General features: G+C 38.7%; 2 protein-coding genes and 1 long non-coding RNA gene across 4 annotated transcripts; 1 reads left to right on the forward strand and 2 right to left on the reverse strand.

The window, feature by feature from the left end:
- TEX9 (testis expressed 9) lies at positions 16286-105545 on the forward strand. 2 transcript variants are annotated; one of them, XM_005685729.3, is made up of 12 exons: positions 16286-16339; positions 16443-16534; positions 29417-29480; positions 31008-31087; positions 40616-40661; positions 41385-41467; positions 44103-44281; positions 46707-46789; positions 47721-47894; positions 69730-69864; positions 104717-104851; positions 105435-105545. In XM_005685729.3, the coding sequence occupies exons 1-12, from the start codon at positions 16319-16321 to the stop codon at positions 105507-105509; spliced, it is 1167 nt and encodes a 388-aa protein (XP_005685786.1). In that variant the 5' UTR covers positions 16286-16318; the 3' UTR covers positions 105510-105545. The 2 variants fall into 2 exon arrangements, with proteins under 2 accessions (XP_005685786.1, XP_013822569.1); XM_013967115.2 differs by lacking the exon at positions 69730-69864.
- MNS1 (meiosis specific nuclear structural 1) lies at positions 104629-195967 on the reverse strand. Its single transcript, XM_005685728.3, has 10 exons — positions 195855-195967; positions 194884-195105; positions 172726-172853; positions 147551-147653; positions 140682-140911; positions 140108-140324; positions 139903-140010; positions 116790-117047; positions 107821-107946; positions 104629-106329 (listed from the first exon to the last, which is right to left on the reverse strand). The coding sequence occupies exons 1-10, from the start codon at positions 195855-195857 to the stop codon at positions 106240-106242; spliced, it is 1485 nt and encodes a 494-aa protein (XP_005685785.1). The 5' UTR covers positions 195858-195967; the 3' UTR covers positions 104629-106239.
- Positions 240073-285875, reverse strand: LOC108636906. Its single transcript, XR_001918626.1, has 5 exons — positions 285782-285875; positions 266804-266915; positions 257518-257654; positions 243671-243738; positions 240073-240317 (listed from the first exon to the last, which is right to left on the reverse strand). It is a non-coding gene; the product is annotated as an uncharacterized LOC108636906 (long non-coding RNA).

Genomic DNA, 288358 nt, shown 5'->3' on the forward strand with positions numbered 1-288358 from the left:
TCCTGCAGCTCAATTCCAGAAAAATAAATGACCCAATCAAAAAATGGGCCAAAGAACTAAATAGACATTTCTCCAAAGAAGACATACAGGTGGCTAACAAACACATGAAAAGGGCTCAACATCACTCATTATCAGAGAAATGCATATCAGAACCACAATGAGGTACCATTTCATGCCAGTCAGAATGGCTGCAATCCAAAAGTCTACAATGCTGGAGAGGGTGTGGGGAAAAGGGAACCCTCTTACACTGTTGGTGGGAATGCAAACTAGTACAGCCACTATGGAGAACAGTGTGGAGATTCCTTAAAAAACTGGAAATAGAACTGCCTTATGACCCAGCAATCCCACTGCTGGGCATACACACCGAGAAGACCAGAATTGAAAGAGACACATGTACCCCAATGTTCATCGCAGCACTGTTTATAATAGCCAGGACATGGAAGCAACCTAGATGTCCATCAGCAGACGAATGGATAAGAAAGCTGTGGTACATATACACAATGGAATATTAATCAGCCATTAAAAAGAATACATTTGAATCAGTTCTAATGAGGTGGATGAAACTGGAACCGATTATACAGAGTGAAGTAAGCCAGAAAGAAAAACACCAATATAGTATACTAACACATATATATGGAATTTAGAAAGATGGTAATGATAACCCTGTATTTGAGACAGCAAAAGAGACACAGATGTATAGAACAGTCTATTGGACTCTGTGGGAGAGGGAGAGGGTAGGATGATATGGGAGAATGGCATTAAAGCATGTATAATATCATATAAGAAATGAATCGCCAGTCTAGGTTTGATGCAGGATACAGGATGCTTGGGGCTGGTGCACTGGGATGACCCAGAGAGATGTTATGGGGAGGGAGGTGGGAGGGGGGTTCAGGATTGAGAACACATGTACACCTGTGGCAGATTCATGTTGATGCAGGGCAAAACCAATACAGTATTGTAAAGTAAAATTAAAAAAAAATAAAGAGCATTAAGTTAGAACCAAATAATTATTAAAAAGAAAATTTTAGATCATGATTAAAATTGTGAGTTAAATGAATTGTTTAAAATAAAATGTAACAAAAATGGGGAAAATATAGCAAAAAGCGGTGATGTGATAAAAACTGAAAGTGCCATATGTAAAGAAAGCAGCATGAAGCAATTCAGTTGATCAGGCCTAAGTTTCAGATTTTGAGATATGGATTGATTCGAAGGAGTTCTGCAGCCATCTTTTGGAACCAAAGTTCTCAAACCTATTGTTCATAGTAATTGCCTTCCACTCGTTCCCTTATAGCATGACTTCTATTTCTTGTGCTTTATTTATAAATATACTGGCTTCCTTCCTGCGGCCAGTAGCTTCTTTCTTGCCAAATCCAGAGAACTTTTCCCAGTCTGCATATTGCTCAGTCTTTGCACTGTATTTTAGATGGGTAACCTCATATTTGTTTCATTTTATTTTTAGCATTGTAAATATTACATAAGTAATGTGTGTTCTTTTTAGTAAATTAGAACATACAGACTTAAAAAAAAATCCTATGTAGTAACGAAGGCTGACATTTTAGTGGAATCTTTCCTGGCTTTTAAATATGTTTATATACTTTGCACATTTATGTCCTGAGTTAGGTCACTTGGGGTCAGGGATGGGAATCATTAATCATACATTAATACCTAGATGGGGCTAGCTTTTGCTCCACTTGCTTAAAGAGGACATTACTCACTTTTGCAGTGTCCTTTAATTATTACTAGGAGTCCCTAGAGGTGTCTCTCTTGTAGTTGTTTCTGACTCTTTGTGACCCCATGGACTATAGCCCACCAGGCTCCTCTGTCCATGGGGTTCTCCAGGCAAGAATACCAGAGCGAGTAGCCATTCCCTTCTCCAGGGGATCTTCCCAACCCAGGGATAGACCCAGATCTCCTGCATTGCAGGTGGATTCTTTACCGTCTGAGCCACCAGGGAAGCCCCATATTCTTTTGGTCCCATTGTAAATAGTGCTGCATTTAAAATTTTAATTTCCAATTGTTCATTGCTAGTATATAGAACTACAGTTAGTTTTTGTAAGTTGAACTTGTATCTTACAATTTTGTCAAACTTATTAAATAGCTCCATAGATTGTGGGGGTAGGTTTTCAGAATGTTGAAAATAGACAATCATGTCATCTGTTAAGAGAAACAGTTTTATTTCCTCCTTTCCAAAACTGATTAATTAACTTACCTTATTGTGCAGGATAGAACCATCATTATAATCTCCAGTATGATTATGAATAGGAGTAGTAAGAGTGGAAATCCCTGTCTTACTCCTCATATTAGAGGAAGGAATTTGTTTTTTAGTCATTAAATATGAATGAAGTTAGATGTACTTTCCCTCTCTCTCTCTCTCTCTCTCTCTCTCTCTCTCTCATTTGGATTCTCTTTATCAGGTTGAAGTTTCTTTCTACTCCCAGTTAGATGAGAATACAATGTTTTAGACTTTTTTTTTTTAAACTCCACAAGGTAGGCATTACTGTTGATAGGAAGTTTAGAGAAATTATTTTAGACCTACATGCATGTTTTATCATTTTATTTTGATTACTGTTCTTCTGCTGGGGCACTAGTGATAAAGAATTCACCTGCCAATGCAGGAGATGCAATAGACGTGGGTTCTATCCATGAGTTGGGAAGATTCCCTGGAGAAGGAAATGGCAACCCACTCCAGTATTCCTGCCTGGGAAATCCCATGGACAGAGGAGCCTGGAAGACTACAGCCCATGGCATTGCAAAGAGTCTGACATGATTTTTGACTGAAGAACAACAACGGTCTTCTGGTACCTCAAAATGTTCCTCTGATACTATTTTCTTCCTGAAGTACATCATTTTGAAGTTCCTTTAGCATGAGTATGTGGGTGATAAATCTCTTATGCTTTATTTATCTCAAGATATATTTATTTCTCCTCTCTCTCGCAGGATAATATTAGAGACTGAGTACATGGTTCTAGACTGAAATTATTTTCTTAGATAACTTTGAAAGTATAATAAAACCCTCTCATAATAAAATTTATGAAGATGAAAATTTTCAATTGTGTAAAAAGAAGAGTGGGCTTTTTGTAAAAATTAAAGGGAAATGAGTCATCTGAGTCTATCTAGCTGATTGGCTAGAAGTTCTAATGGTCTAGCTCTGTAATTAAAATCTTTGTCATTCTGGTTGTGGTTAATACCACTCGGTGGTGGCTGTCTGCTTCAAAATAAGCATCAGAGGTGCCATTTCTGGATCCTGTCTCACTGGCTAGGACTTCCAGGTCAGTGCCAGCATTTATAGTAACACAGTGTTCAGCTGGGGCCCAGTTGGTCAGTCTAATAAAAAGATATTGAGCTAGAAGAATATTGGCAGTAAAGGATCCCTTCCTCCCTGTTTCCTGAGATAGGGAGCTTACTTTTTCCCCACACAGTTTTAACCTTTCCTCCGTGTTCTACACCTTATCCACATCCTTATCCTAGAAGATAAAGTTTATCTCAACCAATCTTGGATTAGATAAAAGGCAGATAATCATTAATCATTAATTGGTGGTTAATCACCAACCATACTTGACTCAAATTCTCACTTATAAATGGGGCTTATTATCCTAGGATTTCACTCATTAGTTTACTGTCTTCTAGCTTCCACAGTTGCTATTAAATCATCTGCTTTCAGCCTAATTGCTTCTTTCTAGGTTGCCTGTCTTTTCTCTTTGGTTGCTTTAAAGATCTTTTCTTTTTTATTGGTGTCTTGGATTTTACAACAGGCATAAGAATAAATTTTAAATTTATCCTCTTATGACACTCTGTGCTTCTTGAATCTGTGCATTCATGTCTTTACTAAACCCTGGGAGATTCTTTACTAGACCCTGGGAGATTCTAAGCAATTAACTTTTGTAATATCACTCTCAATTCTAAAAATCTGTCCTTGGACTCTGATTATTTATATGTCAGATCGTCTCAGCCTATCTTCTATAATTTTTTAACATTTCTTTCATATTTCCCATATTCTTATCATTCTCTGTTCATTCTGGATAATTTTCTTAGATATTTTATGCTTTACAAACTATCTGTGCCATTCAACCCACCACTGAGTGTTTTTATCTCAACAAATTATTAGTATTTAACTAAAAAAATTTTATTGGAGTATAGTTCATGCACATGGCGCGGGCGGCTACGACCGGCGCACATGGCGCGGGCGGCTGCCACCGGCGCACATGGCGCTGGCGGCTGCCACCGGTGCACATGGCATGGCCTAGAGGAGCTACCGCACGACCGAGGTCAAGGGCAGAAGCCAGGAGGACCCCATCCCCGAGGGGCAGCGGCCAAGAGGAGTTACACCACGTCCGAGGTCAGGGGCAGCAGCTGAGAGTGCCAAGCTGCGACAGCGCAGGAACAGCCAAGAGGAGCTACCCCACGTCCAAGGTCAGGGGTGGCGGCCAGAAGGAGCTACCCCACTCCCGAGGCCAGGGGCAGCTGCCAGGAGGACCTACCCCATGTCCAAAGAGCGGTGGCTGCGCGGGCTCAGGAGGGCTTAGAGGAGCTATTCCACGTTCAAGGTCAGGAGGGGCTGCGGTAAGGAGATAGCCCTCATCCAAGGTAAGGAGCAGCGACTGTGCTTTGCTGGAGCAGCCGTGAAAAGATACCATGCCCAAAGTAAGAGAAACCCAAGGAAGACGGTAGGTGTTGCAAGAGGGCATCAGAGGGCAGACACATTGAAACCACAATCCCAGAACACTAGTCAATCTAATCACACTAGGACCACAGCCTTGTCTAACTCAGTGAAACTAAGCCATGCCCTATGGGGCCACCCAAGACGGGCTGGTCATGGTGGAGAGGTCTGACACAATGTGGTCCACTGGAGAAGAGGATGGGAAACCACTTCAGTATTCTTACCTTGAGAACCCCAGGAACAGTATGAAAAGGACAAAATGATAGGGTACTGAAAGGGGAACTCCCCAGGTCACTAGGTGCCCAATACGCTACCGGAGATTGGTGGAGAAATAACTCCAGAAAGAATGAAGGGATGGAGCCAAAGCAAAAACAATATCCAGTTGTGAATGTTGTTATGCTCCAAGCCCGTATCTCCGAACCGACCGAGAGAGAGAGCAAGTCCACCATGGTAATGCAAAGGCAAGAAGGGAGTTTTATTTCTAGCGTGCTAGGGCCCAAGTCTCATCCGGCACAGCAGAATCCAACAAGAGCCCCGAACAAAGGAGTGTGGCGGCTTATATACAGGCAGTTTTTTGTCTCAGTTACAGGAGTAGCTGGCGTTACATGATTGGCCAGGCAGGATGAGCACATGTCTTGTCTCTTTCTGGTAAACATGACTCAGGTCCTTGAGACCATCATTTGGTCCCTAAAAGATGTGACTGGTGATAGAAGCAAGGTCCAGTGCTGTAAAGAGCAATATTACATAGGAACCTGGAAAGTCAGGTCCATGAATCAAGGCAAATTGGGAGTGGTCAAAAAAGAGATGGCAAGGGTGAACATCGACATTCTAGGAATCAGCGAACTAAAATGGACTGGAATGGGTGAATTTAACGCAGATGACCATTATATCTACTACTGTGGGCAGGAATCCCTCAGAAGAAATTGAGTAGCCATCACGGTCAACAAAAGAGTCCGAAATGCTGTACTTGGATGCAGTCTCAAAAACGACAGAATGATCTCTGTTCGTTTCCAAGGCAAACCATTCCATATCACAGTAATCCAAGTCTATGCCCCAACAAGTAACGCTGAAGAAGCTGAAGTTGAACGGTTCTATGAAGACCTACAAGACCTTTTAGAACCCAAAAAAAGATGTCCTTTTCATTATAGGGGACTGGAATGCAAAAGTAGAAAGTCAAGAAACACCTGGAGTAACAGGCAGATTTGGCCTTGGAATGCAGAATGAAGCAGGGCAAAGACTAATAGAGTTTTGCCAAGAAAATGCACTGGTCATAGCAAACACCCTCTTCCAACAACACAAGAGAAGACTCTACACATGGACAACACCAGATGGTCAACACCGAAATCAGATTGATTATATTCTTTGCAGCCAAAGTTGGAGAAGCTTATACAGTCAACAAAAACAAGACCAGGAGCTGACTGTGGCTCAGATCATGAACTCCTTATTACCAAATTCAGACTTAAATTGAAGAAAGTAGGGAAAACTGCTAGACCATTCAGGTATGACCTAAATCAAATCCCTTATGATTATACAGTGGAAGTGAGAAATAGATTTAAGGGCCTAGATCTGATAGATAGAGTGCCTGATGAACTATGGATGGAGGTTCGTGACATTGTACAGGAGACAGGGATCAAGACCATCCCCATGGAAAAGAAATGCAAACAAGCAAAATGACTGTCTGAGGAGGCCTTAAAATAACTGTGAAAAGAAGAGAGGTAAAAAGCAAAGGAGAAAAGGAAAGATAGAAGCATCTGAATGGAGAGTTCCAAAGAATAGCAAGGGGAGATAATGAAGCCTTACTCAGCAATCAATGCAAAAATATAGTGGAAAACAATAGAATGGGAAAGACTAGAGATCTCTTCAAGAAAATCAGAGATACTAAGGGAACATTTCATGCAAAGATGGACTCGATAAAGGACAGAAATGGTAGGGACCTCACTGAAGCAGAAGATATTAAGAAGAGGTGGCAAGAATACACAGAAGAACTGTACAAAAAAGATCTTCAAGACCAAGATAATCACGATGGTGTGATCTCTCACCTAGAGCCAGACATCCTGGAATGTGAAGTCAGGTCAGCCTTAGAAAGCATTTCTAAGAACAAAGCTAGTGGAGGTGATGGAATTCCAGTTGAGCTCTTTCAAATCCTGAAAGATGATGCTGTGGAAGTGCTGCACTCAATATGCCAGCAAATTTGGAAAACTCAGCAGTGGCCACAGGACTGGAAAAGGTCAGTTTTCCTTCCAATCCCAAAGAAAGGCAATGCCAAAGAATGCTCAAACTACTGCACAATTGCACTCATCTCACATGCTAGTAAAGTAATGCTTAAAATTCTCCAAGCCAATCTTCAGCAATACATGAACTGTGAACTTCCAGATGTTCAAGCTGGTTTTAGAAAAGGCAGAGGAACCAGAGATCAAATTGCTGACATCCACTGGATCATCAAAAAAGCAAGAGAGTTCCAGAGAAACATCTGTTTCTGCTTTATTGACTATGCCAAAGCCTTTGACTGTGTAGATCACAATAAACTGTGGAAAATTCTGAGAGAGATGGGAATACCAGACCACCTGACCTGCCTCTTGAGAAACGTATATACAGGTCAGGAAGTAACAGTTAGAACTGGATATGGAACAACAGACTGGTTCCAAATAGGAAAAGGAGTACGTCAAGGCTGTATACTGTCACCCTGCTTATTTAACTTATATGCAGAGTACATCATGAGAAACGCTGGACTGGAAGAAGCACAAGCTGGAATCAAGATTGCCAGGAGAAATATCAATAACCTCAGATATGCAGATGACACCACCCTTATGGTAGAAAATGAAGAGGGACTAAAAAGCCTCTTGATGAAAGTGAAAGAGAAGAGTGAAAAAGCTGGCTTAAAGCTCAACATTCAGAAAACGAAGATCATGGCCTCTGGTCCCATCACTTCATGGGAAATAGATGGGGAAACAGTGGAAACACTGCAGATGGTGATTGCAGCCATGAAATTAAAAGACGCTTACTCCTTGGAAAAAAGTTATGACCAACCTATATAGCATATTGAAAAGCAGAGACATTACTTTGCCCACAAATGTCTGTCTAGTCAAGGCCATGGTTTTTCCAGTGTTCATGTATGGATGTGAAGAAAGCTGATGGGTGCCAAAGAATTGATGCTTTTGAACTGTGGTGTTGGAGAAGACTCTTGAGAGTCCCTTGGACTGCCAGGAGATCCAACCAGTCCATTCTGAAGGAGATCAGCCCTGGGATTTCTTTGGAAGGAATGATGCTAAAGCTGAAACTCCAGTACTTTGGCCACCTCATGTGAAGAGTTGACTCATTGGAAAAACCTCTGATGCTGGGAGGGTTTGGGGGCAGGAGAAGAAGGGGACGACAGAGGATGAGATGGCTGGATGGCATCACGGACTCGATGGACGTGAGTCTGAGTGAACTCCGGGAGATAGTGATGGACAGGGAGGCCTGGTGTGCTGCGATTCATGGGGTCGCAAAGAGTCGGACACGGCTGAGCGACTGAACTGAACTGAACTGAGTTCATTTGCAGTGATGTGTTAGTTTCAGGTGTCCAGAAAATTGACATGGATCAGTTAACAAACGTTTATTTAAAGCCTGAAAGGTTCATTTGGTTATTTGTACATTTGCTTGGTCTTGTTGGTTGCTCACCATTATGATTTTATCCCTTATTTATTTGAATATTTTCTAAATATATATTCTGCTTTTTACAGGCAATACAATTTTAATCTCATTTTGGAGTTCTAAATATTTATTATTTCTGCTCATTTTTTACTAATGGTGATTTGTTTCCTTTCTGATTGGTGAGTTTTGTTGGTGAACTCACATTTTCTGGATCTTACTCCAGGAATCCGGGGGGATTAATTAGAGGTATTTTTCTCTGAAGAAGATTTGTTTTGGTTCTGCTGGGAGCCTGGGGGCACTACCAATCTGGAACTACTTTAGTTTTTTTTCATTTGGTTTAGTAACTTTGAGCAAGGGTCTCAATTTCAGCTGCTCCACATTACTGTTGACCAAACACAGACTTTATTTTCTGAGCACAGTTCTTTAATGGACATTTTCTCTGATTAGTCCTTTTATTTTTAATTGCCTATTCACACAATCAGTTTTGTTTTGTTTGAGAGGGCAAGGAGCTAGAGGGGGAGACATCAGCAAGACACATGGAAATTTTCTCTGCTTCCTTCAAATTTTCAGCAATGCATATATACTTCTCTGAATTTTTTAACATAATCTGATTGTTTTGCAATACAAGGGTGCCTCCAGATGATTTAATTTACAATTTTGTTGAAGCAGAGTCTCTTTTAGCTTTTTAAAAAATAGACTTTATTTTTTAAAAAACAGAATTAGATTTACAGAAAACCTGAGAATAGAGTTCCCATATATCCTCCACCCAATTTCCCTTATTATTAACATTTGTCTAATGCATTTGTTACAATTAATGAGCCATTGTTGATGCATTGTTATTAACTAAGGCCACAGTTTATTCAGATTTCTTTGGTTTTTAAACCTAATGTCTTTTTCTGTTCCTGGATTTGATCCAGGATACCACTTTACATTTGTCATGTTTCTTTAGGCTCCTCTTGGTTGTGATAGTTTCTCAAACTTTCCTTGCTTTGCCTGACATTAATGGTTTTCAGGAGTACTGATGGGGTATTTTGTAGACTGTCCTGACTGGATTTTTTTTTTTTTACTGTAGTAAAATATACATAAATAAAATTTACCACTGTAACTATTTTAACATATGCAATATGGTGGCATTAAATATATTCATAATGTTGTTCAGTGATTATGATTATCCATTTCCAGAATTTTTTGATCTCCCCAAACAGAAACTCTGTACCCATTAAAGAAAAATAACACGCCAGTCTCCTCTCTCCCCATTTCCTGGCAACCTCTATTCTATTTTCTATCTCAGTATTTGTCTATTCTAGATACTTCATATATGCAGAATCATCCAGTATTTGTTCTTTTGTGTTCTGGACTTCCCTGGTGGCTCAGACGGTAAAGCGTCTGTCTACAATGCAGGAGACCCAGGTTCGAGCCCTGGGTTGGGAAGATCCCCTGGAGAAGGAAATGCCAATCCACTACAGTACTATTGCCTAGAAGATCCCATGGACAGAGGAACCTGGTAGGCTACAGTCTATGGGGTCGCAGAGTCGGACACAACTGAGCGACTTCACTTTCACAGTATTTGTTCTTTTGTGTCTGGCTTATTTCACTTAGCATGTTTTCAAGGTTCATCCATTTTATAGTGTATATCCAAATTCATTGTATGTATATACAACATTTTGTTTTATCAGCCTTGCTTATTAGTTCTGGGAGAGTTTTGCTGATTCCTTTGGATTTCTCCATCTACTCTTATGTCATCTACAAATGAAGGTATTTTATTTCTTCAATCTATATACTTTTTGTTTCTTTTTCTTGTTTATTATTGGCTAGGACTCTAGGTTTGAGAGTAAATAAAAATGGTGAGAAAGAATAGCCTTGCCTTGTTACTGATCTTTGGAGGAAAGCATTCAGTTTCTTACTATTAAGTATGGTGCTAGCAGTAGTTATTTTGTAGATGTCCTTTATCATGTTGAGGAAGTTCCCCTCTATTCCTAGATTGCTGAGAATTTTTACCAGGATTTTCTCACAAGCTTTTGCTGCATCAATTTATATGATTGTGTTTTTTCTTCTTTATTCTCTTCATGTACTGAGTTTTACTGATTGACTTTATGATGCTGAGCTAGTCTTACTCACCTATAATAAATCTCACTTGTTTTTGTTGTATAATTCTTTTTGTACTTTGTTGGATTCAATTTGCTAATATTTGTTAAAGACTTTTATAACTATGTTCATGAGAGATATCGTCTATAGTTTTTTTTTTAAAATATATGTCCCTAACTGCTTTTGGTATTAGGGTTATGCTGGACTCATGAGTGAGTTAGGAGTGTCCCCTTTCTTTCTGTTTTTGAGAAGAGATTGTGGAGAATTGGTATCATTTAATCCTTGAATGTTAGTTGAATTCATAGGTGAAACAACCTGGTTCTGCTGCTTTCTTTCTTAGAAAATTATTGACTCTGCCCTTAATTACTTATTATCTATTTTTCTTTATGTGAATTTTGGTAGTTTGCATCTTTCAACGAATTGGTTCATTTCACCTAATTTATAAAATTTCTGCATATGTAGTTGTTGATAGTACTCCTTTCTTTTCCTTTTAGTGTTCATGGGATAATTAATAATGATCCTGATCCCATTTTAATAATGGTATTAAATTGTTTATTTAAATTTTTTCTGTGTATTATTATGATTTGACATCTTAAAAAAAATAACCTTTTTGGCTGATGAAACTTATTGACCTAGCCAATTCTCAGCGATAGCAAAAGGGCTCAGCCAGGAGTATACCTTAAACATGCCAACTGACCAATGTGGAGTCATACCCCCTCTACCTGGCCTGTACACGTTAGGAGGCAATATTCCTTTGTTTTATTAATCATCCTAGGGCCAGATACCAGACAGCTAGAAACAGCCCCTAAAGCTTAAAGCCTGCTCAAATGATTCAAACTAACCAGTCCTAAACTGTTCACTTTGCCTTTCTTTTTTTGCAGGGTAGCTTAGGTTTTCCCTTGACTCATGTTTTCTGCCTCCTACTACCATGGGGCTTTCCCATGAAGCCCTGAATGGCATTCTGTACCTCCTAGTTATGGAACTTATGAGTATAATGAACTTTATTTTCCTGAGCCTCTTCTGTACCTTTCCTTGTGGTTGCACCTGAGCATCACATAAAAGAACATATAATAGGTAATTTTGTGCCTTCACTTTTTTTCCTGGTTAATGTAGCCAGAGATTTATTGAGTTTATTGATCTTTTCAAAGAACCAGATTTTGGTTTCTGTGATTTTCTCTGTTTTCCTGTTTTCAATTCCATTAATTTCTATTTTAATTTTTATTATTTCTTTTCTTTTGCTCTCTCTAAGCTTAAATTGTTCTTCTTTCTCCCATTGCCTAGGGTGTAACCTTAGATTGTTGGTTTTAGATTTGCCTTCTTTTCTAATATATACATTTAATGCTAAGCATTCTAAGTGCTGCTTTCACTGTATCCTACAAGTTTTGGTAGATTGTATTTTCATTTTCATTGAGTTCAAAATACTTTTTAATTTCTTTTTAGACTTCTTTGAAGAAGTATTATTTTAATGTATTTTTATTAAAATATTTTTATTTTATTTAAATAAAATATTTTAATGTTTTAGTCCCATGTATTATTTTAAAGTGTGTTTAATCTCCAAATATTTTGGGTTTTCCAGCTTTTTTATGTTATGCCTCAGAAGATAGTTTATATAATTTCTATTATTACAGATTGAACTGTATTCCTACAAAAATATGCTGAAGTCCTAACCCATCCTACACACACCTCTCCCCTTAATCTGTGGATGTGACCTTATTTGGAAATTGGGTCTTTACAAATGTAATCAAGTTAAGATGAGGTCATTGAAGTGAAGTCGCTCAGTCGTGTCTGACTCTTCGAGACCCCATGGACTGTAGCCTTCCAGGCTCCTCTGTCCATGGGATTTTCCAGGCAATATACTGGAGTGGATTGCCATTTCCTTCTCCAGGGGATCTTCCCAACCCAGGGATTGAACCCAGGTCTCTCACATTGTAGACAGACACTTTACCATCTGAGCCACCAGTTGGGCCTAATCCAGTATGACTGGAGGAAATGCCATGTGTAGACAGAGACACACAGCGGGAATGCTATATGATTGTAGAGGCAGAGATTGGCCAGATGCAGCTACAAGCCAAGGAATGGCAGGGAGTGACAGCCACCACCAGAAACTAGGAAAATGCACAGAAGAATTCTCCCCTACAGGTTTCAAAGGGAGCACTGCCCTGCTAACATCTTGACTTTGGACTACCAGTCTCTATACTAGGAGACAATAAATTTATTTTGTTTTAAGCCATCCAGTTTGTGGTGCTTTCTTATAGCAATTCTAGGAAATGAATATAATTTCTATTCTTTTAAATTTATTAGTGTGCATTTTATGGCCCAGAATGTGGTCTATCTTGGTAAATATGCCATGTGACCTTGATAAGAATGTGTATTCTGCTGTTGTTGGATGGAGTATTCTCTAAATGTCAGTTAGATTAAGCAGATTTTTGCTGATTGCTTGGGACTAATAGTGCTGTTGAGGGCAATTCTATCCTTACTGATTTTCTGCCTCCCTGAACTATCAATGACTGAAAAAGAGGTGTTGATATCTCCAAATGTACTTGTGGATTTATCTGTTTCTCTTTGCACTCCTATTAGTTTTTGCCTCATACATTTTGACACTCAACTGTTTGGTTCATACACATTCAGGATTGTTATATCTCCTTGGAGAGTTGATTTCCTTATCCTTTATGTAATATTCCTCTTTATCTCTGATAGTTTTTCCGGTTCTGAGGTCACTTTGTTTGAAGTTAATGTGGCTACTCCAGCTTTCTTTTGATTAGTGTTAGTATGGTGTACTTTTTCCCCATCTTTTGACATTTTTATTTTAATAATTAATTTTAGTTTTAATGTTTTAACAACTTGACTGATGTATTTCACATACTCACCATTTATCCATATAAAGTGTACAGTTGTCTTTTAGTATATTGACAGATTTGTGCAACCATCATCACAATCAATTTTAGAACATTTTCATTACCCCCACCCCCCCAACCCCAAAAATCTGGCAACACCTTAGTCAATTCCCCTTTATCTTTCAGGGCTAGGAAATCACTGAACAGCTTTCTGTCTCTATAGATTTGCCTGTTCTAGACATTCCATATTATATGTGGTCCTAATAGAATGGAATCATATAATATGTGGTCTTTTGTGAATTGCTTCTTTCACATAGAATGTTTTCAAGGTTCATCCATATTGTAGTATGCATCAGTACTTCATTCCTTTCTGGCCCTGAATAATATTCCATTGATGAATACACCACTTTTTATTTACCTATTAATCAGTGTATCATTTGAGTCATTTTGACTTTTTGTGTTTTCTGAAGAATACTGCTATAAACATTTGTATACAACTTTTTGTAAGCGTATATGTTTTCATTTCTCTTGGGCATATAACTAGGAGTGGGCTGCTGGATCACATGGTAATTTTATGTGTATGGTTTTGAGAAAATGTGAGACTGTTTTCCGCAGTTAGTCAGTCAGTTCAGTCGCTTAGTCACGTCCAACTCTTTGCAATCCCATAGACTGCAGCATGCCAGGCCTCCCTGTCCATCACCAACTCCCAGAGTTTACTCAAACTCACTTCCATTGAGTTGGTGATGCCATCCAACCATCTCATCCTTCGGCATCCCCTTCTCCCACCTTCAAAACAGATTAGACTTGCCCCACTGAATGGTATTGGCACCTTTGCTGAAGATCAGTTCAGTTCAGTCAGTTCAGTTGCTCAGTCATGTCCAACTCTGCAACACCATGGACCACAGCACGCCAGGCCTCCCTGTCCATTAACAATTCCCGGAGTTTACTCAAACTCATGACCATTGGGTCGGTGATGCCATCCAACCATCTCAGCCTCTGTCATCCCCTTCTCCTCTTACCTTCAATCTTTCCCAGCATCAAAGTCTTTTCAAATGAGCTCTTCAAATCAGGTGGCCAAAGTATTGCAGTTTAGCTTCAACATCAGTCCTTCCAATGAACACCTAGGACTGGTTTCCCTTAGGATGGACTGGTTGGATCTCCTTGCAGTCCAAAGGACTATTAAGAGTCTTCTCCAATACCACAGTTCAAAAGCATCAATTCTTCTGCGCTCTGCTTTCTTTATAGTCCAACTCTCACATCTATACATGTCTACTGGAAAAACCATAGCCTTGACTAGACGGACCTTTGTTGGCAAAGTAATGTCTCTGCTTTTTAATATGCTGTCTGCTGCTGCTGCTAAGTCACTTCAGTCATGTCCAACTCTGTGCAGCTCCATAGATGGCAGCTCACCAGGCTCTCCCGTCCCTGGGATTCTCTAGGCAAGAGCACTGGAGTGGGTCGCCATTTCCTTCTCCAATGCATGAAAGTGAAAAGTGAAAGTGAAGTCGCTCAGTCATGTCCAACCCTCAGCGACCCCAAGGACTGCAGCCTTCCAGGCTCCTCCATCCATGGGATTTTCCAGGCAAGAGTACTGGAGTGGGGTGCCATTGCCTTCTCCAATATGCTGTCTAGGTTGGTCATAATTTTTCTTCCAAGGAGTAAGTGTCTTTTTATTTCATGGCTGCAGTCACCATCTGCAAGATTTTGGAGCCCAAGAAAATAAAGTCTGCCACTGTTTCCACTGTTTCCCCATCTATTTCCCATGAAGTGATGGGACCAGATGCCATGATCTTCGTTTTCTGAATGTTGAGCTTTAAGTCAATCTTTTCACTCTCCTCTTGCACTTTCATCAAGAGGCTCTTTAGTTCTTTTTAACTTTCTGCTATAAGGGTGGTGTCATCTGCGTATCTGAGGTTATTGATATTTCTCCCGGCAATCTTGATTCCAGGTTGTGCTTCATCCAGCCCAGCGTTTCTCATGATGTACTCTGCATATAAATTAAATAAGCATGGTGGCGTATACAGCCTTGATGTACTCCTTTTCCTATTTGGAACGAGTCTGTACAGTTCTAACTTGCTTCCTGATCTGCATACCGCAGACAGATTTCTCAAGAGGCAGGTCAGGTGGTCTGGTATTCCCATCTCATTCAAAAATTTCCACAGTTTATTGTGATCCACACAGTCAAAGGCTTTGGCATAGTCAATAAAGCAGAAATAGATGTTTTTCTGGAACGCTCATGCGCTTTCTATGATGCCAACGGATGTTGGCAGTTTGATCTCTGTTTCCTCTGCCTTTTTTGAAACCAGCTTGAACATCTGGAAGTTCACCGTTCACATATTGTTGAAGCCTGGCTTGGAGAATTTTGAGCATTATTTTACTAGTGTGTGAGATCAGTGCAGTTGTGCTGTAGTTTGAGCATTCTTTGGCATTGCTTTTCTTAGGGATTGGAATGAAAACTGGCCTTTCCCAGTCCTGTGGCCAGTGCTTATTCCAAGTTTCCTGGAATATTGAGTGCAGCACTTTCACAGCATCATCTTTCAGGATTTGAAATAGCTCAACTGGAATTCCATCTCCTCCACTATTCCATCACCTCCACTAGCTTTGTTCCTAGTGATACTTCCTAAACCCCACTTGACTTCACATTCCAGGATGTCTGGCTCTAGGTGAGTAATCACACCATCGTGAAAATCTGGGTTGTGAAGATCTTTTGTACAGTTCTTCTGTGTATTCTTGCTACCTCTTCTTAATATCTTCTGCTCCTGTTAGGTCCATACCATTTCTGTCCTTTATCGAGCCCATCTTTGCATGAAATGTTCCCTTGGTATCTCTAATTTTCTTGAAGAGATCTCTAGTCTTTTCTATTGTATAAATCAGTCCACGACTTTGGCTTCTTCAGTTCCTGCAAGACTGCGGTTAGCGTTTACCCCAAATCGGGTACAAAACAGCAGCGCACACTCCCCAGGTCTCAGCCCGGTCCTAAGCTCGCGCTGTGTTCTGCCAAGAGTTGGGGCGTGGTCCCAATCGTGCCCTGAGCTGGAAGGCCGCCGGGGTTGTGGTAACTCTCGCGGGAAAGTGCGTCGTTGCCTCGGTAACGGCGTCGCGGCCGCGGAAGATGGCCGGGAGAAGTTTAAAGGTTAGTTCGACTAGACTCTCCTGAGTAGCAGCTAGGTTTCGGCGTCCTGAGGACACCAAAATTCATTGAACTTTGGTTCTGAAAGTGTCTGCCTCTTTTACAGAGACCGGGCGTTTCAGAGACTCCGCTCCCGCCACGCATTCAGCAACTTGCCACGCCTCGGCGGGACCTCCTCGCCAAGGAGGAAGAATATAAGTAAGAACTTCGGCGGTTCAGGTTTTTCTTCTTTCACCTAAATGAGGCTGCTTACAAGTACTTTTACTGGTGACTGGATCTTTGAGACCGTTCATCGTCCAGCATTTTCTTCTCAGCCCATTTATTTGCCCTTTATCTTTTCTCTTTAACTTGAGCTGCGTCCTCGTAGGTGTTGGAAGTGGGAGAAAATTTTACCCAAATAAATAAACCTGTTCGTCAGCAAGGTGATATGTCTAGGAGTAGTTTGGATAGCGCGAATTGCCAGCGAATGGTTCAGTTTCTAGTTAAATGAATTCCACTTAATTTCAAGTTCCTAGAGTTTACGTATGTAAATTTCTTTTATGTTTGGTTTCTAAACTCAAAGCATGTTTCTCAGGGCATTTGGAATTGTCAGTCTTATCCACCTTCGGTGGGGTTGGAAGGGTTTCCTTTCTTAACCTATTCTCAATGAAATTACAAATATCCTGACAACACGTGTTTTCACTCTTGGACCACCCCACTCTTCATCCCCCAGTTGCCATGCAGATGTCAGTAATCTTGTTAATTTGATCTTGTCTCTCCCTTGCCTAAAACTTTGCAGTGGTTTCCAGTTGCACTTCAAAAGCTCTGTCACACTTGGCTTCTACCTCTTGTGTAATCTTGACCTCTTTTGTTTTTTTCTACCAGAGGGGCCTTTTTGGACTATGATAAATAGGCTTTCTATTACTCTTTTATTGTCTGATTAAATTTTCTTTGCTATTAGCGTAACTTGTTACAGTAAATTCATTTGTTAGTGTACTTTGTGTCTGTTTTCTGGGCTGGACTGAGTTCCACGAGGTCACAGACCATGTCTTTTATTTGCCCTTATATATAGCCTTACCAAAAAAATTATATTTTAAAAGTTTACTTTCTTTTTAATTAAAGTAATGTAATTTAAAACTTGCAAAACATCCCAGCAATTCCTCAGATGGTTAAACGTAGTTACCAAATGATCTGTACCTAAAATGAAAGCATGTTTAGAGTTAAAACTGAAGTGTACTGTACTTAGATAAACTAGACATGTTAGCTTTTCATAGCATGTAGAAACATAATCATCTTCCACTGTTTGATAAAATGGGCCTATTATTTCTAGTAACAGTGTACTTAATCAATGGATCTGTTGTTCATTAACAGTTCTGAGTCAGCTAAACCCAAAACATTTGTTTTCATTACAGTGCACCACATAGCACTAAATACATGTATTAGGTTAATTCACCTGGTTATTTCGAAGTATATTTTGCACCTGGCCCTTCATTAAGGCTAATGTTGAGTTGCTAAGTCTTGTCTCTTTTGCACCCCCGGTAGACTGTAGCCTTCCCAACTCCTCTGTCCATAGACTTCCCTAAACATTATACTGGAGTAGCTTGCCATTTCTTTCTCCAGGGGATCTTCCCAACCCAGGGATGGAAATCTGTGTCTCCTATGTTGCAGACAGATTCTTTACCACTGAACCACCTGGGAAGCCTCTCGTTAAGGCTATAGTCCTGCTTAAAGTCAGACATCTATATTCTGTTTTAGCAGAAGTTTTGCAGTAAAGGCTCCCTTTTGTTACTTGTTCTACATACTCTGAGGTGTGCGATGCTGAGGTGTTTGAACAAAGTAGCTCCCAGGCACTGCTTGAAGTTTGTGGATCACTCAGCACTATGCATAAAGGTGAAATGTTTGGCCATCTTTATAGGCAAGAATATAAGATCATAACTCGGTATTTTGGTACATGTTTTCTTGGTTTTAAGCATATTTTGTTTTAATTAACCGAAGACAGCACTTTCCAGGGATCCCAATCTAGAATCTTTCACAATCAGCTCTTGTCAAATAGCTGGAGGAAATAATCACTATATGAGATAGTAAACCAAGGAATATGCTGATCACTCAAATGAATAGATATTCCAAGCCATGTGCTTGTATTATAAAATGAGAAAGCTAAATAGGAAGATCATGTGGCATCTGTTTTAATTAACCTTTAATTAACCTTGATAGCTTGCAGGGCAAGCCTTCCCCCAAACTTCTTGCTGCTAAATGCCAACTAAATTGGACATATAGATTAATTTGCAGAGAACTGATATCTTTATGTTATTGAATCTGCCTTTCCATGGATATGATATATCTCTATTTTTGGTGTCCATTAATAATATTTTCTCATATTACTACATAAAGTCTTAAATATTCTTTTCAAGGTACTTTATAGTTTTGTTGTTATAATGAATGGCTTTTTTTCTACCACATTTTCTAATTGGTTGTATGTATAGAAACATTACTGATTTTTTGTATATTGATCCTACACCTACATTTGTCAAGAGTGTCAGCACTGCAGAATTCTCCTATTTTGCAGAGTGCTCTGAGCTTTTTGTAAAGATGGTTATATCATATGCAAATTGTGATAGTTTTGTTGCTTTACAATTTCTTCTGCATCTTTTTTCTTGATCTGATTAGAACCTCCAGTATAATATGGAATAGAAAAAGTGGTGGTAAGCATTATCATCTTAGTTATGATTTTCATTAGTCTGCATTTAATAATTTATCACTACAATTGAGATTTGCTGTAGAATTAAAAAAATTTTTTTTTATTTTATACTGGAGTATAGCTGATCCACAATGTTGTAATAGTTTCAGGTGGACAGCAGTATCAGCCGTATCGGTTTTGTGCTGTATGTGCTGTGCTCAGTTGCTTAGTTGTGTCCAACTCTTTGGGACCTCATGGACTGTAACCCGTCAGGCTCCTCTGTCCATGGAATTTTCCAGGCAAGAATACTGGAGCAGTTTTTTTTTTTTGTTTGTTTTTTTAAAGTAACCTCACTGTTCTCCATAGTGGTTGTACCATGTAACAGTGTAGGAGAATCCCCTTCTCTCCACACTCTCTCCAGTATTTGATATTTGTGGATTTTTTGATGATAGCCATTCTGACTGGTATGAGGTGATTTCTCATTGTAGTTTTGATTTTCATTTCTCTAATAACTAGTGATGTTGAACGTCTTTCCATGTGCTTATTAGCCATCTGTATGTCCTACCATATGACTCTACAATCCCACTCTTGTGCATATATCTGGAGAAAAACACCCGAAAGGATACACATACCACAGTGTTCATTACAGCACCGTTTACAATAGCCAAGACATGGAAGCAATCTAAATGTCCATCAACAGAGAAATGGTTAAAGGTGTGGTACATATATACAGTGGAATATTACTTGGCCGTTAAAAAGGAAATAATGCCATTTGCAGCAAAATGGATGAGTGTCATATTGAGTGAAGTAAGTCAGAGAAGGAGAGATATCGTATGACATCCCTTATGTGTAGAATCTTAAAAGAAATGATACAATGCACTTACTTACAAAACAGAAAGATTCACAGACTTAAAAATGAATTTATGGTTGCCAGGGGAAAGGGATAGTTTAAGGGAGTCTGGGAAGATCATGTACACACAGCTATATTTAAAATGGATAACCAACATGGAACTCTGCTCAGTGTTATGTGCCACCCTGGATGGGAGGGGGGTTTGAGGGAGAATGGATACATATATGTATGGCTGAGCCCTTTCACTGTTCACCTGAAACTACCACAACATTGTTAATTGGCCATACTCTAATACAAATAAAAAGTTTAAAGTTTGAAAATAAATACAGAAAAAAGAAAAAAAAAACAAAGAATACTGGGAGTGGGTTGCCCTTTCCTACTTCAGAGGATCTTCCCACCCCAGAGATCGAACCCATGTCTTTTGGGTCTCCTGCATTGTCAGGCAGATGCTTCGCTACTGTGCCACCTGGGAAGTCCCCAGCACACAATGTTGTGATAGTTTCGGGTGGACAGCAAAGGGACTCTTCCATATATGTACATGTATCCATTCTCCCCCAAACTCCCCTTCCGTCCAGAGTGCCACATAACATCGAATAGAGTTTCTTGTGCTGTACAGTAGATTAGATCCTTGTTGGTTATCCATGTTTTGAAAATTTTATTTTTTAATTGGTGGAAAATTGCTTTATAATTTTGCCTTGGTTTCTGCTGTTCAACAATGTGAATCAGTCATAATTAAATATATATATCGTCCCTCCTTAGCCGCCCTCCTGTCCCCACACCCCACTGCTCTAGGTCATCACAGAGCTCCAGGCTGGGCTCCCTATGTTATTTACCAGCTTCCTCACTATTTTAGTGTATGATAGTGTATATATGTCAATGCTACTTTCTCAATTTGTCCCACCCTAACCTTCCTCTGCTGTGTCCCCAAGTCCATTCTCTAATAGATTTACCAGTATTGTTTTTCTAGATTACATGTATATGCATTAATATGCAATACTTGTTTTTTCTCTTCCTTGTTTTTCTCTTCCTCTGCATAAGAGGCTCCAGGTTCATGCACCTCACTACAACTATGTCAGATTCATTCCTTTCTATGGCTGAGCAATATTACACTGTATAAATGTACCACAACTTCCTAATCCATTTATCTGTTGATGGACATTTAGGTTGCTTCCATGCCCTGGCTGTTGTAAATATTGCTGCAGTGAACATTGGGGTATGTGTGTCTTTTGGAATTGTGGTTTTCTTAGGTTGTATGTCCAGTAGTGGTATTCCTGGGTCATAAGGTTTATTCCTAGTTTCTTACTCTCCGTACTATTTTCAATAACTAGATTTATGCCTAGCTAGTTTTTAAGGAATCTCATACTGTGTTCCATAATAGCTGTATCAGTTTACATTCCCATCATGCTGTAGAGTTTTGACTAAATATTTTTTTACCAGGCTTAAGGACACAGTTTCCATTAATTCTTTGTTTTTCAGTCTAGGATGTGAAGTGAGGTGAAAGCCGCTCAGTCGTGACCGACTCTTTGTCCATGGAATTCTCCAGGCCAGAATACTGGAGTGGGTAGCTTTTCCCTTCTCCAGGGTATCTTCCCCAGCCAGGGATCGAACCCAGTTCTCTCGCATTGACAATATTATATCCTTTTTTGTATTTTGAATGAATGTTAAATTTTAACAAAGTTCCCCCCCCCAAATTTATGTAGGTGATAAAAATTGTTTCACCCCTTCATTTAATGTTTTAACATACTGAACTACAAAGACAGGTTTATTGTTTTCTTTGAAAGGCCCCTGGATTAGATTGCTTTAATTTTATGTAGATATTTTATTTCATCTATAAACAAAGTGAAATTGGTCCTACATTTTTTTCTAGTTCTTTGCCTTTCTGATTTTGATATCATTATTATAAAATAAACTGAGTAGCTTTCCTTTTTTGTTTTATTCTGTTCTTGGAAGCTTCTTGTAATCAGAGATCATCTACCCTATGATTAAAATTGTGAAACTGAGTCTAGTTTGAGCTGTTTTTTTTTTGTTATTCTGTGAATTGTTTTTTTAATAATTATTGCTTCCAGAATAAATTTTGGTTATTTGCTAGTTTTCTAGAAAACTGTCCATTTCATGTATGTGTATTAACATACATTTATTCTAATTATGCTCTTATATTTTAAGTCTTGACTATATCTGTAACTTAATATATATCTTCTTTTGGGACCTTTCCTGTCAGTCTTAATGGGAGGTGTATATGTTTTATTGGTCTTTTCAGAGAATTAACTTTTGGTTTTATTGCTAATTTTCTGTGTGATTTAAAATTTTTTTCATTAGCCTTATCTTTATAGTTTCTTTTTCTTCTAATTGTGGATTTAGTTTTTCTTTTTTAAGTTTTCTAATTTTTTAATTCATTTAAATTTTTGCATTTAAATTTAATACATTTAATATTTCTTTGCAACCATAGCTAATCTGTATTTCAAGGTCTGTTTTGATATTTCTATTCTTTCTGATTATTTAGTTTTGAATATTTTATGATTTTCATAGTGTTTATTTTAGTGTGTTTTTGTAATTGCCAAGCATCTGTTTTTTTGTTTTATTTTTGTTATTTAAAATTTTTAATTGTACTGTGGTCAGAGAATGTATGTATCATTTATTTTCAAAGGCGTTTTGAAACTTAGTTGTGACCAGGTATGTGTGGAATTTTTGTGAATATTCAGTGTATTCTTTGATAGAAAGTGTATTTACTATTTGTTGACTAATAACTTAGATCAAGCTAATTACTTTTGCTGTCCATAGCAGCGGTATCCTCAACATTTTTTTCTCCAGTAGCTGTATTGGCTTCTGTCAGAGGTGTACTAAAATCAGCTATAATTATAACTTAAAAATTTCTTTTAATTGTGTCCGTTTTTGTTTGGGGGTTATATCATTTTATTTAAAACCTCTTGAATAATTCCTTTAATTATTTGTAGTGTCTTTACATCTTTTTCATTCTTTTATTTTCAAACTTTGTATGTCATTTAGCCTTATTAAGTACATTTCTTTTATACTCTCTGATAATTTCTGCCTTCTAATAAGTGAATTTATGGTATATTGTTTGTTGATTTGAAGTTGTTTTGGTCATCTTATGTTTTGTTTTCTATTTGTGCCTTTTCTTTGGTTCTTTTCTGTTGTTTATTGGTTGAATGAGTTTTCATTATATCTTTATTTTCCCTTTATTGTTTTGGAAAGACCTCAGAATAGTTTAACTTGGTTTCCCTTGTTTGCAAGTTAAATAATAGTTACTTCCCCTTTGCTTTGAATACCCCTACCTGTTATTTTCATATTCTGTGCTAATTTATCATGTTTTGTCATTTCTTTGCATCATGATTCCTTTCTTTTTTTCTAAGTTGAGTTTCCTTTTTTCTGAAGCATAGAGCATTCATTACTTTTCTATGTGAAAATCTGAGTCTTAAATTCACCAGTCTTACCTGAAAATTTTACTTCACATTTATTCTTCAAAGATAGTTTAGCTGAATATAGAACTTGAAATGGCTAGTCCTCGCACCCCACCTCCTGACAGTTCATTAAAAGTACCATTTGGTTGTCCAAAGGTACCATTGTAATCTAGAGATATTGATAAACCATCTGCTGTCAGCTTCTAAGATAATCATGCTGGTAGACTATTTTTCTCTCTTCTTTTTAAATGTTTGGTGTGTAATTTAAAGAATATTCTCCTTGTCTTTGAAGTTATGCAGTTTTACCCAGTGTGTACAGCTGTGGATTTGTGTTCTTGATCCTGTCTGGGATCTCTGTAATTATTCATTTCTGGAAAATTCTCAGCATTATTTCTTTTTATAAAAAGTAGTGTCTTTTGTTTTATGTCTCTTGCTGTATTCGTCAGGTTTCAAATAATTTTTGTTTTTGTTTTATTGAGGTCTACTTGGTTTACAGTATTATACTAGTTTAGGTGTATAGCATAGTGATTCAAAACTTTTGTAAATTTATTCCATGTAAAATTATTGTCAAATAACAGCTGTATTTCCTGTGTTGTACAGTATATCTTTGTGTGTTTGTACTAAGTCATATCTGACTCTGTGCGACCCTATGGACTGTAGCCTCCTGGGCTCCCCTGTCCATGGGATTCTCCAGGCAAGACTACTTGAGTGGGTTGCTGTGCTCTCCTCCAGGGGATCTTCCTCACCTAGGGATCTAACCCATGTCTCTTACGTCATCTCCTGCATTGGCCGGTGGGTTCTTTACCACTGGCTCCAGCTGAGAAGCCCATACATCCTTGTGTCTTATTTATTTCATACACAGTAGTTTGTATATCTTAATTCTTTACCACTATCATATGCCTTTCTTCTTCCCTTTTCCCATTGGTAACCATTAGTTTGTTCTCCATGTATGTGGATCTGTTTCTATTCTGTTATATTCATTCATTATTTTTTAGATTTCTGATAAGTAATAACACACAGTATTTGTTTTTCTCTGTGACGTGTTTCACTAACCAGAATACCCTCCAGGTCCATCCATGTTGTTGCAAATGGCAAAATTTCATTTTTTTCATAACTGAACAGTATATCCTTGTGTGTATGTATGTATTTTTATGCCACATCTTCTTTATCCATTCATCTGTTGATGAACATGTAGGTTGCTTCTATATCTTGGCTCTTGTAAATGCTGCTATGAACATGGGAGTGCATATATTTTTTCAAAGTAGTGCTTTCATTTTTGTTGGATATATATCCAAGAGGGTAATTACTGGGTCATATGGTAGTTATAGCTTCAATTTTTTGAGAAATTGCCATACTGTTTTCCACAGTGGCTGCACCAATTTATATTCCCACCAGCAGTGTAGGAGAGTTCCCTTTTCTCCACATTCTTGCCAACATTTGTTATTTGTGGTCTTTTTGATAATAGCCATTCTGACAGGTATGAGATCATACTGTAGCTTTGCTTTACATTTCTCTAATGATTAACAGTGTTGTGCTTTACATGTGCCCATTGGCCATCTATATTCTTCTTTAGGAAAATGCCTTTTCAGGTTTTCTTCCCATTTTTAAACCAGATTATTTGTTTTGTTTTGTTTTTAGTATTGAATAGTTTTAGCTATTTATATATTTTGAATATTAAACCCTTGTTACTCATATCATTTGCAGATATTTTCTTCCATTCGGTAGATATCTTTTCATTTTGTCAGTGATTTCCTTTCCTTTTTTTCCCCTTTCAAGTTTAATTAGGCCCTGTGCAGGTATGTATGTATTTTATTTTCTTAGGAGACAGATCCAAAAACTATTGTTGTGATTTATGTCAAAGAATAGTCTACCTATGTTTTCTTCTCAGGTTTTATGGTTTGTGGTCTTACATTTAGGTCTTTAATCCATTTTGAGTTTATTTTTGTAAATGATGTGAAAAAAGTTCTTATTTTATTCTTTTAAATGTAGCAGCCCATCTTCCCAGCATGACTTACTGAAAGACTGTCTTTTCTTCACTGTGTATTTTTGTCTGCTTTGTCACAGTTACCCACGTAAGTGTAGGTTTGTTTCTGGGCTCACCATTCTGCTCCATTGATCTATGTGTCTGCTTTTGTTCCAGTACCATACTGTTTCACCTGCTGTAGCTTTGTAGTATAATATCTATGGATCAAACCAAAAAGAATAATAACAGTTCTACCAAACATTTAAAAAAGAGTTTATGCCTATCCTAAAACAATTCCAAAAAGTTGCAGAGTGAGGAACACTTCTGAACTCATTGAATGAGGCCAGCATCACCTTGATACTAAAACTATACAAAGATATTACAAAAAAAAAATTATAGGCCAATATCATTGATGAACATCAATGTAAAATCCTCAATAATATATTAGCAAACTGAATCCAGTAATTTATTAAGAGGATCATACACTGTGATCAAGTGAGTATTATCCTGGGGGGCAAGGGTGGTTCAATATCTGGAAATCTATCAATGTGATACACACATTAACAAAAGGAGAATAAAAATCATATGCTTATCTGAATAGATCATATGATCAAATGCAAAAAAAGCATTTGACAGAACTCAACATCCATTTATGATAAAAACTCTCCTCTCCTCAGTGTTTGTGTGTGTGTGTGTTAGTCTCTCAGTCGTGTCTCTTTGCAACCCCATGGACTGTAGCCCTTCGTCCATGGGATTCTCCAGGCAAGAATACTGGAGTGGGTTGCCATTTCCTTCTCCACAATGTTTGTGTAGAGGGAATATATTTCAACATAATGAAGTCCATATATAAGCTCATGGGCTTCCCAGGTAGCTCAAATGGTAAGGAAACTGTCTACAATACAGGAGACCCAGGTTCAATTCCTAGGTCGGGAAGATCCTCTGAAGAAAGATGTGGCAACCCTCCCCACCATTCTTGCTTGGAGACTTCCATGGACGAGGAGCTTGGCAGGCTACAGTCCATGGAGTTGCAGAGTTGGACATGACTGAGTGACTAACACACACGTATAAGCTCATAGCTAACATAGTACTTGGTGGTGAAAAGCTAAAAACATTTTATCTAAGATCAGGAACAAGCATTTTTGTCTAAGATCAGGATGCTCACGCTTACCGCTTTAATTCAGTATAGTATTGAAAGTCCTAGCCATGGCAATCAGAGAAGGAAAAAAAGAAAAGGAATCTAACTGGAAAGGAAGAATTAAAACTGTCATTGTTTGCTGACAGGATACTATACATAGAAAATCCTAATGATGCCACCAGAAAGCTAGTACAGCTCATCAGTGAATTCAGTAGAGTTGCAGAATACAAAATTAATACTCATTTCCCTGGTGGCTCAGTTGGTAAAAGAATCCACCTGCAATGCAAGAGACTGCCTGCAATGCAGGAGACCCAGGTTTGATCCCTGGGTCGAGAAGATTCCTTGGAGAAGGAAATGGCAACCCACAATAGTATCCTTGCCTGGGAAATCCCATGGATAGAGGAACCTGGTTGGCACAGCTCATGTGGTCACCAGAGTCAGACATGACTTAGCAACTAAACCACCAACCACCACTGTACACTAAAAGCAATTTATCAGAAATAGAAATTGAGGAAAGAATCCCATTTATGATTGCATCAAAATAATAAAATACTTAGGAATAAATCTAAGGAGGTAAAAGATCTGTACTCAGAAAACTATAAGACACTGATGAAAGAAAATCAAGACAACACAAAGAGGGTGAAAGATACATTGTATTCATAGATTAGTAGAATTAATATTGTTAAAATGACCATAGTACTGAAACTAGTCTGTGGATTCATTGCAGTCCTATCAAAATACCAGTGAGATGTTTTTTTAAAACAGAACTAGAACAGATGACTTTAAAATTTGTATAGGTACACAAAAGACCCCTAATAGCTAGGACAATCCAGAGAAAGAGCAGAAAGGGATGTATCACACTTCCTTTAGATTATACTCAGTGTATCTCTTTAAATTTTGGCATTTCCTCCTTTTCTGGGATTTTATTCTGCAGTGTCTATTAGGTTGCTATAATCTATCTTTGTCTTACTGTCTGTCTCGAATAGATGTTAAACTCTCTCTTGCATTTTTATCTTTTTGTTTCTCTGTACCTTTTTGTTGGTAATTTTCTCATATCTTCTAATTCATCCATTCTCTCTTCATTCTGTTGTTCAACTTATCCATTGCATTTGAGTTTTATTTACATTGACTGTATTTTCATTATGTAATTTCTGTTTGGTTGTTTTCCAAATTCAGTGTTTTTTTGAATATATGTTTACAATGCTTGGTTCTTGCCTAATGGTTTCTATTCTTTTTTTTCTTTCTTATTGAAAAGTACTATTTAAAATTCTTAGGTGGTTTTATCATCTCCAGGTCTTTTGGTGCAGATTTTGTTTGTATCTGTTGATTATCCATCCTGGAAACTTATTTTTTAATGCAATTTATTATCTTTGTGAAGGCATCTTTAGTAGAATTTGCTTTCTGAGAGAGTTGCATTTGTTCTAGATGACTAAATATTCCTAAGGGTGGTTTTGCATTTCAGTTTATTAGCTTATCAGTTTTCACTGGTTCTAAGCCAACTTTCTATATTAAAGTTTTGGCCTAGTGTCCCTATACCATCTGGGTAAGATGAACTTGGAATACACTTCTGTGTGCTCTGATTACTCGTAGGAGAATCTTTCCCACACATGGCTTTAGTTCCATCTCCGTTCACCTAAGGTTATGGGCAGCGGTTTTGTAGTCTGGTTCACAGGTGTAGCCCTTTATGACTCCCTCAAGTGCATTGGTTTCTAGCTGTTAAGCTGTTTTGGCTTCTGTTCCTGTTGACTGCTCTCACTTTGAGTTACTGCTATATTTTTAGTGCCAGGGTGTTTTCTTTGCCTGAGTTTAAGTTTAGCAACATTTCCTTTATTACAGTTTATCCAGGATTTCTATGGGTTTTGGAGCAGAAGAGTAGTCTTTTGAGTTACCTCAGTCTACTGTGTTGACCAGAAACCTCTCATGGTTCTTGTTAGGGAAGTGTGGAAAATCAGATAAAGCCATCTTGAATACAACTTTGGACTGTGTTAGATATTATTTCTTCTGATTAACTCATCCTAGGGTGTAAAAATACTTCTTGAAACATCAGACTGTTTTAAGAAGGGATATGATACTGATTTTTTTTCTTCTTGGAGTGGGAGTCGTCACTGGTGTGCATACTCGAATTACGTATCTAAAATCACAAGATATGTCATTTAAAAAATTGTTTTGCATATTTTCTTCATAAAACTTCAGAAGAGCCTACATCATCTAGAAATGTGACCTATGAATAGAACTGAGAAGTTATATGCTTTTGAAGATGTTTATTATAATGTTAACTTTTAAAACAGAGATGAACTAACAAGAGGAACAGTTTAGTACACTATGTTAAATTCAACTCTTCAGCGTATTTTATAGCCATTTAAGGCATTAATTTTAAAACTTATATACAGGTAAATATATTCCATCTATATTGTTATGGGGAAACAGTACAATATTGTGTATGTGCTTACAGATGATAATTAGAAGGGAATACTAAAAATCATCTGATAATGGTGGTAGGATTATGGGCAGTTTTTCCTTTCAAAACAGTTTCCTTCAATGACATTGGTATTCTTACAGTCTTAATGGGACCAAATAGTATTCCTGTTCTTTGCTATATTCCAAATAGATGGAAGAAAGAGAAATGGCAGGTTTAGGTCAAAGGAATTGCCTGTATTTCTGATGAAGCTTATACTGAAGTATATAACTGAGTGAGGCCCCTCAGAATCCCAAGAACATGAAGAGTGAAACTGAGGTGAACCCACCCAGTTTATTCTTTCCAAATAAATCATTCTACTTGAAGTAAGGGCAATGTTAGTTGCACTTGTAATGAAATATTTTTACTAGTATATGGAGAGACCAATATTTACACCATTTGAATTTCCACTACAAAGAAGAAGGAATCATGGGAATTTGGAAATAACCTTTCTAATAGTTATATTAATTTTTAAGTAAAAATGTCATGTGTATGTTTTGGCATTTGTTGACTTAACTGAAGTGTAGTTATTGAAATTCAGTTTCTTTAGCTTTGTGTTAGAGTCTTCAGTGTATCACAGCTATTAAATTATTTTCTGCTTTTAGACGTTTAAATGCAGAATTAGAGGCAAAAACAGCTGATCTGGTTCGACAAGCTGAGGAAGTAATAGTAAGTAAATGTACAATTATTAGTATTTCCATGTGGGTGTTAGTTTTTTAGCTTTTTAATTTGATGTATAGCATACATACAAAAAAGTGCCAAAGCATAAATTTTCAATTCAGTGAATTATTATAAATTGAAAATCAGTATATACATAGGTATGTGTATATATGCATATATATGTTTTTGAGAAGCACACATTTTCTAAAAGCTACTGAAAAAGTGTTCTCCATTTTGATATTCCAGTCATCTAATAGTAGCTACATTAATATTTCCTACTATTTTAAGATTAATGTTTGTGAGTAGCTATTGAATTAGTACTAGTAATTCAGTAAGGATACGGTTTCTGGACAGAAGTTGAATAAAGGATAACAATTATCACTAATGCTTAGATGGTAATCTGTTTCTTAAACTCTGCAGTTAGATGTAACTCAAATTCTTAGGGCTAGTCCATAGTCAAATTTATAGTCAGGAAAATGTTTTGAGGCTATATTACTAGACAATATAAGGATATTTGCCCCATTCTAACTACCAAATTGGTTATTCTTTCTTTAAATACCCCTCCCTAAGCATCAGCATTCCCATTATTAATGATAGGATATAGTAGTATTCCTTAGAGGAATAAATATCCTAATTGATAGGCTGTAATAGTACTCCTTAGAGCTGCTTTCAAGCTTGTTTCATTTTTTGTTTTAATTCAGTTATAATTCTCTCTCATTTAAACCCCATCCCCATCTCACTTTAGAGTTGATGGGTGTCACTGAAGAATAGCTAATATTTTAATACCTTAGACAGAACCATCATTGTTTGTTAGCATAGGAACATAACATTTCAGGTAATAGATGGAGATAATGGTTAAAGATTTGTTAGTTGCATTTGTAATTAAATATTTTATTTAAAAATAAATACTTTATTACATCTTTTGTTTGTGTCTGTTCTGAAGAGCCAGAAAATAATTTGAACAAAGAAACCCCACTTTATAGTAGAATGAGGGATTCATTATGTATTCTGATCAAATACATTAGTCCTCTCATGGATATAACTCTTGCCATATTGAATTTTTGTTTCTTACTTTCATACTGATACATCATCTTCAAAAGCTTTCACTCTTATTGCTTCATTTTTAGCACTTTAATTTCTGTGTGGTCATTGTAACATTGAAGTTTGTCTGATTTGAGACAAATTTTTCTATCCATTAAATGGATTTATGTTTTCATTTCTTGTGAACCTTACTTCTTTTGCATGTTACGCAAGATGGAAGCCCTAATATAATTGGGAAGAAGTCAGCTAAGATCATTTAGAGGCATTAACATTCTTACAATTTTCCCTTAGAGTGACTTTCCTAACCAAGAATGAATGAAAGGTGAAACTACATAGTTACAGACCTTATTTTGATACCATAGCTTTTAGAATTCTGTGCTTTGATTTTATGGAAATTGTGGACAATTCTGAAATGATTAATGATCAGAAAGGCACTTGAATATATCCTAGTTTTGTGAGGTTTTTTTCTTTATGACTTACCTTTGTTTTATTTAGAGAGATCAGCAAGAAGTACGATCTAAGTCTGTTTCAGCACAAATTAAATCATATGAAGACAAAGATGATTACAGCTTTAGGTAAGTGACTTATATTCTCAAACACCTTAAAAATGTTTTTTTACTGGGTAAATGCTTTAAGATTTTTTTAATTGAGGTATAATTGACATACAATGTTATATTGGTTTTAGGTATACAGCATGATTCAGTATTTGTATGTATTGTGAAATGATCACCACAATGAGTCTACTTAATATCTATTACCATACATAATTACAGAATCTTTTTTCCTTGTGATGAGAACCTTTTTTTAAAAAAAATATATTTTATTGAAGTATAGTTGATTTACAATGTTTCAAGTACACAGCAAGATGATTCAGTTATACAAATGTACATATTATTTTTGAAATTATTGTCCATCATAGGTTATCACAGGATATTGACTGTAGTTCCCTATGCTATACAGTAAACCTTTGTTGCTTGTTGCATATCTGTTTTTTAATTAGAAATCTGGCATTCTATTCAACTGAGTTAAACAAGTGGAATCAAAATGTCATAGTATGTTTAGTTAGGCAAAAATTCCTAAGTTTTCCAAAATATATATATTATACATATATATATATACACACAAAAGCTTTTTTACTACACTTGATAGCATGAGAAAGAACATTAAAAAAAAAGGAGAGATGGAGAGATTGGAAAACATAAATGAAATGGGAGCACTGCATATGAAATAGAAAAAGTGAAACAAACTAGATAAAAGTAAAAGATCACCAGATAGTCCAGTTGTTTTTAAACATGACTACTCATTAGAAACATATCTGTAGATCTGGAGAAAAAAAGCAATACCTGAGCATTTTTTTTTCCCCCAAAAGTTTCAAGATAATTCTGAAATGCATCTGGATTTTAGAAAGTGATTACAGGTTTTTCTGTTAGATCCTAGTTTTGGTGATACAGAGTTCTATTATTTTTCTGTTGACCAATCATGATACAATGATAGTAAATGAGTAATAGTTACATAACCACAATGGTAAAATATGCTTATCAGTTTTCACAATCAATGGCCAGACAAAAAATAAAAGATAATTACAATTGCAAGCCATAATGGGAATATGATTAACTTAACAGTATAAAATAATTACATACAACTTGGGTGTTTGGGTGTTTGTTAAGCAGACTGATGTGGTAAGTGGAAGTACATACATGCACATGTTTTCATCCACCCAGCCAGTCTGTGTCTTTTGGTTGGTGCATTTAATCCACTTGCATTTAAGGTAATGATTGATATGTGTGATCCTGTTACTGTTTTCTTAATTGTTTTGGGTTTATTTTCTGTGGGTCTTTTCCTTCTCTTGTGTTTCCTGCCTAGAGAAGTTCCTTTAGCATCAATTGTAAAGCTGGTTTGATGGTGCTGAATTCTTTTCACTTTTGCTTGTCTGGAAAGCTTTTGATTTCTCTGTTAAATCTGAAGAAGGGTCTTGCTGGGCAGAGTATTCTTAGTTGTAGGTTCTTCCCTTTCATCACTCTAAACATACCATACCCTTCCCTTCTGGCTTGCAGAGTTTCTGTTGAGAATTCAGCTGATAGCCTGATGGGAGTTTCCTTGGCTGTTATCTGTTGTTTTTCTGTTGTTGCTTTTAATATTTTATCTTTGTTTTTAATTTTTGTCAGTTTGATTACTATGTGTCTCAGTGTGTTCCTCCTTGGGTTTATCCTGCCTGGGACTCACTGTGCTTCCTGGACTTGGTTGACTATTTCCTTTCCCATATTAAGGCAAGTTTTCAGCTATTATCTCTTCAATTATTTTCTTATGTCCTTTCTCTCTCTCTTCTCCTTCTGGGACCCCTGTAATGCGAATGTTGGTGCATTTAATGTTGTCCCAGAGGTCTCGTAGGCTGTCTTCATTTCTTCTCATTCTTTTTTCTGTATTCTGTTCTGTGGCAGTGATTTCCACCATTCTGTCCTCCAGGTCATTTATCTGTTCTTCTGCCTCAGTTACTCTGCTGTGGATTCCTTCTAGTGTATTATTCATCTCTGTTTGTTCTTTAGTTCTTCTAGGTCTTTGGTAAACATTTCTTGCATCTTCTCAATCTTTGCCTCCATTCTTTTCCGAGATCCTAGATCATCTTCATTATTATTATTCTGAGTTCTTTTTCTGGAAGTTGCCTGTCTCTGCTTCATTTAATTTGCGGGGAGGGGGTGAGGCAGTTATCTTGTCCCTTCATCTGGGGCATAACTTTCTGCTTTTTCATCATGATTAACTTTCTGTAATATGGTTTTTGTTTTAGCTGCTATAAGACAGTGCTTCCTCTTGCTTCTCTCTGCCCTCTGATGGATGAGGCTAAGAGGCTTATGTAAGCTTCCTGATGGGAGGGACTGGCAATGGGAAAAACTGGGTCTTGCTGTGGTGGGCAGGGCTTTGCTCAAATAAAGCTTTAATACAGTTATCTACTGATGGGTGGGGTTGCATCCCTTCCTGGTAGTTGTTTGGCCTGACCCAGCCCTGGGGTCTATGGGCTCTATGGTTGGGTTAATGGTGAACTCCAAGAGGGTTTATGCCAAAGGGCATCTTCCAGTGCCCCCGTCCTGTGATGAGCCACTGCCAACCCACACCTCCATAGGAGGCCTTCCAACACTAGCAGGCAGCTTTGGTTCAGTTCCCTGTAGGGTCACTGCTCCTCTCCTCTGGGTCTTTGTGCATGTAAAATTTTGTTTGTGCCCACCAAAACTGGAATCTCTGTTTCTCCCAGTCCTCCTAAAGTCCTATAATCAAAACCTGCTAGCCCTCACAGCAGATTTCCTGGGGATTCCCAGTCCCTTTGTTGGATCCCCAGGCTGGGAAGCCTAATGTGGGGTTCAGAACCTTGACACCAGTGCGAGAATTTCTTTGGTATTATTGTTCTCAAGTCTATGGGTCACCCACCCAGCGGGTATAGGATTTGGTTTTATTGTGATTCCACGCCTCCTCCTATCTCTGTGGCTTCTTTGTCTTTGGACATAGGGTATCTTTTTTTTTTTTTGGTGGGTTCCAGCATGCTCCTGTCAGTGGTTGCTGAACAGCTAGCTACAATTTTGGTGCTCTTGCAGGAGGAGACAAATGTGTGTCCTTCTGCACAGCCATCTTGAACTGTTCTTCTGTGATGAGAACCTTTAATATCTGCCTTTTATTTTTAGCAGCATTCAAGTATGCAGTACAGTAATTATTAAGTATAGTCTCCATGCTGAACATTATGTCCTGTGACTTATTTATTTTATTATTGGTAGTTTGTACCCTTTGACTCCTTTCACCCATTTCATCTACTCCCAACCAGCCAGCCTCTAGCAACCACCTTTTGTTTGTTTGCTTTTAGATTCTATATATAAGTGAGATCACTTTGTAGTTGTCTTTCTCTGACTTATTTCACTTAGTGTAATGCCTTTGAGTCCATTCATGTTGTCACAAATTGCAAGATTTCATTCTCTTTTATGGCCAGATAATATTTATATATATATTATAGAATAGTATATGCATATATATAATATTAGAGAGAGAACATGCACATTTTCTTTGCTTGTTCATCCCTTGATGTACATTTAGGTTGTTTCCATATCTAGGCTATTGTAAATACTGTTGCAATGAACATGGAGGTGTATATATGTAAAAAAGAAAAATATGTATATAGTGTTTTTATTTTCTTTGCATAAATACCCAGAAGTGAGATTGCTGGGTCATATGATATATGTTTAATTTTTGAGGAACTTTTATACTCTTTTCCAAAGTGAGTGTACCAAATTATGTTTCTGACAACAGTGTACAAGGTTTCCCTTTTCTCCACAGCCTTGCCAGCATTTGTTATCTCTTATCTCTTTGATAATAGCTATTCTTACAGGTATAATATCTCATTGAAGTTTTGATTTATATTATATATCTCATTTATATTTTGATTTATATTTCCCTGTTGGTTAACTGAGTAACTTTGCATGCATCTGTTGGCAGTCTATATGTCTTCTTTAGAAACTGTCTAGTCACATCTTTTGCCCATTTTTAAATCAGTTTGTTGGGCTATTTTATTTGAGTTTAATGAGGTTTTAAAAATGTATTTTTTGATAGTAACCATTTGCCAGATATATGATTTGCAAATATTTTCTCCTATTTAGTAAATTACCTTTCATTTTGTTGATTTTTTTTAAATTTTGCTGTGCAAAAGCTTTTCAGTTTGATAAAGTCCCATGGGTGTATTTTTGTTTTTGTTGCCTTTGCATTTGGTGTCAAATCCAAAAAATAATCACTAAGGCAAGTCTCGAGGAGTTAACCACCTACGTTTTTCTTCTATAAATTTTATGGTTTTAGGTTTTCCATTCAAATGTTTAATCAATTTGAGTTTATTTTTTGTGTATGGTATAAGATAATGGTCCATTTTCATTTTTTCATGTGTGACTCTCCGTTTTTCCTGACACTGTTTATTGAAGAAGCTACTATTTTCCCATCGTATACCCTTGGCTCCTTTGTCATAAATTGATTGAGCAAGTTCATTTCTGGGCTCTGTAGTCTGTTCCATTGACCTATGTGTCTGTTTTTATGCAATTACCATACTGTTTGATTACTGTAGCTTTGTATAATAGCTTGAAATCTGGGATAACACCATTTTTACTGGATAGTGTATGTGGATCTGTTTATAATATCTTTTTGTAAGTATTGGAAATCTATACTTTGAAGAAGAATGTAAGTTATAAAAATAATAATAATTGGGGGCTTATACCAGTCAGACACAATGTAAACCTTTTACCTGCTTTATTTCATTTATTTTTCAAAGTGTTATTTTGAAATCAGTGTTACTGAGCTCCTTTTAAAAATGAGGAAACTGCAAAACAAATAAATGAGAAAACTGCAGCTTAATGAAGTTTGGAAGCTTATCTAGGACCCACAGATGGATGGATTTCACTGAGATCCAGACTACAGTTGATAAGATTTCTAAACCTGTCTTCATGAACTGTACCTTTTTTCTTTTAAAATTGCATGTGAAATTAGGTAAAAATAAATTAATTAATAGATATAAGATATATTAGATCTTTTTTCCCCCCTAGATTTCATATGAACTTTAGATATGTCTAAAGAAATTAGGGAACAAAAAAAATATTTATTAATAAACTGGGTGGCAGCATGGAACATTGGAAAAAAGGGCCCTCTCTCCCTCTCTGCTACTTTGAGTATGTTAAGCCACTGAGATTTTGGGGTTAATATCATAGCCTACCTTAACTAGTAAAGCAATTGGTATTGAGTCAGGTGCTGTATAACAAATATTCTAAAAGTGGTTTTCACTTAGTGATTAGGCGGTATCAGCAAAGACACTTGATTTTGGAAGCTGTAAAGATAAGAGTGCTGTTAAATAGTGGCAGTGAATTTAGTAAAACTTGTCACTTTTTATAAATTGCAAGGTTAAATGAATGTCTGATGAACCAGTGTTCTTAAGGAAGAGGTTGGGAAACAGAGTATTAGAGTATGTGCTCTTACTATTAGCTGTATTCACACTGTATTATGAGAAAGATAAGTTTAGGAAAGAATTGGCTGTGTTGTAAGTAGAAGTGAAAGGGAATATGGAAATTCTAGAAATTACAGGCCTTGTAATGTTCAAAAAGTCACCTGCTTCCAATTTTGATGAGGTCTGTTTTTTTGTTTTTCTTTTGCTCCTTATGCTTTATGAGTTATATCAAAGAATCCGTTGCTAAATCCAAGGTCATTAAAATCTACTGTCTTTTCTTCTAAGAAAATTATATCATTCAGACTTTTATTTACATTTAGGTCTCTGATCCGTTTGGAGTTAATGTTTTTTATATGATTAATGTTTTTTACATGGTGTGAGAGAAGAGTCAGCTTTGATTCTATTTCTTCTGTTGAATGATCTTGGCATCTTTGTCAAAATCAGCTGACTAGAGACATACAAAATGGTTTTATTTTTGGACTCTCAGTTGTGTTCCATTGATCTGTGTATCAGTTCTTATGCCAGTACTACACTGTCTTGATTACCCTTAACTTTGAAGAGTTAACTGGTTTTAGACCTAAAAAATTATGAGATAAAATTGAAAAAAATGTTTAAGGGATAAAAGTCTATTAAATATGAAAGCTCATCTTTGTGGCAAAGGTCAGATTTGTGATAAAAAAACTTTTATCACAACTATTGATAAAAGTTGCCAGTGGATTAAGGTTTTTGAGGGCAAGGATCATTTTAAATTATACCTAGTGGACTTATCCATTTGGATCAAATGTCTCATAGTAAAGATCTAACTAAAGGTAGTAGTCCCCTCATAGAAGCTTGACAACCTCAAAGTAAACTATTTTTAAACTGAGTTTGGGGGAAGAGGTGGGAGGAAGGGAGAGAGAGAGGAGTTTAGGGTAAAGAAGTAGTCTTAGAGTTACGAGTGTGGTAATGGCACATGTAACTGACTGGAATCAAATGGGTAAGAAACTTTTGAGAGAGTTATCAGCAAAAGAACATTAAGAATGGTAGACTAAACCTGCTTGTGATTGTTTAAATCTTAGAATAGCTGTGAGATCTCCCAGTCTTCTAAGATGAAGGAGCAGCCATTGAGAGTGGCACAGAGAGAGTTTAATGTTTAAACACCTTATAGGCCTTAGAAACAGCAAAGCAGTATTACTTAAGTGGCAGTATATTTGGCTCATATTTGAAATATTGGGACCTTTTTCATTTAGTCAAGAATAATTATTGCATACAGTCCAGCAGTTCCCCTCTAGCTATTTACCCAAGAAAAATGAAGACATATGTCCAAGAAAAAACCTGCATGCAAAACATTTACAGCCATTTTATTCATAATTGTCCAAACTGGGAACAACTCAAAAATAAATCAAGTGGTGAATGGATAAACAAATTATGGTATATCCATGTAACTGAGTCTTTCTTAGCAATGAGAGGCAATGAACTGCTGATAACAGCAACAACATGGATGCTGAGTAAAAGAAGATAGACTCAAAAATGTATATACTGTATGATTTCATTTATTTGACATTCTGAGAAAGGTAAAAATATAGGGACAGAAATTGAATTAGTGATTGTGTGGGACTTGGGAAAGGAATTAACTACAATGGGACACAAGGGAACTTTTTGGGATGATGGAAATGTTCTTTATTTGGTTGTGGTGATGGTTATATGACATATAATTTTGTAAAATTTATAGAAATGTACACCTAAAAAGGTATGTTTTACCATGTGTAAATTTTATTTCAGTAAGCCTGAAAAAAAAATAACACTATTAGTGCCAAAAATAAAGTCAAAATAAATTTTGAGATGAGTAAACAGACTAGGTTCTGCTCCCAATGAGTTAATGCCTCGTGTATTAAAAGAACATTTTTAATATGTTTTGAAAGTAAAATTTTTTTCCATAAAAATATCTTTATATCATTTGATACATATATTTCTGTGTGTATATATATAATATATAACATGAAACTACATATCCATATTGTACATAATGCTTTCTGATATTTTATGGAAGATAGTGTTTAATAGTTACCAAAATTCCAATGTTAAGTTACCATTAAGATTAATTACAGTTTTTATCCAGTAAATAAAAAAGATTGAAATGATGTTAACAACTGCTAATCCCTGGTTTCTGTTGAAACAAGTGAGAGACTGATTTTACAAGCATGAAAATAAATCTGTTGTTTTTCTTTCACTAAATTTTCCTGAAGTGCAAAGTGGTGATGACACCTCTGCTTACCTAGATCAGGTGGCCATTTTTTTTAATGCTAGTGTTTGAACAAATGGCTTTTGCCATGTCAAACATGGCACTTGATGGTTGGAAATTACTAAAGATGGGAGGTGATTCTGTGAAGAGACAGTCTGTTTCGGCTTGGAACAGTGATAATTGAATTAAATTATAGTAGTCAGACTATTTATTGTAATAGGTCTTCAACATCCAGGGTTACTTCCCCTGTGTGAATATGGTAGGTGAACCAGACCTCAGTCTCCTGATAGTATAGCATGCCTATCCCTCAGTCTGCTGGAAGCAGGGTTTACCACACAAGTCATTTTAATCGCATTACATACAGATCTTACAAGAAGTTTACCAAAAATCTGAATACTGTGGAAATTATCTTTCATAAATACACTAACAAAGTAGTAGCACTTTGCTAAACCTGAGGGAGACGGATAACTGTTAAATGTCCTTTGTCCTTATGAATGTGTATATGGTCGGTGGACAGGGGGAGATGGAAGATGTAGAAAAATGTAAGGAAATGGCAAATACTGATTTAAAATAAGAATGATTTAAAGAGATCACTTAATTTTGTATAAAATTTGGAAACAGACTTCCCTGGTGGTCCAGTGGCTAAGACTCCATGCTCCCAATGCAGGGCGTCAGGCTTGAATCCCTGGTGGAGGAATTAGATCCCTCATGCCCTATGTGCCGCACCTAAGACCCAGCACAGCCAAATAAATAAAGTTTGGAAGCATTTTCATGTCATATATGAGAATGAGTCTTTGGTCTCTAATTTTAAGATATTTTGAAAGCCTTTTCCGCCCCTTTCCAGAGCAGTTTCTAGTTCTTCAAGAGGCTGTATTTAATATCTATCTTGAGTATATCTTTGTGTTTAGCACTGAACAAAAAGTATAGCTATTAGGTGGCTGTAGGTGGCATCCTATAGAAAGTAATTTTGTTTGTATGTTCTCTACTTTGATTGGGAGTCCTCAGAACATACAGAGGGCTTTTGGTTTTTTTTAATAGCAATGATAGAAACTAAAGTGGTTGGGTTTTAGAAATATTAATACATGTGTTGGGGATGATCTGGAAAGTTGGTCATGGATAGGCAGATTTTTTCTGTAAAGAGCCAGATAGTAAATATTTTTAGGTTTGTGGGCTATACAGTCTTTGTCACAACTACTGATTGGCTGTTGTACTGTGAAAGCAGCTGTGGACAGTGTGTACATAAATGGATGTGGATGATTAAACCTGTGGGCCATAGTTTGCAGACTCCCATAAACATTATGTGTTTAAATCTACAAACGTATTCCAAAAACTGCATTAAAATGTATTTTAGATATATTTATTTATACACTTAACAAATATTTATTTAGTGCCAGTTTAAGAACTTATGTGCCAGGTACTATGCCAAGGACTATGGCATAGTATGTCTAGTCCTCTATGCCAGTGAACTCGGGCAGAAGTATGATTGCTACCCTCGTGGAGTTCATAATATAGTGGGGAAAAACACACTGATCAAGTTTTTACGTTTTTAAATGTGTGAGACAAACAATAACATTGAGTGACTTCACAGTATAAAGCCCGGTGGTGAATCATTTTGTAAAATAGATGATTCCCGTGTGAAGCCAGTATCACTCATTGTGATTTCAATTCATTAAAATTTGTGCTACATTTTCCTACAAAAAATTTGGCAGTTTAGTGTTTCTTCTCAAAGACGAATTATTTGACCAAAGCACTTTTCTTGTTTGTGACACTCACTCAAAGTAAATTAACATGTGTATAATTAGAATTATAGCAAAGTCTACTTGATAGTTTTATATATTTTCCTTTCAGATATAATTGCTGTTGAATTTTATTATGTCTCAGTTTAGTGCCATCTACTATTAATATATGATGTTTATTTTTTATCTGTAGACGTCCATTATCTGAAGGGACAGTTTATCTACATTCAGAAACTAAGGTATGAATTTAAACTTTTTGTGAATGTGATTATATTCTGTAGAATTTAGATTGGCTTTTAATATTTTTCTTAGACAAAACAGTATGATTCTGTACAAATAGAATATTAGCCTTGTTATTTAAAAGATATGCCTTTATGAAATATTGCTCATGAAATATATTGAATCCTTTTTTGTCTCATAGTCTCACTGAACAGTTTGAAGATACATTAATTTTCAGTTTTCTCTCTGAAGCCCAAATTTATTAGATGGAAGACCTGAAAAAGAAAAGAATTTATATACAGTGAAGGCGATTTGGGAGGTTTATTCATTTGTTTAAATATTTACAGTGTGTAGAGATCACTATTCCAGGTGCTGGATGTACAGATTCCACCCATGGGGATCTTTGACCCAGGGAATAGTATACATGGAGACGTGTTTGAACAAGAATTGAGGAGAATTAAATTCTGTAAATCAGAACATCGAGTTGAACATTCTGCTAACTAGCTGAATATCTTCAAATCTTTGGGACTCATTTTCTTATCTTTAAATCTCTTGGTCCTAGTAATAACTAGGTCTTTTCTAGCTATACAATTCTGGATTCCTCAAAATACAGTTTGATTAATTCTGTGAAAATAGGAATTCTGTGTAGCAAACTAGTGATTCTGTGTATTATGTAGTTGCCTTCGTAGGCAACTGATTAGAATGTAATTAATTAATCAGTCATTTAAATTCTTATCCTTTAGCCAAAGACCAAAAATGTTGATCCCATAAACAAAGTTCAAAACAAACTACACTCTGCAAGTAAAGGAAGGAAGTCAAATTCAAGGTATAGTACAGTTTTTTTTAAATATTACTTTCCTTTTTTTAGTTTCATAATTTACAGTATCATTGTTTTTAACTAGTAAGTTTTGTTTCTCTGGATCTTTTTATATCCCAAAAGATGCAAAATTACACTCTACATTTTTCTCCACATTTAGTAATTTAAAGCATCTTCTAATCAGAAATATCTGATTAGATAAGCAAAAATGCCACGTTTCAAAATTTTTAACTGTTATTTTTAGCTAGTTATTTTCTTAGATCAGAAACTAGAACTTAGATGCTTTTTCTGCCTAGTTCTCTCAAATAGACTGAATAGTCTTATACTTTTTGAACACCATGCATTATTGTGTATATTGAGATATAGAATGATTTTGGCATGCTCTCAATAAAACTACAGTATAGTTATTTACATTCTATTGTTTTGGGTGAAAAAAATTTTCAAGACTATTTTTAGCACTTTAAGCACTAATAGGAGACCCAAGAGATTCTTTAGAATAGTAGACCTTCTTGCAAAGGAGTCTCACACCTGCAGTGGATTATACCAACCAGCTTCTAGTTCACAGTAAATTATTAAATTTATATGTCTGTTGCTTACTCAAACTAATAATTGCATTATAATTCTGGAAAAATCTTTGTTAATCCTTGTGTCTTTTTGTCATTGTTCAGTTGCTAAGTTGTGTCTGACTGCGACCCCATGAACTGCAGCTTGCCAGGCTTCCCTGTCATTCACTATCTCCCAGAATTTGCTCAAACTCATGTCCATTGAGTCAGTGATGCCATCCAACCATCTCATCCTCTGTTGCCCCCTTCTCTTGACCTCAATCTTTCCTAGCATTAGGGTCCTTTCTAATGAGTTGACTCTTTACATCAGGTGGCGAAGTATTGGAGCTTCAGCTTCAGCATCAGTCATTCCAGTGAATATTCAGGGTTGATTTAGGATTGACTAGTTTGATCTCCTTGCTGTCCAAGGGACTCTTGAAGAGTCTTCTCCAGCACCATAGTTTGAAAGCATCAATTTTTTGGTGCTCACTCAGCCTTCTTTATGTTCAACTCTCACATCCATACATGACTACTGGAAAAAACATAGCTTTGACTGATGTCTCTGCTTTTTAATATGCTGTCTAGGTATGTCATAGCTTTTCTTCCAAGGAGCAAGCATCTTTTCATTTCATGCTGCCATCACTGTCCGCAGTGATTTTGGAGCCCAGTAAAATGGTATCTGATACCGTTTCCACTTTTTCGTCATCTATTTGCCATGAAGTGATTGGACCGATGCCATGATCTTAGGTTTTTGAATGTTGAGTTTTAAGCCAGCTTTTTCACTCTCCTCTTTCACCGTCACCAAGAAAAGCCAAGTAAAGTTTTTGTTTTTTGAATACAAGAGACCAGAAACACAGGATAAAAGGATAAGGAAGAAAAAAATCTCAAAAGAGAACATATGCTGCTTACATAAATACATACATAACTGGAAAGGGTTATCTTATTTTCAGACTTTAAGTTTACATTTTAAATAAAAGGTTCTTTTCCCAAAAGAATTGTAAAGCCTTTGCTTATGTTTTAAAAGTGAGTTAGGCTTTAAAGTTAAAAGTAAGGCTTTCAGAAACAGACTGAATGAATTAGTCTAGGCCCATTCCTCAATGCCTTTGATAGTGACTTTTATTTCATATTTCTCCTCTTACTTAAAATTAAAACACAACTTTTTGGTAGATTTTGATCCTGCTTATAATGTTTCTTTAGGTGGAAAAATATGTGGAGTTTGAGCTAAGAACTCTTTACTCTGCAATTGTTTCTCAAGAGGGATTGTTCTTCAGTGTTTGCAGACTTATGGCTAGAGTGATATCAAATTGCACAGTTCTTTTCTAGCAGCATGTAAAATTAAAAGCCATAGTCTGTATTTGACCTGGGAGGCCAAGTTCAGTACTCTTAGTTTTGGTGTTCAGTTGAGAGTGCTGACCTAAAACAAATAATTCTTTAGCAAAAAATGGGTTTGTCTGGAATCAGGAGAGAATTGCACTTTGGGATCTGTCACCATGGCGAGCCACATGCAAGTCCCTGCACAGCAAGGCAAGGGTGACTCTTTCTTAGGGGGAGAAAGGAAGTTGGGAGGGCTGTAGGGAACAAAGGCTTTTCATCAGCGGAGCTGTAGCTGGAAAGGAAGAGGAGTCTTTCTTTATACTCCTGGGCTTTGCTTTTGTCGCATGGTGTGAGAGTTCCCCCTCCTGGTCTCTTGTGTTTTTGTGTTTTTTTTTTTTTTTTTTTTTATGATTTTGGTCTCTCTTTATTTTTTTGATATAAATTTATTTTAATTGGAGGCTAATTACTTTACAATATTGTATTGGCTTTGCCACAGTATTTAATTGAGGTTTCTGTTTATTTTTTTACATTGTCAATGTCTAGAGTAACTGGCATCATAAAGCCTTCTCCAGCTCTGTGATTGTCATAAAGATTAAAAGTCTGCTGAATCTCTTGTAGTATAGTCCTTGAAAGTATCAATTGTAGATATCATGATAAACTTAAAATTTATAATAATAATTTTGATCTGCTTTTTAATTTGAATAAAGGTCATATCTGGGAATCATATCTACTTTTTATGTTTTTTATACACACACACACACACACATATATATATATTTTTTTTTTAGTACAAAATTGAAATACTCTCATGTGTGGACTGCCAGTGATGTTGCCATTCCAGAGGATTTCTCAGACTTTTCTCTTGCAAAAACGATTAGCAAGATTGAAGGGCAACTAGAGGAAGAAGGCTTACCTGATTGTATAAATGATGATATTTTTTCTGGTGTTAGTGAAGACATTGGAACAGGTAGGTTTTTTGTTTATTTTTATTCTTCTATCACAATTGCTTAAAAAAACAACATTGAGAACAATTTTTCTTGTATTTAGAAAATGTATTGTGATGTTTTGCATTTGTTTGATAGATGAAATAAAATTGCTTATTAGTTAGTAATTGTTAAAAATGGATGATGGGTAAGCAGAGTTTCACTGAACCAGTCTCACTACTTTTATATATGTTTGATATTTTCTATTATAAAAAGTAAAACTAAAAAGGCTACCTAGGATTAGTTTCATTGACCCATTTTCAACTAAAGTTAAATGCACCATAGCTTATTATTAAAACATTGAAATAATTTTTTAAAAACGTTTCTTTGAATTCCTTTCATTTGATGTTATTGAATTCTCTTTATTGTGTATTAAATCAACGTGTGTTAAAGGATAAATGAATTATTGATTAGCATCAAGTGAAATAATGAATTTTCTAATGAATATTATTTTCTTTCTTATAAACTTGTTCTCTGCATACCACTAGAAAAATACTTAGTCTAAGTCAATAAAAACATTGTTAGTTACCGATAGTACCTCTAAAATTGTTGAATTTATGAGGTGCCACCTGTTCTATTTACATAAAAAACAATACAGTTGAGTTTATATGAACATAGTTAATGTTGAACTGGACTTGAAAATTTAGCAGTTTGTATTAATATTAGATGATCATGAAGTTTATGCTTAATATTCTGATTCTGTGAAAATCTCATCGATTTACATGTATAATGATTATTATGCTGCTGCTGCTAGTTAGTCATAAGTGAGGAATAATTTCATTTATGCATTTGTTTCGTTTACTGACCTATCCAAGCTTTCTGAGGCTAATCGTTAAGTATGAAGGCAAGTGAAAGAAAAAATTACCTTCATGCCTCAAGATGCCTTCAAGGACTCAGTGGTCAGATATTGGCTGTTCCTCAATTAATAGTCACTCATGGCCTTGTTAGAGAGTTCCTCTGCCCAGGTATAAGAACTGGCACAGACTACCTTAAATTGGTGCTTTGTTTCTTATTGTTTAATGACCTCTCTGCCACTTTTGCATCCTTCTCTTTTCAGTCTTTGACCAAGGTGTCTCCCCTTTAAGGGAGTTCTTGCCTATTCCACATGATTGCCTAGAATGGCTGGGTTATGTGCGGAAGGAAGCGATAAAAAAGTAGTTTAGTAGCACAAAACTTTGTAAGACTCCTTTGTAAGTCTAAAGTTGTGTAAGTGTACAAAATGTAAGTAAGTGCTTTGTACACTAAATGTACACAAAATGTAAGTAAGCAGTGCTTTGTGCACTAAAGTTGGAGCGGGATGGGAGGGGAGGTTAATGCTGTGTACCTCCAGAGACAGAGCACTCAACTCCTTGATGATACTACTGAGGTTAGAGTTGGGGAAAGAAAGAGATGGATTATTTCCTTTCTGTCCTCTGCTAACCTGGAGGCTAGAAGGAGAGTTGAGGCTGGAGAAATCTAGGTGTGGCTAGAGCCAATCATAGTTCATCAGTTCCATGTAATGCTGGAGACACTTTATAAGAAGAGCTTTGAAGCAGGAAGTATGTGTGGAGATGTGTGTGCTCTGTGGGGTTTGTCCTAATGATCTTTCAGAGACCGAATATTAAGATTGTTTACTCAAGATAAGCTTCATGAAGGCAAAGCTTGTCTTAACAATATCTGTTTTATGCCTGAAATATAGTAGACTTACTGTATATCTTTTTAATTAATGACTGGATGAATTATGAGTGAGTTCCAAGTTCAATTTTCACTTTATGTACTTTTATACCCCTAAAAACTGCAAAGGTTTACCGACGTTATTGAATAAAGAACTTTTGCTAGCAATGAAATACTAAAAGTAGATCTTAATTAGGGGTTTGTGGGGAAAAAAGCTTCAGCAGTAAGGTATTTGTGTATTTTTCTGCTTCTCAGACACATACACTACATGTTAACTTAGGTGAAATTGGGATGTGTGTTGCAGTCAATGGCATTTTATGATTGCAGTAGTTGGGACTGAAGTTGAGTTTTGCTAGAGAGAATTTGTGTTTGTTTCTGCCAAACACTTTGGGAGCATTATTGACCTGAAACCACTTTAAATTCTGCTTGAGGTGTTTTGAATGACCTGGGTAATTATGAATTCAGTCTGTAAACTACTGGCTTTTAGTTCCGATTCTCAGGAAAGATTTTTGATTTTTCCCCCCTTTCTTTACTCTTTTTATATTGAGATATACACAGTTCCTTTTGTACCTGGGTAGATTTTTCATTTGCCTCCACATTAGGGCTTGTGTCTAGTGTTTTCTTCGGTGTTTCCTAAAAGGGATCTCCTATTAGACTCTTCATCTTGAGCACTTCTTTCCTTCACAAAATAGTCTGTTTTACAATTGATGGCATCTTAGATTCAATGAAAGACAATATATATTATTATTGATGCAGAAGCACAGATTAGATTTCTGAAGGCCAAACTCCGTGTTGTGCAAGAAGAGTTGGATAATGTTGTCTGTGAATACAAAAAAATGGTAAGTTTTTAAAACCTTTCAGAATAAATGCTCTTATATTCAAAGACATTTTAGGAGCAATTTTCGATTTTATTTAAAAAATAGCTTCACTGAGATATAATTCACAGTTAACTTTTACATTTAATAATTGTGTATAAATACTGAACTTTGTTCTGAGATGTTCAATTTCCAGAGCTGAAGAGTTTTAGCAATTAGAATGCTCTATATTAGACTGAGATGTGTAAGCTAATAATATTAAACAGAAATGAAACATCTGACTTCCATTTTTGAGGCAGAAAATGGAATGTAATTTATTTTTCTTTATGAAATGAGTATAAATATCTCATCAAAGTATGATCTTTGGAATATCACTCAGCCATAAAAAGGAATACATTTGAGTCAGTCCTAATGAAATGGATGAACTTGGAGCTTACTATACAGAGTGAAGTCAGAAAGAGAAAAATATTATATATTAATGCACTAGAAAGATAATATTCATGAACCTGTCTGCAGGGCAGCAATGGAGATGCAGACATAGAGAACAGACTTGTGGACACAGTGTGGGAAGGGGAGGGAGGGGACGAATTGAAAGAGTAACACTGAAACATTTACATTACCACAGGTAAAATAGATGGCCAGTTTGTTGTATGATACAGGGAGCTCAAACCCAGATGCTCTGTTGTGACAACCAAGAGGTCTGGGATGGGATGGGAGGTGGGAAGGAGTTTTAAGAGAGAGGGAACCAATGGCTGATTCATGTTGATGTATAGCAGAAACTAACACATTATTGTAAAGCAATTTTTCTCCAATTAAAAATAAATTACTTCTTTTAAAATAAAAAGATCATATGAAGCTATTTTCTGTTTTCAGCTTTATGATTATTTTTGCTTTATGTTTTGATACCAAATCTTGTGTCTTTCTTCATTTAATCTATAATTTCATAACTGTATAGGAGGATGAAATTCAGGGTTTAAAATCTCAATTGAAAAATTTTGAAGAAGATTGTGTGAGACAACAGCGGACAATTACTTTGCAACAGTCTCAAACAGAAAAGTTTAAAACTCTTTTTGAAGAAGCAAACAAAAAATGTGATGGATTACAGCAACAGTTGTCTTCAGTAGAAAGGGTAATAATTTTTCTATTTTTTCCTAACCTAATGCCAAAGATGCACAAAAACACAAAAGTCACATGTCTGCTTAGACACCACTTTTCATGGTACAGTTATTTTGTTAGTGTTTCCTAAAACCTCTTTCCCCGTTATTAGAACAGTATTTTTTAGTGGCACTACAGAAATGTAATTCACAGACAATACGTGTTACCCTTTATACAATTTGGTGGCTTTCAGAGTATTCACAGAGTCGTGCAGCTGTCACCACCGTCAAGTTTGGAACATTTTCATCACCTGGAAAGTCACCCTGTACCCTTTAGCCACAGTACCTCAACCTACTTCACCCCATCCCCTCAAGCTCTAGGCAGCTTCTCACTTATTTTCTGTCTTGATAGATTTGCCTGTTCTGGACATTTCTGGACAGGTAGACTCATACAGTATGTGATACTTCAAAACCAACATTTTTTGCTTAATGTTATTTTCATCTACACTGTAGCATATGTTAGGACCCCATTGCTTTTTATAGAGTAATATTCCTTGTTATAGAGTATATGAATATAATACATTTTATTTATCTGTTTATCAGTTGATGGACATTTGGGTTATTTCTGTTTTGGAACTGTTTTGGATAATGCTGTACTGTGAACATGCATATACAAGATTTTGTGTGGATATATGTTTTTGTTTTTCTTGGGTGTATGCCTAGGAGTGGAGTTACTGGATTTATGTTTTGTTTGTTTTTTATTTTATTTATCTTTGACTATGCTGTGTCTTCATTGCTGTGTGCAGGCTTTCTCTAGTTGCAGCGAGCGGGGGCTACTCTTTGTTGTGGTGCGCAGACTTCTCATTTAGGTGGTTTCTCTTGTTGCGGAACTCAGGCCCTCGGCCCGTGGGCTTCAGTAGTTGTGGCACACAGTCTTTTGGGCTGTAGAGAACAGGCTCAGTAGTTGTGGCTCACAGGCCTAGCTGCTCCACAGCATGTGGGATTCTCTTGGACCAGGGATTGAACCTGTGTCCCCTGCATTGGCAGGTGGATTTCTAACCACCAGACCACCAGGGAAGTCCCAACCTTATGTTTAGCCTTTTGAGGAACTTGAGGTTGTTTTCCAAATCACCTATACCATTTTTACATTTCTAACAGCAGTGTATAAGGGTTCCAGTTTTACCACATCCTACGAGTACATGTTAGATTGAGGGTACCAATCCCTTGTGAATACTGAGGGATGACTGTATACCATTCTATGAGTTTTGGCAAGGGCATTGTCACATAACCATCGCTACAACTGAGTTATAGAACACTTTCATCATCCACAAAAAATTTCTCTGGAATTTAGTCCTCTCTCTACTCCCAACCTTAGGCAACCACTCTTCTGTTTTTGATTCTTGTATTTTGGCCTTTTCTAGAATGTCATGTAAATAGAAATACATAGTAACCTCTTAGAGTCTGATTTAACTTAGCAGAATGCATTTCTGATTCATCTGTGTTATAATCTGTTCTTTTTTATTATTGATTATAACATAGAATGAATATACCACATTTTGTTTGCCTATTCATCTGGGAAGAAAAATTACTTACAGTATCTCATAGTCTAAGCCTGTGCTTTTGGAAATGATAGCCACTCATGTGAGGCTAGTCCAAATTGTGTTGTGCTGTGAGTGTAAATCAGCATCTAATTTTGAAGATGAAATACAAAGAAAGATGCAAAATCTCATTAATATTTTAATATTGGTTACATGTTGAAATGGTAATATTTTGGGTATACTGGGATAAGTGAAATTAATAATAAAATTCATTTAACATTTCTTCTTTAAGTGGCTATTAGAAAATCTATAATTACATATGTAGTTTGTACTATATTTCTGTTGCTTTAAGAAATAAAGCCACGTGGTCTAAGAAAGAACAAACTATTGTATCTGGGAAACAACTGTTTGTCAGTTTACAATTTGTCATCAGGCATCCAAGCTGTGATCATGTCACTGCTCTAGTGGATGTAACTTGCCTAAATCTTTGATTCTTTTCTTGTTCTTGGCCCTCATACCCAATCCTATGCTTTCTTGCTTCTAAATGTTTTTCATTCATCTCTTGTTTTCATTTCCCATTGCTACTTCTTGGTTCAAGCTATTATATCTTATTTCTGAATCCTCTTCACTGGTTATTTTATGTCCTTTCTCTTTTCCATGGTATCCTGTACTCTGTCAAAAGATTAATATTCTCAAAGGGCCACATTGATTATAAACTCTACTTTTATGTAGGCAGAAAAGGAACTGATATTTTTGGAGTGCTGTCAGGTAAAACACATTGGGAAACTGAATCTGAGAGGTCAGGCAAATTGCCTACAGTCAAACAGGAATGGCAGAGCAGGATTCAAACTGTGTTTATTTGACTCTCCAAGTCATGTAGACTCTTTCTCCAACCCCCAAATAAACGGACTTAGACACATAGCTGTTCTAAAATTTCATTGTTGTTTAGGGTTAAGTATTTGAAAATTTTATTTCATGGTGAATGTATAAAGGCATTATGATACATTGGCTAGCTAAAGATTTTATGAAAACTTGCATTGACTCTGAATTTCCCAGCTTTAATTCCTATCTGCCTATTGCCCAGACAGACAAAACAGTTTTCCTGGGTTATGTGATACTCAAGATTGAATCTTTCTTTGTTAATTCTATTCATTTTTTCTCTCTCTCAAAATAAGTCTCAGTGTACAGTTCAGAGAAGTACAAAACAGAGCTTAAGTAGCTGCTTCTATAAACCTGGAAAAATCAACTATTAAAACATTGTTATACAAGTTAACTTATTTTAGCTGTTGATTATAACAGATGGAGTCATTCTCAAAATATAAAATCAGAACTCATTTTACCCCATCTTTGGATTTTGTTTTTTTATTAACGATATGTTTACAAACCAACTCTATTAAGGAATAACTTAAACACAATATACTTAATTGTACAATTCATTGAGTTTTGACAAGTTAATATATCCTTGTAACCACCACCATGATTAAGATAAACTTTCTCTCACTCCCCCAAGTTTCCTTTGTCTGTTCCCCATAAATCCCCAGTCTCTCTAATCATGACCCCAAGCAGCCACTGATTTGCATTCTTTTACTGCAGGTTCATTTTCCTTGTTATAAAATTTCATATAGATGGAAACCTAAGTATGTACCTTTTTACATCTGTTTTCTTCAGCATAATGTTGCTGAGATTCATCAGTGTTGTTGTTTGTTTTATGGTTCATTTTCATGTATTGCTGAGTGGTATTCATTTATGGATTTACCACATTTCATCTGTTCACCAGTTGATGGGAATTTGAGTTGTTTCCAGCTTTGGGCTATGAGAAGTAAAGCCACTATGAATTTACATGTACAAGTGCTTTGTGTAGATACATGTTTTTGTATAAACATATTCAGTATCATTCATGATGTTGATGAAATGCCTAGGAATAGAACTTCTGATTTTATGGAAAGTGCATGTTTAACTTTTTAAGAAACTGTCAAACTGTGTTCTAAAGTGATTATACCATTTTTCATTCCAAGTAGCATTGTATGAGAGTTCTGGTTATTCTGTATTCTCACTAACACTTGGTATTATCAGTCTTTTTTAGTATTAACCACTCTAAAGGATCAGAAGTAGTATCTCAGTGTAATTTGTATTTCCTTGATAACTTGATCGTGAATATCTTTTTATAGGTTCATTAGCTGTTCATATTATCTTTTCTTATGTATATGTTCAATTTTTTTTTGCCAGAATTAGAAACATTGGGTTGTATTAAGAGTTCTTAATGTTTTCTTATATAATTTATTTGCTAGAAAGAATGTATTGTGAATAGTTTTTCTCAGTTTGAGTTGGCGTTTAAATTTTTTAACAGTGTCTTTCAGAAGGTAGCAGTTTAAAACTTTGATGAATTCTGATGCATTTTTTGTGCTCTTTTTCATCCTATTTGAGAAATCTTTGCCCACAAATTTAATTATTGTATGAAAGTCTATTTGAATTTTCCATTATTTTGGATCAGTTATGGTAATTTGTGTTTTTCAGAAATTTTTCCAGTGCTGAGTAGTAAAACTCACTGGTATAGATGTGTCCATACGTACAAACTCGGTCACTCAGTTGTTTCCAACTCTGCGGCCCCATGGACTATAGCATGCCAGGCTCCTCTGTCCTTGTTTCCAGGCATTAATATTGGAGTAGGTTCCCACTTCTACGGGATCTTTCCAACCCAGGGATTGAACCTATGTCTCTTGTGTCTCCTGCATTGGCAGTCAGATTCTTTACCACTGCGCCGCCTGGGAAGCCCAATCATTTATTATATTTTTACTTATATTTTTAATCTCTGTGAGTATGACTTCTATTTCATTCTTGACACTAATAATTTGTCCCTATGTCTTATTCTTAATTAGTCTAGCTACATACTTATCAAATTCACTGAATTTTTCAATGAATCAGTATTTGACTTTTGTTCAGTTTTCTTTACTGTTTGTCAGTTTTCCACTATATTGCTTTCTAACGTTACCTTTGGCTTCCCTGGTGGCTCATTGGTAAAGAATCCGTCTGCCAAGGCAGGAGACATGAGTTCAGTCCCTAGATCAGGAAGATCCCCTGGAGAAGGAAATGGCAACCCACTCCAGTGTTCTTGCCAGAGAAATCCCATGGACAGAGGAGCCTGGAGTCACAAGAGAGTCAGACACGACCTAGTAACTAAACAACAACAAACTTTACCATTTCCTTCATTCTTACTTAATTTGTTCTTATTTTTCAGGATTCTTAAGGCAAAAGCTTACATAATTGATTTTCTACTTTTGTCACATAAGAATTTAAAGCTGTAAATTTTCTTCTAAGTGCTGCTCTATCTGCGTCCCACAAATTTTGATGCTTTTTATTAAGTTAACAGTATTTTCTAATTTCCTTCCTGATATTTCTTGACAATTGGATTATTAAAAGTATCTGTGGTTTAATTTTAAATATTGAGTATTTTTCCTGTCTTTTTGTAAATTGATTTCTGATTGAATTATGTGGTGTATGATTTTGTTCTTTGAATATTTGTTCCAAACAGTTTTATAGGCCAGCATTTGGCCTCTCTTGGTAAACACTTAATGTGCCCTTGAAAACAGTATGTGTTATTCTTTACTGAGTAGTTTTCTATAAATATGTATTAGGTCAAATTTGTTGACAGTATTGTTCAAGTGTTCTGTCTTTATTGTTCTATCACCTATTGAGAGAGGGGTGCTTGTGCTGAATTCTTTGTTAAAATTGCCCCCTTGGTAACTATATTGTTTTCTACATCTGTATTTTCACAACATTTTAAGTAGGTTCATTTGTACCATTTTTAAGATTACAGATATAACAGCTATCATATGACATTTGTCTTTCTCTGGCCGAGTTACTTCAGTCAGTATGACATTGTCTAGGTCCATCCATGTCCTTGCAAAAGGCATTCTTTCATTCTTGTTGATGGCTGAGTAATATTCTGTTGTATATATGTACTGCATCTTCTTTATCCATTCTTCTGTTGATGGACATTTAGGTTGCTTGCCTTGCTATTGTAACTAGTGCTGCAGTGAACATTGGGGTGCAGCTATCTTTTTGAGTTACAGTTTTCTCCAGAGATATGCCCAGAAATGGGATTGCTGGATCATATGATAGTTCTTTTTTTAGTTTTTTAAGGAACCTCCCGACTCTTCTCCACCCCAGTTGACATTCCCTCCAGCATTTACTGTTTGTAGAGTTTTTTGATGATGGTCATTCTGATTGGTGCGAGGTGATACTCATTGTAGTTTTGATTTGCATTTCTCTAGTAATTAGTGATGTTGAGCATATTTTCAGAGAAGGCAATGGCAACCCACTCCAGTACTCTTGCCTGGAAAATTCATGGACAGAGGAGCCTGGTAGACTGCAGTCCATGGGGTGGCTAGGAGTCGGACACAACTGAGTGACTTCACTTTCACTTTTCACTTTCATGCACTGGAGAAGGAAATGGCAACCCACTCCAGTGTTCTTGCCCGGAGAATCCCAGGGATGGAGGAGCCTGGTGGGCTGCCGTCTATGGGGTTGCACAGAGATGGACACAAGCAACTTAGCAGCAGTAGCAGCAGCAGAGCATATTTTCATGTGCCTCTTGGCTTTCCATATGTCTTCTTTCGAGAAATGTCTATTTAAATCTTTTGCCCTTTATTTATTTATTTATTTTTAATATTGAACTGCATAAACTGTTAGTATATTTTGGAGATTAATCCTTTGTCAGTTGCTTCATTTGCAGATATTTTCCCCATTCTGTGGGTTGTCTTTTTGTTTTCTTTATGGTTTCCTTTGCTGTGTAGAAGCTTTTAAGTTTAATCAGACCCCATTTATTTATTTGTTTTTAATTTTCTTTAGGAGGTGGATCAAAAAAGATCTTGCTGCAATTTATGTTAGAGAATGTTCTGTCTGTGTTTTCCTCTAAGAATTTTATAGTATCTGGGCTTACATTTAGGTCTTTAATGGGGAAGGCATCACCAACTCAATGGACAAGAGTTTGAGCAAGCTCTGAGAGATGGTGAAGGATAGGGAAACCTGGCGTGCAGCAGTCCACAGGGTCACAAAGAGTTGGACACAATTAAGTGATTGAACAACAACAACAAACCATTTTGAGTTTACTTTTGCAGTTAGTTTTAAAGAATGTTCTAATTTCATCGTTTTACATGTAGCTGTTCATTTTCCCTACACCACTTAATTGAAGGGACTCTCTTTTCTCCATTATATGTTCCTGCTTCCTTTGCTATAGATTATGTTACTATAGGTGTGTGGGTTTATCTTTGGACATTCTATCCTGTTCCATTGATGTATATTCTGTTTTTGTGCCCATATCATACTGTTTTGATTAGTGTAGCTTTGTAGTATAGTCTGAAGTCAGGGAGCCTGATTCCTCCAACTCCATTTTTCTTAAGATTGCTTTGACTATTCACAGTCTTTTGTGTTTCCATACAAATTGTAAATATTTTTTGTTCTAATTCTGTGAAAAATGCTATTAGTAGTTTATTAGGGATTACATTGAACCTGTAGAACTGGATATGGAACAACAGACTGGTTCCACGTAGGAAAAGGAGTGCGTCAAGGCTGTATATTGTCACCCTGCTTATTTAATGATAGTTTTACTTCTTTTCCAATTTGGATTCCTTTTATTTCTTCTGTGATTGCTGTGGTTGGACTTCCAAAACTATGTTGAATAATAGTGGTGAGAGTAGACATCCTTGTCTTATTCTTGATCTTAGAGGAAATGCTTTCAGGTTTTCACCATTGAATATGATTTTTGCTATTGGTTTGTTGTATATTGCTGTTACTATGTTGAGGTAGATTCCCTCTGTGCCCACTTTCTAGAGTGCATACTAAGTTGCTTTTGTCATGTAAACTGTGGAAAATTCTGAAAGAGTTGGGAATACCAGACCACCTAACCTGCCTCTTGAGAAATCTGTATGCAGGCCAGGAGGCAACAGTTAGAACTGGACTTGGAACAACGGACTGGTTCCAAATAGGAAAAGGAGTACGTCAAGGATGTATATTGTCACCCTGCTTATTTAACTTATATGCAGAGTACATCATGAGAAATGCTGGACTGGAAGAAACACAAGCTGGAATCAAGATTGCCAGGAGAAATCTCAATAACCTCAGATGTGCAGATGACACCACCCTTATGGCAGAAAGTGAAGAGGAACTCAAAAGCCTCTTGATGAAAGTGAAAGAGGAGAGTGAAAAAGTTTGCTTAAAGCTCAACATTCAGAAAACGAAGATCATGGCATCCGGTCCCATCGCTTCATGGGAAACAGATGGGGAAACAGTGTCAGACTTTATTTTTGGGGGCTCCAAAATCACTGCAGATGGTGATTGCAGCCATGAAATTAAAAGATGCTTACTTCTTGGAAGAAAAGTTATGACCAACCTAGACAGCATATTCAAAAGCAGAGACATTACTTTGCCAATTAAGGTCCGTCTAGTCAAGGCTATGGTTTTTCCTGTGGTCATGTATGGATGTGAGAGTTGGACTGTGAAGAAGGTTGAGCGCCGAAGAATTGATGCTTTTGAACTGTGGTGTTGGGAAGATTCTTGAGAGTCCCTTGGACTGCCAGGAGATCCAACCAGTCCATTCTGAAGGAGATCAACCCTGGGATTTCTTTGGAAGGAATGATGCTAAAGCTGAAACTCCAGTACTTTGGCCACCTCATGTGAAGAGTTGACTCATTGGAAAAGACTTTGATGCTGGGAGGGATTGAGGGCAGGAGGAGAAGGGGACGACCAAGGATGAGATGGCTGGATGGCATCACTGACTCGATAGGCGTGAGTCTGAGTGAACTCTGGGAGTTGGTGATGGACAGGGAGGCCTGGCGTGCTGCAGTTCATGGGGTTGCAAAGAGTCGGACATGACTGAGCAGCTGAACTGAAGTGAACTGAAATCTTTCAGATGCTATGTATTGTAGCCCACCAGGCTCCTCTGTCCATGGGATTTTCCAGGCAAGAATACTGGAGTGGGTTGCCATTTCCTTCTCCAGGGGATCTTCCCCACCCTGGGATTGAGCCCACATCTCTTATGTCTTCCTCAATTAGCAGCAGGTGGCAGGGCAGCAGGGGTTCTTTACCACAGGCATTACCTGGGAAACCCTTCACTTTCTGGAGAGTTTTTATCATAAATGGGTGTTGAATTTTCTCAAGAGCTTTTTCTGCATCTATTGAGATGATCATGTGGTTTTTATTCTTCAGTTTTTAATGTGGCTTTTCACATTGATTAATATACTTATGTTGAAGAATACTTGCATCCCTAGGATAAATCCCACTTGACCATGGTGAATGATCTTTTAATGTGTTGTTGAATTCAGTTCTTTAGTGCTCTTTAGTGATATTAGTGTGTAATTATTTTTTCTTTTTTTTTAATTGGAGTGTAATTGCTTTACAATGTTGTGTTCATTTCCACTGTGCAGTGATGTGAATCAGCTATATGTATACATATATCCCCTTCCTCTTGAGCCTCCCTCCAATTCCCACTCCCATCCTACCCTCTAGGTCATCCAAAAGCATGGACTGAGCTCCCTGTGCTGTACAGCAGCTTCCCACTAGCTGTCTATTTTACACCTGATAGTGTGAATTTGTCAGTGATACTTGCGCAATTCATCACCCTCTCCTTCCCCTCACTGTGTCCACAATTCTGTTCTCCTAAGTCTGCATCTCTGTTCCTGCTCTGCAAATAGGGTCATCGGTACTATTTTTCTAGATTCCATATGTATGCATAAATATACAATATTTGTTTCTTGCTGACTGACTGACTTCACTCTGTAGGACAGTCTAGGTTTACCACATCACTACAAATGACCCAATTCATTACTTTTTATGGCTGAGTAATATTCCATTGTATATATGTACCACATTTCTTTATCCATTCATCTCTCAGTGGCCGTTTAGGTTTAGGCCGTTTAGGCTGTTATAGTAGCCATGTCCTGGCTACTATAAATGGTGCTGCTGTGAATATTGGGGTACATCTATTAACATCTTTTTATATTATGGTTTTCTCATGGTGTATGCCCAGTAGTGGTATTGCTGGGTCATATGATAGTTTTGGTTTTATAAGGAATCTCCATAGTGGTTGTATCAATTAACATTTCCCCCATCAGTCCAAGAGCATTCCCTTTTCTCTACACCCTCTCCAACATTTGTTTGTAGATTTTTTGATGGTAGCCATTTAGACTAGTATGAAGTGATACCTCATTGTAGTTTTGATTTACACTTCTCGAATAATCAGTAATGTTGAGCATCTTTTCATTTGTTTGTTGTTGGCATATATATATATATATATATATATATTTTTTGGTGATATTTGTCTGGTTTTGATATCAGGATGACAATAGCCTCATAGAATGAGCTTGGGAGTATTCCTTCATCTGCTGCTTTTGGGAAAAGTTTCAGAAGAGTACATGTTAACTCTTCTTTAAATGCATCATATAATTCTCTTGTGAAGCCATCTGGTCCTGGCCTTTGTTGGAAGGTTTTAATCACAGTCTCAATTTCAGTACTTGTAATTGATATGTTCATATTTTTTATTTCTTCCTGGAACAGTTTTGGAAGATTGCAACTTTCTAAGAATTTGTCCATTTGTTCTAGGTTGTCCATTTTATTTGTGTTGCTTGTAATAATCTCTTATGATCGTTTGTATTTCTGTAATGTCTGTTGTAACTTCTTTTTCATTTCTTGTTTTATTGAGTCGTCTCACTTTTTTCTTGATGAATGTAGCTAAAGCTTTATCAATTTTGTTCATCTTCTCAAAGAACCAACCTTTAGTTTTATTGATCTTTGTTTTTGTTCTGTTCGTCTCTATTTCATTTATTTCTGTTTCTGGTTTCTAGCCTTCTACTAACTTTGGGTTTTGTTTGTTGTTCTTTCTGTAGTTGCTTTAAATTTAGGTTATTTGAGATTTATCTTATTTCCTGAGGTAAGATTGTATTGCTATAAACTTCCCTCTTAAAACTGCTTTTGCTGCCTCCTATAGGTTTTGGGTTGATGTGTTCTCATTGGTCACTAGGCATTTTTTGATTTCCTCTTTGATTTCTTTAGTGATCCACTGGTTATTTAGCCTCTTTGTGTTTGTGTTTTATATATATATATATATATTTTTTTTTTTCTGTAGTTGATTTCTAATCTTACAGAGTTGTGGTTGGAAAAGATGCTTGATATGATTCCATTTTTCTTAACTTTACTGATGCTTGATTTGTCGCCCAAGATGTGACCTATCCTGGAGATTGTTCCATGTACAGTTGAGAAGAAGGTGCATTCTGCTACTTTCGGATAGAATGTCCTATAGTTAATAGTTAAGTCTGTCTGGTGTAATGTGACATTTAAGACTTGTGTTTCCATATTAATTTTCTGTTTGGATGATGTCCATTGGTGTAAGTGAGGTGTTCAGGTTCCCCACTACTAATGTGTTACTGTTGATTTTCCCCTTTATGGCTGTTAGCATTTGCCTTATGTATTGAGGTGCTCCTGTGTGTGCTTAGTCACCCAGTTGTGTCCAGCTCTTTGCGACCCCATGGACTGTAGGCTGCCAGGCTCCTCTCTCCATGGGATTCTCCAGGCAAGAATACTGGAGTAGGTAGCAATTCCTTTCTCCAGGGGATCTTCCCAACCCAGGGATCGAACTCAGGTCTCCTGCATTGCAGGTGGATTCTTTATCGTCTGAGCCACCAGGGAAGCATATATACAATTTTTATATCTTCTTGGATTGATCTCTTAAACATTATGCAGTGTCCTTCCTTGTCTCTTGTAATAGTCTTTAAAGTCTATCCTATCTAATATTAGTATTGCTGTTCCTGCCTTCTTTTGATTTCCATTTCCATGGGATATCTTTTTCCATCACATCACTTTCAGTCTATATGTGTCCCTAGGTCTGAAGTGGATCTTTCATAGACAGCATATATACAGGTCTTGTTTTTTATCCATTCAGCCAGTCTATGTCTTTTGTTTGGAACATTTAAACCATTTACATTTAGAGTAATTATGGATGTGTATGTTCCTATTTCCACTTTCTTAATTGTTTTGGGTTTGTTTTTGTAGATCTTTTTATTCCCTTTCTCTTTTGTTCTCCTGTGATTTGATGACTACCTTTGGTGTTGTATTCAGGTTACCTCCATTTTTTTCCTAAAATTGTGGATATCATTGATACTATCATTACTCTGAATTCTTTTTCAGGTAGATTTCCTGTCTCCTCTTCATTTAGTTGTTCTTGTGAATTTTTAGCTTGTTCCTTCCTCTTTAGCGTATTACTCTGATGTCTCATTTTGTCTAACTTTCTGTGTTTGAGGTCTTCTTTCCAGAGGCTGTAGAATCTTAGTTCCTCTTGTTCTGGTGTCTGCTCCCTGGTGGATGCGGTTGGTCTAGGGGCTTATGCAGACTTCTTGGTGGGAGGGATTGGTACTTACCCACTGGTGGGTAGAGGTGGCTCTTGTCCCTTGTGGTAAGCAAGGCCATGTCATGGGGTGTGTTTTTAGGTGGCTGTGAGTTCAGTATGACTTTCAGCATCCTATTTTCTGTAATGGGCTGTGTTCTATCTTGATTGTTGTTTGGCCTGAGGCTTTCAGCACGTGCCTGCAGGTTGTTGGGTGTAGCCAGATCTTGGTGCCAAAATGTGGACCCCCAAGAGAGCTCATTCAGATCTGTTTCCCTGGGACTTCCACCACCAGTGTCGTTGCCTTCATGGTGAGTCATAGTTGACCTCAGACCCCTTGGTATGTGTAGCCTGGGTTCCTGTTGAGGTACTGCTCTTTGCAGGATCCCAGTGCATGTGAGACCTTGTGTTCACCCTCCAGAGTAGAATCTCTGTTTTCCCCAGCCCTGTGGATCTCCTACACTCCTGAAGTCCTGCTGGCCTTTAAGACTATGCCCCAAGGGTTCTTCCACCCAGTGCCAGACCCTCAGATTGTATTTGAGGGCTATTTTATGTAGAAACATTCCTGTGTAGCCTTTGTAGGTTTAATATTTTTTGGTGTGTTGTTGTTAGTATAGGTGTCTGCCACTTCTTTCTTTTGTGTATGCTGGCAGTTATCCCCTTTATAGGAGGTGTGACTTAAGTTGCGGTAACCAGCATCTGCACTGGATGTTGAGCAGGGCCTCCCTTGTGCTCTGTTGTTGCTGCCCTGTCAGAGGTGGATTCTGTTCCATAGTTGTTGGATTAGAGGTCCCCAGGTCTGTTTCTTAGGTGTGTTTTTGATCTGCATATGTGAGAAATTGGAATTGGAGCATTCCCACTGGGAGGGAAGCCACTGAGTATTGCTCCTCTGGAGCTGTTCACCAGTGGGTGTGGGCTGTTATGTCATTCCTGTTGTATGAGCTCTCAGATTACACTGCTGTTGGCACTGCTCTGGGCCCCTTAACCGTGGATATGCTGGTAGTTGGCCCTAGTGTCTGTCAGATGTTATTTTCACCAGGCCACCAGCATAGATCCATTGAAGTCAGGTCCCAGGATGCAGTTATCATGGATATGGATCCACTGTAGGCACAATGGGGGCAGTTCATCCTCTGGCCTAGCCCAGCCCCCACGTATATATGCTCACAAAGTGTAAAGCTGCTAAAGGTAAGACCTGTCTTGGCTGCAGGAGTACTCATTATCCATTCAGATGTTCTGTAAGTACTTAGTTTACAAAGGCTGTTGTGGTGGTGTCAGTTCTAGGTTGCCCAGCTGGGAGGAGAGGTTTCACTTTTTGTTCCTTAGTTGCACAGCTCCTGGGGCCCAGCTGTAGTTTGAGCCCCACCTCTGCATGTGGGCCCCCACAGGAGTCTGCTCCTGAGGCTGCCCCAGAACTCAGGAATCCACCTTGGTGAGGAAGGGGTGTGGAGGCATCAGCAGCTGGAGTTGCTGGAGCCCCAGTGGGGACGAGGGGCTCAGAGGGAAGCTGGCAACCTTGGCATGAGAGAGCTGGCCCCAGCCAGAGCCCTTGTAGTGCCTTGAGAGGAACGGCTGGTGCCTCAGGAGAGAGGTGCCCCACCCCTCTCGCATCACTCAACAATGACGCCTCTCTTCAGTGTTTCCTCCACAAGCATTCCAGGTTGTGGATTTCCTCACTCCTGTCCCCTCAGACCATCTCCCTGCAACTAACTAGAGTCCTCTCCCCAGGTTTCGTCTCTAAATGCCAAGTTCCAGCACCAAACCCCTGTCTGCCCTGTAGGTCTCACTCTGTCCTGCCTGCCCCAGACTGTTGCTCTGCTTTCCTTTGAATAGCACCCGAAGCTCCCCTTCTTTCCCATCTGATTTCCCCAACAATAAGGGGGCTTCATCAGGTGCAGGAATCTCTCTTCTGCTTTAGCTCCCCACCCAGAGGCGCTGGTCCTGTCCCTCTTCCTCTGCTCTTCCTTTTCCTGTCTTTCTTTTGTCCTGCCTGGTTATGTGGGGATCTTTCGTGTCCTTTTAGGTGTCTGAGGTCCTCTGCTAGTGTTCAGCTAGTGCTTTGTGAGAATTGTTCCATTTATAGATGATTCTTAATGCATTTGGAGAGAGAGAAACTCCACATTCTCCTATTCCTCCATCTTGACTGTCTTTTGTCATCTTTTTACTTTTAAAAGTAAAAGTCTCTACTGAAAATGAGTTTGTTACAGAAACCACATAATTGACTTTTGCTTCTTTATCCACTCTGACAGCCTTTGTCTCTTATTGGAATGTTTAGTTCATTTACATTGATACAGTTTTTTGGTGTTTGGATTTAAATTTGCTATCTTCCTATTTGTTTCCTATTTTTCCCAACTGTTCTTTGTTACTTTTTCATCCTTTGAATTGAATATTTTTTAGTATTCCATTTTTCTCCAACATTAGCTATAGCTAGGTTTAGATTTAAGGTTTACAATATACATATTTAACATATTACAGTCTACCTTCAAATCGTGTCATAGTATTTCACATACAACGTAACACTCTCACAGTATACTCCATCTGCTTCTTTTGTGGTCATACGTTTATCTTTAAATGCCATACATCACACAATATTTTCTCTTTTAACAGCATTTATATTTTAAAGAGATGAAGATATTTGCCATTTCTTATATTCTTCACTCTAGATGTTTTTCCATACTTCTGCTTGAAATAAGTACCTTTTGTCTTTGTTTTGAAATAACTGCCTTTTCAATTTTTGTGGTGCCAGTTAGCTAGTCACTACTTCTCTTTTTGTTTCTCTGTAAAAGACTGTTTTTCCTTACCTAAAGAAAAAAACCTTTTTGTTTTGAAGTGATTATAGATTCACATAAAGTTGCAGAAACAGTACAGAGAAGTCCTGTGTGCCATTCACTCAGTTTCCCTCAAGGCTAATACCTAACATAATTGCACAGCATTAAAATGAGGAAACTGACATTGGTACAATCCGTAGACCTTATTTAGATTTTCTCAGTTTTTCTATGCACTTGTGTGTTTTTGAGCACTTTAATTTTTGAAGGGTATTTTTCACAAGGTATAGAATTATCAATTGACTGTTTTGTTTTTTGTTTTCTTTGTTTAAAGATATACTCTGATTTATATGTTGCATAGTTTGTGACTAAAAGTCCAGAGTAATTCTTTTCGTTCTATTTTTGTAGGCGGTGTGTCTTTTTTCTCTGTTTTTAAGACACTCTCTTTGTTGGTGGTTTTCAGCCATGTCATAATGATGTGCTTTCTCAGTTTTCTCAGTATGGAGTTTGTATTCTGCCTGAAGTTTGTTGAGCTTTTTTCCCCTAACTTGTTTTTAAGTAAGTTTTATTTATTTTTGGTTGTTCTGGGTCTTCATTGCTGTGTGGGCACTTCTCTAGTTGCAGTAAGTGGGGGCTACTTTTTGTTGCAGTGCATGGACTTCTCATTGCAGTGGTTTTTCTTGTTGCAGAGCACCAGGCCCTAGGCATGCAGGCTTCAGTAGTTGTGGCATGTGGGCTCAATAATTGCAGCTCTTGGGCTCTAGAGTACAGGCTCAGTAGTTGGTGGCTCATGGGCTTAGCTGCCCTCTGGCATGTGGGATCTTCCTGGACCAGGGATTGAACCCATGTCTCCTGCATTGGTAGGTATTCTTAACCACTGAGCTACCAGGGAAGCCCTTGTTAAGCTTTTTGAATCTGTGGGTTCCTACCTCGCTCCCCCACTTGAGACTATAATTATACTTCTGTTAAATTATTTGATATTTCCACATTAATAATATCAATGATATGTATCTTACTGATGAGCTGTTTTTAGCCTCATTTTCCTTATGTTCTTTATTTGGATAGTCTATTGCTGTATCTTCGGTAGGTTACTGATTTTTTCTTTGTGGTGTCTGTTAGTGTTAGTTGCTCAGTTGTGTCTGACTCTTTGTGACACCATAGACTGTAGCCCGCCAGGCTCATCTGTCCATGAAATTCTCCAGGTGAGAATAGTGGAGTGGGTTACCATCTCCTACTCCAGGGGATCTTCCTGACCCAGGGATTGAACCCAGGTCTCTTGCATTGCAGGCAGATTCTTTACTGTCTGAGCTACCTGTAATGTCTAGTATGCCCCTATACCTAAGCAGAGATGCTCATTTTTTATATTCATCTATAGAAGTTCCATTTGATTTTCCTTTGCATCTTCAATTTATCTTCTCATTAAATTAATGTTTTGCTTTAATCACTTATGTATAATTAAAATAGCTCTTTGACAGTCTTGTTAGCTGGACCCATTATATTTCTCACTTATAAATTTGTTTCTATGGACTGATTTTTTTTCTTCTGGCTATTGGTCATATTTTCCTGCTTCTTGGCTTGGTTAGTGCTTTTTTACTGAATGCTACTGTTGAATGATTCTATTTAGTGTGCTTTTTGAAGGCAGTGTTGGATTTTTACAGGTTATTTGCCAGTTTAATCCTTTTGAGGCCTGTTTTTAAGTTTTACAAGAGTGTGTCTAGAGCAGCCTTCAGAGATAGTTCAACTCTACCCTTAATGCTTCCCCTAAAGAGACCTTTCATGATCTCCACCAAATAGCCAAGGTGATCACTGGGGACTGTCCATTCTGGCTAGTTAGAGCTCAGATGTCTTCCCGCCCTGTATGATCTATGGGATTTGCTGTATTTACAGCTCCCCACTTGTTTTTTGTCTGGCCTTGTTGGGTTTCCATGTATTAAGGTGTGGCCTAGCCCACAGTAGACTCAGGGGACCTCCTATGTAGATGTGTGAAGCGCTGTCCTAATGTAGTTCCTCCTTACTTGAACCTTCATATAAATTCCCAGCTGCTTCAGTCTCCTCAACTCTGATCTGTTTCCTCAACTCAATGGACCTCTGGACTCTTTTTGCATTTTCTCTTCCCTGTAGGTACTGTGTGAAAATTGTCTCCCAGAAGAATTCTGGGGTGATTGTAAAACTCATTTGTTTCCCTTTTCTCAGGAATCACAACCCTACTGTTTTCCAGTATCTGTAAATAGTTATTTAACATATCTTAATCATTATTTCTAGCTGTTTACCATGCCTTTTTATGTTAGCTATTTATTATTTCTTCATGGCTGGAAGACTTAATCTCAGTTTTATTTTGTTTTTTGGTTAAAATAAAGTTGCTGGTACACTCCACAAGTTTCTCTGATTGTGAATATGTTATATTAACACTCCTATTAACATTAGTAACTCACGTTTTAAAAAAAAGCCTGCCCTTTAGTTACCTTGCTTCAGGTAAAATTGATCTCTGTGTCGTTTCCTAAACCTGCTTTCTTCTTTTCTGCTTTCATAATAAAAACTCCTCAAAAGCATTTTCTCACCTCCTTCAAGTCATTTCCTTATCTTGCAAAGAAAGCTTTTTTGCATTTTTGCCTATATGTGTCCTGAAAATCATGATATGAATGGTACCTTGGCTTGGTTTAATATTTGTATATCTATCATATATATATAATAATAGTGTAGTCTTGTTTTTATATATTTTATTACATAGCTCTATGCCTTCCCCCATGTTTTTTATATCCTTCTTCCCCAGCTTAGGTTCCATGGTACATGACTTAGTTATCTATGGAATATATTCTTAATTTCCCTGCTACTGCTGTGTGGCAAAACCCAACCTAATCCCCCCCATACTCCCTGCCTAAGTGTACAGCCAAACAGATTGGTGCTACTTTAATTTTATTTATAAATATCAAGTGTAGTGCTGTTTTCCTCTCCTACTTTCTGAGAAGTCAGTTTCCTCTCCCATTGTCAGAGCTGATTATTAAACGGGTATCTTTTCCCCTCATGTATCCAGTGCCTCTTTCAATGTTACCATTCTCAGTTCATGACTTTTCCCCCCTATTTTACTAAGAAAACAGCAAATTTTACTGTCAGTCTCTTGGTCTCTGTACCCTCATCTACTCTGCTTTCCCCCTCATTATGATTAATTACTCCCTCTTTTGTTTAAAGCTTATCACCTCACTGTACACTGGATCCCATACGGTCTCTGTTACTCAAGGACTTTGCTCCTATGATTATCCTATCTTTCTTTCTCTTGCAAAAATCAAATTTACTCTATACAATTATTTGCATTAGCATACAAACATGCCATAGGATCTCCATGTTGGAGTATCCAAGGCTCAGTCCTTGACTCTCTTCTCTGTCTTCATCCAGTTCTGGGATACGTCATTCATTTCCAAGGCTTGGTATACCATCCATATGTTCATCACTTCCACATTTCCACTTCTTGCTGTGATCTTTCTTTGAGCCCCAGGCCCTATGTGTTCTCAGTTCCTCTGAACTTGTGTATCCATAGTTCCACATCTGCAGATTCAACCAGCAGTAGACCATGTATTACTGTAGTATTTACTATTGAAGTTTCTACATGTGAATGGATCCACATAGTTGAAACCCATGTTGTTCAAGGGTTAACTGCAATCCTTAGAAAAACTTAGATCAACACACACACACACACACACACACACACACACACACACACCCCCACCCACCCACCCAGCCACCCACCCACCCTACTAAAACACTCCAGAGACTTCATGTCATTCAGAATAAAATCCAAACTTTGAGGTAGGGTTTACAAGGTCTATCTAATATCTCCCTGGCTGTTTGTGCGATCTCAAGGCCTAAAACTGCATGTGTCACTCATCTGAAGCCACACTGACCTTTGAATGTGATCTTTGAATATGTCACATGGATTTCTACCTCAGGGTCTTAGTCTTATTTGTTCCTCCAGATCTAGACATGAATCATTCCCTCATTTGGACGCCTTCCCCTATCCGCTATATCTTAAATAATTATGTCCCTTACCCATTGCTCTGTCCTCTTTTTTTTTTTTTCTTTTTTCTTTTTTCTTGGCCATGCCAAACTGTTTGTGGGATCTTAGTTCCCTGATCAAGGATTAAACATAGGCCCATGGCAGTGGAAACAGAGTCCTAACCACCAGACTGCCAGGAAATTCCCTACTCTGTCCTCTTACCCTTTTTCTTCATAGGCCTTATTACTATAAGATGTTACATATGAGTATGTAGGTATGTGTTTATCATCTGTATCTTCCTCTAGAGTGCAGAGAGTAGAATTTTGGTTAATTATCATGTGTTCATCATGTAGTAGTGTTGCTGTTGTGTTAGTCGCTCAGTCATGTCCAACTCTTTGCAGCACCTTGGGCTATAACTCTTTGCAGCACCTTGGGCTATAGCCTGCTATCCTCCCCAGTCCGTGGAATTCTCCAGGCAAGAATACTGGAGTGGGCAGCCATTCCTTCTCCAGGGGATCTTCCTGATGCAGGGATCAAACCCAGGTCTCCTGCATTTCGGGCAGATTCTTTACTGTCTGAGCTATCAGGGATGCCCCATCATGTAGTATAATACCTGGCAGTTTAGTAAGTGCTTGATAAATGTGTTGAATAAATAAAACCTATTAGACATATATATTACTCCCAATTGCAGATGTAGAAACTGAATTGATCACAGCTGTCAGGTTTTTTAATTCCAAATTTATTGTGTTTTGAACCTCAGCCACTTGTTTCTAGATCCTTGTCTGATCATTTATTTGTCCTTATCTGATTATTCCTCATCTGAATTACCGTGGCTGTGTGACTCTTGAAGCATTTGCTATATTTGACTTGTACTTTGGTTACCAAGGACTTCCCTGATAGCTCAGTTGGTAAAGAATTCACCTGCAATTTGGAGACTGGGTTTGATCCCTGGGTTGGGAAGATACCCTGGAGAAGGAAAAAGCTACCACTCCAGTATTCTGGCCTAGAGAATTCCATGGACTTTATAGTCCATGGGGGTCCCAAAGAGTGGAACCCGACTGAGCGACTTTCCCTTCACTTGGTTACCAGTGTATACCTCTTTTTTGCACTCTGCCAGTGCCTTATGAATGCATTAAAAATTATGGAACAATCACAAATTATTTCTTCTTGGATATCTTAGTATTTGAGTTTTAAAGTTAGACTTGATTTTCTATAAGCTATCCAGCTTTTTCTTTTAAAGTTAGTGTAAAATTCAGGACTTGTGATTTTCTAAAATTTTTCTTTAGCAACATGTAAACTTCTTAATTTATAGGGTAATAATAGGCTTGTTTTAGGAGAGAGTTTTCATCTTAAAAATACTCAATAATTACATTGATATCTTGTCTGTACTTTCTTTTATTTTTTTTTCCATTATGTTCCCTCAGTTCTCTCAGCTGCTTTTATTTTTTTATTTTTTAAATTTTAAAATCTTTAATTCTTACTTTTATAAAAAGCACTTAAGCATAGCTGAAAACAGAAAGCTTTTCAAGTTTTTGATAAGATTAACCCTTTGCTTAGTGAATTTTCTCATATAGGAAAACTTTATTTCCTACTTTACTATTCTTCTATCCTTTTTCTTTTTCAGTTTTCCCAAGAAATGGGGCAGTATTGATACAGTATTAATTTATTGATAGAGGAACATTGAGCAAGAAAGAGAAGGGCAAAGATTGATTTCTGTATTCTTATGAGAAGAGGCTGAAATGAAGCAGCAAGAACTGTGGCCTTGATAGCTAATGAGAATCTGCCTTTTCCGTGTGAACAGAGAAGTCAGGCTGCTCTTAGTGTCGCTACCACCCACAAAGCTGTGAAGAAGGCTGGTGAGAGCAGATGGTATCCAGACACAGTTTGATTTGTTTAGAAACCTGCATAAAGAGCAGCATGTGTTTTGTTTTGTTTTCCTCTTAATTACTCAGAGCCAAGGAGATCAGTTTTCAAATAAAACATAGTGATATAGCCAGGAGAAAAAATTAGAAGAAAACAGACAACTCTGTTATTAACCGCATCATTTCAATTCCATGATATTTATTATCTGCTTTGTATAATGTGATGTACTAGGCATTGTAGGGCATGCAAAGTAGAGTGAGTTAAGTATTACAAAATAAATTCAGTTCCGTAAACATGGTATTATTGCTTTTTATTTGCCCCGAAGTGCTGGGAACATAGAAATTAAAGTAGTTCCTATCCTCGAGGAGCTTACAGGATAGTGAGGGCGGGGAATTAAGTAAATGGAGAGTTTCAGTTCTACACAAGCAGGCACTATGATCTATGTATCAGTGTGCCATAGAATCTCTGGAGAAAGGGTACTTCATCCAGCCTGAGAAGGTAGTGAGGAAAGGCTCCTGGGAGAAGGTACAACCCTAGTGTATAGCCCTAACTGAGGGTTAAAGATGAATAGGTGTTAGCCAGTTAAAAATGAGGGTGGAGAGAAATCAGGACAGAAGGAAGAGCATGAGCAAAAGGTTAGAGGCAAGAAACATCATGACTCTTCAGGAGAGATCCAAGCAAGTACTGCCCATAGAACGGAAGGTAACATTTGTAGGAGTAGATGGATGGAATTTGGAGTTTATCCTATATGTTCATGTTTCTTCCTGTGTGGCCTGTAGATTCTTCAACAGCAGCTCTTAGTCTGTTTGAAGAAATGCTAGTCTAAACCCACACCAGGCTGTGAAAAAAATCCTTAAAATCTGTTGTTTTTGCTCGGAATTGGGGTTTTCTTATCTGGCTAACGTAGAATGCTCTGTATTTAACAGATATTAATTAAATGATATATTTTATCAGGTTTACACAAGCACAGTATTAATGAGAAAATTTATGTCTTAAATTGGTGTTTTGGGAGGTTTCCAAGAGAACTATGGTTATAAAAAGTTGTTTATAAAGTAAATACAGAAGAAACGTATACTATATCTTGGGATCAGTAAAAAGAGGCAGAAGATTCCAAACAAAAAGCAATCTGAAAGTCTGATTTGTTACTATATCTTTAAGGATATGTTTTCCTAAAACCAGTTCAGCGTGGGAATTCCCTGAAACCTCTATCATTCAGTGTTCAGTCTCTTGCTGTGTATGTGTGTGTGTATAATTTAGGAGAAAGCAAGGAATATAGAAATGCAAAGTATTGAAAATATCAGAGAATTTATATTTATAAATGTTTTATCTATCTCTTTTGCTGTACAGGAATTAGAGAATAAAACAAGACTACAAAAACAGGCTGTTGCTAGTCAAAGTGCCATGGAAGTTCGCTTGAATAGAGCTCTAGAAGAAGCAGAAAAGTATAAACTAGAGTTAAGTAAACTAAGGCAAAATAACAAGGTATGGAAAAACGGAATAGTTTTGTTAGTGATCACCTTTCGTAACTTCCTTTTTTATGCAACACTCAAAAGTAATAGTTTTTATTTTTTTAATATAAATTTATTTATTTTAATTGGAAGTTAATTTCTTTACAATATTGTATTGGTTTTGCCGTACATCAACATGAATCCACCACAGGTATATGTCATGGTGAACATATCTTTTCAAAGAGACGCACTCATTAAGAATATGTATATTTCTGGTAAGTTAGCTTTATATTGTTTGGACTAGCACCATCATTAGGTGATAGCACAACTCTTTGGAGGAGGCATTCATTTTTGCCTCCAACAGATCCTTATCGTGTGCCCATATTACCTGCCAGACACTGGGGGAATAAATGGTGGAAAAATGTTTCTTGTCTCTCAAGTCTTAAATCCTTCTCTGAACATGTTTTCCAATATATATAACACAAGGGGCTATATTACCAAGGCACTGGTTATCAAACTTGAGCACATACTAGAATTACCTGGAGGGCTTATTAAAACAGATTCCTGGGTCCCACCCACAGATTTTATTATTCAGTAGTATGGGGTGAGACTTGAGAATATGTGAAGTTTTTTAATTTTATTGGAGTATAATTGATTTACAATGTTGTGTTAGTTTCTGCTGTACAGCAACATGAGTAATATATATATATATAAAATATCTCCACTGTTTTTTAGATTCTTTTCCCATATAGGCCGTTACAATGTATTGAGTAGGGTTCCTTGAGCTAATAGGAGGTTCTTATTAGTTATCTATTTCATATATAGTAGTATGTATATGTCAGTCCCAGTCTACCAGTTTATCCCTTCCCCACGCCTTACTTCCTCATTACCATAAATTTGTTTTCTAGATCTGTGACTCAGTTTCAGTCTTATAGATAAGTTCATTTGTTCCCTTAGATTCTGCATACGAGTGATATCATATGATATTTGTCTTTGTGTGTTTGCTTACTTTACTCAGTATGATAATCTCTAGGTCTGTCCATGTCACTGCAAATGGCATTATTTCATTCTTGTTTATGGCTGAGTAATATTCCATTGTATATATCTACCGCATCTTTATCCATTCCTCAGGTGATGGGTGTTTAGGTTGCTTCTTCCATGTCCTGGCTATCGTAAATAATGCTGCAGTGCACACTGGGGTGCATGTATCTTCTTTGAATTATAGTTTTCTCTGGATATGTGCCAAGGAATGGGATCATATGATAGCTCTGTTTTTAGTTTTTTGAAGAACTTCCATACTGTTTTCCACAGTGGCTGTATATATTTACCCCACCAACAGAGCAAGAGGGTTCTCTTTCCTCTACCTCCTCTCCAGCATTTATTGTTGGTACATTTTTTTGATGATGGCCATGCTGACTAGTGTGAGGTGATACCTCATTGTGGTTTTGATTTACATTTCTCTATTGATTAGTGATGATGAGCATCTTTTCATGTGCCTCTTGGCCATTTGTATGTCTTTGGACAAATGTCTATTTAGAACTTCCACTCATTAAAAAAATTTTGTTTTGATTGAACCATTTTTAAAGTCTTTATTTAATTTGTTAAAAATATTGCATCTTTTTAATTTATTTTATTTTTTTAACAATTAAAAACATTTTAATAACAGAGTGACTTGTAGGAATTGTCTTTTTTTTAAATCTTATTATTTTTTATTTATTTTTTAATTTTTTACTTTACAATACTGTATTGGTTTTGCCATATATTGACATGAATCTGCCACAGGTATACATGAGTTCCCAATCCTGAACCCCCCTCCGACCACACTCCCCATATCATCTCTCTGGGTCATCCCAGTGCACCAGCCCCAAGCATCCTATATCCTGAATCGAACCTAGACTGGCGATTCGTTTCTTACATGATAGTATACATGTTTCAATGCCATTCTCCCAAATCATCCCACCCTTTCCCTCTCCCACAGAGTCCAGAAGTCTGTTCTATACTTCTATGTCCCTTTTGCTGTCTCGCATACAGGGTTATCATTACCATCTTTCTAAATTCCATATATATGTGTTATTATACTGTATTGGTATTTTTCTTTCTGGCTTACTTCACTCTGTATAATCGGCTCCAGTTTCATCCACATCATTAGAACTGATTCAAAGTATTCCTTTTAATGGCTGAGTAATACTCCATTGTGTATATGTACCACAAGCTTTCTTATCCATTCGTCAAAAATATACAAGCAACTTATGCAGCTCAATTCCAGAAAAATAAATGACCCAATCAAAAAATGGGCCAAAGAACTAAACAGACATTTCTCTACAGAAGACGTACGGATGGCTAACAAACACATGAAAAGCTGCTCAACATCACTCATTATCAGAGAAATGCAAATCAAGACCACAATGAGGTACCATTTCACACCAGTCAGAATGGCTGCGATCCAAAAGTCTACAAGCAATAAATGCTGGAGAGGGTGTGGAGAAAAGGGAACCCTCTTACACTATTGGTGGGAATGCAAACTAGTACAGCCACTATGGAGAACAGTGTGGAGATTCCTTAAAAAACTGGAAATAGAACTGCCTTATGACTCAGCAATCCCACTGCTTGGCATACACACCAAGGAAACCAGAATTGAAAGAGACACGTGTACCCCAATGTTCATCGCAGCACTGTTTATAATAGCCAGGACATGGAAGCAACCTATTGTATCTTTTGAATATTTTTTGTGTTTCTTTTTGCCACAAGGCTTGTGGGTTGTTAGCTCCCTGACCAGGGATGGAACCTGCACCCCCTACAATGGAAGGTGAAGTCTTATCCTCTGGACTGCCAGGAAGTCCGCCCACTCATTTTTTTTTTTAATTGGATTCTTTGTTGTAAAACTACATGAGCTGTTTCTGTATTTCAGAGATTAATCCCTTGTCAGTTGCTTCATTTGCAAATATTTTCTCCTATTCTGAGGGTTGTCTTCTTGTCTGTGGTTTCCTTTGCTGTGCAAAAGGTTTTAAGCTTCATTCAGTTCAGTTCAGTTCAGTCGCTCAGTCATGTCTGACTCTTTGCAACCCCATGAATCGCAGCATGCCAGGCCTCCCTGTCCATCACCATCTCCCGGAGTTCACTCAGACTCACGTCCATCGAATTAGTGATGCCATCCAGCCATCTCATCCTCGGTAGTCTCCTTCTTCTCCTACCCCCAATCCCTCCCAGCATCAGAGTCTTTTCCAAAGAGTCAATTCGTCGCATGAGGTGGCCAAAGTACTGGAGCTTCAGCTTTAGCATCATTCTTTCCAAAAAAATCCCAGGGTTAATCTCCTTCAGAATGGACTGGTTGGATCTCCTTGCAGTCCAAGGGACTCTCAAGTCTTCTCCAACACCACAGTTCAAAAGCGTCAAATCTTCAGCGCTCAGCCTTCTTCACAGTCCAACTCTCACATCCATACATGACCACAGGAAAAACCATAGCCTTGACTAGACAGACCTTTGTTGGCAAAGTAATGTCTCTGCTTTTGAATATACTATCTAGGTTGGTCATAACTTTTATTTATTTTTGTTTTTAGTTTCATTACTATAGACGGTGAATTGAAAAAGTTCTTGGCTGCAAATTATGTCTTAAGAGTTCTCTGCCTATGTTTTCCCAGAAGAATTTTATGGTATCAAGCCTTACATTTAGTCTTTAATCTATTTTGAGTTTATTTTTGTATATGTTATTAGGGAGTGTTCTAATTTCATTCTTTTACATGTAGCTGTTTTGTTTTCCCAGCACCACTTACTGAAGAGACTGTTTTTTCTGAATTGTCGATTGTTGCTCCTTTTACATAGATTAACTGACCATAGGTGTGTGGGTTTACCTCTGGGCTTCCTATCCTGTTCCATTGGTCTATATTTCTGATTTTGTGTCTGTACCATATTGTTTTGATGGCTGTAGCTTTGTAGTATAGTCTTAAGTTAGGCAGCTTGCATTCCTCCAGCTGTTTTCTTTCTCAAGATTGCTTGGTCATTTGAGGTCTTTTGTGTTTCCATACAAACTGTAAAATTCTTTGTTCTAATTCTGTGAAAAATTGCTATTGATAATTTGATTGGGGCTGTATTGAATCTCTAGACTGCTTTAGGTAGTATAGCCATTTTCACAATATTGATTCTTCCAATCAAAGAGAATAGTATATCTCTCCATCTGTTTGTGTATCATCTTTGATATCTTTTATCAGTATTTTATAGTTTTCTTAGTACAGTTCTTTTGTCTGCTTGCTGTGCTGTGCTTAATCGTTTATTCATGTCCAACTCTTTTTGACCGCATGGACAGTAGCCCAACAGGCTCCTCTATCCATGTTTGTCTCCTTAGATAGGTACATTCCTGGATGTTTTGTTCTTTTGATGCACAGTAACTGGAATATTTTCTTTAATTTCTCTTTCATCGTTAGTATATAGGAATATAAAATATTTTTATGTATTAATTTTCTAACCTTGCAGCTTACCAAATTCATTCATGAGCTCTAGTAGTTTTCTGGTAGCATTTTAGGATTTTCTATGTATAGTGCCATGTCATTTGCAAACAGTGACAGTTTTACAATTCTTTTCCAATTTGGATTCCTTTTTTTCTTTTTCTTCTCTGATTGCCATGGCTAGGACTTCCAAAACTATGTAGAATAATAATGGCAAGAGTAGACATCTTTGTCATGTTCCTGATCTTACAGGAAATGTTTTTAGTATTCACCACTGAGAATGATATAATGGTCATCTGAGTTAAATTCACCCATTCCAGTCCATTTTAATTCGCTGTTTCCTAGAATGTCAACATTCATTCTTGCCATCTCCTGTTTGACCACTTCCAATTGGCCTTGATTCATGGACTTGACATTCCAGGTTCCTATGCAGTATTGCTCTTTACAGCATCGGACCCTGCTTCTATCACCAGTTGCATCTACAGCTGGGTATTGTTTTTGCTTTGGCTCCATCCCTTCATTCTTTCTGGAGTTATTTCTCCACTGATCTCCAGTAGCATATTGGGCACCACCAACCTGGGGAGTTCCCCTTTCAGTATCCTATCATTTTGTCTTTTCATACTGTTCATGGGGTTCTCAAGGCAAGAATACTGAAGTGGTTTGCCATTCCCTTCTCCAGTGGACCACATTCTGTCAGACCTCTCTACCATGACCCACCCGTCTTAGGAGGCCCCACACAGCATGGCTTAGTTTCATTGAGTTAGACAAGGCTGTCGTACATGTGATCAGATTGGCTAGTTTTCTGTGAGTATGGTTTCAGTGTGTCTGCCCTCTGATGCCCTCTTGCAACACCTACCGTCTTACTTGGGTTTCTTTTACCTTGTTCGTGGGGTATTTCTTCACGGCTGCTCCAGCAAAGCGCAGCCACTGCTCCTTACCTTGGATGAGGGGTATCTCCTCATGGCCACCCTTCCTGACCTTGGATGTGGAGTAGCTCCTCTCGGCCCTCCTGCACCCCCACAGCTGCCGCTCCTTGGACATGGGGTTGCTCCTCTCAGCCGCCTCCCCTGACCTCGGGCGTTGGGTAGCTCCTCTCAGTCAGCTGCCTCCCCTGACCTCGGGTGTGTGGTAGCTCATCTTGGCTGCTGCCCCTGACCTTGGACGTGGGGTAGCTCCTCTCGGCCGCTCCTATGCTGACACAGCCTGGCACTCTCGGTCACAGCCCCGACCTTGGGCGAGGGGTAGCTCCTCTCGGCCGTGCTTCTGCATGGTCCGTTGCAGCCAGCGTGCTTCACGAATGGGTGGATTTAACTCAGATGACCATTATGTCTACTACTGTGGGCAGGAATCCCTTAGAAGAAATGGAGTAGCCATCATGGTCAACAAAAGAGTCCAAAATGCAGTACTTGGATGCACTCTCAAAAACAACAGAATAATCTCTGTTTGTTTCCAAGGCAAACCATTTAATATCACGGTAATCCAAATCTATGCCCCAAACAGTGACACTGAAGAAGCTGAATTTGAACAGTTCTATGAAGACCTACAAGACCTTTTAGAACTAACACCCAAAAAAGATGTCCTTTTCATTATAGGGGACTGGAATGCAAAAGTAGGAACTCAAGAAATACCTGGAGTAACTGGCAAATTTGGCCTTGGAGTACAGAATGAAGCAGGGCAAAGGCTAATAGTTTTGCCAAGAGAATGCACTGGTCATAGCAAACACCCTTTTCCAACAACACAAGAGAAGACTCTACACATGGACATCACCAGATGGTCAACACCAAAATCAGATTGATTATATTCTTTGCAGCCAAAGATGGAGAAGCTCTATACAGTCAACAAAAACAAGACCAGGAGCTGATTGTGGCTCAGAAAATGAACTCCTTATTGCCAAATTCAGACTTAAATTGAAGAAAGTAGGGAAAACCACTAGACCATTCAGGTATGACCTAAATCAAATCCCTTAAGATTATACAGTGGAAATGAGAAATAGATTTAAGAGACTAGACCTGATAGAGTGCCTGATGAACTATGGAATGAGGTTCGTGACATTGTACAGGAGACAGGGATCAAGACCATCCCTAAGGAAAAGAAATGCAAAAAAGCAAAATGGTTGTCTGAGGAGGCCTTACAAATAGCTGTGAAAAGAAGAGAAGCGAAAAGCAAAGGAGAAAAGGAAAAATATAAGCATCCGAATGCAGAGTTCCAAAGAATAGCAGGAGAGATAAGAAAGCCTTCCTCAGTGATCAATGCAGACATAGAGGGAAACAACAGGATGGGAAAGACTAGAGATCTTTTCAAGAAAATTAGAGATATCAAGGGAACATTTCATGCAAAGATGGGCTTGATAAAGGACAGAAATGGTATGGACCTCACTGAAGCAGAAGATATTAAGAAGAGGTGGCAAGAATACACAGAAGAACTGTACAAAAAAGAGCTTCGCGACCAAGATAATCACGATGGTGTGATCACTCACCTAGAGCCAGACATCCTGGAATGTGAAGTCAAGTGGGCCTTAGAAAGTATGACTACGAACAAAGCTAGTGGAGGTGATGGAATTCCAGCTGAGCTATTTCAAATCCTAAAAGATGATGCTGTGAAAGTGCTGCATTCAATATGCCAGCCACTTTGGAAAACTCAGCAGTGGCCACAGGACTGGAAAAGGTCAGTTTTCATTCCAATCCCAAAGAAAGGCAATGCCAAAGAATGCTCAAACTACTGCACAATTGCACTGATCTCACATGCTAGTAAAGTAATGCTCAAAATTCTCCAAGCCAGGCTTCAGCAATATGTGAACCGCGAACTTCCAGATCTTCAAGCTGGTTTTAGAAAAGGCAGAGGAACCAGAGGTCAAATTGCTAATATCCGCTGGATCATGGAAAAAGCAAGAGAGTTCCAGAAAAACATCTGTTTCTGCTTTATTGACTATGCCAAAGCCTTTGACTGTGTGGACCACAATAAACTCTGGAAAATTTTGAAGGAGATGGAAATACCAGACCACCTGACCTGCCTCTTGAGAAACCTATATGCAGGTCAGGAAGCAACAGTTAGAACTGGACATGGAACAGTCTGGTTCCAAATAGGAAAAGGAGTATGTCTAGGCTGTATATTATCAACCTGTTTATTTAACTTCTATGCAGAGTACATCATGAGACACGCCGGGCTGGAATAAGCGCAAGCTGGAATCAAGGTTGCCGGGAGAAATATCAATAACCTCAGATATGCGGATGACATGACCCTTATGGCAGAAAGTGAAGAAGAACTCAAAAGCCTCTTGATGAAAGTGAAAGAGGAGAGTGAAAAAGTTGGCCTAAAGCTCAACATTCAGAAAACGAAGATCATGGCATCTGGTCCCATCACTTCATGGGAAATAGATGGGGAAACAATGTAAACAGTGACAGACTTTATTTTGGGGGGCTCCAAAATCACTGCAGATGGTGATTGCAGCCATGAAATTAAAAGATGCTTACTCCTTGGAAGGAAAGCTATGACCAACCTAGATAGCATATTGAAAAGCAAAGATGTTACTTTGCCAACAAAGGTCTATCTAGTCAAGGCTATGATTTTTCCAGTAGTCATGTATGGATGTGAGAGTTGGACTGTGAAGAAAGCTGAGCGCAGAAGAATTGATGCTTTTGAAGTGTGGTGTTGGGGAAGACTCTTGAGAGTCCCTTGGACTGCCAGGAGATCCAACTAGTCCATTCTAAAGCAGTCAGTCCTGGGTTTTCATTGGAAGGACTGATGCTGATTTTGAAACTCCAATACTTTGGCCACCTCATGCGAAGAGTTGACTCATTGGAAAAGACCCTGATGCTGGAAGGGATTGGGGGCAGGAGGAAAAGGGGACGACAGAGGGTGAGATGGCTGGATGCCATCACCGACTCAATGGACATGAGTTTGAGTGAATTCTGGGAGTTGGTGATGGACAGGGAGGCCTGGCGTGCTGTGATTCATGGGGTCGCAAGGAGTTGGTCATGACTGAGCGACTGAACTGAACTGATTGAGAATGATGTTTGTGTAGCTTTGTCTATATGGCTTTTATTATGTTGAGTTAGGTTCCTTTTGGGCTTCCCATATTGCTCAGTGATAAAGAATTTTCCTGCAATGCAGGAGATTTGGTTTCAATCCCTGGATCAGGAAGATCTCTTGAAGGAAATGGCCACCCACTCCAGTAGTCTTACCTAGGAAATCCCATGGACAGAAAAGCCTGGCAGGCGACAGTGTTTTGGGGTTGCAGAAGAGTCGGACACAACTTAACAACTAAATAACTATAAGATTCCACCTAGGCCCACTTTCTGGAGTGGTTGTTTTTTTTTAAATCATAAATGGGTGTTGAATTTTGTCAGAAGCTTTTTTGCAACTTTTGTGATGATATATGTTTTTAATTCTTCAATGTGTTTTATCATATGATTTGCAGATACTGAACAATCCTTCTATCAGTTCAGTCAGTTCAGTCGCTCAGTCGTGTCTGATTCTTTGTGACCTAAATCCCACTTGATCATGGTATGTGATTCTTTTGATGTGTTGTTGGATTCTGTTTGCTAATATTTTGTTGAGGGCTTTTGCATCTGTGTTCATCAGTGATATTGGCCTATAATTTTCTTTTATTATGATGTCTTTGTCTGGTTTTGGTATCAGGCTGATAGTCCCTTTGTAGAATTATCTTGGGAGTGTTCCCTTTTTCTCCAGCTTTGTGGAAGAGTTTCAGAAGGGTACATGTTCACTCTTCTCTTAGTGTTTAATGTAATTCATTTTTGAAGCCATCTGGTCCTGGAATTTTGTTTGTTGGAAGATTTTAATCACAATTTCAATTTCAGTACTTGTGACTGAACTGTTCATATTTTCTATTTCTTCCTGGTTCAGTCTTAGAAGATTGTATCTTTCTAAGAATTTGTCCACTTCTTCTAGGTTGTCCATTTTATTGGCATGTAGTTGCTTATAGTCTTTTATGATCCTTTGTATTCCTGTAGCATCCATTGTCGGAGAAGGCAATGGCACCCCACTCTAGTACTCTTGCCTGGAAAATCCCATGGATGGAGGAGCCTGGTAGGCTGCAGTCCATGGGGTCGCTAAGCGACTGAGCGACTTCACTTTCACTTTTCACTTTCCTGCATTGGAGAAGGAAATGGCAACCCACTCCAGTGTTCTTGCCTGGAGAATCCCAGGGACAGGGAAGCCTGGTGGGCTGCCATCTATGGGGTTGCACAGAGTCGGACACGACTGAAGCGACTTAGCAGCAGCAGCATCCATTGTAGCTTTTCCATTTTCATTTCTAATTTTATTGAGTCCTGGCCCTTTTTTTTTTTTTTTTTGATGAGCCTGGCTAAATTTTTACAATTTTATGTTCTCACAGAACCAGCTTTTAGTTTCTCTGATCTTTGTTATTGTTCTCTTCATTGGAGCGTTTAATCTGTTTACATTTAATTAAGGTAATTATCAATATGTGTGTTCCTATTGCCATTTTCTGAATTTTGGGGGTTACCTTTTGTAGGTCTTTTCTCTTTCCTTCCTCTGTTCTTTTCTCTTGTGGTTTGATGACTGTCTTTGTTGTATATGGATTGCTTCTTCTTTTTTGTGTGTATGTCTATTATATTTTTCTGGTTTGCATTTCCTGTGAGGTTTTGATAACATAATCTATATACATATATATATTATATATATATATATAATATATATATGAATAATTGAGGTGTTAGTCGCTCCGTCATGTCTGACTCTTTATGACCCCATGGACTGTAGCCCACCAGGCTCCTCCACCCATGGAATTCTCCAGGCAAGAATACTGGAATGGGTTGCCATTCCCTTCTCCAGGGGATCTTCCCAACCCAAAGATCGAACCCAAAGGCCTTACCAGTGAGCTTTCCCATTTGTGATTTTCTTGTTTCTAGTTGTGGCATTGCCTCCCTTCCTCCCCCCATCCCCCACCCCCCACCCCCTGCCCCAGAGAAGTTCTGTTAGCATTTGTTGTAAAGCTGCTTTGGTGGTAGTGAATCCTTTTATATTTAAGTTGTCTGTTAAGCTTTTGATTTCTCTGCTGAATCTGAATTAGATTCTCGCTGTGTATTCTTTTCTGTAGGTTTTTCTCTTTCATCACTTTAAATAAATTAATCATGCCACTCCCTTCTGGCCTGCAGAGTTTCTGCTGAAAAACTAGCTGATAACCTTATGAGTATTTCCTTGTTGCTTTTAATATTTTTTCTTTTTAGTATATGATAAATTATAATGTGTCTCAGTGTGTTCCTCTGTTTCTCCTGTATGAGACTCTCTGTACTTCCTGGACTTGGTTGACTGTTTACTTTCCCATATCTTGTTAGTTCTCCGTTGTAATCTCTTCAAGTATTTCCTTAGGCCCTTCTCTTTTTCTTCTTCCTCTGGCACCCCTGTAGTTCGAAAGTTGGTGCATTTAATGTTATCACAGAGGTCTCTCAGACTGTCCTTATTTCTTTTCTATTTTGTTCCACAGCATCTATTTCCACCATTTTTCTCTTTCAGTTCACTTTTTCATTCTTTTGCCTCAGTTATTCTGCTGTTGATTCCTACTGATATATTTTTTTTCCAGTGATTGTACTGTTTGTCTTTGTTTAGTTCTTCTAGATTTGTTAAACATTTCTTATATCTTCTTGATCCATGTCTCCATTCTTTTTTTTGAATCTTGGATCATGTTTGCCATCATTACTCTGAATTCTTTTTCAGGTAGATTGCCTGTTTCCTCTTTATTTAATTGTTCTTGTAAAGGTTTCTGTCTTGCTTCTTCATCTGCAACATATTTCTTTTCTCATTTTGTCCAACTTAACTGTGTTTTTGGTCCCCTTTCCATAGGCTGCAGGATCGTAGTTCCTCTTGCTTCTGCTGTCTGCCCTCTGGTGGGTGAGATTGGTCCAGAGACTTGTGCCATTATCCCTTTGATAGGGGATTTGACTGGTGGTGTGGTGACCAGAGCATGCTCTGGACATTTAGCAAGGCCTCCTCTTTGCTCTGTAGTTGTCATTGCCCTGTCAGGGGTGGGGTTTCCTCCCTGGTTGTTGGGAGTAGAGACCCCCAGACCTGTTTCTTAGCTGTGTTTCTGATCTGTAGTGCTAGCTCGGTATAATTGGAGAACTTCCACTGGGAGAGAAGCCACTGAGTATTCCTCCTCTGGAGCTGTTCACCTGTGAATGTGCTCTGTTGTGTCCCCTTTCATCCGTTGTGTGAACACACAAAATAGCCTGTCATTGGCACTGCTCTCAGTCCCACCTTAACTATCAGTATGCTCACAATTGGCCCTGGTGACTCTGAGGTCTTGTTTTCACCAGGCCACTGATGCAGATCCACTGAGGTCAGGTCCCAGGACTGTAGTGATTATGTATCTGAACCTGCTGTGGGGGCTGTGGAGGCAGCTCAGACTCTGGCCTGGCCCAGCCCCTGCAGTATGTGCCCACAAAGTCTACAGCAGCTAAAGCCAGCCCATCCCAGCTGCAGGAGCACTTGCTGTCCTTTCAGATGTTTGCAGGTACTAAACTTAGGAAGCTGTCAGTGGAGGTGTAACTCTGAGGTTCATGCAGAGGCGAGGAGAGATTTCAGCTCTACTTCTTAGTCACATGGCCCTTTGGGCTCCACTGTGGTTTCAGCCCCACCTCTGTGTGTGTTTCACCCATCAAAGTCTGCTCTAGAGGTAGCCTGGGCACACAAGCCCATCAGGCCAGAAGGAACCGAAGTAGTGATCAGGGTGAGTGGGCCACCCAGGCAGGAGGGTGCTGGGATAGCGACTGGAAAGTGAAAACCCATTAGGCAGAGATTGGGGTGAGTGGATCACCCAGGTTGAGGGAAGGGGTGGAAGAGGTGATGTCAGTGGCACACAAGCTGTGTCTGGCAGAGCCTGTGGCTGTAGCAGCTGGTGACCAGGGGAGAAGCTGCAATGGCAACCCCACCCTTTGTGCATTACCTAACAGTGCAGCCATCCAGACTTCTTCCACGAGCATTTCTAGTTTTGGAGCTCCTCATTCCCACCCCCTCGGGCTGTTTCCTCGAAGCTTGGAGCCATGCCCACCTGGGATTTGCTCTCCAAACCTCACATTCCAGCACCTATCCCCCAGGCACACCTGTGAACACCCATCCTAGGCTGGGGCCTACAGGGCTGTGGCAGGGACCCTTTTTTTTTGCTGATTTATTTATTTTAATTGGAGGCTAATTACTTTACAATATTGTGGTGGTATTTTTTGCTGTACATTGACATGAATTGGTCGCAGGTGTACATGTGTCCCCCATCCCGAACCCCCCTCCCTTCTCCCTCCCTACCCCATCCCTCTGAGTTGTCCCAGAGCATCAGCTTTAAGTGCCCTGCTCCATGCATTAAACTTCCACTGGTCATCTATTTTACATATGGTAATATGCATGTTTCAGTGTTACTGTCTCAAATCATCCCACCCTCGCCTTCTCCCCCATAGTCCAAAAGTCTGTTCTTTACATCTCTGTCTCTTTGGCTATCTTGCACACAGGGTTGTCAATACTACCTTTCTAAATTCCATATATATGTGTTAATATACTGTCTTGGTTTTTCTCTTTTTGACTTACTTCACTCTGTATAATAGGCTCCAGTTTCATCCACCTCATTAGAACTGACTCAAATGAATTCTTTTTTATAGCTGAGTAATATTCCATTGTGTATATGTACCACAACTTCCTTATCCCTTCATCTGCTGATGGACATCTAGATTGCTTCCATGTCCCAGCTATTAGGGACCCTTTGCATAGGACTCTCTTGGTCCTGCCTGCCACAGACAGGTTTCTGGTCTCTCTTCTGAACCCCTGGAGTTCCTCTTCTGTCCCAGCTGATTTCCTCACTGGTGAAGGGGCTTCCCCAGATGTGTGACCCTCTCCTCACCTTCAACTTTCCATCAGATGCACAGGTTCTGTTCTGCTTCCTCTCCTTTTCCTTCTTCCTTCTTTCATTCTGCCTGGTTATGCAGGGATCTTTCTCGTCCTTTTAGGTGTCCAAGGTTCTCTGCTAGTGTTCAGCAGGTGCTCTGTGACAGTTTTTCCATTTGTAGATGTATTCTAGATGCATCTGTTGGCAGAGATGAACTCCATGTCTTCCTACTCCTCTGCCATCTTTGAAAGTCTGAATGTCCTAGTTTAACAACTTCCCAAGTGATACTGATGGTACTGATTCTGAGATGACATTTTGCTAACCATCATTAAACAGAGTTATTTTAAGGATCAACATTGTGTCTCTAGCATCTAGCCAGTGATTGGCATAGAAGTTAACATTCAGTTCCTGGAATATATGTAGAATAAATCAAGGCTCAGATATCAATGTGTGTGAAAGCCTTTTGTATACTCTATAAATACTGGCTATTAGTTTCTGGTTTTGTGTCAGCCTGAAATTGATGCTCCATTGGAGTCTCTCCCTTAGGACAATACTTAAGTTACTTAACAGTGCCCTGGCTGATGAATTTAGGAGCTGTTCTCATTACATACACAGATGATACTATTTTGCATTAAACTAGCAGTGCTTAATAAGTGCATGTGTGCTCAGTCATTCAGTCATGTTCAATTCTGTGTGACCCCATGGACCTGTAGCCTGATAGGCTCCTCTGTCCATGGGAATTCCCAGACAAGAATACTGGAGCGGGTTGCCATTTCCTTCTCCAGGGGATCTTCCCGACCCAGGGATTGAACCCACGTCTCCTGCATTGGTAGGCGGATTCTTTACCACTGAGCCACCACACTTAGGTTCTTCCCTTATAGTTCAGTCAGTAAAGAATCTGCCTGCAGTGCAGGAGACCCATAGTTTATGCTGTATGATCAGACTGTGTTCACATTTAAGAGCTTTCAATGGTATGATGACTGGGATTTATTAATAGAAGGTATTTAATGAACAAGTTAGGAAGTCAGCTTTACAAACTTGCCAATAATTGTCATGCTATTAGAGCATTATTTTTAATTTTGATGCATTCTAAAGTGGTTTTGAAAAAATAAAATGAAATAATCATGTAAATGTAAATTTCAGTATTTGCTAATTCTGGTTCCAGATTTGAACTCTGTTTTAGCACATACATTAGAGAAATGGAAAGAAAAACTTGTTTCCATGACAACATATGACTCTAGCCAGCCATTTTGCAAATTCAAGTAATGAGACTTTGGTATGTGAACAACTCAGTTCAAAGCCATCAACACTGTGAAACAACTCAGATGTATTTAAGACAGAGTTATGACCCTAGATCTGCATTAGGTGATAGATTAAAACATAGTGAGTGGGAAGACATTTTGTAATATATATTACTCACTCTTTAATATCAAGTAGACATTTTGAGATCATCATTCTTACATGTAACTTATTTCAAATTTATGAAAAAATATGTGTATGCATCTTTTTGATTTTTAAGTCATTTTGCCTTGTTTCTAACTTTGAGGGAGTTTTCAAGACAATCAGTAAGATTTTCCTTGGGGTCTAATCTGTATATATCAGTTTTTCTTTTATGACCAGTTATATTTTTTTTCTACCTTAATAAATCTTTGTACTTTGCTTCTCATTCTGATGAGACATAGTTAGGTAGACAAGTAAAATTATTCATGTTTATGTGTTTAAGGAATAGTAAGATTTCCGTAAAATAGAACAATATTGCCTCAGTCATCAGAAAATTAAAGACTTATTTAAAAAATAATGGTAAAGTAATTCTGCACAGAGCTTAGGAAAGAAGTTAAACTGGTTTAGAGTAAGAGTAACTTTTGAAATGAAAAGTCAGTCAACTTAAACCAGATGCTACATGAGTGCAGGGAGCCAGTCTTACTCATTGCTATGCCTCAGTGCCTGGAACATAATTATAATTATTATAATAATAGCAACATAATAATTGCCTCTGAAACAAACTGAAGGGAGGAATGATGAAAGACAACTGTGTGATGGTTTAACTGTGCATCTGATGGTTGCTTTAAGCTCACTGAAAATCTGTCACCAATTACATGTTACTTCATTTAGGAACAGATAATTTCTAATTCTTCGTTAACTCATTTAAAAATATTATGAAGTCCTGCCATGTACTTGTCAGGTCTGGTTTACTAGAGGCTGGAGATACAAAGGAGATAAAAGGTGAATGTGGTCCTTGTAGTCATGCACCTTTATAGTGGAGAAGTTGGATGTTAGTTCAACAATAGATGAAGCAAAATTAAGGTGCAGTTGTGATGAATACCATGAAGGAGGGTTCATGGTGCTTTAAGCAGGTAACCAGACCAGTGAGTGCATTTTAAAAAATGTAATCCTAAGTTAAGATCTGACAAAATCATATAGGAGTTATATACCAGGGGAGAGACTGAGGCAGAAGGAATGGCTCTGTGACAATAAAGAAGGCAAGGTAATGAAAGGTAGGGGTGGACGTGAAGGGAGTGTTGCAAAGTGAGGCTTCAAACACAGCTAGAGGCCAAACCATCCAGATCCTTTAGGCCATGTTAAGTATTATGGATTTTACCCAAAGATCAGTGGTAAAGCTACTGCACAGTTATTTTGAAAAAGATGACAGGAGATGATGCCATGACCAGGCATGCACTTGGAAAGTACAGTCATCTCTCAGTGTCCACAGGTGCTCAAATCTCTTGCATAAAATGGTGCAGTATTTGCATACAGCCTACACACATTCTTCTGTATACATTAAGTCATCTCTAGATTACATATGATACTCAAGACAGTGTATATGCTATGTAGGCAGTTTCTGACACATGGGAAATTTGAGTTTTGCTTTTTGGAACTTTCTGGAAAATTTTTACCCAGACTGTTTTCCATTCTCACTTGATTGAATCCACTGATGTGGAACCTGGGGATACAGAAGGCCAGCTGCATTTCTGTGTTGGTGTTTCTTTGTGAAGAATCAATTTGGAAGAGGCCAGAATGGATGCAGTAGGCTGCGTCAGAGTAACAGTGTCAGTGAGAGATAAGGATATAGCTTGGACTAAACTGAGAAACGGAGAGAAACCAAGTATCAAAAAATACACCTTGGAGAGAGTATCACTATGATGTGGAGATGGACCAGATATTAGGCTTGTGAAAGAGGGAAGCTTAAGGAAGGATATTTTGACTTCAGGTTTTCAGAATTAGAGTGCCATCCACTGAAATAAGAAACAGTGTAGTAAGTCTGATGAAGAAGGCTGACTTGTTTTGGAACATGTTAATCTTGGAGATATTCTGAGAAATCCAAGGGGAGATGTCAAGAGAAGCCTGCACAGAGACAGTAGAAGAAGCCATTAGTGTTCACCAGGGAGAAAGGACAGAGGGAGAGAATGAGCGAAGCCAGGGCCAAGAGCTGATCCTTGAAGAATTCCATCATCTCAGAAGTGGTCAGCAAACCTGAATACTCCTGAGAAGTCAAGTTTCTTGGGGGAACTGGGAAAATTGTATTGGATTTAAAAGCACAGAAGTGACCTTGGCCAGAAATGTTTTAGTAGTGATAGGGAAGAAGCTAAATTCCAGGTGGATGAAAAATGATTGCAAGTGAGGAGATGGAGACACAGGATGTGTGTAATTCTTTCAAGAAGCTTAGCTAGAGGGTTAGAGCTGGAGGGACATAAAAGAATTGGGTTAGTTTTAAAAATTGAATTAGTTATATACAAGACAATGAAAGGTAGTACATCTATAATTCAGTGAGTTTGGGCTCTTATAAAGCTGTGAAACCACCATGTAAGGCAGTACATAGATTATTTCCCTCACCCCCAGAAAGTTCCCTTGTATTCTCTTTCCAAGTATTTCATCCTCTGTAAGTGAAGGATATTCTGATACTCTTGGTCTTGATTTTGATATAAATGAAACTGCATCGAATGTACTCTTTTGTGACTGGTTTCTTTTACTAGACATAATGTTGAGATTCATCCGTGTTTCAGGCTTTTTCCGTTGGTAAGTCTTGCCATCCAGTTACTGCTTAATCTTTTCAACTTTTGGTTTTATTTTTTCTATTGTCTGTTTTTATTTTCACTGAATTCTCCTTATACAATTTTGTCTACTTGCTTTTTTAATCTGCTATCTTTTCAGTTTCTTAAATTGAAGACTTAGATCACTGATTTTTCAACTTTCTTTTCTAATACAGCATTTAAAACTATAATTTTCCTCAAAATGAACTTCAGCTGTGTGTCACAATTTTTCTTTGCATATCTTTAATTATATGTATTTTATTTCTATTTTTCACCTTGTGACATAATAATAATCCCACACATATTTAAGGTATAAAACTTGATTTGTAACTATGTGTATTCCTATGAAAAATCACCACAACAGACATTATCTATCACTCCCAAAAGTTTCCTTGTGCCTGTTTAAAATTATGCCCTTTTCCCAACCTTTATCTCCAGGTAACTTATTTACATTTTCCAGAATTTCATATTTTTTTTAAAAATGTGACTCCTTTTGAGATTTACCCAAAAGTTTCCACTTTTCAGCTATTACAAGCCTCCATGAACATTCATGTGTAAGTCTTTTTTGTGGACGTAGTTTTTCATTTCCTTTGAGTAGATACCTAGGAGTCAGTTATCTGGGTGTATTTTGTGTGTGTGTTCAACTGCCAAGCTGTTTTCTACAATGATTGTACCAATTTACATTCTCAACAGCACTGTATGAAAGTTACAGCTGTTCCAGATCTTCAATACCACTTAATATGGTTGGATTTTTACATTTTAGCTGTAAAAATGTCTAAATATAGGTGCCTCCTGGTATTTCATATTATAGTTTAAATTTGCATTTCCCTAATGACTAGTGGTGTTTAGCATATTCATGTGCTTATTTGCCACCTTGATATCTTTTTTCCCAGTTTTATTGAGATATAATTGACATACAGCATTCTATAAATTTAAGGTATACAGCATGATGGTTTGACTTACATATTTTGTGAAATGATTACCACAGTAAGTTAATACCCATCATCTCATACATATCTACAAAAAAGAAAAAAATTTTTTTCCTTTGTGGAGAACTCTTAGGTCTACTCTGTTAACAGCTTTTAAATATACCACACAAGGACTCCCCTAGCAGTCTAGTGATTAAGACTTTCTGCTTTCACTACAAGAGGCATGGGTTTGGATACCTGGTCAGGGAAAAAGATCCTGTGTGCTGCAGTCATGGCACAGCCAGGAAAAAAGAAAAAAAAAAAAAAACACACAACTAGACAGCAGTGTTAATTATAGGCATCAAGTTGTATATTACATACCTAGTGCTTTTTCTTATAGCAGGAAATTTATATAGTTTGACCAAATCTCTACCTCCCACTACCCTCACCTTTGGTTACTACAAGCTGAATCTTTTTCTGTTAATTTTGTTGTTGTTGTTTTAGACTCTACTTACAAGTAAGATCATATAGTATTTGACTTTTTCTGACTTATTTCACTTAGCGAAATGTGCTCAAGGCTCATCCATGATGCTGCAAATGGCAAGTTTTCCTTCTCTTTTTATAACTTAATAATATTGTGAGTGTGTGTGTGTGTGTGTGTGTATGTATCTCACAGCTTTATCCATTCATCTGTCACTGGACACTTAGGTTGTTTCTATGTCTTGGCTGTTGTAAATAATGCAGATATTGGATGTAAATATTTCTTTGACATAGAATTTTCATTTCCTTTGGGTATACTTTCAGCAGTGGAATTGCTGGGTATATGGTAGTTCTATTTTTAATATTTTAAAGAACCTCTAAACTGTTTCCCATAGTGGTTGGAATATAATGTACAATCCTGTCAACAGTGTACAAGGGTTCCCTTTTCCCCACAACCTCACCTGTTTTTTGATGACAGGTATTCAAACAGTTGTGAGGTGATACCTCATTACAATTTTATTTTGCATTTCCTGAAGGATTAGAGATGCTGAGCACCTTTTCATACACCTATTGGCCATCTGCAAATCTTTGGAAAATTGTATATTCATGTCCTTTGCTCATTTTTTTAATTGGATGATTTGATTTTTTGTTATTGAATTATATGAAATCTCTATGTCTTGGATACTATTAAATCCTTTAGATATATAGTTTACAGTATTTTCCTCATTCTGTGGGTTGCTTTTTCATTTTGTTGATCATTTCTTGTTCCGTGCAGAAGCTTTTTACTTTGACATAGTCCATTTTGTGGGTTTTTTTAAATTTTGTAGTTTCTGATTAACGTATCATATTCAAAAGAATCATTGCCAAGACACATATCCAGCTTTTTCCTGTGTGTGTGTGCTTTAAGGAGTTTTATGGTTTCTAGTCTTACATGTAAGTTTCTATTCCATTTTGACTTCATTATTGTGAGTGGTGTAATATAGGACTAGTTTCATTCTTACATGTGAGTATCAAATTTTCCCAACACCATTTACTGAAGAGACTATCCTTCCCCATTGAGTATTCTTGGTTCCGTTGTCTAACATTCAGTTCAGTTCACTCACTCAGTCGTGTCGGACTCTTTGTGACCCCATGGACACACACCAGGCCTACCTGTCCATCACCAACTCCCAGAGTTTACTCAAACTCAGGTCCATTGAGTCAGTGATGCCATCCAACCACCTCATCCTCTGTCGTCCCCTTCTCCCACCTTCAGTTGTTCCCAGCATCAGGGTCTTTTCAAACGAGTCAGTTCTTCACATCAGGTGGCCACAGTATTGTACTTTCAGCATCAACATCACTCCTTCCAGTGAATATTCAGGACTGATTTCATTTAGGATGGACTGGTTGGATCTCCTTGCAGTGCAAGGAATTCTCAAGAGTCTTCTCCAACACCACAGTTCAAAAGCATCAATTCTTTGGCATTCAGCTTTCTTTACAGTCCAACTCCCACATCCACACACGACTACTGGACAAACCATAGCCTTGACTAGATGGACCTTTGTTGGCAAAGTAATGACTCTGCTCTTTAATATGCTGTCTAGGTTGGTCATAACTTTCCTTCTAAGGAGTATGTGTCTTTTAATTTCATGGCTGCAGTCACCATCTGCAGTGATTTTGGAGCCCTCCAAAATAAAGTCTGCCATTGTTTCCACTGTTTCCCATCTATTTCCCATGAAGTGATGGGACCAGATGATATGGTCTTAGTTTTCTGAATGTTGAGTTTTAAGCCAACTTTTTCACTCTCCTCTTTCACTTTCATCAAGAGGCTCTTTAGTTCTCCTCTTTCTGCCCTAAGTGTGGTGTCATCTGCATATCTCAGGTTATTGATATTTCTCCCGGCAATCCTGATTCCAGCTTGTGCTTCTTTCAGCCAGGCAATTCTCATGATGTACTCTGCATAGAAGTTAAATAAGCAGGGTGGCAATATACAGCCTTGATGTACTCCTTTTCCTATTTGGAACCAGTCTGTTGTTCCATGTCCAGTTCTAACTATTGCTTCCTGACCTGCATACGGATTTCTTCAGAGGTAGGTCAGGTGGTCTGGTATTCCTGTCTCTGAATTCAGAGTTCTCCACAGTTTATTGTGATCCACACAGTCAAAGGCTTTGGCATAGTCAATAAAGCAGAAATAGATGTTTTTCTGGAACTCTCTTGCTTTTTCCATGATCCAGCGGATGTTGGCAATTTGATGTCTGGTTCTTCTGCCTTTTCTGAAACTAGCTTGAATATCTAGGACATGAAGATCTTTTTTGTACAGTTACTCTGTGTATTCTTGCCACCTTTTCTTAATATCTTCTGCTTCTGTTAAATCCATACCATTTATTGAGCCCATCTTTGCATGAAGTGTTCCCTTGGTATCTGTAATTTTCTTGACGAGATCTCTAGTCTTTCCCATTCTGTTGTTTTCCTCTGTTTCTTGGCACTGGTCGCTGAGGAAGGCTTTCTTATCTCTCCTTGCTATTCTTTGGAACTGCATTCAAATGGGTATATCTTTCCTTTTCTCCTTTGCTTTTTACTTCTCTTTTCACAGCTATTTGTAAGGCCTCCTCAGAGTGCCATTTTGCTTTTTTGCATTTCTTTTTCTTGGGGATGGTCTTGATCCCTGTCTCCTGTACAGTGTCACGAACCTCTGTCTAAAGTTCATCAGGCACTCTATCAGATCTAGTCCCTTAAATCTATTTCTCACTTCTACTGTATAATCGTTAGGGATTTGATTTAGGTCATACCTGAATGGTCTAGTGGTTTTCCATATTTTCTTCAGTTTAAGTCTGAATTTGGCAATAAGGAGTTCATGATCTGAGCCACAGTCAGCTCCTGGTCATGTTTTGCTGACTGTATAGAGCTTCTCCATTTTTGGCTTCAAAGAATATAATCAATCAGATTTTGGTGTTGACCATCTGGTGATGTCCATGTGTAGAGTCTTCTCTTGTTTTGTTGGAAGAGGGTGTTTGCTATGACCAGTGAGTTCTCTTGGCAAAACTCTAACTTTAGTTGACTATATGCTGGGGTTTGTTTCTGGCCTCTTGATTTTGTTCCTTTGATCAATGTTTCCAATTTTATGCTGGTACCATTCTATTTTGATTACAGTAGCTTTATAATGTAGCTTAAAATCATAAAGTATGATGCCTCTTGCTTTGTTCTTTCTCAGTATTGCTTTGGCTATTTGGGGCTTTTTGTGATTCCATATAAATTCAGGATTTTTTCCCTAATTCTGTTTAAAATGTCTTCAGAATCTTCATAGGAATTGGATTGAACCTATAGGTGGCTTTGGTAGCATTGACATTTAAAAAATATTAATTCTTCCAATCTATGAATTCTTCCAATCCATTTATTTGTGCGTTCTTTGATCCCTTTCACCAGTGTTTTAAAGGTTTCAGTGTAGATCTTCACATCCTTGATTAAATCATTTCTAAGTATTACATTCTTCTTGATATAATGATCAATGGGATTTTCTTTTTAAGATTATTTCCTGCTAAGGTATAGAAACTATTTAAGATAATGATAATTTATATGATTTTTTATATTAATTTTTATTGGAGTTTAGTTATTTTACAGTATTGTGTTAGTTTCTAATGTGTAGCAGAGTGAATCAGCTATATGTGTGAATACATTCCCTCTTCTGGGATTTCCTTCCCATTTAGGTCACCACAGAGCATTGAGTAGGCTTCCCTGAGCTTTATAGGTTCTCATTAGTTATCTATTTTATACATAGGGATACTCTCTGCCAGTTCATCCCACCTTTGTGTACGTTTCCCCCTTGGTGCCCATACATTTGTTCTCTGCATCTGTGTTTCTATTTCTTTTTTGCAATTAAGATCATCTACCATTTTTCTATATTCTACATATGTATGTTAATATACAATATTTGCTGTTCTTTTTCTGACTTACTTCAATCTGTATGACAGTCTCTAGGTCTAGACACATCCCTGCAAATCACCCAATTTTATTCCTTTTATGGCTGAGTAGTATTCTGTTATACATATATGTAACATTTTCTTTATCCATTCATCTGTTCATGGACATTTAGGTTTCTTCCATGTCCTGACTATTATGAAGACCACTGCAATGAACATTGGGTTGCATGTGTTTTTTGGAATGATGGTTTTCTCTGAGTGTATGCAGTAGGATTGCTGGGTCATATGGTAGTTCTATATTTAGCTTTTTAAAGGAACCTCCATATTGTTTTTCATAGTGGCTGTACCAATTTCCATTGCCACCAACAGTGTAAGGGGGTTTTTCTCCACACTCTACCCAGAATTTGTAGATTTTCTGATGATGGCCATCATGACTGGTATGAGGTGATACCTCATTGTAGGTTTGGTTTGCATTTCTCTAATAATCAGTGATATTGAGCATCTTTTCATGTGTTTTTTGGCCATTTGTGTGTCCTTTTTGGAGAAACGTTTCTTTAGGTCTTCCGCCCATTTTGTGTGTGTGTGTGTGTGTGTAATTGAGCTGTGAGCTGTTTATATGTTTTAGAGGTTAATTCTTTGTCGGTTACTTCATTTGCAAATGTTTCCTCCCATTCTTAGGGTTATCTTTTCATCTTTTTTTATGGTTTCTGTTGCTCTGCAAAAGCTTTTATATTTAATTAGGTCCCATTTGTTTATTTCTGTTTTTATTTTCATTACTCCATGCTGCTGCTGCTGCTAAGTCACTTCAGTCGTGGCTGACTCTGTGTGACCCCATAGACGGTAGACCACCAGGCTCCCCCGTCCCTGGGATTCTCCGGGCAAGAACACTGGAGTGGGTTGCCATTTCCTTCTCCAGTGCATGAAAGTGAAAAGTGAAAGTGAAGTTGCTCAGTTGTGTCCGATCCTCAGTTACCCCATGGACTGCAGCCTCCCAGGCTCCTCTGTCCATGGGATTTTCCAGTCAAGAGTACTGGAGTGGGGTGGTATTGCCTTCTCCATGAGGTGCGTCAAAAAAGATTTGCTGCAGTTTATGTCAAAGAATGTTTTGCCTGTCTTTTCCACTAACGGTTATGACCTTGGTGGTTCACTGGTAGAATTCTCACCTGCCTATGTTTTCTGCTAAGAGTTTTATAGTGTCTGACCTTATATTCAGGTCTTTAATCCATTTTGAGTTTATTTTTGTGTATCATATTAGGGAGTGTTCTGTAGAAACTCTACTGAATTTTTAATGGTAATTTTGCACCCTACAACTTTATTGAATTTGTTGATGAGATCTAACAGTTTTTTGGTGGCATATATATGATTTTTTCTGTATTAAATACCAAATCATATCAACTGCAAATAGAAATTTTATTTCTTCCTTTCTAGTTCTGATACTTTAGATTGTTCTTGCTGGTTTCTCTGACTAGGAATTCTAGTACTATGTAAAGTAGGAGAGGTGGGAGTGGGCACTTGACTTGTTCCTTACCTTAGCGGAAAAGATTTCAACATTTCATCATTGCATATGATTTTAGCTGTGGACTTCTCATATATGACCTTTTTTCATTTAAGTATATTCCTTCTAACTCTAATTTATTAAGCGATTTTATCATGAATGGATGTTGAATTTTGTCAAATGCTTAGTCTCTGTCTATTGAAATGATTATGTGATTTTTTTCTTTCATTCTATTAAGATATTACTCACCAGAGACACATATTAACATGTCTTTTGTTACCCAAATGTTATTTATCAGAGATGTTTCTGTATTTACTTACGTAACAAATCAACAGCCACAGGTGTTTCTGCAGAAATCCCCTGGTCAGTAATGAGTTAATATACAACTGATTGATATGCAGTTACTGAACTATTCTTGCTTCCCTGGGGTGAATTCCACTTGATCATAATGTATAATCCTTTTAGTGTATTGAAGGTGAAGGTGAAGTCGCTCAGTTGTGTCCAACTCTTTGCGACCCCGTGGACTGTAGCCTACCAGGCTCCTCCGTCCATGGGATTCTCCAGGCAAGAATACTGGAGTGGGTTGCCATTTCCTTCTCCAGGGGATCTTCCCGACACAGGGATCGAACCCAGGTCTCTCTGCATTGGAGGCAGACGCTTTAACCTCTGAGCCACCAGGGTATTGTTCAATTTAATTTTCTAATATTTTGTTGAGAATTTTTGCATCTGTGTTCACCAGTATTATTGGCTTATAGTTTTCATATTTTGTGGTATCTTTCTTTATCTGATTTGCTTTCAGCATGATGTAGGCCTCAAAGAATGACTTTGGAAGCATTCTTTCTCTTCAGTTTTTTGGAATAATTTGAGAAGGATAAACATTATCCTTTAAATGTTCAGTGTATGTAATTCATCTGTGAAGCAATCTGGTCTTAGACTTTGATTTGTGTATTTCTTTTATTACTGATTTAATTAGTAGTAATTGAGTTCTGTTCACATTTTGTATTTCTTCCTCATTCAGTCTTAGGAGATTGTACTTTTCTAGAAATTCCTCCATTTCTTCTTGGTTGTCCATTTTATTGGTGTATAATTATTCAGAGTAATGTCTTATGATCCTGTGTAGTTCTGTAATATCAACTATAACTTCTTTCCTGGTTTTATTTGGACCCACTTTCATTTGTTCTTAATGAATCTGGTTTAAAGTTTATCAGTTTTGTTCATCTTTTTAAGAACCAGCTCTTAATTTCTTTCTTGCTTGCTTTCTCTCTCCTTTTTTCTTTCATCTCTATTTCATTCATTTCTGCTCTGATCTTTCCTCCTACTAACTCCAGGTGTTTCTTTGTAATTAATTTGGATATTAGGTTAGGGATTTGGGGATTTTTGTTTCCTGATGTAGGCTTGTATTTCTATAAACTCCCCTCTGGGAACTGCTTTTCCTGCATTCCATAGATTCTGGATCTTTGTGTTTTTGCTTCTGTCTCCATGAGTTTCTTTTGTTTATTTCCTTTTTGATTTCTTCAATGACTCATTTGGTTGTTCAGTACCATACTGTTTAGTTTCCATGTTGGTTTTTTTTTTTTTTAATAGTTGATTTATAGTTTCATAGCATTGTGCTCAGAGAAGAGGCTTGGTATGATATCAGTCTTTTAAAATTTACTAAGACTTATTTTGTGGCCTAGCATGTGATCTGTTCTGGAGTGTTCCATGTGCATTTGAAAACAATGTATATTTTGCTGCTTTTGGATAGGATGTTATATATGTATCTATTAGGCTCATCTGATGTGTTAAGGCCTGTGTTTCCTTTTATGTTTCCTGTATGGATGATCTGTCCATTGACATAAGTGGAGTGTCAAAGCCCCTGACCATTACTGTCTTTACTGTCAATATCTTTCTTTATACTTGCTAATATTTTCTGTATTTATTTAAATGCTCCAGTTTGTGTGCATATAAATATATTCAAGTGTTATTTATTTTTGTTGAATTGATCCCTTTATCATTATGTAATGTCCTTCTTTGTCTTAGACTTTTTTATCCCTTCACTTTCAGTCTGTGTGTAGTTAGATCTGGAGTGAATCTCTTATAGGCAGCATATATTTACAGATTTTATTTTTGAATCTATTCAGCCACTCTGTCTTTCCATTGGAACATTTAGTACGTTTACATTTAAAGTAAGTATTGATAGGTATGTGCTTACTGCCATTTTATTAAATTGTTTGGGGACCGTCCTTGTTTATTGTTTTCCTCTCCACTTATGATTTGATGACCATCTTAATGTTATATTTGGATTCCTTTATCTTGTATGTATCTATTATAGATTTTTGGTTTGTTGTTATCATGAGGTTTATATACAGCAGCATATACTGGTGAATATTTAAAGTTGATGATGTCTCAAGTTTGAACACATTCTAAAAACCCTGGAGATGAGCAATCTACCCAAATAAGTGTTTGTAGTAATGACCATAAAAATACCCAACATACTTGGAAGAAGAGTGAGTAAATACAGGGAGAATTTTAACAAAGAGTTAGGAAACAGAAGAACCAAACGAACCTGAAAAATATAGTAACAAATAAAAAATACACTAGAAGGAATCAATATTAGATTGGTTAAGTACAGAGGAATGGATCATTAAACTGGAACACAGGGTAGTGTAAATCACCCGAGTTGAACAGAAAAAGAAAAACAGAATTTAAAAGAAATGAAGAGTTCAGGAAACCTCTTGGAAAACATTAATACTAATATTCATACTAATATTCACATTATACAGGTCCCAGAAGGTGAAGAGTGACAGATAGGGGCAGAGAAATTAGAAGCAATTAGAGCTAAAGACATACTAACAGGGAAAGGAAACAGACATCTAAGTCCAAGAAGAATAGAATCCCAAAAAAGATCAACACAGAGTTCCACACCAAGGTACTTAAAGTCAAAATGGCAAAAATCAAAGATAGTGAGAGAATATTAAGGACAGTAAGTGAAAAGCAACTGGTTATGTATAAGGGAACTCCTCTAAGACTGTCAGAAACTGCTGACCAGAAGGGAATGGCACAATGTGTGTGTGATGAAACATCACACAACATCACAACATGTGTGATGAAAGGAAAAAACCTGCAGCCAATAATACCCTATACAGCAAGACTCTCATTCAGATTTGGAGAGAGAAGTTGTTTTTCAGAGAAGGAAAAGCTGAAAGAATTCAGCACTACTAAATTAGCTTTCTAAGAAATGTTAAGGGGGCTTCTTTAAGTGAAAAAGAACAACTAGAAATATGGAAATTACAAAAGGAAAAATCTCATTGGTCTAAATCTCATATCATGTCAAAAACATTAAACATGCAGGAAGGAGTAAAAATTCAGAGATCTTTCTTAATGTAGGCATTTGTTGCTATGAACTTCCTCTTAGAACTGCTCTTGCTACACCCCATAAGTTTTGGTATGTTGTGTCTCCATTTTCATTTGTTTGAAGATCATTTTTTTCCTCTTTGATGTCTACATTCATCCATTGGTTGTTCAGGAAAGTCTTGATATTATCTTTGAAGTGTCTCTTTATAAGTCTTTTATTCTTCAAAAAAATTGTTAAAAGAACTTTAATTATTAAAAGTTTTAATTTATATAAAATTGTGTAGTACAGAAAAACTCTAGAATACAGTTTCTTATGAATATATACATTAGTATAGAACATTTTTACCATTAATGAATCAATAATGACTCATTAACTAAAGACCACACTTCATTCATATTTCCTTAGTCTCTTTGGTTCATTATTAAGAACTGAGTTGACTTGTCCGAGTTCTCTATATATCCTAATTACAAAACTTTGGCAGACACCTGCTTTGCAAATATCTTATCCCTTGGCTTTTATTTTTGTAAGTTTTTTTTTTTTGAAGAGCAACAATGTTTTGAATTTTATAATTACAGTTTTGTGTTCTATTTAAGAATTCTTTGCTAAACCTAAGGGGTCACTAAGATTTGCTCTTAGGTTTTCTTACAGAAGTTGCATAGCTTCATCTTTTGTGTTTTGTTGAGGTTTTGTGCATGATATAAGGGTCAAGGTTCATTATTGGAACATGTGCAGGAATATTTTGTTGAGATTATCCTTTCACTATTGAATTGCCATGGCATCTTTGTTGAAAATCAGTTGCCCAGATGTGTGGATGTATTATTACTGGGATCACTGTTCTGTTCCACTCACCTGTATGTCTGTCTTCAGGTTAATAATGCATTGTCTTGATTATTACATCTTTATAATAAATCCATAAATCATGTAATTTCTTTTAGTTACTGCTGACATCAGTATTGGCTTTTCTCTCCCTTTATTTGTAACTCCTTTATATGTTTTTATAGGCAGCATACAGTTGAGTTTTCCTATTGTTTTAACTCAGTCTGACAATCTGACACTTTAATTAGGAGGCTTGGACCATTACATTTAATATGATTATAAATAATGGTTGTTGTTTAACTCTATTAATTTTTAAATTTTTCATTCATATACGTTATTGTTCTTTCTTCCTCTTGTTTTTCTTTTTGAATATTTTTAATGATTTCATTTTATCTTACTGGCTTAGTATCTCCACCTTTTTGTGTATATCTCCACTTATCAGATACACCTTTAACTTAGTGCTATCTTCCTTCAAGTAACATAGCATTTTATGAATAAACAACCTTTCAGCAGTATACTTCTCTCCTCCCCTTTTTGTTGTTGTTGTCATACATTTTACTTACATACAAATTCTACATAGTTACTTTTTTGCTTTGAAGAGTTAATGAACTTTCTAAATTAAAAAAAAAAAACACCTTTGTATTATAGTACACATAAAATTTACCCTAATTTTTTAGTGTAGAATTCAGTAGTGTTACATATCATACTCCAAAACTCCTAGTTCATCTTGCAAAAACTGAAAACCTAAGTCCATTAAAAAATAATTCCCCATCCCCTTCTCTGTGACCCCTGGCAACCACAGTTCTACTTTCTATTAATTTGACTACACTAGGTACCTAATGTAAGTGAAATTATACACTATTTGCCTTTTTGTTACTGGCTTATATTGCTTAACATAATGTCCTCAAGGTTCATCCACGTTGTAGCATGTTATCAGAATTTATTCCTTTTGAGTAATATTCCATTGGATATATGTAACAAGTTTCACTTATACATTTATTAAATAAAGCAACTTGGGTTGCTTCCACCTTTTGGCTATTGTGAATAATGCTGATATAAACTTGGGTGTACAGATATCGCTTAAAGATTCTGCTTTCAGTTATTTTGGATATTCACCTAAATGTGGAATTGCTGGATCATATATTTCTTTTAATTTCTTGAGGAACCACTGTACTATTTTTCCATAGTGGCTGCACTATTTTACATCCTTACCAGCAGTGCACAAGAGTTCCTTCAATGTCCTTGCCAATTTTCTGTGTTGTTTTTTTTTTTCTATAGTGATCATCCTAGCCTAATGTTTATTAAATGATATCTCATTGTGGTTTTGATTTGTATCTCCCTAAATATTAGTGATGTTGACCACATTTTCATGTGCTCATTAGCCATTTGTAAATCTTTTCTGGAGAATTATCTATTCAAGTCCTTTACCCATTTATTATTATTATTATTATTTTACTTTTCCCATCCACATTTTATATATTAAAAAAAGTTATATAATTACAGTATAGACTGGAATACACAGGTTTGGGAACAAACACAATTGATGTTTTATAAGCAAACAGTTAAATTGGAGAGTGAAGAAATATGTGGTTATCCATTAAATTTCAGTATGTTTTGGGCATCAGTTGATACGTTTTACAGAGTTAACATGGCAAAATAGTTAAATAGTGGTCAATTGAAAGAGCTTCTAGTACATTGCTGTTCAGTAGAACTTTCTGTGGTGATGGACAGGTTCTATATCTGCACTGTCCAGTACAGTAGCCATTATCCACATGTGGCTATTGAGCACTTGAAATGTGCCTTTCATGAGACTGTGGATACCCATTTATTAAGTGATAGTCTTTTTGTTATTGTAGAGGAGTTATTTCTGTAATTTCAATATTAACAGATATATGATCTTCAAATATTTTCTGTAGGGGCCTTTTTACTCTGTTGATTATTTCCTTTGAGGTAATCCGATTTCTTTTTTTAACTTCTGTTTGCCTGTTCTTTTGGTTTCATATCCAAGAATTCACAACCAAATCCAGTGGCATGAGCAGTTCCCCCACATTTTCTTCTAATAGTTTACAGTTTTAGGGTATACATTTAGGTCTTGACCAAATTTGAGTTAATTTTTGTGTATTATATGAAATAGAGATACAGTTTCATTCTTATGCATGGAGATATCTAGTTTTCCAGTTCAGTTTGTTGAAGAGGCCGTATTTTCCTAGTGAATAGATTTGACATCCTTGTCAAACATCATTAGACTTTATATGCAAGGGTTTATTTTAGGGCTTTCTATACATCCATATTACACTACTTTGATTACCATAGACTTGTAATAAAATTTGAAATCCAGAAGTATGAGACTGTCAATTGTTGTTATTCATTGATTGTCTATTTGTGTTCCCTTGAGATTCCATATAAATATTAGCATGACCTATCTCTGTAAAAATGCCATTGGAGTTTTGATAAAGATCATACTGAATCTGTAGATCTCTTGGAGTAGTATTAATATCTTAATAATAGTAAGTCTTCCAATCTTTGACCACAGAATATCCTTCCTTTTTTTTTTTTGCCTTTAACTATTTTCATCAGTTTTTTTTTAATGTATTTATTTTAATTGGAGGCTCATTACTTTACAATATTGTGGTGGTTTTTGCCATACATTCACAGGAATCAGCCATGGGTGTACATGTGTTCCCCATCCTGCACCTCCCTCCCACCTCCCTCCCCATCCCTCAGGGTCATCCCAGTTCTTTGATGTTTTCGGTGTAAAACTGTTTCACTTCCTTGGTTACTTTTATTCCTCAGTTGTTATTCAGTTGCTAAGTCGCCTCCGACTCTTTGCCACCCCATGATAGCACATCAAACTCCTGTTTCCTTCACTGTCTCTTAGAGTTTGCTCAGATTCATGTCCATTGAGTTGCTTGATGCCATCCAACCGTCGCATCCTCTGCTGCCCTGTTCTCTCTCTTCTGTCTTTCCCAGCATTGAGGTCTTTTCCAGTGAGTTGGCTTTTCACATTAGGTGGCCAAAGTATTAGAGCTTCAGCAACAGCCATTCCAGTGAACATTCAGGGTTGATTTCCTTTAGAATTGACTGGTTTGATCTTTCTGAAGTTCAGGGGACTCTCAAGTCTTCTCCAGCACCACAATTAAAAACCATCAATTCTTCATTGTTCAGCCTTCTTTATGGTTCAGCTCTCACATCTGTACATCATTACTGGAGAAAGCATACTTTTGACTATATGGACCTTTGTCGACAGAGTGATGCCTCTGCATTTTAATGCCTCTGTCTAGATTTGTCATAGCTTTCCTTCTAAGGAGCATCTTTTTTTTTTTTTTTTAATTTTTTTTTTTTAATTTTAAAATCTTTAATTCTTACATGCGTTCCCAAACATGAACCCCCCTCCCACCTCCCTCCCCACAACATCTCTCTGGGTCATCCCCATGCACCAGCCCCATGTCTGACGTAGGGTGCAGCTTGCTTGGGGCTGGTGCTAGGAGCATCTTTTAATTTCATGGCTGCAGTCACTATCCATGAAGAACACTGAGTGCCAAAGAATTGATGCTTTTGAACTGTGGTGCTGGAGAAGACTCTTGAGAGTCCCTTGGACTGCAGGGAGATCAAGCCAGTCCATCCTAAAGGAAATCAACCCTGAATGTTCATTGGAAGGACTGATGCTGAAACTTCAATACTTTGGCCACCTGATGCGAACACCTGACTCACTGGAAAAGACCCTGATGCTGGGAAAGACTGAAGGCAAAAGGAGAAGGGGACAACAGAGGATGAGATGGTTAGAAGGCATCACCGATTCAATGGACATGAATCTGAGCAAATTCTAGATGACAGTGCAAGACAGAGGAGCCTGGCATGCTGCAGTTGGACACGACTTGGCCACTGAACAAAGTCACTGTCCACAGTGATTTTAGAGCCCAAGAAAATAAAACCTATCACTGCTTCCACTTTTTCCCCTTCTATTTGCCATGAAGTGATGGAACCAGATGCTATGATCTTGGTTTTTTGAATGTTAAGTTTCAAACCAGCTTTTTAAATTCTCCTCTTTCCCCCTCATCAAGAGGCTCTTTAGTTCCTCTTCACTTTCCACCATTTGAGTAGTATCATTTCCATATCTGAGGTTGTTGATATTTCTCCCAGCAGTCTTGATTCCAGCTTGTGATTCATCCAGCCTGGCATTTTGTATGATGTACTCTGTGTAGAAGTTAAATAAGCAGGGTGACAATATACAGCCTTGATGTACTCCTTTCCTAATTTGGAACCAGTCAGTTGTTCCATGTCTGGTTCTAACTGTTGCTTCTTGACACACAGGTTTCTAAGGAGACAGGTAGGGTCTCTTGAATTTTCCAGTTCACTGTGATCCATACAGTCAGAGGCTTTTAGCATAGTCAGTGAAACAGAAGTAGATGTTTTTCAGTACTTCACTCTTTTTGATGATATTTGTAGTTTTAAAAATTTCTTTGAAAATGTTTATTAGTAGTATATAGAAACACAACTGATTTTATGTGTGTTGATTTTATATTTTGCAACTTTGCCAAATTGATTTATCCTGATTGTGGAACTTGTAGGGTTTTCTAATACATACAAAATAATGTCATCTGTGAAGGGAGATAATCTTCCTTCTACTTTTTGATTTGGATGCCTTTTATTTTTATTCCCTAGCTGCTCTGACCGGAACCTGCAGAGTAGGTAAAAGTGAACATCCTTGTCCTTTGTGATCGTAAAGGGAAAGCTTTCAATCTTTTACCATTGAGTCTGCTGTTAGCTGTTGGCTTGTCATATATTGCTTTTATCATGTTGAAGTAGAATCCTTCTCTTCCTTGTTTAATTGTTTTTAATCATGAAAGTGTGTTGAATCTTGCCACAGATCCCAAGGTGTCTCAAGGGGGTGTTAGCCTGCTGGTGGGCAGGGCCAATGTCTGGCGGTATGTGAGGGGATGGAGGGTGAGGGCGCAGGGGTCGCAGGAGGGGAGTATTGGTGGCTGGGCTGGATCCTGCCATAGCGGGCTGCAGGGGTCCTGGGCTGGTATCAGCCCACTGGTGGATGGGGCTGGGTTCCAGGGTCTCTGTCTGCAAGGCCCTGGGGATCCACAGCTAGTGCCTCTGCCCTTCTATTGGGCGGGGCTGTGTCCCAGGGTGGCTGAAGGCTCAGGGTCTTAAGGTAGCCTGCCTGCTAGTGATGGGTGGGGCTTTGTCCTGACCGAGCAAGTTGCTTGGCCTGAGGCTTCCCAGTACTGGGGCTGACAGGCTGGTGGGTGGGGCTGTGTTCCAGTGTTAATAAACTAGAGGATGATTCTGAAGTGATGCTTCCCAGCATCAGTGTCCACATGATAGAGCAGGCTCCACAAATGGCTTCTGCCAATGCCTATGTTCCAAGGATGAACTTCAGTTGCCTCCTGGGTGATCTGCAGGTAGGTCTGACCCAGCTCCTTTCAAAAATTACTGCCTCTTCCCTGGGTCCTGCAGCATGTGAGGTTTTACGTGTGCCCTTTAGAAGCTGAGTCTCCATTTCCCACACCTGTGTCCCCTGAAAGCCCCACTGGTCTTCAAAGCCAAATTTAGGGGCTTGTCTTCCCAGTACAAGACTCCCCAGGCCAGGGAGCCCAATGTGGGGCTTAGACTCATTGCTCAAAGAACCTGTGTAACTGTAATGATCCTCCCATTTGTGGGTTTCTGTCTGAGGCTTTGGGTCTTGACAGTACTGCACCTATGCTCCTCCTACATCTTGCTATGGTTCCTTTTTTATATCCTTAGTTGGAAAAGATCTTTTCTGTTAGATTCTGGTCTTTCTCATTAATAGCTGTAATTTTGGTGTGCCTGTGGAAGGAGGTGGGCCCAGGATCTTTCTACTCTGCCATCTTGGCAGCAAAATCTTAGCTACTCTCAAGTTTTAAAATAAAAACTCTACTAATATTTACCACGTTACTTTTTCTGATACTTAAGTGTGTATGTAGATTCAGATTTTCTTCTGGTATCATTTCCCTTTTGCATGAAAGATGTCCTTTAACATTTTTTCCAAGTACAAGACCTTCCTATGCTTAATGATTTCTACTAACTTGTCTGTAAAGTTCACTGGTCCTTTTTCTCCATTATCCAAGTTGCTACAGAGCTCATCCAGTAGATTTTTACCACAATTGCAAACTTGGTCTTCCTTGTCATAGGCAGTGGCTGAATTCTTTGCTCAGCTCTTTAAATCTCAGCTGTCTCTCATAGGTTCGTAGGAGTCATATTATTTAGGTGTCTGCAAAGGATTTGAGGGATTTCCTACCTGGAAAGTTCTACCATTGTGGCAGCACTGCTGTCCCTTCCTCAGCCCAGTATGACTGCTACTTTTTGCTTTGGGTTTATCCCTTGTGAACCATGAAATGAAAAATGCTTTCAGAAGCCAGTTAAATGTGGATCTCAACCAGTATGCTTTCAAGGATCATAACCACCTCCAGTTTCTGCTTACTACTGATGACATCTCTGCTTTCAAATCTAAGCTACATTGTTGGAATTAAAACCAAGTTGTTATTTTTTAAATGTTTTTTAAAATGGTAGAAGCGTGAGCATTGTTAAAACGTTTTTAAACCTAAGTTTTTATTGTTGATATAATTTTTCCATTAAAATACTGTAAAGAATACATGGGATTTTTTCCTTTTGCAGGATATAGCAAATGAAGAACACAAAAAAATTGAAGCATTAAAATCAGAAAACAAGAAGCTAGAAAAACAAAAAGGAGAATTAATGATAGGATTTAAGAAACAGTTAAAATTAATTGATGTTTTAAAAAGGCAGAAGGTGAGTTTATCCTAAACAAAGTTAAAATAAATTGTGGATATGATTTGGCTCTTTCTACTAAGACATTTAGGTATTTCTCCTTCAGGTATAGTTTTTATTGCCATGCTTAGTCACAAAATGTTGTCTATACATTGATGCAAGTAAATTAGGAATGTTTACTAGTTCTGTTTCCATACAGTATGGATACTCCCTAACTAAAGAAAATACCAGATATAAAAAATAAAATTATCTTAAAAAGGGATCAGTTTGCCTCTTGAAATCTTGAAAGTGAAACTGATTTCAAACCACTTTTATTGTGGTCACCACACAAGTTTACCTAGTGGTTAAGAGGATGTGAATTCATGTTTTTGCTACTGTCACCTTTTGCAAAGATTAGGTATTACAACACTGCCCAGGTTGGCCAGTGGGCAAGGTTTTTAGTGGCTAATCACTGAATATAATTATTTAAACCTGTTTATTGTAATTAGAATTATACATTTCTATAACAGAACTCAGCATTATACATACACTTGCACAAATTTCCTATTGTTCTGTGATCTACTCTTAATACTAAATTAGACAATGTTGATTTCTCTAAACACAGATGCATATTGAAGCTGCCAAGATGCTGTCTTTCACTGAAGAGGAATTTATGAAGGCACTTGAATGGGGAAATTAAAGTGATCTACTTGTAAACCTCCAGTGTGTGGTGGATATACTCTTAAAGTAAATTTAGATTTGGGGATATAAAAGTGATACCTAATTATTAGAAATGTTTTATAAAATAAAGCAACAGAAATTTAACTTTCGATTCTGTTATCTTTCTTATGACCTTCTAGCCCCTTTCAGCTGCATATGAATAGAAAATATTTTATGCTCTAGAGACTTAGCTTTAGTTTGTAAATGATGTTTACCTGAGAGAAACTGTTTGTATGTTCTTATTGCTATAACTGCATTAGGTAATAAAGCACTCTGTACTTTTCTCCTCTTATAATAACAGTCTTCCCTGGCCAAATCAAGGAAGTGAAGTTCCTAAACACAAACATAGAAGTGGTATGAAGAGTTTAGTCTCTTGGGTTGTTTTGATAGATATAGGTATCTATATGTAACAGAAAAATCCAAACTTTTTGGCCAACTCAATATATGGAGTGTTTTATAAAATTCAGATCTTCAATTTTATCAGTACAAAAACAATAGTGATTGAAAGCAAACTTGCAGTTAAAAGTATTAATTTTTAAAAGAAAACAAATGTTTTCTTATAACTGTTTATAAATGATAAATTACAGAAATGTTTTAGAAAATCCGGAGACAATGGAGGAGTCCTACTCACTGAACTCTAAAACAGAAGTCACACTGACACCTAGTGGTAACACACAAAAGAACCCAGGTTTTACCAAATCTTGTCGGTATCATTTCTCACAAATTTCGCTCCTTTTCTGATATGCTTTTCTAAACTCTTCACCAAGCATATCAATATCATCCTCATTTTTGAATACTCCCTACAAGAAAAATATTTTGTGGGTTACTTTGAATCCCAGAATATTTCAATAAATATTCTTAAAACTAAGAGCTATAGATAAGTTTATAGTTATTTCTAATATAATGAAATTAGTAAAATATTTTTTCTGTAGTTATGACTTACTATACATATATACTTAATATTCTTAGACTGACCTGATGTCCTGTTAGAACGTGTCATAGGAATCTGGACTCTTCTGCTTTACTATGCTAAGTACTACTGCTCTGATGGACTGAATGGGAATCAATTTAATCCACACTGTACCCTCCTACCCTTGTTTTGAAACAGCCCTGCAGTGTATGAGGGAGGAAATGAGCTTCGCCAGATTATGCAAGAGACTGGCTCTTGCATCAGTTCTATCTCTAGTCAGCTAACTTCAATCTTTCAGGAAAGAATCCAGGTGTAGAGTTAAGTCAACTAACCTTAATCCCTTTAAAACAAAATTAAACTTAAATATTTACTTATCTAAAGAATAATTTAGGTCATTTGGAGCCACTAGAATCTAAAGGATAAAATCGTTTCAGGTTATCAGGTTCTCCCATTCCACAGTTATTTTGCTACACAAATACCTAAACCCTAAGACTTGCTCAGAATTTATAGTCTAGTTTATTAATTCCATATGGCTTTTGTCATTAATATATCATTTTGTATTCATTCTAACCAATTAGACTATCAGGTCCTATGGACAGGTTACAAAGCAGGCGACCTGGGTTTGATCCCTGGGTCAGGAAGATCCCGTGGAGAAGGAAATGGCAACCCACTCCAGTACTCTTGCCTGAAAAATCCCATGGACGGAGGAGCCTGGTAGGCTACAGTTCATGGGGTCGCAAAGAGTCGGACACGACTGAGTGACTTCACTTTAATTTCTCATTTCTTTCTCCTTCCTTTTGCACAAAACAAAATATACACTTGATTTTTTTGATTGAATAAAGTATCAAATGGCATAATTTCTGTATCTGAAGGGTAGAAATGTTACTTGAGTTCACATGTTTATGTGGTCTGAAACCGTTATTTTTATAGTCATAAGGTGTTATTTCAGATAGCAAATTTTCATATGTATTCTCTGGAAGTAATATTCTTTTTAAAATAAAGGGTTACCTAGTTATATACTGTAACCTCCTGTTACAGAGCAGATCTCAGACTCCGTTCAAGCTTATGTCTATCACTACCGTTACAGATAACAAGGCTGTCCTGTGTATCACCTGCTTTGGTGTCCAGCATATCACATTTGCTTTAGTTTTAAACCTCTTACACTGGAGAACAGAACCTCTAAAATTTAAATACAGAAATTCCAGCTCAAATTTAATAGAAAGTGCCAAGACCAACTCTCTCATTTTGGAGATGTTCAATTACTAACTCACATAACATTGCTGCTTTGTAACAGCAAGAAGGGAGTGAAACCCAGGCCCTCTGAAATCCTAACACCATGTCTTCCCCCACTCCTAGAGGCTATGAATTAAATCTCACTTACTTTAGGGAGATATCCTAGTAGTTTTGTAGCGTGTTCTTTGAGAAGTTTTAGTCTTTCTTCTTCAACAATTGCATTTATACATCCTTGTCGTCTTTGCTGCCACTGCCATTCCTCCAGTTCACGTTGCTAGAAATGTAAATAGAGCTTACTGCCATAAAACACATTAATCTCTTAAGAATGTGGCAAACAAAACTATTCTTGCAGGAAATTAAGATAAAACTGATAGATAATATATCTTTGATATTCTTATATTATGTATATAATATATATATTACTGTCATGCTTCCTTTAAAGTTACAAGGAAAATAGTTATGACTGATAGTAAGGAAGCAAGTACATATTTTCAGGACAAGTCATCTTCATTACCAAGAAAAAAGGTTCAAAGAAGTGATTTCCCAATTAATTCAACAAATATTTATTGAGTGCTTACCATACCCCAGATGTTGAAGGCAACTTACAATGTAAGACCCAAAAAAAGAAAGGTAGATAAAACAACAGGAACAGCTAAAAGATAAGCACTGCCATATATATTAAGTTTCTAGAGCCTGTGTGAAGTACAAGAGCAGCAGCAAATGTTCCTGCAAAAGAACCAGTATTTTTCAGGGAAATGTTCTGATTGATAACCACACCAAACTTCTGAGCCGTGAAAATACAGAAGAGATGACTAGCTTTAACTCATTTTAGGGCTTAAAAGAACTCAGAGAAATACATCCAAATAAGACTTTTAAATGGGAAAGGATGCTAAAGGCAGGCCACTGAAATAATGATGAATTTCTGCCAAGAATTACTTTAGTTAAAATAGTATTAATACTCCAACTTTTCTTTGAAATAATCAGTTTAAGTCATATAAATCAGAAAGCAGGATGTCTGTCTTTTCTGCTACAATGAGAGGTAAGCTGCTTCTACATCACCTAATATTTCATTATTGGATGAAAATAAGAATGCTAGGACACAACCATATCCAATGCCAGTTAAACTTGGAATTGCTTCTCTGTCTACTATCATGTCAGATGTACTACAGAATTAGAAGTATCACTGACAGCTAATTGAGAAGATACTTTCACCCATGTTACTACTGAATCAAAGGGTAGAATTCCTCTTAAATATTTTATCTCTAAGATGAAACAGGGTAACAGAATCTACTATAGAATCACTATATCTGAATTTTTTTTAGACTGTATTTCTAAGGCTAAAGGGTCAGATGTGGTCACAACAGGACTAGGTTTTTGCCAAGGGAATAAGCAAAAGTGTCCTATGGCAGTTTTCAGGAATCAGTCTTACATCTTTTGTCCCTTCTGCACTTCTTCCATCTGCTGCTTGAAACATGGCTATGAAGGTTAAGAGCCAATTTAAACCATGAAGATGAGGGCTATACCCTACAGGGGCCATAACAAAACCCAGGAAGAGCCTGGGTTCCTGAAGACTATGACTAAAGCCTCAGTTTCTAGACTTCCATGTGAGAGAACAGTAAACGATCTCTTAAGCCACTGTTAACTTGAGACTCTGCTGCTGCTGCTAAGTCACTTCGGTCGTGTCCAACTCTGTGCGCCCCCATAGACGGCAGCCTACCAGGCTCCCCCGTCCCTGGGATTCTCCAGGCAAGAACACTGGAGTGGGTTGCCATTTCCTTCTCCAGTGCATGAAAGTGCAAAGTGAAAGTGAAGTCGCTCAGTCGTGTCCCACTCTTAGCGACCCCATGGACTGCAGCTTACCAGGCTCCTCTGTCCATAGGATTTTCCAGGCAAGAGTACTGGAGTGGGGTGCCATTGCCTTCTCCAACTGGAGACTCTACTTGTAGACAAACACCATCCTAACTGATCTATTCCTTCTAACGGGGGTGTAAGAAAGTTATCTAATGTTGTGAGGAAAGCTCAACTGCTAGATTTTTGTCCGGTTGTGCGCATGGTCTCTAATTTGGGTTTTCCTTCTTAGGTAGACCACATTAACTATTTACCATTAAAAAAAACTTTTTATAGTAAATTAGGGTAAATTTTTTAGAAAGATATGAAACCAGTTTGTCTATGAGGGCAACTTCTGAATAGCTCTGGTGGTAGAAAGTATCTCCTGGGTAGTTTCAGATTTTGTCTAACTGGATTTATTTTAGAAGTAGATAGCTATTTAGGAGTATCTATGAAATCTTAAAAAAAAAAAGAGCATTGCCTTACAGGATTGTATAATGAAACAGATTCATGATTCTATGAACATGAAACTCCATCCTTTTCCTTAGGCCAAGGCAGAAATGTGACCCAGTCTCACTGATATCAATAAAACTAACCCCACAGCTTCATTTTGGGAAAATACACATTTTTTTCAAAATTAAGATATAAATTTCTTAGAAAAGAATCTATGGCTTAGGTAATATTTTCATATTTCTTCCCTTTATAGCTGTCTTGGTAACTTCCCAAGCAGTTTTCTGATTAGCTCTCTAAGCCACGAGATAGGACAGTCACTGGTTCTGCCTCTTTCTAGGCAAGGAGTATTCAAAGCTTTCTGTTCAATTTCAGAAGCTTTTAAATTTTCTGTCTCCTTGATCACTTTGCTCTGACATTGATAATCACCCTTACTGATTCAACAAACATTTACTAAGTATTTTCTGCTTGCCAGGAAAAATGCTAGGGGCTTTTTTAAATCTCCCTTAAAGGTTACAATCAAAGATACAGAATTGAGATTTTTATCCATTAGGAATCCACTTGGTTAAGCAGGAGGAGGACATAATGAGTTTTTACTTCATGCTAACTGGTAGCAGATGGACTAGAATCACAAGGAGACCGGTTAGAAGACAATTTCAGTAGTTCACAGAATGATAATAAATGTCTAAATTATGAAGAGAAATGGATTTAATAAGAGTTATGGTAGAACTGGAATCAATAGGATTTGATGGCTAAAAATTATTAGGTAAGAAATGGGAAGAATCCAGAATGATTCCAAGGTAACAGCATATTCACTTAGTCACCCACCTGCCTGTAACCAAGATTCAGGCTACAGAAATTGGAAAACATTTGTCTGTCTGCTACTTTCTTTTGGAGAGCTTAATTCTAAGGCACCACAAGATTTCCAACTATGTCCTTTTAAGCATCTGGAAATACGACAACAGAACTAAGACCTGATCAAGCATACAGGAGAGCCAAAAATTGCACCTCAAGTCTCCCAACACTTCATGTAGCAGACGAAACACACAGGGCTGATCTCAGCTTTCTGTGGCATCCAGCTGTTCTCCTGGCCATTCCTTGGTCCTGTCAATGTTTTTCTGCCACTTGTACCTCCTATGTTCTCCAAGCCTCAGTCACTGGCCCTCTGATGGCTTCTCATAATATATTATTTGGAAGAATAATCTTAGTTTGAAACTGTGGGTTATTAATGCCAGGAATGCTTTTCTAAGAAAAGCTGACCTAAGTTTTCTTCTGTTCAGTTGCCTTCAGGAATTTCAACTTGCATTTCTAACTAAATATGACTAAAACTGAAGTCAGTCCATCTTTTTGCTCCAATTCAAAACATAACAGCACTTGTATTCCTTGAGTTTCTCATATTTGAAACCTTGAGAGTTATTTTGATACCTTCCTCCACTCTACCCTATAAGAAAGTGAAAGTGAAGTCGCTCAGTCATGTCCGACTCTTTGTGACTCTACCCTATATGGTCCAAGAAAAAAAAAAAAAATCACACAAGTCTCATCTATTCGTCCTTCAAAATATTTAAACTCTTCCCTTTCTCCTTCCACTGCTCTGCCAACCTACTCCAGGTCATCGTCACTTCAACTCTTAAGGTACTACTTTCACCTGTTTTTTAATTAATTATTTTAATTGCAGGCTAATTACAATATTGTGGTGGTTTTTGCCATATGTTGACATGACTCAGCCACAGGTGTACATGTGTCCCCCATCCCGAGCCCCGCCTCCCACTGCCCTCCCTGTCCCATCCCTTTGAGTTGTCCCAAATGCATCAGCTTTGAGTGCCCTGTTTCATGCATTGAACTTGCACTGGTCATCTGATTCACATATGGTAATATACATGTTTCAGTGCTAGTTTCTCAAGTCATCCCACCCTCTCCCTCTCCCACAGAGTCCAAAAGTCTGTTCTTTATATCTATGTCTCTTTTGCTGTCTTGGATATAGGGTTGTCGTTACCATCTTCCTAAATTCCATATATATGCGTTAATATACTATATTGGTGTTTTTCTTTCTGGCTTACTTCACTCTGTGTAATAGGCTCCAGTTTCGTCCACCTCACTAGAATGGATTCAAATGCATTTGTTTTAATAGCTGAGTAATACTCCATTGTGTACATGTACTCTTCCTCTTGTTAAAGAGCACATTACAATAACCAGTTTCTACTGTATCATGGCCAGACTCCTCAGCCTATCATTCAGGTTTCTCCATGTGGTAATTCTATAAGCTGCCAACTAAGAATAGCCTTCCTGTCTTCTTTTATTCATTTTTTATGTATTTCTAGATAAATCCACATAAATGAAGTGAAGTTGCTCAGTCGTGTCTGACTCTGTGACCCTATGGATTGTAGCCCACCAGGCTTCTCCATCCATGGAATTTTCCAGGCATGAGTACTCGAGTGGTTTGCCATTTCCTTCTCAGGGGATCTTCCCGACCCAGGAATTAAACCTGGGTCTCCCGTGCTACAGGCAGATGCTTTGCCATCTGAGCCACCAGGGAGTCTCATAGTTCTGCCATAAATGTATGGCACTATTAGTATATCACACTGTCACCTTCTACAAATGTTTATATTTAAGAAACATATTCTTAGTATAGTAGTATATACAATCAAGTCTTTGAGGTGTCTAGACCTTATTTTCTTCTGCTAGATTAAAAGCTACCAGAATGAGATTTATTTATTTTGGTTTCCTCAGCAGAATGCCTAGCAAATGAGTATCTGCTGATTATAAGAGTATTTGGGGATTTCTTTTTGTCCACCATTCAGGAAAATCATTACGATATTAATATATTAATCCCAGCTCTGCCACTTAACTTGCTATGACACCTTGGGTAACATATATCATCTCTCAAGATTCAGTTACAGTTCTTTAAAATGGGGGTAGTAACAGTACCTAACTCACAGGGTTGAAAGTTAAAAGTTATTGATTTGCTTGTAATGAATATAGAATAGTGAATGACATAAGAAAACAATAAATGTTAGTTATTGTTACTCCACTTCTATTACTACTTAAAAATATTTACCACATGCTTTATCAGCACTTTTCATATTTAGAGCTCTTTATCTTTCCAAACACTTATACATTATCTTACTTGCTTCTTAAAGGAGTATTTCAGTTCTATGGATGAAACATAGACATTTCAATGTGTCCAAGTCACAAACCTAGCTTCCTCACCAACTCTTAAATACACATTTCCAAGTAAGAAATTTTCCCCTGGGCCTCAAAATCTATGTGGACAAAATGGAATTATATATCTACCCCTTCAAAATCTGCTTTTCTTCATACATCTTCGTACATACATCACCACTCACTCACTGAATATGGAAGTGTGTAACAGCATTACTTATTAGTAGTAGATGAGAAAGGCTGGGCTGGAAGAAGCACAAGCTGGAATCAAGATTGCCAGGAGAAATATCAATAACCTCAGATATGCAAATAACACCATCGTTACGGTAGAAAGTGAAGAGGAACTAAAAAGCCTCTTGATGAAAGTGAAAGAAGAGAGTGAAAAAGTTGGCTTAAAGCTCAACATTCAGAAAACGAAGATCATGGCATCCGGTCCCATCACTTCATGGGAAATAGATGGGGAAACAGTGGAAACAGTGTCAGACTTTATTTTTTGGGGCTCCAAAATCACTGCAGATGGTGACTGCAGCCACGAAATTAAAAGACGCTTACTCCTTGGAAGGAAAGTTATGACCAACTTAGATAGTATATTAAAAAGCAGAGACATTACTTTGCCAACTAAGGTCTGTCTATGGCTATGTCTGGCTATGGTTTTTCCAGTGGTCATGTATGGATGTGAGAGTTGGACTGTGAAGAAAGCTGAGCACCGAAGAATTGATGCTTTTGAACTGTGGTGTTGGAGAAGACTCTTGAGAGTCCCTTAGACTGCCAGGAGATCCAACCAGTCCATTCTGAAGGAGATCAGTCCTGGGTGTTCTCTGGAAGGAATGATGCTAAAGCTGAAACTCCAGTACTTTGGCTACCTCATGTGAAGAGTTGACCCATTGAAAAAGACATGCTGGGAGGGATTGGGGGCAGGAGGAGAAGGGGACGACAGAGGATGAGATGGCTGGATGGCATCACTGACTCGATGGACGTGAGTTTGAGTGAACTCCGGGAGTTGGTGATGGACAGGGAGGCCTGGCGTGTTGCAATTCATGGGGTCGCAAAGAGTCAGACACGACTGAGCAACTGAACTGAACTGAATCCTTCTCTCAACTCTTCAGATCTAATTGGTCACCGAGACCCATCAATTTTAATTTCCTACCACTTCACTGATGGATTCCTTCTCTATTCACAAGGGTTTTCATCACCCCTCTCTGGGATAATTGTAATAACTTCCTGAAGAACTATGAACGGAGGTTTGTAACACTACAGGAGGCAGGAGACCAAAACCATCCACAAGGAAAGGAAATGCAACAAGGCAAAACGGTTACCTGAGGAGGCCTTACAATAGCTGAGAAAAGTGAAAGGCAAAGGAGAAAAGGAAAGATACACCCATCTGAAGGCAGAGTTTCAAAGACTAGCAGGGAGAGATGATAAAGTCTTAAGTGAACAATGCAAAGAAATAGAGGAAAACAACAGAATGGGAAAGAGTAGAGAGATCTCTTCAAGAAAATCAGAGATACCAAGGGAACATTTCATGCAAAGATGGGCACAATAAAGGACAGAAATGGTATGGACCTAACAGAAGCAGAAGATATTAAGAAGAGGTGGCAAGAATACACAGAAGAACTGTACAAAAAAGATCTTCATGACCCAGATAACCATGATGGTCTGATCACTGACCTAGAGCCAGACATCCTGGAATGCAAAGTCAAGTGGGCCTTAGGAATAAATACTACAAACAAAGCTAGTGGAGGTGATGGAATTCCAGTTGAGCTATTTCAAATCCTGGAAGATGATGCTGTGAAAGTAGTGCAGTCATATGCCAACAAATTTGGAAAATTCAGCAGTGGCCACAGGACTGGAAAAGGTCAGTTTTCATTCCAATCCTGATACTCAAAGAATGTTCAAACTACTGCACAACTGCACTCACTTCACATGATAGCAAGGTAATGCTCAAAATCCTTCAAGCCAGGCTTCAACAGTATGTGAACCGAGAACTTCCAGATGTACAAGGTGGGTTTAGAAAAGGCAGAGGAACCAGAAATCAAATTGCCAAAATACACTGGATCATAGAAAAGCAAGAGAGTTCCAGAAAATATCTACTTCCACTTCATTGACTACGTAAAGCCTTTGACTGTGTGTATTGTAACAAACTGGAAAATTCTTCAAGAGATGGGAATACCAGACCAGCTGACCTGCCTCCTGAGTAATCTGTATGCAGGTCAAGAAGCAACAGTTAAAACTGGATATGAAACAATGAACTGGTTCAAAATTGGGAAAGGAGTACATCAAGCTGTATATTGTCACCCTGCTTATTTAACTTCCGTACAGAGTACATCATGCTAAATGCTGGGCTGGATGAAGCACAAGCTGGAATCAAGATTCCCAGGAGAAATATCCATAACGTCAGATATGCAGGTGACACCACCTTAATGGCAGAAAGTGAAGAGGAACTAAAGAGCCTCTTGATGAAAGTGAAAGAGGAGAGTGAAGAGCTGGCTTAAAACTCAACATTCAAAAAACAAAGATCACAGTATCTGGTCCCGTCACTTCATGGCAATTAGATGGGAAAACAATGAAAACAGTGACAGACTATTTTTTTAGGCTCCAAAATCACTGTAGTGACTGCAGCCATGAAATTAAAAGATGCTTGCTCCTTGGAAAAAAAGCTATGACAAACCTGGACAGCATATTAAAAAGCAGTTCACCGCTTTGCTAATAATGATCTGCATATTCAAAGCTATGGATTTTTCCAGTAGTCATGTACAGATGTGAAGATTGGACTATAAAGAAGGCTGAGCACCAAAGAATTGATGCTTTCAAACTGTGCTGCTGGAGAAGACTCTTAAGAATCTCTAAGACAACAAGGAGATCAAACCAGTCAATCCTAAAGGAAAATCAACCCTGAATATTCACTGAAAAGACTGGTGCTGAAGCTGAAGCTCCAAACTTTAGCCACCTGATGTGAAGAATCAACTCACTGGAAAAGACCCTGATGCTGGGAAAGACTGAGGGCAGGAGAAAAGGGCGACAGAGGATGAGATATTGGATGGCATCATTGACTCAATGGACGTGAGTCTGAGCCAGCTCCAGGAGACAGTGAAAGACAGGGTAGCCTGGCATGCTGCAGTCTATGGGGTCGTAAAGAGTCGCACATGACTCAACAACTAAACAAAAGCAACTGATCTTCCTGTCTCCAGTCGTACTCCACTCATGTCTGTCCTCAGCACTGCTACCTGAATCATCTTTCCAAGTGCAGATCTTATCATGCAGCTCAATTCTTCAGTGGCTCCCCCCTGAATAAAATCCACCTTTAAAACAGCAGCCAAGACATCCATGATCAGCTTCCTCTCTGCCATACAACATGTCCATTCTGTATAATTATCATCAATGCATTTGACATATCGTTATAATCATTGTTTTTAAAGTATTTTTCTTAACCAACACTAAAAGCTCATAGATGACATGGAGTTAGTCATATTTATGTTCTCAACACAAACCAATGTCTAACACATAGAAAGCATCAATAAATGTGCTCTAGATTCATTAATTAATGAGTAGTCAGAAAATGTATATATCATATGATTAGTGAATGGATATCCAACATCTGGTGCATAAACAGTTTTCAGTTATTTAGTGGATAAATAAATTAGCCAGTTGCTATTCAATAAAATTTTTTAAAGTTTTCCTTACTTTGTCTGCAAGGAACTGGTTGCGGCGTTCTTCTATAAGTTTCTCCACAGCCCTCTTGTGTTCTAGTTGCTTCATTCTTTGCTTCTGAGCATTCATTAATTCTATTCGATCATCCTCAGCAAATTTCGCCAGCATAGCTTTTCTAAATGTCTCCTCTTCCTCTTTTGCAGCCTGAAGTACTAATTCCTTCAAGGCCATTTGGTCCATAAAATCTTGCTTCAACTCCTTTTGCCTTCTCAATTTCTCTTCTGCTTCTTCCTAAATAACAATACATCTAAAAGTTAATTTAATAATTAACCTGTAAAAGTTAATTCAGTAATTGTTTCTTTACAGTAGATTTATAAAGATAGGGTCAGACAGAGTTTGATTAAGCTTAATGTTACAATAAGAAATAAAACTGAAACCTTAAGCCTTTTCAAGGTAACACTTTGCCCATCCTTTAAAAACTAATAAAGTAGATGTTACCTTTGGATTGCTCATTATTTAAATTTTAACTAATATATATTTACCATCTTGTTTCTGTATTCAGAATTAACACATTAACTTTGAAAAGAACTGTATAAAAATTTGTATATGTGAGTTTATTAAATCTGTCAACTATATAATCTGTACCAACTATGAATCATTCTAGAACCTTGTATTCAAATCATTGATGAATATTTTTCAGAACAATAATCTACCAATGAGAATCAGAAGTTTAGAGAAATTCAAATTTACTTGAAGCAGTTAAAAGTCCTTTCCTACAAGGTTTATATTTCCCCAACATTATTATGAAAGATTTCAAAACCAAAGAATTTTACAGGGATCACCCATATTTGCTTTATCATTGATCTACTGAATTAGGACTGTTGTAAATTTTAAATCATTTGCTAATCTAACCAACTTTGCTCAATTCTAATACAAGTTCCAGGTAGGCCAGTATCTTCAAAATATTGCCTTAACATCCATGTGGCCAAGGGTACAGATACAACAAACTATAAGGGATTTACTACAGGCCATCAGAGGCATACAGAACTTCCAGGAAGGCCAGGGAACCAAGCTGTCATCCTACAGCTCAAGTCTCATGGTAACACTGTCTATGGTGACCGACTATCTCATGTGCTTACTTCCATCTTCATACCTTGAAGTGGGGGTGATGGCTACTGGAGGTAACCTAGTTCATATGAAGAATTCTAGGTAAGAGATAAATGTAGTTTTAACTACATTTCTCTTTGCAATAAAGCAAGACAAATGAATTTACAACAGGGTAGGATATGGTAAGGGTAGGAATGGGTTTTTTTGAGACAGAAAATATATTTATTATTATGCAAACAGCTATGCAAAATAGCTAGGGACCTGACAAGCTGCCAAAGAATTTTCCCAAATAACTTGTGCATCCCTGTATTACTGGTATCACATCAGTAACACATCCAGGAGAACAAAAATAGAATTCAGAAAACAATATCTCAGAGGCCCACCAGATCCTGATTCCTTTATGAAATACTCTATTACAGTGTTGTTGTTGGTTGTGTAGTTGCTAGGTTGTGTCCTGCTCTTTCAACCCCATGGACTTTATGTAGCCTGCCAAGCTCCTCTGTCCATGGGATTAATACTGCAGTGGGTTGCCATTTCCTTCTCCAAAGAATGGATTTTAAGGAGCCAATCTGCAAGTACCAGTTACAGCAACTTTGTTAATTATATTGATCATTCAACCTCTTTTTCTTCATTTATCCCTATCTTTCCAAATTCTATCTTTTTCATAGTCGTCTCTATTCCCTGGTAGCTTAGATGGTAAAGAATCAGCCTGCAATGCAGGAGACCCAGGTTCAATCCCTGGGCCAGAAAGATCCCCTGGAGAAGGGAATGACAACCCTCTCCAGTATTCTTGCCTGGAGAACTCCATGGACAGAGGAGCCTGGCGGGCTATAGTCCATGGGGTCACAAAGTCAGACACGACTGAGTGTCTAACATACACACACACACACAATCCTCTTTTCAAATCTTATCTTTTTTTTAGTTCTCTCTAATCACTCTTACCTCTTTTGGGGGTCTTATACCATTTAATTTTTCATCATTTAATTTTATTCCATAAATATACACCTCATCTCACTAAAATTCATAGAAAACATATCTTATTTTCCTTTGGGATGCTGGACACATAGTGTTTTTTGTAATAAAAAGTTTGTGTTTATTTGCCATCTATTGCATAGAAGTCAGAGACTCATTAAAGGCAGACATGCTGTGTCAGTTAGCTTTGAATTCCTCCAGAGCTTATAATAATACTTTGCACACAGAAATTCAGTACATACTGAGCCAAATGAATTCTTGACATTTCCTGGCATCCATCTCCCATACCAATTTTAGTTTAATCCAATGGTGAAGATATCTGGCTAAAGAACAGGAAAGATTTTGGCAACACAAAACACCATTCATTATATTTTTTGAACTAGGAAAGTGTTCATATAGTCTTTGATGTGTCTGGATCTGGATTATATAGTCATATAATATGAACTGAATAATTTTCAATGTTCTAAAACCCAATATGTGGTTTGAGGAATAGCTGTTCACCGAAAGTTTGGATTAATTTGCTATAGAACTACTCTGAGTCTAGAAACTCTTTGGAAAGTCTTAGTCTGGGTTCTCCACTGAAAAACAGCCTTGAACAAGGACTTGTATACAGATATTTTACCATGGAGGGAATCTCAGGAAGCAGAGGTGAGAGACAAGCAGGAGTGAAGGAAGAGGAGCCAACACAAGGGGGCATCTGAACTGGTCACCACCGTGGACAACCACGGTTTCACCCTGCCAGGACGCTGCGAGCTGGTCACCACCGTGGACAACCACGGCTTCACCCTGCCAGGACCCTGCGAGCTGGTCACCACCGTGGACAACCACGGCTTCACCCTGCCAGGACGCTGCGAGCTGGTCACCACCGTGGACAACCACGGCTTCACCCTGCCAGGACCCTGCGAGCTGGTCACCACCGTGGACAACCACGGCTTCACCCTGCCAGGACGCTGCGAGCTGGTCACCACCGTGGACAACCACGGCTTCACCCTGCCAGGACACTGTGAGGAAGGCATGGGGTACCTTTCAGGACCTTCCCAAAAGCCTGCTACAGGTGGAGAAGCATCATCTATCGATTCCTGTCCACTGCTGGCTGAGGGATGCCCCAATGTTACTCCCTGTCCCCACCCTGACATGTCAGGAAGCTCTCAGCAAGGCGTCAGTCTAAGCCCTCACAGCTGTTCCCCACAGTGGTCACAAATCAGAGGGGTTGCTGACAGGATATGACACAGGGCACACAAATCTTCTGATGGAGGAAAATGGCTTTAATAATCTTGTCTTTTTTTCCCCCTACATTTTTTGAAATCACTGCATTTTTAACTCAGAAAATTGCACCATTGAAAATTTCATTTTTTTAGGACACAACTGAGTAATCTTTCATTATTTTTCTAATCTTTTCTCTTCACAGACCCTTTATCCCTTCAAATATTAAGCTACTAGATTTTAAAATGCTAATGTGTTCTCCTGATTTTCAGTTTACTTCTACTTGTATCTTTATTATTTCCTTCCATATTCTTACCTCCTACTTGATTTATAATGTTTTTCTCAGTTATTGAGTTGGCTGCCTACACAGTTTCCCCAGTATTTCTCACTTAATAATTGCCTGTGGATTTCTCTGGTGCTCCAGTGGTTAAGAATCCACCTGCTGGCTTCCAGTTCAAGATGGTGGAGTAGAAGGACATGCGCTTGTCTCCTTCTGCAGGAGCACCAAAATCACAACTAGCTGTTGAACAGCCATCAACAGGAGGATGCTGGGACCCACCAGAAAAAGATACCCCATGTCCAAAGACAAAGGAGAAGCTGCAGCGAGATGGCAGGAGGGGTGCATTCATGATAAAATCAAACCCCATACCTGCTGGGTAGGAAACCCACTAACTGGAGAACAATAATACCAAAGAAGTTTCTCACACTGTTGTGAAGGTTTGGACCCCACGTCAGGCTTCTCAGCCTGGGGATCTGACAAAGGGACTGGACATCCACAGGGACTCTGCCCTTGAAGGCCAGTGGGACTTGACTAAGCCTTCCATGGACTGTAGGAAACAGACTCCAGTCGTGGAGTGTGCACCAGGACCCAGAGGCAAGGAGCAGCGAACCCACAGGGGACGCAAACCAAACTACCTGCTAGTGCTGGAGGGCCTCCTGTGGAGGAGTGGGTCAGCAGGGGCTCCACCAGATGGGGGCACTGGCAGCAGCAGTCCAGGAAGGTCCCACTTGGCGTAAGCCCTCTTGGAGGTCACCATTAACCCAGGGCTGGGTCAGGCCAAACAACTACCAGGGAGGGAGTGCAACCCTACTCATCAGCAGATAATTGCATTAAAGCTTTACTGAGCAAGGCCCTGCCCACCAGAGTAAGACCCAGTTTTTCCCATCGCCAGTCCCTCCCATCAAGAAGCTTACACAAGCCTCTTAGCTTACTCCATCAGAGGGCAGACAGAAACAACAAGAAGATCCATAGCTGGCTAGAACAAAAGCTATATTATAGAAAGTTAATCATGATAAAAAAAAAAGCATAAAGTTATGTCCTGGATGAAGGGACAAGATAAAACCCAAGAAAAACAACTAAATGAAGTGGAGATAGGCAACCTTCCAGAAAAGCAATTCAGAATAATGATATTGAAGATGATACAGGATCTCAGGAAAACAATTGAGAAGATGCAAGAAATGTTTACTAAAGACCTACAAGAATGAAAGAACAGAGATGAATAATACACTAAAAGGAATCAGTAGAGTAACTGAGGCAGAAGAACAGATAAATGACCTGGAGGACAAAATGGTGGAAATCACTGCCACAGAACAGAACATAGAAAAAAGAATGAGAAGAAATGAAGACAGCCTAAGAGACCTCTGGGACAGCATTAAATGCACCAACATTCACATTAAAGGAGTCCCAGAAGGAGAAGAGAGAGAAAGGACCTGAGAAAATATTTGAAGAGATTAAGAGCTGAAAACTTGCCTAACATGGGAAAGGAAATAGTCAAACAAGTCCAGGAAGCACAGAGTCCTAGGCAGGATAAACCCAAGGAGGAACACAGCAAGACACATAGTAATTAAAGACAAAGATAAAATATTAAAAGCAACAAGGGAAAAGCAACAAATAACATACAAAGGAACTCCCATCAAGCTATCAGCTGATTTCTCAACGAAACTCTACAAGTTAGAAGGGAAGGGCATGACATATTTAAAGTGAGGATAGAGAAGAACCTGCAACCAAGAATACCCATTCAGATTTGATGGAGAAATAAAAAACTTTCCAGACAAGCAAAAGTGAAGAGAATTCAGCACCACCAAACCAGCTTTACAACAAATGCTAAAGGAACTTCTCTAGGCAGCAAACACAACAGAAGGAAAGACCTACAGAAAATTAACCCAAAACAGTTAAGAAAATGGTAATAGAATCAAATGCACCAACCAAAAGACACAGACTGGCTGGCCAGATGAAAACATGTGCATGGATGCACTTCCACTTACCATATCACTCTGCTTGACCCCCCAGATTGTATGTAATTATTTTATATTGTTACGTTAATCATGTTCCCATTATGACTTGAAATTGTAATTATCTTTCATTTTTGTCTGGCTATTGACTGTGAAAACTGATAAACATCTTTTACTATTGTGATTATGTAACTATTACTCATTGCCATTGTATCATGACTGGTCAACAAAAAAATAATAAGAACTCTATATCACCAAAAGCACAATTTAATAGAAAAACTTGTCATCACTTTTAAAATTCCAGATGCGTATCAGCATTATCTTGGGAGTTTTTGAAAAACAGAAAGCCCAGGTACTGCTTTTTTCTCCAGAGCTCCAGATATATTTCTAATGAGCAGCCATGTTTAATGGCTGTATGATGCTCTTTTACTTTTATCTAGTTTCACTTTTTCTATGTCATATTCAGTGCTCCCATTACACTGTTTGTTTTCCAATTTCTTCATCTTTTTAAAAATTTTCTTTCTCTAGCCTTTATCAAGCACAGTAGAAAAGTTTTGTATACCTATATAGAAATAACATGTATAACATATTTTAGAAAACTTATGAATTTTTGCCTAATGAAAAAATGTATGACATTTTGATTCCACTTGTTTGACTTAATATCAATAGAATGCTATATTTCTAATTAAAAAACAGATATGCAACAAAAGTTTACTGTATAGCACAAAGAATGAGAGTCAATATCTCATAATAACCTATAATGGAAAATAATTTCAAAAATTAATATATTTGTATATGTACAACTGAATCAACTTGCTGTGCACCTGAAACATTGTAAGTCAACTATACTTGAATGAAAAATTTTAAAAATTTTAAAAATAAAATTTTAAATTTAAAATTTTTAAAAATTAAAAATTTAAAAATAAATGAAAATTTTAAAAATAAAATAAAATTTTAAAAATTAAAAAATAAATGCAGAGGACACAGGTTCGATCCCTGGCCTGAGAAGACTCCACACGCCACAGGATAACTAAGCCTGTGCAGCACGACTACAGAAGCATGCACATCCTAAAGCTTGTGCTCCACAACAAGAGAAGCCACCGCAGGGAGAAGCCTGCACACTGTAGCTGGGGAAAGCCCACGTGCAGCAACAAGGACAACAGCCAAAAACAAACAGAAAAAAACGCTTTAATTGCCTAATAGATTTTTATGTCATTTCCTCCTCTAAATTGTCTGCAAATATCCTCTTCAACCAATAGTCTTTTCCAATGAGTCAACTCTTCGCATGAGGTGGCCAGAGTACTAGAGTTTCAGCTTTAGCATCATTCCTTCCAAAGAAATCCCAGGACTGATCTCCTTCAGAATGGATCTCCTTGCAGTCCAAGGGACTTTCAAGAGTCTTCTCCAACACCACAGTTCAAAAGCATCAATTCTTTGGTGCTCAGCCTTCTTCACAGTCCAACTCTCACAACCATACATGACTACTGGAAAAATCATAGCCTTGACTAGACAGACCTTAGTCGGCAAAGTAATGTCTCTGCTTTTGAATATGCTATCTAGGTTGGTCATAACTTTCCTTCCAAGGAGTAAGCGTCTTTTAGTTTCATGGCTGCAATCACCATCTGCAGTGATTTTGAAGCCCCCAAAAATAAAGTCTGACACTGTTTCTTTCCACTGTTTCCCCATCTATTTGCCATGAAGTGATGGGACCAGATGCCATGATCTTCGTTTTCTGAATGTTCAGCTTTAAGTCAACTTTTTCACTCTCCTCTTTCACTTTCATCAAGAGGCTTTTTAGTTCCTCTTCACTTTCTGCCATAAGGGTGGTGTCATCTGCATATCTGAGGTTATTGATATTTCTCCCGGCAATCTTGATTCCAGCTTGTGTTTCTTCCAGTTCAGCGTTTCTCATGATGTACTCTGCATAGAAGTTAAACAAGCAGGGTGACAATATACAGCCTTTTCCTATTTGGAGCCAGTCTGTTGTTCCATGTCCAGTTCTAACTGTTGCTTCCTGGCCTGCATACAGATTTCTCAAGAGGCAGGTCAGGTGGTCTGGTATTCCCATCTCTTTCGGGAGATAAAATGTTCATTATATGTCCCTTGATGCTTATACCTATTCTCTGTGATATCTGAGATTCATGTGCTGTTCCACTTACCTAGTAATAACGCTGACTACCTGCTTCCCATTTGTTCATATATGCCTGTTAGCCTTCACGCATCATTTTATTCTTAATGCTTTGGGGGTTGACATTAGGTATCTATAAGTGAATTTTATCAAGATGTTTCTTTAAAAGAACTGGGCACATTTTACAATCTTAAATGCAGTTAATAATTAAGGACTCACATGAAATAAATTTTGATATTTTACATAGTATCTATTTCTTCCTCATTGATGAAACAGTGTATCTAAAACAATGTTTTAATATAGCTGATAATATAACAAATAATACTAATAAGTATAATTAATTGTTATATATATTCATATATCTTATTTTATAAAGTGTTCAAACTTTTGGGAGTTCCCTGGTGGTTCAGTGGTTAGGATTCCATGCTTTCACTGCTGACGGTGCAGCTTCAATCCCTGGTCAGGAAATTAAGACCCTACAAGCCATGCAACATGGTCAAAACAAAGTACTGAAACTTCCAGCTTGTTAAAAAAAAAAAAAAAAAAAAAACTTGGGTTTTTTATATTCTGTTGTCAACTTATTGAGTGTTCTTTACATATTCTGGATAAAAAGTTATTTGTAAGATACATGTATACGGAATGTTTTCTCCCAAATGTGGCTTGCATTTTCATTTTCCTAACAATGTCAGGAAATTATTAATTTTGAGGAAGCCTACTTATAAACTTTTTATGGCTCAAGCCTTTATCCTAAAAATTTTTAATCTTTGCCATTTCCAAGTTCATAATGACCTTCTCATGTTTGCTTCTAGAAATGTTTTAGCTTCAGGTCTTTTTATGTTATAATATGACACAGTATAATAAGTGCTGGCAAGGATGTGGAGGAATTGGAACTCTCCTACATAGGCAGTAATAGAGTACAGTGGTCCAGCCTCTATGGAAAACAGCTGGGAAGTTCCTCAGAAAACTATACACAGAATTACCATGTGGCCCAGCAATACCAGTACTAGTTATTCACCCAAAGGGATCTGAAAAAGAAACTCAAACAAAAATTGTACATAAATGTTCATAGCAATAACATTCACAATAGTGAAAAAAAAAAACCGGGTAGAAACATATTCTATTGAATGGATAGACAAAATGTTGTATATCCATACACTGGACTATTATTCAGCCAAACAAAAAGCAGGGGGGGATTAATTATTGACACATGTTACAAAATAGATGAAACTCCAAAATATTATTCTAAGGGAAAGAAATCGCACTGCAAAAGGTCACATATTGCATGATCCCACATATTCAGAATAGTCAAATTCATAAAGACAGGAAGCAAATTAGTAGTTGCCACAGGGTCTTGGAAAGCATGGAAAGAGTGGTAACTGCTTAATGCAAGGTATCCTTTTGGGGTAATGAAAATGTTTTGGAACTAGACAGATGGTGGTCGCACAATATTCTGAATGTACTAAATGCTGCTTTAAAACAGTCAATTTTATGTTACATGAATTTTGCCTCAATTAAAAAAAAAAAAACCTTAAAAGAGAAACCCAAGCCCACAATTATGGTTAGAGTCATCAACAATCCTCTCTCAACAACTGATGGAACAACTAGACAGAAAATCAGCAAGGACATAGGAGAATTCAACAGATCAATCAATCAATAGAATCTAATTGGCATTTATAGAAATTTTAGACATTTAAACATATTTCTAGAACATTTCACCCAAAGTAGCAGAAAACATATTCTTTTCAAATGTCCACAGAACAAATTTAAAGGAAATAAAATCATATTGGGCATGTTCTCTGATCACAATGAAATCAAACTATAAGTAACTTATTTTTAAAGAAAAATTTCTGGACATTTGGGGACTACATAACACAGTTTTAAGTAATCCATTGGTCAGAAAAAGGCTCAAGAAAATGAAAACATCAAAGTTAATGAAAATGAAAACAACACTGAAACTTGTGAGGTGCAACTGAAACAGCTTTGAGGGAAATTTATAGCACCAAATGTATATATATAGTAAAATGGATTTATAGGGGCACGCATTGTAGGAAACATCTCAAATCAATAGTCTAAGCTACCACACTTTAGAAACCCATAGAAAGGAAGCAAAGGGGAGTAAATAAAGAGCAGCAATAAATGGAATTGAAAACAGAAAACTAATAGACAATATCAAGGAGGCAAAAGGCTGACTCTTTTTTAAAAATTTAATGAAACTGAAACCATAAAACTCCTACAAGAGAACAAAGTAAGTTCCTCTAAATCAGCCTTGGCAATGAATTTTTAGATTTGACACCAAAAGCAAAATAAACAAACACGATTACATCAAACTAAAAAGCTTCTGTACAGACAAGAAAATGAAGTAAAAGTCACTCAGTTGTGTCACTCTGTGACCCCGTGGACTGTAGCCCGCCAGGCTCCTCCATGGGATTCTCCAGGCAAGAATACTAGAGTGGGCTGCCATTGCCTTCTCCAGGGGATCTTCCCAACCCAGGGACTGAACCCAGGTCTCCTGCACTGCAGGCAGATGCTTTACCATCTGAGCTACCAGGGAAGACTACAGACAAGGAAATCATAACAAAATGAAAAGGCAAACTATGGGATGGCAGGAAACATTTGCAAATTCTGTATCTGATAGGAGTTAATGTCCAAAATATATAAAAATGACATAAAACTCAAAAGAAAAGAACAGAAAAAATCCGATTAAAAAATGGGCAGAGGATCTGAACAGATGTTTTTTCCAAAGAAGATATACCAATGGCCAACAGGGACAAGAAAAGGTACTCAACACACCACTAAACATCAGGGAATACAAATCAAAACCACAATGAGATATTTGTAATAATGGCTATCATCAAAAAAGAGAGAGCATAAAGAGTTGGTGGGTATGTGGAGAAAGGGAACCCTTGTCACTGTGGGTAGAAAAGCAAAGCCAATGGTATAGCCATTGATATAGCCACGGAGATTCCTCAAAAAATTAAACACAGAACTACCATATGTTCTAGCAATCCCACTCCAGGTATATATCCAAAGGGAATGAAAACAGGGTCTTAACAAGGTATATGCACTCCCGTGTTCATTGTAGCATTACTCACAATAGCAAAAATATGGAAACAACCTAACTGTCCATCAACAGATGAATAAATACAACATGGTAGAGCTACATAAAGTGGAGTATCATTCAGCCATAAAATCATAAAATAATGAAATCCTGCCATTTGTGACAACACAGATGGATCTTGAGGGTTTTATGCTAAGTGAAATGAGCTGATCAAAGAAAGACAAATACTGCCTGGTAACGCATGTGGAATCTTAAAAAAAAAGTGTCAAACTCATTGAAACAGAAAGTTGGAAAGTAGTTAGCAGAGACTGGTGGGTGGAAGAAATAGGAAAAGTTGGTAAAATGGTACAAACTTCCAGCTCTATGACAAATAAGATCTGAGGCTCTAATATAAAACATGGTGACTATAGTTGAAAATACTTTATTGTATAAATGAAATTTCTGAAGAGAGTAGAACTTAAAAATTCTCATAAAAAATATGTGAAGTGATAGATGTGTTAACTAACTATAGATGGGGGAATCTTTTTACAATGTAAATATTTATCAAATCACCATGATGTACACTTTAAATATCTTACAGTTTTATATGGTAATTATACCTCAAGAAAGCTAATTTAAAGAAAGATCAGATAACTCCTAATGTAAGAGTTAAACCTCTTCTGGATTATTTTCTACCAAAATTTATATACCCAAACAAGAGCTATCACTTGCTGAGGCAATGAAAAGTGGAGAGAACAGCTCAAATTCAAAACCTGTAATCCCAGAAACTTAAAAAATATGAAATTTTGGTCAGGACAGTTAACAAAAGTGAAACTGAATATATTTGAAACCTTGAGATTTACACAAGTGAAGGAAAAAAGAAACGGCAAGAAACAAAATTATTTATTGGTCGTACAACCTTATCTTAGTCCATGGCCCTATAATTTACCAATATAATTATGGCAATAGTGTGTCCACATCTAGAATATGGTTGAAAAACAGAACCATAGCTTGTGGGACTATAGGAGAGAATCATGGGTCTACCAAGCCAATTAAAGGAGAAATCCAAAAATCTACACAGAGGAGAAATGGCATTCTTACAGAAGGGAGACGTGATTTTGCTTATTTGGAGAGACACGACACAGTCTGCATGGTGACAACTGTTCATGACTCGTCCACAACATCCACAGGAGAGGAAGACAGGAGGACTGGACACGGGGTGACCAAGCCCACTTGAATACTAGAGTGTAATTAAATACAAGAAAGGAGTTGATTGATCTCATCAGTGTCTGGCAAACTTCAATATTCTCCAGAAAACTCGAAAATGGTATAAGAAAGTGGGCTTCTATTTGAGTAACTGTGACTTATACAATACAGTTAGATGTTATTATAGCCTTAATGCACAGAGTAAAAGGACTTACTAGCAACTTCGGTCAGCAGTAGCTAGAAGTCAGTAACTGGGAATTCTGGTGAATGTGGTGGTGGTCTTGCACCTGGTCCTGGGGCATTTCTAAAAGAGCTCCCTACAAAGATCTACTTTGTTGACTATCAAGTAAAATAAAAGAACACATTCTAGAAGAAATAATACCCACAGGACTAAGCAAATGCCACCAGAAAGTGTAGGGTCTGCTCTTCCAGGAGAAAGCCCAGTGAAACACGGTATATGTGTAACAGGTGTTCTATTTCCCTGCACAGAGGGGCCTACTCTACTATAAGTGCTTGCCTATCATGCTGTAACAAAATATTAGAATGCTTTAGTGAGACATGTACAGAATTTCAAATAAATACATCAAGCGCAAAAAGAGTTGTTGATATTTACTTAAATGCTAGTGTTTCAATATTTATTTACATAACAAATCGCTGGCCACAGGAGTTAGTTTCTGCAAAACTCCCCCAGTTGATAATGTGTCAACACCCCACTTACATCAACAGACAGATCATCCAGGAAGAAAACCAGTATGGAAACATGGGCCTTAAATGACACATTAGTCCAGACAGGTTTAACTGATATTTATAGAGCATTCCATTTGAAAGCAGAATATATGGTCTTCTCAACTGCACAAGGAATATTCTCCAGGATAGATCATATGCTGAGCAACAAAAGAAGCTCAGTAAATTTAAGAAACTTAAAATTATTATCAAGCATATTTTCTGACCACAATGCTATGAGATTAGAAATCAACAATAAGGGACATCCCTGGTGGTCCAGTGGTTTGGAATCCACCTACCTATGCAGAGAACATAGGCTCAACTCCAGGTCCAGAAGGATTCCACATGCTAGGGGCAACTAAGCCCATGTGTCACAACTACCAAGCCTGGGCTCTAGAGCCCGTGAGGCACAACTATTGAAGCCTTTGTGCACTAGAGCCTGTGTGCCACAACTACTGAAGCCCGTGCACCCTAGAGCCCATGCTTTGCAACAAGAGAAGTGGCCACAATGAGAAGTTCATGCACCAAAACTAGAGAGTAGCTCCCACTTGCCACAACTAGAGAAAGCCCATGCATAGCAATGAAGATCCAGCCCTGCCCAAAAAAAAACAAAACAAAAACCAAGATCAACTCCAAGAAGAAAACTGTAAAAAACACATGGAGACTAAACTATATGGGTGCTAAGCAACTCATGGATCACTGAAGAAATCAAAATCACAACATTTTAGAGCTAAATGAAAATGAAACCCCAATCCAAAATCTATGGGACACAGCAAAAACAGTTCCAAGAGAGAAGTTTATAGTAATACAATCTTACCTCAGGAAACAAGAAAAATTCAAACTAAACAACCCAACACTAGACCTAAAGCAACTAAAGAAGAACAGATGAAACTCAAAGTTAGTAGGACAGAAATCATAAACATCAGAGCAGAAATAAATGGAGATGAGGATAACAAAAGAAAAGATTGATGAAACTAAAAGCTGGTTCTTTCAAAAGACAAACTTGGTAAGATGCTACTAGTTGGATGGTTAGAGTTAGTCACTCAGCTGTGTCTGACTTTTTGTGACCCTATGGGCTGTAGTCCACCAGGCTCCTCTGTCCATGGAATTCTCCAGGCAAGAATACTGGAATATGTTGTCATTCCCTTCACCAGGGCATCTTCCCAAACCAGGAACTGAACTCGGGTCTTCTGCATCACAGGCAGACTCTTTATAGTCTGAAACACCAGGGACTCAGACAGTAAAGAGACAACTACAAGCAACTGTATGCAAATAAAATGGATAACCTAGAAAAGACGACAGATTTTTAGAAAAGTAGAACCTTCCAAGACCAAACCAGGAAGAAACAGAAAATATGAACAGACCAACTATGTTACTGAAATTGAAACTGTGATTAAAAATATTCCAACAAATTAAAGTCCAGGACCAGATGGCTTCATAGGTGAATTCTAGCAAATATTTAGAGAAGAGTTAATATCTGTGCTTCTGAAACTCTTCCATAAAACTACAGAAGAAGAACACTCTCAAATTCATTCTATAAGGCCATCATAACCCCAGCCAAAGATAACACACACAAAAAGAGAAAATTACAGGCCAATATCTCTGATGAATATAGATGCAAAAATTGTCTACAAAATACTAGCAAACCACATCCGATGACACATTAAAAATATCAAACACCATGATCAGGTGGGATTTAACCTAGGGATACAAGGATTCTTCAACATATGTTAATCAATGTGATACACCACACTAAAAAGCTGAAGAATAAAAAAAAAACTATATATATGACCATCTCAATAGTTGCATAAAAAAGCTTTTGACAATATTCAACCCTCATTTATGATAAGAAATTGATCAGAGAGTGAGCACAGAGGGAACCTACCTCAAGATAATAAAGGCCATATACGACAAATCCACAGCAAGTATCAATCTCAACAGTGAAAAACTGAAAGCGTTTCCTCTAAGATCAAGAAGAAAAGAATCTTCACTCTCATCACTTTTATTCAATATACTTTTGTAAATTCTAGCCATGCAATCAAAGAAGAAAAAGAAAACAGAAGGAATCCAAACTGGGAAAGAAGTAAACTATTATTGTTTGCAGATGACATACTATGCATAAAAAACCCTAAAGAGACTATCAAAACTACTAGAGCTCATCAATGAATCAATTACATTGTAAGTTACAAAGTTAATACACATAAATCTCTTGCATTTCTATACACATAAAACGGAAAAATAGAGAAATTAAGGAAACTAATGCATTTACCATCATATCAAAAAGAATAAAATACCTATGAATAAATTGACCTAAGGAGACAAAAGACCTGCACTCTCAAAACTATGAGGTAATGATGAAAGAAATCAAAGATGACACAAATAGATACACAGATATACCATAACCTTGGATTGGAAGAACTTACATTGTTAAAATGACCAAACAACCCAAGGGAGTTTACACATCCAATGCAATCCCTGTCAAGTTATCAATGGCATTTTTCACTGAACTAGAAAGAATTTTTCAGTTTGTATGGAAACACAAAACCTCCTGAAGCCAACATAATCCTGAGAAATGAAAATGGAACTGGGGGAGTCAGGCTACCTGACTTCAGATTGCACTACAAAGCTTTAGTCATCAAACTATGGTAATTGCCCCAAAACAGAAATACAGGTCAATGGACTAGGACAGAAAGCCCAGAAATAAACCTTGCACCTGCAAACAATTAATCTACAACAAGGGAGGCAGGGATATACCAAGGAGAAAAGACAGTCTCTTCAATAAGTGATGCTGGGAAAACCAGACAGTTACATGGAGAAAAAAATGAAGTTAGAATATTCGTTTAATAACTTACACAAAAGTAAACTTAAAATGGATTAAAGACCTAAATATAAGACCAGATACTATAAAACTTTTAAAGGAAAACATACACAGAAAACTCTTTGACATAAACCACAGCAAGGTCTTTTTGGATTCAACTCCTAGAGTAATGAAAATAAAAATAAAAATAAGACCTAATTAAACTTAAAAGACTTTGCACAGCAAAGGAAACCATAAACAAAATGAAAGACAACCCACAGAATGGGAGAAAATATTTGGAAACAATGTTACTAACAAGGGGTTAACCTCCAAAATGTATAAACAGTTCATGCAGTTTAACATCAAAAAATAAATAAATAAATGGGTCAATACACAGAAATCTCTTGCAGAGAATTTCAATCAGAAGACAGGAAGAGACATTTCTCAAAAGAGGACATACAGATGGCCAAAAAGCACGTGAAAAGATGCTCAACATCACTAAAACTACAATGAGGTATCACTTCACATCAGTCAGAACAATGATAATCATCATCAGTCTACAAACAGTTAAGTGCTGGACAGGTTGTGAAGAAAAGGAAACCCTCCTTCATTGTTGATGGGAATGTAAATTGGTACAACCACTATGGAGAACAGTATGGAGGTTCTCTAAAAAACTAAAAATAGAACTACCATATGATCCAGCAATCCCATTCTTAGGCATATATCTGGAGAAAATCATAATTCAAAGATATAGGCACTCCAATGTTTGCAGTGCAGGTCTATTTACAATAGCCAAGACATAAAAGCTACCTAAATGTCCATCAACAAAGGAACAGAGAAAGAAGTGGGGTGTGTGTGTGTGTGTGTGTTGGAATATTACTTGACCATAAAAAAGAATGAAATAATGCCACTTGTAACAATCAGCATGATAGGTATTATCATACTAAGTGAAAAATGTCAGAGGAAGACAAATATATATATCTCTTACACGTGGAACCTAAAAAAATGATACATATGAACTTATTTAAAAAACAGAAACAGACTTCAAAATCGAATTTATGGTTACCAAAGGGGAAAGGGGTATATATATAGGGTGGCTGCATGGGCACAGGAGGGCCTAGAGGAGCTATCCCCCGTTGAAGGTCAGGAAGGGTGGTGGTGAGGAGATACCCTTCATCAAAGATAAGGAGCAGCAGCTGTGCTTTGCTGGAGCAGCTGTGAAGAGATACCCCACACCCAAGTAAGATGGTAGGTGTTGCAAGAGGGCATCAGAGGGCAGACACACTGAAACCATACTCACAGAAAACTAGTCAATCTAATCACTCTAGGACCACAGCCTTGTCTAACTCAATGAAACCAAGCCATGCCCACGGGGCAACCCAAGATGGGCGGGTCATGGTGGAGAGGTCTGACAGAATGTGGTCCACTGGAGAAGGGACTGGCAAACCACTTCAGTATTCTTGCCTTGAGAACCCCATGAACAGTATGAAAAGGCAAAATGATAGGATACCAAAAGAGGAACTCCCCAGGTCAGTAGGTGCCCAACATGCTACTGGAGATCATGGAGAAAAAACTCCAGAAAGAATGAAGGGATGGAGCCAAAGCAAAAACAATATCCAGTTGTGGATGTGAAGGTGATAGAAGCAAGATCCGATGCTGTAAAGAGCAATATTGCATAGGAACCTGGAATGTCAGGTCCATGAATCAAGGCAAATTGGAAGCGGTCAAACAAAAGATGGCAAGAGTGAACGTCCACATTCTAGGAATCAGCGAACTAAAATGGACTGGAATGGGTGAATTTACCTCAGAAGACCATTATATCTACTACTGCGGGCAGGAATCTCTCAGAAGAAATGGAGTAGCCATCATGGTAAACAAAAGAGTCCAAAATGCAGTACTTGGATGGACTCTCAAAAATGACAGAATGATCTCTGTTCGTTTCCAAGGCAAACCATTCAATATCACAGTAATCCAAGTCTATGCCCCAACCAGTAACGCTGAAGAAGCTGAAGTTGAATGGTTCTATGAAGACCTACAAGACCTTTTAGAACTTACACCCAAAGAGATTTCCTTTTCATTATAGGGGACTGGAATGCAAAAGTAGGAAGTCGAGAAACACCTGGAGTAACAGGCAGATTTGGCCTTGGAATACAGAATGAAGCAGGGCAAAGACTAATAGAGTTTGCCAAGAAAATGCACTGGTCATAGCAAACACCCTCTTCCAACAATACAAGAGAAGACTCTACACATGGACATCACTAGATGGTCAATACTGCAATCAGATTGATTATATTCTTTGCAGCCAAAGATGGAGAAGCTCTATACAGTCAACAAAAACAAGACCAGGAGCTGACTGTGGCTCAGATCATGAACTCCTTATTACCAAATTCAGACTCAAATTGAAGAAAGTAGGGAAAACTGCTAGACCATTCAGGTATGACCTAAATCAAATCCCTTATGATTATACAGAGGAAGTGAGAAATAGATTTAAGGGCCTAGATCTGATAGATACAGTGTCTGATGAACTATGGAATGAGGTTCGTGACATTGTACAGGAGACAGGGATCAAGACCATTCCCACGCAAAAGAAATGCAAACAAGCAAAATGGCTGTCTGGGGAGGCCTTACAAATAGCTGTGACAAGAAGAGAGGCGAAAAGCAAAGGAGAAAAGGAAAGATGTAAGCATCTGAATGCAGAGTTCCAAAGAATAGCAAGAAGAGATAAGAAAGCCTTCTTCAGCAATCAATGCAAAGAAATAGAGGAAAACAACAGAAATGGGAAAGACTAGAGATCTCTTCAAGAAATTAGATACCAAGGGAACATTTCATGCAAAGATGAGCTCGATAAAGGACAGAAATGGTAGGGACCTAACGGAAGCAGAAGATATTAAGAAGAGGTGGCAAGAATACACAGAAGAACTGTACAAAAAAGAAATTCATGATCAAGATAATCATGATGGTGTGAGCACTTACCTAGAGCCAGACATCTTGGAATGTGAAGTCAAGTGGGCCTTAGAAAGCATTACTACGAACAAAGCTAGTGGAGGTGATGGAATTCCAGTTGAGCTATTTCAAATCCTGAAAGATGATGCTGTGAAAGTGCTGCACTCAATATGCCAGCAAATTTGGAAAACTCAGCAGTGGCCACAGGACTGGAAAAAGTCAGTTTTCATTCCAATCCCAAAGAAAGGCAATGCCAAAGAATGCTCAAACTACCACACAATTGCACTCATCTCATACGCTAGTAAAGCAATGCTCAAAATTCTCCAAGCCAGGCTTCAGAAATACGTGAACCGTGAACCTCCTGATGTTCAAGCTGGTTTTAGAAAAGGCAGAGGAACCAGAGATCAAATTGCCAACATCCGCTGGATCATGGAAAAAGCAAGAGAATTCCAGAAAAACATCTATTTCTGCTTTATTGACTATGCCAAAGCCTTTGACTGTGTGGATCACAATAAACTGTGGAAAATTCTGAAAGAGATGGGAATACCAGACCACCTGACCTGCCTCTTGAGAAATCTGTATGCAGGTCAGGAAGCAACAGTTAGAACTGGACATGGAACAACAGACTGTTTCCAAATAGGAAAAGGAGTACGTCAAGGCTGTATATTCTCACCCTGCTTATTCAACTTCTATGCAGAGTACATCATGAGAAACACTGGACTGGAAGAAGCACAAGCTGGAATAAAGATTGCTGGGAGAAATATCAATAACCTCAGATATGCAAATGATACCACCCTTATGGCAGAAAGTGAAGAGGAACTAAAAAGCCTCTTGATGAAAGTGAAAGTGGAGAGTGAAAAAGTTGGCCTAAAGCTCAACATTCAGAAAACGAAGATCATGGCATCTGGTCCCATCACTTCAGGGGAAATATATGGGGAAACAGTGGAAACAGTGTCAGACTTTATTTTTTGGGGCTCCAAAATCACTGCAGATGGTGATTGCAGCCATGAAATTAAAAAACCTTACTCCTTGGAAGGAAAGTTATGACCAACCTAGATAGCATATTGAAAAGCAGAGGTATTACTTTGCCGACTCTGGTCCGTCTAGTCAAGGCTATGGTTTTTCCAGTAGTCACGTATGGATGTGAGAGTTGGACTGTGAAGAAGGCTGAGCACCGATGAATTGATGCTTTTGAACTGTGGTCTTGGAGAAGACTCTTCAGAGTCCCTTGGACTGCAAGGAGATCCAACCAGTCCATTCTGAAGGAGATCAGTCCTGTTGTTCTCTGGAAGGAATGATGCTAAAGCTGAAACTCCAGTACTTTGGCCACCTCATTTGAAGAGTTGACTCATTGGAGAAGACTTTGATGCTGGGAGGGATTGGGGACAACAGGAGAAGGGGACGATAGATCATGAGATGGCTGGATGGTATCACTCACTCGATGGACATGAGTCTGAGTGAACTCCGGGAGTTTGTGATGGACAGGGAGGCCTGGAGTGCTGCGATTCATGGGGTCACAAAGAGTTGGACACGACTGAGCGACTAACTGAATTGATGTATATATATATATATATATATATATATATATATACACACACACACAGATATATAAAATAGATAACAAGGACCTACTATGTAGCACAGGGAACTATATACTGATTATTCTGTAATAATCTAAGTAGTAAAAGAATCATGAAAAGAATGAATGTATGTATATGCATAACTGAATCACTTTGTTGTATACCTGAAAGTAACATGATATTGTAAATCAACTATAGTCCAATATAAAATAAAAATTAACTTAAAATAAATACACAATAAAACACTGAATAAATATTTTTAAACACTAAAAGAATATAATTCCTCCCCTAGATAGTTTCACTGGAAAAGTCTACCAAATTTTTAATGAATTAACTAACATCAATTCTAAACAATCTCTTCTAGAAAACAGCAGGAAACTTTTGCATTCATTTTATGAAGGCAGTTTACCCTGACACCAGTATACAAAATGAAAACTAAAAGCCAATACTCTTTATGAATAAGGATGCAAAAATCCTGAAACAGATTATTAGAAAATTAAAATCCAGTCACATATTTAAAGACATGCACACCATGGCCAAGTGGGATTTATTCTAGTGATGCAAGGCAGTTCAGTAACTCCTGAGGTTAATCAATGCAATCAACCAAGCTAAAGAAGAAACAGCATTTGACAAAATTCATCACCTCTTTATGACAAAAAATATTCAGAAAAATAGAAATAGAAGAGAATGTCCTCAAGTATAGAAAGAGCATCTACAAAAAAGTACAGTTAACATAATGCTTCTCCCCTGAGAGATAACAAAGAAAGATGACATCTAGTCTCATCACTCATTCAATATAGTGCCAGCCAGTGCTAAAAATTTTAGCCAGTACAATAAAGCAAAAAAGTAAATAAAAAGTGTACCTAGATGGGACCTCCCTGGTGGTCCAGCGGCTAAGACTCTGCATGCCCACTGCAGGAGGCCTGGCGTTTGATTCCCTGGTCACGGAACTAGATCCCACATGCCACAAGTAAAGACCCCATGTACCACAACTAAAGCTAAATAAATAAATAAATATTTTTTTAAAAGTGTGTAGATAAGAAACCAAGAAATGAAACTGTTCCTATTTGCAGAAGACATGACTATGTATGGAAAAACAAAGAAACCAACTCCTACAAACTCCTACAGCTACTAAGTGAATTCAGCAAGGTCATGAGATACAAGATAAATATTTATTTTAAAAAAGTCAATGCACTAGCAATGAGTAGGTGGACAATGAAATTAAAACTTAAATTGCATTTACAACCACTCAAAAAACTGAAATACTTCAATGTAAATCTAACAAAACATGTACAGGATTTGTATGCTGAAGAATATAAAACACTGATGAAAAAATTCAAAGATGATTTAAACAGAATTGACTTGAACAATACAGGGGTTAAACCACATAAATTTAGTCAGCTCTCTGTATCCACAGTTCTGTATCTGTGGATATCTATATATCTACAGATATATATCTATATCTATGGAATCAACCAACCATAGACTGTATAAACAGCAGGTTTTACTACTGAAAAATATCCAAATATAGATGGACTCACACATTCAAACCTGTGTTATTCAAGGGGAAATTGTAAATGAAGAGTCATACCATGTTCATGGACTGTAAGACTCAATATAGTGACCATGTCAATCTTCCCCAAATTGATATTCAGATTTAATTTAATTCCTATCAAATTCCCCAAAGACTACTTGTAGATAGAGTTAAGATTATTCTAAACTTTATATGGAAAGGCAAAGGAATTAAAATAAAACAATCTTAAAGACTATATAGCTACAGGAATTAAAACTGTGTGGTACTCCTGAAGGGATAAACACATAAATCAACAGACAAAACAGAGATCCCAGGAATATACGCACAGATGTGCTCAGCTTTGTTTAAAATGTGTTTTAAACAAAGTAGCAAAAGCAACTGGGTGTAAGAGAAAAAACCTTTCAACATATAGTTGCAACTAGACCAACTGGACATAGAAAAGCAAACAGAAACTGACCTAAGTCTCATAACCTATAAACAAAAATGAACTGAAGAGGAAATCTTTTAAGGGGAAAAAAAAAAAAAGAAATTCTTTGGGTTCTAGGCAAGGTGTCCTAGAACTGGTACTAAAGTTATGGTCCATAAAAACAGAAATTGCTAAGTTAGACTTCACAGAAATTGAAAACATTTGCTTTGGAAAAGACCCCATTAAGAGGATAAAAAGACAACCTATAGACTAGGAAAAAATATTTGTAAACCACACACCTGACAAAGAACTAGAATACATAAAGAACTCTCAAAATCCTATAATAAATTAACAAAAATACCCAATTAGAAAATTGACAAATTGTCATAACTTGAGGTCAAATTGTTCAATGCCATATCCCATGGTTTTATGACTATGGTAAAGCGTCTGCCTACAATGCGGGAGACCCGGGTTCGATCCCTGGGTCGGGAAGTTCCCCTGGAGGAGGAAATGGCAACCCACTCCAGTATTCTTGCCGGGAAAATCCCATGGACAGAGGAGCCCAGTAGGCTACAGTCCACGAGGTGGCAAAGAGTTGGACATGACTGAACAACTTCACTTCACTTCACTTCTTCTTTTTATATATAAATGAGAAGGAGTACTGAAATATTCAAATGTAACTACGGATTCATCTTTCTCCTCTCAGTTTTTCCAGTTTTGCTACATGTATTGTAGTTGAAGTTTTATTTAGGTTCACACACTTCTAGGGTATTACATCCCCTAGATGAATTCAGCCTATCATCATCATGATTTCTACCCTAACATGCTCTCGATTGGTGTCTGTCTCTATATCTTTCTCCATCCTTTTGCTTTTAAACCATATGTGTCTTCATATTTAAATTATGTTTCTTGTAGACAACATAGTTAGTCATGCTTTTTGATGCAGTTTTTTTTTTATGTTGTCTGGGTCTAGCTTTTTTATCCAGCCTGAAAATCTGTCTTTTAAATGTAGCACTTATACCACTTACATGTAACGTAGCTATCCATACGGTTGGGTTTAAATCTATTATCTTTCTACTGCTTCATCTCAAAATAAAACTCTTCTCTATGTTAACCTGGAGAAGGAAATGGTGACCCTAGTATTCTTGCCTGGAGAATTCCATGGACGGAGGAGCTTGCTGGGCTGCAGTCAACGGGGTCACAAAGAGTCAACACGACTGAGCAATTAAAGCTTTCGCTTTCACTATGTTAATCATTCCTTCAATTTCCAAAACTTACTTCTAGTTTCTTCCTATATATTTCAGCTTGTTCTTCCTGGTATAATTCCTGTCGCACTTGTTCTAAATCTTCACGTTGCCGCAGCATTTCTTCCAACCTCTGAGTCAGCTATTTTAAAAAAACACACATAAAAACATGTACAGGAATCAAATTCTATGACAAATATTTAAGAATTTCTCCAGTGTTAAAACAATTATTTTAGTACCATATTTTGAAGCTGTAGTCTCTTTTCTTCACTTTCTTGAACTTTTGCCATTCGATCTTCTTCTCTTTGTTGCTGCAACTTGGCAAACTCTATTATTTTTCTATTTTCTTCTTCCATCTCCTCCCGTTTCTTTTTTCTCCAGAGAGCCTGCTCTTTCTGAAACTCTTCTATATACCTTCGAGTTGTATTCATTTTCTCTAACCTTTGCTGTCTTTCCCTAAAAAGTAATAGTGAGTACAGTTCTATAGTAACAGAAATAATAAAAAAATTAAAAAACATGAGTGTCATTTCCTTTAGATGTCTACCAAGGAAACTGAACAGAAAACAAGTTCTCCTGATGTGCGTTAAGGAAAAAAAGGTTTAGTCACTGTTACTTAATAAGTATCTCTTAATTATCAATTAATTGTTATACTAACAATGATAAGACCTGGTCTCAGCTTAGGTCATAACATTTACTGAGGACTTACTGTGTATCAGGCACTTCTTAGGTGGCTTATTCTTCATGACAAGCCTGAGATAAATCTAACAAATATTTAAGCAGGTTTAAGCACGTAAAAAGTTGGGGCAAACTTACAATTGATCTTCTTCATAGATTTTCCTAACAATCTCATCAATCATGAGCTTCTCTTTCAGCAACTGCTCGTAAGCTTCCTGCTTTTGCTTCTCTTGCTCTTCAAGCTGTTTCTCTAGGTCATGACTGTACTGTGCTTTCACTTGGTTTCGTTTGTCCTCTGCAGCATTCTCTTCCTTTATTAACCTCTGGTGCTCTTCCATCATAGTTCTGGCTATTTCAGCATCACGTTTCTGTTATTAAAACAAAATTCATCTTTCCATCATCAAATCTGAGCAAAGTATGACAGAATACTTTTAGCACACGGAACTGAATACTATAGAAGGCCTATTTCATAAAATATTTTCATCTGTGTAGATAAAAAGCAAAGGTAAGTCACTGTCACCGGAGGGGTTTGAATGAAAAGCAAATGAATGAAAAGAAGGGTTTGAATGAAAAGCAAACCCTAAAGAGGCTTTCCTATTTCTTCAAGTAGCTCTCTCAGGGCAATAAGGAGAATAACTCCACACTTGAAAAACAATAAGTAAAATTAGAAGTCCTTCATTAATAATTTTGTTAATTTCCAACAACAGTCATCTTCCTCATCTATTTAAAAGCTGATGTAGGTAATTTTCACAAATTTTAGCTCCACTGGGTACTTACTGACTGCTATTTAGTGTAAGGATGGTGCTATCTTTTTTATACCTGTCTGCTATTAAATAGCTCTGAGCAACTCAAGTTCTCTCAGCCTAAATTTTCTCTGCTGCCAGTGGCCTTTGAAATCTCCCCTTTCTCATTTATTAAAGGCCCTCTGAAATAACTTTAACTTAAAAAAAGGGTCACATACATCACTCTGTCTGTTTTCTGAGGTTTCAATTCACTCTTCCTTCTGAATGAGACACAATCCTGCATCTTGAACGGGTTACCTTGATTTTTTTGAGCATTTTGAAATCATTTAACAAAATGTTTTAATGTATATACACTGGGGCAGTTTAAAAAGTTATTCTTTACCATTATGATCACATCCCAAATGCTAGAATGGTTAGCAGCATCAAACACAAAATAAGAAACAGATAAAAATATGAAGGCGAACAGTGGCTATCATCAAAAGATCCACAAACAATAAATGCTGGAGAGGGTGTAGAGAGAAGGGAACTTTCCTCACTGTTGGTGGGTATGTAAAGCGGTGCTGCCACTATGGAGAACAGTATGGAGGTTCCTTAAAAAACTGAAAAAGAGCTACCATGTGACCTTGGAATCCCACTCCTGGGCACATTTCAGGAGAAAAACATGATCCAAAAGGATACATGCACCCAATGTTCACTGAAGCACTACTTACAATAGCCAAGACATGGAAGCAACCTAAATGTCCACCAACAGAGGAATGGATAAAGATGTTGGACATACATACAATATTACTCAGTCATTAAAAAGGATGAAATAATGCTATTTGCTGCAACATGGATGGACCTAGCCAGTGTTACACTGAGTGAAGTAAGTTGAACAGAGAAGGAAAAATGTTATATGACATTCCTTATACACAGAATCTAAAAAGAAATGTTACAAATGAACTTACTAAACAGAAAAAGACTCACAGACTGAGAGAATGAGCTTATGGTTGCAGCAGGGGAAAGGATAGTTACAGAGTTTGGGGTGGACATGCTCACACCACCATATTTAAAATGGATAACCAACAAGGACCTACTGTATAGCACAAGGAACTCTCCTCAATGTTATGTGGCAGCCTATATGGGAGGGGAGTCTGGGAGAGAATGGATACATGTGTATGTATGGCTGGGTACCTTCAATTTTCACTTGAAACTATCACATTTGCTAATTGGCTATACACCATAAAAAATACAGGTTTAAAAAAATAAAATATAAAGGCTAATGTTAATGCTAATTAAAAGACACTTAGTTCCAAAGAATAGCAAGAAGAGATAGGAAAGCCTTCCTCAGCAATCAGTGTAAAGAAATAGAGGAAAACAACAGAATGGGAAAGACTAGAGATCTCTTCAAGAAAATTAGAGATACCAAGGGAATATTTCATGCAAAGATGGGCTCAATAAAGGACAGAAATGGTAGGGACCTTACCAGGAGCCACCATGGGAGATCCCACCCATGACAAGGTCATGTGGAAGAGAACTGTTAAGCAAGGCTTCAGAACTCAACGGGCTCCCTAGGCTTTCTCGAGCATCTGCCCCCAAAACCAGAATCTGTCCGTTTTACTATTTCATGACTTTCACTAACTCCTCTGACATTAACAGGGGGCCAACCCTGATCACTTTTCTCTGGAGAAAATTAACTTATGGCTATAGCTAATAAGCCTTCTGGACATGAGAAGAATATTTCCAATCAAAACCCCTTTGTTAGCATTTTAGTTTGTTTGGCAGATATATCCAGACTCTTACAGCTACACATGTGACTATTTAGATCCTCCCAACTGTGAGAGGCACAGAAAGCCTAAAACATAGAGCCTTTCAAAGAGTTAAAAGTTATTAGAGTAGTGTTAATGTAGGATTTCATTATTTGGCCAATGCTTGTTGCTAAGTTCCCATATCTCTTATCCACTCTGCACCTGGGAGTGCATTCGTTAACACAGTTGAAAAGTAAGAAAAACAAGTGTAGCCTTGAAATTAACCATATCAGACTTTTGAGCTAATTGGTTCTTTCTTGTAACTCACTGCACCTTTGCTTCGTGAGAAATGTAACTTGTTTAATACTTTTTGAGGCTGACATAGATTAGAAATATAAGAAAAAACATTTCAAGGGAAAATAAGTTTTCTGGTTGAGAAGCCTTTATCAAAAGAGGGTTATAAAATGGTCACAGGCCTCCAAGGCCAGAAGATAATGTACACAATATTGTTTATGGGAAAGGTTTGCAGAAAATATCCTGTTTCGAAAAAGACAAAACAGATGTAATGTTTGGGCTGACTCTGTATGACTTTGCATCTTTCATTTCCCTCTATGTACAAGTAAAGGTATAAAAGACCCTTTTGAAAATAAAAACAATGGGCATTGCTTAAAGAAGCTTGGTCACCCCGTGTTTTTCTTTTTTCTCTTTTTTTCTCTCTTACTTTCTTTTTCAGGCTGATCTCTTGGAGCATAGAGGCTCCCTGCATTCACTTATCTGCCCGGGTTTCTAAGACCTGAATGGGAAGACGTTCTGCATCTTCACTCCCTTGGGAGACCGGGAAGGCACCTGTGGCCTCGGTGAACAGGGCAAACTTCTTATCTCAAAGTTTTATTGGCTTTCTATGTAAACCAAGGAATATCAGCCTCTTTCTCTCCTCTATTTTCTCATCTATAATATTCTTTCCTTATCTCTCTCTCTAAATCATCCGCCGACACCATTTTTCCTTCAGGTTCCCCTGGATCCTGTGGGGGCTGGACCCTGGCAGGACCTAACAAAGCAGGAGATATTAAGAAGAGGTGGCAGGAATACACAGAAGAACTGTACAAAAAAGATCTTCATGACCCAGATAATCACAATGGTGTGATCACTGACCTAGAGCCAGACATCCTGGAAGCATCCTAGCAAGCATCCTAGCAAGCATCACTATGAACAAGCTAGTGGAGGTGATGGAATTCCAGTTGAGCTATTTCAAATCCTGAAAGATGATGCTGTGAAAGTGCTGCACTCAATATGCCAGCAAATTTGGAAAACTCAGCAGTGGCCACAGGACTGGAAAAAGTCAGTTTTCATTCTAATCCCAAAGAAAGGCAATACAAAGAACGCTCAAACTACCACACAATTACACTCATCTCACACACTAGTAAAGTAATGTTAAAATTCTCCAAGCCAGGCTTCAGCAATACGTGAACCGTGAACTTCCAGATGTTCAAGCTGGTTTTAGAAAAGGCAGAGGAACCAGAGATCAAATTGCCAACATCCACTGGATCATGGAAAAAGCAAGAGAGTTCCAGAAAAACATCTATTTCTGTTTTGTTGACTATGCCAAAGCCTTTGACTGTGTGGATCACAATAAACTGTGGAAAATTCTGAAAGAGATGGGAATACCAGACCACCTGACCTGCCTCTTGAGAAACCTGTATGCAGGTCAGGAAGCAACAGTTAGAACTGGACATGGAACAACAGACTGGTTCCAAATAGGAAAAGGAGTATGTCAAGGCTGTATATTGTCACCCTGCTTATTTAACTTCTATGCAGAGTACATCATGAGAAATGCTGGACTGGAAGAAGCACAAGCTGGAATCAAGATTGCCTGGAGAAATATCAATAACCTCAGATATGCAGATGACACCACCCTTATGGCAGAAAGTGAAGAGGAACTAAAAAGCCTCTTGATGAAAGTGAAAGTGGAGAGTGAAAAAGTTGGCTTAAAGCTCAACATTCAGAAAACGAAGATCATGGCACCTGATCCCATCACTTCATGGGAAATAGATAGGGAAACAGTGGAAACAGTGTCAGACTTTATTTTCGGGGGCTCCAAAATCACTGCAGATGGTGATTGCAGCCATGGAATTAAAAGACGTTTACTCCTTGGAAGGAAAGTTATGACCAACCTAGACAGCATAATAAAAAGCAGAAACATTACTTTGCCAACAAAGGTCCGTCTAGTCAAGGCTATGGGTTTTTCCAGTGGCCATGTATGGATGTGAGAGTTGGACTATAAAGAAAGCTGAGCACCAAAGAATTGATGCTTTTGAACTGTGGTGTTGGAGAAGATTCTTGCGAGTCCCTTGGACTGCAAGGAGATCCAACCAGTCCATCCTAAAGGAGACCAGCCCTGGGTGTTCACTGGAAGGACTGATGCTGAAGCCTAAGCTCCAATACTCTGGCCACCTGATGTGAAGAACTGACTCATTCGAAAAGACCCTGATGCTGGGAAAGATTGAAGGCAGGAGGAGAAGGGAACAACAGAGGATGAGATGGTTGAATGGCATCACTGACTCAGTGGACATGAGTTTGAGTGAGCTCTGGGAGTTGGTGATGGACAGGAAGGGCTGTTGTGCTGTGGTTCACGGGGTCGCAAAGCCTCGAATAAGACAGCGACTGAACTGAACTAGATGACATTCCTGATCTAATTGATGCCTTTAACATATAGACTGTAAATGTTACTTGACTCAAATTCTTTCTTTCCTCTGCTTTCTTAGCACATATTGTACTAGGCTCTACAGAAAAAATATGACATGACAAAAACATGTTTGTACAAATTACTACACACTTAGACAAATACAATAATCTTATTTCACAGATAAGAAAACTAAGGCTAAGAGATACAGCCAAAACTAGCACCTAAATATCCTGACACCTAGTCAAGTCTAAGAGTATTTGATTTAATTTTTGTGGCTCAACTTTATTTAGAAAATGATAACAAGTCTTTCAAAAGCCAGAGTAAATATCTACAATTGCCTGGAATAACTTCAATTATCAAAATAATTAAAATTGCAATCTACTGTTCAAACTGCAGATCATGTTCTACTTTATTTTTGAAAGGGCAGAATATGGCGTTTGGAGTGACATTTCCTTACCCTCTCTTACCATCTGCCACACCAAAGGCTATCATTGTTAACAGCGTGCTGTATAACCCTATAGATTTCTTCTGTACTAACATACTGCACACATGTGTCACAACAGCCAGCAACTGTTCTTATCTGAGGCTCATATAACACTGCACTGGTTAACTGCTTTGATATCACCCCTCTAACTGCATGTGTTTGTTGATATATACAACACATATGTATGTGTGTATACAGATATACACAGATGTTGTATACACATACCTATTTGCACAGGTTTTCAAAGATAAAAAGGTCTATAAAATGGTCAATAAAATGTATTATTTTCCAACATGTTTTTTCACAACTTGCTTTTTTTCCTTTTAACATAGAATATATTCTGGCCAATTTTAAAAGGCAGAATATTTGCCTTAACCTCTTTCTCTGTGTGTGTTTGTGCTCAAATATGTCTGATTTCTTTGTGACCCCATGGACTAGCCCACTGGGCTCCTCTGTCAATGGGAGTCTCCAGGCAAGAATACTGGAGTGGGTTGCCATTTCCTACTCCAGGGGATCTTCCCAATCCAGGGATTGAACCTGTGCCAACTGCATTAGCAGACACATTCTTTACCTGCTGAGCCACCAGGGAAGCCCTTCTCTTTAATAACTGTAAAACATCTCTGAAACGGATCTAGGAGAGAGGGAACTCTGCTATTAAAATGCCCTACAAAATAATAGAGAAATGAGGGCGAGGGAACTTAAAAGACTATGTAATACTGCCATCAGACCTTTTCATCTATGTCTAGCCTTTCGGAGTGACAACAAGAATTCAAGTGATGATGTACATCCAGCCTGTAAGAGTTAATAAACCCTATTTTAAATTAAACTGTGTAACACTACTGCTGAGTGTGTCTGAAACTCTTTTGCCCAAGAGTAACTGTTACCAATAATAATGGGTAGTAGATCAGGAGTAAGAAAAGAGGAAAAAATTAGAGGAAATCATGAAAAAAGAAAAAGATTTCTGTTTACAAAACAGAAAAGTTTCCCCACCTAAATTTATAGTTCATTTTTTAAACATTTAAAAAATAAAAAATTTAACAAACACACTGATCATACTAACAACCTGTATTGGTTTGTCAAAGAATAATCAGTTAGACACCATTAGGAATGCTGGGAGTTACCAAATACAGATGTTCATTTTAACCAGCAACCCAATTCTCTATGTCTCTAAAAGGTTCTAATATTAAATTACAAAGCTCAATATCCACAATTTGCTATACCATAACAATCTAAAAACTATAAAATTATTTGAGAAATCAAACAGTGTAAATTCTTTATAGAATGCAACAATTTTCTAAAAATTGGTATATTTTTGCTTTTCTAAATGAAGCTAAAAATATGGAAAACATTATGACCAGAAACATAATTACCATTTGCTCATATTTAATGGCATCCTTTTCAGCAATTTGAGCTGCTCTTTCTTTATTCATGTAAGCTGCTTTTAATTTCTTCTCCAATTCTCTGAGCTCAGCACTGTTTAAAAAAGACAGAAATTTAAATTTGAGGGCCATACATCTCTACTATTTTAAAAATAATCTCTACAATTTAAAAGATTTTTTCTAAATGTGTTAAAGATATTTACATTATTTTTTAGATATTTTGGAAAAATACTTTCTCCAGTCATCCCAAGAAGATCAGAATGCATGTGAAATGAGACATTATAATTAATTTTTCTAGACAAAACAACCTTTTTATTGTCAATAATCATCACTAAAAATCTTTTCACTAGTGCCTGGCTCAAAAAAGGTGCTATATCAATACAGGTTAAAATTTCTGTGCAGTTACCAGTACTATTAGGCTAAAAGATAATTACAGCAGAGAGGTTTAAATCTATACATGTTACTTCTTACATTTTGTACCTCTGTTTTGCCATCTATAAAAGGAGTAGCTTTGGCAATTAAATGAGTTAATGTGTTTAACAGTAAACGCTCTACATATGGCAACTATTTTTTGAGGATGAAGAGGGAGTAACATGGGCAAGTTTACTTCACTTCTCTGAGCTTGCTTATTTATCTGTTAAAAAATGGCAACTGACTTCAGTCAGATACTCTCTGAAATACTTTTGAATCTATCACCTTCCTAAACATAATGAAAACAATATGCCATATAAAATTTTTTACTTTAATATGCCAGTCATAATTCTTAATATTACAGAATATGAGAATTCTGAGTTGGAAGGACTGTGAGATGTCACCAAGATGTACAGGTTAATTCTTACTGGAACAAAGAGGCACTCATCTACCTATAAACTCAACTTACAGGTACTCGGTACCCACAAAGAAACAGTCATAAAGGGTAAGGGAAGAGGGACACTCCTGGTATTATGGCGTGGATCCTTCTTGCCCTTATTACTGTAGATGCAAATGTATTTGACACAAGATTATCGTCTTTCATAAAAATAGTGTTATAAACGAGGGATAAGTTTCCAGGTTAGCCTTATATATTCTCTGTTCCACGCTACGGGGTTGAGATACATCTACAAAAATTTTTGTTAGAGTTGGACACTAATGATTATGCACCAATATATACACAAACCTATCAATTTATAATACTGTCTCTACAAAAAGAAAAAGGTGCATTAAACTGCAAACAACCAAGGAGGCAAAAGTCGTGTATTCAGAAAACTATAAAATACTGATAAAAGAAACCAAAGATGACACAAACAGATGGAGAAATATACCATGTTCTTGGATTGGAAGAATCACTATTGTGAAAATGACTGTAATACTCAAAGCAATCTAAGATTCAATGCAACTCCTATCAAATTACCAATGGCATTTTTCACAGATTTAGAACAAAAATTTTACAATTTGTATGGAAACAAAAAGACCCCAAAGAGCCAAAGTAATCCTGAGAGAGAAAAACAGAGCTGGAGGAATCAGGTTCCCTGACTTCAGAATCAGGCTCCTTGACTTCAGACTATACTACAAAACTACAGTAATCAAGACAGTATGGTACTGGCACAAAAACAGAAATACAAATCCATGGAACATGATAGAAAGCCTAGAGGTAAACCCTCGCATCTGTGGGCAACTAATCTATGACAAAGGAGGCAAGGATACACAATACAGAAAAAAGTAAGTGGTGTTGGGCCAACAAAACAGCTACATGTAAAAGAATGAAATTAGAACACTCCCTAATACCATACACAAAAAATAAGTTCAAAATGGATCAAAGCTCTAGATGTAAGGCCAGACACTATAATACTCTTGGAGGAAAACACAGGCAGAACACTCTTTGACATAAATCACAGAAAGATTTTTTTGACCCACTTCCTAGTGCAGTGAAAATAAAAACAAAAATAAATGGGACCTAATTAAAGGGCTTCCCAGCTGGTGCTAGTGGTAAAGAAACTGCCTAATGATGCAGGAGGCTGCATCATTCTTCTTGGGTCAGGATTCCCTGGAGTAGGAAACAGTAACTCACTCCAGTATTTTTGCCTGGAAAATTCCATGGAAAGGGGAGCCTGGCAGGCTAAAGTCAATGGGGTTACAAAGAGTTGGACACAACTGAGCTCTGCAATTAAACTTAAAAGCTTTTCCACTGCAAAGGAAGCCATAAATAAGACAAACAGACAACCCTCAGAATGGGAGAAAATATTTGCAAATGAAGCAACTGACAAGGAATTAATCTCCAAAATATACAAACAACTTATGCAGCTGAATATCAAAAAAGCAACCCAATCAAAAAATAGGCCAAAGACCTAAATAGATGTTTCTCCAAAGACGACATACAGATGGCCAACAAGCAAATGAAAAGATGTTCAACATCACTAATTATTAGAGAAAAGGAAGTCAAAACTACAATGAGGTATCACCTCACACCAGTCAGAATGGCCATTATCAAAAAATCTACAAACAAATGCTGGAGATAGTGTGAAGAAAACGGAGCCCTTTTACACTGTTGGTAGGAATGTAAATTAATATAGCCACTATAGAGAACAGGTTCTTTAAAACACTTAGAACTATCATATGACCCAGCAGTCACACTCTGGGCATATATCTAAAGAAAACCGTAATTCAAAAAGATACATGCACCCCAATGTTCACTGCAACACTATTCACAAGTGCCAAGACACGGAAGCAACATAAATGTCCATCAACAGAAAAATGGATAAAGATGTGGTTTATACAATGGAAAATTACTCAGCCATAAAAAGGAATGAAATTGTGCCATTTGCAGAGATGTGTACAGACCTAGAGACTGTCATACAGAGTGAAGTCAGAAAGAGAAAAATATCATACAATATTGCCCATATGTGGAATCTGGAAAAATGATACAGATGAACTTATTTGCAAAGCAGAAATAGAGACAAAGATGCAGCAACAAGCATATAGATACCGAAGGAGGAAGGAGGGATGAGATGAACTGGGAGACTGGGATTGACATACATACATGGTTGCTGCGGTTGTTGTTTAGTCACTAAGTTTTGTCCAACTCTTTTGTAACCCCATAGACTCTAGCTCACTAGGCTCCTCTGTCCATGGAATTCTCCAGGCAACAATACTGGACTGGGTTGCCATTTTCTTCTCCAGGGGATCTTCTCAACCCAGGGATCAAACCCACATCTCCTGCATTGCAGGCAGATTGTCTACCCACTCTATTTACAGGAAGCCCCCATATATACACTACTGTGTATAAAATAGGTAACTTAGAGAACTAACTGTATAGCACAGAAAACTATTCAATGTTCTGTGGTGACTTAAATGGGAAGGAAATCCATAAAGGAAGGAATATGTGTATACTCCAGCTGATCACTTTGCTGTACAGTAGAAACCAACACAACATTGTAAAGCAAATATACTGCAATAAAAATTAATAAAATAAAGCAGAAGTTGCAAACAACCAACACTCAAATAAATGACTATTTAAAAGACAAGGGAACACGTATTTATTGGATATGTACCTAGAAGTGAAATTTGAGTCAGAGGGTAAGAATGTTCAAATTTAGTATATAACGCCAGTTTTTCAAAGCTTTGTCAGCTTTATAGTCTCATAAACACTGCCTAAGCACTCCCACCATTCCAAACCCTTGGTAATGCTTTAGTCTTGTCATAGATTTTAACTGTTCTTGTGGTGATGTAACTATCACTGGGGTTTTGTTTCTCTATTACTAATGGAACTGAGAACTTTTTATAAGTTTAACTCATTTATATAACTTCTTGGATGTTTTTGCTCAGTATTTAAATTTTTTTCATTTTTATACTGGTTTGTCTATTTCTTATTGTAGCATAAAAGTTCTTTATATATTGCAGATAAAAGTTTCTTGTTGGCTATATGCATTGCAAATATTTCCTTCCAGGTCTGTAGTTACTCTCAGAGTGGTTTCTTCAGATGGAGAGAAGTATTCTAATCCACTAATCTTTTCTTCATTGTCAATGACTTTTGTGTCATGTTTTAAGAAATGCTGCCCAACCCACAAACAAATATTTTTTTGTATTAGTTGCTCAAAGCTTTGCTATTTCACCATTAATTTTTAGACTATAATCCTTCAGGAACTGATTTTTACATGTGTTATGAGGTAGAAATCAAGTTCACTTTCTCCCATATGGGAATCTAAGTGATTCAGTATCATTTTCTTAAATGTCTATTTCTGAATGCTCTGTAGTGATTCACATATATGGAAATGCAAAGTAGGAATGGGTAAAACAATCTTTTCGGGGACTTCTTCAGGATGAATACTTTTTATAAAGTCATGCTATTTGAGAAAGTGTGGTTTTAGCACAGGAATGAATAAATGGATCAATGGAATAGACCAGTTCTTCTCAACCAGAAGTGTTAAACTCCAATGCCCTTCAGTTCAGTTCAGTTCAGTTTAGTTGCTCAGTCGTGTCCGACTCTTTGTGACTCCATGAATCGCAGCACGCCAGGCCTCCCTGTCCATCAACAATTCCCGGAGTTCACTCAGACTCACGTCCATCAAGTCAGTGATGCCATCCAGCCATCTCATCCTCTGTCGTCCCCTTCTCCTCCTGCCCCCAATCCCTCCCAGCATCACAGTCTTTTCCAATGAGTCAACTCTTCGCATGAGGTGGCCAAAGTACTGGAGCTTCAGCTTTAGCATCATTCCTTCCAGAGAAATCCCAGGACTGATCTCTTTCAGAATGGACTGGTTGGATCTCCTTGCAGTCCAAGGGACTCTCAAGAGTCTTCTCCAAGACCACAGTTCAAAAGCATCAATTCTTCGGTGCTCAGCCTTCTTCACAGTCCAACTCTCACATCCATACACGACCACAGGAAAAACCACGGCCTTGACTAGACAGACCTTTGTTGGCAAAGTAATGTCTCTGTTTTTCAATATGCTATCTAGGTTGGTCATAACTTTTCTTCCAATGCCCTTAGGCATCTATTATATACAATGAATTAACTTAGCTCCTCTGGATCTGAAATAATATCAACTATATACTGTCTTTGAGAAAATTAAAAATACAATCACTCAACTTTCTGTGAGGCTTAATCCCGTTATGGAACTCCAGTTGAGGAAGGATGGGATAGAAAAATCCAAAAACAGATCCACACACATATGCACACTTACTTTTGACAAAACTGGCATTACAGAGCCAATTTCCAATTTTACTAAGCCAGTCAGCTTAGTAAATGTGCTACTTAGTTATTTACTTAAATTTTCAAATTCACATAAAATTGTTCACAATATCCTATGATCTACAGTGATCTCCCATTTGTACAATCTAAAGTTATCCATTATCCCATTATCCATTCCTAGAACTGGCTATTTGTGCATCCTCTTTTATACTTTATTATTCCTGCCAGACACTGCCAATTTTATTGGCTTTTTTAAAGGCACAATCTTTGGCTTTGTTGATTCTACTTTATGTTTACATTCTAAAATGATCATTTCTGTTCTTATCAGTATCTATTACATTATTTTAAATCACTCCAGATGGGAATTTTCTCTTTGTTTTCAAATAATTCCAGATGGAGTGTTCTTTCCTAATAGTCCCTTTAGATTATATGGTAGCCTCAAGGAAATAGCTTTAGCTACTTATGGGGATAAATTTTTTTTAATCCTATAATTTTTTATTGTGGTAAAATATACATTTAAAATATTTGCCATTTTAATCAATTTAAGTGTACAATTCAGTGGTGTTATTACATTCATAATGCTCAGCAACTATCAACACTATGTCCAAAAATTTTCTCCCAAAAAGAAGTGCTGTATCTGTTTAAGCAATAACTCCCCATTCATCGCTTCCCCTCTAGTTTACTTTTTGTTTCTGTAAATCTGTCCCTGTATATTTCATGTAAGTGGAATTACATAGTCTTTGTCCTTTTGTCTCTGGCTTACTTCACTTCAGTCACTCAGTCATGTCAAGACTCTTTGCGACCCCATGGACTACAGCACACCAGGCTTCCCTGTCCATCACCAACTCCCAGAGCTTGCTCAAACTCATGTCCATCAAGTCAACAATGCCATCCAACAATCTCATCCTCTGTCGTCCCCTTCTCCTCCTGCCCTCAATCTTTCCCAGCATCAGGGTCTTTTCAATGAGTCAGTTCTTCACAGCAGGTGGCCACAGTATTGGAGCTTAGGCTTCAGAATCTGTCCTTCCCATGAATATTCAGGACTCATTTCCTTTAGGATGGACTGGTTAGATCTCCTTGAAGTCCAAGGGACTCTCAAGAGTTTTCTCCAACACCACAGTTCAAAAGCATCAATTTTTTGGTGCTCAGCTTTCTTTATTGGGCCTTTATGGTCCAACTCTCACATCCATACATGACCACAGGAAAAACCATAGCTTTGACTAGATGGACCTTTGTTGGCAAAGTGATGTCACTGCTTTTTAATACGCTGTTTAGGTATGTCACAGCTTTTCTTCCAAAGAGTAAGCATATTTTAATTTCATGGCTGCAGTCACCATCTGCAGCCATTTTTGAGCCCCCAAAATAAAGTCTGTCACTGTTTCTATTGTTTCCCCATCTATTTGCCATGAAGTGATGGGACCAGATGCCATGATCTTTGTTTTTTGAATGTTGAGTTTTAAGCCAGATTTTTCACTCTCCTCTTTCACTTTCAAGAGGCTCTTTAGTTCCTCACTTTCTGCCATAAGGGTGGTGTCATCTGCATATCTGAGGTTATTGATATTTCTCCCAGCAATCTTGATTCCAGCTTGGGCTTCATCCAGCCTGGCATTTCGCATGATGTATTCTGCACCTACTTCACTTAGGATAATGTTTTTCAAGGTTCAACCATACTGCAGCATGTATCAGAGCTTCATTCCGTTTTATAACTGAGCAATATCCTACTGTATGTATATACCACAATTCATTTATTTACTCATCGTTTGATAGACACTTAGCTGGCTTCTACCTTTTGCTACTGTGAATAATGCTGCACAGAGTATTGGCATACAAGTATCTGAGTCCCTGTTTTTCAGTTCTCTTGAGTGTATACCAAAGTGTGGAACTGCTGAATCATATGGTAATTCTATGTTTAACTTTTTGAGAAATTGCCATTGTGTTCCACAGTGCACCATTTAACTTTCTTACTAACAGTATCTGAAGGTTCCAATCTGGCCACACCTTCACCAACACTTACTTTCCATTAGTCTTACTACAGTTATTCCACAGGTGTTAAGATGGTATCTCTTTGTGGTTCTGATGTGCATTTGCCTAATAACTAATGTTGGGCTTCCCAGGTGGCGCTAATGGTAAATAACCCGCCTGCCAATGCAGGAGACACAAGAGATGTGGGTTTGATCCCTGGGTCGGTAAGATACCCAATAAGGAAATGGCAATCTACTCCAGTACTCTTGCCTGGAGAATTCCAAGGACAGAGGAGCCTGGCGGGATACAGTCCATAGAGTCACAAAGAGTATGACATGACTGAGCACATAAGACACAATAACTAATGTTGAGTGCTTCTTCATGTGCCCACTGTATCTTCTCTAGAGAAATCTTAAAGCACTTGGCTCATTTTTAAATTGGGTTGTCTTCTGTTGCTGAATTATAGAAATCCTTTATATACTCTGGAACTTAAATCTTAACCAGAGATACAATTTACTTTTCTGGTCTGATTTCTGAATTAGGAGAAACATAGATTAGCACCTTCTGTCAGTCCTTCGGGTAGTTCCCAGGTAGGTTAGAATATACAGACACAATAATTTGTAATATCTGCTTTTCTTCTTCCAGAACCAGTACTCACAGTATGGGTTTTTGCCTTCAAGACTTCCTCAGGGCAGGGAGGGAATGGAGCAAGGACAAGCAAAAACACTACAAACTTTTGCTACCATTGCTAAGTGGCTTTTTTCTTGTTTCAGCATTCACTTGGTTACTATAAAACTCTGTTGTTCAGAGTTCTTACAAAGTTGCTTCTGACAGTTTCTGCTAGTTTGACTGAAAGGGCAGGAACTTGGAGCTGCTTCTACACTAGTTCCTAGACGTCACTCCAATCTTACAACTGTTAATCTGTGGCACTGTCATGATCATTTAGTTAAAAACACTTTCTAATTTCAATTTTTATTACTTCTTTGGTCTGGGGTTATTTAAAAGCATATTTCAAAATATCTGTGGTTACTGTGTATCTAGTTTAACTCCACTGTGGTCAGAGAACAATAGCTGTGAATTAAATGTGCTGAAAAATCTATTGATCTGCTCTGACATAACACATGGTCTTTGTTCATAAATGGTTCAAATATGTTTATTAAAACTACAAATATAGCCAGGTTTAAATGTACAGTCTTAGCATTTTCTTTCTATTTGTCCTACATGTTTTGTGTTCTCTTTTCTTCTTGTCTCTATGTTCGGAATCCCCAAGACCACACCGCACCCCTGGGTTTGATCCCTCACTTGGAGGATTCACAGGACTCAGCATATAGTTATACTCATTGATATGATTTATATTTATTATTTGGATATAATTTATATTAAGTCTATGGATATGATTTATATTTATTATTTCACTGTGATAACTCATAGTGAAATACAGAGCAGAATCAGAATGGAGGAAAAGCATGTGGGCAAAGTCGAGGAAATAAGCTGCAAGTTTCCAAAAGTCCTTTCCCCAGCAGAGTAACGCTGCTGCTGCTGCTGCTACTGCTAAGTCGCTTCAGTCATGTCTGACTCTGTGCGACCCGAGACGGCAGCCCACCAGGCTCCCCTGTCCCTGGGATTCTCCAGGCAAGAACACTGGAGTGGGTTGCCATTTCCTTCTCCAATGCATGAAAGTGAAAAGGGAAATTGAAGTCGCTCAGTCGTGTCCGACCCTCAGAAACCCCACGGACTGCAGCCCACCATGCTCCTCCATCCATGGGATTTTCCAGGCAAGAACACTGGAGTGGGTTGCCATTTCCTTCTCCAATGCATGAAAGTGAAAAGGGAAAGTGAAGTCGCTCAGTCGTGTCCGACCCTCAGAAACCCCATGGACTACAGCCCACCATGCTCCTCTATCCATGGGATTTTCCAGGCAAGAGTACTGGAGTGGGTTGCCATTGCCTTCTCCGGTGGACACACTTAATTTCCCGAGCAATGAGTTGTAACAATATGTGAAAACTGTCTCCAGGAAATCGCACTAGAGACTCAGGGCCCACAGTTTTTATTAGGGGTTGGTCATGTACGTATCCTCTGTCAACTAAACACCAAATTACTGACTATGGGAAGAAACAGAGTTCAGCATAAACTGTACTGTTTCTCCAAACAATTTAGGCACTCTTATCAAAGAGTGGTAGAAATCCAAATTTCCAGATATCAGCCAAGGACCAAAGTTGCAAAAGCAGGACCTCCTAAAGATATTAGTCTCAAGTGTGCTAGGTTAACTCTTGCCTTGCACAACTTCATCAATTGCTGTTTAACATTTTCCCTCCATGAATTTGTTAATTATGTATTCTTTTCCAATTTTTATTACAGAAATATGTTTGTTTAAAGTCTAATAAAATTTCTTCATTATTTTTTACTAAATAATAAAAGATTATTGACACTTTAACTCCATGTATGTACTTCCTACCTGACTTTTGTTATAGTTCATGTCACCCAGCTATGCTGAATGGCTGAAGGGCATGTCCCTGCTAGACAGGGCCTGACAAAATGCAGTCCACTGGAGAAGAGAATGGCAAATCACTTCAGTATTGTTGCCTTGAGAACCGCATTAACAGTATGAAAAGATAAAAAGACATGACACTGAAAGATGAGCCCCTCCAGGTCAGTAGCTGTTCAATACACTACTGGGGAAGAGCAAAGAAACAGCTCCAGAAGGAATGAAGAGGCTGAGCCAAAGTAGAAATTATGCCCAGTTGTGGTTGTGTCTAGTAGTGAAAGTAAAATCCAATGCTGTAAAGCACAATATTGCATAGGAACCTAGAATGTTAGGTTCATGAATCAAGGTAAATTGGATGTAATCAAACAGTAAATGGCAAGAGTGACCATCAACATTTTAGGAATCGGTGAAGAAAATGGTCAGGACTGGGCGAATTTAATTCAGATAACCATTATTTTACTACTGTGAGCAAGAATCCCTTAGAAGGAATGGAGTAGTCCTCATAATTAACAAATGAATCCAAAATGCAGTACTTGGGTACAATCTCAAAAATGACAGACTGATCTCTGTTCATTTTCATGGCAAACCATTCAACATCACAGTTTTGCTGAAGAAGATGGAGTTGAATGATTCTATGAAGACCTACATGACCTCCTAGAACTAACACCAAAAAAAAGACGTTTTTTTCATCATAGAGGACTGGAATGCAAAAAGCAGTAAGTGAAGAGATACCTGGTATAACAGGCAAGTTTGGCCTTAGAGTAAAAAATGAAGCAGGGGAAAGGCTAACAGAGCTTTCCCAAGAAAATGCACTGGTCATAGCAAACACCCTCTTCCAACAACACAAGAGATGACTTTGCACATGGACATCATCGGTTGGTCAGTACTGAAATCAGATTGATTATATTCTTTGCAGCTGAAGATGCAGAAGCTCTATACAGTCAGCAAAAGAAAGACCTGGAATTGACTGTGGCTTACTGCCAACATTCACTGGATCATAGAAAAACCAGGAGAATTCCAGAAAAACACCTATTTCTGCTTCATTGACTACCTTAAAGCCTGTGTATGGATGACAACAAACTGTGGAAAATTCTTATAAAGATGGGAATACCAAATCACTTTACCTGCCTCCTGCAAAACTTGGATGCAGGTCAAGAAGCAAAAGTTAGAACCAGACATAGAACAACAGACCAGCTCAATATTGTGAAAGGAGTACATCAAGGTTGTATATTGTCACCCTGCTTATTTAACTGATATGCAAAGTATATCATGAGAAATGCCAGGCTAAAATCGGGCTTGCTGGGAGAAATATCAATCACCTCAGATATGCAGATGACACCACCCTTATAACAGAAAGTGAAGAGGAACTAAACAGCCTCTTGATGACGGTGAAAGAGGACAGTGAAAAGGCTGGCTTAAAACTCAACATTCAAAAAACCAAGATCATGGCACCTGGTCCCATCACTTCATGGCAAAAAGATGGGGAAACAATGGAAACAGTGACAGACTTTATTTTCTAGGGCTCCAAAATCACGGCAGATGGTGACTGCAGCCGTGAAATTAAGATGTTTGCTCCTTGGAAGAAAAGCTATGAAAAACCTAGATAGCATATTAAAAGGCAGTGACATCACTTTGCCAACAAAGGTCCATCTAGTCAAAGGTATGGTTTTTCCAACAGTCATGTATGGATGGGAGAGTTGGACCATAAAGAAGGCTGAATGCCAAAGAACTGATGCTTGAACTGTGGTCCTGGAGAAGACTCTTGACAGTCCCTTGGAATGCAAGGAGATCAAACCAGTCAATCCTAAAAGCAATCAATCCTGAATATTCATTGGAAGGACTGATGCTGAAGCTGAAGCTCTGATACTCTGGCCACCTGATGTGAAGACCTGACTTATTAGAAAAGACCTGACACTGGAAAAGATTAAAGGCAGGAAGAGAAGGGGTTGACAGAGGATGAGATGGTTGGATGGCACCACTGACTGAATGGACATGAATTTGAGCAAGCTCCGGGAAATGGTGAAGGACAAGGAAGCTTGGCTTGCTGCAGTGCATGGGGTTGCAAAGAGGTGGACGTGACTGAGTGACTGAACAATGAGTTCTTGGCAGTTGAAGATGGAGAAGCTCTATACAGCCAGCAAAAACAAGACCTGGAGCTGACTGTGGCTTAGATCATCGGCTCCATTTTGCAAAATTCAGGCTCAAAGTGAAGAAAGTAGGGAAAACCACTAGGCCATTCAGGTATGACCTAAATCAAATCCCTTACTATACAATGGAGGTGACAAATAGATTCAAAGGACTAGATCAGGTAGACAGCATGCCTGAAAAACTATGGATGGAGGTTCATAACACTGTACAGGAGGTAGTGACCAAAACCATCTCCAAGAAAAAGAAATGCAAGAAGGCAAAGTGATTGTCAGATGAGGCCTTACAAATAGCTGAGATAAGAAGAGAAGTGAAAGGCAAAAAATAAAGGGAAAGATATTCCCAAGTAAATGTAGAGTTCCAGAGAATAGCAAGGAGGGGTAAGAAAGCTTTTTAAGTGGACAATGCAAAGAAATAGAGAAAAACAACAGAATGGGAAAGACTAGAGATCTTTTTAAGAAAACCGGAACTACCAAGGGAACATTTCATGCAAAGGCAGGCAATATAAAGGACAAAACCATCAAGGACCTAGGAGAAGCAGAAGATATTAAGAACAGGCGGCAAGAATACACAGAATAACTGCACAAAAAAGCTCTTCATGACCAGGTAACCACCATGGGGTGATCATTCATCTAGAACCGCACATCCTGGAGTGTGAAGTCAAGTGGGCCTTAGGAAGCATTACCACAAACAAAGCTAGTGGAGTTGATGGAATTCCAACTGAGCTATTTCAAAGCCTAAAGGTGATGCTGTTAAAGTGTTCCACTCAATATGCCAGCAAATTTGGAAAACTCAGCAGTGGCCATAGGACTGGAAAAGGTCAGTTTTCATTCCAATCCCAAAGAAAGGCAAATCCAAAGAATGTTGAAATTACTACACAATTGCACTCATTTCACATGCAGCAAGACAATACTCAAAATCCTTCAAGCTAGGCTTCAGCAGTATGTAAACCAAGAACTTCCAAATGCACAAACTGGATTTAGAAAAGGCAGTTCAGTTCAGTTCAGTTCAGTTGCTCAGTTCGGTCCGACTCTTTACGACCCCATGAATCACAGCACTCCAGGCCTCCCTGTCCATCAACAACTCCCAGAGTTCACTCAGAGCCGCGTCCATTGAGTCCATGATGCCATCCAGCCATCTCATCCTCAGTCGTCCCCTTCTCCTCCTGCCCCCAATCCCTCCCAGCATCAAAGTCTTCTCCAATAAGTCAACTCTTCGCATGAGGTGGCCGAAGTACTGAAGCTTCAGCTTTAGCATCATTCCTTCCAAAGAAATTCCAGGGTTGATCTCCTTCAGAATGGACTGGTTGGATCTCCTTGCAGTCCAAGGGACTCTCAAGAGTCTTCTCCAATACCACAGTTCAAAAGTATCAATTCTTCGGCGCTCAGCCTTCTTCACAGTCCAACTCTCACATCCATACATGACTACTGGAAAAACCATAGCCTTGACTAGACGGACCTTAGTCAGCAAAGTAATGTCTCTGCTTTTGAATATGCTATCTAGTTTGGTCATAACTTTTCTTCCAAGGAGTAAGGTCTTTTAATTTCATGGCTGCAATCATCATCTGCAGTGATTCTGGAGCCCCAAAAAATAAAGTCTGACACTGTTTCCACTGTTTCTCCATCTATTTCCCATGAAGTGATGGGATCAGGTGCCATGATCTTCGTTTTCTGAATGTTGAACTTTAAGCCAACTTTTTCACTCTCCTCTTTCACTTTCATCAAGAGGCTTTTGAGTTTCTCTTCACTTTCTGCCATAAGGGTGGTATCATCTGCATATCTGAGGTTATTGAAATTTCTCCTGGCAATCTTGATCCCAGCTTGTGTTTCTTCCAGTCCAGTGTTTCTCATGATGTACTCTGCATATAAGTTAAATAAACAGGGTGACAATATACAGCCTTGATGTACTCCTTTTCCTATTTGGAACCAGTCTGTTCCATGTCCAGTGCTAACTGTTGCTTCCTGACCTGCATACAGATTTCTCAAGAGGCAGGTCAGGTGGTCTGGTATTCCCATCTCTTTCAGAATTTTCTACAGTTTATTGTAATCCACACAGTCAAAGGCTTTGGCATAGTCAATAAAGCAGAAATAGATGATTTTCAGGAACTCTCTTGCTTTTTCCATGATCCAGCAGATGTTGGCAATTTGATCTCTGGATCCTCTGCCTTTTCTAAAACCAGCTTGAACATCAGGAGGTTCACGGTTCACGTATTGCTGAAGCCTGGCTTGGAGAATTTTGAGCATTACTTTACTAGCATGTGAGATGAGTGCAGTTGTGTGGTAGTTTGAGCATTCTTTGGCATTGCCTTTCTTTGGGATTGGAATGAAAACTGACCTTTTCCAGTCCTGCGGCCACTGCTGAGTTTTCCAAAGTTGCTGGCATATTGACTGCAGCACTTTCACAGCATCATCTTTCAGGATTTGAAACAGCTCAATAGGAATTCCATCACCTCCACTAGCTTTGTTCGTAGTGATGCTTTCTAAGGCCCATTTGACTTCACATTCCAGGATGCCTGGCTCACACCATCGTAATTATCCAGGTCATGAAGATCCTTTTTGTACAGTTCTTCTGTGTATTCTTGCCATGTCTTCTTAATATCTTCTGCTTCTGTTAGGTCCAGACCATTTCTGTCCCTTATCGAGCTTATCTTTGCATGAAATGTTCCCTCGGTATCTCTAATTTTCTTGAAGAGATCTCTAGTCTTTCCCATTCTGTTGTTTTCCTCTATTTCTTTGCATTGATTGCTGAAGAAGGCTTTCTTATCTCTTCTTGCTATTCTTTGGACCTCTGCAGTCTATGCTTATATCTTTCCTTTTCTCCTTGGCTTTTCGCCTCTCTTCTTTTCACAGCTATTTGTAAGGCTTCCCCAGACAGCCATTTTGCTTTTTTGCATTTCTTTTCCAGGCGGCGGTGGCGGGCCAGCACACTAAGCGCAGGCGGCGGCGGCGGGCCGGCGCACTAAGCGCAGCCGAGCGCTACCCCACGTCCGAGGTCAGGGGCAGCGGCCTGGAGTGCCAGGCTGCAACGGCGCAGGAACAGCCAAGAGGAGCTACCCCGCGTCTGAGGTCAGGGGTGGCAGCCGAGAGGAGCTACCCTGCATCCGAGGTCAGGGGTGACAGCCGGGAGGAGATACCCCGTGTCTGAAGCTAGGGGCAGCGCCCGAGACCAAGGGCGGCTGCAGGAAGGAGCAACCCCACACCCGAGGCCAGGGCAGCGACCAGGAGCAGCAACCCGAAGCCCAAGGCTAGGGGCGGCGGCCAGGAGGGGCAACCCCACGTTCAAGGAGTGGTGGCTGTGTGGGAGCTGGAGGGCCTAGAGGAGCCATCCCACGTTGAAGGTCAGGAAGGGCAGTGGGAGGGAATACCCCTCATCCAAGTTAAGGAGCAGTGGCTGTGCTATGCTTTGCTGGAGCAGCCGTGAAGAGATGCCCATGCCCAAGGTAAGAGAAACTCAAGTAAGATGGTGTTGCAAGAGGGCATAAGAGGGCAGACACACTGAAACCATATGCACAGAAATCTAGTCAATCTACTCACACTAGGACCACAGCCTTGTCTATCTCAATGAAACTAAGCCATGCCTGTGGGGCAACCCAAGACGGGTGGGTCATGGTGGAGAGGTCTGACAGATTGTAGTTCACTGGAGAAGGGAATGGCAAACCACTTCAGTATTCTTGCTTTGAGAACCCCATGAACAGTATGAAAAGGCAAAATGATAGGATACCAAAAAAGGAACGCCCCAGGTCAGTAGGTGCCCAATATGCTACTGGGGGTCAGTGGAGAAATAACTCCAGAAAGAATGAAGGGTTGGAGCCAAAGCAAAAACAATACCCAGCTGTGGATGTGACTGGTGATAGAAGCAAGATCCGATGCTGTAAAGAGCAATATTGCTTAGGAACCTGGAATGTCAGGTCCATGAATCAAGGCAAATTGGAAGTGGTCAAACAAGAGATGGCAAGAGTGAACATCAACATTCTAGGAATCAGTGAACTAAAAGGGACTGGAATGGGTGAATTTAACTCAGATGACCATTATATCTACTACTGCGGGCCAGAATCCCTCAGAAGAAATGGAGTAGCCAACATGGTCAACAAAAGAGTCCGAAATGCAGTACTTGGATGCAATCTCAAAAACGACAGAATGATCTCTGTTCGTCTCCAAGGCAAACCATTCAATATCACAGTAATCCAAGTCTATGCCCCAACCAGTAACGCTGAAGAAGCTGAAGTTGAACAGTTCTATGAAGACCTACAAGACCTTTTAGAACTAACACCCCAAAAAGATATCCTTTTCATTATAGGGGACTAGAATGCAAAAGTAGGAAATCAAGAAACACCTGGAGTAACAGGCAAATTTGGCCTTGGAATACGGAATGAAGCAGGGCAAAGAATAATAGAGTTTTGCCAAGAAAATGCACTGGTCATAGCAAACATCCTCTTCCAACAACACATGAGAAGACTCTACACATGGACATCACCAGATGGTCAACACCGAAATCAGATTGATTATCTTCTCTGCAGCCAAAGATGGAGAAGCTCTATACAGTCAACAAAAACAAGACCAGGAGCTGACTGTGGCTCAGATCATGGACTCCTTATTACCAAATTCAGACTCAAATTGAAGAAAACAGGGAAAACCGCTAGACCATTCAGGTATGACCTAAATCAAATCCCTTATGAATATACAGTGGAAGAGAGAAATAGATTTAAGGGCCTAGATCTGATAGATAGAGTGCCTGATGAACTATGGAATGAGGTTCGTGACATTGTACAGGACACAGGGATTAAGACCATCCCCATGGAAAAGAAATTCAAAAAAGCAAAATGGCTGTCTGGGGAAGCCTTACAAATAGCTGTGAAAAAAAGAAAAAGCAGAGGAACCAGAAATTAAATCATCAAAGTATGCTGGATCACAGAAAAAAAAAACAAGGGAGTTCCAAAAAACATTTACTTCTGCTTCATTGACTACACTAAAGCCTTTGACTGTGTGGATCACAACAAATGGTGGGATACTCCTAAAGAGACTGGAATACCCAACCACATTACCTGCTTCCTGAGAAACCTGTATGCAGGACAAGAAGCAACAGATAGAACTGGACATGGAACAACAGACTGGTTCCAAATTGGAAAAGGAGTAGTCAAGGCTGTATATTGTCACCCTGCTTAACTTATATGCAGAGTACATTGTAACTAAATGTTGGACTGGATGACTCACAAGCTGGAATCAAGACTGCCAGAAGAAATACCAACAACCTCAGGTATGTAGATGATACCACTTTAATGGCAGAAAGTAGAGAGTAACTAAAGAGCCTCTTGTTGAAGGTGAAAGAGAAGAGTGAAAAAGCTGGCTTAAAACTCAACAATCAAAAAACTAAGATCATGGCATCTGATATCATCACTTCATGGCAAATAGAGGGGGAAAAAATGTAACAGTGACAGACTTTATTTTTGGGGACTCCAAAATCAATGTGGATGGAGACTGCAGACACAAAGAGTCTTGCTCTTTGGAGAAAATCTATGACAAACCTTGACAGTGTACTAAAAAGCACAGACATCACTTTGCCAACCAAGGTCCTCATAGGCAAAGCTGTGGTTTTTCCAGTAGTCATGTATGGACATTGGACCATAAAGAGAGCTGGACCATAAAGGTGGCTGAGCACCAAAGAACTGATGCTTTCAAACTGTCGTGCTAGAGAAGATCTTGAGAGTTCCTTGGACAGCAAGGATATTCACTGTGTGCTGCAGTTCAGAGTAGACATGACTTAATGAATGACCAACAGCAACGTTTTTAACTCTTTACATATTTTAAATCCCAAATCCAATCATTCCAATAAATGATTAACACATTCAAATTTCACCTAGCGTTACTACACATTTGCCCCCGAGAGGTTCTGAAATTAATGTTGGGACTATTCTTCTACCTCCAGAACAACTACTAGTATTTCCTTTAATGCAGGGTTATCAGTAATCAAGTCTCTGCTTTGTTTGACTAAAAATGTTATTTTTAAAATCCATCTCATCTTTGTTTATATAATTAACATCTTGATTATCAGTCTGGACTATAATCATACTGGCATTGGCAAGGAATTGGCTGTATCTTTAACAAGGAAAGGCTGTCTCTGACCCTTCTTTGAGCTAGTTTTTGCTGAACTGACAGAATGTGGTCCACTGGAGAAGGGAATGGCAAGCCACTTCAGTATTCTTGCCTTGAGAACCCCATGAGTAGAAAAACGCAAAATGATAGGATACCAAAAGAGGAACTCCCCAGGTCAGTAGGTGCCCAATATGCTACTGGAGATCAGTGGAGAAATCATACCAGAAAGAATGAAGGGATGGAGCCAAAGCAAAAACAATACCCAGTTGTGGATATGACTAGTAACAGAAGCAAGATCCGATGCTGTAAAGAGCAATACTGCATAGGAACCTGGAATGTCAGGTCCATGAATCAAGGTAAATTGGAAGTGGTCAAACAAGAGATGGCAAGAGTGAACATCAACATTCTAGGAATCAGCGAACTAAAATGGACTGGAATGGGTGAATTTAACTCAGATGACCATTATATCTACTACTGCAGGCAAGAATCCCTCAGAAGAAATGGAGTAGCCATCATGGTCAACAAAAGAGTCCGAAATGCAGTACTTGGATGCAATCTCAAAAACAACAGAATGATCTCTGTTCGTCTCCAAGGCAAACCATTCAATATCACATTAATTCAAGTCTATGCCCCAACCAGTAACGCTGAAGAAACTGAAGTTGAATGGTTTTATGAAGACATACAAGATCTTTTAGAACTAAAAAAAGATGTCCTTTTCATTATAGGGGACTGGAATGCAAAAGTAGGAAGTCAAGAAACACCTGGAGTAACAGGCAAATTTGGCCTTGGAATACAGAATGAAGCAGGGCAAAGAATAATAGAGTTTTGCCAAGAAAATGCACTGGTCATAGCAAACACCCTCTTCCAACAACACATGAGAAGACTCTACACATGGACATCACCAGATGGTCAACACCGAAATCAGATTGATTATCTTCTCTGCAGCCAAAGATGGAGAAGCTCTATACAGTCAACAAAAACAAGACCGGGAGCTGACTGTGGCTCAGATCATGAACTCCTTATTGCCAAATTCAGACTTAAATTGAAGAAAGTAGGGAAAACCGCTAGACCATTCAGGTATGACCTAAATCAAATCCCTTATGATTATACAGAGGAAGTGAGAAATAGATTTAAGGGTCTAGATCTGATAGGTAGAGTGCCAAGTGAACTACGGAATAAGGTTCGTGACATTGTACAGGAGACAGGGATCAAGACCATTCCCATGCAAAAGAAATACAAACAAGCAAAATGGCTGTCTGGGGAGGCCTTACAAATAGATGTGACAAGAAGAGAGGCGAAAAGCAAAGGAGAAAAGGAAAGATATAAGCATCTGAATGCAGAGTTCCAAAGAATAACAAGAAGAGATAAGAAAGCCTTCTTTAGCGATCAATGCAAAGAACAGAGGAATACAACAGAATGGGAAAGACTAGAGATCTCTTCAAGAAAATTAGAGATACCAAGGGAACATTTCATGCAAAGATGGGCTCGATAAAGGACAGAAATAGTATGGACCTAAAAGAAGCAGAAGATATTAAGAAGACATGGCAAGAATACACAGAAGAACTGTACAAAAAAGATCTTTGAGACCAACATAATCACTATGGTGTGATCACTAATCTAGAGCCAGACATCCTGGAATGTGAAGTCAAGTGGGCCTTAGAAAGCATCACTACGAACAAAGCTAGTGGAGGTGATGGAATTCCAGCTGAGCTCTTTCAAATCCTGAAAGATGATGCTGTGAAAGTGCTGCACTCAATATGCCAGCAAGTTTAGAAACTCAGCAGTGGCCACAGGACTGGATAGATCAGTTTTCATTCCAATCCCAAAGAAAGGCAATGCCAAAGAATGCTCAAACTACCACACAACTGCACTCATCTCACATGCTAGTAAAGTAATGCTCAAAATTCTCCAAGCCAGGCTTCAGCAATACGTGAACCGTGAACCTCCTGATGTTCAAGCTGGTTTTAGAAAAGGCAGAGGAACCAGAGATCAAATTGCCAACATCCGCTGGATCGTGGAAAAAGCAAGAGAGTTCCAGAAAAACATCTATTTCTGCTTTACTGACTATGCCAAAGCCTTTGACTGTGTGGATCACAATAAACTGGGGAAAACTCTGAAAGAGATGGGAATACCAGACCACCTAACCTGCCTCTTGAGAAATCTGTATGCAGGTCAGGAAGCAACAGTTAGCACTGGACATGGAACAACAGACTGGTTCCAAATAGGAAAAGGAGTATGTCAAGGCTGTATATTGTCACCCTGCTTATTTAACTTCTATGCAGAGTACATCATGAGAAACACTGGACTGGAAGAAACACAAGCTGGGATCAAGATTGCCGGGAGAAATATCAATAACCTCAGATATGCAGATGACACCACCCTTACGGCAGAAAGTGAAGAGGAACTCAAAAGCCTCTTGATGAAAGTGAAAGTGGAGAGTGAAAAAGTTGGCTTAAAGCTCAACATTCAGAAAACGAAGATCATGGCATCTGGTCCCATCACTTCATGGGAAATAGATGGGGAAACAGTAGAAACAGTGTCAGACTTTATTTTTTGGGGCTCCAAAATCACTGCAGATGGTGACTGCAGCCATGAAATTAAAAGACGCTTACTCCTTGGAAGAAAAGTTATGACCAAACTAGATAGTATATTCAAAAACAGAGACATCACTTTGCCAACTAAGGTCCGTCTAGTCAAGGCTATGGTTTTTCCTGTGGTCATGTATGGATGTGAGAGTTGGACTGTGAAGAAGGCTGAGCGCTGAAGAACTGATGCTTTTGAACTGTGTTATTGGAGAAGACTCTTGAGAGTCCCTTGGACTGCAAGGAGATCCAACCAGTCCATTCTGAAGGAGATAGCCCTGGGATTACTTTGGAAGGAATGATGCCAAAGCTGAAGCTCCAGTACTTTGGACACCTCATGTGAAGAGATGACTCACTGGAAAAGACTCTGATGCTGGGAGAGATTGGGGGCAGGAGGAGAAGGGTCAAACCAGGATGAGATGGTTGGATGGCATCACGGACTTGATGGACGTGAGATGGTGATGGACAGGGAGGCCTGGCGTGCTGCGATTCATGGGGTCGCAAAGAGTCAGACATGACTGAGTGACTGAACTTAACTGAACTGAATACAAGTTATATATGTTTTCATGAAGCTATAGGTTAACTATGTAATCTATGAAAGTGAAGTCACTCAGTAGTGTCCAACTCTTTGCGACCCCGTGGACTGTAGCCCACCAGGCTCCTCTGTCCATGGGATTCTCCAGGCAAGAATACTGAAGAGGGTTGCCCACCCAGGGATCGAACCTGGGTCTCCTGCATTGCAGGCAGACGCTTTACCCTCTGAGCCACCAAGGAAGCCCCATATAATCTATAGTTACCCATTATTTAATAACTATAAGTTGCAGTCATAATTATACAATTAATTTTAATAACTAAACAATTGTTGCTAATTGTAATTACTAACTAATGGTGTAATTAAAAAGGGATATCTAAAACTAGACAGTTTCTCAATTCTAGTTAAAAGCTGTGAAAATATTAAACTTTTAAATATCTTTTTGAATTAAACAAAATCATGTGTTCAAAATAAATGCCTCATGACTTCTGAATTTGAACTTTTCAAAATAAATTTCAATGATTCTTAAAAATTTGCCCTGGGTTTTAAAAATTAAGTTGGAAGAGCCTAATCATGATTGAGATGATTTTCAATTATTTCAGATACATTTCAAGGACTAAAGCAAACACTTCCTTGAATTTAGACCTGCCAATCTGCAGATGAGTATACTGATCAGATAATGGTCCACTCTCCATGTCGGTCACTATTTTACCATGCTAAGAAGAAACATACTCTATTTGAAAGAATATTCATCAATTGACTTTTGTCTTACATTTGAAGAAAATTTCCACAATGTATAGAATTCCAAATGGGCTATTATTTTCTTTCGGCCCTTTAAATCCACTGTCTTCCATCTTCTAACATTGCTGCTCAAAATTCAGTCAGACTTCTTACTATTGTTCCTTTGAGGGCAACAGTCTATTTTGTGTGGTTACTCTTGTAAATTTTTATGATTTTTCTCCATTGTTAGATTTCGAAAGTTTGACTACAACAAGCATAAATATGTTTTAAATTATTTATTATGTCTTAGCCTGTGACTTAATGTCTTTTACTATTTTTGGAAATTCACAGCCTGTATCTCTTTGAATATTGCATTTCTGCATCATCCTCATTCATTTCTACTACCAGAACCAAAATTATACATCTGGTAGAACTTGCCAGTACAGCCCTTATCCCTTTTAAGCTCTCTTTTGTGTTCTTCTATCCTTTTGTTTCTCTATGCTTATTCTGGATATGTTAAACTGATCTGCTCACATAGTATCTCTCCATCTGTATCTATCCAGTAAAATCTAATTAGCTTCTGGATTATTAAAGTAAAACATACACTAAAGTAGAAAATTCTCAAGCATGTATCATGTAAAATGCTTGCTTGTCAAGCTCACCTTCACTTAACTTTTAGCCATACTTGTGCCACCTGCAAAAACTTCCAGAAGAAATGCAGCTACAAATGCCAGGCTCACTATTCTGGTTTCCTTCCTCTCCCATGTCTTATTTTTATTCCTTCTCCAGATAGTCTGTTCTGAGAGGGACCATCTATCTGAATCAAGTAGTTTGCAACTGCTACAAAGCTCCTGCATTTAATTCTTATTATCAGTGAGTTAAAGCCATGAAGTAATAGAACATTTATTTCATCTTCAGATAACATAAAAGTATCATGATAACTAACAATGACTGGAGAATTAGGATCAAAAAAGATAGCTTGAGACTAGAAAACTACGAAGACACTGGCAGTCATTAAAACAAAATTTTTTTTTTAAGAATAGTAATTCCGAGAGAATCTGACAGAAGTTGTGGACACAGAAAAATACACATGGGTGTATTTGCCAAATATATTTACATGTAATTTAAAGAAGCTCAAAAACCTCTGAAGCTCATCCATGGGTCATATAATATTCTATAGAAGCCTTGTTCAGTCTAGATAAAATGTACAACTATCAAAGTAAATTCCAAATATATTCAACTATGTAAGTACTCTTGCCTGGAAAATCCCATGGATGGAGCCTGGTGGGCTTCCGTCTATGGGGTCGCACAGAGTCGGACACGACTGAAGTGACTTACCAGGGGCAGCAGCAATATAAGTACAGAATGGGCATTTAGTTAGCCTGAGTTTTAATCAACAGTGTGATAGGCTGCCAATGAAAAGTAATCTTAGGCAACATTAAGGAACATATTCCAGAACAATGTGGTTCACAGTCTCACTATTAGGGGTACTGAATAATACCCTAGAGTATTACACACAATTGTGGGAGCAGGATTTTGATTGTGTGTACTCAGTCGCATCTGACTCTGTGACCCTATGGACTGTAGACCGGCAGGCTTCTCTGTCCATGGGATTTTCTAGGCAAGAATAGTGGAATGGGTTGCCATTTTCTCCTTCAGTGGATCTTCCTGACCCAGGGATCGAACCCGTGTCTCCTGCATTGGCAGGTGGATTCTTTACTGCTGAGCTATCAGGAAAGCCCCCAGTATTTTGTTAAGGAACATTAAAAGTCTAAGTCACATCTACAGAAGATAATCAGGATGGGGAAGAAGCTTGAAGTCATATTATCTAAGGAACAGATGAAAGAATGAAGGATATTTAACATATAGAAGGAAATGTTTAGTGAATTCATAAATATCTAAGTGAAAGTGAAGTGAAAGTGAAAGTCCCTCAGTCATGCCCAACTCTTGGTGACCCCATGGACTATACAGTTCAAGGAATTCTCCAGGCCAGAATACTAGAGTGGGTAGCTGGTCCCTTCTCCAGGGAATCTTTCCAACCCAGGGATCAAACCCAGGTCTCCTGCTTGGCAGGCAGATTCTTTACCACTGAGCCACCTGGGAATAGGAAAGGATGTCCTAAAGAACTGTATTTGTTTTTCAGTCAGATAACAGAACTAAGACAACTGTCTGGAAATTACAGGGAAATTAACTTTGAAACAACAGAGGAAAAAGGAGTATTCAAAGAGCTGAATGAAAAAGAAAGTTTCTATTATAGTCACTAGACATGCTGAACCACAGATGACCAGCCATCTTCCAGAAATATTGTAGGAAATTTATATAGGGGCATAAAATTAAATCAGGCGTCACCTCAATAACCTCAGATATGCAGATGACACCACTCTTATGGCAGAATGTGAAGAGGAACTCAAAAGCCTCTTGATGAAAGTGAAAGAGGAGAGTGAAAAAGTTGGCTTAAAGCTCAACATTCAGAAAACGAAGATCATGGCATCTGGTCCCATCACTTCATGGGAAATAGATGGGGAAACAGTAGAAACAGTGTCAGACTTTATTTTGGGGGGCTCCAAAATCACTGCAGATGGTGACTGCAGCCATGAAATCAAAAGACGCTTACTCCTTGGAAGAAAAGTTATGACCAACCTAGACAGCATATTCAAAAGCAGAGACATTACTTTGCTGACTAAGGTCCATCTAGTCAAGGCTATGGTTTTTCCTGTGGTCATGTATGGATGTGAGAGTTGGACTGTGAAGAAGGCTGAGTGCTGAAGAACTGATGCTTTTGAACTGTGGTGTTGGAGAAGACTCTTGAGAGTCCCTTGGACTGCAAGGAGATCCAACCAGTCCATTCTGAAGGAGATCAGCCCTGGGATTTCTTTGGAGGGAATGATGCTAAAGCTGAAACTCCAGTACTCTGGCCACCTCATGTGAAGAGTTGACTCATTGGAAAAGACTCTGATGCTGGGAGGGATTGGGGGCAGGAGGAGAAGGGGACGACAGAGGATGAGATGGCTGGATGGCATCACTGACTCGATGGACGCGAGTCTGAGCAAACTCCGGGAGTTGGTGATGGACAGGGAGGCCTGGCATGCTGCAATTCATGGTGTCGCAAAGAGTCAGACACGATTGAGCGACTGAACTGAACTGCAGATTTCTCTTAAGAGTTAGATTCATGAGTCTATTTTTTTTTAAGAGGTCATTTAAAAAATTATCTTTAGAGAAAAGAGAAGAGGGAATTGATATTAATTTTCACCTCAAATATTATCACTTTATTTCTATGAACATGACCTCTTTTCTCAAATGAATATATATATATATATGTATACACACACACACACACACATATATAGGATTTAAAGCACTATTTCCAGTCAAAATATTAACTAAGTACAATGACATAAAGAAAGAAATCTCACTCTTAGGTGATAAGCATTACATAAAACTTTAAAGATAAAGACTAAATAAATAAAGGTTTTGGCAGTCAAGATACCTGTTTTCTCTTACTTGTTGCCTCAACTTTTCATCCTTCAGACTTTCACGTTTTAGTTTTGCCAGTTCCGTAGCCAATTTTTCTTCTTGTTCAAGCTGGAGCTGCCTCAATCTTTTGTTTTCTTCTGCCTAAATAAAAAAACAAAACTTTAGTCATTTGTCTTCCAGAATCAGATATTTTTTCATAAAGGCTGAATTTGTTTTATAGTAGAAAACTACAAGTGCCTTCTGAGCAGTCAACTATTCACATTTTATTTTAAAATATAAAATATTATTTCCATAAATAATTTTTCTGAGCATTTTGTCATGGAAAATTCCAAACATCAAACACGAAAAGAAGACTATTGAAACATACCCTCAGGAAGCCGTCACTCATCTTCAACAATTATCAATATTTTCCCAATCTTGTTTCCCTACTCTTCTACTCCACTCCTACTTTTTTCTACATTTTTTTTTTTTGGCTAGAGTATTCAAAAACAAATTCTAGATATATCATTGCTTTGTAAATAGTTCAATATTAATCTCTGACAAGAATTTCTTCTTATATAAACATACCATTAACAAACTGAAATAAATTAACAATAATTCTTTAGAAAGGCGTAATAACTTGTCCATGCTCAGGTTTCCCCAAGTCTCAAAGATCCTTTTTCTGTTTATTTATTTCTTTGGTTTGTTCAAATCAAAATCCAAGCTAACCCATATACTGTATCTGGTTATTATTTATCTTAAGTCTCTTTCATTTTTAAAGTCTCCTCACACAGTTCTTCCCTCCTCCACCCTACTCCCCCTAGCAAGGCACTGACTTGTTGTGGAAATTAGGACATATGACCCACAGAATGCCCCACGTTCTGAATTTGACCAATTGCTTCCCCAAGATATCACCTATCTTGTTTCTTTTTCCTATTTCCTATAAAATGGTTGAAAGATCTAGAAACTTGATTAAATGCTATATTTAGGAAAGAATAAACACATAAAAGGGGTTTCCTGGTGGCTCAGTGGTAAAGAACCTGCCTACCAATGCAGGAAACTTGGGTTTGATACCTGGGTCGGGAAGATCCCCTGGAGAGGGAAATGGTAACCTACTCCACTATTCCTGCCTGGGAAATCCCATGGACAGAACAGGCTGGCAGGCTACAGTCCATAGGTTGTAAAAGAGTCAGACATAACTGAGCAACTGAGTATGGCATGACAAGCACATAAAAAGATGTTCAATATCATTAAAGATCAGGAAGTTCAAGTTAAAACAACAATGCTATATCACTACATACATCCTGGAATGGCTAAAATGAAAAGTCATAACAAAACCAAATGCTGGTGAGAACCTACATAATTCACACATTGCTGAGTTGTAATGTAAAATGGTACAGCCACTCTGAAAAATAGCTTTACAGTTTGTTATAAAGCTAACATGCAATTACAACTCAACAGCTGTATTCTTAAGCATTTATCCCAGAGAAATGAGAACACATGTTTATTTAAAAACCTATACCCAAAATGTTTATAGCAGATTTATTCAAAATAGCCAATTAAAAATAGCCAGACATTCTTTAACAGATGAATGGTCAAATAAACTGTGATATATCCATACTATGGAATACTGCTCAGCAACAAAGAGGAATAAGCATTAATAGAAGCTACAATCTGGCTGAACCTCTAGAAATTTTGCTGAGTGAAAAAAATCCAGTCTCAAAAGGTAGCATACTGTTTGATTCTATTTATATAATGGTCTTGGAACATGCTCTATTTTAAGGCTGAAACATAATTCACATAGCATTCAATTTGTATTTCACAATTCACAACTCAGCAGGTTTTTAGTATATTCACAGTGTTGCACATCCAAAACCACTGGCTAGTTTCAGAACTTTTTAAAGATAGACTATTATTTGGAGCAGTACTGAGTTCATAGCAAAATTGAAAACAGAGTTCCCATGTATACTATTCCCACACACATGCACAGGCCCCCTCACTATCAACATTCCACACCAGAGGGGAGATTTGCTACAATCAATAAACCTACATTGACACATCATCACCCAAGGTTCAGTTTTCCTTACAGTTCAGTTTGGACATTATATACTCTATGGGTTTGAACAAATGTATAATAATATGTATCTACCATTACAGTATCATACAGAATTTCACCACCCTTAAAATCCTCTATGCTCTGCTTATTCATCCCTCACTCCTCAAAACTCCTGGCAACCATTAATCTTTACTATTCTCATTGTTTTATGTTGTTCAGAATGTCATATCGTTGAAATCATATGCCTTTCAGATTGGCTTCTTTCACTTATTAATATACATTTAAGATTTTTCCATGTCTTTCCATGACTTGATAGCTCATTTCTTTTAGCACTGAATAATATTCTATTTTCTGGATTATTTCTTCATTCACCTACTGAAGGACATCTCCGTTGCTTACAGGTTTTGGCCAGTATAAACAAAGCTGCCAAAACATCCACATGCAGGTTTTTGGGTAGATGTGGTCATGTATGGATGTGAGAGTTGGACTGTGAAGAAAGCTGAGCACCGAAGAATTGATGCTTTTGAACTGTGGTGTTGGAGAAGACTCTTGAGAGTCCCTTGGACTGCAAGGAGATCCAACCAGTCCATTCTGAACGAGATCAACCCTGGGATTTCTTTGGAAGGAATGATGCTAAAGCTGAAACTCCAGTACTTTGGTCACCTCATGTGAAGAGTTGACTCACTGGAAAAGACTGATGCTGGGAGGGATTGGGGACAGGAGGAGAAGGGGACGACAGAGATGGCTGGATGGCATCACTGACTCAATGGACGTGAGTCTGAGTGAACTCTGGGAGTTGGTGATGGACAGGGAGGCCTGGCGTGCTGCAATTCATGGGGTCGCAAAGAGTCAGACACGACTGAGCGACTGAACTGAACTGAAGCTTTCAACATTACAGAACATTTTTATCACCCCATAAAAGAAACCTCACAGCTGTTACCAATCATCATTCCCTTTACCCCTCAACCATTAATCTATTTTCTAGCTGTGGGAATTTGCCTATTCTAGACATTTTAAGGAAATCATGCAATACATGGGGCTTCTCTTGTGGCTCAGCTGGTAAAGAATGCCTGCAGTGCCGGAGACCTGGGTTCAATCCCTGAGTTGGGAAGATCCCTTGGAAAAGGGAAAGGCTTCCCACTCTAGTATTCTAGACTGGAGAATTCCATGGACTAGTCCATGGGGTCACAAAAAGTTGGACACGACTGAGCCACTTTCGGTCACATGCATTACATGGCCTCTCTGTTTGGCTTCTTTCATTTAGCATAATGCTTTCAAGGTTCACCCATGCTGTGGCAAATATCAGTAATGCATACCTTTCTATGGTTGTATACTACTGTGCTGTATAGATACAACATATCTTATTTATCCATTCACAAACTGATGAGTATTTAGATTGTTTCCACTTATCTGGCTATCATGAATAATGCTGCAATATGAACATCTGTGTAAAAGTTTTTGTGTGGACATATATTTTCAATTATCCTGGTCATATGCTTAGGAGTGGAACTGCTATGTAATAGAGTAACTGTTTAACTTTTTAAGTAACTACCAAACTGCTGTGCACAGTCACTATACCATTTTACATTTCCATCCAAAATGTACAAGAGCTCCAACATTTTATTTCCTCTTCTCCCCCAAATGTAGCAGTCCTCATGGGTCTCAAGTGGTATCTCATTGTGGTTTTTATTTGCACCTCCCTAATGACTAATGGTGCTGAGCACAGTTTTTGGGGATACTATTTATTTATATATATTCTTTGGAGTAATGGCTATTGAAATTCCTTCCTCATTAATTTTTTTTGTCTGTTTTCTGATGAATTGTACATTGAACATTCTGTAAGTGACAAAATTATAGAAATAGAGAACATATTAGTGATTATTAGACTTAGGGATGAGGTAGGGCCAGACAAGAAAGATATGAGTATACTTATAAAATGACATAATATGGGATCCCTGTGATCATGGAATGCTTCTGGATCTTAGCTGTGGTGTTATATATACAAAGCTACATGTTAGCCAATGACTCCTGAGTGAAGAATTGGCTCCACAGCTGACAGCAGCAGTGGTGAGGCTGGGGTGCCCTCTGCCCCTGGGTATCCACCAACACTGGCTCCAGCCTTCCCCAGACCCACTTCCAAGCCACAACAGCAGGGCCTTTTCCTCGACCCCTGGCTGCACACTGAGTGACACCCCACAGCCAGTAAAGGTTTAAACGCTCAATGAAGATGATCAGTGGGACAGCCAGGGCACCAGGCACGTCATCCAGCTACACTGAGCAGCTGAAGGGTATGTCCCTGTTAGTTAAGGCCTGACAAAATGTGGTCCACTGGAGAAGGGAATGGCAAACCACTACAGTATTCTTGCCTTGAGAACCCCATGAACAGTATGAAAAGGTAAAAGATGTAACACTGAAAAATGAACCTCCCAGGTCAGTAGGTGTCCAATATACCACTGGGGAAGAGCAGAAAAATAGCTACAGAAAGAATGAAGGGGCTGAATGGGAAATAACACCCAATTGTGGTTGTACCTGGTGATGAAAGTCAAGTCCAATGCTGTAAAGAACAATATTGCATAGGAACCTAGAATGTTAGGTCCATGAATCAACGTAAATTGGATGTGGTCAAACAGGAGATAGCAAGAGTGAGCATAGACATTTCATGAATCAATGATCTAAAATGAACAGGAATGGGAGAATTTAATTCAGATGACTATTATGTCTACTACTGTGGGCAAGACTCCCTGAGAAGGAATGGAGTAGCCCTCATAATCAACAAATGAGTCTGAAATGCAGTACTTGGGTACAATTTCAAAAATGACAGACTGATCTCTGCTCATTTTCAAGGCAAACTATTCAACATCTCAGTAATTCAAGTCTATGCCCCAACCACTAATACTGAACAAGATGAAGTTGAATGGTTCTGAGAAGACCTACAAGACCTCCTAGAACACCAAAAAAAGATGTCCTTTTTATCATAGGGGAATGGAATGCAAAAGTAAGAAGTCAAGTGATACCTGGACTAACAGGCAAGTTTGACCTCGGAGTACAAAATGAAGCAGGGCAAAGGCTAACCGAGTTTTACCAAAAGAAGGCACTGGTCGCAAACACTATCTTCCAACAACACAAGAGATGACTCTACACATGGACATCACCAGATGGTCAGTACCAAAATCAGACTGATTATATTCCTTGCAGTCAAAGATGGAGAAGCTCTCACAGTGAGCAAAAACAAGACCTGGAGCTAACTGTGGCTCAGATCATCTGCTCCTTTTTGCAAAATTCAAGCTCAAATTGAAGAAAGTAGGGAAAACCACTAGGCCATTCAGGTATGACCTAATCAAATCCCTTATGATTATACAGTGGAGGTGACAAATAGATTCAATGAACTAGACCTGACAGACAGAGTGCCTGAAGAACTATGGACAGAGGTTCATAACATTGTACAGGAGGTGGTGACCAAAACCATCTCCAAGAAAAAGAAATGCAAGAAGGCCAAGTCTGAGGAGGCCTTACAAATAGTTCAGAAAAGAAGAGAAGCAAAAGGCAAAGGAGAAAAGGAAAAATATTCCCAAGAGAATTTAGAGTTCCAGAGACTAGCAAGGAGAGATAAGAAAGCCTTCTTAAGTGAATAATGCAAAGAAAAGAGGAAAACAACAGAATGGGAAAAACTAGAAAGCTTTTTAAGAAAATTGGAAATACCAAGGAAACCTTTCATACAAAGATAGGCACAATAAGGACAAAAATGGCAAGAACCTAACAGAAGCAGAAGAGATTAAAAAGCGGTGGCAAGAATACACAGAAGAATTGCACACAAAAAGCTATTAATGACCAGATAACCACAATGGTGTAGTCATTCACCTTGAGCCAGACATCCTGGAGAACTGGACATGGAACAAAGGACTGGTTCAAAATTGGGAAAGGAGTATGTCAAGGCTGTATACTGTCACCCTGCCTATTTAATTTATATGCAGAGTAAAAACATGTGAAATGCTGGGCTGGATGAATCACAAGCTAGAACCAAGACTGCCAGGAGAAATATCAACAATCTCAGACATGCAGATGATACCACTTTAATGGAACAAAGTGAAGAGGAACTAAAGGTGAAAGGTGATCAAGGTGAAAAAGGAAAGTGAAAACGCTGGCTTAAAACTCAACATTCAGAAAACTAATATCATGGCGTCTGGTCCTATCATTTCATAGCAAATATATGGGGAAAATGTGGAAACAGTGTCATTTAATTTTCTTGGGCTCCAAAATCAATGCAGATGGTGACTGCAGCCAAGAAATTAAAAGACACTTGCTGCTTGGAAGAAAAGCTATGACAAACCTAGACAGTGTATTAAAAAGCAGGGACATCACTTTGCTGACAAAGGTCTATATAGTCAGAGCTGTACTTTTTCCAGTTACATATATGCATGTGAGTTGGACTACAAAGAAGGCTGAATATTGAAGAATTGATGCTTTCAAACTGTGGTGCTGGAGAAGACTCTTGAGAGTCCCTTGGACAGCAAGGAGAGCAAACCAGTCAATCCTAAAGGAAATCAACCCTGACAATACTTTGTCCACCTGATGCAAAGATCTGACTCACTGGAAAAGACCCTAATGCTGGGAAAGATTGAGGACAAGAGAAGGAGGTACAGTTCCATAGAACTGCACATCCGCAGAACTGTAAAGAATGAATTTTATAGTATGCAAATTTAAAAAGAAACCAACTAGCACAGCCACACCATATACTACTCCTTAATAATAAGGAGTAAACTACTGACACATCCAACAACTTAAATGAATCTCAGAGTGGAAGAAGATGGCGGAGGAGTAATCTCATCTCTCAGAAGACGAGATGGTTGGATGGCATCACTAACTCAATGGATATGAGTTTGAGCAAACTCTGGGAGATAGTGAAGGACAGGGCAGCCTGACATGATGCAGTTCATGGTAGTCAGAGTCGGAAAGGACTTGGCAACTGAACAATGATGACGACATGTTATAAACTGTATAGGACTAAACCCAGACACACAAAGTAAAACTTGAGAAATCTGAAAGGGCCTAGTAGTGTACAGCATCATTGCTGATATCTTGCTTGTCATATTGTTTTATACTTTTGCAAGATGTGCCACTGGGAGAAACTGGGTACAGGATACATACGATCTTTCTCTATTATTTCTTATAACTGCATATGAATCTGTAATTATCTATATGAATATATAAATCTATCATCGCAATAAAAATTTCAATGAACAAAAAGCAACAACAAACATTGGTGAGGACACAAAGCAAATGGAATTCCTATATGTTATTTAAGGAAATACAAAGTAGAGCAGTAACTCTGGGAAACGATTTGGCAGTTTCTTACAAAATGAAACTAACATATACCTTTTGATTCAACCATCCTACTCTCAGGTTTCTGTCCAAGAGAAATGAAAATTTATGTTCATACAAAATTTATATTCAGTTTTATTCATATTAGCCCAGAGCTGAAAACAACTCAAACAACTTTAACCTGTGAGTGGACAAACTGTGGTACATCCACATAATACAATACTATTAGAGGGTTATAGGGGTCAGCTGCTCAGTCATTTCCAATTCTTTACGACTCCATGGACTGTAGCCCACCAGGCTCCTCTGTCCTTTGGGTTCTCCAGGTAAGAATACTGGAGTAGGTTGCAACTTCCTACTCCAGAGGATCTCCCTGACCCAGGGATCAAACCCACATTTCTTGCATCTCCTGCACTAGCAAGTGAATTCTTTACCACTGTGTCACTTGGGAAGCCAGAACACTACTATGCCATTCACCAATTAAAACGAGTGATTCACGAAACAACACAAAATCTTAAATTCGTTTGGCTAAGTGAAAGAAGTCACACCCAAAAAGTGACATATTACATAACTGCATTTATATGTTAGTATGGAAAAGATAAATCTATTGGACAAAAAAGAAATCAGTGGTTTCCAGGGACTAGGTGGGTGTGAGTGGTTGACTCCAAAGGGGAAGCATGAAGGAAAGGAATGGAAAGGAATGGAAAGGAATGCTTTGTATGACATTGTAATGGTGGAACCAGTAATTATCCATTTGCCGAAATCCACAGAACTGCACATCTATAGAACTGTACAGAATGAATTTTATAATATGCAAATTTTAAGAGAAATCAACTAGCACAGCCACACCATATACTACTACTTAATAATGAGCAAACTACTGACACATCCAGCAATTTAAATGAATCTCAGAGAGCAGAAGATGGCGGAGGAGCAAGACAGCGAGATCGCCAGCCTCCCCACAGATACATCAAACACTCATCAAGATCGGGAACAACTACAAAACAACCTCTTGGCAATAGCAGAAGACCCGAGGCCTCCGCAGGGAGGGGGGCAAGCTAACTTCCCCGGAATGAGGTAGGGCAGAGAACAAAGACATAAAAACGGAAGAGATGGAGAACTTCAAGATGGGAGCTTGTGCCCCGAGGAAGGGAGGGAGTCGTGAAGGAGGAAGAGTTTCCGTGCACTGGGAAGCTCCCTCACAGGCGGGACCAAGGGGGAACTGCAGAATCTTGGAGAGCTGGGCAAAGTGGGGGACCTAGAGGGCAGAATTCAGAGAAGCTGCATTTCTCAGCCCATAAGCAGCTCACAGACCCTGACCCCAACCAGACGACAGGCTCAGGGAGCCAAGAAGTACACAGAAGCCCAGCGGCACATAACGTGGGGCCAAGGTGCCAAGAGAAGAGCACACAAACCTCGAGGTGCAGAGGGTTGGCCCGGGCTGCTGACAGAAGCACACACAAACCTCTGCAGCACAGCAGGCAGGCCCAGGGTGCCAAGAGAAAGGCACACAAGTCCCGAGGTGCGGAGGGCGGGCTCAGGGTATGGAACGAAACCCACACAAGTCTCTGCGATGCAGAGCGCAGGTTTGGGGAGCTGAGAAAAGTGCCATGCAAGCCCCTGCCTAGCAAGCATCAGCCTGCAGTGCAGGGCAGAACCAGGGTGAAGAAGCTCCAACAAAAATTCAAGGGACAAGTAGGTGCCTGGCAGCAGTGAGGACATGCTGAGGGCCACTTCGACATGGCTGGAGAAACAGACATGTCTAACACTGCCAAAGCCAGGAGGACTGTCCAACGTCATACTGAATCCACAGACACCCCAAAAACTACTACTAGACACTCTGCTGCCCTGCAGAGAGATGAGATGCAGCTCCATCAAGCAGAACACAGACACAAGCCCCCCTAACCAGGAAACCACCACAGGACACGAATTCAACCCCATCCACAGGGGCACACTCCACAGCTAAGAAGAGCATGGACGTGAGAATTTTCTTTCCTTTTTTCTCCTTTAAGTCACTTTGTTCATTTCTCCTACATATTTCTGTCTTCATGTTAGCCTTTTGTGGTGCTGTGGAGTTTTTCTCGTTAAAAATTTTTTTTCTTTAAGATTTTTTTCCTTTTGTGGTTTTTTTTTTTTTTTTTTTTTACTTTGTCTTAGTTCTGTTTTTCTTATAGCTACAGCTATTCCTGAATATATATAAATCTTTTTCATATACGTCTATTTATCTTTGCTTTTCTGTTTTTTAACTTCCTCTCCCACCCATTTCTTTTCTCTTTTCTCCTCTTTTTTTCCTTCACTCTTTCTTTTTTCACCATGTAAGTTAAATTGTTGTATTCTCTTTGCTACATTCCCCAGTTGGCACTCTGCTCAGGCTCCAGTTTTCTGGATTGAGTGTTAGTGAGCTCTACTTTTAATTGGCTGATATCACTTTTGGTTTCCTTTGCTCACAAAGTCAATCTCCTGTACTCTCTTTTCTTTAGAATACTTTGGCTATTTATCTCTGTGTGTGTAAGAGTGTGTAAATGTTCCATTATTTTTGTAGTTACATGTCTGATGTTGTACTGACCATCTACCTTTCATTTCATGTCATGTTTTGCTTTTTGTTTTGGTGTGTTTGCTTTAACCCCTTTTAACACCATGATAAACAACTTAGGGAGCCCCTGTCCCTCAACCAAAGATCAAACCTGAACCACTGAGGTGAGAGCACTGGGTCCAAGATTCCAGAATGCCAGAGAACTCCTAACCCCAGGGGTATTAATTACTGAGAACTTCGACACCTGTACACAAAGTCTGGTATCACGCAGCTATTGGCAACATCCACTGCAGGACACTTTACGCAAACAACAAGCAAGACAAAAACAATCATCAGCATACAGGAGTCCCATAGACACTCCAAAATATACCTCACACAGCCCTGCCCATCTGAAGAAAAAACCTCACCTCCTCCCACTAGAACACAGGTACAAATCACCTCAAAAAAGAAGTCCACACAAACCACTGAACCAACCTTTCCCTCCGAGGGCAAAAACCAAGGGCAGAAGGAATACAACCCAAAAAGTTGGGGAAAGGAGACCTCAAACTAGTAAGTTAGAAAGTAAACAAATAAATAAAAGGAGAAATATAGCACAAATGAAGGAACAAGGTAGAAACTCACAAGACCAAATAAACAAAGAGGAAATAAGCAAACTACCTGAAAAGGAATTCAGAATAATGATAGTAAAGATGTTCCAAGCTTTGAAAGTAAAATGGAGAAAATAAAAGAAACAATCAACACAATTAATACAATTACCAAGTACATAGAAGAAATAAAGAATAAGTAAACAGAGATGAACAGCACAATTACTGAAATTAAAAATACTCTAGAAGGAATCAACAGTACAATAACTGAGGCAGAAGAACAGATAAGTAAGCTGTAAAAGAGAATGGTGGAAATACTGCTGAAGAATAGAATAAAGCAAAAGGAAAAAAACAAATTGAGGATAGACTCAAGAGACCTTTGGGACAATATTAAACACACAAACATTTGAGTTATAGGGGTCCCAGAAGAAGACAAAGAGAAAGGAACTGAGAAAATGTTTGAAGAGATTATAGCTGAAAACTTCCCCAACATGGGAAAGGAAATAGTCAATCAAGTCCAAGACGTGCAGAGTCCTTTAACAGAATAAACCTAAGGAGAGACATATTGAGACACATACTAATCAAGCTAACAGAGATTAAACACAAAGAAAGAATATTAAAAGCAGTGAAGGAAAGCAACAAGTAACATACAATGGAAAACCCATACAATTAACAGGAGATCTTTCAGCAGAAACTCTGCAGGCCAGAAGGGAATAGCAGGATATATTTAAAGTACTGCAAGAAAAAAAAATCGACAACCAAGATATTCCAGCAAGGATCTCACTCAAAACGGATGGAGAAACCTAAAGCTTCACAGACAAGCAAAAATTGAGAATTTAGTACCACCAAACCAGCTTTACAACAAATACTAAAGGGACTTATATAGGCAGTAAACACAAGAAAAAGGAAAGACCTACAAAAACAAACCCAAAACAATTAAGAAAATGCCAACAGGAACATATATATGAATAATTACTTTAAATGTAAATAGATTAAATGCACCAACCAAACGATACAGACTGGTTGAATAGATATAAAAACAAGACCCATATATTTGCTGCCTACAAGAGACCCACTTCAGACCTACAGACACATACAGACTGAAAGTAAAATGATGGAAAAAAGATATTCCATGCAAATGGAAATAAAAAAGAAGCTGGAGTGGCAATTCTTATTTCAGGTGAAGTAGACTTTAAAATAAAGAATATTATGAGCAATAAAGAAGGACACTACATAATGATCAAGGGATCAATCCAAGAAGAAGACATAACAATTTTAAATATTTATGCATCCAACACAGGAGCACCTCAATACATAAGGCAAATACTAACAAACATACGAGGGGAAATCGACAGTAACACAATAATAGTAGGGTACTTTAACACCCTACTTTCACCAATAGGCAGATCATCAAAATAGAAAATCAATAAAGAAATACAAACCTTGAATGAAACATTAGACCAAATGGACCTAATTGCTATCTTCAAGACTTTCCATCCAAATGCAGAAGAATACATTTTCTTCTCAAATGCACATAGAACATTCTCCAGGACAGACCACATCTTGGGCCACAAATCAAGCAGCAATAAATCTAAGAAAATTGAAATCATATCAAGCATCTTCTCTGATCATAACGCTATGAGACTAGATACCAACTACAGGGGGGAAAAATGCAAAAAAAACACAAACATGTGACTATTAAATGATACACTACTAAATAACAAAGAGGTTACTAAAGAAATAAGAAGGGAAATCAAAAGATTCCTAGAAACAAATGACAATGAAAACAGGATGACCCAAAACCTATGGGATACAGCAAAAGCAGTTCTAAGAGGGAAGTTTATAGCAATACAATCCTATCTCAAGAAACAAGAAAACATCAAATAGATTACTCTATATCTAAAGAAGCTGGAAAAAGAAGAAGAAAAAAAACCACAAAGTCACAAAAGGAAACAAATCATAAAGATCAGAGCAGAAATAAATGAAAAAGATATGAAGGAAACAATAGTAAAGATTAATAAAACTAAAAGCTGGTTCTTTGAGAAGATAAACAAAATTGACAAACCATTAGCCAGACTTATCAAGAAAAAAAAGGGAGAAAAATCAACAAAATTAGAAATTAAAAAGGAGAGGTTACAACAGACAACACAGAAATATAATGGATCATAAGAGAGTACTATGAGCAACTATATGTTAATAAAATGGGACAACCTAGAGGAAATGGACAGATTCTTAGAAATGATCAATCTCCCAAGCCTGAACCAGGAAGAAACAGAAATTATGAACAAGCCAATTACAAACACTGAAATTGAAACTGTGATTTAAAATCTCCCAAAAAAACAAAAGCCCAGGGCCAGACAGCTTCACAGGGGAATTCTATCAAACATTTAGATGACAGCTAATGCCTATTTTTCTGACACTCCTTCCAAAAATTGAAGAGGAAGGAATACTTCCAAACTCATTCTACAAGGCCACAATCACTGATACCAAAACCAAACAAAGATATCATGAAAAAAGAAAAGTACAGGCCAATATCACTGATGAATATAGATGCAAAAATCCTCAATGAAATTCTAGCAAAAAGAATTTAACAAAACATAAAAAAGATCATAGACCATGATCAAGTCAGGTTTATCCCAGGTATGCAAGGATTCTTCAATATATGCAAATCAATCAATGTGATATACCATATTAACAAATTAAAAGACAAAAATCATATGATAACCTCCAGCAGAAAAACATTTTGACAAAATTCAGCACCCATTTATGATAAAAACTCTTCAAAAAATGGACATACAAGGAATCTACCTTAGCCTAATAAAGGCCATATTCAACAAACCCAGAGCAAACATTATTCTCAATGGGTAGAAACTGAAAGCATTCCTTCTGAGATCGGGAACAAGACAAAGATGCCCACTCTTGCCACTATTATTCAACAGTTTTGGAAGTCCTAGCCACAGCAATCTGAGACAAGAAAGAAATAAAAGGAATCCAGATTGGAAAGGAAGAAGTAGAACTCTATTTACATGACATGATACTGTATGTAGAAAACCCTAAAGATACTATCACAAAATTACTGGAACTAATCAGTGAATTTAGTAAAGTCGCAGGATACAAAATCAATACACAGAAATCACTTGCATTCCTATATACTAACAACTGAAAAATCAGAAAGAGAAATTAAGGAATCAATCCCATTTACCATTGCAACTAAAAGAATAAAATAACTAGGAATAAACCTATCTAAGGAGATAAGAGAGCTATATACAGAAAACTATAAGGCACTGATGAAAGAAATCAAAGATGACATAAACAGATGGAGGGATATTCCATGCTCCTAGGTTGGAAGAATCAATATTGTGAAAATGACTATACTACCAAAAGCAATCTACAAATTCAACACAATCCCTAACAATTTACCAATGGCATTTATCACAGAACTAGAAAAAAAAATTTCACAATTTGTATGACAATATAAAAGGCCCCAAATAGCCACAGCAATCTTGAGAAAGAAGAATAGAAGAATAGCCCAATGAACTAGGCTAGAAAGCCCAGAGATAAACCCATGCACATGGGAGCACCTTATCTTTGACAAAGGAGGCAAAAATATACAGTGGGGAAAAAGACAGTCTCTTCAATAAGTGGTGCTGGAAGAACTGGACAACTACATGCAAAAGAATGAAATTAGAACACTTCCTAATACCATACACAAAGATAAACTCAAAACAGATTAAAGACCTAAATGTAAGATCCGGAAACTATAAAACTCTTAGAAGAAAATATAGGCAGAACACTGCATGACATAAATCATAGCAAGATTCTTTATGATCTACCTTCTAGAATAATGGATATAAAGACAAAAATAAATAAATGGACCTAATTAAACTTAAAAGCTTTTACATGGAAAAAGCTTTCACCTTCATAAACAAGTTGGAAAGATAACCCTCAGAATGGGAGAAAATAACAGCAAATGAAACAACTTACAAAGAATTAATTTATAAAATATACAAGTAGCTCATACAACTCAATACCAGAAAAACAAACAACCCAACCAAACAGTGGGCAAAAGACCTAAACAGACATTTCTCCAAAGAAGACATACAGATGGCTAATAAACATATGAAGAGATGTTCAACATCACTCATGATTAGCAAAATGCACATCAAAACTACAATGAGATATCACTTCACTCCAGACAGAGTGGCCATAATCAAAAAATCCACAAACAAGTGCTGGAGAGGGTGTGGAGAAAACGGAACCCTCCTACTTGCTGTTGGGAATGTAAAGTGATATAGACAGTATGGAGACCCCTTAAAAAACTAGGAGTAAAACCACCATAGGGCTTCCCTGATAGCTCAGTTGGTAAAGAATCCACCTACAATGCAGGAGACTCCAGTTCAATTCTTGGGTCGGGAAGATCTACTGGAGAAGGGACAGGCTACCCACTCCAGTATTCTTGGGCTTCCCTTGTGGCTCAGCTGGTAAAGAATCCACCTGCAATGTGGGAGACATGGGTTTGATCCCTGGGTTGGGAAGATCCCCTGGAGAAGGGAAAGGCTACCCACTCGAGTATTCTGGCTTGGAAAGTTCCAAAGACTTAGTCCGTGAGGTCACATGGACTGTACAGTGCACAGGGTCACAAAGAGTCAGACACAACTGAGCAACTTTCACTTTCCACTTTTCAAAAACCACTATATGTACCAGCAATATCACTTCTAGGCATATACCCTGAAGAAACCAAAACTGAAAAAGAGACATGTTCCCCAATGTTCATTGCAGCACCATTTACAATAGACAAAACACAGAATCAACCTAGATGTCTACTGACAGATGAATGGATAAAGAAGCTGTGGTACGTATATATGATGGAATATTACTCAGCCATCAAAAGGAACACATTTGAGTCAGTTCTAATGAGGTGGACAAACCTAGAGCCTATTATACAGAGTGAAATAAGTCAAAAAGAGAAATATAAACATCATATACTGACACATACATATGGAATCTAGAAAGATGGTACTGATGAATTTATTTGCAGGACAGCCATGGGGAAACAGACATAGAGAATAGACCTATGGACACGGGGGAAGGGAAGAAGGGAGAGTATGGAGAGAGTAACATGGAAACTTACAATACCATATATAAAATGGATAGCCAACAGGAATTTGCTATATGACTCAGGGAACTCCAGCAGGGGCTCTGCGACAATCTAGAAGGGTGGGATGTGGAGGGAAATGGGAGGAGGTTCAGAAGGAGGGACATGGGTATACCTAGAGCTGATTCTTGTTGATGTTTGACAGAAAACAACAAAATTCTGTAAAGCAATTATCCTTCCATTAAAAAATAAAGTGCCCCACTCCAAAAAAAGCAGCAGCAGCTATGGCACATATATATAATGGAATATTACTCATCCATAAAAGGAACACATTTGAGTCAGTTCTAATGAGGTGGATGAACCTAGAACCTATTATGCAGAGAGAAGTAACATAAGTAAGAGAAAAACAAATATCATATATTAACACATATATATGGAATCTAGAAGGATGGTATTGATGAATCTGTTAGCAGAGCAGCATTGGAGACTGCTTACCTAGAGAACATTGGAGATGCAGATATAGAGAACATACTTAAGGATAAGGGTGAGGTAGAAGAGGGAGAGGGTTGGATAAATGGAGAGAGCAGCATGGATTCATATACACTAACATATGTAAATAGGTAGCCAACAGGAATTTGCTGTATGACTTGGGGGAACTCAAATTGGGGCTCTGTAATAACCTAGAGGGTTGGGAATGGGCAGGGGATGGGAGGGAGATTCAAGAAGGAGGGGACATACGTACACCAATGATTAATAGTATGACAAATCAAACCAATACTGTATACCAATCATCAAAAATAAATATTTTAAAAAATGAATCTCAAGAGTATGATGTGGAATAAAAACAGCCTATTCAAAAGTGACAGACATATGATTCCATATATATATGTAATCACGCACGACTGTTTACACAGCATTTTTTAATAACATTCTTGCAATAACAAAATTATAAAGATGGAGAACAAATTAGTGATTACTGGCATAGTAGGGACTGAAGGAAGAATGTGACTATAATGGGGTATCATGAATGAGGTCTTGTGGGGATGGAATAGCTGTTTCTTGAATGAGGTGGTGGTTGCATAAATGTATACCTTTGATAAAATGACACAGAAGTACATAAGCATAATGCAGCAATGCCACTTTCCAGGACTTGATATTGCAGTACAGTTATACAAGATGTGATCAATGAAAGAAACTGTCCAGGGGCCAGTAGACAGTACTCCCACATTATCTTTGCACCTTCCCAAGGATGTGTAACTAGTTCAACATTAAAAAAAAAAAAAAATCAGATGTGGGGAGAACAATGAATGTTGACTATAACAAATTAATTGTATTAAAAACAATCACAAAACAAATAAAAATCAACCAAATAACCACAATGAAGTAGAAAGGCAGGAGAGGACCAAAATAACTGTAAAAAAGTGTTTGACAAAGAGAAAGACACAAAGAACTGTACCCAAATCTATAATATAGTAAGTAAATTAGCTGTTCACAAGGGTGCAGATTAGCAATTCTGAAACTATCTGTATTCTGAAGTTGAAATAATAAGTAAATATATTACAGATAATGAGAGCCAGATTTCTTTTTGTTGGGAGAATGCAATTACAAATAAATAACAAAAGGGGAAAGACAAAAGTGACCCCTGTAGAGGCAGACTGGAGTCAGCAGTACCAACACAGACTCATGGCTTGTTTTATTAATAAACACATGCAGATAGACACAGATATAAATGTAAACACAGATGTGTGTGTATGGTTATTTTCTAGTTCTTTCCCCTTACAGTGTCACACTAAAAATGAGCACATCTATCATTCAGACCTTGGTTTCTAAATATCATTCTTCAATGAAAAGAACCAAGTCTCCTTGGAGAACTGGCTGATTCCAAGGCAAGGAAAGAATAGGCTGAGTCTGGAATACCTTCTGGTGTCAGAAAGTAAGTAAACTTCATGTGTAGAGAAGGGTCATGTGGCAGGGAATGTCAGCAACCTCTGGGAGATGAAAACTTCAGTCTTACAACTACAAGAACACGAACTCTGCTAAGTAAGTGAGCTGAGAAGAGGCCCCAAATTCCATATGAAAATGCATCCCAGCAACACCTTGCTTTTAGCCTTGAGAGACCAAGCAGACAATCCAGCTACACCACATCTGGACCTCTGACCAACAGAAACTGGGAGGCAACAAATGAGTGTTGTTTTCACCTGCAAAGTTTGTGGTAATTTGATACACAGCAACAGAAAAACTAACATAACAAAAAAACTATAGTATTCAAAATAGTCAAGGTCAGGAAAGGCAAGAAAAAGGGAGGAATTCGGATAGAATGGAGGGGACTAAGATTGGTGGAGACCAAAGAGACCTGACAACTAAATGAAACTTGTGATCTTGGAACCCAAAAAGATGTCAGTGGAAAAACTGATGAAATCTGAATAAATCTCACAATTCAGTTAACAGTATTGTGCCAAGGCTAATTTCTTCATTTTGGTAATTGTCCTATGATTATGTTAGACATTAATATAAAGGGAACTCAGGTTAAGGGGATACAGGATTTTTTAATACTATTTTTGCAACTATTCCATAAGCCTAACTTTATCTCAGAAAGTTAAAAATACACCTATTCCCAAGTTCTATCTGCTGAAAACACCTGGAACCAATACAATAATAAGCACATCTAACACCCAAGAATAATAAGCATATCTAAACCCAACTTGTCTCTAAATATTATTTCCACTAAAAAATAACAGAATTCCTTAGTACAATGGCCAATTCCAGGTACAAATAAAGAAATTTATAAGATGAGCCTTTTATTAGTTTTCCAGAGAAACAGAACAATATAATAGGGAATCAGCTCAAGCAGTTTTGGAAATGGGCAAGTCCCAAGACCTGCAGGGTGAGTTGGAAAGCTGGATGAGGACACCCAGTTGCTTAGTTTTAGTCTAAGTTCAAAGGCCAGAGAGCCAGTGGTGTAGCTCCTGTCAGAAGGATTTTAGGCTTGAGACTTGAGCTGATATTTCAGTCCAAGCGTGAAGACAGGAAAAATGTGAATAATCCAGCTGGAAGGCAATCAGGGAGGAGGAATTTCCTCTCACTTGGCTTTTTTGTTCTAGTCAGGCCTTCACTGATTGGATGAAGCTCACCCACACTAGGGGGAAAATCTGCTTTACCCAGTTTACTAATTTAAATGTTAATCTCATCTAAAAACACCCAAAATAATGTTTGACCAAATATCTGGGCACCCCATGGCCCAGTCCAGTTGACGCATAAAATTAACCATCCCTAGGCTGTAACATTTTGCTCTGACAAAAAGCAAGGAAGCTACCACAGATTAAGGAAGTCTTGTCAAAAGGACACAGAGCAACAAAAAGGCATCCACTGGCCAAAGGTAAGACAATTTGAGCATGAAAATGAAAAATAAATACAATTAAATCAAGTATATAAAGACCCATGAGTCCATAGAGATAACTTTAAAAAGAGACCCATGAGTCCATAGAGATAATTCTAAAAAGAGAAAAAGTCCAAAGCTAAAGAAAACAAAATTTTAAAAAACAACACAGGCATACACCAATGGAAGTAACTAGGATACCAATTCTTACTCTGATAATTAACTATTGATCTCCCTTTCAAGTAAAAACTGTATTTCAGGGTACCAAATTACCCTTTGTTGTTGTTTTTAAACAACAAAACTTAAAAATCAGTGTTTTGCAACCCCTAATAAAGAAAAAAGATTCATTGGTGAAACCACAGATTCAAGTTTGGTGGGGATCTTTACAACAGAGGAACCAGGCTGTCTCTCTAAATCCACTGATCAACATCAGCACCAGCTAGTGGATTACGCGGAGAAGGCAATGGCACCGCACTCCAGTACTCTTGCCTGGAAAATCCCATGGGCTGAGGAGCCTGGGAGGCTGCAGTTCATGGGGTCGCTAAGAGTCTGACACGACTGAGCGACTTCACTTTCACTTTTCACTTTCACGCATCAGAGAAGGAAATGGCAACCCACTCCAGTGTTCTTGCCTGGAGAATCCCAGGGACAGGGGAGCCTGGTAGGCTACCGTCTATGGGGTTGCACAGAGTCAGACACGACTGAAGCGACTTAGCAGCAGCAGCAGCAGTGGATTACAAGATCAAGGATAGCACCGCCATAGAGTGACTGCCAAAAAGTTGTACATAAATCTATTATGAGATGGTTGATGAGTTTGAGCAAGCTCCACGAGTTGGTGATTGACAGGGAAGCCTGGTGTGTTACAGTCCATGGGGTCGCAAAGAGTTGGACAAGACTGAGCAACTAAACTGAAATCTAATTACGCCTTTAGGGCTAACTTTCATTTAAAGGAAAAATAAGAGATAGAGGAACAAAGTAAAGGAACTATTGAGAAAGCAAACAAATAAATACAGAAAGCGGGATATCCTATTAAACAACTGACTGAGCAAGTTAAACACATGTTAATAACAAGTTAAAAGCATGAAGTTAAAGAAATAAAGTACAAGGGAAGGGCTGTTTTAGATTAAGAGGGATCCGACATAACCAAATATACTGTATGAACCTTGACTGAACTGTAAAATCTGTCTTTTAACACAATCAGAAATTTGACTATGGAATGGTATTAAATGATGCCTAGAATTTATTTATTGATAATTTTATTAGGTAAGATAGTGGCATTATGCTGCTATGTTTAAAAAAATCCATATTTTATAAGATGTATACTGAAGTATGCAAGAGAGACTTGATACAATACCTGGGATTTTCTTAAAAACTAAAGAAAAAATAAGAATAAAAAGAATGGGGGAAAAAATCTAATCCCTAAGAATATTCTTGCCCAGGGTTAAAAAGTCATGTCTAAGCTTCTGAAATTTTAAACTCAGAAGGATGAATACCACTTTTAAAACTTGTTTTTGCCATTCCCTATATCTTACAATATAGAAATATCAATAACCTCAGATATGCAGATGACACCACCCTTATGGCAGAAAGTGAAGAGGAACTAAAAAGCCTCTTGATGAAAGTGAAAGTGGAGAGTGAAAAAGTTGGCTTAAAGCTCAACATTCAGAAAACGAAGATCATGGCATCTGGTCCCATCACTTCATGGGAAATAGATGGGGAAACAGTGGAAACGGGGTCAGACTTTATTTTGGGGGGCTCCAAAATCACTGCAGATGGTGACTGCAGCCATGAAATTAAAAGACGCTTACTCCTTGGAAGAAAAGTTATGACCAACCTAGACAGCATATTGAAAAGCAGACGTTACTTTGCCAACCAAGGTCCATCTACTCAAGGCTATGGTTTTTCCAGTGGTCATGTATGGATGTGAGAGTTGGACTGTGAAGAAGGCTGAGCACTGAAGAATTGATGGTTTTGAACTGTGGTATTGGAGAAGACTCTTGAGAGTCCCTTGGACTGCAAGGAGATCCAACCAATCCATTCTGAAGATCAGCCCTGGGATTTCTTTGGAGGGAATGATGCTAAAGCTGAAACTCCAGTACTTTGGCCACCTCATGCAAAGAGTTGACTCATTGGAAAAGACTCTGATGCTGGGAGGGATTGGGGGCAGGAGGAGAAGGGGATGACAGAGGATGAGATGGCTGGATGGCATTGCTGACTCGATGGACGCGAGTCTGAGTGAACTCCGGGAGTTGGTGATGGACAGGGAGGCCTGGCGTGCTGCAATTCATGGGGTCGCAAAGAGTCAGACACGACTGAGCGACTGAACTGAACTGATATCTTACAAAATGTTGACCATACAGCAGACACTAAAACAATACATAAATATTAGATAACTTTTTCACATTTATAAGAACTCCTTATTTTCTTGTTGGTTTCCCTTTTTCTACCTCCCTCATCCCTTAAAATATTCAGAAATTTCCACTCAAAAGCTGCCTCCAAACTTTAGTAGTTACATACTTACATATTACACTGTAATTCTTTCTTTCTTTCTTTCTTTTTTTTTTGGCAGCATTTTGTGGCATCCTAGTTCCCCAACCAGGGATCAAATCCATGTCCCCTACATTCGGGGCATGGAGTCTAAATCATTGGACTGCCAGAGAAGTTCCTGACAAAGTAAATTCATAGCTAATATATGTGTTCATTTTCTACCACTTAAAATACATGTTTAATATCTGCAAATTCAAAACAGGTGTTCTTAAATTTTTGTCTTTAGAATTTTATGGAAGGCAACAGAACTAGATTTAAACCATGGAAGTCAGTAATTAGAGATTTCACATTTAAGGAAAAAAAATCCTGAGTGCTTACTCTTCCAGGCACTATTCTAAGAGCTTTGCCTATATTAATTATTAAAATAGTACTAACTGATTATTAAAACAATCCTATGATGTAGGTACTATTATTATTCTTATTTTCTCAAGGAGGCAGACAAAGGAAAAGCAACTTACTTAGTAAAAGCAAGGTTCCATAGCTAACATATCCAGTACCAGGGCTCAAAGGCACACTAGCTCCAAAACCCCAGCTTTTTACCACTACACTGGGCTGACTCACAGGGAGGCATCCTTTGCCTGATGTTTATCCTATCTGCTCCATTCCAGTATTAACAGTTGGCTTTCATTGTTTCCAAAGAGAAAATGAAGAGAAAAATGATGTGAGAATGAATAGTAAAACTTACCTTTTGAATGGCCTCTTCCATATCCAACTCAAATTGTTCATCCTGTAATAATCTGAGGAACCTTTTGCGCTCAGCCCGGTCATCATTCTCATTCTGCACCATTCGGTCCCTGGTTTGATTCTGTAGCCTTTGTAGTGCCTCGACATGCAATTTTTTGCAATAGTTTATATCTACTAATTTCTGATGCCTTTCACTGAAGCTGAAAGTTCTCCTTTCGGAAGCCTAAAATGGAGAAGGGAAAACAAAACAAACAAAAAGCATACTTTGGTATTCCAGGATCTAATTTGTAACAATACATTGATGTAGCCCCAGAAACAAATGAAACTGTAATAAACGAAAGGCGTTTGGCTTCCTCTCCAAACTCAGAGACATAACAAAAAAGCAATGTGGTAGATCAAAAAAATTTTTTTAAGATGTATTAATGAAGCAGGTACTATTTGTGTTCCCCATCTTATAGATGAGGCATGGAAAGTTAAAGCAACTTGCCTCAAGTTTCCTCAGCCAATAAACAGCCATATTAGAATTCTAAGACGCGCGGGTGAGATCTACATACCCAGCTCTCTACCACTATCCTCATTCCATCCTCTACTGTTTCCCCCTTGGCCGTGAAGTGCGGTTCAAAAGCTGCTCACGTTTTTCTAATACACATTAAATAAGTCAACCCGCTATTTATTCATTCGCTCTCTCCTGGAGCTTTATTTCCACTCATTTGTTCAGCAGTTCTTAAACATCTCCCAAATTTCCAGAAACGTGGGAAGCAAAATTTTTTGCCGGGCAGATCTAATGAAGGGCGGGGCGGAGGTGGGCGACAGCCAGCACGCGCGTCGCTTAAACAGCAGCACCTGAGGTCTCTGAGATACGGTTTTCCCACTTAATTCTCAGATTAGGCACTTCAAATCCTTTTTTAGAAGCAGGCTGGCTCTAAACTAGAATTAAATCAATAGACAACAGAGTAGTTTCGGCATGCTTACCATCTGGGCAGACGAAACTCCCCTTTTCCCTCTCGGGCGGCTACAACCGCCAGCGGCAAACCTAAACACCAGCAGGGCTCTCTGGTATCTACGCGGTTTCCCAGCAACCGCCACCGAGGAGGGCCCGCCCGAACCTTGACTACGCGCAATGTCGCCGCTTCCCATTGGACGCAGCAGTACCCATTCACTACTGAGTTTCTTGAGAGGCTGGCAGAAGGGCTACACCATAGGTTTAAAGGAGGCAGGCGGGAGTTCCAAATGTATCATGGTGCAAAGCCTTTGCAGTCTGTTAGGAGCCCAAGATTCCCCTCAAGGGACGAAGTGTGGGCTTAGTGGAATTTGGAACCAAGTTGAAATATAGAAACTGTTTACTGAGAAATACGGCAAACTCCTATGTAAGACAGTGAGGGAGATCTGGGTTCAACCCCCGGGTTGGGAAGATCCCCGGGAGGAGGGCATGGCAACCCACTCCAGCATTCTTGCCTGGAGAATCCTCATGGACATAGGAACCTGGTGGGCTACAGTCGCTGCGGTCACAAAGAGTCGGACACAACTGAGCAACTAAGCACCTCTGTAAGACATGAGACCAAAGGCACTTTACTTACACAGAACATATTACAACCTCACTGCATGTTGTACAGGGCTGATGACCGCCTACGTCCTCACCAATGGGAGGCACCGTCACGGTGCATAATTACTGATTAATAACCACTGTGGGTGGCCCACAGAAGCTGCTGGTAACCTGAAGGAATAAAGACATGGGCCACATGGATCTCATTCCAGGAACCAAAAAGAGAGTAGATATATAATGGCAGGATGTTGGTCATGTTTATTTTACTGGCAAGTTAAGACAGTGAAGTCCATTTTAACTGGAAGAACTTAAGAACAGGAATGGGTCAGAGAAATCAGTCAAATACATTGATTTTAGAGATGACAGTTATAGAAATCTTGTCAAAACTAAAATTAAAAAAAAGTTTAAGGTAGTTAGAGTGTGAACTCGGAGAAGGCGATAGCACCCCACTCCAGTACTCTTGCCTGGAAAATCCCATGGACGGAGAAGCCTGGTGGGCTGCAGTCCATAGGGTCGTGAAGAGTCGGACACGACTGAGCGACTTCACTTTCACTTTGCACTTTCATGCATTGGAAAAGGAAATGGCAACCCACTCCAGTGTTCTTGCCTGGAGAATCCCAGGGACGGGGGAGCCTAGTGGGCTGCCGTCTATGGGGTCACACAGAGTCAGACACGACTGAAGTGACAGCAGCAGCAGCAGCAGCAGTCTGTGAACTTGGCTTAGTCTGTGTTATCAAATTAAAGTCCATCTTGTGTTGCAATGTCTGCTTAAATAGTAGTTTAAGCTCCAAAATATAAAAACTTGGAAGTTTTCACTTCCCTCCTGACTACCACATAAAGCTGGGTAAACTTGAAACTAATGACTTTTCTTGCATTCATCATACAGCTGAGGTCAAAGGGCAACCCACCACCCTGAAATCTGGAGAGGTAAATACAGAGAGTCACAGTCAAGACCTGCTTATCTGGACCAGGAGCCCCTGAAGCCATGAATTAGGAATAATTAAATTTTAATTTTTATGGATTTCTAGAGACTGAGTATGAATCAATGTCAGTGAAACTAGTGGGGACTGCAGCATGAGAGAAGTCCCCACACTTCCATAGGTTTTGCCTCCAGTAATCTCAGCAGGTTCTCACAATGAAAAACCAAGAATGGCCTCCCATGGCTCCAACAGGGGATTGAGAAGAAGCATTTCACAGTTTAATATTCAACCCTCTGGAAATATGTCTAGAGCCTCCTCTGCAATAAAGACCTACTTTCCAGAGGAAAAGATTTCACCAGCACCTTATTTCACCTGGGGCAAGGATATCTCTCTGCCTCCAGCCTCCTCCAGCCTTCCTGTCTCATCTAAGTGGACAAAATGGGATCTAAGAAATATTTGTGAAGGTCATAGCCCAGGGACACAGCTCTACTGAAAGATTTAATCATAAAATCATAGAATGCTTCCCCTTTCCCACATTTTATCACCACACCAACAATGCTCCAGTGTATAACAGCTGACTGCAGCTGAAGTCCTCCAAAACACTCACTCTGGGAGACAGAAGATGGCAGGGGAGTAAGATGGGAAGATGGCCATCCTCCTCACAAATACATGAAAACACTCCCTCTGTCTAACAATGGATTTGTAGGGAATCCAAAGACAACATGAGACAAACACATGAGAGGAATTTGAAGCCTCTGGAACCTACAGCTATAGCAAAATTAAACACAGTCTAACTCATAGCCATATAATAAAGAAACCTCACTCCAAAGCCCTGTTTACCTCATTCCCTGTTACCCAATATACCATGTCCAGCTTTCAACAAAAAATTAGAAGGCTAATGGTAGACTGTTAAGAGGGAAGGGAAAGTACACTCTGAAAAGCAAAGTAAGCCTCAGAATTAGACTCAGCCATCACATACATTTGGGATTAAACAAGAATTTAAAATAAGGCAACGGCACCCCACTCCAGTACTCTTGCCTGGAAAATCCCATGGATGGAGGAGCCTGGTAGGCTGCAGTCCATGGGGTCGCGAAGAGTCGACACGACTGAGCGACTTCACTTTGACTTTTCACTTTCATGCATTGGAGAAGGAAATGGCAACCCACTCCAGTGTTCTTGCCTGGAGAATCCCAGGGACAGGGGAGCCTGGCAGGCTGCTGTCTATGGGGTCGCACAGAGTCAGACATGATTGAAGCGACTTAGCAGCAGCAGCAGCATGATTAATAAACTAAAGGATCTGACAGAAAAAGCAGACAACATACAAATGAAAGAGTAATTTAAACAGAGAAATGAAAACTCTTAAGAATCCAAAGGAAATTGTAGAAATCAAATACACTGTAACAATGAAGAATGCCTTTAATAGGATATCAGTAGAGTGGACACCACTGAAAAGAGAATCGGTGAGCTAGAACATATATCAATAGAAACCTCCCAAACTGAAATGCAGAGATGAATAGCAAATAGATAATCTTAATAGGCTTTTCGACCTGACCCTGGAGAAGGAAATGGCAGCTCACTCCAGTATTCTTACCTGGAGAACCCCATAGACAGGGGAGCCTGGCAGGCTACAGTCCATGGGGTTGCAACAGTCGGACACGATTTAGTGCACTGTCTCACTGTCTCAGACCTCACCTTAAACTCAAGTTGTTCTCTAACAGCAAAAGAGGACTTATGTGAGTGTGAGTGAATGTGTGTGTGTAGGGATAACACTATGTTTCTGTCTTTTGGGAGTCTTATAAACTCAGTTATTACAAAAGTGAAACTATTGATAGGGTGTGTACAGTACAAAACATTTTGAAATCAGGATGCAACTACTGTTTGCATTTAATCCCATTATTCTAACAACTTCACCAAGTACTCTCCAAAAATTTGTTGTTGTTGTTGTTATATTGAACACTGGTATTCTCCAAGCATTTAAAATAGTACTTGGCATATAGTAAGTGATAAATAAATATTTGTTAAATGAATAAATTATTGAAATTGTATTGCTGTTATGCACACAGGAGAAAGCTCTACCAGCTATAACTCAATTTTATTTATATTTTCAAAGAGCAAATTTTGGTTTCATCATTTCTATCTTTTTAAATTTACAAGTCCATTCTTTTCTGCTCTTACTATCATTATTTTCTTCTCTGTTTGTTTTGGGCTTAGTTTGCTCTTAATTTTATAGTTTCATAAGGTGAAAACTTAAATTTTTAAGACTATCCTTCTTGGGAATTCTCTGGAGGTCAGAGTTTTAAAGGGTTTCCCTGGTGGTTCAGACAGTAAAGAATCTGCCTGCAATTCAGAAGACCTGGGTTTGATTCTTGGGTTGGGAAGATCCCCTAGGGAAGGGAATGGCTACTTGCTCCAGTATTCTTGCCTAGAGAATTCCACGGACAGAGGAGTCTGGTGGGCTACAATCCATAGGATCGCAAAGAGTTGGACACGATTGAGTGACTAAGACACACACACTGGGGTTAAAACTCAAAGTTTCCATCATAGAGGGTAAGGATTCAATCCCTGGTCAGGGAACTAAGATCCCACATGCCAAAAAATAAAGGACCATCTTCTTTCAAATATGAATGTATAACTTATAATTCCCTCTAAGCCTAGCTTTAGCTGCCTCCCCCAGATTTTGATGTATTGTGATTCTCAATTGTTCAGTTAAAAATAGTCAAAGACTTCTTTGACCCATGAATTGTTTAAGAGCATTTTGTAGACTTTCTCAACAGTTCAGATTGTCCAGATGTCTTTTTGTTATTGATTTCTGGTTTAACTCCATTATGGTCAGAGCATATACTTTGTATGACTTCAAATCTTTTTACTTGAGGTTTGTTTTATTGTTCAGAATATTGTCTGTTCTGGTGAATGTTTCATATGTTCTTGAAAAGAATACATAAACTGGTGTTTGGGGTGAGGTGTTCAACAAGGTCAAGGTGACTGAGAACACTGTTCAAGATGACTGGGAATGCTGTTCAAGCTTTCTATATCCTCAACACTCCTCTCAGTAATTGCTTTATCAATTGATAAATGCTTTATCAATTACTGAGAGGAGTGTTGAAGTAGCCAAGAATAACTGTGAATTTGCTTATTTCTCTTTTCAGTTCTTTTTTTTTTTGCTACATATATTTTAAAGCTCTATTGTTAGATGTATACATCTTTAAGATTATGAGGTCCTAAAAACATTTTGACATTAACATTTTAAAATGACCCTCTTTATCTCTGGTAATATTCTTTTTTCTGAAGTCTTTTTGATATTAATATAGGCACACCAGTTTTAACTAATGTTTATATAATGTATCTTTCTCCATGCTTTTACTTTTAATCTTTTATATTTAAATTGGATTGTCTGTAGATAGCATATCATTGGGTGCTGCTTTTTTATTCAGTCTGACAATCACCATCCTTTAATTGGTATGTTTATACTATTTACATTTACATAGCTTTATGGTTATGCATCGGAGAAGGCAATGGCACCCCACTCCAGCACTCTTGCCTGGAAAATCCCATGGACGGAGGAGCCTGGTGGGCCGCAGTCCATCGGATCGCTAAGAGTTGGCACGACTGAGCTACTTCACTTTCACTTTGCACTTCCATGCGTTGGAGAAGGAAACGGCAACCCACTCCAGTGTTCTTGCCTGGAGAATCCCAGGGACGGGGGAGCCTGACGGGCTGCCGTCTATGGGGTCGCAGAGTCGGACACAACTAAAGTGACTTAGCAGCAGCAGCAGCAGCATGGGTATGTATGGATTGATATCTACAATTTTGCAAATTTAAAAATATTTGTTGTATCTGTTATATATTCATTTTTCTCTTTTTCTTTCTTCTTTTTGTTTATTTTTTGTGATGCCATTTTATTTTCATTATCAGCTTATTATTTATACCTCTAATTTTTTAGTGATTTCTCTATGATTTACTATAAATATATATTTAAATACTCAGATATTGTAATTCTGCTTCACTTGTCATGTGTAAACCTTAAAACAGTTTAATGTCAATTCCTCCATCCCATCTTTTCTGCTATTATCATACTTTTACTTTTACATATGTAAATCCACAATATATACATTACCACATATGTTGGACCATTTGAAATTGTCTCAAAGCTCTCAAATGCTCTATTTTTCCTTCATCCAATCTTTTTTTGTGTTTCAGTTTAGGTAATTTTTATTTTTACATCTTCAGACTTACTAACTCATTCCTCAGCTGCATTACGTCCTCTGATGAGCCTGTCAAAGGCATTTTTCATGTTCATTACCATTTCGTTTGTATTTAGTATTTCCATTAGCTGTTAGTTTCCATCTTCTTACCTAAAAGTACTCATCTTCTCACATATATTGTCTATCTTTTCCTTTAGAGACTTTAATTTATTAATTATAGTATTTAACTTTCTGATAGTTTTACCACCTGGGTCATATGAATTTTGTTCTGTTGATTGCTTCATCTTAATATACTTTTTATATTTTTTTGTACGTTTTATGCAGGTGTGTGTCATACTTTTTGAATGACAGACATCTTGTATAAGACAGGAAAGACTAAGTTAAGTCATATTTATGCCTGGTAATAAGCATGTCCATTCTCCTGCCATTAATGTGGAGGCTCAGTTTGTAGAGTCAGGAATTAAACTGGATTTGAACATTATCTTCAGTGTGCAGTATCTTCAAATTTCTCTCCTGTTATCTTGTGCTTATGTTGGGGGTTGGTTTTCCAGAGAGCTTCTCTCAACATTCCTGACTCACCCTTAGCTTTGGGCCTTCCCTGGGTTCCTGCATGTTAGAGGGTCTCTCCATACTGATCTCCTTCCCCAGCAGCACATCTCTCTTCTTGGTGGCTCCTGCTTGCTAGCCAGGAAGTGGTAAGAAGGGGGTCCTCTGTTATCTTGATCCAGTCTCAGCAGTTTAGACAGACCTTGGCACACTAGGTCTCTGGTTTGGGAGGGTCTCATATACTGGAAAAACTTTTCTTAATGGTAAGTGTTCACTATTTTCTCTTAGCCTTTAAAGAAAGTCTGAAACCATCAACCTGAACTGTAACAGCTTATGTGTCTACCCCTTCAGATTTCTTCTTCAAACTTTGGCCAAAATGGATTTCTCTGAGCTTTTTCTTGTTGGTGGAGGGTGGATGGGGGCTTGTTTATCTGGATTTCTTAATAAGACTATCTGATGACTGGAAGTCCACCAGCTATCTTGCCAACGAGCTAACACATGCTCTGAATGGCATAGCAGAAACATAGGAGGAACCTTAGTTCTTTATGATCATGGAGCTACCACACCAGCCCTGGGTTGCCTAGCTCAGTACTTCATGTTGTCTGAAAGAAAAGTAAACTCATCTGTCTAAGCTTCTGTGTCCTCTGTTCCACTGGGATTCTATTAGCTATCCAAATGTAATTCCTAACTGATACAATCACTGCTAAGTTGCTTCAGTCATGTCTGACTCTGCGTGACCCCATAGACAGCAGCCCACCAGGATCCCCCATCCCTGGGATTCTCCAGGCAAGAACACTGGAGTGGGTTGCCATTTCCTTCTCCAATGTATGAAAGTGCAAAGTGAAAGTGAAGTCGCTCAGTCGTGTCCAACCCTTAGAGACCCCATGGACTGCAGCCTACCAGGCTCCTTCGTCCATGGGATTTTCCAGGCAAGAGTAATGGAGTGACTTGCCATTGCCTTCTCCAGATACAATCACTATCTCTGGTTAATTTCATGGGTGAAAATGAAGAAAAACAAAACATTTGAAGTATTCATTGCCTTTTTAAATTAATGTTTGATTTTAACCATTATGAGTATTTAGATTTCCTTTCTCACATTTGCCTCTCTCCCTTCTTTATCTTTTAGAAGTTTACTAGCCAGTTTCCTTCCCTTAATCCCTGCAATCTTGGAGTCAGGAATTTTTTATTTTTTTGATCACAATTTTTGATTCTTGTTGTTTTCCTCCAAAATATCCATGCAGGGACTTCCTTGGTGGTCCAGTGGCTAAGACTTTGTGCTCCCAATGCAGGGGACCTGGGTTCAATCCCTGGTCAGGAACTAGGTCCCACAAGCCACAGCTAAGAGCATGGTGCAACTAAAAATCCCGGATGCCTCAACTAAGACCCAGTGCAGCCAAATAAAAAGATGATTTGAAAAAAAAACCACACACACATGCAAAAAAAACCCCCAGGATATCCATGTAGCATGCTTGTCCAGTAATTCGATAATCCTGAGTCATTAAATTGTTATCTAAAATTTGCACTTGCCATCTACCTCTACAAGGATGAAGTCACTAGCCATTGCAGTCACTGACCTGCAACACATCCCGAAAAGGAGTTTAGGATGCAGATAAAAAAGGAGGCACCCTGTGCTCTGGGAACAACTGGCAGAATAAGCTTTCAGATAGTTAGATATTTTCAGAAGATTTTATGAGATTTTATTGATACCTGCATTTTCTCATATGCAGTAAGCAATAAAATCATTAATAGAGACATCTACTCCTCATGACTAGCAGCAACATTCATGAAACTTGCAGTAATCTTCTACATGTGTGCTTGACTGCAGGCACCCCCTCCACTAAAATCACATAGAATACTGAACTTCTCCCTACCTCTTCAGAGCAATTCCTCAGAGCTATCTGGGATGCTGTCTCCCAGACTATAGCCCTCATTTTGCCCCCAATAAAACTGATATCACAACTCTTACAATGTGCATATTTTCAGTCAACATCATTTGCAAATTGGATAAACATATCTTCTGTATTTTCAAGTACTTCATGGATAAAAATGTTGAGTAAGACTGGGAGAACACAGCCCTGACATGCGCTACAAGAATCCCTCTCCAGGTGGAATTAGAGCAGCAAACTTTGAGTAAGGTCATTCAACTATTTACCAATGCACAAATTTTACTAATATACTACCAATATTTGCAGATCCTTCTATAGGAATATACTGAGGGAATTCTCCCAAAACACTTCTCTAAAGTCTAGATACATTATGATTTCTTCATTTCCTTAACTACCTAACACAATCTAATTGACTGCTTGGCATCCAAATGACAAATTCTTTGGTTGTATGGATAGACTCAAGTCAACATTATATATCTGAAATATTCACAGATCAATAAATACAGATGTCTTTGAAACATTAAAAGAGTACAAACCTGATCATTAAATGTTTAGTTACTTGATGAAGGTAAGCTCTATCATGACAATGGACTTCTAAATCACAATAGTGGTTCAGTTTTTGCAAGGAAATATTTGTAACTTTGGAGAAGGAAATAGCAACCCACTCCAGTATTCTTGCCTCGGCAATCCCTTGGACAGAGGAGCCTGGTGGGTCACAGTCCACAGGGTTGCAATGTCAGATGTGACTTAACGACTGAACAACAACAAAATTTGTAACTTTAAGACTACTCATTAATCAAATACACAAAGTATTTCATTCATCAATACATAGATTATCTGTTTCATCAGGCAGTTAAATATATCAATACTATTTGCTTCTTAAAATAAGCAATTAATATTTCAGAACACCACACACAGCAATAGTTTAAATGCAATACTCATTGTCTAATTTTACCAAAATGCGGTTAGCATAGAACCCTGAACATAGCAGAGCTTAATAAACAAACATTGAAAGATTAACATTACATTTAGAATGTAGCAATCTGAATGTTAGGATGATCAGAAGGATGCTTCAAATGGGGAATCTATTGAGGGGGGAAGCACTACATTTAGTTAGTACAAATAAACTAAGGAGAAACCATGTAGGTTATCAAAAATTATGAGAGAGAAAAAAAGGATTTGCAGATTGGTTGCTATGCTTTTATCCACAATAGTGAGGGAACAACAACAAAAGTCAACAGCATTCTGACCAAGTAGAAATCAAGTTCTCAGTCATACAGTCCGTATACTGCACTCCTGGTTGCCCTAGCAAAGGGACTTCCATCTTTAGGTAAGATGGAGGAAGGAAATTCTGTTCAAAAAGGTATATACCACTGACCCTTGAACAACATGGGTTTGAACTGCAAAGGTCCACTTTATAGGCTCTGTTTTTCAATAAATACATACAGTACTGCAGTACCATAGGATTGCTAGTCGGTTGAATCTGCAGGTGCAAAACCATGAATACTAAGGAGTGTATATGGGACAACATCTGTGGATTTTGGTATCCAGGATAAGTCCTAGAACAATTCCTTGAAGATACCCAAAACCACTGTATGTGGCAAAGACAGGCCATGAGAAAAAAATACAAAGTACAAATAAAAAGCTTCAGTTGAGCCTTGAAAGAGTTTCTGGGAGGTGTAAACCTTTTGCTCCCCTCTCTCCTTGGGTCAATGATCACATTACTGCATATTAACATTACCTCCACTGCTCTACCCATTGGCAATACTGTCAGAGAGGAACAGAGAAGGTTGCCCTTTAGGTATTGTGTATAAATTGAACTGAGATGAAGCCATGACACCACCCTTATGCCAGAAAGTGAAGAGGAACTAAAGAGCATCTTGATGACAGTGAAAGAGGAGAGTGAAAAAGCTGGCTTAAAACTCAACATTCAGAAAACTAAGATCATGGCACCCAGTCCCATCGCTTCATGGCAAATAGATGGGGAAACAGTGGAAATAGTGACAGAGTTTATTTTGGGGGGCTCCAAAATCACTGCAGATGGCAACTGTAGCCATGAAATTAAAAGATGCTTACTTCTTAGAAGAAAAGTTATGACCAACCTAGACAGCATGTTAAAAAGCAGAGACATAACTTTGCCAACAAAAGTCTGTCTGGTCAAAGCTATGGTTTTTCTAGTAGTCATGTATGGATGTGAGAGTTGGACTATAAAGAAAGCTGAGTGTCAAAGAATGGATGCTTTTGAACTGTGGTATTGGAGAAGACTCTTGAGAGTCCCTTGGACAGCAAGGAGATCCAATCAGTCCATCCTAAAGAAAATCAGTCCCGAATATTCATTGGAAGGACTGATGCTGAAGCTGAAACTCCAATACTTTGGCCATCTGATGTGCAAAGAACTGACTCGTTTGAAAAGACCTTGATGCTGGGAAAGATTGAAGGTGGGAGGAGAAGGGGACGACAGAGGATGAGATAGTTGGATGGCATCACTGACTCAATGAGCATGAGTTTGAGTAAACTCCAGGAGTTGGTGATGGACAGGGAGGCCTGGCGTGCTGCAGTCCATGGGGTCGCAAAGCGTCAGACACGACAGAGCGACCGAACTGAACTGAAGCCTGCTGCAGATTTCTTGGCTTAATCTTCCCCTCAAAGTGTTAGGATCCTTACAGAGAGAGTAAGAGATGAGGACAAGTTTAGGATATAACAGATTCAGTAGTTCCTAACAGCAAAATGTCATGCAGCACTGGAAGTAGTTTAGCAAATATGTATGCATTTGTTTCTCTAAGGACTTTTGATTGTAAGGCAATTTAGTTGCAGCTCTTTGTGTCCAGTCCACACATGAGTATTGTAGAAAGATTCTACAATAATTTATGCAATTATTAGGGGGGTTGGCAGAGATTTTGGCCAGACTGTTCTTCTAAAGCAAAGAAAAATTTAATCAATTGCAACAATTAGCTGGTTTTACCTGAATTATCCTAAAATTAAAAAATAATAGACTTTGTTTTTTTAGAGCAGTTTTAGGTTTACACGAGAACTGACAGAATACAGAGTGTTCCCATATGTCCCCTCTCCCCTCCCACCCCCACAATTTTCACTATCATTAGTGCCATACATTAGTTACAGTTGATGAACCAATATTAATACACTATTCACTATAGACCATAGCTTACATTGGAGTTCACTCTGTCTTCTGCAAGTCTATATGGGTTTTGACAATTGCATTATGTCATGTATCCACCATTACGGTATCATACAGAATAGTTTTACTGCTCTAAAAGGTTCTGAGGTCACCTATTCATCTTTCCCTCCTTCTACTCAACACCCTGGAAACCAGAATGTCATATTGGAATGACAGTGGAACCATACAATATGTAGGACTGGAATCATACAGTTGGAATCATACAGTATGTAGCCTTTATAGATTGATTTCTTTCACTCAGCAGTATGCATTTAAGGTTCCTCAATATCTATTTATGGTTGGATAGCGAAGAGCCTGAGCTACTCCATCTTGTAAAAGAACTCCATTTTGCAAAGGTATCGGGCAAACAGACTTAGACTTTGGATATTGCCTAAACTTGCCCCACTGTGCACGAGCCAATCAGCCCTTAGGTTAAACCTCCTGACTTTAAGTTCAAGAATTTGTGATTTACCTTGGAAGTAATGATTTACATTTGTGACATTTGTGATTTACCTTGGAAGTAATGATTTACATTTGTGATTTACCTTGGAAGTAATGATCTACTGTGGAAGTAAAAAAACCAGTCAGAAATCCACCCACAACCCTATAGAAGAGGGTAACCAATCAGTAGTCCTTCAGCCTGAACACCCCCTTTGTTACCCTTTCACCTGAATATTCCCTATATAAGCAGTGTAACCCAAAACTCGGGGCTCCTCTCCTTAGCCGCTGCATTGGTAACGGTGGGAGCCCCAGCTCGAGCTTGGTAATAAAAGCTCTCTTGCTTTTGCATCGGATACTGGCTCCCTGGTGGTCACTGGGAGATTTTGCAACTTGGGCATAACAATAGCATACTTATTTTTATCACTGAATACTATTTCATTGTATGACTTAAAAAAAACAACTATCACATTTAAAGATGTGTCATGATAAATTATTACTATCATAAATGATATTTCATTGTTAAGGAAGGATTTATGCTCTCCCAGAATTAAGGAGAAATCTTCTGGTTCATTTCCCTTTGGGATATAGCTTTTCACTTACAGGTCTAGACTAACGGTCTAGATATCAAATGGAAAAGAGCTTTCCCTAATAATAAATGATGGATTATGCTGATTAATGTTCCCCAATAGTTACAGCATAGCAGGGTTGAACATATCAGAGTTGCTGATCTGAAATCAGGCATGTTAATAGGTATACACTGTAAGTTCCAACTATACTGTAGAAATTATTTACAAAATCGTATTGCTTTATAAAATGAAGCAATTAGAACAAAACAATTTTTCTTTTGTTCAGAAAAAATGCCCAAATCTAATCTAATTCGCTGCAGCTGGACACCACCTGCAGATGACTGTTTAAGTACTCTGAACATTACACACTTATCTTTTAAATATTGATAATGCCATTTTTCATTTCCTCGACATGAAATCCCACAGGGAATAATTATGCTAATAAACCTTAATGATTCTTGCAAATAAATGATCAAACCAAATTGCTACTGTTGATTTATATTAATGGATGCCTTTAGGACGAGATTTGCCAGTACCGTGCTGCCTCTTGAATCTCAATTCATCTCATTTAGCTGAAGAGTGTACATAGTTTGTTAAATAGATGAAGTGTTTAAAATATAATGTGTTTGTGCAGTTTTTGCTCTTCATAATGTTCAAGCATTACCATCTTGCCTTGTGGCAAATCTACATTTAATGGTTTCATTGTGTGTAACTTCCTTTTGTACTTTTTCTCTCCTTTATATGCAGTTAGGAAATGACTACTTTTGGTTGCTTCAGAATAGGCCAGCTTCCATATGTCGAATCTGATTGTTTCATTGAGACAATGAAATCTGTTTCTGGGTATTTTAGCCACCATAACCTGGGAATCACATTGACCATGTGATGATGGGATAAAGTGCCAAATCACTTTTGGTGGGGGAAGCGCATTATTGAATGGCTTATTTGTTGCCTCATTTAAACCTAGAGGAGTGGGTCTCTTCCTCTCCTGCTCTCCCACCTTTACTCCTGCTCAGGCACCCTCACCAACTGTACAGGGGCCAGGAAGGTGCTGATTGTGAATTCTCAAGGAAAACTGGAAAATAATTGCAGAATTGTTATACACTCATTTCCAGGGCTGGGGAACACTACACAGAAAGAAGGTTTATTCTTTGTGGATGTGAACACAGATTATCTGAGTAATTTTGTAAAAACTCACTCTCACTTAAAATATGATATAATTGGAAAAATATCTCCTTCACTCAGATAATTGCCTCAACTGTCCTTTTTTATGCACTTGTAACGTCAAATTCTAAGCATAGGAGAAAAGCAAAGTGGAGACAAATAGGTATAGGCACAGAATTGAATGAAAGTGATGTAAATTAGTAGTAAAATAGGGGATAGGCATATATTAAAAATCACGTACACATAAACAGAGTGTAAAACTTGTGATACCAAGTTACAGTTGCCTAGGAATTCGTCCTGTGCTGCACAGACGCTATAATTTGGTTAGTGGTGAAGCAAAGATGACCACACTTAATTCACTATGAATGGCAGAGGCATTCCCTTCTGAATTATAAAGCTCTTAATGATTTTTAAAAATATATGTATCACTAATACATATGTACATAAATTACCTTTATAAAGGTATTTTTTTCATTTCTTAGCTTTAGAAAAAGTGAGAAATTTTGATCAAATTTGGTACATTTATGGCAATTTTTTTCTAATTAAAAAGCAATAAGATCCAAAATCATAAACCACTAAATGCGTCACTAAATTCACTGTTGTTGATGGTGGTATTTAGTTGCTAAGTCATGTCCGACTCTTTTACAATCCTATGGACTGTAGCCTGCCAGGCTCCTCTGTCCATGGGATTTCCCAGGCAAGAATACAGGAGTGAGTTGCTATTTCATTCTGCAGGGAATCTTCCCTACTCAGGGATCAAACCCAATCTCCTGCATTGGTAGGTGGATTCTTTACCACTGAGCCACCAGGGATACCCTATATTCACTGTAAAATTTTCTAAATTTGGCAAAAAATCAGGGGTGGTTAAAATATAAAGGAATGATTTAAGTACATAATAGCACATCAGCTATGTAGCTAGAGAAAGGTAGTGGTGTCCAGAGCGCTGGAGAGCAGGCCAGGGAGAGGTGGTTCATGGGAAGCACCTTCACAGGAAAGGAGAATGACTGGACACTTGAAACCCAAGGAGTAACTCTAAGGTCCTGGGGGAAAAGGGGGACTCAACCACGCTTCCCTGGTGGCTCAGAGGTTAAAGCATCTGCCTCCAATGCGGAGACCCGGGTTCGATCCCTGGGTGGGGAAGATCCCCTGGAGAAGGAAATGGCAATCCACTCCAGTATTCTTGCCTGGAGAATCCCATGGATGGAGAAGCGTAGCAGGTTACAGTCCATGGGGCTGCAAAGAGTCGGACACGACTGAGCAACTTCACCTTAGCAACCACCCTCCAGGGGAATGGTAGATGAAGAAGGCAGCTACCTGAAAGGCCGTCAAAGGGCCCAAGCTGGCTGTGAGCCCTTGGAGCCAGGCAGAGAAGTACAAGTACAAGGATATTTCCATAGTTCTGCCTTCAGACCCAGCCCTGCTTCTCCATTCCCAGAGGGGAGAGAGGAGCAGGGAGTGTGAGAGGGAAAGAGAAAGAGAGAAGCTGTATCAATCAAGTGATGCAGCTAACAGAAGAGAATGGGCCAGAAATTCTGTAACAACCTTGTGCTTGCGCTCAGTCGCTTCAGTCATGTCTGACTCTTTTGTGACTGTGTGGACTGCAGTCTGCCAGGCTCCTCTGTCCATTGGATTTTCCTGGAGTGGGTTGCCATCCTCCTCCAGAGGATTTTCCAACCCAGGGATTGAACCTGCGTCAGCTGTGTTTCTGGCTTTGCAGGTGGATTCTTTATCGCTGGGCCACCTTGAGGTAATAGATGGCAACATGTATAAGGAAATGCAGTGGAAAACAGTTAATATCAGAAAGTATTATCCTGCTACCTTATCATCTATTGACCATCTACTATACGCCAGTCATTTCGTATATAATTGTCTATAATCATCAGAACCCCCCAGTTCATTTTACCAAAAAAAGGTTCAAAAGAAACAACTTGCCAAGTTCACAAAAAGGGCCCATACTGGGACAGAGTTTTTGTACCCAGTCTGTCTCCCCAGCTTATGCTCTTTTCATGAGCTCAGTGTTTTTCAAACTGTGGATCACAAATAGTATTTAAATAAAAATAGAATAGCATAGAAAATATTCTAGTGCATCAAATCTAGTAAGATGGGTATTGTTTTGTGAAACGTTTTAGTTATTAGAAGAAATAATGGATGTATATAAATTGGATCATAACCTAAAATTTGTTTCTTATTTAATGGGTCAAAGTCAAAGAAGTTTAAAAACGGATTTAGATCACATTGCCTCTCTTTCCCAATGTTAGGGAGATTCTCTTCACTTCTGAATTACAGCAAGTTTCACATTTTATGGAATGTTTTCCACAAACTATACCAATCCTGTCAATGATTATGAATTATATATCAGTGATCCTCATTTATTCTTTACTGTGTGAATCTAGCCTTCAGGTTTGCATTATAACTTATTACTATAATAAAACATACATGTTAGCAATATATCATAAATTATATAATATACTTTTAACTTATACACAATAAAATATGTAATATACTAGTGGTATACACATTATACAATTTATATTCTACATAGTATTTATAGAACAAGAATAGTAACTATTGAGTACCCAGTACTGGTTGATCTGTGTTCACATAAGGAATAACAATTATGTTTTTTTTCAGAGGCAGAGCCTTCCCCACTTTGGAAATATGGAGATTGCTAGGGGAAACTCATCTAGGCATAAAGGCTGTGTCTGTAGAGAAAGGAAACAATGGTTTCAGCCCTAATTTTAGAAGCAGTCGGTGCCAAGGAATCCAATTCTAGATAAATAGATACATTTATGGGAATCCAGGCACCAGATCCTTTCATCTAACCTTTCTTCTTGGAGACTGCTGGTAAGCTTGAATTTGTTTGGTCTTCTGTGCAGTGTTTCTTGCCCACATAACAACTTGGCTAAGGCTAAGACACTTCAGTCGTGTCCAACTCTGTGTGACCCCATAGATGGCAGCCCACCAGGCTCCCCCGTCCCTGGGATTCTCCAGGCAAGAACACTGGAGTGGGTTGCCATTTCCTTCTCCAATGCATGAAAGTGCAAAGTGAAAGCGAAGTCACTCAGTCATGTCCGACCCTCAGTGACCCCATGGACTGCAGCCTTCCAGGCTCCTCTGTCCATGAGATTTTCCAGGCCAGAGTACTGGAGTGGGGTGCCATTGCCTTCTCCGATACCAACTTGGGGTTCAACACATAAACGGGAAAACCTCTATTATCATAGGTTTCAGTAGACAAGGTACTAATGGGAGACTGACAGAACAACCAGAAAAACAAGGTTATATCAGTCATACAAGGAAATACCAGTCATAAAAGCAGCCAGAAAAGGAAGAATAGGAGTAAATAGAACCAGAGTGAAAGAACATATTGCCTTGTGTTCTGTGATTGCTCAATGTTTCATTGGATCTCTAGTGATTTCTATAGTAATTCACCCATGGCCACAATTATCTACTGTACACCTCTTCATAATACAATCCTGTTCCTTACGGTTTTCCTTTCCTTGTAGATATACCTAAGAAATAGCAAAATTGCAACCCTCTAAGGCTATTCCAGCCCCTTAGTTCTTCAAAGTCCATTATAGTTCCTGGCATTTGATGACCTGAATCAAGTTAATGTATTTTATTGAGTCTATAACACATCAATGGTAGGATGCACTGTTATTTTATTCATCAGGAAATAAGAAAAACCTCTGCCAGTTAAATTGGCACATCATTAATTTTAAGAACTATCCCAATTTCAGAAAGGTTAAAATGAAAGAAGAAAGTATATCTTAGCATCTATGAAACATGGAATTTTTTTTCCCACAAAGGAGCAGACTTTAGGAATCGTAATAAAGGGAACTACAACAACCAATGAGAAACCATTACTATGAAACCCTCACCAGCAGAGTAGAGTCCTAATTCTTTTTCAAGTTATTTTTTATCCTCCTGTGGCATCAACCAGGGCAATAACCACACTCTGCATAAGCTAGGGTCTTCTGAGATGCAGATGGCAAGACCGAATTGGTTGCTCAAGACATTTATTTTGGGAAGGGTCTATAAAGGATGAAGGAGGAAGGGAAGTAGAGGGAAGCAGGGAGAGGCTTCAGAACTGTTACAGGTCTGACACCTGTAAAAGGAGAGAAGAAACAAGACTGGAGGAGCCTCAAACTGTAGCACAACTGAGAGTCTCTGCCAGTCCCCAAGCAAAGACTTTGCATCAGAGGTGTCCCATGTTGGGTTCAAAATACTCAGGCATTGGCTGGGAGCAGCTTCAGGAGAGCACTGTCATGCTGAGCCCTGCCACAGTGACATAGCTGTCCCATGTGCTGATCTTCTTATAGGGCATCTTTCTTGTCACTGCTACCCTATTCATGTGTGTGTATGGGCTAAGTCACTTCAGTCATGTCCGACTCTTTGCAAACCTATGGGCTGTAGCCCTCCAGGCTCCAAAAATACCCTACACACCAGCTTTCTCTACTTACATCTTACAATCAGGCCCATAGTATCCTTGGGGAATGGCATGGCCTGCAAGTTACCATCAGGACTAGGTGTCATTCACACTATCAAATGGAGACCCCTGTCTTTCCACAAGTCCACAAAAGGGCTGTCCTTGGTTTCCAGGGTTCCCCTGTTCAGTGTGTAGACTGGGACACCGTCTGCCCCTCCCCACACCCCTTTGCTGCATAAGTATTATGAAACAGGCTTCAAATCTTAAAAACTGAGGCTTAGAAACTCTTCTAAGGAGACATTTATGAGATGAACTATCAGAAGAAAACCATGTTCACACAATATTTTGGACTTCTCTGGCAGTCCAGTGGTTAAGACTCTGTGCTTCCAATGCAAGGGGCACAAGTTCGATCCCTGGTCGGGGAACTAAAATCTTGCAAGCTTCATGGCATGGCCAAAAAAATGCCAAATCAAATAGTATTTCACGATCACTTGCAAAGAGACTCATAAAAGCAACTACAAACTCATAAAAGCAACTGAACTTATTTACAGGAGGCAGTGGCAAGGACAAACAGTGTCTTTGACCTCGAACAAGTCATTTAACCTTCCTGATGTGTGTTTCCTCATCTATAAAATGAAGAGAGTGGGGTAGATGATCCTTGAGGCCTCTTCTAGCTCTAACATTACATGAAATAAAAGTCAACTTAGAGATTAATTGGGTTTTTCAGCCTCAAGCAATTAATTACACTGTTGCTGCCCTTTAACAGACCCATCACAGAAGAAAATTACTCAGCTGACAGATTTTAATCTTCAGCAACTCATGTTGACTTTAAGTCCAGCACTATTTTTTAAGATTTACAAATTAATGCTTTCACAAAAGGTTCAACAGCATTCTGGGCAAGGAATTTGACCTGACAGACATATTATAACACTAAGGCCATTCTTTTCCATTAAAAAAAAGTCCTTGTGCTGACATTTTTCTGCATTAAGAATCTCATCAGACACTCCACCAGAGTTTTATAAAATGATAAACAGTAGTTTTGTGAAATTCTTAACCGATTTCTGAAGTGCTCAAGGGCATCTGATCAGGGATTTTATTTCTGCCCACACCTACTTCAGCTAATTCCACTGTGTTTCTTTTTCTTCTTTGGCTTCTGTGTTTCTTTACATAGCCTTTACCTTGGGTCAACACTGAATTATTAGTAGAAAAGATGTTGGTTAATTTTCTAGCAAAAAAAAAAACAAAAAAAAAAAACCAGTTTTGATCTCCAGTTAATAAGGATATGTTATCCCCTTTTGACATCTTTTTATTTAGATAATGCTATATTTTCCTATTTTCCTTTAAATATTAATTAGTATCTAATTTAGATTTTAAAAATTAAATCCCATAACATTTAATTTATGGAACTTTGACTTCTGATATCTAGTTTCTACTTTTATATCACTACTACTTGCAATGGTAATAATCCTGACATACAGAAAAGTATGGAGAATAATATGACACCCAGGTTTTTATAACTCAACATAAGAAAAAGTATGGAAGCTGTTTTGTGTACTTGCATCCTGTCTTACTTCTTCCTTCTTGAGATAACACTGTATTTAATAGCATTTACCATTCTCATGTAGGTCTTATACTTTTAATACCAGGAATCTACCTCTAAAAAATATGTAATATTATTTTGCATACTTTAATGATAAAACTGAGCCAACTTCTGCACATTGCTTTTCGTTCCACATCATGTTTGTGAGGTTACTCCACAGTAGGACATGTAGATCTACTTTGTTTTCTCCAAGCTATGGCTTATATTTTTACTTTCTCTAAAATCCTTTTAATGCCAGAAATTTTAAGTCTACTACAGTCAAATTTATCAATTATTTCCTTTATGTCTTATGGGGGGGTTGCCTTATTTAAGTAATCCTTTAATGATGTAAGTTCATAAAACTTTTCATAAACCATCTATAATTCAGCTAAGATTTACATCTCTTTATATAATGTAACATAAGTGCACAATTTTATTATTCTTTTGTCCATATGGATAATCATTGTCTCAGCATCACAATCTTTACCTAATAATTTACAATGCACCAATTTCATGGTTTTAATTACTGTATGTTTCTAATAATACTTTAATGTAATATCATATAGAATTATAATAATACTTTACCAGATTTGCTGTTTTTCAAACTTTCTTGGCTATTATTTGTCCTCAATTTGTATATATAAATTTAGATTTCCCTTCCAAGTTTCATGAAAAAATAAAACTATTTGGAATTTGACTGGAATTTCATTTAATCTGTGGATCAATTTGGAGAAAACCCAATATCTCTATGAGAGTATGCCTTGCCATCCTAGTACGTGGTACATCTTTATAATGTCTTTTAAGGAATCTTTTATTAAGTTTTGTAATTTTCTTTATAAAGATTTCATGCCTCTTTTTGTTAGGTTTATTCTTCATTACTTTGTTGCTACCACAAATAATATCTATATCATTTAAGGTTCAAGTAGGAAACAGTACCCTCATTTGGGTCATTTACAAAGATATAAGCAGGGTTAAGGGAAACCAGAAATTATTCAGTATCAAGGGGAACTGTTACCACTTCTAAACCTAAAGGCAAGAGGAGGAGGCAATTTTCTAGAATCCAAAGCCAAAAACTGCTCCATGGACAGAGCTCCTGATGGGAGCTGGCATCTCTGGTCAAGGTATACAGTCAGCCAGGAACAACATCACAGGGAGAGAGGTGAGGCAATATAAAACCCATCTTCTTTACCCTTCCTTGATCTCCCACTGGTTAATAAGAAGCCTCTCATCACAAATCAATAAGTCATTACCAACCATGGATAAGAGTAAATAGTAAATCTGGAGGCAGAGACAGACATCCATCACTATGTCTTTTACAAAATGAATGTTCTGCTTATTGCTGTTGTATAGAAATGCAAAACATTTCTGCATATTGACTTTATATCCACTGCTGCTGCTGCTAAGTCGCTTCAGTCGGGTCTGACTCTGTGCGACCCCATAGACGGTAGACCACCAGGCTCCCCTGTCCCTGGGATTCTCCAGGCAAGAACACTAGTCTCACTGAATCCACTTATAATTCTTATCATTTATCTGTAGATCCCCTTAAGTTTTCATATTTATGTTTTTCCTTTCCTTTCCTTATACCATTAAAATTTTTTCTATCCTGATGGAACTGGCCCAAACCTACAATAAAATATCAACTAGAAGAACTAGTAGTGGCAACCTTAGCTTACATGCTTGACATCTTATCTCTAAGTATGATGTTGGCATAATATTTTGTTGCTTTATTATCACAAAAGCATTATATGTATATTGTTAGAACATAAGGATACAGATAACTAAATATAAGAACACAACACTATATTTTTTCACCCAGAGATTATGACTATCAACACCTTGGTGAACCACCCATGTATATAAAGATTTTAACAGAGACTGTACTGTATATGGTGTAATGTAGAAGTGTAAAAGTTACATATTGAAAACTGCTTTTCACACTGTAGGTGTTTTATGTTGTTTGTGAAGAGTTTTAGTCCTGAATGAGAATGCAGTTTCATTAATTGGATCCTTCCCTTACATCATCATATACAAAAATTAATCCAAAATGAACCTAAGACCTAAACCTAAGAGCTAAAACTGTAAAATTCATAGAAGAAAACAGGGTAAAAGTTTATGACAGCAGATTTGGCAATGTTTTCTTGGACATAACGTCAAAAGCCCAGGTAACAAAGAAAAAATAGATAAACTGACTACATCAAAATAAAAATCTATACATCAAAAGACACTATCAATAGAGTGAAAAGGCAATCCAGAGAATAGGAGAAAACATTTACAAATTATCTATCTGATAAGGGGTCAATATCCAGAATATACAGAGAACTCTTGCAATTCAACAACTATAACAAAACCCAACCAATTTTTTAAATGGGCAAAGAATTTGAATAGATACTTCTCCAAGGAGATACAAATGGCCAACAAGCACAGAAAAAGACCCTCAGCATTACCAACCACAGGGCAATGCAAATCAAAACCACAGTGTGAGACCACCTCACATCCACTAGGGTAACTACTGTTTAAATGAACAAAATAAGAAAACCACCATTGTTGGCAAGGATGTGGCAAGTCAGAGCTCATGTGGGTGGGAATGTAAATGGTGTTGCTGCTATGAAAAACAGTTTGATTCTTTATTAAAACATTAAAATAGAATAACCATACAATCCAGCAATCCTACTTCTGGACATATACCCAAAATGACTGAAAGCAAGTCTTGAAAATTTCTACACCCAAATTCCTAGCAGCATTATTCAAAAAAGTTAAAAGGTGAAAGCAACCCAATTGACCATGGATGCATGAATGCGTAAACAAAATGTGATATGTATATTCAAGGGCATATTCAGTTCAGTTCAGTCGCTCAGTCGTGTCCAACTCTTTGCGACCCCAAGAATAACAACAGGCCAGGCCTTCCATCACCAGCTCCCAGAGTTCACCCAAACCCAAGTGCATCGGGTCAGTGATGTCATCCAGCCACCTCATCCTCTGTCATCCCCTTCTCCTCCTGCCCCCAATCTCTCCCAGCATCAGGGTAATTTCCAAAGAGTCAACTCTTCGCATGAGGTGGCCAAAGTACTGGAGTTTCAGCCTCAGCATCAGCCCTTCCAATGAACACCTAGGATTGGTCTTCTTTAGGATGGAATGGTTGGATCTCCTTGCAGTCCAAGGGACTCTCAAGAGTCTTCTCCAAAACCACCGTTCAAAACCATCAATTCTTCGGCGCTCAGCTTTCTTCACAGTCCAACTCTCACATCCATCCATGACCACTGGGAAAACCATAGCCTTGACTATACAGACCTTTGTTGGCAAAGTAATATCTCTGCTTTTGAATATGCTATCTAGGTTGGTCATAACTTTCCTTCCAAGGAGTAAACGTCTTTTACTCTCATGGCTGCAATCACCATCTGCAGTGATTTTGAAGCCCAAAAAAATAAAGTCTGACACTGTTTCCACTGTTTCTCCATCTACTTCTCATGAACTGATGGGACCAGATGCCATGATATTAGTTTTCTGAATGTTGAGCTTTAAGTCAACTGTTTCACTCTCCTCTCTTACTTTCATCAAGAGGCTTTTTAGTTCCTCTTCACTTTCTGCCATAAGGGTGGTGTCATCTGCATATCTGAGGTTATTGATATTTCTCCCAGTAATTTTGATTCCAGTTTGTGTTTCTTCCAGTCCAGCGTTTCTCATGATGTACTCTGCATAGAAGTTAAATAAGCAGAGTGACAACATACAGCTTTGACATACTCCTTTTCCTATTTGGAACCAGTCTGTTGTTCCATGTCCAGTTCTAACTGTTGCTTCCTGACCTGCATATAGGTTTCTCAAGAGGCAGGTCAGGTGTTCTGGTATTCCCATCTCTTTCAGAATTTTCCAGTTTATTGTGATCCACACAGTCAAAGGCTTTGGCATAGTCAATAAAGCAGAAATAGATGTTTTCCTGGAACTCTCTTGCTTTTTCCATGATCCAGTGGATGTTGGCAATTTGATCTCTGGTTCCTCTGCCTTATCTAAAACCAGCTTGAACATCTGGAAGTTCATGGTTCACGTATTGCTGAAGCCTGGCTTGGAGAATTTTGAACATTACTTCACTAGCATGTGAGATGAGTGCAACTGTGCGGTAGTTTGAGCATTCTTTGGCATTGCCTTTCTTTGGGATTGGAATGAAAACTGACCTTTTCCAGTCCTGTGGCCACTGCTGAGTTTTCCAAATTTGTTGGCATATTGAGTGCAGCACTTTCATAGCATCATCTTTCAGGATCTGAAATAGCTCAACTGGAATTCCATCACCTCCACTAGCTTTGTTTGTAGTGATGCTTTCTAAGGTCCACTTGACTTCACGTTCCAGGATGTCTGGCTCTAGGTGAGTGATCACACCATCGTGATTATCTGGGTCTTGAAGCTCTTTTTTGTACAGTTCTTCTGTGTATTCTTGCCACCTCTTCTTAATATCTTCTGCTTCTGTTAGGTCCATAACATTACTGTCCTTAATCGAGCCCATCTTTGCATGAAATGTGCCCTTGGTATCTCTAATTTTCTTAAAGAGATCTCTAGTCTTTCCCATTCTGTTGTTTTCCTCTATTTCTTTGCATTGATCACTAAGGAAGGCTTTCTTATCTCTCCTTGCTATTCTTTAGAACTCTGCACTCAAATGGGAATATCTTTCCTTTTCTCCTTTGCTTTTTGCTTCTCTTCTTTTCACAGCTATTTGTAAGTCCTCCTCAGACAGCTGTTTTGCTTTTTTGCATTTCTTTTCCATGGGGATGGTCTTGATCCCTGTCTCCTGTACAATGTCATGAACCTCTGTCCATAGTTCATCAGGCACTCTGTCTATCAGATCTCGTCCCTTAAATCTATTTCTCACTTCCACTGTATAATCATAAGGGATTTGATTTAGGTCATACCTGAATGGTCTAGTGGTTTTCCATATTTTCTTCAATTAAGCCATGCCATGTGGGGCCACCCAAGATGGACGGGTCATGGTGGACAGGTCTGACAGAATGTGTTCCACTGGAGAAGGGAATGGCAAGCCACTTCAGTATTGCCTTTAGAGCCCCATGAACCATATGAAAAGACAAAATGATAGGATACTGAAAGAGGAACTCCCCAGGTCAGTAGGTGCCCAGTATGCTACAGGAGATCAGTGGAGAAATAACTCCAGAAAGAATGAATGGATGGAGCCAAAGCAAAAACAATACCCAGTTGTGGATGTGACTGGTGATAGAAGCATGGTCTGATGCTGTAAAGAGCAATATTGCATAGGAACTTGGAATGTTAGGTCCATGAATCAAGGCAAATTGGAAGTGGTCAAACAGGAGATGGCAAGAGTGAATGTCGATGTTCTAGGAATCAGCAAGCTAAAATGGACTGGAAAGGGTGAATTTAACTCAGATGATCATTATATCAACCACTGTGGCCAGAAATCCCTTAGAAGAAATGGAATAGCCATCATGGTCAACAAAAGAGTTTGAAATGCAGTACTTGGATACAATCTCCAAAACGACAGAATGATCTCTGTTCGTTTCCAAGGCAGACCATTCAATATCATGGTGATCCAAGCCTATGGCCCAACCAGTAACACTGAAGAAGCTGAAGTTGAATGGTTCTATGAAGACCTATAAGACCTTTTAGAACTAACACCCAAAAATGATGTCCTTTTCATTACAGGGGACTGGAATGCAAAAGTAGGAAGTCAAGAAACACCTGGAGTAACAGGCAAATTTGGCCTTAGAGTACGGAATGAAGCAGGGCAAAGGCTAATAGAGTTTTGCCAAGAGAACACACTGGTCGTAGCAAACACCCTCTGCCAACAAAACAAGAGAAGACTCTATACATGGACATCACCAGATGGTCAACACCAAAATCAGATTGATTATATTATTTGCAGCCAAAAATGGAGAAGCTCTATCATTTCAGTTCAGTTCAGTCGCTCAGTCGTTTCTGACTTTTTGTGACCCCATGAATTGTAGCATGCCAGGCCTCCCTGTCCATCACTAACTCCCGGAGTTCAATCAGATTCACGTCCATCGAGTCAGTGATGCATCTAGCCATCTCATCTTTTGTCGTCCCCTTCTCCTCCTGCCTACAATCCCTCCCAGCATCAGAGTCTTTTCCAATGAGTCCACTCTTCGCATGAAGTGGCCAAAGTATTGGAGTTTCAGCTTCAGCACATTCCCTCCAAAGAAATCCCAGGGCTGATCTCCTTCAGAATGGACCAGTTGGATCTCCTTACAGTCCAAGGGACTCTCAAGAGTCTTTTCCAACACCACAGTTCAAAAGCCTCAATTCTTTGGGGCTCAGCCTTCTTCACAGTCCAACTCTCACATCCATACACGACCACAGGAAAAACCATAGCTTTGACTAGACGGACCTTAGTCAGCAAAGTAATGTCTCTGCTTTTGAATATGCTATCTAGGTTGATCATAGCTTTCCTTCCAAGGAGTAAGCGTCTTTTAATTTCATGGCTGCAATCACCATCTGCAGTGATTTTGGAGCCCCCCAAAATAAAGTCTGACACTGTTTCTACTGTTTCCCCATCTATTTCCCATGAAGTGATGGGACCGGATGCCATGTTATCCACCCTTATAAAAGAAATGAAACTCTGACACATGCTACAACATAGATGAATCTTGAAGACATTTTCCTAAGTGAAATAAGCCAGGCACAAAAAGACAAATACTCCCTGATTCCACTTGTGTACGATACCTAGTAGAGTGAAAGTCATAAAGCCAAGGTTAGGATTAGGGAGGGGTGCCAGGGGATGGGGCAGGAGACAAGAGTGGGTAGTTACTGTTTACTTGGCACAGACTTTTGGTTTCATAAGAAGAAAAGAGTTTGGGAAATGGATGATGCAATGGTTATACAATGATGTGAATACACCTAATGCCAATGAACTGTACACTAAAAATGTTTAAAATACGTTGCATTTTTTTTACTACCAAAAAATATGCAGGTGAATGAATTACACTCTCCAGATGGTCTGATTCAGGAAATTATGGGTTAAGCCCTTCATATTCCTCTCAGTCTTCACAAAGAAGCCAAAATAAATTGAGATTTCCTTAGGTGAAAAGAAGTAGGATGGAGACTACCCTGGTGGTCCAGTGGCTAAGATTTCAAGCTCCCAGTGTCTGGGGTCCAGGTCTAATCCCTCATGAGGGGACTAGATCCTACATACTGCAACTAAAGATCACGTGCCACAATGAAGATCAAAGATCCTGCATGACACAACTAAGACCTGGCACAGCCAAATAAATAAAAATAAACATTAAAAATAGGGAAGGAAGTAAGATGGAAGAAGCAATAGTGGAACAAAATAGAAATAAATTAAAAACCACATCTTGATTTCTTTCGATTCTACTGAATGCTAATCTTTCCAGATGCCTTCAGAGAAATCTTGACTTTATATTTTAGAAATTATTCTCACCTGTAGTGGGCAAGATACCAAACCCTTTACCAACATAGTTATAATTTCAAAGAGATGCAATGGCTTTCATTTTAACTTCCCTTCTCTACTCCATTTTTCCTTTTTCTGATTATTGTAGCTTGATTTTCTTGTGTTTCATTTTAAATAAATAAAGCTTAACTCCTCAAACCTTTTTTAAAGCCTGATGTCTAGAAAACAGGCTGTATCATTCATTCAGTCTGAGTTTATACCTGTAACTTTCTTCTAATAAGAGAAACTACATTACTAGTAATCAGCTTGCCCTTAGAAATACTGCCCTCCCTACTGACTACAGCAGTCTTCAGTATCACTTGACAAATGTGTCAAGTGGATGCTTGTCAGAGATACTGGAAATTTTACCAAAATAGCATGGAGATGTGGCCCCAACTCTTAAGGAAGCAGACAGTTGCGTTCATTCAGACTCATGAATGTAAAGTATAAAAATAATGCACATTTTCAATAGTTTTTTGAAAGACATTTGCCTATTAATCTTTTTAATTCTCTTTTTATCCCTACTCAGAACATCCACCTAGTATATAATTGGTTCATAGTAGGCATACAGTAAATATTTGTTGATAATCAAACATGGGGTTTGTTCAACCAGAAAAAAAAACTATATGGCATTTAAGAGACACTTTTCTCACACATGAAAATCAATAGGTCTAACATAGAAGTTAGACATTAAACTTAAAATACTTAGATTATGGGATAAGAATGCTACAAATGTTTTAGATTTCACAGAGACCCATTCTTCCTGCCCAGTTAATAATACCTTAGATGGGCAGAGCCTAAATTGGCCTAAGTTTGCTACCAGATCAAAATTTGAAATTGTGTTAAAGTTTTTTTAATGCTTTCTTTGAGAAAAACGGTTTGCTGAGTCCACGTCTTGTTCTGCTCAGCTAGAGAAGGCATTTTGGTATAGGAAAATCCAATTCCTTAACTGACATATCTTTGTGGTTGACAGAAATAGCTACGCCTGGACTTTGAGTGACAGCCATGGCCACTTCTAACGTAACATTTAATATTACCTTTCTTACCAATAAATTACCTTATCTGTAGATGCAGCTCTCATAGCTACATTTAGCTTTGAAGAGGGAATCTATCTTATTGGTTTTAACTCTGCATGGAAACTTCTTTGTTGCTATTTTACTTACTTTATTTACAATCAAGTAAATAAATTAGAAAGAATAAAATAGTCAAAGAATTTATCTATTCGTGGCTTTTTAAAATTGTCTATAGTGAATTGTAAGGTTGTAGTTAACTCATTTAAAAGAATTATCTTTCTCTAGAAAACCATTTTCAAATAGAAAGATAGTGCTTGTCTTTGTTGTTGTTACACTGAGTGCAATTCAGTGAGCTGCATGGCAAAATATGTATTATGTAAATAAACTGGATTCACTTAATATTAAAGAGTGAAGGAGAAACAAAAACTTTTTCAGACAAAAAAAAAAAAGGAGAATTATCAACTCAGTAAACATCTATCTGCCCCTCTCTTTGTCCTAAAATTGTCCAAGTGACTCAACCTTATATCTCTAAATTCACTCCTAGAAAATAAAAATATCTAATATTGACTGGTTTTACTAGGTACCATCAGCACCTCACATGTACTGCTTAATCACTTTAACAACTCCAGGAGTAGACACTATGGTCATTGTAAATTTAGAGAGGAAGAAACTAAGGATCAATGCAGATAATTTAGGATGCCTTTGCTGACTAAAGTCCGTCTAGTCAAGGCTATGCTTTTTCCTGTGGTCGTGTATGGATGTGAGAGTTGGACTGTGAAGGAGGCTGAGCACCGAAGAATTGATGCTTTTGAACTGTGGTGTTGGAGAAAACTCTTGAGAGTCCCTTGGACTGCAAGGAGATCCAACCAGTCCATTACTGAAGGAGATCAGCCCTGGGATTTCTTTGGAAGGACTGGTGCTAAAGCTGAAACTCCAGTACTTTGGCCACCTCATGCGAAGAGTTGACTCATTGGAAAAGACTCTGATGCTGGGAGGGATTGGGGGCAGGAGGAGAAGGGGATGACAGAGGATGAGATGGCTGGATGGCATCACTGACTCAATGGACACGAGTCTGAGTGAACTCTGGGAGTTGGTGATGGACAGGGAGGCCTGGCGTGCTGCAATTCATGGGGTCGCAAAGAGCTGGACATGACTGAGCAACTGAACTGAACTGAACATAATACAACTACTAAGTGATGAAGCCAGGAGTCAGAGTCACATGCCAAGCAACTGGACTCTATTGTCATCCACACAAAAACACTGAGTAGAGCCTGCCTAGCAGTAAACTGGGAGAAGGAAATGGCAACCCACTCCAGTGTTCTTGCCTGGAGAGTCCGTGGACAGAGGAGCCTGTTGGGCTGCCATCTATGGGGTCACACAGAGTCAGACATGACTGAAGCAACTTACCAGCAGCAGCAGACCATCTCTAATAGGAATATATTATCTGCTTAGTGTTTGCTTGAACATATGTCAAATTTACTAAGTATAACTTTGCTCTTTCATGTCCATGTTTTTGCAGAAATGAACAAGTTATAATTTAGTCTCATTTCAGGGACCAAATTTGCCATTTTGAAAAACTGTAGTAGAAACAGGGTCCTTTTGTCTTTGTCCAAAGGCTTCACCTGAGCAATAAAGCCAACAATCATGTGTCCTTATTGCCTCACTTACATAATAAGAATCATCTTTTTTCCCCCATGTGGGCCATCTCAGTTTTATTTCCCACTTCTGAGCCACAGAACACATTAATTCTCAAATAAGCTTACTCAGGGCCTCTATCAAAACTATAATGGGAAACCTGAATAATTAGTTCCTCCAGCATCAGACTGAGGGATTTATTTTATTTATTTTAAAGAAAACTTCTGGGATACGGATTCAAATGAGACCGCAGGATCAGTAAGAGTCAAATCTTACCTTTTTAATCCAGACTGACCATTATAGACGGCTAAGAAACAATCTGAGGACCTAGTACATCCTGTGAATGCTTCCCAAAATGTTAAATAAGAATGACAAGATCCACAACCACTCATGCCTAGAGCCTGTGTCCCGCAACAAGAGAAGCCACCACAATGAGAAACCCTTGTACTGCAACGAAGAGTAGCCCCTACTCTCTGCAACTAGAGAAAGTCCATGCAAAGCAACAAAGGCCCAATGCAGCCAAAAACAAATAATTAAAACCAAAACAGACAAACAAAAAAACCCAAAAACCCTCTTCTCTGAAAACCACCAGGGATCTGCGTTCTTCTGAGTATGAGTTGACTATTCTCCCTTCTTGGCCCAAGCAATAAACCCTTCCCTGTCTCCCCCCCCACCCCCCACCACCCCACCAAAAAAAAAAAAGAATGACAAGATCATAAAAAAACAACAATCTTATCTTATATGCATATGAATCTTATCTGCATATGAATATGGTATGAGTGGACAGGAAAATTAAAGTATTTCAGAAGCACAGCATTAACTAGAAAAGATTCCTCACTAGTAAAGCCAACTCAATGGAGATTCTTAGTACCTAAGTAACCCAAGTGCTTTGCAATAGATACCTAAGTAACCCAAGTGCTTTGCAATAGATACCCAGAATAGTGTTAGAGACCAAAAAGTGACATCAACACGAAAACAGTAGATGTAACGGATGCTGTGTCATGTTGCCCAGATCTGTCTTCCAGTATAAGGACTTTATTTTCCTAGATGCTAGGAGTGTTGTCACTAGATAACCCTCAGCTGTCAGTCCCCTCCAGAACCTGCCCTTGGCCTCACTGTGCCCTCTCTCTTAGGGGACCAGCTTGCATCTGATGTCTGCCTGATGTGGGAGTATGAAAGCCCCACATCATCACCACCAAGGGAGTCAACTCTAAAGGGCCTTCCCAGCTCTTCTGAGAAGCTCTCCAGGGCCTGAGCTGAGGCCTTTGTGGAGGTTGAGCTCAGCTTTTCACTCTGCCTAGTCCTGCCTCTTCCCTTCCACAAATGTCAATCCCAAGAGTGATCCCTGATACATGCTCTGCATGCCAACCTTCATCTCTGAGTCTGCTTCTTAGGGAACCCAAATTTGAATACTAGAGAAATTAAATTCTTTGTTTCTAATGTGTTATTAGAGTATAAATATTACCTTATCCGGAAATATGTTTTTAACTAGCATTTAAGAATACTATAACGTATTGTTTAAGCATTTAAAAATCACTTTTCTCATGGATATAGGTTGGGTTGCTTCATTTACTGTGACAGAAAAGCAATCAGGAGGATAGAATACAAAACTGTCGAGTCCCCACATGCAGGAAATTATATTGAGGATTGGAGTAAGAAGTACAAAGGCGAGAGAGAAATTAGGAGTTTGCTAGTCCCATTGGAACCCACACAGAAAGATTTTGTTAAGGCCTAAAGCCATCCAGCTTTCTATAGGAATGATTCCCTCCAGAGACTCTGTCAAAGCCATGATGGCATGGTGAAGAAAATTTAGTATGACCATCATTTGCCTTCCCTCTATTCTTAGTCGCTTATCTTGGTCTGGTGTCTCAGAAAATCTTCCTTCCTTATTCTTTTACTAGCCAAATGTTGAAAGCATTTGAATTCTGGTAGAGAATTCAAGAGATGGTGAAAAGCTTTCAACATAGAGACATGAATCTGAGTTGCCAATAGAAGAGTTTCAAACAGCTTGACTGGAGGAAGGAAGGAAATATAAGACAGATAGTCTGCTATAGGCTAAGCCATATACCCTCCTAAAACACCTTTGATAGAGTCTTCAATTAGTTATACCTCATGCTGTGATTATTCATCTGCCTCACAGTGACAGCTTGGTAGTACAGGCTACTTCACTATCAGTTTGAATTTCAAGTCTGGATTTAACAATTCATTCAACAGATAATTACTGAGGACCTAGCAGTAATAAACAAAGCAGACAAGTCACCTGTCTTCTACTAGAGAGAGACAGAAATAAACAAAAACAAAAACTCAGATCGTACTAAAAGCTAAGAAGAGACTAAAGCAAGGTTAAAAGATGGAGGACCACTAGGAGTACGGACGTTGACTATTTTAGCTGTGAGAAACTAGGTCAGCGAACATTCTTCTAAAGAGACAGCTTGTGAGCAGAGATCTGAAGAGTAAGTATCAAGCCCTGTGAAGATTCAGGTAAAGATCATCGGATGCAAAGACTATATCCCACAAACAACAGAAAAGAGGCGGAGCAGGAATGGGGCAAACGAAGCAGAGCGTGAGGGAGGGGTTGGATGGCAGGAAAGGTCAGATCACAAAGAACATTGAGGGCTAGCCCGAAGAGTTTGAATTTTGTTCTAGATGTAATAGGAAATGGACTTCCTTGGTGGTCCAGGGGCTAAGAATCCACACTCCCAAAGCAGGGTTCCTAGGTTCATTCCCTGGTCAGGGAACTAGATCCCACATGCTGCAACTAAGACTTCACAAACCACAACTAACAAACCGGCACAGCCAAATAAATAAATAAACATTTGTTTTTAAAAAATAAACAAATGTAATAGGAAGCCACTGGACAGATTTTTAAATAGGAAGAAGTACAACATGATGTAAACTTTTGAAGAGCCCTCTAAGGGCTGTTGAGCTATGAAACTGCAAGAGTGAAGTCAGGGAGAACAGTCAGGAAGCCGTGGCTGTGGAGCAGTGAGAGTTGAGAATGGTGGTAGCAGAAGTGATGGGAACTGGTTGAGTCTAGAATGTATTTTAGAAATAAAACTGTCAGGACTTGATGATGGGTTAGATGTGGGAAACGACAAAAAAGCATTTACTCAAAGATACCTCCCAAGCTTTCTTTGCCGGCACAACGGGATGAACAATGATGCCATCAATTGGGTTGGGGGGTGCTAGGGAGGAATCGGTGCAATGGCACCCCACTCCAGTACTCTTGCCTGGAAAATCCCACGGACTGAGGAGCCTGGTAGGCTGCAGTCCATGGGGTTGCTAAGAGTCAGATACGACTGAGCAACTTCACTTTCACTTTTCACTTTCATACATTGGAGAAGGAAATGGCAACCCACTCCAGTGTTCTTGCCTGGAGAATCCCAGGGACAGAGGAGCCTAGTGGGCTGCCGTCTATGGGGTCACACAGAGTCGGACACGACTGAAGCGATTTAGCAGCAGCAGCAGCAGGGAGGAATAGAATTGGAAGACAGGAAAAATCAAAAGTCCTATTTGGACTTGTTAAATTTGAGATGTCTATATCCCAGTGGAGATCTTGAGTTGACAACTACACATACACACCTATCAGTCAAAAGAGAAGTTGGGGCTGTAAATATAGATCCACATGTCAACATGATAAGGATTCTCATGAATCGCATGGGACTAGGACTAAACCCAGAAGTAGAAAGAGATTTAGGACTAAGCTCTGAGCAATGCTAATATTTGGAACAAGAGTTTATAACACTGGAATCATCAGGAGAACTTTAAATAAGAATTGGACTTAGACCCATTTCTCAAAGATTCTGATTTAATTGGTCTGGGGGTGCAGCTAGAGTAAGTCTAAGGATTTAAAAGCTCCTAGTGATTCTTACGTGCAGTTAAGGTTGAGAACCACTGATTCAAATGATTGGGAATAAAACAATTAGAATGAAGGGGGCCATCAGCAAGGTAGGAAGAAAACCAGGAAAGTAATGCCTTAGAAGTTAAGTGAAGAGAATGTTCCAGGAATGAAATGGTTAACTGTGTCAAATGCTAATGAGAAGGGAAGTCAAAGAAGGAAGACAGGGCAAAGATGGGGTGCCCTAAAGGTGAAAAGTTCTGGTGGGGTTGTGGAGATGGAGGCCTGCCCAGGATGGATTAGACAGACTGGAGAGTGAGGCAGGAGATACACTGTTGCCCCCTGTGTCCGCTCTGCTCCCCGCCCAAGTTCTGGACTCAGATCCAGAGACCCTGGCTGCCCCTAGTCCAGAAGCTTGTGTATCCAGTGCCCATCAAATAATACCATCTCAACTACTTGCTCACACAGCCAGTCAACACTATTCAATACCTATTGAGCACTTACATGTGCTAGTCATTGCTAGGCAGAGGGGACAGAGAGTAAAGTAAGATATGCTTCTTGCTCCCACGAATTTTCAGTCCATAGAGGAAGCAAGTCACAAATAATTACAACAAAGTAGTCATCCTGATTCTACATCCACAATGTCTATCTTCATTCCCATTTCCACTAATCTAGTTTAGGCCCTGAAAATGAATAATAGTGTCCTAACCAGTTTCTGTCGGAGAAGGCAATGGCCAACCCCCACTCCCAGTACTCTCTTGCCTGGAAAAATCCCCATGGACAGAGGAGCCTGGTGGGCTACAGTCCATAGGTTCACAAAGAGTCAGACCTAACTGACACGACTTAGTACACACACACAAAGCACAACCTTCTTCATGTCATTCATTAATTGTGGAAGTATATATTTAGCGCTTACTAAAATACAAAAAGAAATTCAGTTTCCCCTCCTATGGTGTTAGGGTCACTTTCTAGTTCCAGAAGCCTGATTCTGTAATCTCAATCAGCAGTAACCACAACGGTTACCTGGTCCATGCATGAATTCCCTTTATGAATCTCTATAAATCAGAAGAGGATAATTATAAACTGGATAAAAGTACATCCAATTGCTACTTAAGCCTCCGAGGATGGAGAATTCACTTTTGAAAGAGTTCAAAACATGTTCAAGAAGTTGAAATTTTTATGAAGTTCTTCCTTCATAATGCTTCTTGCTTACTCATTAGAATGCAGGCTTCTTGGCTTGCATTCAAGGTCTGCTATTATTTGACCTTGAGGCATTTTGGTCTTAGTTTCTTATATTTTCCTTCTGTTTCCTTCCCTGAATGTGCTTCCACAACACCACACTATCCCTCTATCCCCTCATATCCAAATACTTCAAGACAGAGCTCTAGTGACACCTTCTCTGTAAAACCACCAAGTCCCCCAGCAGACCATCACTCCCTTACCTGAGACCCCCTCAGGCTTATTCTTACCTTCCTCTTGGGTTCCCTCCGTTGGTGATTAGGGCATGCATCCTATTTTCCATGCCTCAATGAAAAGTCCACGAGAGGGACCCCTCTCTTGAGAACCTCTGTCTCCTGCACAGGGCATAGCACAGTGCTTTGAAAGTTTCATTAGACACCTGTGGAATAAATACAGCATCAATTCTCTGGATCTATTTCCCATTCTAAGAGAGAAGCTATATTAGCTTTCCTAGACTCTACTATTTTGATGCCCAAATTTAAAGTAAGTATTAGATACTTATTGCATGCCTGAAATTGTGGGCACATTTGGGGGCAGGGGTCAAGACAATACTACACAGGAAAGAATTATAAACAGGATAAAATGTTAATTGTAAGCCAGGGAAAACAACAAAGGAGTGCATGGAGGGAGGAGATAAACTTGGTCAAGAGTTGCCATGGAAGGTTAAGAGGAAGAGAAGTTCCTTGAACCTGCCTTTGAATCTCCATGTAAAGAAACTCCTTAGGTCTTGGGCATTTTAAGCCTGAAACAAAGGCTGAGTCAGGGACACTAGAGGGAGCCAAGGCCTGCAGACTGGAGAGAAAGCTTCCAGGGTGTTAGCCTTGGGTTCACAGATTCTACAACTTTTGCTTAGTAGATTGAGAAGGATATTCTTTATCATACATTCAAATGCTTCCACAGGACAATTTCTAAAAGGAAAATTATTTTGAGTCTCTTTTCAGTTTTTTACTAGTGTTAAACCTCTTTTGAGGAGATCAATATTAAGTACCTAATGTCTGTATATCTTATGTCCTCTTTGTCCATGAATATCTCCTGAATCTTAACTGTGAGCTGGTGTAGTTTCTTGGAGCTGGGAGTAGAGAAAGACCAGTGAAACCCTGTCCAGTGACTTGGCCTGAAGCTGGGTAATCTGTGACCACTGGTTCCCAGGGCGGTCACATTGTCAGGCTAGGTGACCAGAGGTTGCTGCCCTTATATGTTCAAATATGAGGACTTTGTGGCAGATTACAGCAAAGAAGTCACCCCTCTAGCCTTTTCTCTCAGTCCAGATCCACAGAGAGCCCTAAGGAGGAGTGTTTAAAAGGACCTGGAAGTTTTGAGGCAACAGTGTGAGCTCAGTCTGGCCAGTATCAGCACTGCCCATGCCTGCCTGACAGACAAATGGGTGGGAAAACAGAGGCCCCCATCCACGGGCTTAAGGACGAAGTATAGTTGGAAGGAGGAAAAAAGAAAATCTAGTACAGCCCTGATGTACTGCCCTACCTGACAGAGTGACATTAGATAGTGTGAAATGCACGGCTGCCAAAGGATAGGAACTGAATCATAGCTTTGCCATATATAAATGTTCATTTGAACTAAATCTGGGGACAGAGGAGCTTAAAAATGTACAAAAGGATATCATACCTCTAAAGCAACAGTGACTTAAAGCTCGCCCAAGCCAAAGGGACAAGAGGCCTCACAGCTAAGAGGCAGCACTTTAGGTGCCCTGGCTTGGAGCATCTTCCCACAGTACCTACCCCTAGTGCCACCAGACGGAAATGCAATCAGAAACCAATCAATAGGAAGTCAACCCTGAATAGTCATTGTAAGGACTGATGCTGAAGCTCCAATACTTTGGCCACCTGATGGGAAGAATCGACTCATTGGATAAGACCCTGATACTGGGAAAGATTGAAGGCAGGAGGAGAAGGGGACGACAGAGGATGAGGTGGTTGGATGGCATCACCGACTCAATGGACATGAGTTTGAGCACACTCTGGGAGATAGTGAAAGACGGGGAAGCCTGGCATGCTGCAGTCCGTGGGTCACAAAGAGTCGACAAGGCTCAGCGAGTGAGCAACAATCAAAACAAGGCAGGAGGGCCTCACCAGCTGCTGGAGGGCCCAAGAGGCTCCGTTTTCCTCCAGATGCCACTTTCGGAACTCCCCTTGACATGGCCGTCAGAAGCTAGAATTTAAGTTGAAGGTGGGAGGCTGAAGATCCAGGCCTAGAGGGAGAAATGGAGAGGAACTTGTGAGGCAGGCTGTTAAGCTAAGAAGAGAGAAGCACCTTATCCCCCTTGCTGCTGCCTTGGTATCCTGATGCTGTGTCCCTCTCCCCTTAAATCCAAAGGGAACAAGCAACAGGAGACCCAAGAAAGCAAGCAGACCTGGAGAGACTGCTTTGGCTCCTGGACAAGCCCAGTGTAGGGGAGCTGGGTGAGCAGAAGCTCCGGCTGCTACTCCTGTGGGTGGGGAAGGCGGAACTCAATCGCCGGCAGGGTTGCGGAAAAGGACCCTTCTGTGCAGGGGGAGGGTTGTGCGGAGCCATCTGAAGGCAGGGCTGGGGGCAAGCAGTGGAGCGGGTACGGGGACTCACCGGGGAAAGCTTGGAAGCTCTGGGTCTGAGTTCGCTCAGCCACCCACTGCTTTTCCCAGAAACAGGGCCCAGCCTGGCTTCCCTCGCGGAAGAGCCGACCCTGGGGCGGAGCGCCGGCAAAATAGGAGCTGAGAGAGAAGCCCGCAGCATCTGTCTCCCTCGCGATGTGAGCCTTGTGATGACTCGCCAAGCCCTCAGGGGAGAGCCTAACGCGCAGCACGTGTGGGCCAGGGCGCTGCACACAGCTGGGCCTCGGTCTAGGGTTCCGGGGCCGAGCCCACCCTAGAGGCTCAGAGCCCATCTCCATCCATGGGAGTCTCCAGGCAAGAATACTGGAGTGGGTTGCCATGCCCTCCTTCTCCAGGGCATCTTCTCCACCCAGGGATCAAACCCGGGTCTCCCTCACTGAAGGCTTCCTTACAGTCTTAGCCACCAGAGAAGCCCCAGAAGGAGTAAATAGAACGCAGAAGAGGAGAGAGGCAGCCCTCTTTGGGTGTGGAGAGCTGGGTGACCACATCAAGAGGAACTCTGAGCTCTGAGTCTGGTACACAGGCTTGTTCTTCCTCAGCAGACCCCCCAGAAGGTTGGGCGTGGAGGGCAGCCACTGTCACACCTGTCCCAGCGGACTCCCGTGGCTGGTGTTGACTTGGATGTAAAGTTTGGTGAAGGCCACGGTGCCCTCCCACTTGGATGCCCCTTCCCCCTTCCCGCAGAGCACATCCTTCCACATGGAATTCAGCTGCCACCTTTTTCATAAACCCACCCGGAGTTCCTCAGAGGCCCCATTATCTCCCTCACCTGAGACCCCTCAGGCTTATTTTTACTTTCCTCATGGGTTTCCCCCTTTGGTGATTGAGGCAAGCATCCTATTATCCATGCCTCACAGAAAGGTCCATGAGAGCCAGGCCCCTTTGTTGGGCATCTCTGTCTCCTGCACAGCACCCAGCACGATGGCTTGAAAGTTTCATTAGACACCTGTGAAATGGATAAAGCAGCAATTCTCTGGATCTGGGTACTATTCTGTGAAAGGAGGAAGTTATATGAACGTTTCTACAACTCTTATTTTCTGATCCCCAATTAGATTAAGTACTAAACACCTGCTGCATGCCTGCTACTGTAACTCTCTCATTTCAAAGAACTGAAAGACACAAATGTGATTTTGTTGTGGTAACTCAGTGTACAACGAACAATTAGATTATGAGACTAAATATAATAAAATGCTAAATAAACTGTGCACTGTAAGAGGGGCTCAGAGGAAGGAGAGATGCATGTGGTCCAGCAAGGGCCTGGAGAACCAAAAGGAAGAGAAGTCAGCTGGACTGAGCTTTGATGGTGGGTGGATTTGCACAGGTTCACAGCCCCACAGCCGTTTTAACCCTTGCCCTTGACACCTTGCCTGTGCAGGCTCTTCCTTGCTGCTGTTTTCATTAAATAAACTAGAGGCAAGTCAGGAGCCCAGAGCAGCCTCTGGTGGGCTCCATCTCCTTGGAGTCATGTTTTCTTTTTGATCTTCAAGCCTCCCAGGCAGAAGCTGTAATCATTATTAAGAAGCGCTGATAATCAGGACCCTTCTTGGATTTCTGCTTCTCAGACCTTGGGAAAACTGAGGCGTGGTGGTTGGGAGTCTCTCTTGAGTTTATCCTGATTCTTAACTCAGTACAGGTGTTTATTGCCCTGGTCGTCTAGGATGGATGCTTTCAAAGTCCTGTGGGGCTGCCTAGACCTCTACCCTTGCCAAGGCAAGGGGGTGTCTTTTTCAAGGTTCCCATCATCCAGATACTGGGGAGTGATTCTGATGCTCAGCTGGTGGTCACAGGAACACCACTGTCCTCAGCTCAGGCATCCAAGATGCCCCAAAACTTCTCCGTGAGAGATGAGACTTTGCTTCTCCAGAGTCTTGTCTGCGTTTGGTTTCCTAGGTAGGAAGGACTCAAGCACCCTCAGGTAGCCCTCCTGTCTTATCTGTCAGCATGAGTCAGGGTAAAGGTAGCGCTGCCTGGAAACCAGTTGTGGGCTCCAGTGTCACCTTTTCATGCCGATATAACACTTGCTCTGGGATAATATGGTCTGTGAGTCCAACAAACAGGCAGACGCTAAGCTTAGAACACGGCTGGCCTTGTAATGGTGGCATGCCTTCTGGCTTCCCACAGAGCTTCACTGTGTTTCCCATCGCAGTCATCACTGTCTCTTTTTCGGTGTATATTTGTGTCTGCAATGCCTAGCACAGAGCCTGGCTTGCAGCAGACATCCTATAACAATGCCAAATCCCGAGGGAAACATTTGGCCAATGAATGACATTAGCTAATGCAGCCTTAAAGGTATGGGATGACACAGTGATAAAGATAAATATCCTCTATATCATTTTACAACAGTAAATCTGAAACCCCATCTATCGGGAAAGCATTGTCTCCACCACGATGACCACGTCAGAGCTCCTGCTTATCCAGTTCTGCTGAGTGAGTGTGGAAGGGGTTGCTCTCTGTAATCTGTTTACTTTAAGGAGCTCAGTCACGTGTTCAGCTCACAGCCCGTTTATCAGGATGAAGGATGCTCTCTGGAGAGAGCAGACAGCAGGGCAGGCTGAGCTTGGATGACAGTCTGCCCCATGGAGACTGACTTTAATGAAGCACAGAATAAACAGGAAGATTAAGAGGGTGCAAAAATCAGTGACAAGTTTTGAGTTCACCTCTCTGTAGGAAAAGAAAGGTTCTCTGTACAGCTGAGAGCTGTCTCTGGGTTATAGATGAGGGGCATCTGTTTGGTCACTAATGATCCCACGCTATCTAAATCAGCCTTTGTGTGGGGAAAGAAAAGTTTTCTCTTAATTTACAGGCCTGCTTCTGTGCAATTTACTTTACCCACAATATGATTTGCTTTATAGTGAGTAGAAAGATCAGTGTTATTAAAGGGTTTGAAGAATTATTTAATAGGCTAAAATGTCAGCCTGATACACAAGGATTAAATATTTCTCATTTTGTTCCTTTATACAGTCCCTCCATGGTGTGCTGAGAAAATATAGTCAATCAGAGACTCATGATCTAAAACTATGGTCCATCCTGGAGGGCTGGTTCACCTTCTGGAAGGCCTAAATTCTTGAAGTAAAACAAAAAACTAGTCTTCCTCGTAAAACAGTGCCATTTCCATAGAAACAATGGCATTCAGACATTTTGCTGTATATTGCTCCAGTTCCTCATTTCATATATGATCTTTTTTAATAAGAGAAAGAAAAAGTTACAGAAAAGCCAGAGAACAGAGTCTAAAATTCACACCCATCTTTTGACAATGACAGTTTCATTTAGAGGATCCAAATGGGAATCTTATCTCATTGTCATTGCTTTCTGTATACATAGATCTTACTAAAGGTGGGAGCAAGGTTTTTATTTGATATAGCTTATTCCTTATTTAATCAAACTGTGAGAACTAGTTTCTGTGTGTGTGCCTGTGTGTATACACTGGGCAGAGGTAGTGGCATGCTACAGTCCACGGGGTTGCAAAGAGTTGTGTGCAGCTTAGCCACTGAACAAGCCATGTTGACATATTATAGCCTTCCTACCAGTAGATGGCACTCTGGTTCAAATTGATATGCTAAGCCTCCAATTGCCCAGCAGAAACGCTTTGTGAGCAGTAATGCTGAGAGAGTGTGCAAAACAGCTGAGTTGTATCCAAGTGAAAATATGTGGTAACAAAATAGTTCAAAACCATATTGGCAACCCATTTTAGGAGAGTTGGCATGTATTAATACAAGGATATAGGGCACAAACCTAGACAGCATAATAAAAAACAGAGACATCAGTTTGACAACAAAGGTCCATATAGTCAAAACTATGATTTTTTTCAGCAGTCATGCACAGCTGTGGGAGTTGGACCATAAAGAAGGCTGAGCACTGGAGAGTTGATGCTTTCAAACTGGTGCTGGAGAAGACTCTTGAGAGTCCCTTGGACTGCAAGGAGATCAAATCCATCAATCCTAAAAATCAACCCTGAATATTCATTGGAAGGACGGATGCTGAAGCTGAAGCTCCAATATTTTGGCCACCTGATGTGAAGAGCCAACTCACTGGAAAAGACAGTGATGCTGGGAAAGATTGAGGGCAGGAGGAGAAGGGGACGACAGAAGATGAGTTGATCAGATGGCATCACCAACTCAATGGACATGAGTTTGAGCTAACTCCAGGATAGTGAAGGACTGGAGTGCTGCAGTCCATGGGGTCGCAAAGAGTTGGACATGACTTAGCAACTGAACAACAACATAAGGTGCAATCCTAATAGGGAGATCAGAATGCCTGGAACCAGAAGAGATTCGCTGAGAATTCTTTTGTGGAAGAGCTTCCTTAAGTAGAGTGCTCTGAATAGAGAGGAAGGGACATGAGGCAGCAAGAAACAAACATTCCAGGTAGGAGAAGTGGGCTGTAGAAAGGTTTCTTGGGACCCAAAGTATACATAAGGAATATGAAACAGTTTGGGTCTACTTTGAGAAACATCTGATGGAGGCTTAAAGTTAATATCTAACTTTCATTTAATGAGAAGTAAGTGGCGGGGGCAGGCAAGGGGAGCAGGAGAAACAGTCAGCTTTGCAAAAGTAAACAAAAATAAAACATGGTCACCCAAAGGTATGCCTTGCATCTGAATTTCACTTTTGATTATTACATTAAATAAAATTCAGATCAACCAACTGAGCCAATATCTTTCATTTCTGGTCTTACACAAGTGCTTATATAAGTACTTAATTTATATTTTACATTATGTAATTCTGGAACTTGTACTAGTCAAATGTAAACACTGATTTTTCAACCTAAATGCACAACTCTGAACCATGTGTCTTTAGCACTTCCAAAAAGCTATCCATTAGGCCTTAATTTTTGTTACCTTAATTATGTCTTAATTTTCTGACTCTCTCCTGTAAATTTTTGGGGGTTTTTTTTTGCCTAAGTTTAGGATGAAAGATCATAGTGTGAAGAGAGAAATTGTATTTGTGGGTGGATTCAGTTTGTATTTATATTTAAAGCATTTGAGGCAGTGGAGGAATCCTAACTGGCATTATACTTTCTAATGCAGATTCAAAGTTAAAGCAGTAAGGAGGTGTTTTTAAATAATTCAGCAGAAACTGCACTAAATGAACAGTTATTTAAATCTTTTTAAGATCTCTAGTATAGTTAAACCAATAATGGGAGCTATGTTGCTTAATCTACATAAAGCGCTTTCCATTTACCATGTGTTACCAGGGCTATCATTAAAATAGTAATTTATTATAAGGATGAGTCTTTAAAATGCTATGCTGAGGCCCTGGGTTCTGGAATCACTGGCTACATCAGCACTTTGTGCTTTTAAGCAGTGATGCGCCTTTGGTAAGAAAAAAGGAATGATGTTCATTAATTCTTGATATGCTTTAAACACTAAAATACTCACTTGTTTTTTTCCTAGAATGGGAAAAACCACCCTTACACAAGTAGGTTAAATACTCTAATTCTCCTCAAGATTAATCATGTCTCCCTTTCAATGGGAATGGACGTCCCCAGCAAGCACAGGATGTTCCCACTTTTGGACAGGGAAGGTATCCTTGTGTGGTCCCTGCTGTGGTCGCTGTTCCGATCGATAGACACTATCCGCAGGAGGACTAGGTGAAGGAACGTGTGCGGTCTGGTAGAGGACCAGAGGAAACGTGGGGGTCATGCTGTCATGCCGGGCGGCATGACAACAGCCTTGCAGACCCACTGCTCTCTGGGACTCAGCTAGTCAGCTTCAGTTTTCTGAGTTTCTTGGTGTTGCCATCATTGTACTGCAAGGTTGTTGGCTTTGCTATTTGAAGATGGTCCTTAGGCCATATTCCTTGAATGTGAAAATGCACGTCCTGTTAAGTAAGTCTATGTGACTGGAGGAGTTGTGGAACTGCATTAAGTGTGGTGATGGTAAAAGATTAGTCTAGAAAGATAGGAAGAAAGAGGATGGCACTGTGGAGGGCCTTAAACACCTAGAACTTGGGTGTTTTAGAAGTCCAATGCGCTATCCATTGAGCAACGGAGCCACCTAGAACTTGGGTCTTTTAAAAGCGAGTCTGGGATTGAGGCCACACACACTTACATTTAGTCCCAGTCATTTATGACACTTGCCAAAGCAGTTGCAACTTAAATTTTTTATTTCCAACCATAACCCATGAAAAGAATCTTATAGCCCCTAAAATATTCATGTTATTGCTGCTGCATGTTTGTGCTAGATTTTGAGGGCTTGCCTTCAGCTATACCTTAGCATAAAAGAAATTGTAGTGAAAATAATTGGCATAAAGCCATCAACTTGCTCATTTGCTGTCTTTCACTATAAGACAATAAAGGAATTAAATGATGTCTCATTTGGCTTTATATATTTGCATACTTAAATGTTTGGATACTTCTTTGCTAAGTAAATTGGGCCTGATCAGACAAGCCAGTAGTGAATACCTCCAATTTTCAAATGTATTAATTCTTTACAACTGTGGATTACTAATAATATTTTTATTGGCTGTTATACCATATCAATAACATATGGTTGAATGGATGAAGCAGGTTAACAAAGCTACTTGTGAAAAATAAGTTACATCCGTGCTATACATAATTTCAAAAAACATATAATCTCATAATACACACACACAAAGACACACATCCTATGAGTACAAATTAAGTCATTTTAATACTTAATGCCCCAAATCCAATGACCATGAGCTTTTCTCCTGCTTGATTATCCAGTCTTTTACAAAGTCCACTTCCCAAAATATTTCTGAGAGCCCCAGGGGAGCTCACATGCATATACAAATATTAGTCTCAGACCCAGTGGCTGCATTAATGTATAACTCCCATCTACATTTATGGTAGTTCTGAGATTTGTTCATACAAAGCAATAATTACAAAAAAAAAAAAAAAAAGTGGTTCCAATGTAATTACCTATTCCTGCCAACCACAGCACAGAGATTTCTTGTTTTGCTCAGGAAGGAGAAATTTGGAGGTGATAGCAAAATGTTCTCTCTATTTTGTTTTTTCTCTCCATCTAAGATGTCCCAAAGGTGCCCAAATGTTCCAGTTCATGAAAAATACCTGCACTCATACATACACACAAACACACACACTCACACATACTCACACTCAAACATACATAGACACATTACCTTTCTCCAAGTTATAAGCCATCCAGAGGGTCCAAACTGGAGCAACTTTCTTAAATTTTCCTTCCATTGTGGGGAAGCACTCAGCCAAATCTCACTCATTTCGTTCTTTTATTCTCCCCTCTTCTTACACCAACTGTAAATAAAATATGTGTCTCTATGAGAAGTAACCAGGAAGCATGCATGCTAAATTGCTTTAGTTGAGTCCAACTCTTTGCGACCCTATGGACTGTAGCCCTCCAGGCATGTCTGCTGTGAGATTCTCCAGGGAAGAATACTGGGGTGGGTTGCCGTGGCCTCCTCCAGGAAGTTACTAGCATAGTACACTCAAATTAGATACAAAGGGTGAAAAAAAAATTCCCTCCTCCATCACCCAGCTCATGCCCAACCTTATTTCACTGACACTCATTCAACCCTGGATTAGGAAATTTGAAGCCCATATGGACAAATTTTGTTCAGATTTTAAAAATCAAACATAAAAAAGAGTCAAAGAACAAAATTAAGAACTTGGATCTTTCTACTGATCGTGTATCCATGTATTATCCTTAAGAGAGAATATACTTCTTTTTAATCACATACAAAACATTTACACAAACCAACTATTTAATAGGACCCAGAAGAAGTCACAATAAATTCCAAAGAATCAGATGATATAGTGTTACCTGAAATATGTATAAAATAAGAAATAGGTAACAAGAAAAGAAATATTAAAATATACTTGTCTGGAAACTAAAAAATATGCGTCCAAACCCTTTGTTTAAATAGGAAACTTAAAATTAAATGGTATTAAAAATATACCAGTCAAAATTTGTATGACACACTAAATCACTGCTTAGAAGGAAATTTATAGATTTAATAAACACATCCATCAGAAAATAAGAAAGATTTAAAACCAATGAGCTAAGTGCTTACATCAGGAAATTGGAAAATGAACAACAGAGATAACCCAAAGATATACAAAGGAAGGAAATAATAAATATAAGATGAAAATCAGTAAAATACTAAACAAGAGAAACACCAAAGAAGAAAAATTTAGCTAAACGAAGACCTGAATTTTTTTTATAAGATTGATAGAACAGCTTTAGGCAAAAGTGTTAAAGGGGAAAAGTGACAGCCAGAAATTGCAAATAAACAGAATACAGAAAGATATTAGAAATTTAAAATTGTACACCCAGATATACATAGCCAATACGTTTGAAAACCTGGACAAAATGAACAAATGTCTTTGAAAATATACAAATGCCAAAAATTGATGTAAGATGAAGTCTAAAATGTGAATAGACTAAAACCACTAGTGAAATTGGAAAAATAAGAATTCACCTTTTCATGAAAATAATCAAAATCCTCTAGCTACAGACTGTTCAAATTTTACTAAATTTTCTAGAAATGTGTAATTTCACATTTTCTAGAAATGTGTAACAATCATACGTAGGTTGTTACAGAGTGTAGAAAAAGAGAGGACGCTAGTCAACTCACTTTATGAAGTCTATATAATCTGGATTCCAATACAAAATGATGATAGTAAAGAAAATTATACCCATTTCATATATGAAAATAGGTGTAAAATCCTTAAAAAAAATAGCTAACAGAACCTGGCAGAGTTTTTAAAAAATAATATATTATAATGAAATAGGGTTTATCTTAGGGATGAAGAATGCTTTTATAACAGAAAATCTGTCCTTGTAGATCACCACATTAATGAACTAAAAAGAAAAAAAAAACTATCTCATAGAAGTCTAAAGAGCATTTGAAAAAAAGTCAATGTCTATTTGTAATATAAAAATATGAACTCTCAGATAACTAGAAATAGAAGGGACCGTTTGGGTCTTGTTAAAGTCTTTGTTGCTACCTGGAGTAAACCTCATACCTACTAGAGTAACTCTAAATGTAGCCATCTTAAAATCAGGAACAAAGAAAGAAAACAGCTATCACTACTCTTGTTCAGCATAACTTTGGAAGTCCTGGCCACTGTAATAAAAGAGAGCAAAGCAAGAACTAAAAGTTTTGAGAGGGAAGAGACTTAATAATATTATTTTTTCCTGATAGCATGATTCCCTACTTGAAAAACCCTCAAAAGCAACAACCTGTCATGATAAGAGAGCTAATGGTTTCATTACACTAATAGCATTTAAAGAGAAAATGTAATTTTTAAAATGGCCCTACTCACAATAACAACAACAGCTATATAATATTTAGGAATGAAATAATAAGACATGCATAAGAAGCCTTGATGGAAAAAAATCTAAAACTATTAGAGGGTATAAAAAAGAACCCAAATAAATGTAGAGATTTTTCATGTTAATAATGAAATGACTTATTTGTTTTAAAAATATAAGTTTTCCCCACAGACTCTATTCACATTTCCTGATTTTTTCCCCTAAAGTTGAATAAGAAGTTCACTGTCCTCTAGAACAAACAATGCAGCAATAAGCACCCTCCTCTATGTCCCCTTATGGATCTGGATAGGAATTATCTGGGGATATGGAATCAAGATTAGGACTGCAGGTATGAGCTGTATGTATCTTTGGCTTACCAGTGTGGCAGGTTGCCCTCCAGAACAGCTATACCAGTTCACACTCCAAGTAATTATACATGAGAGCACCACATCCCTTCATCCTCACCAACATATAGTATTTTCTGACTCTAATTCTGTGGGAGTAATAAGGCTTTCCTGGTGGCTCGGTGGTAAAGATTCTGCTTGCCAATGCAGGAGACGTGGGTTCAGTCCCTGGGTTGGGAAGATCTCCCGGGGGAGGAACTGGCAACTCACTCCAGTATTCTTGCTTGGGAAATCCCTTGGACAGAGAAAATTGGCAGGCTACAGTCCACGGGGTCACCAAGAGTCAGCCACGACTGAGCACTTAGCACATTGGCACAGGAAGTAATAATTCAAGTACCCATAAAGCCTTAAGATAGGTTATGAAACAGTGCTGAATGAAAACAAGTTACATCACAATACGGCCTGTGTGAGCTAAAAAAAAACAAGGAACTCTGGTCAATACCCTGTAATAATCTAAATGAGAAAAGAATTTGAAAAAGAATGTGTTCTACACTGTGCTGCATATGTATAACGGAATTATTTTCATGTACTCCTGAAACAAACACAATATCGTTAATCAACTATACTCCAATATATTGATAAATTTAAAATGTTAATTGTTTTTACAATTTATTGATAAATTCAACAAGAAAAATACACATACAAAAAGGCACAGCATAAGTTAACAAGGATACGTAAATATCTAAGGATCATCTGGCAAATCCACCAGAGCGGATGCCTCTGTGAAGAGGATGGAATGGCTGTGGGGATCATGGCTGAAGAGGGAAAGTGAAATAAAATTAAAATATAACACAATTACATAAATGAAGGGATGTGCATAAACCTATGTCAACAGAGTGCCATGCACCAGAGTGTGACTAACTCAGCCCTTGTCATCTGGGGGGAAAAAGTCCATAGAAAGGTAGAAAGGGACAGTGCAGAGTGCTAACCTGTCCTGGGACAAATCTCTCTTGCTTCACCATCCAAGGTGTCAGGAATTCTTCAATTTGTCCATCACCTATAAAATAATACCCAAGATCCTTAGCAATACATTCAGAACTTTTCATCATCTTCCCCCTGCTCCCTTCAACCTCATTGAACTTCTTTCTATCTGTCCCCTAAGGAGACACAAGATTACTTCAATACTCTGTATCTTTACACCAGCTCCTTCCATTGCTTGGGATGCTTTCCCCAACTTGTCTAGCCGGTAAACTCCTATTCATTCAACATGACCTCTGCTGTGAACACCTTCTTTGCCTTTTATCCTCCTTTACCTGCTCTTCTCCCACGCATATATCTACTGGACACTTGTCACACGGCATGGCATTGTCCCATTACTTGCTCACATATCTCTCCTGGATTAGATCACAAGCTCCTTGAGAAAAGAGTCTGTCTTATTTTGGAATACACCTAAAAAACACAGGCTTCCTATAACTATAATTGAATGAATGAATGCATGCTCTGTCATGGGAATTTGCAGAGATTTCTAATGAGGCCCTTTTAAAGAAGTGCTGCGAAAACACCAACGTGTACTGTTATGGAGACTGGAGTAATGAGAGAGGGAGAGTTGTGGAGCTAAATTGCAGGGAAATCCATCTTGTCAATGACCCTGCTGCCTCTTCCTTCTTTTCATGGAATTTCACGTCTACTATGCGACAAATAGCAGCAGGCACCAAATGAGGAGCTATGCTTTCTTAGCATCTCTGATCTCCTAATTTTCCGATGGTGGGATGCTGCTGTGATTGCTGACACCTTTGGGTCCTCCAACCCTACCACTTTCCCTCAGTCCTGCAACTTTATCCTCATCAAACTTCAATTTTATATTCTGTTATGTGTGTTAACAGAATAGACGCCACACATAGACGGCAGCCCACTAGGCTTCTCTGTCCCTGGGATTCTCCAGGCAAGAATACTGGAGTGGGTTGCCATTTCCTTCTCCAATGCATGAAAGTGAAAAGTGAAGGTAAAGTTGCTCAGTTGTGCCCGACTCTTAGTGACCCCATGGACTGCAGCCTACCAGGCTCCTCTGTCCATGGGATTTTCCAGGCAAGAGTACTGGAGTGGGGTGCCATTGCCTTCTCCAGTGTTAGATTAAGCAGATGTAACTTGAGGGGCTCTGATCTTTCAGTGTAGCTTCCTGCCCACAATGATCTCCCTGATTGTCCTACTTCCATGTGGAACATGTCTTACTTCCATGACTCTCCACTAGAGTCAGACGAGTCCCAGGCTACCCAAACCTTCACTCTAGACTTCAAAGACAGTGGCTTGCAGAAACCAATATATTTACGCCTATTTTCAGACCATCCCATTAGCAATCCTATTACCTGGGCTAGGGATGCAGAGGAAGTAAGTACATCCTAATGAGGATTAAGGACATGGTAAGAAGGAGATCAACCCTGGGATTTCTTTGGAAGGAATGATGCTAAAGCTGAAGCTCCAGTACTTTGGACACCTCATATGAAGAGTTGACTCATTGGAAAAGACTCTGATGCTGGGAGAGATTGGGGGCAGGAGGAGAAGGGGATGACCCAGGATGAGATGGCTGGATGGCATCATGGACTCGATGGACATGAGTCTGAGTGAACTCTGGGAGATGGTGATGGACAGGGAGGCCTGGTGTGCTGCGATCCGTGGGGTTGCAAAGAGTCGGACACGATTGAGACACTGAACTGAACTGAAGAAGGACCAGGAAGTTAGGGAAAGTGTCCCTGGACTAGGAATGGACAGCCAGGAAAGCACTAGAGAAAATGTTATCAGTCAAAGGAAAGAGAACAGGCATAGGATGGACCAAGCAAATATTATTAACTTTCCAAATTTATGTCTTATTTTTCACAGTTCTATTCTCATTCTCCCTCATGCTGGGAAAGATAGAGGGAAGAAGGAGAAGAGGGCATCAGAGGATGAGATGGCTGGATGGCATCACTAATGCAATGGACATGAACTTGGGCAAACTTCAGAAGATGGTGAGGGACAGGGAGGCCTGGCGTTCTGCAGTCTTTTGGGTCACAAAGACATGACTGGGTGACTGGACAACAACAACATTCTCATTATGCAGTTCTCATCTGGGCAACCTTTGTGGGTTTGGTTTTTCCTCTTTTTGACCTATCTCCTCATTTTCATAGACAAAGGGTCTCCCCAAAGATATCTTTTTTAACCCCCTGGCATGAATTTTCAGCATGAAACTCACTCTGCTCCCCACCTCCACTATCCACAATAAACTCTCAATGTAGAGTTAAACTGACTGGACTAAAGGTCAGTTACATTACATTTAAATAAGCATGGAGAATATAAAAAACAGCAGGAAACACAGTGCAGATGTCTTCAGCTACACTTTGATAAGCCCAGCAGCTGTGGCCATTTGAATGCTCTCATGGGAATTAAAAAACTAAAATCCATAAAACAATCTTCAGGCAATAACACTGAGTCTGCCTCTCCACAGAGGATAGGAATCAGTGGAGTAAGACTCAGCATCAGTGAGCTTGCTACTGAATCTAATTATTTTCTGGTGTGACGTTGTTATGGGCAATGTAACAATTGGTATTGACATTTAAACAGTCCTGTACCTATTTATTATTTGACTTCATTTAACAATTAATTTCCCAGAAAGAATTATGCACAAAGCTAAAAAACAGGGGTCGTGGTGACAGGTTTTTCTCATCTGTTTGTTGCAAAAGAGACAAACAGTACAAAACACAGCTATTGAATTGCATATACATATCTGAAATCCAGCACTTCCCTAGTGGCTCACTCAGGAAAGAATCCATCTGCAATGCAGGAGACGTGGGTTAGATGCCTGGATTGGGAAGATACCCTGGAGGAGGGCCAGCAACCCACTCCAGTATTCTTGCCTGGAGAATCCCCATGGACAGAGAAGCCTGGTGGGCTATAGTCCTTGGGGTTGGAAAGAGTCAGACATGACTGAATGGCTAAGCACACACACATCTGAAATCCACTCATTTCTTGAATGAACTTCAGGATCTAAACGTCAGTTTGGCCAATTAAAGAGTTATATTCCGCTGGTGGGTTTTTTTTTTTTTTTTGCCAACCAAGAATTATGATTTTTAAAATAAAAAGGCAAAAAAAATTGTAAAGAAAAGACAATTATGTGTAAAAAAAAATGTACTTGAAATCCAGTACCAACCAATTTATCAGTGCTTTTCTCCACTGGAGGTCATCTGTAATGAGTGAATATATAGTCAAAGGTAACAGATTTATGTAGACACTGTCCAATTCAACCCAAGTTCAATTCAACTCATGAAAAAATGTTTTACAAGAACACAAAGCTTACAAAACAGAGTTGTTACTATCCACCAACATGACTGAATTAAAGACAGTTTAGACTTCTGATAATAGCTTTAGCTATCCAAGTCCACATACTGAACATGTGCTATATAATCAGGACCTATTCTGGGCAGTTGTATTTTCATTACATATTGCAAAGCTCATTTTAGAAATAAGAAACATGAGACTCAGAAACTGTAAAACACTCTTCCATGATTTCCTGGCATTTGGATGGCAAAGTGGAGATGGGAACATGGTTCCCTAAGACCCTAAATCATAGGTTCATGCATCCATTCCATACCTCTCTTTCAGAAAGTGCCTCAGAGCCACCAGTACATGTTTCTGACATCTTTGGGTAGGAAATGCTTTTGAAGGTATATGGAAGAATAAACAGCCCAGAGTCATTTGGAGCCCCTGTACTAAGAAATGTGAATAATCAATACCTATTTGAAAGAAAGATAAAACAACTACTGAGGAATGAGGCTGCTTTTCTGGTGTTTCTTCCACAGCTCTTCATTTTGCTTCTGCTTTCCCTTATAGTAGGGATGTTATTGTTGTTTTCATTCAGTCGCTCAGTCATGGCTGACTCTTTGCAGCCTCATGGACTGCATGCCTCCCTGTCCCTCACCATCTCCCAGAGTTTGCCCATGTAGCAGGAGTAGTATTTAGGAAAAAACATTAATGTGCTTCTCTTATTTGCTTTCCTGAATACAAGACATCCCCCCTAGTCTTGTATTTCTACTAAAGGCATTGTGTGTTTATTGATAGTGATGGCTCCAAGAGGCATATCAAGAGAGTGAAAGAGTTAATACTCAGTGTTTAACATTTAAAAAATAAATTTTCAGAAAGATGTTAGTTACAAGAAAGATTATTTTCTCAAGATTCTCAAAATTCCTTTTTTCCCTTGATCATACTAAGAACTAAGTACGGAAAGGGAAAGGGAAGTCGCTCAGTCGTGTCCGACTCTTAGCGACCCCATGGACTGCAGCCTACCAGGCTCCTCTGCCCATGGGATTTTCCAGGCAAGAGTACTGGAGTGGGGTGCCATTGCCTTCTCCGAAGTATGGAAGAATGAAACTCAAAGAGTTCACTCATATTGCAGAGAAGATACTCCTTCCACTAAGGCAGCTATATCAGGAAACATTGCCCTGTGGTAAGAGTGAAAATATGGGCTTCCCTGGTGGCTGAGTGGTGAAGAATTCACCTGTGAAGCAGGAGGCACAGGTTCTATCTGTGGGTCAAAAAGAAAAATCCCATGGAAAAAGGAGCCTGGCAGGCTACAGTCCATGGGGTCAAAGAGTCAGACACGACTGAAGTGACTCAGCATGGCACCGCAAGAAGAAAAATACAGGTCAGGAGAAAAACCTGACCCTTCTCACCCTAAGGGGATGCTAAGAAAAAGGAAATCAAAGACAGTGGGCACCGGAGTTCTTATTTTTTTTCTCTCTTCTTGGGCAAAGCTTTAAGACAGGGTGGTTATGGAAGCACCAACTAAACTGAGGGGCATATACAAAGCAGGAAGGAGTACAACAGGAAGAAACTAGAGCCTTTGTTCCCACATGCCCTAGTGCTGAGTCAAGGGCCTTAAGGGCAAACCTTGGAACTGGTGAGATGACCTCACAGCAGAGACTTGGAGTGACTCCACAGGTCAGGGTTCCAGAAGGAACTAGTTGAGCCCTGAGTGGTCAGCATGCATGAAGCAGGGTCTGCAAGAGTGAGAGTTCAGGGAAGTGGAATCAGTCAACACAAACGTATTATTTCTATGGGTTAGGTTTGTAGGTGTGGGTAAACTAGATTTTTTGCTCAGGATTCCACTGGGCTGAAATCAAAGTATTGGCTGTGCTGGGGTCTTATCTAGAGATTGGACCTCTTCTAAGCATATTCAAGTCATTAGCAGGATTCATTTCCTTTCAGCTGTGGGACTGAGGCCTCTGCTTCTTGCTGGCTATTGGCCAGGAGCTGCTCTCAGTTTGTAGAGGCTTCCTCAAATTTAGCTACATGTTGTTGTCGTTGTTCAGTTGCTAAGTCATGTCTGACTCTTTGCAACCCCAAGGACTGCAGCATACCAGGTTTCCCTGTCCTTCACTGTCTCCTGGAGTCTGCTCAGATTTATGTTCATTGAGTCAGTGACGCCATCTGGTTAGCTCCAAGGTTCTCTCCCATAAGTCCTCACACTTCCAATCTGCCAGGTCCACCTACACAATCTCCCTCTTGATTAAACAAAGGCAACTTATTTATTAGTAACCTGACATTTAATATCTCATCATATTCACAGTTTCTGCCTGTAGTCAAGGGGAGAAGATATATGGAGGGTGTGTACCCCAGGGGGCTGGAATCTTGGGGGCTGATGCAAATTTCTGCTTTCCACAATGATGCAAATTCTAGTGTTCTTCAAAGTTCCTAGATATTTTTTTCCAAGTAAACAGTCTGTTTACATTTGTCATAATGACCTCAGATCTTTAAACTCTGGAGTGTTTTGCTATGTCTTAACTTGGCAATATTGCCAGGCCATTTATATTTTCAGAGATGCATGTTGAGAAGGCTGGGATATCCGTACCTATGGTTGTGTTTTAGAGCTGTTTCTGATGAAGGGGTTTAGCGGGTCTGATGTCACTCCCCAGAGAAGAAGGAAGTGAGAATCATTGCTTTAAATTGTGGAAATGAGATTTCTAAAGCACCACATGCCTTATGGATTCAATCATATTTCTTTAAAACTTCACAAGCCTGGATGCCAGAGTCTACGATAATTTTTAGACAAAACCATGAAAAGTTAAACCAAGTACAGGCAATTTACCAAATCATGTTGAAACTTAACACCAAAAATAAAAGTATTTTTGATGCTTTCCTGAATGAGGTCTCTCAGATAGAAACATTTATGCAAATGGTGCCATTAGAATCCTTTTATTTTTATTTTTTTTTATTTTTTTAATTTTTTTAAATTTTAAAATCTTTAATTCTTACATGCATTCCCAAACATGAACCCCCCTCCCACCTCCCTCCCCATTACATCTCTCTGGGTCATCCCCATGCACCAGCTCCAAGCATGCTGTATCCTGCATCAGACATAGACTGGTGATTCAATTCTTACATGATAGTATACATGTTAGAATGTCATTCTCCCAAATCATCCCACCCTCTCCCTCTCCCTCTGAGTCCAAAAGTCCATTATACACATCTGTGTCTCTTTCCCTGTCTTGCATACAGGGTCGTCATTGCCATCTTCCTAAATTCCATATATATGTGTTAGTATACTGTATTGGTGTTTTTCTTTCTGGCTTACTTCACTCTGTATAATCGGCTCCAGTTTCATCCATCTCATCAGAACTGATTCAAATGAATTCTTTTTAATGGCTGAGTAATACTCCATTGTGTATATGTACCACAGCTTTCTTTTAAAGATTTTTTTCATTTAAAATTCCTACTGGTAAACATTAATAGGAATTCAACTTCAGAACTTTACCTTCTTTGTATCTTAAAAGCCAAAATGGGTCTTACACAAGATGAGATATTTGACTTTTTAGGACTCTAAGGAGGAAGGTATCAGGTGTATTGTCTTCCATTAAAATATTGACCTCATTTTGTCTCTTTGGATTTTGTTTGGATTTTATGAGAAAAGATTAGAAATTTCAAGGTTTCTTTCAGAATCTTTGCTGTCCTACTGAAACCCAGGGAAGGAAGCAGAGAAAGACATGGGATGGTTTTTGTGGCGTCCCCACTAAAGCTATCATTTTGGCATGGCCTTATTTTGTACAGTGATGATCCCTTTTTGAGTGAGGTCCGTTAATAGATGTAGTTTGATGAGGTTATAAGGCAGTAAGGGTAAGGGACATTTGCATTCTGTGTTCCATGAACCCTCCACCCTTTCCACTTTCCTCTCTCTCATCTCACTCCCATCCCCTGCATATCAAGCATGGGAACCTCAGCAGAGAGAAGGAAGAGAGCAGGGAGAGGAAAAGTCCTGCGGGAAGAGCTAGGGGGAGTCATTAAGAAATGGTTTTAACCTCCTCATAGATGGAACAAAAAGAAGATCTTCTAATATGGAACTAGAGAGAATTCCACCTGGTCCCACTTCTCTCCACATCCCAAATTCCACCACATTTACCCACTAAGTCAGAGAATTACACCATCATGTAAAGCTACTATTGACTGCTGGGAATAGCTAATGTTTGCCACAAAGGCAGAAGACTGTGGGGAAAGACATTCAGGGAGCTTTCCCATTACAATCTAGACAAATAATAGTTTTCCTAGAGCCCACCTCCACCCAGTTCACTTTTTCTTACATCTCATTAGGCAGAACTGGATTACATGTCCACCCCTAGCTTCAAGAAAGTGATTTTTTTTTTTAAATGGCACAGGACTGCCACAGTCAAAATGGGGCTCTGATAGTATAAGACAGGGATTTTGCACACATTTTCTGTAAAGGACTGTACAGTATAAATATTTTAGGTTTTGTGGGCCAGATGGTTTCTGTTGCCACTGCTGAGTTCTTTGCCCTTGCAGCATAAAAGCCACTGTAGGCATCACATGATGAGGCTGTGTTCCAATAAAACTTTATTTATAAACACAGGCAGCAGGCATTTAGCCTATGGACCTTAGTCTGCCCACTCTTGACATAGGAGACAGATATTAGGTAAGCAACAGGCAAGATCTCTCATCCCACCTGTTTTCAAGAATCACTCTCTACTCCCCTTTCCCATTCTGCATTCTAGTTCTTGAACACACCAAGAGAATAGGGATCAGCAAACATGGCATTTCACATTTGGAAGGGGTCCAGCTTCTGGGCTCAGACTTGGTTTCAAATCTCTCCTGATACAGGTGTCTGTGATTCTAAGCAAAGTGGGACACAGCTACCCGGCATCCTAGTCCTGTCATTTACTCAAGTGCAGGAGGGCCCCATGGTGCCAGAGTCAAGAAGGTACAAGCAAAAGTGGCTGTCACAAGATGATGAATGGCTGCCCTCTGAAGTTTTTATTTGAATCCTAAGTAACAAAACCAGACCAACCAAGGAAACTTGGTGATTTTCTCTGCTGCAAAGCAGCCACCTGGTGAATATTACTTTGCAGCCACCAACCCTTGGCAGAGGTTGGAACAGCAGCTATAATTATAAAGAGCAGGGAGGAAACTCTAAAAAATCTCTTCTGGGTGGCAAAATTCTGAAAAATCAAGATAATTACAACACTAACTCATCCTGATTTGCTTGGCTGTTTATAGATGAGGAGAAGCTGATGCACTGAGAGCTTTTTTTTTTCTTTTTCTTTTTCTTTTCTTCTATTTGCATTAAATCCTGTGTGGCTCTTCTCTGAAATGTGTGCATATGCTGCGTCCATGTGAGACGCCACCACTGGCACTTGTCATAAGAATTAAATCCCTCTCAAGCTTGTTTACAGCTCAGCACTTGTCATACTGCTCCCTTGAGCTTCATGGCTGGTTGGGTTCTTTTTCTCCCCAGCTCTGCGGAAGATTTAATTTCTTTTTTGTTTATGTGTGTACTTACCCTTGCAGGTGCAGGAAAGAAAAAATTGCTGTGCCCAGATGTTTTGAAGCTGTAGTAGCATACATACAGCTCAGATTAAACAGAAAAAAATTGAATAAGGCAGGCGCTTCAAGTACATTATTCTATAGGGTATTTAATAAACTTATCATGTCTTCTTGACAATAAGACTCCTGAATATAATTTTAGGAACAGTTAAGGCATCGCCAGCTCGATTCATTCATAGATGATTTTACAGCGAGATCTGTCATTTTTGAGTGGGGTGCATCACATTATCCCATTTTCAACTTAGAAAATATCTTCTTGGAACAGAACAGTCTGGGAATTGGGTAGACACATCGCCTATCAAGCTGTCTCAGTTCATTACTGGATTAGTTAGACCTCAGGGATTGCAGGCCAGATTTCACCTTAGTTTTGTAACACAGCAAACATAAGCGAAACACAAACAACCCTCTTGCTGATCATTGAGCTCTGTACTAATATGCAAAAGCCCTGCTCAAGTTGCAGATGGATAATGCTTCTGTGGTCCCTCAGTTTGGATTTTCCTTTCCCCAAAGCGATGGGCTAACCTGCTTTGTACATAACAACTGTCAAAGAGGGGAAGGAGCTCAACTCAGGAGAAGAGAGAATACTCAAAACTCTCCAGACTCCATGCCACTAGCCTCCAACAATTGTTCCCCATGACTGTATGGAGGTGCCTCATCACCTCTGGCAATGAGCATTTTAAATATTTCCTCTCAGCCAGAGTCTAGATGGTGATACTTGTCATGAAGCCCCACCCGTACAATACACCCACCCCTGCTTTGTGACATGGTCCCCTCGAGGGCCCTAGGAGGACATTACTATTTCTACCTTTCCCTAGAGATGTAGAAGAGTTCTCTGCTGACCTGCTTAAGATACTGGTTTAAAAGAAAACTTCCATCTCCCTTTGTTCATGAAGCTAAAGAGCCTCAGTAGAATTAGGAAGCGAATGCTATTGGCCCCTGTTTCTTTATAGGGAAGAAAGAGGTCATGCAAAAAGAGAGAAAGAGAAGCTCTCATATTTTAATTTAAGTGCCAGTCCTGGATCCCCAGTTGGCAAAGCCTTTTATCGTCAGTTCTTGGCCCAGCATTCTGCATCTGCAAGATCAGAGCTTATTAGTATCATCTCCTACTTCTGCCTCCTAATGCTGCCACCAGAGACTGTAAAAATCTTAGACTACACACACTGCAAGGCAAATGGCTTTTCCTTAACTGCCACAGTGCAGGTTTTTGCTTACACTGATAAACATATTCCTCTAGCCATACTGGTAATATTAAACACTCTCATCATCCCAATACCTTCTAGAACACCCACTTAGAACATGGAGACTATATTAGAAATCTATATCTACTATAATGGGCTATGTGTAAAAGAAAGAATAGGAGCATCCTGGAACCATCTTTGGTTTCATAGATTATGACAGTGATGTTTCTGTTCATAGGTCATCAATCAGTTTTAAAAATAAAACCATCATATAATTTATAGTTTTATCTATTTATGTTTTCTCTCTTTAATTTGTTCAAAGCATCTCATTAAATACCAAGTATTCTTAAAGCAGGAAGCCTAGAGATTCATCAAGATACAGTGGGACTTTATGAATGAAATCTCTTGTGGTGGTGATGGTTGTTCTGCTAGTGTAAATAATTTATACATCTTTAGCAAGTACTGATTATAAATATTTTAAACATGGGAACCTTGTACATTGAAGGTAAATCAACACCACTGTTCACCACTAGGCTATGGGTGATAGGACAATAACTACACCAGCCAATAGGTGTTTAGGTGTGGCTAGCTCCTTACTTTCACTGAAATGTGAATCCAGGTGATGTAAGGCACCTGCTCACTCCTTCCCCAAATCTTCACAAACACATACACAAACACGTGTGCATGCACTGACCAGATCCAAAAATGTATATATAACAATGAAGACTTCTGCTGAGAGTCAGCTATTAATATATTGTATTGAGAAGTGACACAGTGAAACTATTGTGTCTTTCTTTTAAAATATGTTTATCAAATTGGTTTGAGCCTGGAGCAAAGCCAGGAGGAAGGGAGTCTCTAGCTGGCAGACTAGATCCCCAGAGTAAAAGAAGCTAGAAAGGAATCTGGAGACACAGGGTAGGAATGAGGAAGGAAGGAATGAGGGGAAGCAGAAGCAAGGTGGAGAGGGACATTCTATGTGCACTCTGCCTTGCTTCAAAATTTTGTCTGAAAATGACTGGGCTAGTAGACAACAGGCAGATGCCAAGCTAAAGTTGTGCGAGTGTGCTAAGTCTCTTCAGTCGTGTCTGACTCTTTGTGACCCTATGGATATTATAGCCCTCCAGGATCCTCTGTCCATGGGATTCTCTAGGCAAGAATATTGAAGTGGGTTGCCATTTCCTTCTCCAAGGGATCTTCCTGAGCCAGGGATAGAACCTGTGCCTCCTTCATTAGTAGGCGGATTCTTTACCACTTGCCCACCTGGGAAACCAAGGTCTACTAAAAGCAATTCCCTCTCTCTCTGCAGAAAGAACCCACTAAAACTTTTAAGCAATTACTTTTTTCCCCTTTTCTGTAGAGGAATCTCAACCTACCTTTCCAGCTCACCTCCCGTCACTCTAATTCTTACCTAAAACTTGTCACCTTTGTTAACATTTCATGCAACTGCGTGCCTTCATATCTTGGCTGAGGCTCTTCAGAGAGCCCTTTGCCATCCTCTATTTAAAAACTCCTGCCCATCTTTTGGAATGAAGCTCAAAGGTGTTGTCTGCTGTGATATCTTTCCTGAGTAGATCAGTCAGTCCCTCCACTGTGTTTCCAGGGTATGTCCCACCCATTTATTATCTTGTATGGGAATGTATTATCTTGTTTAAGCACTTCCCCCTCATCAAGATGGAACTCTCAGAGAGCAATGATGGCACTTGCTCACCTGTGTATCCTCAAGGTTTATTTAGCTCACAGTAGGCACCTGATCAGAGAAGGCAATGGCACCCCACTCCAGTACTCTTGCCTGGAAAATCCCATGGACAGAGGGGCCTGGTAGGCTGCAGTCCATGGGGTCGCTAAGAATCGGGCACAACTGAGTGACTTGACTTTCACTTTTCTCTTTCATGCATTGGAGAAGGAAATGGCAACCCACTCCAGTATTCTTGCCTGGAGAATCCCAGGGACAGAGGAGCCTAGTGGGCTGCCATCTATGGGGTCGCACAGAGTCGGACATGACTGAAGTGACTTAGCAGCAGCAGCAGGCACTTGATGGGGCTTCCCAGGTGGCACTAGTTGTAAAGAATCTGCCTGCCAATGCAGGAAACATAGGAGACAAGGGTTCCATCCCTGGATCAGGAAGATCCCCTGGAGGACAGCGTGGCAACCCATTCCAGTATTATTGCCTGAAGAATCCCATGGGCAGAGGTGTCTGGTGGGTTACAGTCCATAGCGTAGCAAATAGTCAGACATAACTGAAACGACTTAGCACACACCCATGTATTTAATGGATGAATGAAGCACTGCAATTTTTTAAAAATGAAGAAAAGAGTGTGTGGAACTAGCAGGTAAGAATTTCCAAATGATACTCTAATCACAATTCCAGCCTTTTTCTTTCAAAGATTCATCTTTTACTTCCAAACATTTAACTCTCAACACTTTCACTCTTCTGAAATCAGAGCTGTAGCCAAAATAAGTGTCAAGGCTTAGAAACACCATAGGAAAAGTTTTGGAATCCTGGTAATTGAAGATGGATTTAAACTGCAGTGAAATATGATTATTGACTGCCTGTGTTATTTCTTTATGCATTTAATAGAGTGCTTGCCTTTCAAAACCAAGCTGTGGCTTGCTGCTACATTTCCTTTGCACTTGCCTTGACACCTGTTAACCACGACACTGAGGTTGCCAGTCCTGGCTCCACCTTGCTCTCTGGCTGTTGCTATCACAGTGTACCTGCAGCTCTGCAGCTGCTACAGTGGCAGCCATGCTAGGGATCAGGACTGGTCTCTGGCCCCTGGGTCACTTTAACAGTCACACAGTTCTAGGTGCATCAGAGGCCTCTTTTCTTCTGGCTTGTACAGCCCTTTGCTTATCCTGTCCTTGCAAAGCCCATCACTTCAAGGTAGTAGCTCTGCATATTAATTGCCCTCACTAGACTGCAAGTTCTCTGAGGGAAGGAATGTGCCTGACTCATTATCTTTTCTCTGACACTTCTCAGGGCCTGACATTGGAAGGGAAAAAAAAAGAATGAATGAATGAATGATGAGAGAATGAATGAGTAAAAATGTCCTCATTAAAATTCTTCGTTGGAACTTTAATTAAATCACTCATCATGCATATCAGTTATTATTCCCCACCAAATGATACTTCTGATTCAGTGTAATTGGCTGCTTTTTTTCCTTCACCCTGGAAACAAGTAATCTTTCTTGATTATCAACAGCTATGCTATAATACAAAAATAGAAAAGAAAAACCTAGACATGGTATAAGCCTGCTAATGGCTTCCTCTCTGGGAGCTATCTTTGCACATCTCTAAATTGCTTTGAATAATATTTGTTATTCTCACCCTCTCAGGCCAATTGGACACGGTGTGCCCTCTTTATATAGCTGAGTGTATCTAATTCCATTAGCACCACAATAAAATGATGCTGCATTTTAAAAATACCTCTTAAATTTTTTTCATTTGAAGAATGGAATGTTACTGCTTTTGGGGGTCTTGAGAGATGTATCTCTTTTTAAAATTTTTTTACTGAAGTATACTTGATATAAAATATTATATAAGTTATGGGTGTACAATACAGTGATTCACAATTTTTAGAGGCTATACTCCATTTATACTTATCATAAAGTATTGACTATAAAGTATTGGCTGTGTTGTACAATATATCCTTAGAACTTACTTTATATCAATAGCTTGTAGCAAAGTGCTTCTTGGGAATCTTTGGGAAATTAGGCAATATGCTGAAACTATCACACCGTCCAATAATAATGATGCCAAACAGATGATTCTTCCCGATTGAATTATCTGTCTTGACTCACCTAAATTTAATCTCCATTTCCAAGTCAGAAAGCACTTATGGGTGTGGTGAAATGAGAAATATGGGCCTGGGCTCAGAGCAGAGCGAAGCTGACTGGTCAAACAGGCCACAAATGATCAGACTCCTTTCTCTTCATGTCTGTAAAACAGGGACAATAAGATTGACTCCACAAGGTCCTTGTAAAAATTTAAAGACAAGCTTGCATGCTTAATACTTGTAGCCAAATTTTGTGAAGGAACATTTTCTCTACTGATGTTAGTATGCTTCCTTTTCTGACCTCTATCTCCACCAGGGCTTCTTTTCCCATCAGGGTTGCACTGTGTGTCAGTCTACAGATACAACTTCCTGTTACAGGGGAACAGATGGAGGTATGTTCTGCATATAGCTACACTGTTGAGACAGGCAATTTCAACTTACGATGAGGCAACTGCTCAATGCTTTGATATAAAACTGGGAACTTTTTTTTTTGGCTTTTCCCTAGTGATGGTGTCTTTTTTTCTGTCCAGAGAGTGCTCTTTTCAGCTCAATATATGGGATTACTAATCTCCCTATTTCACCGACATTCCTTTCCTTCTAACCCTCCAAAATCTCAGAGCAGGGTCTTGGCTTTTCCACCAGCCAGGCTGGAAGCTGCCTTTGCTCCCAGCTCAGTCAAAGTCTTCCCTGGGTTCTCCTCACAAGAAAAGGCTCCAGTTTCTGAGTCCAGACTGTACTTCTCTGATCTGGAGCGTCCCCTAGGAGCCTATTTCCTGTCAGCTCTGCCTGAGCAAACACTCCTGCCTCAGATTTTAAGGGTATTCCTACATCTCCAATGGGTTATTTTGTCAGTTCTTCTCTGGACTGTCAGGTATCCTAAAAATACAGCTTAGTTCATCACAGTCACTTCCATTCCCCATTTTAATCTTAGGCTCTTATGGAAAATCCTCATCCTTCACAGGGGTAATAGAGTTGACTACAGTCAAAGGCATGTTTACAGTTAAGAGCACCCTTGACTCTGGAAGTTGTTTCTCATCTTCCTTTACAAAGGTAAAACCAGTTCAGAGTATGTATTCATGTTCTATTACAACTATTACTTCCTCCTTCAACTAGCTGCCTTTCAATTAATAGTCAGTTTGGGAGAAAAACAATATTTAAACTTAACATGTTAGTTTTTCTCCTGTTTTAAAATTTTTATTGTCAAAAATGCAAAAAAATGCAAATAAACAAAAAGAAAAAATGATACCATATAATCCCATAAACTATACTTAACCACTGCCAACTATTTTGTTTTGTATATCTTTTGTATATATTGACACATCTATATCTATGCTACAAAATCTCCATACAAATTTGTTTTTAAATATCTTTTAAAAGCTGAAAATGTCCTGCCTTATGATCAACTATCTTTATTGCAAGCTCACTTCTTATCACAATAAATACACGAGGGTTCTTCAAGTAATATGATAATGTGCACATAGTAGTTGCTTGACTAACATAATCTCATTAATAATCAAACTAGATTAGGGTTTTTCAAGGCATGAGTACTGGAGTGGGTTGCCATTTCCTTCTCCAGGGAACCTTCCCAACCCAGGGATCGAACCCAAATCTCTTGCATTGTAGACAGACACTTTACCGTCTCAGCCACCAGGGAAGTCCAGATTAGGGTTAATTGACCTAAAAAAATGCTTTTAATTTGTTAAAGGTACAATATCAATGCAGGTTTATAAAATGTAAATTCTGATATTACAAAGCACTTAACAAAAGGTTCCACTCTTGCTATTTATAGTGTTTGTTTTCATAGCATTTATTCCCAAACTGGCTCATATTCATCAGTGACTAATGTCGTAGCAAATTATATTAGTTTAACTATTTTAAGTCTTAACTTATGAATATACTTGGTGGTGGTGGTGGTTTAGTCGCTAAGTCGTTTCTGACTCTTTCCAGCCTCATGAACTGTAGCCCACCAGGCTTCTCTGTCGATGGGATTCTCCTTGCAAGAATACTGGAGTGGGTGGCCATTTCCTACTCAGGGGATCTTCCTCACCCAGGGATTGAACCTGGGTTTCCTGCATTGCAGGCAAGTTCTTTACCTCTGAGCCACCAGGGAAAGCCTTGACTGAACATAATATGTGCATTTGTTTCTGAAATCGCTGTTCTTCACATTGATTTGTATGTTTATCTTTATGCAAACACATAATAATTACTTAAACTTTGTAGTAGGTTTTGAGATCAAATAGGATAAGTCCTCCAATTTTGTTCTTTTCAATATGGTTGTTGATAGTTTTGATTTTATTGAGGAGTGCTATTCTAGGTGCTTTTCATTTTCATAAAAATTCTAGGATCTATTTGTCAACCTACTGAGATTTTGATAGGAATTTTATTTACTCTATTGGCTGATTTGGGGAATACTGCCACCTTAACAATATTAACTCTTCCAATTTATTAACATAGTATATATCTCCATTTATTTAGGCCTTTAGTTTCTCTCAATAATGACTTACAGTTCTCAGTGGTTAGGTCTTGTCCTTTTATTAACATTATTTGTAAGTATTTTATTCTTATGTATACTACTGTGAATGGAAATGTTTTCTCAATTTCATCATTGGATTGTTTATTAATATTGTATCATGTGGCCTCACTTATTTCTAATAAACATTCTCTTTTGTTTTTACTTGATTCTCCAGGCTTCTTAGAGGGTGGAGGGTAAGGAGATGATTCAGTGTTCTCTTTGGGAGAAAAGTTCCTCCCTATCCCAGTGTCAGCCATAACAGCTCTAGTTCTATCTTTTTGGTATGTTGAGTTTCAACATTAAAAGGAGTCAATTACAAATAATCTATTTTCCCATGCACCTATGGTCAACTAATCTATGACAATGGAGAAAAGACAGCCTATTCAATAAGTGATGCTGGGAAAAATGGACAGCCACATGTAAAAGAAAACATTAGCATACTCCCTAACACTACACACAAAAATAAACTCAAAATGGATTAAAGACCTAATTGTAAGAATGTATACCATTCAACTCTCACAGGAAAACAAGCAGAACACTCTCTGACATAAATCACAGCAATATCTTTTTTGATCCACATCCTAGAGTAATAAAAATAAAAACAAAAATAAACAACTGGGACCCAATTAAACTTAAAAGCTTTTGTACAGCAAAAGAAACCATAAACAAATTGAAAAGACAACCCAACACGGAATGGGAGAAAATGAAGAGACTGAAAAGGGATTAGTCTCCAAAATCTATAAACAGCAAATCCAGCTCAAAATCAGAAAAACAAACCACCTAGTCCAAAAATGAGCTGAAGATCTAAATAAACATTTCTCCAAAGAAGACATACAGATAGCCAAAAAGCACATGAAAAGATGTTCAACATCACTAATTATCACAGAAATGCAAATCAAAATTACAAGATAACATCTCACACTGGTTAGACTGGCCATCATCAAAAAGTCTACAAACACAGCAGCATACTAGAAACACAAAAAAAGGCTACAAACAATAAATGCTGGCGAGGGTATGGAAAAAACGGAATCCTCCTATACTGTTGATGGGAATGTAAATCGGTACAACCATTATGGAGAAAAATATGGAGTTTCCTTTAAAAACTAAACATAGAACTAAAATACTATCCAGAAATCCCATTCTGGACATACATCTGGAGAAAACCATAATGTGAAAAGACGCATGCTCCCCAATGTTCATTGCAGCACTGTATACAATAGCCAAGACGTGGAAGCAACATATATGTCCATTGACAGAAGAATGGATAAAGAAGCTGTGGCACATAAATACAATGGACTAAGCCTTGAAAAAGAATGGAATAATACCATTTGGAGGAACATGCATGAAGCTCGAGATTATCATACTAAGTGAAGTCAATCACACAGAGAAAGACAAATATCCTACATTACTTACATGTGGAATCTAATAAAAATGATACAAATGAACTTATTTACAAATTAGAAACAGATATTAAAATCAAACTTATGGTTACCAAAGGGGAATGTGGAGAGAAGTGATAAATTAGGAGATTGGGATTGACATATATACACTACTATGTGAAAGTGAAAGAGGAGAGTGAAAAAGTTGGCTTAAAGCTCAACACTCAGAAAACTAAGATCATGGTATCTAGTCCTATCATTTCATGGGAAATAGATGGGGAAACAGTGGAAACAGTGTCAGACTTTATTTTTTTGGGCTCCAAAATCACTGCAGATGGTGATTGCAGCCATGAAATTAAAAGACGCTTACTCCTTGGAAGGAAAGTTATGACTAACCTAGATAGTATATTGGAAAGCAGAGATATTACTTTGCCAACAAAGGTCCGTCTAGTCAAGGCTATGGTTTTTCCAGTGGTCATGTATGGATGTGAGAGTTGGACTGTGAAGAAAGCTGAGTGCCAAAGAATTGATGCTTTTGAACTGTGGTGTTGGAGAAGACTCTTGAGAGTCCCTTGGACTGCAAGGAGATATAACCAGTCCATCCTAAATGAGATCAGTCCTGGGTGTTCATTGGAAGGACTGATGCTGAGGCTGAAACTCCAGTACTTTGGCCACCTCATGTGAAGAGTTGACTCATTGGAGAAACCCCTGTGCTGGGAGGGATTGGGGGCAGGAGGAGGAGGGGACGACAGAGGATGAGATGGCTGGATGGCATCACCGACTTGATGGACATGAGTTTGAGTGAACTCCGGGAGTTGGTGATGGACAGGGAGGTCTGGTGTGCTGTGATTCATGGGGTCTCAAAGAGTCAGACGTGACTGAGCGACTGAACTAAACTGAACTGATGAATAAAATAGATAACTGAAAAGGACCTACTATATAGCACAGGGAACTGTACTTAATATTCTCTAATAATCTATATGGGAAAAGAACTGAAAAAGAATGGATATATAAGGTGAGATTGCTTTGCTGATAAAGGTATAGATAGTGATAGTTACTGTTTTTCCAGTAGTCATGTACAGAAGGCTGAGTGCCAAAGAATTGACATTTTCCAACTGTGGTTTTGGAGAAGACTCTTGAAAGTCCCTTGGACAGCAAAGAGATCAACCAATCCTAGAGGAAATCAACACTGAATATTCACTGGAAGTACAGATGTTGAAGCTGAAGCTCCAGTACTTTGGCCACCTGATGTGAAGACCTGACTCATTGGAAAAGACCCTGATGCAGGCAAAGATTGAGGGCAAGAGGATAAAGGGACAACAGAGGATGAAATGGTTGGATGGCATCACTGTCTCAGTGGACATGAGTTTGGCCAAACTCAGGGAGATAGTGATGGACAAAGAAGCCTGGCATGCTGCAGTTCATGGGGTCTCAAAGAGTTGGACATGACTTAGTGACTAAACAACAACAACAAAATAAATATGTTTTGGAGAATTCCCTCCCTGGTGGCTCAGATGGTAAAGAATCTGCCTGGAATATGTATATGATGGTAGTTTAGTCGCTTCTGGAGAAGGGCATGGCAACCCACTCCAGTATTCTTGCCTGGACAATTTCATGGACTGAGGAGCCTGGCGGGCTACAGTTCATGAGGTTGCAAAGAGTCAGACACGACTGAACGACTAACACTTTCTTTACTTTAATCACTAAGTTGTGTCTGACTGTTGTAACTCCATAGTATGGGTCCTGTGTCCTTGGGCTTCCCCAGGCACAGACACTGGAGTGGGTTGCCATGCCCTTCTCCAGGGATCTTCCTGACCCAGGGATGGAAACTGCCTTGCTGGCAGATTCTTTACCAACTGAGCCACATGGGGCTTTCTGAATCAGTGAAAACTGATTCACTTTGCTGTACACCTGAAAGTAATACAACATTATAAGTCAACTATACTCTAATAACAATTTAACAAAAAGCAATCTGTTTTACTATCCTTCCATTTTGCAGATGAAGAAACTAACTGATCGCAGATTCACTAAGAAAATTTGCTGTGTTGTTTAAAATGAAGTGAAAAATTACTAAGGTAAAATAAGGTGTGACATAGATGTACAAAAGAAGTAAATGAATCAGTAGAATTAGAGCCAGTCTTATTCCTAATGAAACATTTTATTCTCTCACTATCAATATTAATTCATGACAGATACAACTCTTCAGCTTTATGCAAATTTCACAGAAGAAAAATATGTAAATTTGTCATTTTTCTTATCTCAAATTGAAGCTGCATTCAAAAAGGTTAAAAGGCTGCATAATTACACTGTTATTAAATGTCACATGGCCTGATATTGTGTAGGTTAGGCCAAGTGGCTTTGTAAATCAAGTCTAATTATTTGTGACCTGTATATGGGATGCCCCCAAGGATATTATTACTGAAGTACCAACCCTTCTCCTGACTTCATGGCTGCTAGTGTCAGCAAAGCCTGTGAAGCTCAGACATGCCTTTCCTGTTTATTCAGTGGGTATAGTGGTATTTTAGCAATATTCTTGCTTTTCAGTATAATTGTATACTTTTGAATTTATATGTCCTGTAACATTTTAAAATCCTTTTCATATGCAGGACTCACTTAAATGTATAATAGCCAACTTGTTATTAACCCATTTTGGCAGAGAGAAGTTAGTGAGAGCTGGATACTAACAAGCAGAGAAACAAAGCCACAAGGACTCTCAATTATTTATAGAGGTAGAATTCATACACAGAAGACTTTTTGACATAAGATACAGGGAGTGAAGGTCTCATTTTTAAATGTCATGAGATTCTGAGAACAAAACTGCTCTGAAAATCCCAAGTAAAATGATGGAAAAAACATATTTAAAAATATATTTGGAGAAGTCTGCTAAGACTTCTCTTTCAACCGTGAGGGAAAAAACTAATCAAACTTGTTATAAAGTAAGGAGAAGTCGTTGAGTTTTTGTCATTTACTTAACTATACTTACATACTATATTCATTAAATGTTTTCAGTAGTCTAAGAACAGGAATGCTACTTATTATAAAGTAAAGGTCACTATTTTTAAATCTACAACTTTTTTTGTTGTTAAGATATCAGAAAGATGTCAGGGAGCAGCTGAAAAGGAGAAATTGGGCCATTGCTGTACAATGAGATACTAGGAATTTTAACATAAGTATTTTCACTTAGAAACAGCTTTGTGATTGTGGACTTATTTGCCTGCAATATATATAACTATAACTTTTCTTTGTATATTAAAACAGAAAACTTATGCTCCAAGTGGGCTTTCCTTATAGCTCAGTCAGTAAAGAATCTGCCTGCAATTCAGGGATCTGGGTTTGATTCCTGGGTCAGGAAGATCCCCTGGAGAAGGAAATGACAACCTACTGCAGTATTCTTGCCTGGAGAATCCCATTAACAGAAGAGCCTGGCAGACTATAGTCCATGGGGTTGCAAGAGTCAGACACAACTTAGCGACTAAACCCCCACCATGCTCCAAGTACCAAAGACATTTTTTGTAAACATATTGTTAATACAGGGAATCACAACATATCATAAATTATAAACACAGCACATTAGGAATATAAATATAAATGATGTATTTTAAATTGAAAAATTTAAAATAACTTCACCAGCATTTTAGAATTTAGAAGCATTTCAGTAGTATTTGGTGGCCTAAGGATCCTTTAAAATCTATTATTAAGATTATGTATATCAATGCCTTCCTTTTCTTTGGATCAGTTTCCCTACAGCAAGTGAAGATATACAAGATGCTTCCCTTGACTCTAAAGCTATGTTCAAAATTTATTTTATGACAGTGACGTTTTCTAATTAATAAGCCTTTTTACAGTTTCTCCTATCTTTCTGTACCTGTCATGGGAGAGAGGGCCACTGCCAAGTATTATAAATCCTAAAAGGTGTGACCTCTGAGAAACAGCATGTTCTATGTTGGGGAGATCAGAGGTCTAGGCCTTGGGGGCCAAATCTTGGCTTTGTCCCTCTGTTAATAATAACATGTGAGCCTGGAGAATTTATTTAGTCTCCCTTTAAGTTAGTTTCATTAGCTTCATTGGGATAACTACACCAAGCACATGGGATTGTTATGAGGATTGTTATGGCTGCTTATAAGCATAAGACTGGATTCTTATTAGGCACTAAATATGGCTTCCCTGAGGGCTCAATGGGTAAAGAATCCACCTGCAATCCTGGAGGCAGAGGAGACGTAGGTTCTATTCCTGGGTGGGATAGACACCCTGAAGGAGAAAATGGCAACCCATTCCAGTATTCTTGCCTGAAAAATCCCATGGACAGAAAGCCTGGCAGGCTACAGCTCAAAGGGTCACAGAGTCAGACACGACTGAGCGACTAAGCATGCACACACACGTGGTAGCTATGTGTTAACATTTTTTCTCATCACTCTCTCGGGATCAGGAGATAGAGCCTTTGGAAGGAAGAGTGAAGAAATAATGAATACTTCTTCCACTCTATTTTGCGCTTGCCCTAAGGTGTCTGCCTACAATGCAGGAGACCCGGGTTCAGTCCCTGAGTTGGGAAGATCTCCTGGAGAAGGAAGTGGCAACCCACTCCACTACTCTTGCCTGGAAAATCACATGGATGGAGGAGCCTGGCAGGTTACAGTCCATGGGGCCGCAAAGAGTCGGACACCACTGAGTGACTTCTCTTTCACTTTCTGTCCTCTATGCTTTTCCACTGCAGTGAGTAGGGGCAAGGGGTGGCAGAGGACCCAGACTGTTGAAGAGAGCTAGACTTTAGGCCTACCTCAGGGTTTCAGAGAAATGGGTGAATAAGATCATTCTGTTTACTGTCCAGGCCAGCTCACCATGGTGGTAAAGCAGACAGTGATAGAGTAAGAAGCTTCAGTTAGGAGAGTAGACTAAGCATTGGGCTGCAGAGTCTTCCATATTGTATTTCTTATGGAGTCTGAGAAAAGCAATATGACAAGATGGGTTGCAGGTTCAGAACCCTCAACTTAGACAATTCTTGCACCTACCAAATTAGTAAGGATAATTCTTAAAAATTCTAAAAGCATGTGTGGGTGGGCAAAGGGGATTAGATACCCTCATATGGTTCTGGTAATATTACTAATGAGCAAGATTTTAGTACAGCAAATTAAATAAGAATTAGGAGAAAAATCATAAAACTAATCATATTGGTCAAGACTTACTTTATATTAAGGTAAAAAAAATCATTCTTCTCTAAATTTAAAGGACTAGAGTTGCTAACATTATTGAAGATTGAGCAGTTGACCATCTGAGGCCCACATCCTACAATTCAAGATCCAAGAGAAAAAGAGGGCTATCTGTTCCTGTCCAACTTAGACACTTATTGGATAGACTTAGGTCACATGCCCTGCCCCAAACAAACCAGTCACCAGCCCAGAGGAATACAGGACAATGAGACTCACCAGTGCAAGTGGACACCATGAAAGACCACTCTCTCCAGACTGTTCTCCTCTTCATGCATCCCTCAAAGTAAAGATGATGATGACACCGGATGACAGGAGATGGGAAGGTATCCTATGCAAAACAAAAGTCATCACACTCCAATATTCTAATCATGTCCATGGCTATGATATTATTATTTCTGAGACTATTACTATAGCCCAAGAAGTAAGTTGAAACAAACTGGGGAAGGTTTGTGTGATTGCTGTAACAACATATTATAGCTGTGTATGTTTCAACAGAATAAAAAAACAGCCTAGAAACTGTTAGATGGTTAGATGGCAGAGGATGAGATGGTTGGATAACATCACTGACTCAGTGGACATGAATTTGAACAGAGTCTGGGAGATAGTGAAGGACAGGAAAGCCTGGCCTGCTGCAGTCCATGGGGTCTCAAAGAATCACACATGACTTACTGATTGAACAACAACAGAAACAGCCCAAATGTTCAAATGCTGAGGAATGGTAAAGGTACTTTGGAGTATTCTAATAATAAGCCATCTTATTCATTCAATTTATTAAAGTCTGAGAGTATACTTTGTTCAACAGTTAGATGATGGGAATACAAGAATGGATGAGACATGGTCTTTCCCTACCCTTGAATGGTCACTAGGTAGTGTTGTTGACATTAGTACTGGACATTTTTGAGCACTTATTAGTTGATGGGCAGTGTGTCAAGAACTGCATTGTTACATTCAATCCTCTGAGCCAAATTTTGAGATAGACACTTTTGTTGTATCCATTTTATAGATGATGAAATTGACTTTAACTTTCCTAAAGTTACATGGTTAATAAATAATGAAAATGGGACTCCACCCCAGGCCTCTAACTCCAGTTTATGCTGTAATAGAGATTTTAAATCAAATTCTGCACGAATACAAAGAGAACGACTGTTTTCATACCTTCACTGAGTTGTAATTTAGCATATAATATTTATACACTTTAAAGTATAGAGTTTGATAAACTTTGAGATGCACTTGTAAACCCATCTGATCTCTTTTCTGTGATCATAGATTAATATGCATTTCTAGAATTTTATACTTGTTTGACTTCTTTGACACAGCCTAATATATTGATTCATTCATAGTGTTGCATGTATCAAAAGTGCAATTCTTTTTACTGCTAGTGGTATCTCACTCATTTGAATATATACCACAATATGTTCATCCTTTCATCTGTTGAAGGATGCCTGAATTCTCTCCAGTTTTAGATTATTACAAATAAAGCTGCCAGGAACAGTCATATACAACTCTTTGTATGGACATACGCTTCCATTTCTCTTGGATAAATTACCTAGAAGTGGAAAAGACAGATTATATGGTAAGTGTACATTGAACTTCTTTAAAGTTAAACTTTTGATTTTGAGAGAATTGAGTCAAAGGCAGTTGCAAAAAATAATCCAAATATCCTGTGTACACTCTACTTACTTTTTCCCTAATAGTAAATCTTGTAGAACTATGCTATAATATCAAAACCAGGACATTGGCATTAATAAAGTCAAAATACAGAATGTTTCTATCACCACAGGGATTCTTCATTTTGTTCTTTAATAGCTACATTTATTTCCCTCCTTAACCAAACACTAATTAGTTCTCCATTTCTAGAATTCATTTCAAGAATATAATATTGATATAAATAGAATAATAAGTATGTAAGCTCTTGAGGATAGCTTTTTTACACAGTATAATTCTCTGGAGGTTTATCCAGGCTGTTGTATATATCAATAGTTCAACATTATCAATAGGTCATCAGGAGTTCATTTTTATTGTTGACATATTCCATTACATGGATTTAGCACAATTTGTTTACCCATGCACCCACTGAAGTACATCAATGTTGTTTCCAGTTTTGGACTATTAGAAAAAAGTTGCTGTATACGCTCATGTACAGATGTTGCTAATTTTTCTGGGATAAATGTCAGGACTACAACTGCATGTTTAGATAGTTCTTGCCTGTTCAATTTCTCAAGGCACTACCAAACTGTTTTCCAGAGTGACCATACCATGTTCTAACTGTTACTTCTTGACCTGCATACAGATTTCTCAGGAGGCAGATCAGGTGGTCTGGTATTTCCATCTCTTGAAGAATTTTCCACAGTTTGTTGTGATCCACACAGTCAAAGGCTTTGGCATAGTCAATGAAGCAGAAGTAGATGTTTTTCTGGAACTCTCTTGCTTTTTCGATGATCCAGTGTATGTTGGCAATTTGATTTCTGGTTCCTCTGCCTTTTCTAAACCCAGCTTGACCATCTGGAAGTTCACAGTTCACATACTGTTGAAGCCTGGCTTGGAGAATTTTGAGCATTCCTTTGGTAGCATGTGAGATGAGTGCAATTGTGTGGTAGTTTGAACATTCTTTGGCACTGCTTTTATTTGGGATGGGAATGAAAAGTGACCTTTTCCAGTCCTGTGGCCACTGCTGAGTTTTCCAAATTGGCTGGCATATTGAGTGCAGCACTTTCACAGCATCATCTTCCAGGATTTGAAGTAGCTCAACTGGAATTCCATCACCTCCACTAACTTTGTCGGTAGTGATGCTTCCTAAGGCCCACTTGACTTCACCTTCCAGGATGTCTGGCTCCAGGTGAGTGATCACACCATTGTGGTTATCTGAGTCGTGAAGATCTTTTTTGTATAGTTCTTCTGTGTATCCTTGCCACCTCTTCTTAATATCTTCTGCTTCTGTTAGGTCCATACTATTTCTGTCCTTTATTGTGCCCACCTGTGCACGAAATGTTCCCTTGGTACCTCTAATTTTCTTGAAGAGATCTCTAGTCTTTCCCATTCTGTTGTTTTCCTTTGTTTCTTTGCATTAATCTCTGAGGAGGGCTTTCTTATCTCTCCTTGCTATTCTTTCAAACTGTCCATTCAGATGGGTATATCTTTCCTTTTCTCCTTTGCCTTTCGGTTCTCTTCTTTTCTCAGCTATTTGTAAGGTCTCCTCAGAGAACTATTTTGCCTTTTCTCATTTCTTTCCCTTGGGAATGGTCTTGACCACTGCCTCTTGTACAATGTCATGAACCTCCATCCATAGTTCTTCTGGCACTCTATCTATCAGATCTAGGCCCTTAAATCTATTTCTCACTTCCACTGTATAATCATAAGGGATTTTATTTAGGTCACACCTGAATCATCTAGTGGTTTTCCCTACTTCTTCAATTTAAGTCTGAATTTGGCAACAAGGAGTTCATGATCTGAGCCACAGTCAGCTCCTGGTCTTGTTTTTATTGACTGTATAGAGCTTCTCCATCTTTGTCTGCAAAGAATATAATCAATCTGATTTTGGTGTTGACCATCTGGTGATGTCCATGTGTAGAGTCTTCTCTTGTGTTGTTGGAAGAGGGTGTTTGCTATGACCAGTGCATTCTTTTGGCAAAACTCTATTAGCCTTTGCCCTGCTTCATTATGTACTCCAGGACCAAATTTGCCTATTACTCCAGGTATTTCTTGACTTCCTACTTTCGCATTCCGTCCCCTTTAATGAAAAGGACATCTTTCCTTTGGTGTTAGTTCTAGGTCTTGTAGGTCTTCATAGAACCATTCAACTTCAGCTTCTTCAGTGTCACTGGTTGGGGCATAGATTTGGATTATTGTGATATTGAGTGGTTTGCCTTGGAAACAAACAGAGATCATTCTGTCGTTTTGGAGATTGCATCCAAGTACTGCATTTCGAACTCTTTTGTTTACTGTGATGGCTACTCCATTTCTTTGAAGGGATTCTTGCCCAATCAGTCAATCCTAAAAGGAAATTAGTCCTGAATATTCGTTGGAAGGACTGATGCTGAAGCTGAAACTCCAATACTTTGGCCACCTGATGTGAAGAACTGACTCATTGGAAAAGACCCTGATGCTGGGAAAGAGTGAAGGTGGGAGGAGAAGGGGACAATAGAGGATGAGATGGTTGGATGGCATTTCTGACTCAATGGAGATGAGTTTGAGCAGGCTCTGGGAGTCGGTGATGGACAGAGAAACCTGCTGTGCTGCAGTCCATGGGATTGCAAAGAGTCAGACCTGACTGAGCGACTGAACTGATCTGAACTGAACTGTACCATGTTATATTCCCACCTGCAATGTATGAGTGATCCAGTTTCTTCATGCTGCTTGCATTTGGTGTTATTGTTGTGTTTTCTTTTAATGCATGAAAAGATTCACTATATGTGACTATGCAAATGCAAATTAAAATCACAAAAAAATAACAGTACAGACACCCTAGAATGGTTAAATTTAAAAGACTGACAATACCAAGCATTAGTGAGGATATGGAGTAATTAGAATGCTCAAAACGTAAAACTGCTCTGTAAAACAGTATGGCTGTACCTTATAAAACAAAACATATACCTACCATATAATCCTGTAACCTCTTTCCTGGATATTTACCAGTGAAACATGAAAGCATATATCCATGTAATAATTGCACATGTATATTCATAGAAATTTTATTCATAATGCACCAAATTGGTTTCAAATGCCCAAATCATAAATGGACAAACTGTGGCACATCCTTTCAACAGAATAGTATCCATCAATGAAAAGGAATAAAGTGATACATACAACAGTCAGAAGCATTATGATAAATGAAAGAAGCGAGATATAAAAGGTGAGGGTATTTTACAAAAGGCAAAACTACATAGGACCAGAAAATATATTAATTGTTGCAAAGGCGTAGGGATGAAAAAAAGGGCTTTACTTCAAGGAGGAAGGAGGGAACTTCTGGGAATGATGAAAATGGAAATTTTTATAGTAACATAAGTGATTGTCAAAGCTCACCAAATCGTGCAATTTAAAAGAATAAATTTTATTGTATGTAAATTATGCCTCATTAAATCTGACAAAAATTATTTAATAGTCAATTTTTGCTAAGCAGTTACATTTATTTTAAATTTGCAGGCCTATGTTATGAGGTTAACTGTACCTCTATATCCTGCTAATAGGGGTTGCTGTTGTTCAGTTGCTAAGTTTTGTCTGACACTTTGAGATCCCATGAACAGCAGCAAGACAAGCTTCCCTGTCCTTCATTATCTGCCAGAGATTGCTCAAATTCACGTCCATTGAGTTGGTGATACCATCCAACCGTCTCATCTTCTGTCGTCCCCTTCTCCTGCCCTTAATCTTTCCAGCATCAGGGTCTTTTCCAATGAATCAGCTCTTCTCATCAGGTGGCCAAAGTATTGTAGTTTCAACTTCAACATCAATCCTCTCAATGAATATTCAGGGTAGATTGCCTTTAGAATTGACTGGTTTGATCTCCTTGCTCTCTGAGGGACTCTCAAGAGTCTTCTCTAGTACCACAGTTTGAAAGTTAATAGGGGAAATAGTAAATAAAGTTTAAAATCTTTGTTAAGCTTATACATTATAAAATAGTATCCCATTGCTTTTTAAACTTGCATCTTTAAAGTATTTGCTAGATGACCATTTTCACTCTTAGTATTTTTTTATACATGAAGGAACTTCTCATATAATTTCCCATATATCTATTGGCGATATTCATCTTTTTCCTACTGAGTTATACAAACTCAATGTGGATTTTTTAATGGCACTTTGTTAATTTATTGTTAGATGTTTTTTGCCAATACATTGTTTTTAACTTTATACCGTTTCATGGAAATACTACTAATTTGAAATAGATTTACTTATTCTTTTCCTTTATACAATCTTGGTTTTACATCATACCAAGAAAGGCCATCGATATTCCAACATTATATATAGTAATCTATTTTTTCTTCTAGTACTTTATGGAGTCATTTTTATTATCTAACTTGGCTTCATGCGGAAATTATCTTCATATAAGTTGTCTGAACATGACTTATTCAAAGAATCTGGCCTTTCTCCACTAATGCCACCTTCATCATCTACCTATTAGAATTTGTTTATAGGTAGTACTTTATTCCCAGAGAAGGCAATGGCACCCCACTCCAGTACTCTTGCCTGGAAAATCCCATGGATGGAGGAGCCTGGTGGGCTGCAGTCCATGGGGTCGCTAAGAGTCGGACACGACTAAGCGACTTCACTTTCACTTTGCACTTTCTTGCATTGGAGAAGGAAATGGCAACCCACTCCAGTTTTCTTGCCTGGAGAATCCCAGGGACGGTGGAGCCTGGTGGGCTTCTGTCTGTGGGGTCGCACAGAGTCGGACACGACTGCAGTGACTTAGCAGCAGCAGTATTTTATTCCATTAATCTTTGTAGTCACATGTAATAATGTTTTTAAGTGTTGATAATGTTTGAATCTTGTCCTGAGAAATGACTGTGCATCTATCTTTTATCTGTATCTCATCCTGAGAAAGATAAGTAATTGCTCAGCTTAGTGTTGTAATAAACCAAATGCTAAGTATCAGTATTTCAGATATACTATTTAATACCTGTTACTGAGTGTCATATTTATATCAGGTGAAAATAACTCTAAGTAAAAAACATAATTACATAGGATACTAAGAAAATTTAATCTTTTGGCATCAGTGAAATGAACTTAACAGTATTATATTTAGCTACCCTATTTAAAACCTCTAACATAACAAAATCTTTTTGTAGTTTTATGGCATCCTCCAAGGAATGACTGAATAATTATTCAAAATAATGAATAATTATTTTCTGATTGCACTGCAGATCTAGTTCATTAGGACTGAGGTAGAATGAGTTTGCACATTTTGAGTAGAATGAGTTTGCACATTTTGAATTAGACTACAGAAGGGTACAAGTAGTAAATGAACCTTGGTACAATTTCCAGATTGGTATGTGAAAACCCAAAAGACACCCTTTGTCCATAATCATTTCTTCAAATACTAAAGAGTTGATAATGCTTCTGTTCTAAATGAATATGCTAAAATTGGAAGGCTGAAGAACAAATCTTTTTTAGTCACAAGGTCAGTAAACAAAAATCACCATTTGTCCACAATTCCAGCAGATTAGGAGTTTTCCATGACCTCCACAGCCTGCTTACTAATGGGGTCATTATCACAACAATGACCTCAAGTCCTCCTCATTTTCTGTGTCATAATATTGTAGTTGAGTTCTTTGAATAAAACAGATAGCTAGATTGTATTTTGAAATCCTATTTAATAATCTTTGTATTTCAAAAGACCAGTTTAATCCATTTTCACTTATCATGATCACTCACATATTTGGTTTAATTTCTGTCATATTGTATTATATTTTCTTGTTCCTGGGCTTTTTGTTTGTTCCCTCTCTGACTTTGCTTATTTTCTTTTATTTATTTATTTTTTTGATTGATTGAAATTTCTTTACTCACATTTCCCCGCTAGGGATTTAAGGGATTCTGATTGTACTTGACTGAAAATCTAAAATTAGTCACTGTTTCTTCCTCCTTAGAATGTAAGGACTCTGATTACAACCTTACTACCCATGCTAATTTGGGTTGTTTCTCAAGTTTCATTGTATTGTTTTCCAAGCTCCATAAAAGGGATTCTTCTTTTTCTTTCTTATATAGTCAACTATTAATTTATATATTGTTTTGCTCATATTATTCTTACAAGCCCACACTTTACTCTGGTTTCATTTTCCTATTTACTTTTATAAAATTTTCTTCAAGGATCTGAGTGCAATAAACTTATTCTTTGGTTGTTTGGAAGGGATTTTCTTTTTTCTTTATTCTTGAAGATAATTTATCTGGGCAAGAGTTATAGACTGACAGTTACTTTTCCTCAATATGTTGAAATTATTATTCTATCATCTTATGACAATATAACAAGTCTTCAGTCAGTCAGTTGAATTTTTTTCCATTATAAATAGACTGTCTTTTCCTTTTCAGTTCAGCTCAGTTCACTTCAATCACTCGGTTGTGTCTAATTCTTTGTGACCCCATGGACAGGCTTCCCTGACCCCATGGACAGGCTTTCTGGTCCATCACCAACTCCCAAAGCTTGGTCAAACTGATGTCCATTGAGTCAGTGATGCCATCAAACCATCTCATCCTCCGTCGTACTCTTCTCCTCCTGCCTTCAATCTTTCTCAGCATCAGGGTCTTTTCCAGTGACTCAGTTTTCCACCTAAGGTGGCCAGAGTATTGGAGCTTCAGCTTCAGCATCAGTCTTTAGAATGAATATTCAGGACTGATTTCCTTTAGGATTCACTGGCTTGATATCCTTGCTGTCCAAGCAACTCTCAAAAGTCTTTTCCAACACTATAGTTCAACAGCATCAATTCTTCAGCTGTCAGCCTTCTTAATGGTCCAAATCTCACATCCATATATAACTACTGGAAAACCATCAGTTCAGTTAAGTCACTCAGTTGTGTCTGACTCTTTGTGACCCCATGAATCGCAGCACGCCAGGCCTCCCTGTCCATCACCAACTCCAGGAGTTCACTCAGACTCATGTCCATCGAGTCAGTGATGCCATCCAGACATCTCATCCTCTGTCGTCCCCTTCTCCTCCTGCCCCCAATCCCTCCCAGCATCAGAGTCTTTTCCAATGAGTCAACTCTTCGCATAAGGTGGCCAAAGTACTGGAGCTTCAACTTTAGCATAATTCCTTCCAAAGAAATCCCAGGGCTGATCTCCTTCAGAATGGACTGGTTGGATCTCCTTGCAGTTCAAGGGACTCTCAAGATTCTTCTCCAACACCACAGTTCAAAAGCATCAATTCTTCAGCACTCAGTTTTCTTCAGAGTCCAACTCTCACATCCATACATGACTACTGGAAAAACCACAGCCTTGACTAGACAGACCTTAGTCTGCCAGGAGCCAGCGTGAGAAACTCCGCCCTTGGCAAAGGTCATGAGAAAGGAGGCTTGGCATACGCAAAGGCAGGATCAAGCCTCAACAAACCCCCTGTTCCCAAGCATCGACCCCCAAAACCAGAGTCTGTTTTATGCTCTCACCTATACCTCTGACTTTACAGGGGGCTCTCCCCCATCACCATTTCTCTTGGAGAAGGAGTTAACTTGCAGCTCCAGTTAGTAAAAATTTCTAGGCGTGACAAGAGTGTTTCAACTTACAAACTCCTCTGAAGTTTCTCTAGCCTGCCTGAGCAGGTTCGTCCGGCCACATGTGATTGTTTACAGCCTCCCAACCATGAGAGGCACTAGATGCTTTAAAACTTTCTATATACAGATTCTTTTGAAAAGTTAGAAAATTATTAGTATAGTATAGTGGGTTCATTAGGAATTATATTGGTGAAGGGTTTTTCATTTATTGTGCCAATAATTCTGCTAATTCCCTGCCCTGGGTGTGACAAGGGTGTCTCAGGTCAAACCTCTCTGCTGACAGACTAGCTTGTGTGACAACCTCTCAACCATAAACAGCACAGAGAGTTAGGAGTATTTTGAAAGTCTTAATTAGCATAGGGCTTTTCTCACTGTTGAGTCAATGATTGCCGCCAGGCCTCCATATCCTTAGGTACCTGGGAATATATTAATGTATTTGGAATATAGAAAAGGAAATATAGTAGTTTTTGATGTTAGCAATACTAGACTTTTTGAGTTAATGAATTTTCTCTTCTGTTATAGATCACTGTACTTTGTTATAAATGACTGTGTCCTTGCTATGTAAAAATGTAACTTTATCATTATCTTAAGACTAAATAGATCTTAAGGGGAATACTGGTGAAGGGTTTTCATTTGTTGAGCCAATATTTGCTGCTAAATCTCCACATTCCTTGCCCTTATAATGAATATAACTAGCATATAGGAGAAATAAGTATTAACCTTTAAGATTAATCATGTTAAACCTTAGACTAAGTAAATTCCTTTCTTGATTGTAACCCACTACACCCTCACCCTATAGGAATGCAACTTTATTTGGAGGGTGGTGCCTGGTTTAAGAAAAGATCACCCCTGGAAAAAATAAGTTTTCTGGTTGACTGACTGTTATCAGAAAGGGCCATAAAATGTCAGCAGGCCTCATGCCCAGAAGATGATGTAAAACCCATAAGACCTTTGTATAATTTTATATGAAGCACCTGATTGTGACAAGGGTCAGGTCTGCTGACCCCCGTGTGACTCTGTATTCATCCCTATGTATAACAAAATGTATATAAACAAACCTAAAAAATAAAGAAATCAGATCAGTTTCTGGAAAGACTGAATCCCCCGTGTTCTTTCTTGCTCCCCATTTTTCTGGCTGAATTCCCATCTGGTACATGGGTACTCAACAAGCCTACTAATTCTGCCTGGGCTTCTAAGATCGGACCGGGGAGGCCTCAGTGTCTCCTCCCCTTCGGGAGAACGGAAAGACGCTTGGGGCCTACGTAGGTGGTGTTTGGTATTCCACGTAAACCAAATTATTCAGCCTCTTTTCTCCACTAATTTTCCTACTACACTATCCGTTTCTCTCTATATATCTGTAATCAAATTAAGTTTTTTCCTAGGACACCTTCTCCGTCTCCCCTTCGAATTACCCTGGATCCACCGGGGCTGGATCCCTGGCATTAGTTGGCAATGTAATGTCTCTGCTTTTGAATATGCTATCCAGGTTGGTCATAACTTTCCTTCCAAGGAGTAAGCGTCTTTTAATTTCATGGCTGCAGTCACCATCTGCAGTGATTTTGGAGCCCCCCAAAATAAAGTCTGACACTGTTTCCACTGTTTCCACTGTTTCCCCTGTTTCCCATCTATTTCCCATGAAGTGATGGGACCGGATGCCATGATCTTACTTTTCTGAATGTTGAGCTTTAAGCCAACTTTTTCACTCTCCTCTTTCACTTTCATCAAGAGGCTTTTTAGTTCCTCTTCACTTTCTGCCATAAAGGTGGTATCATCTGCATATCTGAGGTTATTGATATTTCTCCCAGCAATCTTGATTCTGGCTTGTGTTTCTTCCAGTCCAGCGTTTCTCATGATGTACTCTGCACAGAAGTTAAATAAGCAGGGTGACAATATATAGCCTTGACGTATTCCTTTTCCTATTTGGAACCAGTCTGTTGTTCCATGTCCAGTTCTAACTGTTGCTTCCTGACCTGCATACAGATTTCTCAAGAGGCAGGTCAGGTGGTCTGGTATTCCCATCTCTCTCAGAATTTTTCACAGTTTATTGTGATCCACACAGTCAAAGGCTTTGGCATAGTCAATAAAGCAGAAGTAGATGCTTTTCTGGAACTCTTTTGCTTTTTCCATGATCCAACGGATGTTGACAATCTGATCTCTGGTTCCTCTGCCTTTTCTAAAACCAGCTTGAACATCAGGGAGTTCATGGTTCACATATTGCTGAAGCCTGGCTTGGAGAATTTTGAGCATTACTTCACTAGCGTGTGAGATGAGTGCAATTGTGCAGTAGTTTGAGTATTCTTTGGCATTGCCTTTCTTTGGAATTGGAATGAAAACTGACCTTTTCCAGTCCTGTGGCCACTGCTGAGTTTTCCAAAGTTGCTGGCATACTGAGTGCAACTCTTTGGTAGCATCATCTTTCAGGATTTGAAATAGCTCAACTGGAATGCCATCACCTCCACTGGCTTTGTTGGTAGTGATGCTTTCTAAGGCCCGCTTGACTTCACATTCCAGGATGTCTGGCTCTAGGTGAGTGATCACACCATCGTGATTATATTGGTCGTGAAGATCTTTTTTGTACAGTTTTTCTGTGTATTCTTGCCACCTCTTCATTATATCTTCTGCTTCTTTTAGGTCCATACTATTTCTGTCCTTTATTGAGCCCATCTTTGCATGAAATGTTCCCTTGGTATCTCTAATTTTCTTGAAGAGATCTCTAGTCTTTCCCATTCTGTTCTTTTCCTCTATTTCTCTGCATTGATCACTGAAGAAGGCTTTCTTATCTCTTCTGGCTATTCTTTGGAACTCTGCATTCAGATGCTTGTATCTTTTCTTTTCTCCTTTGCTTTTTGCTTTTCTTCTTTTCACAGCTATTTCTAAGGCCTCCTCAGACAGCCATTTTGCTTTTTTGCATTCCTTTTCCATGGGGATGGTCTTGATCCCTGTCTCCTATACAAAGTCACAAACCTCATTCCATAGTTTATCAGGCACTCTATCTATCAGATCTAGGCCCTTGAATCTATTTCTCACTTCCACTGTATAGTCGTAAGGGATTTGATTTAGGTCATACCTGAATGGTCTAGTGGTTTTCCTTACTTTCTTCAATTTGAGTCTGAATTTGGTAATAAGGAGTTCATGATCTGAGCCACAGTCAGCTCCTGGTCTTGTTTTTGTTGACTGTATAGAGCTTCTCCATCTTTGGCTACAAAGAATATAATCAATCTGATTTCGGTGTTGACCATCTGGTGATGTCCATGTGTAGAGTCTTCTCTTGTGTTGTTGGAAGAGGGTGTTTGCTATGACCAATGCATTTTCTTGGCAAAACTCTATTAGTCTTTGCCCTGCTTCATTCCGTATTCCAAGGCCAAATTCGCCTGTTACTCCAGGTGTTTCTTGACTTCCTACTTTTGCATTCCAGTCCCCTATAATGAAAAGGATATCTTTTTTGAGTGTTAGTTCTAAAAGGTCTTGTATTCAGGCATTTGTCGGGAAAGTAATATCTCTGCTTTTTAATATGCTGTCTAGGCTGGTCGTAGCTTTTCTTCCAAGGATCAAGTGTCTTTTAATTTCATGGCTGCAGTCACCATCTGAGGTGATTTTGGAGCCCAAGAGATTAAAGTCTGTCACGGTTTCCTCATCTATTTGCCATGAGGTGATGGGACCAGATGCCATGATCTTAGTTTTTTTAATGTTGAGTTTTAAGCCAGCTCTTTCACTCTACTCCTTCACTTTCATCAAGAGGCTCTTTAGTTCCTCTTCGTTTTCTGCCATAAGGGTGGTGTCATCTGCATATCTGAGGTCACTGATATTTCTCCCTACAGTCTTAATTTCAGCTTTTGCTTCATCCAGTCCAGCATTTCACATGATATACTCTGCATGTAAGTTAAATAAGCAAGGTGACAATATACAGCCTAAGTACTCTTTTTCCAATTTGGAACCAGTCAGTTATTCCCAGTCTGGTTTTAACTGTTGCTTCTTGACCTGCATACAGATTTCTAAAGAGGCAGGCAAGGTGGTCTGGTATTCCCATCTCTTGAAGAATTTTCCTCATTTTTTGTGATCTACACAGTTAAAGGCTTTAATGGAATCAATGAAGCAGAAGTAGATGCTTTTCTGGTGGCATTTTCTTGCTTTATCTATGATCCTCCTGATGTTGGCAATTTGATCTCTGGTTCCTCTGCCTTTTCCAAATACAGCTTGTACATCTGGAAGATCTCAGTTCATGTACTGTTGAAGCCTGGCTTGGAGAATTTTGAGCATTACTTTGCTAGCCAGTGAGATGAGTGTTATTGTGCTGTAGTTGGAGTGTTCTTTTGCCCTTCTTTGGGATTGGAATGAAAACTGACCTTTTCCAGTCCTGTGGCCACTGCTGAGTTTTCCAAATTTGCTGGCATATTGAATGTAGCACTTTAACAGCATCATCTTTAAGGACTTGAGATTGATCAGCTGGAATTCCATCACCTCCACTAGTTTTGTTTGTAGTGATGCTTCCTAAGGTCCACTTGACTTTGAACTCCAGGATGTCCAGCTCTAGGTGAGTGAACACACCATCATGCTTATCTGGGTCATTAAAATATTTTTTTGTTTAGTTTGTCCGTGTATTCTTGCTCTTTCTGTGAGGTTGCTCTGTCATGTCCGACCCTTTGTAAACCCATGGACTGTAGCCTACCAGGCTCCTCAGTCCATGGAATTTTCCAGGCAAGAGTACTGGAGTGGGTTGTCATTTCCTTCTCTAGGATATATTATAATATATAATAATAATAAGATAATATATTCTTGCTACTTCTTCTTAATATCTTCTGCTTCTATTAGGTCCATACCATTTCTGACCTTTATTGTGTCCATCTTTGCATGAAATGTACCCTGGTATCTCTAATTTTCTTGAAGAGCTCTCTAGTGTTTCCCATTCTATTGTTTTCCCCTACTTTGCATTGATCATTTAGGAAGGCTTTCTTAGCTCTCCTCACTATTCTTTCAAACTCTGCATTCAGATGGGTATGTCTTTCCTTTTTCCTTCACTGTTGCTTCTCTTCTTTTCTCATCTATTTGTAAGGCCTTGTAAAGCAACCATTTTGCCTTTTCTCATTTCTTTTTCTTGGGAATGGTTTTGATCACCACCTGTACAATGTTACAAATCTCCATCCATAGTTCTTCTGGCACTCTATCAGATCTAATCCCTCATACCTACTTGTCACTTCCACTGTATAATCGTAAGGGATTTGGTTTAGGTCATACCTGTATAATCTAGCGGTTTTCCCTACTTTCTTCAATTTATGTCTGAATTTGGCAGTGAGTTCATGATCTGAGCCACAGTCTGCTCCCAGTTTTGTTTTTGCTGACTATATAGAGCTTCTCCTCTTTGACTGCAAAGAATATAATCAATATGATTTTGGTATTGACCATCTGGTGATGTCCATTTGTAGACTTGTTTCTTGTGTTGTTGGAAGACGGTGTTTGTTATGACCAGGGCGTTTTCATGACAAAACTCGGTTAGCCTTTGCCCTGCTTCATTTTGTACTCCAGGGTCAAACTTGCCTGTTATTCCAGGTATCTCTTGACTTCCTACTTTTTCATTCCAGTTCTCTATAATGAAAAGGACATCTTTCCTTTGGTGTTAGTTCTAGGTCTTGTGGGTCTTCATAGAACCCTTCAACTTCAACTTCTTTGACATTAGTGGTTGGGGCATAGAGTTGGATTACTGTGATATTGAATGGTTTGCCTTGGAAACAAACCAAGATCATTCTGTCATTCTTGAGATTGCACCCAAAAATGCATTTCAGACTCTTTCATTGAGTTTCATTGACACCATTTCTTCTAAGGGATTTTCGCTCACAGTAGTGGATATGATGGTCATCTGAATTAATTCTCCCATTCCAGTGCATTTTAGTTCACTGATTCCTAAAATGTCAATGTTCACTCTTGCCATCTCCTATTTGACCATGTCCAGTTTACCCTAAGAGAAGGAAGTGGCAACCCACTCCAGTACCCTTGCCTGGAAAATCCCATGGATGGAGGAGCCTGGTAGGCTGCAGTCCATAGGGTTGTTGAGAGTCAGACATGACTGAGTGACTTCAATTTCACTTTTCACTTTTGTGCATTGGAGAAGAAAATGGCAACCCACTCTAGTGTTCTTGCTTGGAGAATCCCAGGGAAGGGGGAGACTGGTGGGCCGCCATCTATGTGGTCACACAGGGTCGGACTCGACTGAAGCGACTTAGCAGCAGCAGTTTACCTTGGTTCATGGACCTAACAGAAGCAGAAGATATTAAGAAGAGGTGGCAAGAATAAACAGAGGAACTATACAAAAGGGATCTTCATGACCCAGATGATCACGATGGTGTGATCACTCACCTAGAGCCAGACATCCTGGAATGTGAAGTCAAGTGGGCCTTAGGAAGCATCACTACAAACAAGGACTCTTGAGAGTCCTTTGGACTGCAAGGAAATCCAACCAGTCCATCCTAAAGGAAATCAGTCCTGAATATTCATTGGAAGGATTGATGTTGAAGCTGAAACTCCAATACTTTGGCCACCTGATGCGAAGAGCTGACTTATTTGAAAAGACCCTGATGTTGGGAAAGATTGAAGGTGGGAAGAGAAGGGGAAGACAGAGGATGAGATGGTTGGATGGCATCACCAACTCAATAGACATGAGTCTGAGTAAACTCTGTGAGTAGGTGATGAACAGAGAGGCCTGGCGTGTTGTAGTCCATGGGGTCACAGAATCAGACACGACTGAGCGACTGAACTGAACTGAACTGAACATTCTCCCGTCAGCGGTTGTTCAGTGGTTAGTTGCTATTTGGAGTTCTCACAGGAGAATATGAGTACATGTCCTTCTACTCCCTCATCTTGCAGTTTCTCTCTGTGGTTTCATTTTTGGTATATTCTAAATTTTTCCATCTGTCTTTCGTATTCTCTACTTCTGCATTTCATTTGAACTATAGAAAAGGGAACTTGGTGTATCTTCAGTTCGAAGACTCATGTCTTTTCTTTAGGTGTGCGTGTGTGTTTACTTCAATTCTAAAAAACTTCCAGACATTTTCTCCTCAAACATTGATGCATCTGTGTGCTTTCCTTGTGGAGCTGTTTTGAGATATGTTTGACCTGCTAATTATACCCTTCATGTCTTACAACCTGTCTTTTTTGTGTATTCTATATTTTTAATCTGTGTTTTCATAATATCCAGAGATTTATTTTCTAGGTCACTAGTTCTCTTTTCACTATTTAAACAATTTCTGAGTTTTAAATTCCTATGACTATAATGACTATATTCATTAATAAAGATATACTTGGTTCTTTTAAATATTTGCTTCTTTTCCACAATGGTTTGTACACGAATGTGATTTTTACTACTCCTTTCCTCTGTGTGATCACTAAAACAAATTTGTAGACTTTATAAAATTGCTCTGTTACCTCAAGCTCTTAGCCTGTTAATTCTCTAGTTTATTGTGTCTGGTAACATGAAAAGGTTTCCATGAAGCAATTTTACAGTTTCTTTTCTTCCCTGCTGGGTGTCCCAAATTGTAATAGTTACGGATAATTTTAAATTAAGGCCTTACACTATATTGTTGTTGTTTAGTCACTAAGCCATGTCCTACTCTTTGGTGACCCCCATGGACTGCAGCCTTGGCATCCCCCATGTGTCTCAACATTAAAGAGTTCACCTGCAATGCAGAGACACGGGTTTGATGCCTGGGTGGGGACAATCCCCTGGAAAAGGAAACGGCAACCCACTCCAGTATTCTCGCTGGAAAAATCCCATGAACAGAGGAGCCTGGTGCCGGAAGCCACCCCGGGAGATCCCACCCATGACAAGGGCATGTGGAAGAGAACTGTTAAGCAAGGCTTCAGGACTCAACGGGCTCCCTAGGCTTTCTCGAGCATCTACCCCCAAACCAGAATCTGTCTGTTTTACTATTTCATGACTCTCACCAACTCCTCTGACATTAACAGGGGGCTATCCCCGACCACCTTTCTCTAGAGAAAGTCAACTTAGGGCTATAGCTAATAAGTCTCCTGGACATGAGAGGAATATTTCAAATCAAACCCCCTCTGTTAGCATTCTAGCTTGCTTGGCAGGTATATCCAGACTCTTGCAGCTACATATATGATTATTCACAGTCTCCCAACTGTGAGGGGCACGAGAAGCCTAAAACATAGAGCCTTTCAAAGAGTTAAAAGTTATGAGAGTAGTGCTGATGTAGGATTTCATTATTGGGCCAATGCATGTTGCTAAGTTACCGTATCTCTTATCCACTGTGCACCTGGCAGTGCATTAGTTAACATAGTTGGAAAGTAAGAAAAACAAGTGTAGCCTTGAAATTAACCACATCAGACTTTTGAGCTAATTGGTTCTTTCTTGTAACTCACTGCACCTTTGCTCTGTGAGAAATGTAACCTGTTTAATACTTTCTGAGGCTGACATAGATTAGAAATATAAAGAAAAAACATTTCAAGGGAAAATAACTTTTCTGGTTGAACAGCCTTTATCAAAAGAGGGTCATAAAATGTCCACAGGCCTCCAAGGCCAGAAGATAATGTACACAAAATTGTCTATGGGAAAGGTTTGCAGAAAAAATCCTGGTTTCGATAAAGACAAAACAGATGTAATGTTTGGGCTGACTCTGTATGACTTTGCATCTTTCATTTCCCTCTATGTACAAGTAAAGGTATAAAAGACCTTTTTAAAAAATAAAAAAAAATGGGCCTCACTTGAAGAAGCTTAGTCACCCCGTGTCTTTCTTTCTTTTTTTTTTTTCTTTCTCTCTCTTACTTTCTTTTTCAGGCTGATCCCTTGGAGCATAGAGGCTCCCTGCATTCACTTTCCTGCCTGAGCTTCTAAGACTTTATTAGCTTCCTGTGTAAACCAAGGAATATCAGCCTCTTTCTCTCTTGTTTTCTTATCTACAACATTCTTCCCTTATCTCTCTCCAAATCATCTGCCGACACCGTTTTTCCTTCAGGTTCCCGTGGATTCTGCGGGGCTGGACCCCGGCAGCCTGGTGGGCTACAGTCCCTGGGGTCGTGAAGGATCAGAGAGGACTGAGCACAGAGGAGCAGGAATACGGACAGTCCCCCGCCAGGCTCCTCTGTCCAGGGGACTTCCCAGGCAAGAATAATGGTGTGGGCTGCCACTTCCTTCTCCAGGGGATCTTCCCGACCCAGGAATCAAAACCACGTCTCATGTGTCTCCTGCATTGGCAAGTGGGTTCTTTAACCAGTGAGCCACCTATGGGGTATTATAAATTCAATCCTCTATACTACCCCTCAATGAGACCACTGGTGGGAATGGTGTTAAGATCTCAATTTCTTAGAATTTGAAGCACACCCAAGTCATAAAACTAGGCAAGTGACTAGCTACTTTGCATCCTCCCAAAATTTCATGAATGAAGTTTTTCTAGTTTCCTTTTCGTAGAAATATAAAATATGGTCCCCTTTGTGTTATCCTATATTTTTTCAGAGTGCTTAGTTCCAGTTCCTTTTGAATTCAAGGCTGTATCCTAAAGTTAGCCAAGCCACTGTAAAAACATTAAAACCCCAATTCCTAATTTAATTGTGAGTAGAACTTCCCCTTCTGGGGAACTAGAAGATTAATCAATCTTCCTATTGAAGACAACTTTAAAAGTGCTACAATAAAAAAATTATATTCTTAAAAGCATCTAAAAAATAATATACAAGATATTGAAGAAATACTGGATATAGATTGAGAATAGAGGATAAGAATTCAGAGATTTACATTTGCTCAGGGAACATTAGCTGATTCAGAAAAGATAGCTGAGAAAGATTTCCATCTCTACCTTTTGTTTTATTCAGGCCTTTGGTGGATTGGATGAGGATCACCCATATTGGGGAGGACAACCCACTTTACTCAATCTACCCATAAAATGTTAATCTTGTCTAGAAACATCCTCACAGACACACCCAGAAATATGTTTATCCAAATATCTGGGGATCACAGCCCAGTCAAGATGACACATATAATTACTTACAATTTGGTTCCTACCTGTAACCAATGTTGAGAAACACTGCTCTGGATACTGCAAAGAATGAAGTTTGAAGTATCTTTCTTTCTTCAGGTCTCTAAAACTTTCTTCAAGTATTAGTAATTAACAGTCATCTCAATGGTCAAGTGCTTCTCACAATAAGTGAAAACAAGTTTAGGGAGTGGTCAGTTAAATAGGTCAGCTTGGGATAGAGAAATTGGAGGAAGTGATATTTTAACAAATGTTTGCCTTATGTAGATTTAGAAACATATTCACTCTTTTCCATATCCCCACATAAAAGAAGCAAATTCTAAACACAGGATTTTGATCTCTTAAGCAACGAACTACTTCAAAATTCTAATGCAGGTTTGTTACATTGAACAAGAAAGATGACTTTAATTTTCTTGCATAATTTGAAAACTTGCCATTCGATTACTAAATATTTAAAAACTTTTCAGTATGTTCCCTCTTGTATTCTTATAAACCTTTTATGAGTTGGGAAAAAAAATCAGTGTAGCATTCATGAATAAGTAAGCACAAAGACTGCCTTGGTGCAAATTCAATGATCATCACTATTTTGTTTTGTCATTTGGCAGCAAGAATAGACTTAACATCTAAACATAATCAGCATTGAATTTGTGATGTTTTATCCTACAGCTCTAAATTTCAAAATACAGAATTTGAATCTGTTTATCCTCTCATAGTATAGTTAGGCACTAGAAGCAACCGTAGAGTGTGAATCCTGTTTCCTGTTGGCAAACTGTGGATCAGTTCTCCACTTGGTAAAGCATCTTTGCCACAGCAACGGGAAAAATGTGCATGAAGAAATTAGTAAATCTAGTGATACATTCTTATCTTAATCAAAAATCGATTTCTGACAATGTTCTGGTTAAAATTAAGCTAAGCTCGGGGCTAACCACCCCTGGAAGGTCAGAAAACAACCTCTGAACAGACTTAGACCACCTGAACTCTAAATTCAATTTTCTTATTCTGTTTGAGTTAACTTTGGGAATGTTATAGATGCAAGTCTCTTTTTTATTAATTTATACAACAGAAAATGGCAATATATACCTCAGAGGGTTTTCACAAATATTAAATGATATAACCTGTTTAAAATCAACAGTACAGCTTTAGAGATGTACTCAGTGGATGCTTGTTCCCTCCATCTCTCTTCCAGTTTTCTACTACTTTTCCTCTTCCCCAGGTAGAATGTACTTTGGACTTCACTTGTTGTCTAAATCTGTGAGTTGGATAATGCTGTGTAATAGTATGAGGCTGAGGTTGACCTAAAATGGGAGAAAGAAAACAATCATGTCCAGTTACAATACTGGATAGAAATTAAACTGAGAGGTACAGTGAGTCCAGGTAAACTGAAAGCTCTTGAGAATCATAGTAATGTGAGCATACCAAGATGTCTGTTGTTTGAACTGAGTTATTGCTGTATTTATCAACATTAGAGACACTGGAAAACTGAGAAAGATTTCCTTGATAAATTATTGGAGCTAATTTGCAAATATTCTTAGAGGCTGGAGTCCAACACATGAGTTGATTAAATTTGACTATTATAACTGTTCCCCATAGCTTTTTATTGCCATCAGGTTTTCCTTATTTCAACCTATCCTTCCCACATTGGTACTTGAATATTATCTCCCTCCAAAAAATCAAAAAACAAATATCTATACAACACTTTAAATTTACAATTTTGCTTAACTCCCAAAATTCCATTAACATTGTAGAAAACGGGTAAAATGACAACAAATGGGTGTGGCTCTTCCTCACCAAAACCCCATCCTACCTCTCAAAAGTCACCTATTGTACAGACTTTTTAAAAATTATGGTAATGAATACATTACAGGACTTCCCTGTAGCTCAACCGGTAAAGAATCTTCCTGCAGTGCAGGAAAACAGGATTCTATCCCTAGGTCAGGAAGATGCTCTGGAGAAGGGAATGGCAGTCCACTCCAGTATTCTTGGCTGGAGAATCCCATGGACAGAGAAGCCTGGCAGGCTACAGTTTGTGGGGTCGCAAAGAGTTGGACACAACTGAATGACTAAGACAAGACATACATTACAAGGGCTTCCCAGGTGATGTTAGTGGTAAAGAACCCACCTGCCAGTGCAGGAGACATAAAGAGATGTGGGTCAAGAAGATCCCCTGGAGGAAGGCATGACAACACACTCCAGTATTCTTGCCCAGAGAATCCCATGGACAGAGGAACCTGGTGGGCTACAGTCTATGCAGTCTCAAAGAGTCAGGTACTACTGAAGCAACTTAGCATGCACACACACACACATTACAAAACTTACCATCTTTAAGTGTATATAGTCCAGTAATGTTATATATGTTCACTCTATTGAGTAACCAATCTCCAATATACTTTTCATCTTGCAAAATTGAAACTCTATACCCAGTAAATCATAACTCCTCATTATCCTTTCCCTCTACTCTCTGGCAACAGCCATTCTACTTTCAGGTTTTTTATTTTGACTACTCTAAGTACCTTGTGTTTGTGTTCAGTCACTTCCGTCATATCTGACTCCTTGTGACCCCGTGGACTGTAGCCCTCAAGGCTCCTCTGTCCATAGGATTCTCCAGG

Source organism: Capra hircus, chromosome 10 (assembly GCF_001704415.2).
Source record: "Capra hircus breed San Clemente chromosome 10, ASM170441v1, whole genome shotgun sequence".
NCBI lineage: Eukaryota > Metazoa > Chordata > Mammalia > Artiodactyla > Bovidae > Capra > Capra hircus.

Excerpts from the sequence above, each read along its gene's own strand:
- TEX9 (XM_005685729.3), top strand. The coding sequence starts at position 16,319 with ATGGCCGGGAGAAGTTTAAAG. Across the intron at positions 16,535-29,416 it reads GCCAAGGAGGAAGAATATAA|ACGTTTAAATGCAGAATTAG; the intron begins GTAAGAACTTCG and ends TTCTGCTTTTAG. Across the intron at positions 31,088-40,615 it reads AAAGATGATTACAGCTTTAG|ACGTCCATTATCTGAAGGGA; the intron begins GTAAGTGACTTA and ends TTTTATCTGTAG.
- MNS1 (XM_005685728.3), bottom strand. Across the intron at positions 107,947-116,789 it reads ACCAGTTCCTTGCAGACAAA|CAACGTGAACTGGAGGAATG; the intron begins GTAAGGAAAACT and ends TTACATTTCTAG. Across the intron at positions 106,330-107,820 it reads TACTAGGATATCTCCCTAAA|GGAGTATTCAAAAATGAGGA; the intron begins GTAAGTGAGATT and ends TTTTTCTTGTAG.